Genomic DNA, 234,623 nt, shown 5'->3' with positions numbered 1-234,623 from the left:
TATCAACAGCATTGTCAGTATCAAGTTCGTCCAACGTTACAACACAGAACGCTACTCTCATCTACTCGCCACTGGCAAGCTCAGCGATTGTCACCTCACCTTCGTCAATTCCGACTTTAGAGTATCCCCCCGCGGTCGTGATAGTCGTCGCCGAAACAGTGTATGCCACAGCACAACCAAATTCAAGTATTGCTTCCAACGCAACCCTTCCAACGCCATCGACTTCGGATTGCTCAACAACTCTTCCAGCTTCCGTAACCCAGAGCTCTCTCAGCGTTGCGCCTTCATCTGCTGTCGTTACCAGCATCCTTCCTGGCATAGCCATGGCTGCTGAAGTTGGCAAAGGTGAGGAACTAGCCAGCTCTAGCATAGATCTTGGGCTTCTGTCGTCTATCCTCCTCCCGGCTAGCTCAACCATAGATCTCGGGTTGTTGTCGTCCATCCTACTATCCGATATCACCCAGCGATCGATTGCGACGACCTATACGACCACTACGACTACCATCATCTTTACCCCCACGCCACAAATTCCTTCTCTATCAAGCGCCAGCCCAACTATATCAAGGACGACAACAACGACCGTGGTTGTACTCCCCACTGCATCCTCGTCTACATCATCAGCTCCGCCGACTTTGACGTCAACAAGCAATGTGGCTGTGTCGTCATCAGCAGTAGATTCGACACCAAGCTCACCATCCACCACGCTCTCAACATCCACAGTCACAACTCCAACACCATCATCTCCATCGAGCACCGAATCCAACGCGGAGTTCTCCACCGCACCACCGTTCTCATACAACCCCTCCGCCTCCCGAGGCTCTGCACCTCCCATCTCACGTCCTACACCCGAACCATCCAGCGCAAACGTCGCTGGCTCGGCGCTCAGCACTGCCGCAACGCCTACCTCGACGACCATCTCACAGTATGGCACCAGTGTACCGCCTGCGCCCAGCGCGGCGGGCGCATCGGGTGTCATGAGTGAGAGGAACAAAGAGAGGGTTTGGTGGGTTGCTTTCTTTGGTGTAGTAAGCGTATTTGTTTATTAGCGATATGGCCTTCTTTGCATGATTTTCCTCGTTATCGTTACGAGCGAGGTGTTTTACGAGAGAGAACGACGATTTTACGGTTCTTATGTTATTATTACGATTATTATTTTAATGTTTTTTTAACTGTAGTTGATCAACTACCAAGGTAAGTAAGAGGAGGATATACCAGGTGCACGATTGAGATGGCGTTTAAGGTAGAGTTGGAGATTTTGGGCATGGTTTCGGTCAAGAAGTAGGATAGATTGAGGTCTTGTTGGCATGGAACTATACGAGCGAGAGACATGGAAATACGAAAGTCAGATCAGTGATAAGATTCTCGACCGCGGTCGTCGAGGTTTAGAATATTAGATAATGTTCAATGAAAGTTGTAACTCGAGGTGGGCTTCCTTCAATTGCCAACACCTGCGACGTCATTGAGCAAGCAGCGAACGCAACAATGCGGCGAAGCTTGCGGATCTGATCCCTAGTTTCCGAAGGAGCACAAACGGTACATGAGACTATTTCAGAAAGGTTCATTGATTGAGATGATCCGGGGTTGAAGTGCGGAGAGCTTTGTTCGCTGAAGATCAGAAGCGGGGGAGAGCCCGCCTTGGCTAGCGCAAGCCACCATTTCTTCCGTCAATCAAACCTCAGACTCCACACACTTTACACGGCCTTCATCACTTCGATTCAACGCGTCAAGTCACAAAATCACGCGTTTTCAAGATGAGTATGAATGCAGCAAGCCTTCCGACATTCGCCGCGGCTGTACTCGAAGATTTAACACGCGCTCACGCAGCCCAACGCCCTCGGCGTCACCTCGCTTATGAGCATTGCATCGATCGTCGCCCATTGAACCGGTACCTCAATATACAGTGAGCGTCTCGGGAGACAATTGTCCGCTGTACATCATGGATTCTGCAAGCGCTTATTCCAACGGTCCGTAGACCCTGAATCGAATCTATAAGACTCAAGATACATTGTCCAGAACCCAGTATCCGGGCGAGACTGCACCTACCACTCACACCAATATGCGGCAGTCCTTCTTCGGTGCAGCCTCCCTGATTGTTGGGTGCGCTCTTTTTCTTCCCACCAGCGCACTCGATTTGGCCCGCAGACAGGCTGCAGCCAATGCGACCTACAAGGATGCATCGGCTCCCATCGAGGACCGAGTGGCAGACCTTCTTTCTCGTATGACAATCGAAGAAAAGACTGCACAGCTCATCCAAGGAGATATCTCGAACTGGATCAACGTCACTACCAATGTCGTCAACGAGACCGGTCTCGAATGGAACTTCCGCGTCCGCGCGGGTCAGTTCTACGTCGGCTATCCAATACCTGCGGAGTGGATCAGCAATGGCATCAAGATTGGCCAGGACTACCTTCTACATAACACGACCTTAGGTATCCCGGCAATGGTTCAGACTGAAGCTATTCACGGCCTACTCGTTGGCAATGCGACCATCTACAACAGTCCAATCGGGCAGGCTTGCTCGTGGGATCCGCAGCTGATACACGACATGGCTGTGGCGATTGCAAAAGAGTCGGTACCTCTTGGTATCAACCAATTGTTTGCGCCACTTGCGGACTTGGCGCGCGAGCTGCGTTTTGGCAGAGTAGAAGAGACGTATGGAGAGGACGGTTACCTGGCCGGCGAGATGGCATACGAGTATGTTAAGGGAGTGCAGAGTTTGAACGTTAGCGCTACAGTCAAGCACTTCGCTGGTTTCAGTGCTCCAGAGCAAGGTCTTAATCTCGGACCAGTCCATGGAGGTGAACGGGAGCTACGAACCACCTGGCTGCCACCTTTTCACCGAGCTATTATCGACGCCGAGGCCTGGAACATCATGGGTGCCTACCACTCTTACGACGGGATACCTTCGATCGCCGATGGCCATATGCAAGAGACGATCCTCCGTGAAGAGTGGGGCTACAAGTACTGGCTGACTTCAGACGCGGGAGCCACGGACAGAATTTGCTGCGCCTTCAAACTGTGCCAGTGCAAGACCGCAGACACGCCGATCGACAGCGAAACAGTGACGCTCATGGCTCTACCGAACGGTAATGATGTGGAGATGGGTGGAGGCTCATACAACTTTGCCAACATCCCTCGTTTGGTCGAAGAAGGCAAGCTTGATATAGCGATCGTCGACAGAGCCGTAAGCCGTCAGCTTCGAGCGAAGTTCACAGTGGGTCTATTCGAGAACCCATACCAAGGTCTGTCTACGAACGACACGGCGTCCATTATCCACCCTGAAGAACATGTCCAGCTTGCAAGGACTCTCGAAGCGGAATCAATCGTGTTGCTTGAGAACAAGAACAACACCCTGCCTCTCTCCAAGTCTGCCAACATCGCTGTCATTGGCCCCATGGCAAACATTACGAATTTGGGCGATTACGTGGTCTACCGCTCCCAGTACAACCCCACGAACGTTACTCCATTGCAGGGTATTCAGAGTGCATCCACCGGTACAGTAACATATGCCCTAGGGTGTGAGCGCTGGTCAAACGATCAATCCGGCTTCCCTGATGCGGTTGCAGCGGCCGAGGCTGCTGATGTCGCAGTAGTTGTCGTTGGCACCTGGTCACGCGATCAACAGGAGCTCTGGCAAGGTCTGAACGCCACAACTGGTGAACACGTAGATGTCGCATCGCTCAACCTCGTCGGTGCCATGGGCGAGCTCGTCCAAACCATCATCGAGACTGGGAAACCAACCATCGTGGTCTACTCCTCTGGAAAGCCCGTCACAGAGCCTTGGATCTCCGACAACGCAGCCGCTCTCCTCCAGCAGTTCTACCCCGGTGAGCAGGGTGGTAATGGGTTGGCTGACGTCCTCTTCGGCGATGTCACGCCCTCTGGCAAGCTTTCTGTCTCCTTCCCTTACGATGTGGGCACCCTCCCAATCTTCTACGACTACTTGAACTCCGGCCGAAACACTGATCCCGGTGCTGTTCTGCCAAACGGTACACTTCAGTTCGGCCACCAATACGTTCTCAATACCCCTCAGCCACTCTACGAGTTCGGCTACGGCCTCTCCTACGCAAATTTCACCTACTCAAACGTCACGCTTTCCAAAACCGAAGTCAGCGCGACCGACAAGATCACCGCGACTGTAAGCGTAACCAACGAATCAGACGTTGACGGCAAGGAGGTAGTCCAGGTCTACGTGCAAGATGTCTTTGCTAGTATTGTGGTGCCGAATAAGGAGCTCAAGGGCTTCAAGAAGGTTATGATCAAGGCTGGTGAGACAGTGGATGTCAGTGTGGAGCTGGATGTGAGCAAGTGGGGACTGTGGGATAAGAAGATGCAGTATGTGGTTGAGAAGGGAGATTTTATTGTGCATGTTGGAGCGAGTTCATTGGATCTGAGGGTAAATGGAACGGTTACTGTGGTTTGAGACTGCGCTTTGTTGTCGTAGTTGGGACCGGGAAACGACAGATCGGATTCATGTAGCGTGCATCTGCATGTAGCGTGCATTTGGTGCGTCTTGGCGCATAGAAATGAATGGGAGACCAATCACGACTTTTAAAGCACTCCACGGGGCGAATACCTGAGGAAAGCTCTCCACTAGGACGTTCTCTTTGTAGTTAGTGTGATCGCATTCGCCCATCCGCCGAGAGTCAGGAAGCGCATTTTACAACATCGTGTGATTACTGTGGTTATCATCAGAAAGTTTTCGTACGAAGACGCCAAGTCGAATAGACCTGTTTTCCGAAGAAAATTTGATCCTAGTGTTGGCTTACATTCATTGTTTACGCGTCCTACTGATAGGTAGTACGCGTGCTGCTGTGTAACATGCAGACACGCTCAAACAGCCGTGCTGCAGATAACGAGCGTCGCTCAAGCAACGCCCTCCTCATATATGTTGGTAATCCCTTACTTATCCACCGTATTTTTCTAACATCTCGCTTTTTTACTTTTGGCCGTCTTGGTCGGATACCAAAGCAACCTGAGCATCCTGCGTCACGCCTTCTCCCCGCGGCACACTATGTCTCTCGGCGGCACACAAGATCTACGGGAAGTGGACGGAGATATCGTCGGCCTCTGTTCCTCCTCTGATAGTGACGATTCCCACGTCGACCTGAATACTGAACTTACTTGCATCGACCGTGTTACTAAGGACCTCAATATTGTGGATGGATATAGACCGACGTGGACTTGCAAGGAAGCCTTCCGCGAGTTGTATCAGAACTGGTGAGTGTATCCATTGGCTGTCTTGACATATCACCCCCTGAGCAACTATAGGAGAGACGGCATTTCGAGATCCTTCAGCCTCGATCAGTCCCAATTTCGTCCCACGTATACCGAAAACCTCAACGGCAAGAAAGGATCCATCATCATTGATGCACGTCATCCAGACACTAGCGAGCTTCTTGGCTTCATCCATTTCAAGTCCGACACGGACGGATACTGCGTAGGAGGTCTCAAGATTGTAAACTTCAAAGCTACTCTCAAGTATCGTGACTTGGGTACTGGATCAACGACCAAGGCCAGCGATAAGGAACAGACCGGACAGCACGGCGATGGTATGAAAATTTCGGCCCTCGTTTACCGACGCAGCAACTATAACGTTTGTTATGAAAGTGGTGGGTTCAAGTGGAGATTTCTGTACCGGAAAGGTAGCTTAGCCTGCTCGCTCAGTCGCATCAACACGAAGAGCTTGGAAACCAAGAAGAGGAAGGCCAAGGATCAGCCGAGGACTCATGTTGCTCATCCCTGGGAGGACGTTTGTCTGGTCATTGCCGCCCCCGGAAAAACTCGCAACATCATGGGATTCAAGGGAAAGACCCAACGTCTCCATATTGACGACTTCAGGAGTTGGATCACCGTCACTATCGACATCAATCCGCCAAAAAACATCGTTCGTACCGTCTATGGCGACCTCATCCGAGATAAACGTTACCGAGCACACATGTACCTACGTGGTCTTCTGCTGCCAGGCGGCGGGACAACCAGAGACAATTACACGTGCGGATATAACTTCGTTCAAGGGAGCACTAACTCCGATCGAGAGGCGCTTTCTTTCGCAGCGGAAGAGAGTGAATCTATCTCCGCCATCTGGTCAGCTGCCATACAAGATGATACGTCAGACGACTCTGAACTCGTGTCGCATTACACCAGTTTGCTTTTGAAATCCATCAACAATAAGGGCGACGTATCGATGCAAAAACACGGAAGAGCAGACGAGCTAATGCCTGGTGATATCGCCAGGAAAGTCTGGGCGAAAATGTTGACGCTCAACAAGGATGCTGAAGGACGGACAGCGTTCTATTACCCCGCCGGCAAAGATAAAGATGTGAGTGCATGAGATTCAATGAAGCATACTTGACTAACTTACGTCCCAGGATGCCCATATCATCAAGCAGAGTCTGCGCAAGAATCCCGTTTCGATCCATCCCGACTTATGGAGAATTTTGAAATCGTACTATCTTTGCAGCACACCTAGAGATGAGCTCTTCCGCCGTTTCAAGTCTGCAACACCTGTGGATATACCCAGTAACAGCTTTGCGAAACACGTGTCCAAGATGCTGGAATGTCTTCTGATGTCGTCTCCGTTAACCAAGGATATGAAACTCAAATTTGTTGACGGCGAGCACTTGGACATCTATGCCTGCTTTACAACAGAATGGAGTATCCACAGCAAGTGGCTATCCTGGGAAGGCGCACATGACCAGACCTTCTGTGAAGAGAACCAGCCAGCAGAATCGGGACCTTTCACTTGCGATCATGCGGTTCTGCAGCTCTGGAACATCATAATCTCCCAGCTCACGGCCACTGGTAACTATCCTCAAGTTTCAACAAAAGAGCACTGGCTCAAGAGTATGGCAATGACTCGCTTGTCGCAGATGCCCAGGTCGGTTGAGTGCAACCCGACACAGAAGAAAGGTGAGCTTCTGATCACCTGAGAGTCTGCAGACTCATACATGCACAAAGACGCCCCAGTCAAGGTCATTTTACATTGTGAGACATGTTCGCAAATGAAGGAACATCAGCTACACCAGCAGGGCAAGTACCTTAATCTTATCGGGTATTGTCGGTAAACTAACAGCGAACAGGAGTGCATTGCTCCTGCCCATATCAGAGATCGCAAGCTTTCAGCGATGGCGTCACTTTCTCAGATCTTGAAGCCAACACCGCCTATTGTCCTGCAATTTTCAGGGACGTTGATGGGGCTTTCGTTGCTGTATACCCGGAAAACGCGAAGCCTCTTGGCGAAGATGCCGTTGATCTACGAACCCCTGAAGCAGGTGTTGGGCCTATATCGCGTGAGTCTTTTCGTTCCGCTGCCATAGTATCTAAACAATGTCTTACTGACATGGCCGCTCTTATAGAGACCACTTTAGGTATAAGCGCACGGTGTGTCGGTGATGCGAGCTTCGGACCTCTCAATATCAGTAACAGTGACGATGAGACGGAAGATAACAACTCCCTCTATAGGAAACCAAGTAGCAGTCCTCCGCCAGCGCCGCGGAGCTCGAACCTTCAACAGATATGCAGCAAGTCGACACAGGCGGACTTGACAACATGGCCTAAGAAAGAAACTTATGGTAAGCAGATCCTGAAGTGGAATAAAATCTCTCGAAGCTGACTTTCTGCAAGTTATCGGCACTGAGGTCGAGCACAAATCGCTCGACTGGGGTGGTAGCTTCCCTGGAAGCCATGACTTCTACCGCGCTCGCGACCAACCAGATCAGAAGGTATTCGTTTTGAAGCCAAAAGTCATCGTGGGGAAATCAGGTCATAAGAGGATGCATTCTGGAGCCGACGACCGTGTTGATGCGAAGAAGTCACGATCCAGTGCGACAGTCATCCCGCGGAGAACTGTCGGATGCGGCATGTCTGACTCAGGACTGGAAAGCGAGGAAGATGTTTCTTCGGAGATAGCATTTGGACCACCGTCCTGCTGAGGCTGGTTAGGTTCAGGTGACGTGCTTACGCGATTGGAACCTGAGGCGTCTTGCTGCAGGGCCCTTGGTCTACGCGATCAGCTCTAGTCTGCTGGCACTACATCGATTCTGCTCTGGCGTATGCATCTAGTGCGTCAAAAAGCTTCTTTTCAATGCTCTAGCGGATGTACCGGAGGCCCTGTCCTCGCTGTGGGTGGCTCACATGTCTCCGATACGCTGAGGCCCCTCGTTACTTGCATGATTATCCACAGCTCCTGGGTCTCTAAGATCAGTTCATGTATATCACTGGTTATGTACATAGCGGCTGGGAGTGTACCTTGCATGTAGGCTTGAGTCTCCCGCAGTTCATGCAGAAATGATAGTATCAAGGGTACCGCTTAGATCGCAAAACCACATACCGCCTGCATCACCTTTCTTATAGTTTTGAACTTCCAAGTAATTTAAATGCCTCCCAATAACGTTATGAACAGTATCACCGTGACCATGGGGCTTTAAGAGTTGGCACTGGCTCGTGGTGCGTCTTTTACGCTTGATGTAGCGTCGCAAAACTGCTACATTTGCACTTCGAGTTCATCTATGCAAGCTACGAAATTGACACCTCGATATCTATGTCCGCAACTATTGCATATTGTTGCACAACTCGACGTGATATCCATCCACTCTCAAGTTCACACATCGCGCTGCATGGCCAAATCCGGTTAGCGGGCTACCGCCCGTAGCTCGCTTAGAAGCGGCGACAGTTGAAGCGGTCACGATAGTCGGAACCGTCGGTGACGGGTGCGCGACGCTTCAGACGTCGATATCAGCAGATAGGCGGTCGATAAATCACTTGTCATGTCCAATTGGAGCCATGGCAGCCGGCGGAGAGGGTATCGGAAAGGCGAGCGAGCTTGCCCGTCGCAAAGTCTTGCTCGATGAGGAAACAACCTCCACGAATGCCCCGCGCCTAGTCTACAACGACCATAACGATGTGGCCGAGAACGGCCCACTATTTCCCTTAGCCGTATGGCAATGCAAGTGATAGATGCAGCCAACATGATGATATAAATACGCAGTGCGATGGTCATGGCCATTTATCGCTGCATCAAAACTCTCTCAACTTCATGCTCTGCGACGACAAACCCGTTATCCTGAACAACATGGCAGCGAGCAAACCCTCATACCTCGTCGTTGGCGCCGGCGTCTTCGGAATTTCAACTGCGTATCACCTTATCAAGAAGTACCCGGACCGACAGGTCACAGTCGTTGATCAAGATGCTTGGGACGCCGATAACCGCGTAGCAGCGTCATGGGACTGGAATAAGGTTGTGCGCGCCGACTATGACGATGTCATCTACTGCAGACTCGCTCTTGAGGCTCAAGATGTTTTCAAGGAGGACCCATTGTGGCAACCATACTTTCACGAGACTGGTATCTTCTGGGTTTGCCGTTCGGATTACGCACAAGAAGTCATCGACAACTACAAGAAGCTTGGACGCCAGGCAGACCTGCAATCTGTCACCATTGAGGAGGCTAAGAAGTTGTTCGGTGGACTTTTCGAGGATGCGAACTACGATGGAGCCAAGAGTGTTCTAGTCAACAAGACAAGCGGTTGGGCACAGGCTGGCGATGCGCTAAGAGCAGTTACCAAGTGGTCGATTGCAAAGGGCGTCAAGTACATCACCGAGAAGGTCGAAAGCCTGGACTTTGACAGCACCGGCCGCTGCACAGGTGTCAACACCGAGCAAGGCAACACCATCAAAGCTTCGCACACCATCCTGTCAACCGGTGCCTACACCGCCAAGCTTCTCGAGCAGGCTGCTAAGAAAAGCGGGAATTCAGACCTCCGTGCTGGATCAAGAATTGTTGCTGGTGGTATCACGACGGGTATGACGACTCTTGACGAGAAGTCGTATGAGAAGTTCAAGGACATGCCCGTTGGTGTCCAGGGCTACACTGCTGCATACGGACCTTTCATTGGCAGCTTACCGCCAACCAAGGACCGCGAGCTCAAGTGGTGGGGAGAGAAGATCTTCAAGAACACACATGAAGTACTTCCTGGTCGCTTCGTCTCTGCGCCACCATCTGGAAAGGACTACAACCAGTGGGATGTCCCTGGTCCATTGAAGTTGGACATTTCCCACGCCAACGATGTGTTCTACGGCAAGAAGGGCGCAAACTGGAAGATGGAAAAGCACCGTATCTGCTGGTAAGTTTTCATATTCACGCACCACTACCTCATCAGTACTAACAAAATTCAGGGATGCATTCACAACTTCATCCGATTTCATCATTTCGCCTCACGCCGCCGCCAAGGGTCTCTTTGTCGCAACATGCGGCTCCTTCCATGGCTACAAGTTCTTCCCCGTTCTTGGCAAGTACGTCATACAGATGCTGGAAGACGAGCTAGAACCAGAGCTCAAGGAGAAGTGGGCGTGGGATCGCGAGAGGCCGGCGCCTAGCCTCAACCCTGACTGGCCGCGCTTCGAGATGGTGGATTTGTTGGACCAGTGGCCAAAGGCCAAGTTGTAAGATGTGTTATGAAGATATATGACGAGACTAATGAGCTGTTGTTGCATATTTGCAAGGCGTCTGGGTGGGTGTTTCTTATCTTTTACATAGTGGATACTATGAACGATGATTGCTCCCTGTTAAGCTGCTTCCCCTTCCATTATTCGAAGAATTCGACACTGAATTCTTTTCAACGTATTCCGCAAACTCTTGCGAGAAACAGAACTTGACGTCGACCGGTGCATGCTAGATACCACATGGGTACCCAAAGAGTGAGGCGAAGCAAGTGGTTCAGAACTTTAGGGCATATACATGTTCATTTGATTCATATTTACATCGAAGTTTGGCATCTGCGACAGATGCTCGCCAGCTTTTGTTTCCCCCCTCCGTGCCAAAGATGCGTTTAAGCAGTGAGCTTGCTCTTGATAAAGGTGAGAGCCTGATTGCCATAGATGTTGACGTACTGCTGGTGGTGATTGGCGTCATTTCCGTTGCAGCAGTATGGGTCCTGAGAATCGCAGTAGCTCTGGATGATGCTGGTGCTGGCAGGCGCGCAAGTAAATCCAGCAGGGCGGGCGGCGAACTGAAGCGTTGATCAGTAAGAGTACCAAGAGTTGAGTATCTAGTGGACTTACGCCTTGGGCCTTGCAGGTACCAACGTTGTACGGAAGACCGTTGCGGTTGTGTGGGTCGCCCATGAAGATTGCCGCCTTAACGGCCGCGAGAGCGTTGCCGGTCAAAGTGGCACCGGCACCGCCGCAGAGAGCGTTGTCCATGATTTGACCTCCCTACGAACCGTCAGTATTCGGCATTCTTAGAGTTCGTGCTATCATTCGTACCTGAGAGTATCCGATAAGGACGATCTGGGTGCTAGGGCACTTCTGGTTGTAGGCAGTAACGGCCTTGACAACAGCTGCGGTTCCTTGTGAGGCGGAGTTGTCGTAGGACACGCCTCCGCAGGACGAGCCTCCACCGCAAGCTGGGTACACGATGGCTTCTGAGCCCGCGCCAGGGAATGCGGACTTGACCGAGTTTACAAGCCCAGAAGCAGTGCCGTAGCCATTGCTTTGGGGTACAGTGGTCTCGCGAGCTCCGAAGATGTAGACCTTGGGGCAGCTCTGGCGCTCAGCGAGCTCAACAGGGCCGGCGGCGGCGAGACCAACAAAGAGAGCTGCTGCTGCGGAGAACTTCATGTTGTCGTTGGAGAAAGTGGATACTGTGCTTCGGATTGAGTTGGGATGTCAAGGAAGTGTGGTGATCAAGCCTGGGCAGCGGGCAATGTGTTTATAAAGAGAGTTTCATATCTCCACTGTAGTTGTCCTTTAGGCAGAATCAATCGCTTCGTCTATACATCATGCTCTATCGGTGGGGTACGAAATAGTGCTTTGCTTTGTCCTGGTGCACAGATGGTCCTTTCATCCGTCGTCGCAATTTATCTGAGCAGTCCTGTGATGAAGATCGGACAGGGATTTTTGCCGTAGCCCACGTCTGTTTCATGCAGGACCAAGCCTCGGCCGTCTGGGGAACATATGGATACTAGTGTCTTCGGGAAGAAAGCGACCAGTCGAGCAAATAGAGGGCTACGACGTATAGGACCTTCGGCACATCGCGCGACGGATAGAGGGGTGGCGTAGCGGCTGCATGGTCAGATGATGTACCGGTGTGGAGCCGAGCCGTCCTGGCTAAATGGGAGTTGTCGAAAAAGCTTGGGTTTGATGGTTAACAATCCGGGGTAAAATGCTTGTTTTTGTGAGCCTCAGCGTCAAAATACTGTACTTGATGATGGACCAAGCATAGCTTCCGGATGTGCGTGAAAAATGCGTAGGTCAAGTATAGAGTCAAGAGAATCGATAGCGCCGGGAGGTTACGTAGCTCTCACCGCCCCTCCGGAGCCCTCTCAATGCTCATACATTGACTCGACGGTGTCGGAAGCAGACAATGTCGCTCTAGTGCGACTCGAAGGCGGACTGGTCGAACGAAGCGATAGAGAGCTCTCCTAATAATGAAACAATTATATGGCGGGTCTGTCCAACCGCCATGTTTCAAACACCGGCCGGACCACCACCAATTAATGCAAGAGCAGCTCGAAGGGAAGCAGACGCGTCCAGTAGATGCATGAGAGAATCTTTAGCATCGAGAACTTGTGATGTGACTAGATATGAGCTCCCTAGAGCGGAAAGCTAGTGTTAGAAGGTGACGTCATCGCTGTTTGTCGCGATTAGCTCCGGTATCGCGCCATCCTCCGACCTGCACTCGACTCCTACCAAAACCTCAACCAAGATCACCCAAGCATGGCCACCTTAAGGGGAGAGCTAGTAATAAGATCAGCATCTCGTCGTTACGAAGAACGTCACTAACAAAGCAAGTGCAGGTAGAGTTCGTTATATAAGACAATAATGTAGAACCGCTTGAGAACGCGAAAGCGTCAATTGCTCTAGGCATACAGGCAGTCTTGTGAAGGCAGTAGGCTGAGCGCGGGGTACGCGAGGTGGTGGCGCAGCCAAGTGAGCAAAGCTCAGCCTTCTTGCTCATAAGATGCGATTACTTCGCTCACATCGTCCTCTTCCAGCTTGCAACACGGTACACCAGACTCTGTAGTATGTCTCTAGGAGATACTATAAGCGCAGATAACTTGGATCGGACTGCCGACGAACATGGCATATTGGATGACGAAAGCGACGGACACGCGGCTTGATATGATGAAGAGGTGGATTAAGGCATGCGACAAGCACCACGGTTCTCAATGTTATATACCAAAAGCCGACACAGGTATATGGCCTATGTGGGTCATCGACGTTGTGAACGAATGCATCGTCAAAGGCGATATGGCCGCTCGTTATCTCACACTGAGCTACGTGTGGGGTGGGGTGCAAACAATCCAGGCAACCACGGCAAACATCGAGCGACTCAGGCAGCCTGGAAGTCTTACCAGAGACAAGGTGGTCTTGCCCAAGACGATACGACAAGCGATAGACGTCACGCGGTCGCTTGGAGAGCGATACATCTGGATAGATCAGCTATCGATTCTACAAGACGACTACGAACACAAGCATTCTCAAATCAAGCACATGGCCGAAATGTATGCGAATTCGTACATAACACTTGTTGCTGCCACAGGTGATGCAGCGGACTTTGGTCTAGTTGACGATGTCGATCAAATGTTAAACGAAATTCCCCTGAATGAAGAAGAAGCTGAGGATAACTCAATGCTCTTCATGGACGTTTACAGCCCGTGGAATCGTCGAGCGTGGTAAGTGGCATATATTATAAGCCAGAATTGGAAATTTATAAACTAATGGTTCACGTGCTGTGTCTTAGGACTTTCCAAGAGAGAGTATTTGCGCAGCGTATGTTAACTTTCTTCGAAGAGCGGAGTGAATACGGTGACAGATGCCCTAAATCCTTATTTTGGGTGTGCCAACAAACATGGTGGTATGATTGGCACCCTGCTGTAACAACACGATCTCACAGATCGCTTTACAAAGTCATGGACAACCGATCGTTTAGCAGAAGCTACCAGGAAATTTGCCCAGACTTCCGCCGTTACCGAAAACTCTGCGAGTTATATTCATCGAGAGATTTCACTTACGATTCCGATGTCGTTATAGCATTTGCAGGTGCTGCCACCCTACTTGAAAAGTCGTTCCTTGGTGGCATACTATACGGAATCTCTGTACTGTTCTTCGACATCGCGCTTTTGTGGAATCACTTTGGAGTTGCGTCAAAAAGAACGTGGCACGCGACCCACGGGGAGGGTAATCGACCGCCGAGCTGGTCCTGGATGAGCTGGCACGGAGAACTGTTTGCTCTGCACTGGAAATCTGCTTTTGAGGGAATATTGCACAACACGAAACTCTCAACGCTTGTCATTTCTCCACTCGTCCAATGGTATTTCACCGGCGTGGGAGGCGCACAGATTGCGATCGCGAACGAATATCACAAGTACAAGCATTTCGCACAAGATGGCCAAAGCACCCCACTTTCCGGATGGAGCCGAGTTAAATCTTATACTGGCCGCTCTGATATGCAGGCGAAGAATGTTTACATTACAGCAGATAACCCTAGGCTGGAATTTCTGTTCCCAATTCCACTCGTGGATTCGTCGTGCTCAGAGAAAACGTTATTGATGCCTATTTCGAATCGAATCACATGCAGCACTGAGCACGCTTACTTCTACTTAGCTAGTTCAAAGTCTGGATACGAGATCGGCGTATCACGTACACTTATCATTGACGCAAGGGGGACTTACTCGGGTGTCACAGTCTTGCCCGAAGATTTGAATAAGTCATGTTTCGAAACGGACATGAAAATTGAACTGATTGCGATTTCGACCGGCAACGTAGCGGTGGATGACATCTGGTATACCTTGAAAGTTCCAGCGGAGCATCGTAGGTTTGGCGGTACATGGGAATTTTACAACGTCTTGTGGATTGAATGGACAAACGGTGTCGCCTACAGAAGATCTCTTGGTCATGTCACCAAAGCGGCATGGGAGGCAGCCGATCGAGAGCTCATCGATGTTGTACTTGGATGAGAAGGGGCAGTTTCGATATTACGGTGACGTTTGCTGCATTCTTAATTCAGCTCACACCAGAGCATACCCTCGCTTTCAACAATATATTGCTCATTTCAGGATGCTCTCCCCATTCATCGCCGTACTTGATCAGACCTGGAAAGGCACAGAACAGAAACCTACGGTCGACGTCCATGTCCGTATCATCTTCCATGTAGAGACCAACGTCATTCACAGCTTCCATTGTTCGTTCGTCAAATTGCATGCTGCCATCCTGGCAGCGAAAGAAAAGCAGGTGATAGTGTGCCTTTTGCAGAGCGAGTGTTCGTTGCAGACTCACAGCGTCCTTCAATATCCCAGCCAGTGTTGACTGTGCACTTGGCGCAAGGCTCGTAGACGTCAATGTGAAAAGCGTGTGGCTGATATCTCCAGTGAGTCGATGTAACGAGGCCTCATTCTCCCTTTCCATCTCTCCATTGGCTTCGCTGCGGTCCAGCACTTGTACCGTAGCGCGCACCCACTCTCGATATACAGTACCAAGATGTTGAATGCGCTCGGCGAACGGCCGTAGCGCAGCAGACGGACCTGTGCGAGGCATCCCAAACACGATGGGACTTTCGAAGATTTGCATAAGCGATGTTGAGACGACGGCTTGATACAATGCAAGCTTATCGGTACTCTGTATACTAACCTTGTACTGTGGATTCAATACGCGAAGTACATCTTCAGTCTCTTTCGGAAGGTTGTCGAGATGTAGTCTTGACCGCCTAAAATTCGAGACAGTCCATTCTCGCACGCGGTTTGCAAGTTGCGAAAATGACTCTGCGAGCTCGCTGTCCGTGATTTGCGAATCCATACGCGTGATCGAAGATATGCTCGACTTCAGCGCCAGAAGCTGTTGAGCCCTGTCTTGTGATTCTTTCTCGGCGGCATGGAGGCGCAGTCGCAGGTCGTCTGCTTCCCCATTTGACTGCGGTTGCTTGAGGCTTTGTGGATAAGATCCGTCGTTCGATGCGAGTTGTTCGTCCAGTTGCGCAATTCGGTAGCGTAATTCCGAGTTCTGACGCCAAATGTCGTCCCCGTTCTGTGAGTCTCTCGGTACCGCAGTATCTATTTGGTGGTCACTTGACCTGCCAAACGGAGTCCCACCCGCATTCGAGCCCTTCTCAGCAAGTTGCTGTCTGAGTTCCTCGATTGTGTCCTGATCCGCTTGTCTAGAATGTCTCAGTCTCGACAATTCTTCCCTGACTAACTCCTGTTCCTCTTTCGCGATGGCCAGAGCTCTTTCGAGGTCCGCAGCCCTGTGTGCCATTCGTGGGTCTGGAGAATCGTCGCCTGATGGCGGCATCTCTGGCCTATCGACAAAGTCATTGCTGGATCCTGAAGGTGCAGTATCCCTCAAGAGATCTACCACACCTCCACTCTTGCGCTTCAGCATATCATTGAAGGGGTATCTTCGTCGGTGTACTTCGTCTTTCTTCGCATTTGGAGCAGCGACGGCGGCTTTCGGTGGAGTGACCACGGTATTCGCGGAGGTCTTGGTCGATTTCGATATCAATCGCGTGCCGCGCTTCAAGCGATGGGCAGATTCTAAAGATGTTAGCACATGCTAAAGCCGTTGGCTTGGAGTGCTGAAACTGACCAGAACTCTTTCGTTCGGTCATAGTTGAGCCCGGAGCGCGTTCCGATTTAGGGGCACATCGGAACGAACTTCAAAGACCAGCACAAACCTTCAACACCCCGTTCGAGGAATATCACCGTCGCATGGCTCCATGTGGGACGACGAGATCATGCCTGGCAGGCCAGAATCCTGCAGCCTTGCGCGAGCTGATGATCATCAACCAGGGCCCGCAGCTGGGCGTCTTCTCCGGCAATGAGTAGCGCGTTATTCCAGGCTTCGACATGACACTGCGCATTTCGCCGCTGCCTGAATCATTCAATGTTTTCCAGGCAAACACATTCATGACCTCGACGTCTTTCCCGCGCCAACGTACATGTCCATGATACCCCCGTTCATTTTGGTAGGATTCAGCCCCGCGGTCTGACCCACGCGACAACTACGCGATTACCAGAGCCATCAACAAAAGCACCGCGTTTAACGCCAAGAAGAACGACAATGAGCCATACATTTCCGGACCGAGGGAGCAGCATCCCGTACACGTTCAACCCTGGAAGCAATGCGACTGTCGACATAAACAGCGTACCCGAAATTGGTGGCCCTACGAAGGACAAATTGGTCGTCGGCGTCGATTTTGGAACCACCTACAGCGGTTGGTAGCAACTATTGCACAATATGCGACCGACACGATTGGACGCTGAAGCTCAATAGGTGTGGCTGCTGTATATAGTGCAACCCCTGATGACATCGACATCATCAAGACATGGCCTGGAGGGAACGGTACGTTCTGCTTGAGATGCACCGGTACCATGCCTCTCCAAACTAACATACACGCGCAGGTATCACTTCAGACAAAGTACCCACTGAAATTGGTTACAGCGAAACACCCTCCTCACTCGATCCGCCCGCGAAACCTGCGCAGAACATAAAATGGGGCTTCCAATTCAAGCCAGAGGAGACGCGTCTCCGGTGTATAAAGCTATTCCTCGACAGAAACCAGAAGCTACCACATTTCGTATCGCCGCTCGAAACCGCCGCGCAACTACGCAAGTTTGAGAAGACGGTCATGGAGGCAGTTTCCGACTATCTCTCGCAAATATACAAGCACACAATGGAGACGTTGACACGGAGATACGGAGAGACGTTTATCAGCTTGACCAAGGTTGAATTTGTCTTGACAGTGCCTGCTGTCTGGTCAGACTCAGCCAAGGACGCGACGCTCAAGGCTGCGGAGAAAGCTGGCATGGGCAAGAGACATGAGCTAAAGCTTATATCAGAGCCTGAGGCAGCAGCAGTATATACCCTCAAGGCGATACAACCAAACCACTTGAAGGTCGGAGACAACTTCATCGTCTGCGATGCTGGTGGCGGCACTGTCGATTTGATAGCGTACAAGATTACCCAACTCCATCCTCTCCGTGTCGAAGAATCTGCAGTCGGGACAGGCGGTCTCTGCGGCTCGACGTTTATCAACTACCGATTCGAAGACCATGTCAAGCAGCGCATTGGCACCGAACGTTACAATTGGATGCGCGAGAAGAAGGTGAAGACGTGGAATATGGGCTTAAAGTACTTTGAGGAATTTGTGAAGCGCAACTTCAACGAGGAGGAACAAAATGAGGTCAACATACCTTTTCCGGGGTTGCCGGACGACGAGGAAGCAGGATTGGACTCTGGGTTCCTTGTCATGAGCGCGGAGCAAGTCAAAGAATTATTCGATCCAGTAGTCCAAGAGGTTATCGATCTGGTAGAGGGTCAGGTGCACAGCATAAGAGCGAAAGGAGGCTTGGTGTGTGGCATTGTCTTGGTTGGAGGCTTTGGGCAGAGCAATTACCTCTACGGTCGAATGAAGTCGCACTTCAACAGCGCACCCCCGCCACCGTATACCGAAAGACCCACGCACGCTGTCGCATTGAACGCCTCGCAGGCAGTCGAGATATACCACCCCATACATGCATGGACAGCGGTAGTACGGGGCGCCGTACTGCGCGGACTGGAAGGCAACATGGTCATTAGCAGAAGAAGTCGATGGCACTATGGAACCAGCTACGCGACAGTATTCGACGAAGCAAAACATCCCATCTCCGATCGATACTGGAGTCCGCTCTGGGAGAGATGGATGGTGTCGGATCGCATGCAATGGCATATCGCAAAGGTACGTAAAACTGCTTCTTACCATGACCACGGCTGGTCACACGACGTACTAACATTCCGGTCAGGGCGCACAAGTCTCGGAAAACAGACCCATATCCTTTCACTACACGCGCAACTTTCGGCCGGGCCAATCGCTCATCGTAGAAGACGACCTTATAGCCTGCGACGCTGACACGGCTCCTGACTCGTTCAAAAAGGGGCTTATTAATGTTTGCACACTTACTACCGACTTGAATACGGTGCCGAAGAGCTTGTTTACGCGGCTGACGACGACGAAGGGGGTAGAGTTTGATAATCTGGATTTCACGCTGGATATGCGGTGTGAGAGTGCGGGATTGGTGTTTGAGTTGAAGGTTGATGGAGTAAGATATGGAGGGGTTAGTGCAAAGTTCCATTGAGTAGGGGGATGAGAGACGAGGAAAAGACAGGACGAGGGTATATACGTAGGATAGACGTCAATAGCAATGAAAAAGAACATGGGATATTCGATTGTGCAAGATACTTAGTGGTTCTGGGTCAGGATTGCGAAGAGCATCGCTCGTTTGGCAGATTGCTGGTATCTCTGAATAGGTAATGCAAGCACATGTGGTTAGCTCAACAGTCGTCTTGGTTCGTTGCTCGAAGACAGTGAGAAGGACACGAAGGTGCGCTATTCGGAAGGAAGGTCGGGGAGCTGGTATAGTTTCGTACAACGCCTGTTTGGTAACGAAAAAGAGTCGTGGTGGGTTGCCTTCGTCAGCTATACGAATTCCCCTGACGTGGCGCCAGCCACAGAAGAGCTGGTAAATCTACAAGATCAGATCGGCGATCATTGCATTGTCGGCACCAACGGCGTTGTCGGCATACTTGCTGTCGCTGTCGCAATTGAGGCAGCGCTTTGAGTGGCGAGTGCCTGAAAACTCAAGATGTGCAGAGGTCATGTTTAGGTTTGAGTTAGGGTTGCGTGCCGTACTCTATCTGAAGACAGTGTTGGGGTTGGGCAATGCATGGTAGTGTACGATCCATCCTAGGTTCCCTTGTATGGGTTGCAACGGATGTAAGACCCTTTACGGATACAACACCGATGCTATTCTCTGATAATAAATTCAATGCACAAACATGGTATGAACCTTAGCCCAACATGCTTCGGATGATGAGATAGGTACCCATGTGGTGCTCGTGGGGCAAGCGTGATATACGTCCAGGGGGTGGGGAGGCCCATAAACCTAGTTCTGTACTGCCAGATTGTGGTCGTGAGACTGTTTAGTCACAGCTTTAGACAATGTGCAAGTCAGTCAGCATACCAAGATAGTCATGTACCCTGGTTAGATGCACATTTACACTCCGAGCCCAAAGACGCGTAGACGATGTTAGTCTGATGCACCTCCATGTCGACCATCTTGACTGCACCCTGATGCTTTTTTGGTCATCTCAATACGCCGGATAAACAGCCTTCCGGGAACGTGTACAGCTGCAAACTTGGCAGCCATCGGAGATTGTAGTGCGGAACCAAAGACCCGACGATGTGTGATTGTGGCGATCTGTCTAGCTTTCAAGGGGCGCGCCTACTAGTAGAACCCCGCATTCGGGTTCCATGTGTGAAGATCGTTGGTAGCGATTCTGTATCATAGATCGCTCGGGAAATATCCTCCCGCCTGTAAGATCTCGAGTGTCCAGGGTGGAGATTGCTGTGAGGATTGGGTAAGATTGGTGGCGTGATAAACTCGTGAGTGATCCAAGGATGCCAGGTTTACATGGCAGTTGTAAACGAGACAAAGGCTTACCCACGCGAAAGTCTCTAGTGGGGCTGTTCAGGCGCACTCACATCGAAGGGGTTTCGCTACTAGATCTGTCCTTACGCAGTGGAGCCATCCAATACTGGATGCGGTAATATGTGCGAATCATAGCTCCCGGAAACGCGCCCGCCCAGAATTGCCGCACATCGGATCGAACGCTCTACCGGTGGCTCAGGCAAATCTCCCGGACGAAGCCGATGGGAAAATGGTTCTTTCGATTCCCTCGAATCATTTTGTACAGGCATAGCAATGCTGAAACTGTAGTTCCCTCTCCCATGACGTCGCCAGACGATACAAGGAAGCAATGAATCAATCCCTCGATCAATGATTCAGGATCTGTAAAGATCCTGCCGAGTCAAGTGTAGTGCATGTTTAGTCGATGGGACTTGCCTAACTCGCATATCCACTGCCACTATCCGCTAGAGATGTAGAATTGTGAAACCAACGTGTCATGACGACGGCCCGATACTGAGATCGGCTCTTCGATTCGAGGAGCGCCAGTTCTGCGTAGAGTACCGTACCGCGTATAACCTAGAGAGACTAGTGTCATTGTTGGCAACCGAGTAGAACTATAGTTGTTCTAATTTATTATTCGGATCTCTCCGTTTCAGCTAGAACCGGGGATATATGACGTATTGGTAAATGGACTAGTTGGCAAGAATGACAAAATGACTAGTAGAACAAAGAGCCGTACATTGTACAAGACTTGTCAGCAAGTGAGGCTGGTTGCCCGCTGGAGCAACAGCTTTAGTATACCGGCTTTTTATCTAGATGAAGAAAGGCGTCCTCGATGGGGTCGAAGTCTAATCATAAGGCGACTTGATGGGGATCTCGCCAAGACAGGATCGTCGATGACAGCTGAACGGAGCTGCCTCCGCAGCTTTCTGGTTGATCATCGCAACGAGTTTTAATGGTTCGGCTGTTGATAGCGGACGCTGGAGGCTTTCGCCAACGTCGAACCGCGTCTAGAAAGGTGCGATCGGCGTTATGCTCGCGAATTTCAGGCGAGCAATTGCGCGGCTGTCAACGTGTCGCGCCGACTCTCCTGAAGATCTTCGACTGAGTTTACCAAAGCGGAAACTAGTCAATATGACGGTGATCTCCAGCGCTCTGGTATAGGGATCCGCCATGTCGGACAGGTAGCGTGGCAACAAGAATGGAGGTACTCCGATGCGCTAGAGGACTTCGTGATTGCCAAGCTCAGAGAGACTTGGTGTTGAGTGTGGTGTGAGGGCCTCAGCAGCACCAGAACAGCGAACAACGTCCACGCGCTGGTTTGGTCCAAAGAGACGTACTTTGAAAGCAACGGTCTCCGGCGGAACCACACTTGATGCTCCTCGAATAGCTGCGCACAATGTTATGAAGGCCATAAGCTTCCGTGACCTACCCAAGGTTTGATCAAAACGCCTTTGCTCTAGGCGACGCTGCTGTTCTCAACGCTCAGGACTCGTAGGTGTGGTTGTATGACTAGCGTATCCCCGAGTATCTGCCCGTGACTAACTCTTGAGGGTGGGCATGCGAGAACCATATAACCGGAAATGATTGATAATTGCTTTCAAAGCATCTTGCCAACGTGTGATGTGGTGGCATAAGAAGAGTAATATTGGAGGTATGCAAGGGTGCATGACTCTAACATGCAGTTGAATTGCCGTGGTATTGAAAGTCTCTTGATGGACAGTCGCTAGCGTCGAATCGATTGTATCACCGTGTTCCAGTAGCACGGAAATGCAGAGAGTGCTGCGGGGGTCGTGATGCAGATACAGTCATACACGTTTCTGGTCGAGTCCCAAGGATGGCGTAGTACAGCTGTAGTCGATGTTTCTGAGGTGCGTGGGGGTAACTGCGTACTCATGCGATGTGGGGAGGTATCATCAACGCTGCCTAACGATAGCTTGGTGGTGTTGGTGGCCCTCGCAGATAGCGAGCTTGATAGTGTCGCTCACGTGTGCTGGCCACCTACTCTGAGAGGTTAGCAGTCGTCGTGTAGGTGAAGACGGTGTATCGCAGGTTGGCATCAAGGCGGAGATGGATGTATCTTGGTCGTGCGCCGGCGGCGGATTGCGTCGTGGCCAATCAGCGCACGTGCAGCGGGCGACGAGGGTCGAGGTGAAGGTTGGGATGTTAGGCGGGATCCTTTGCGCTTGCTATCTTTACACGCTTGCTACGCTACAACTGGCAGGCACGAGCTGCCATGTCCCAGGGTAGAAGCTGCGTCTAAGCGAGCCAAGAGTGACGAGGGGTGTGGTACGGAGGCACAATGTAAGCCTCGCATGAGCGTTCGTGAACGGATGAAGCGCCGTTCGCCTGTGCTGCGGCGGCGCGCAAACACCAGGTACTGATCACCATGTCATCCTGGACTCCAGACGTCCAGGACAGCCGGTGCTCCGCAGCATCGATCGGTTCATGTCCGGTACGTTTCAGATACACGACGGTGAACAATTTAGCCAGAAGACATGATTGAGCCCAATGCACAGCCATTGCAGCTACGCGCACTCGAGCCCAGGGACTGGAAATCGGACTGCGTGATTACCGAAGACCTGGTCAAAAGGCGTCAAGTCGACATTACGCTCCAATGACATGCCGAGCTGACACAGGCTGTCGGCATCGGCAGGACGCGGTGCTGACCATGAACACGATGAGCATGCGGACACATGGAAGAAACAAAAATGGGCAAGCTGGGATGCCTTTCCCTGCTTCTAGAACAACGGAGACTGACTGGGAGGAAAAAGAAAATACTCGCAACGCCTCACCATCCATGCGCCACGGCGGACCGGTGGGGGTAGACGCTGCGCAGGTGCCGTCGGGAAATAGTAAGCTTGGTGGAAGCCGTCTGACTACAGAAAATTCAAGCTGAGTGAATAGGCCCGATGTACTTTTGTATCAGATCGGTCTTCCACGTGCATTTGCTCGTCTTGGACCGCGCCCGCACTATTGGAGTGCAAGTCATGCAACGACCATAGCCAGACGGCTGGGTCAGGCCTCATGCGCATTAACCGACCACCGGCGGCCATCACGTACTGCAATCCATCTTGGCCAGTGACATGCTCGCTTCAACGACGCTTGTGCAACGCAACTGTGGAATCGCCCATTGTCCCTCAATCACGATGACGCCAGTGGAGATTAGTCGAGCGTCTTGCCAGGGCCCTGCTAGCGAAATGAACTGTGTGGAGAAGGACGCGCCTTCACAGCCAATTTGTCGCAGGATAGCATACCATGACAGCGCCAGCAGTTCACGTCGGCGTTATCCCTGCACCACACTTCGAGACCTCTCCAACGACCGTGAGCAATCGAGGGATCATCGCAGCGGGCATTCGCTACCGCGCATGGCACGTCACGACCTTTGCGTATTGGGCCCTCATCTGCGCAAACCAAACCCTACCAGTCTCCAGTCTGCGTCAGCTCTCCTACTCAGGCAGTTCGGCCCTGTCTCCATCGAGGCCTTTATCGCCGTCTCCGTCATCTTAGATCCGGACACTGTTGAATCCCACCCTGGCCCAACCACGCTTCCCCGGCCACGTTTGTACGCACAGAGCCATGCTAGATTAACCTCACAGCTTGCATGGTCCTGCAGTATTGTACATGCTGCCTTGGTAGAGGCCCCTTACATACGCGTCGAGGAAATCGGGATAACCAGGGCATATACATTACAACCGTCTTGACCAATCGCCGGCTATCAATACAGTGGCTTGACTAGACACTTTTGCGCACGCAAGAGCGACACAAAGTGGATCGCGCCGCCGCTGACGCTAGGCGGCTACCGCTGGCTGTCATCGCATCACACCGTCGAGACGTGACAGGCAGAGGATCCCAAACAGCGACTGTGCGAAGGGTCTGAGCCATCGAGTCATGACGCTCGGACGTGCTGGCCTGCACACCCATCCATCCCGCACATCACTTGGTCCAAGCGGGCCCACCAACAGCAACCTGGTCGCTTGGCCTCTAGAAGTTGATCTTGTGCTTGTGAGGAAGGAGCATTGATGAACCCTGTGAAATCCTTAGGTGCAAGAGGCGCTCCAACGCAGCAATCCGGTTGCAGAGTAGCGCGGATATACTTCGCCACTTTTAATCATCCACCCAGTCAACCAAACAGCGTCGTCGAAATTTCTATATCCAGTCCCTACTTCTTTTCGTAGGTATGCAGGCTTTTGCTTTTGGCGCCTGTTCGTTCTCAAGATTGCAATGCGCCCCCGCTAACCAACAGCCGTGGTAACGACTAGCTGACATTGGCTGTCACTGTCGGTGCGCAACTGCTTCACCATCGCTTCTGCTACTTGGTTATTTACCTGGGTTGACTTTCATTACCTCTTGACCCCTGCTGGCCTGTCAGTGCGCCTCTGGAAGCATTGATTAGATCGAGAATCCCATGGTACGGTAGATCAGCCATTGTCCCGTCGTCTGCTCCCGCGGCCAACATCTCGGTAGTGCCGGCTCCAGCGTTTGAAAACTCGCCCTGTTTGACCTCCCAGGTACGTCCTCTTGTTTAGCTTCCTGTCCATCATGGATCTTTGTGGGGCCTTGTCGAACTCTAAACATTAAATGCTCATACCCTCAGGTCCTTCAATGCGCTGCCGCATTACCGTGTAATTGATATTCGGATCTTGCGACAACAGTGCGCCTCACATGGCTGTGGGAACTGAACGCCGCGCGAAGAAGACGGCATCTAGATTAGAGCAGTCATTGCTTTTACAGCCCGTTCAAGACACCATGTCCTTCAACCCCCCGAACCATAGCTCTGGGTTTGCTCGTTCCTATGCCGCCGACACAGCTTCCACACCAAGCCCCACGGACCAACTCGACTCTGTTCCCGATTCTTCCACTGGTCAAGAACCCGCTGCTCAACCTCATCATTCGAGTAAGAAAAGACGCTCCTCAAAGAGTAGCAAAGCGGGTGAACTCCGCAAGTCCTCATCGACTCCACACATGCGCCACTTAGCACTTGGGAACCCAGGTGACCTGTCGCCAACAAGTAACAAGCCGCGGAACAAGTTGGGATATCATAGAACATCGGTGGCATGTGGTAAGTCAAGAAACGGAACCCCATGGTAGTTTCCTATTTGATTACTAACTGGTGAGGGTAGGTCATTGCAGACGCAGAAAGATACGGTGTCTCTTAGCTCCCGATGACCCTGCAGGCCGTTGCTCCAACTGCATCCGGCTGAAAAAAGAATGCAACTTCTACCCAGTTGAGCATAACCCCGATCTGCCGCATGTCCCAACTATCTCGTCGAAATCGGGTAGTGCAGTACAGCCAGCTACGCCAGTAGCTACTTCACCTCGGCACAGCGATGCTATGGGCGAGTTCCGCACACCATTCTCCGCATCTACATCAAACGGACAGCCTCCAAGCTTTGGGTACCACGGCGAACACGAAAGCGACCCTCACCATGTGCCTGTCTCCAGTGGCCGTATGTATCCTGTCGTCTCAGGCTTGCAAACGCTGACGAACAAAGTCCCAGTACAACACCCTTCTTATCCATACCCTCCTCCTATAGAAACCCAGTGGCCACCAGCAAACGGTTTCCTACCATCATCTACCGTAGCCGAGAGCCCTTCATGGCGTAACTCACCTTCGACAGCAAATTCGGCATACGGCAGTGAGTCAAACGTTTCAGGTGGTCATACACCAGCCGCAATGAGTACGAGCTCGACCATGTCCTACGGCCACCAAGACTCTCACTGGGGCCAACAACCACCATTCCAACCGCCAACGCGCTCCATGTCATACGGCAACATAGAAGGGCTTCCCCAACAATATTCCGGTCAAGGCCTTGGCATTCAGCAAGAAAACTACCGAAGAACTTCTCCATACCCCTATCCGACTACCATAGACACAAACCCTTCTACCCTACACACAACCACGGTAGGCGGATCTACATCGGCGCCTCTGTCCGCACCCGTCGTTCCCAATCACTCCTATTATCCAGCTCCCTGGACTTCGTACGACGCAATGCCGAACCACGGCCCGCCACTGCCTTCATCCGGACGGTCTATGAGTGCGCAGTGGTACGCAGAGCCAGGACACCTAGACCGGGTACAAGAGGAGGTTACTCCAGCAATGGCATACCATCATCAGGGCTTACCACAGTTCTACACTGGAGCATAGGCGGGTTAAATACGCAGATATGTCGCGAGTCACGGCACTGCCTTTTACGATAATACAACCACGGCGGCGGCGGCAGAAGCCACACGTTCAGGTTCACACTTTCACCATGGCGGCACATGGAATGAATTCTTGACTGTTTCGACAACCTTGGGGTGTGACCGCTGATCATCGAAAAACATCATTCCTGGAGTTATTCGGCGCAACACGACTGGAACTACGATACAGGGTTTGAGGATTATGCTTTTTACATGGACCAATACGCGATCTTGGGCGCTATTGGTATTGCGATTCTTTCTATTTCTACAAACGCTCCGTAAGAGGTGGCCTTCTTCATGTCATTCCAGTTTCGCTTTGGAAGCCTTGATCTTCCATGTTTCGGCGGTTTCGTTTTGCACTCTCCGTCGGCATTTCACACCGGCTATCACATGTATAAACAGCACCGATCGGATCGCATCTAGAGGAACGCGACATGTAGCTTCTGATTACGCCTCAAGCACACGTGCTAAATTCGATACCCAAATTTCCAACCTACTGCTACTTGACCACATGAACACCTCGGTACGTTTGCGATATCGGTTTCCTGTCATTCACGTGTGGCGTCCTCGCGAGGATGCGTTACCCGTAAGGTTTCACGGAGAACGCGGAGTGACTAATGCGAAACCTTGTCGAAATTTACACTGGGCACTCCGCCAGGTACAATTGGTGGCCGGACAAGGTACTTCCTTACCATGGTGGCGTTCCTGCTTCAGACGCTTTACATCATCTTTCTGGCCTTGAATTTCAGGCATTCGCCCAACGCTGAGCATACGTACTCACGCTTGGATCACGTCATGGTTGGGACACTGGCATACGCTCTACAGATCTAATCTCATACAGGCATCACGGAATCCTATTGCTCCGTAATTTCCGGGACGGTGTATCTCATTAACACTCTTCACGCGAATACCAGCAATGCAAACATGAAGTTTTTTGTGTCCATTGTATCATGCATAGATATTACGGGCCAGCTGTTAGCGAATGACAGTGCACTGGAGCCGTATGGTACCGGCGATCGTTAAGCAATGTAATTGGGGGTTTCCACGCATCCCCGTACCTGCGTCAAAAAAAAATCTATAAAACAGGATATTATTACCTCGGCCCTCTATGCTGGCCATTTCAGGTAGAATGTCAGATATGACCAGGTGCCAACAGAGTTTCTCATGACGTTTGAGCTACTGTGCAAGCGACGCTGGCATCCCAGAACTCGGAATGACATTCTATTCCCAGCCTGAACCTGCGGACATTGCGCAAGCGCCCAGGCCTCCTGTCTAGACTTCTTGAGATTGTCGTATGCGACTCCAATATCGTATCCGAGCCTCGGTCATTCGAGGTTGCTGGCGATCCACTTTTTTCTAGTCGCTTCTCCAAGACACGAGGGGGAGCTCGGGCTACTACCTAGTAATCCTCCTTCAATTCCGGCCCTTGAGACATGGCAGCGGAACCAAACGGAAATTGCTTTTGCTCACTCTCCCAGTCTTTCCTATACGACTTGTTCCCCGCTACCACACAGCCGGGAAGGAGGCCCGTCGACGTTTGCTCCGGAATGGCACTTGATCCTTTCTGACCCATTTTTTTTGCTGATCCGTTCCGCCTGACTCGTGGGCCTCGGTTGCGAGTCCTCTCGGCGTTCTTACCACAAAGGTGGAGGTGTGCCTATACGAACTAAATCGGATCAGAGAGCATGAAGGTGGGCACTGGTCTCATGGCATGGATGCGAAAAGGTGCATTCACTGCTGCTTATTCCCAGCAGCGGCTACTGCAGCCGTCGTCCAGGGTGTCTGTGGAGAAACGTGCGCAAAAATTGCTAGTTCGCAGCGACCACGTTAGTCGTATCAGGCGTGGTTACGTACACGAGGTGGTGCTCAACATGTTCGCAAGTTTCAGTGAGACTGACGAACCACTCAGCACATGCAAACCTCGTGCGCCCAGACTTCCAACGCTACGCAAATGTACACGCACTCCACTGCAGCCCTATGCGCGGCCGACTCACTCGCCGCACAATGTTACATCATCTCCTGGTGATACAAGTTCAGGATTTCTAGTAGGATTCGGGGGCGAGTCTAGGCATCCAATCGCACATTTCTCCCATACAGAAGACTGGAGCACGATTGGGTTGTCCTGTCATGGTTTGGCGTGCTGGCGGGTTGTCTTCCGTCGCTAGTACTGTATCCACCCTGATCCTCACCATCCTCGGTCTGTCCGCACACACACCCACCACTATGCTGTCATCACATTCCACCACGAATACTACCACCTTCTTAGCGTCGTAAAAACCGGCCGTTGCCGCGTGACAGTTACCGGCATCTGACCCCTGCACCGGAAGGTCACCACAGGTGTTGCAATCGCAGTCGCATTCGCTTCTGCAGGGCAAAGAACGTCCATGGATGCGTGCCGAGTTGGGAACACTATCCTCTACTTCGCCGAACCTACGCACGCTCAACAGTTCCAGTCTCTGCACTGTTACTCATGGAAAATTCACGCGTCTAAAGCCGCGGAAACTGACCCTTGTCAGATCCGCCTATCCGTGCTTCCTGTCAGTCATTGAATGCGCACCGTACCTCCCGTTCCGCCTGATCTTGACGCCGTTTCTATGATCCAGGCTTAATTTGCGAGTATCAAGCGTCGGCGCATGCAGCCAGCCTCTCGATGTATGCTAAGAGGCTGCAGAGACATATACAACGAGTCGGAGAGCATGCAGCCACTACATGTCCCGTCTCCAACCAATAGCCTCTCTCTTGCATCGCTGACCCAACCTTTACGACTATCAAACAATCTAAACTGCATACCAACAAGGCGGCGTGACTTGTATGCAATGCGCCTATCCTGCACTGCGCCGCAAGACCACCATTTGCAGCATTAGCCGTCCATCTTCCATGTCGACTGCTACATCCTTCCATCCGATCCTGGCAGGATTCCCGAGCTACGCCCCAATCCCACATCAAGTACAGCAACAGCACATACGGCATGCATTAGATACAGGCACTGGACGCTGCTGCTTTGGATCCGCTACAGACGCATCATGCGCGTTCGGACCTTTTCGTCGTGCTTTTCGTGCCATCTCGTACAGGTGCGTGGCATGCACTCCACACTCTTGGCTTCACGCATGGCGTATTGCGCAAACTTACTTCCGCGCGCCATGGGACCCAGGCGTTGGGCTGTTGGAGAGCTAGACGCCTTGCGGTTGCTATCGTACTTGCACGCGGCAGTGATGTGCATGTGCCGTTTATCGTAACGACACGGCTGAACCAGAGGGTAGGGAAGATGGAGGGTCCAGGTCGTTTTCAAGGGTGCTTACCATTTTGATATCGGTGAATCCTGTGGATGTGGAAATTCATATGCGAAGATGGTCTTTTGTGCATAGTACTGCGTCGTTGCAGCAGAAGCGAAAGACTGTGAAGATCTTCAGGTCTCCACTAATGTAAAATGTCGCACGACTCTTTTCCCATTCTCTCCTCAGACCCCTTGCATCTCAAACATCGGTAACAAATCATCCTAGCGCATATGATTCCAAAGACTCGACGTCGAAAAGAAGGCCCGAATAGCACAAGACACTAGCAGATGTCTGCCAGCGCTTGATGTGGGTTGTAGGCTGCATGTTCTTCCACCGGCTGCAGACGTCGCCGGTGCCTACTTGACTTGACAGTCCACGCTTGCTGATCTCTACAGCTTCGTGAAAGGCTTGTTTGGGTGTTGAAGTGGAGCTACAGAAAGAGATGGCACCGTATTCGTGTATGACCAATAAGTCTTCGTGACTAGGACCGTTCAAGCGCTTGGTGATGCATAGTATCGAGATGACTTGAACTTTCTCGTGAATGAGGCTAGAGATCACGCGCATGTTATCTCATGTAACCAAGCAGTGGTCTTACAGAACCAACCATACTAAAGTGAGGTGGTAGAATCCTTAAATTTGTGCGATAGCAGAACGTACCTATAGTCACGATTCTGCCGCACACTATATTGCATGAAGAACGAAATCTATCATACTTCACATAATCTTCTATGATATCGTCTAAGTTTTACGATAGTATTACATGCAAGCTGGAGATTGGTTCCGAATCTGTACTCTCGTCAGCACACTGCCTTTGTAAATCGGTGGTAGCTCGTCTCGAAGCGGAAATCAAGATAGTAGTGGTTAAAAGGGACATCATGACGAAAGCGATCCATTCACTCAGTAGAAATCTCGTTCACGCTCGACTTTAGGTATCTGCCAGTGTGAAGAAAGGTCTTCCTCATCTAGGCCTACAGCAGGTTGGACGTTACACTCTCCTACTAAGTAGCGTATATTGTTGCTCTGCATACATTCGACTTTGTTGCAAAAGGTTCACAAGGTATATTTGGGACGTTTTCTACTAAATTATCGCGCCGCACCAGCTATTTAGCTTTTTTTACGCGAAAGAGGTAGTACTACGGAATTAGGTCAAACACCTGGAAACATCAAGTAGAAGTCTAACAACATCGAACACAGACGACTAAGTACTCTGGAGCTCTTCTAACCATTAGATGGGAGTACAAAAAAAAGTGAAGCATATACCCAAGGCGCAACTCTACAGATAAGGCGTGGGCATCGTTATCGTAGTCATTATGGGTGGTCTGGCGGGAAGTGTAAAAAAAGCAAGCAAGTCTATCTATCCTTCACCACCACCACCCCTATCCGGACAGCAGCATACAAAAACAAAAACAGAGATACTCAAGCCCGACGTGGGGGTCGAACCCACAACCTTGAGATAACCAATCGAGTCTTCAGGACGTGAAAGCTAAGAGTCTCACGCTCTACCGATTGAGCTAGCCGGGCGATTTGAAGTAATCTGATGATTGATGGAACTCTAGCAAATCTCAACAATTATATTCGTATTTTCAATTTTCAACAATGACGACCCGAGTGATCGTCTTCTTTGTCGGAACGTCTGGGTGGTACAGTCTCGTAGCGAAGTGGGGTGAAAGAAGAAAAACTCTGCAATGAGCCCGAACTGGGAAAACCCCGCGTTAGACCCCAACCAAAGTTTGGAAGCATTGCTACACCTCACCAACAATAACTTTTGCAAATAAACTCTCTACAGAGCCTGAGTGCGAACACTAGTATTTTATGTTGATCGCTAGTATAGGTATGCCTGCTACATCATCCGTGACGGTTGGACCGCTGCATTACTCGGGACCCTAACGGTCTTTTTCACGCTACCTAATTATGAGTCTACCTGCTATTGCGCACTATATTTACTGAACCTGCGTTAAACAATCATAGCACCCTGACCGCGTCCGTTTCTCGTGAGAAAGCTTCAAGGTTTCCTGCGAAATCTCCAAGTATACGCTGAACTCAACCATCTTCACAAGGACGCTAGACTTGACTGCATATATGACTCGAGCTAACAGTACATTGTCGTTGAGCTATCTAAGATTACATTATTCGCACTGATATATATTTGATCATTAAGCTGTCTCTAGCTAGCATAACGCCGTCATCTCCAGAGGGGTTGGTCGTATCGTAATGTACAGTCTATGCATACGATCGTACTCAAGGGTATACAATCTCGATGCTCAACCAAAGACGCAAACACCTTCTATAATACCCGACTCTTGCGCTGCGACCCAGCAACATGATGATAACGTTTCCAGAAACCGTCAAAAAACATGCCTCAGAAGTTCATTCCATCCCAGTTGTTTTGCGCCGGCGCTTCATATCTCTCCCGCCGTAACCTATCGTTCTCCTCAATCAGTGCATCCCTCTCTTTCTCAATACTCTGGATATACTCAATCGCTGATGCCAAAATCATGGCTTTACTCGGTTTCGGCTGCCCTATAGCACCAGCCTCGTCGCTCTGTCTGAGAATCGGCACAGACTGTCTCAGCCTCTCCAGCTCCGAGTTGAGCCCTTCTCGATACTTGCGCTCAACCTGGTTGTGCGGTAGACGTTTCGCGCGCTGATACTTTGTAGTGGTTGGAGAGGTCATGATTTCGTTGTCGGTGTTACTACGGTCCATCTTCGGTCGACCCCGCTTCCTCGTGGGGCGTTTGGGGGTAGACGATTCAGACGCAGAGGTTGGCGATGATGGAGATTCGCGCTTCAACATGTGGGGTGAAAGGGACGGCGATATGAGCGGTTGCGGCGCGTCCCCACCGAGCGACGAGGGTTGCGAGATCGTACTTGTAGGGGAGAAGCTGTCTGGTTCGTTCGGCTCGACTTGCCTTTTATCTATCGCGAAGCCGAATGGATATTGTCCGGATTGACTGGGGTGTGTATTGAATGTTTGCGTCATAGGTTGTTCGTTGCTTCTCGACGGAATGTTTGTCGCGGAATAAGTCGAGGTGAATATTGCTTGTGCTTTTGACGTATCGGTTACACCCTCTACTGATGTTAAGGCTTGATCAAAGAATGAGTCGGAGTCGAAAAAGGTGTTGAGCGAGTAGTCCGGAACTGGCTCGCTGAGGTAGGGGTTGTCGAAATAGTTTGTGTACGGCATGGTGTTTTGTGGTGGAGAATTGTCGGTACGTTCGGTATTGGTTCCCTGCGCATTGCTCGGGGCGTTCATCAAGACTTTGTCGATTCGTGTATTGGGGAAGGTACTTGTTGGTGTATGGTGGTTGGTGTATCGGTGTCGCTCGGAAAGACCAAGGCATTAATATTGCAAAGATACGAGGACGTAATTGTATCGACGATTCGAGAACTGCACAGCCAACAGAGTAGGTAATAGGTCCTTGTGACTTGCTGAGAATCCACCACTAGGATGTGCCAGGTTCCGGTGTAGTGGCTCGTCAAGTCAAGATGCTTCCAGTAGCTGTACGGTAAACCCAAAATCGAAAGTGACATGTGGATCCATGTACTCCCCAACCATAATTGGCACGGCTAGCTGAGCCTGCCGCATCCGCGAGCTTCACTGAAACATCTGACGCTCAGTCATAGAATTGAAATTTTAACAAAACTGCGAACGTCGAACGATAAGCACCTCATCGGCGCAGTCCGGTAGGAGCAGCATGTCGTGTAGTCTCGGGACAGGCTCCACTGCGCCGAACACCGCATTCCGCGTATGCTCCGAGCCCGAGATTCCGGTGTGACTCTGAAATCGCATCGCAAGGACAGCAATCTTCCTTTACGTGCGTTGCCCTAGTGGTACTGTGCTGATCCTAGTTCAAGGCCCAGTTTGCGTATAAGAGCGTACCGTAGTCGGTAGGGTAATATGCAGGATCTTGCTTACCGCGCTTTTACGCGGCAAGCTCGGGAAGGGTCGCATAAGCCACCTTTGATTTCGGATGGTATCTCGGTATACGATCACTGTATTGCGTGGTTAGCAGGTAGCGTTGCAGTATTAGCATCTATGGGTATTCTTCAGCGAGGGATCTCCGGACGACGCCCTCTTTGTTACTAATGTACACGGGATGTGTTCTGACGTAAGACCTTGCTTTTTGAAGAGCATGAGCCGGTTTTTTTAGGAACTGCATCTGCATTACATCGCTGTGCGTCAATCAAGAACGGTTGAGTTCTGTCCTAACGCCTGTTGTAGCAGTCACAGTACCACGTCCAGATGCTAGGGTATGCCAACGGGCGTTCCCGCTATTCATGGATGCCCAGGGAATAATCCGGGCTTAACGAGAGGAGTCGAGAAGTTCTTTTGCTGCACATGTGGCTGGGTTAAAATTGGCGTAGGGCGCCTCGCAAGAATGGCGTGACACTGGTCCGACACAATCCAATGGGGTAAGTTTAGGAGAGTGAGGCAAGGATACCCACAACTCGTGTCCGTCGCGTTTCTCTGTAATCAACCTCGGTGCGCACAACAAGAGCAATCGTGTTTCTGCACGCGACTTCTCCATCGGCGCCGCAAATGGTGAGCACATCGGAAGAGAGCGATAGCGTGACTGCGCAGTCGAACGCGTACGTAGGATGATGTGTTCGCCTCAAACGGAATGTCGCGATCTTACCCAGGGACAAGACAATGGCGGACTCGCTTTCAACAGCGAAGGTAGTGTTCTCGTTGGTGTATACATGGTGAAGTGGCTGGTCGCAGCACGCAGTCGCGATTTGTTAGGGTTACCACTTGCCAACCCCGCTACCCCTCATGGAGCTCCAGGACCCCATCATGTCAACCACAACCACACCGACAAAGCCAGGCCACGTCAGGACTCGGTTCCTCGTCATCTCAGACACGCACTCCGTTGCCCCCACTGATAACATTGGAGACAATGGGGCCCCCTTCCGTCCACCGCTGCCCAAGGCAGATGTGCTCCTACATTGCGGCGATCTGACCATGATCGGCCATTTGGAAGAGTATGAAAAGACTCTTGGTATGCTGGAGAGTATCGATGCGCATCTGAAACTCGTGATAGCTGGTAACCATGACATCACTCTGGATGAAGAATACTATGCCAGAAAAGGCGAACACATGCACAGAGGCAGACACGACAAAGACCTACCCGCGAAGGCGAGAGACATGTGGAAGGGCGAGCGAGCTAAGAAGGCTGGTGTGACTTATCTGGAAGAAGGAACGCATACTTTCCAGCTGCGGAACGGGGCGAAGCTCAGGGTAGGCGTATTGGAATAGTTCAACTATCTTCGAGACTAACAACTTTCAGGTCTACGCATCCCCCTACCAACCAGAGTTCTGCGACTTTGCCTTTCCGTACTTTCGCAATGAAGACCGCTTCAACCCTTCCCACCAGTGCACACCAAACGCCAGACCCATCGCCGAGAACCCTGTCCCAGACTTCCCCAACATCGATGTCATGATGACCCACGGGCCGCCAATGGGTGTCCTGGACGCGACAACAACAGGACAGCACGTCGGTTGCGAGCATCTCCTACGAGCAGCTCGACGCTGCAAACCCAGACTCTATTGCTTTGGCCATATACATGAGGGCTGGGGTGCGCAGAAAGTACGGTGGAACAACAGCGCTCAGCTGGATGTCAAGATTGAAGAGCATATCGAAGCCGCCGATGCTGTACCTCTTGACTGGGAAGCAATCATGGACCAAAGAGCAGCGAGTGTTGACATTGGTCAGGGTAGTGATGACGTGGTCGAGTTTGGACGGGAGACATTGATGGTCAACGCCAGTATCATGAGCGTAACGTATAAGCCATGGAACGCGCCGTGGCTTGTGGATCTGGATCTCGAGCAGGCGTAACCAGCTTCTTGTAAGAAATTTGGTGTATGGATCTAGGATCTGTTACCCATCAGAGACAACAGTAGGTATTGGTGAGATGATTTTATTGGCAGACTTGTGGTACAGTCATCACAGTCACCAGAGAACAACTAATGCATAGCAACCAATTCATATCCCTACAGGCACCATACTACAACGAACTTTCCCGTTTTATCTGTCCGCTATTGCGCTGTTTTTGCTTTTTGCATGTCTAGCATCAACCGTCCTTGGCGATAGCTTTCAATATCTCAACCTCAATCCTCTAGTCTCTGCCGTCTATCACGGTGCGCAATCTCAAAGACGAGCTTTCTCACACTGGTAACGCACTAGATAATAGACTCATACCAAGTGGACGCGATGATCAAAACGTGACAGCGCGTGCGGGTCGATCTCCCGTAGCAGTGATGCAATCATGACCACCAGCGTTCGAGGCCCTCATCAACGCGTCGAAAACGGCGTTCTGTGTGCCATTCCCGTCAATCCAGAGATTGTTCCTATTAGATTCGATCCGCCAGATTTCCATTGTTTTGAAAATTGGACACAGACTTTTCGCCATGTCGCTGAGCACCCCACACGTCACATTGACGCGCTTTGCATCGCGGTGCTCATACCGTGACGTCAGACCGTGTGCCCGCTATATCACGACGTGTGCACCACAACCTTTCCCCTCTTTACTCTCTACACTCCCAAAGCGTATGCGATCAATTGAACGCACGAAACAATTTATCAATCAACTTCAGTCACCTAGTCAACAACGCAACTACGCAAACAACATGGCTCCTACCAACAACCCAGAGCTCACGATGGACAAGGTCTTTCCTGTCAAGGACAAGGTCGCCCTGGTCACCGGTGGTGGCTCAGGAATTGGTCTCATGATTACCCAGACTCTTGCTGTCAACGGAGCCAAGGTATACATTGTTGGACGAACAGAGGAGAAGCTCGAGAAAGTCGTTGAGGCACACGGTCAGAACATTGCAGGTCAGGTAAGTTCTCGACACACGCTATACATATCGGATACGTACTAACGGGCTACCAATAGATCATTCCTATTGTAGGAGACGTCAGCACAAAGGAGGGCGTATCAAAGATCAAGAAAGAGATCGAGTCAAAGGAGAAGTGCCTATGCATCCTCGTCAACAACGCCGGTATCGCACCGGGCAAGACCGAGGTAAAAGGAAGCGCTGAAGAGCTAGTCGACAAGCTGTTCGACGGCACAACCGAGCAAGAGTGGCTGGACGTGTACCAAACCAACGTTGTCGGCCCCTTCCTCATGTCCACTGCCTTCCTCCCTCTCCTCCAAAAGTCCACAGAATCACACCCCGGCTACTCAGGCACCATCATCAACATCTCATCCATCTCAGGCCACATCCGCATCTCACAAGGCCACTTTGCGTATAACTCCAGCAAGGGCGCCGCGATACATTTGAACAAGATGCTCGCGTCGGAGATTGCCAAGAACGGCATCAAGGTGCGAGTGAACTCTATTGCACCTGGTGTCTTCCCGTCAGAGATGACGACCCAGGAGAGCAGAGATGATAACCAGAAGAGCGAGATGCCAAAGGACCACAAGGAGGGTCTGCCGGCCCAACGTCCTGGAAAGGATCAGGATATGGCTGCGGCGATCCTGTTCGCGGTTGGCTGCCAGTACCTTAATGGTCAGACGGTTACGGTTGATGGTGGCTACGCGATTCAGGTTGGCAACTAGGTGTATTTGTAATATTCTGCGGTTTCTTTTACCTCGCTCGGATATGGGCTTTTTCAATGTATGATAGATGGTATGCCGATGCTTTGTAAGGCAGGCATAGGCTTGCGCAGCCATGACTCGGACACTGTTATAACTGTCTGAAAACGAAAGGATAAATACAGCGTCTTGATGATCCAAGAATAGTCCACTAGCAGCTGTGCTTGATGATTGCTAGTTACTATCGTTTTGTTCTACCCGGCCTTGTTGTATTCATTTACCTCGTTTGATCACTAGCGAATATGAAAATGGTGTAGGAATGTAATGTGTCTTGCTAGATTCGAAGAATATATATGAGAAATAGTGTACATGTAAAGAAATTCCTTGTTTACCACGCTGAGTCCCGCCGTACTATATCCGAAATGCCATACGCCAACAAAACCGAAAAGTACATGTCTCCTTCACTCAGACGCCGATTCTTCCTCATCCGTCACCTCCACCTCGGCATCACTCACAACATCACTCAACACCTCGCTCTCCGCATCGCTCAACCCACTACTCACCGCGTCACTCTCAACATACTCGACCACCTTCCTCCTACCCTTACCCTTCTTCGCGCTCCCGCCTTTAACAGGACTCTCTCCAGCCCCCTTCCTCACCCCAGTCCTCTGAACCAAATGGTCAATCGGACACCCTTCATCCCACCCTTCGCTGCTTTCACCCGTTATAGCACGACACCTGGGACAACTCTTTCCGTGCTTGATAAGCAGTTGGTGGAGCGGGTACTTGAGGTGGTCTGGGACTCTGACTTCGCAGTGCGCGTATGTCGAGTTACGTGTTGGGCCGGCAAAAGTTCCCTTTTTGCCGGGCGGAAGGCCTCTGTCGTCGCCTGGGGGCGGTACCCAGCCTAGCCATGAACACAGGCGGAAGACGTGGGTGTCGACTGCGAAGGAGGGCCGTTGGAGGCAGAAGAGGAGCACGCAGGACGCGGTTTTTGGACCAATGCCGGGGTATTTGGTTAGCGCGTTGAAAGCGTCGTCGTTGGAGAGTAGGTGGAGATGGTCTAGCGAGACGATGTTCTGGTCCGCTTTTTCAATCTCGTCATGTTTTTCTCCTTCGGCTTCGTTTGTTTCACCCGGTACCTTGTTTGAAGAAGACAGGAGCTCGTCGCGTCGTGCTTGGTTCTCTTCCCAGACCATCTGGAGGATCTTCTTAATGTCCTTGCTCTTTACATCTGCGAGGCCGCCGCTCTTGATTGCTTCGAAGATTTCCTTTTGGTCTGCTTGCCGCACCTTATTCCAGTCTACGCTTCCTTTACCAATGCCTTCTTTCAGAATACCGAACTTGGCGACGAGGCCGGCGAATGCACGGGAAGAGTTGGTGCCGGATGTTGCGGCCGAAAGCCGTGTTCGGATGAGGGCATCGAGGACGGACGGTACTTCTCCACAACCCGAAACGTCGAGAGATGGCGCGGGGATGGTCTTGGGTGCTTCGATCTTGCCGTGGACTTTGGAGAGTAGACGGGTCACCTCTTCGCACTCTTCGGCTGTGGGATGGGGGTAGTTTGGGTATGGTGTCTGGCCGGGAGTAAGGCCATAACCACCTGTCTTTGCTTTAGTCTTCTTCTTGGGTGACGCGTCGGTGGTGGTAGTCGCTTTGGCAACGAGGTCGTCGACTTCCTCCTTCTTTGGCTTTGCGGCTTTGGCAGGCTTCTTGGGCGTTGCAGACTTCCTAGGCTTCTTTGCTGGAGTCTCACTCTCGTCTTGCTCATTCTTGACGGGAACATCTGGAATAGCACCGAGGTTGTGTGGGAGCTGGTTGATGTCTTCTTGTTTTACTGCCGACTTCTTGGCACGTTTTGTCCTCTTGGGTGTAATGGGAGCTTTCTTGGTCGTTGCGTCTGGCGACTCTTCGACCTTGACTGCTTTCCTCTTTCGCGTGTTGGTCGCTTCGGGGGTAGTTGGTGGACTGGACAATTGTACTTGCTCAGGCACGACACGGGCCCTGGCAGAGCTCCTCGTTGCTCGTGCCATGCTTGATACAGTGGATACGCCGAGTTGATTGAGTTCGATCGTCAAGAGGCTTGGGCGCAATGCCAGCAGTCGCTTATGAGCAAGCCTGAATGCAATGGTGGGAGAATGACGCCAAACAGAGGGATGAAAGACGGGTGATGGAAGGGGTTATTCTGAGGTGTCTTGCGAGCTGCAAACCTCAAGCAAGTGAAAGGCAATGGAAAGGGGGAGGCTGATGCTGAAGGGTGAAGGCGAGTATCATGACGTCGATGACGATGATTGGAGCTTTGACCCTTGACCCTGCCTTAGCGCGTGTCCAGAGCGCGCACCGAGGTCCACTCTGGCGCGAGTCCGTCACCTCTGACCAGAGCTACCCCACGCACCGCTATCGATACCACCCATTATCAACCCACGACTCCAGACGACTTCATCATGTCCCACAAGGCGCCTTTGGTTGTTCCCGCGCTCAAGCGACACACGGCCACGGTCATCGTCGCGCACGGGCTGGGCGACAGCGGGGCTGGCTGGTAGGGAGCCCTTAACACCATCTGAGGCCTAGACACTGAACGACATAGGATATTCCTCGCCGAGAACTGGCGCAGGCGCAGCAAGTTCGAGGAGGTCTCCTTCATCTTCCCCAATGCTCCGAGCATCCCAATCACGCTGGTTCGTCCACCACCCACCGACGCCAACACACAGCACGGGCGCTGATATGCGACTCTACAGAACATGGGCATGCGCATGCCAGGCTGGTACGATATCAAGTCACTCAGCACCCTCGACGACCGCGAAGAAGACGAAAAGGGCATCCTCGAGTCCCAGAAGTATTTCCACTCCCTCATCGACCAAGAGGTCGCAAAGGGCATACCCGCAAACCGCATCGTCGTTGGCGGCTTCTCCCAAGGCGGCGCCATGTCACTGCTGTCGGGTGTGACATACAAGGAACAGCTTGGAGGCATCTTCGGCCTGAGCTGCTACCTCCTGCTGCAGAAGAAGATCAAAGACATGATTCCCACCGAGAACCCCAACCAGAAGACACCTATCTTCATGGGCCACGGCGACGCTGACCAAGTTGTTGCGCACAAGTGGGGAAAGCTGAGCGCTGAAGAACTGGAGAAGCACGGCTTCAAGGTCGACTTCAGGACTTACAAGTACGTCGTGTGTGTAGAGAGAGGGACACACCACTGACAAAGTATAGAAACCTCGTGCATTCCGCTGATCCTGACGAGATCGATCACCTCGAGTCCTACCTCAATCAACAAATCCCTCCCCTCAGCGACAAGTCGGAACTCTGACTGTCGAGCGCCTCCCCGATCATGTCGACCGAAGCGACGACGGCCCTGGTGCTGATCATCACAGTGGTCATTGCTTGGTTTGCATGGTACAAGCGTGATGCCGTACTCAAACCGCACGACGACACAGAATGGCGCAACTTTGAATAGCAACGGAAGGCGCATACTAGAATGAGTTGGGCAACATGCATGCTTCACTTGGGATATGGTCGTACTAGCCTTGCCTAGCAGACGCTTCTTTCAAGTTCTCAGTGAGCCAAGTTCCAGTCGTATGCCTGTAGCTCTCAGCCCGTTGTTCCCACCCAATTAGAGTTTGTATTGTCTAAATACGACAAGGGATTGTTGCCCAGCACCCATTGCTCAAGTTCAGTCGCATCTTGTTTCCGCTAGCCTAATGTTCATTGGTGAGTTTTGCAAAATTCTTCCACTGCCCGCCCCACTCACCACCACATCAATTATCGCCACACCCATCATCATATCATCACCATTTTCCCAGACCTCCATCAAAGTCCGATATGGTCTAGTGGCTAGGATTTGCCGCTCTCATCTTGCAGAGTCAGTTCACTGTACAGTGCCGGCAAGGCCCGGGTTCGGTAAGTTCATCCAACTCAATAGAGTTCGACTCATCATTCTAACAATCAATCAGATTCCCGGTGTCGGAAACAACCATCTTTTTTTGCTGTTTGTGCGGCGTGGGAGGTGGTTGAGGCATGGCATTGGAGAGCCAAGAGGGTCATTCTTGGTAGGTTTTTGGTTGGGCCTCGGTGACAGCAGTACCCGAGAACTTCAAAAGCAGAAAGGCCGCATACGCTCGCAGCGACATCTTTTTGGTATGCAGTGCGCGTTACCGCCGGCCTTGATATCTTTTGCATGCTGTGCATCGTAGGCGTTGCTGCTACAGAAACTCTCAGCCTTCAGCGCGTACACGTGCGCCACATGGTGCTTACTGTCATCGTGCATGAAACGCAGTCCTGAAGGTTCAGCTACATGGACCACGCCCTCTGTTTTCACTACTTTGACTTCACTGCGTGTATCTTCCTTGGCCTGGCAGTGCGTATGGTGGTGCTCCTGCCGCGGATATTGCACATCCGATGCACCTGCCTTGAACTCCATCATCGGGAAGGGACCAAGCATTGCATGACCTGACTAGCTGCTTTTTCTCTACGCCGAGTTCTCCATTACAGTACCGCCCACGTGCCTCCTCCATGCGGCGCATCTTCTATCAATGTCTATATTTGGTGCTCGCTACACTCGGCCAGCGTCAATCAGGCCTCCAACAACGTCACACGCTGCCAGCGCCGTTGCACGGGCAGCGAGCTTGCCAACAAGCATACAGACCATCAGGGCTCGCCTGTCTGCTAAGCTCACGCCTCAAAGCTTTGTACCCCAGTAAAAGAGAAGGTTCAGGGGGCGGCATCGTGTCCGTCCAGCTAGTCAGCTTTTAGCGAGTGCTTAATTTCTTAAGGCTGACCCCCCTTCCTCGGTTTCCAACCCTCTCGTACCCACCCGCATCCTGGCTCCTTTCAAAGGTAATTATCGAGCGCTCAACGGTTCTGCAATGTCGTTTCCTATGACGCTGTCGTCGCCGACGATCTAGTAGATCACAGCATATGCGATCAACAAGCACGGCAGCGGAACCTCCACAATCACGACGCAAGGCCAGCCCTCGACCTCGTGAGATCATGCCGGCCTTCCGGATCAGTCTGGCCGAAATATGCCATTGGTAAATTTCCGAGCGCTCATCCTTTGGGAAAACATCTCATCCCTGCGTTCAGGCACGAGCGCCGTATCTGACATGCGCACCAGCGCTGGCGCTCATGTAGCGCCAACCTAACGCTGGCGGCCAGCGTCAGTCCATGTGGAGTATGTACGAGCGCCGTGAGGCGACGAACTTTATTGGATGCGTGGGCCATGGGTTAATACGAGAGGGGGTTATTATTAAAGAGCTGAGCTGCCACCCGTTGAACTACTCTCCATCGCAAACTCTTGTTTCTTAACTTGCATCACTTTCGTCGTCGTCTCTCGTTTCGACAGTCACTCGCTTCAGGCCAATTACCCGAATAGCTTAATCATAGTCATAATGCGCTTCTCCGCTTTCGCCCTCTTGTCCCTTGTGTCGGTTGCCTTTGCTGGTAACTGCGGACCTCAGAATGGAAACGCCAAGTGCGCTGCCAACGAATGCTGTATGTTCTATCCAGACGCCATGTTCTCGAATCCCTACTAACATACATGACAGGCTCCCAGTATGGCTGGTGCGGAACCACCGTCGACCACTGCGACGCAAAGACCTGCCTCCACCCCTTCTCCGGCGCTTCTTCATCATGCAAGCCCACCCCGACAACCATGAAGACCAGCGCAACCAGGCAACCCACCTCCCCTGCCACCACCTTCCCTGCCGTCGTCCCTGAGATCGACGTCTGTGGACACGCCCAAGGCGGTGTAACCTGCCCTGGTGCCGGTGCCAACGGCTACTTCTACCGCTGCTGCTCCTCGGCCGGCCACTGCGGCCCCAAGAACGACATCCAGGACCAGGCTCTCTACTGCGGCACCGGCTGCCAGGCTGGCTTCGGAAAGTGTGACAGCCAGAAGGCGCCTGCTGAGCCTACCGCCCCCAAGGGTACCGCCGGTGCTGGAGATACCTGTGGTCCTATTGTGAACAAGAAGTGTGGTGCTGGTCTTTGCTGCTCTGGATCCAACTTCTGTGGTACCGGTGAGGATTTCTGTGGAAAGGCAAACTGGTGCCAGAGCAAGTGGGGAACGTGCAACTAAGACGTTGGTGTGGAAGAAGATTTCAAGACGGAGGGGGTGTTTAGACTAGAGTACGAAGAACACTGATCTTGTGGGGGGAATGTAAAGACGTGAGAATTATAGACCATTCTCACCCACGTCACTTGACATCTTTTACCTTTAGCAACCCCGTGTTCACTGCTATTCAATTGGTAAAACCCGATTGTCTAAACATTCACAGGACAAACATAAGCATGTACAACAACACCCATCCTCACATACCCGCCCCGCCCAAACCACAATCTCCCCTCCAAGAAAGAACCCCCCTCCACCCATGGCAAAAGCAGTCCACAAGAATCCCCACGCCCCATCCTCAGACCCCGAATACCTCTTCCACGGCAACGGCACCGTCCTAAAACCCTGCCACATAACCCGCTACATCTACCCCTCGCTGTGCAACCTACCCCCAGGCTGTCTGCGCCTCCAACCCCCGTCTAATCCATCTTCACGCTCGCGGCCCCAAGGTTCCGGGTCCTGGGGTACAGATGGACATACATTTCTTAGCATCACGAATACGCGGCAGCAACAGCAGCAGCGGCCGACTCGCGATGCGGTTTCGTTTGCGGCGTGGTCGGCGCGAGAGGTGCAAAGGGATAGGGAGAGTAAGAATGCGTTGGCGAGGGCGATGGCGAGGGTGAGTTTGTATGTGGGGAATACGGTGTTGGACGCGGGTAAGTTTCAACTGAGGAAGGGAGAGGGTATGTGTTTTGTGGTTGTGAGGAGGAGTGTTGTTGTGCTTGGGGGAGGGGCAGGAAGAGATGGGGATGGGGATAAAAAGGGGCTAGGGAAGGAAGAAGAGAGGTATGTTATTCCGTGTGGGGAGTGGAGGGGGATGATGCCGCCGATGGTTCGGGGGAAGGAGTATGATTGTTGGTGGATGCGCTTACACGTAAGTCTCATGGTCTTGTGCGTGTCGACAGGGGAGAGAAACAGAGATGGGGGACAGAGGCTATGGACATGACTACCCACGCACAAAACTAACAACAGAGCCTCGCAGAACCTCTTCCAAGCAAGCTACGACCGGGCCTTCTTCCACGCTCGCGACCAAATCGACAACGTCCTGCAAATCGCACCGCCCCTCATCACCTGGCGCCCGCGCCCGGACATCGAAGCCCTCGCCACCATATACCGTGACACGCCACCCCCACCCGCACAAGCAAAGTATCTCGCCGACGTATGTCCAGCATGTAGCCGCACCTGGTTCACCGAGAGCGAATACGCGTGTCGCCTCCCGTGCGGCCACTTTCTCTGTCTCGAGTGCCTAACGCAGCACGTCGACTCGAGCGCGGGTCGCGGCAAACTGCTTCCGGGCGAGAAAGACCCTTTAACGAAATTTTTTCGCTGCATGGAATGCAAACACATCACTGCTCTGCGCGTAGATCGAACGGCCGTGATGCGGCCTGATGAATTACCCTGGTGGCGCTGGAAAATCAGCATGCACCGGCTGGAAAAAGAAGCAACTGTGTTCTGGCTCGTGAGGCTGCAGACGCTGCCGCATAGTGGATGGTTCCGTGATATACCACAGGACTGGGATACGGATCGGCAGGTCAAGGAGATCAGAGTGCGAGTTCGGTATGACGATGCAGTCGCGTTTATGCAAGTGCCCAAGAGGATCTGGGCCATGCTGCCGTATGGGTTTAGTTTGGATAATCCTGTGGAGAGCTGTGAGGCGCGGGTGTTGGAGAAGTGTTTGAGGAGCGAGTTGAAGAGGCTTTCGCTTGAGCGAAAGGTGTTCAATACAAAGGAGATTTTGGAGCATATGGCCGAGGTGGGGAGGAATGCGTTGAGGCTGGTTGTTGTCGAGGATGTGGGTGCGCGATTGGGGAATCCGGTTACGCCGCCGGGGTACGAGGCGTATCGGGATTTTTTGTGTGAGTGGACGGCGAGAGGGGTGTTCATGTGTCCGATGGGGCGGATGCCGATTATGGAGTTCTTGAAGACCATGGAAAGGAACAAGGAAAAGGCTTGGTGGAAGGATGAGCGGGATGTCTTTTTTGATCCGTAGGAAAAGAACTAGATCCCACCGTAACGATATATGTAGATGTCTCTAATCTGAAATGGACAGAGACAACGCTATACATCTTTACGCTAGGTATTAGCACATGAGTATGACTTGGTAAACAAGCTCCTTTGTAAAAACAACAACATATTGCTGGATAAATCTATACATGCAAACATACTCGCTAGACCCATGCATCAAACAACATCCGACACCCCATCACCTCCCAACCCCCCAGTCAAACTCTTCATCCTCCTGCCCAACAAATCATCCTCGCTCGCCAGACTAACCAAGCTCTTCCGTCTCCCTCTATCATTCCTTGTCCTCCCCCTCATACTCCCCCGCACACCAGACCCATTCTGCTGTACCGGACTCCTCTTCCCCTTGTTCAGCACCGTCATCTCCAACGGCCTATCTTCCTCTGCCGAAGACGCCGTGTTCGTACGCCGATGGTGTCTCTTACGCTGAGACTGCGGAGACGTCAAGCCATCAATCGCATCCTGCAAGCCCACTGTGCCAAAATAATCACCCCCTTTTTCGCGTGGTCGCCGCGGCGTCGCAGTCACGGTAGCAGGCGTGTACATGGGCGTCTCATCATCCCCCCTCCGCCCATCTGTCGCATCTTCAAACGCTTCAGCGATCCACTTGCCACACCGGAAAATGTACTTCCAGCCTTCTGGGAAAACGCCAACAAACTGCAAAAACCCATGACTGATGCCCGGCACCAGATCGACATTTACCCACTCCCCTTCTCTGAACTCACCCCGCGCCCAGTCTAATCCCAAATCCTTCGCCGCAACCCACTCCGCACGCTTCGCTTGGCGTAGCCTTCCTGCAAAGATGACCGTGTCGTCTACGAGCGGATCGCGCTCACCCGTCAGCATCCACGTGCGCGGGAACTTTGCGAGGAGCGACTCTGGTGCGAGTAACGGAGAGAGGAGGTAGTCGGTTGTGAAGTCTGGGCGGTGGTGCGGACCAATGTAGAGGATGATCATCGCACGCATCATTTCGGGGGTGAGGATGCGGTCACTGAAGTAGGATATCTTGGAGGACATTGCGAGGCGGGTTTTTATGGCTGTGGCGGGGGGTGCTCGGACGGTTGGGCCAGGCGTGGAGGGCTGTGTGGCGACCGGTGTGGGTGGTAGACTTGCATTCGCGGGAGTTGTTTGGCCGGGCGTCTGGTGGAGGGTACTGTCTTGGTTGGCGTGTGCGGCAGAGAGGTTGATCATGGTTTGCGGCGACGTCCTGAGCCCATTCGTCTTCGGCATAGATCCATTAGCCATGCTGACTTTGTTGCGCTCATCTTCGTCGTCGCCATCCGAATCATCAGAACCATACGGCGTGTTCGGCGCAAGGTGTCTGTAATCATCGCTCTTGTGGCGCAAAATGGGTCGATTCGTCTTCCTCACTCGCCGGTCACGGATGAGTGCCATTTGCTCGTCCGTCATCCAATTGCCGATATTCATGTCCAGCGCAGGGTAAATCAGCACCACGCCGATAGGAGGCGGAATCGCATATTCGCCCTGCCACCTTCGCGTCTCGGTCGAGCCACTTTGCAGTATCATGAGCACCATGGCCGTGACCAGATTCCCACCCGCCGAATCACCCGAGACAACGACCTTGGGCTCTACTTCTCCCGACAGACCCATGCACGTTCCCCTCGATGCGATGATCATGTGATAGACGTCGTAGCATTCGTTGAGCGCATACGGATACGGGTGCTCAGGAGCCTTTTTGTAATCCAGACTCAGGACAGGCAGCCCCGTCTTGCCCGCCCAGCCCATGAGCTTGTCGTCATGATTCCTCGGGTTCATGGCTATGAAACCACCTCCAGGAATGTCCAAGACGACCTTGTCCTGCTTCTTCAGTGCGCTCCGCGGCCCATTAAAGTACAGCCACCCCGTCACGGGCTCCGTGTACGCACTGGCCCTGGGTCGTGGTATGCGAATCTGGCGCGGCGGATACACCATCAGCCTCGGGCGCATCATGCTCGTCAGCGCACCCAGATACGGCGTCGTGCCTTTGTTCCAGGCAACGCGCAGATGATCGACGGTAAGCGTCGCTCTGATCTTGCGGACCTTCTCGTCGGCTTGCTCGGCACAGATCATGTAGTATATGCTGAAGACGATGGACAGCAGATCCCGGACGCCCTTGCGCTTGATGCGCATGGCTGACCAGAAGCCTGCGTCCAGCGCAGTCGTGACCCATGTGGCGCGGAAGTAGGAGCGCGAGTAGAGGCTCGCGAGGGGCTCGGGACACTCGAGGCCCACGAGCTTGCCGAAATTGCGGGCGACGTAGAGATAGAGGAGGGTGATGAGGACGGATTGCCAGACGGTGAGTTTCTTGGAGAGGAGGGCGGATATGCGGCGGAGGACTGGTGGGCCATGGCGGTCGCCTCTATGGGGTTGTTAGTATGTGTTGTGGTGGTAAGCATGTGTGTGTATGTGTAGAGCTTGCCTGTAGAGGTAAAAGGACCAAAAGGATACCACGGCCAAGACCTGTATCTTCCTAAACTGCACCGATGGCCGTCCCAGTACATGGTCTATCATGGCCGTATCTCTTTCCTAGCATAAAGCGCTGTCTTGGACCGAGAAGATGCAGTCGCAGGCCTATTGTGCGTCATGGGAGGCGTCGAGTCGGGGTCTTCACGTATGTTGCAAGGCTGTCGGCATAAGCATGTGAATGCCTGCTGGGGTCAGGTCGTGACAGCGCAAACCCGGGGTTATGGGGGAAGGACATGGAACAGCGGCGCAATGGGCGTTACCGTCATCAAGCCGCAGTGTGTCCATGACTACTACAGCAATAGCCGTTCACGCCGTCGACAAGCGCGGCGGATAAGCTGTATTGAGGCTCTGTGGTTGGGTGAGGGTCCGGCATGTGACAGGTTGCGGAGGATGCGTGCGTGCCATGTGAAAGCCGCGCTATGACATCTTCTCGGCTTTGTTGCGTTCTCTCCGACGAGCTAACCACGCCAACGTCAGCCGCCCTCGCCGCAGCCAGGTCACGTCTTCTTTGTTCAGCACCACTCGGAGCACATGTTTACGTGACGCAGCGTTCTGACTCGTACCATTGAGCTGCAGAGGCACCACATCATTCACATGATATCCATCACGACGTCTTCCAATTCCAATTCATCTCTCAATGACCTTGTAAACCCTATCACGTTATGTTAACCCATCGACAAGCCATGACCTCGACAGTCAAGGCCCTGTACAAAGACCGTAATAGCATCATGCCAAGCCCAACAGTCCCCCGCCAAAACGCATCACACCCCAAAGAAGAGAATAGAAGAAAAAAAGACTTCCACCGCATGAGCCACATCAACCCTTAACCCACTCTCCAACCTCAAACCCCACCCTCCTCAAATCCGCCTCCGCAAACCTCGCCCCAGCCTCCCGACTCTTCCACACAGTCAAACACCTAACCCCATCATCCATCTCAGGCTTAGCCCCCACCTGCCCCTCCTTCGCATCATATCCTTTGACATACAGCGTCAGATCCGGTCCTACCGTTCCCCGCCAGAGCGTCGCCATCCACTGCCAGTGGTCTGTCGGGCTGTACGCGTCTTGAATCGGGATGCGGGATGCGTATGCGACCGAGGCTTGGAGTTGAAAGGTCGGGAGGATGATGACGGGTTTTATGCCTGGTGATGTGGAGGGGGAGTCGGGCGGTGTGGCAGAGTCTTTGCGGGAGGCAGTGGATGTTGTGACAGGAGTGGTGGACGAGTTTGAAGACACAGTGGTGTCTTTTGGGGATGGGGGTGTCGAGGAAATGGGCGTGGTGATGTACTTGATCATTTCCTTGCTCTTGCCATGCCACTGGTTGATCAGGTCGAGATAGTTCTCAAAGGTGACGTCTTTGTCATTCTCATTGGGAATTTTTGGGGGCTCGGCGACCTGCGGTTTGTACTCCTTCTGCTTAATGAGGTACTCATTCAGCCACTCCGACAGTTCCTTGACAGCGGCTATGTCGTCACCTTCGATGGCGATGATGGCGCCGCGATTACTTCGGCACGACGGACTTGCGGAGCCAGGTTCTCTGTACGGAGGCGTTATGCGTCCAAGCAGCTTAATCTTATTGAGATATGGCAACGCACTGAGCACTTCTTCCACGCTTCTTGGGCTACCTTCGTGTTGCAAAGGACCCAACTCAACCATTGAATTCCGTTGCAGCTCACGAGGAGTACGTGGAGGAGGCATGGTCGCACTATGAGGTGGCACATGGATAGGCAGTAAAGACTCGCGTCGGTGGGCATACTGAGTCGGGGCATAGTACGGCCCTTCCGGTCTGCGACCGGCACTCGTTGGCGGAGGCGGCCCGTAGTCGAAACGACGCTTCTTATTCGGTGTCAGAGGGCTATACATAATCGAGTCCGCGTGCATCGCTGAAGTGACTTGGATGTTGCTGGGGCGGCGCATGACAGGCGACTGCAGACTGAGGTTACCAATCACAGGCAGGTAGCGGGTTGTTGGCGTAAGACCTTCCGATATATTGGGAGGCGGCAGAGTTGGTGTACCAGAGGCGTCAAGAAAAGGACTGGTAGGCGTTCTGAGACTACGACCACCGCACTTGTGGCAGCGATACTTGTCGACGGTAGTATGCTGACCAGTAGGGTTCAACAGAGATGACCCCGGCTTGCCAACACGACGCGGTTGGTAGCGGTAGTCGGGGTACTGCTCCTGATGCCTAGCTTTCTCTTCCTTCACCTTCTGTTAGTAAAAGAAAGACAAAGACGAGTACAATTCACCACTAACCTGCGCAAGATCTTGCCAAACCTTCTTCTGCTCTTCACCTTCAGCCTTCCACTGTTCTCCGATAATCTTGGAAATGTCGGGGTTGTTGAGATCAGGATTGCGAGCGGTAATAGCCTGCTGGTGATGCTGCCGATAAAGGATGAACGCTATCAAAACAGTTAGCGGGCTGAGAAACAAAGATCACAGACAAAGACTTGTGTCTTAGATTCGGTCCACACTCCAAGTCATATACCCCGAATAGGAAAAAGATGTATCCGGAAGACAAAGGAAAGCCATCAACTTACCATTTCGTGGCCGTGGTATTTTCGGCTCCGGCTGGCAAAGACAGACATGACCCGAGAAGTCTGGAGATCCCATTGCAGTTGCAGACGTAGCACTTGGAGGAGGCTTATCGTCGACTGGACTATCGCAATCTTCTTTCTCATGAACCGCAACAAGCGAAGCAGGTCTCTTTCTCGTAGCTTTCGGCGAAGATGAAGCAGGAGATACCGGCTGCTCCTCCTTCTTGCTGCGCTCAGCAGTAGCAGGATTAAAAGTAGGAGCAGACCGCGTCTCATGAATCCGACTGCTCTTACGCAGACTCCTCGAAGGCTTCGCACTATCCACTGGAGACACTGGAGAATCGTCGCCGACCTGCATGTTTGTCTTGACGTACCGCCGAGGTACGTGGAAGAAGATGGCAACAGGAGGCTGGGAAGAGAGTGGTGAAGTCCGAACAACCGGTGGCAACACTCGACTCGCTAGCATTTTTCGAGCTTCAGCGACGGAGCACTTTATCTAATGAGGTTCGCTGGAAGAAGGCGCGGTTCATTGTCCCCCGTCGGACAGAAAGGGAGGAGACGCGTTGGTGACGAGCCATACAACATGCTGTGCTTTCTCTTTGAATGCGTTATCCGGTGCGTGGAGTTGGGAAGCCATGGCGCTTTGACGAATCAGCCGTTGCGATCCAGTAAAATGATTGTTCCAGTCAGACGCAACGGAGCTTCGTAGGGACTTTCTTTGTTCTCGTCTCGCCAAGATACGCTCTGCCAGCCCGCGAGACATGACAGCATTCCTGTGCCCGTTACGCAAGGGGGCTCCAACAATGCAACGCGTCTTTCACAAGAGCAGGAGTGACTCAGTCTCGGGATCTACGCAGCCATGCTGCGCATTGCATTCATATGCCGTCCTTCGAAGCGAGACGCAATCTATGCCACGTTGCTGAGAACCAGAAAGCCTAACGAAGCCTTGGCCAAGTTCTAGACAGTGTCTTTACCCTGGCGTACTAGAAGCCTGGAGGAAATTTCAGTTTGAAATTCAGTCCCTCTTGTTGCTTTGGTTGCTCGTTGTTGTCGGAGCCCTGCATTTCGCGTTCATTGACAGATTCGTTTCGCCGCACAAGGCTGGCGGCTTGCTTTCCGATTAGCTCGTGGGCAGGGCCGCTGAGTTGCACGTTATCCCTATTACCTAGTCAGGTTGAAACAATGCATTTGTGTGGCCGTTGGCTTACCAGAATAAGTGGGCGGCTGGAACGGAGCATTTCTGCACGGCGGATGTTTGCAGATCCGTTGCACTACCTCGCTGCGGCACCAGACATGGCTGTCCAATCTGTTCAAAAAGAGGGGCTTGTTTGCCTGCACCAGCTGCATCCGAGATCTGTCTCGAATACAGCTGTTTGGCGCGAACTTCCTCCATGATCAAGTCATTCGGGCTAGGCATGTAGACAGTGCCTTTGTTCCACTGTGCAGCAGTCCGAACCAAAACAGTATTCCAATACGTCCACAGAAACACCATTCGGTGCTGGGTCACCGCAAAGTCGGCTGCCCGCATCGCTTTCTTCTGCAGCTGGAACTGGGGTAGGAAGCTCGCATCAATCATCTTCGGTATGACGACTTTTGGCGGATTCGCAGTATGTTCGGCGAGTACATCAAGGTTCAGAAAGAGCGATGCGATGCTCTTGTCCACCGCAGACATGGCGGCAGCCTTTTCCAATATTGAGTACTCCAAAAGATCCCATAGGCCGAAGAACACGGTGAAGAAAGTCCACTCTTCCCCTTTCCGCAGACTCTGCGGGATAACTCGTCGCCCTTTGTCGTAGGTGATGTACTGTTGCACCTGTGTCTTGAAGTCGAGCGGAGCTACGGTGGTCTCGTTGTTGTTGGCGCCTTTCGCTTCCTTGTGAACGTCTGCGTCAACCAACGATCCGACATCTGCAGCGGCAGCCGGCTTGGAGTGCGCGAAGTTGTCAATGGTATCACATGCGAGCTGAAGTGTGTCAGGTCCTGTCTTCACACTGTTCTTGACTCTCACTAACCTCTTTGCATAGTGTCTCTACCCACAAATCGCCTCGGTCAGCGTCGCGGGCAACGACTGCAGACAGTACAGGCGACGAGACGCGGTAACTTCCAGTGTCGGACCAGTCATTACCAAATACTACAATGCGATGCGCGCTACCGCGCCAGACGGTGTGGACGGTGTCTTCGAAGTCGGCGGAGTGAACCCAGGTGAAGTACAAGATCATAAGAATAGCCAGAGCCGCACATACGTGCAGCCTTGAGAAGAACCTCATCGCGCCACGACACTAGCTAGCTGACGGTTCAAAGAGCGCGTGAGAATGAAGTGTTAGCAACGCGATCCGCTCAAGCAAATGAACGCAAATGGCGGGCAGCCTCTGTGCAAGTATAGGCCCATAACTGTGGGAACTCCCAGCGTCAACATGGCTGGGCATGAAGGAACATGACGACGCCTGTGCAGTGTGAGCCTTGCTGTGGGTGTCATCCCCGGGGTGGCATGGATCAGAAACGTCTGCCACGCCCGAAAGCGGATACATGTCGCATGCGCGTTGCAGACTGCAGTGTCAACCTATGATTTTCTGCCAGTGGAAGAACATTCAACCTACGTATCGTATGGTGGCGTTTCCTAGCGATGCTGTCCCCTCTTCTACCGCTGTCAGGCCGCCGAATCTGCACTGCGCCGCGTACATAAGTGCGTGGGCGTGAGGTTTGGCCGCGCGGAAGGTACGGCCGCGTCGGCATCGTGCGCCCCACACCAGTGGCGTAATCTGTGGAGCAGATTTCAAGGCCTTACGCGTATAATTTTAGACGATAGGTGTCAGTGGAAGACAAGCGATGCCCAGGTGTGAAGCCACAAATGCAACAATGCGCTATGCCTATAGCGTGCGAAATGGTTATCTTGCCCGTTGGATACGATCTGGGTTGGGGCGCCTCAAGCCGCTTGCCGTGCCGGTTACTCTCCAAAGTTCAGCTTCGCGAACCGACTCATCAAATTATCCCTCGTCGCATTGCCATCATCAATACACCCTGCTACGGAGAACGCATGATCTGCCCATTTTCGTGCCGCATCGTCGTTCTCTTGCAGATAGTAGTCCACGGCACGGTTGAACAGGGTGCATGCAAGCCATTCGAGCTCTGTCTTGGGGTAGCGCTCGAGTTCCTTGATGCAATCGTCAGCCGGGTCTGCAGCATACGCGTTCTTCGCAGGATCAGATGATGGCGGTGGTGTGTGCATTCCAGCCTTCGCAGTGACAGGATGGAAGGCCTGAATGAATTAAAATAGAACAGGGGGAAGAGGAACTGGACTTACGCCTTGCTGTCTCGCTGCCATGTGCTCTACTTGCTCGATGCATCTAAGACTGACTTGCTCGTCATGCTCAAGTGAAATGTTGAACAGGCACCGGAGCCAACGAGCCAACTTCGTTACGTCCCGATTCGGTTGTCGGCATGTCAGATTGATGATCTTCTCAAGAACAGACAGTACCTCTGCGAATCTTGTCAGTTCAGCTCCCTTGCCATAGCTTCCAGTCTTACTCGTCCGGTACTTCTTGTCTACCCCCGCTTTCACGATGCACGCATGTATAACCAGGACGAGATCTGCCAACGTTTCGTAGTGGTCTGGACTCTTGTATTTCCAGCATTGGTCGAACAGCTTGTCAAGTTCATCCCATCTTTGAAGTTTGAGTGCAGCTTCGAGCTCCAGCTTGACGACTTGAAAGTGTTTGGAAATGATGTCGGCCTGAGAAGGTCCAGTTAGTTTGTCTATACCTTCCGCTGCAACTCGTCGGAATTCTTGGCTGTGTTTGCAGGTTTCAAGGTAGTAATGAATCTAGAATAGTTAGCTATTGATCACTGCGACACCATACGCAACTCACGCTTTGCTCAATGTTGTCCTCTGCACGCGCTAGAGTGGTGTAGGTACATGCAGCGAGGAACTCGCAGAAGACTAGTCGGAGGCCGAGATCACCGTCTGCATCTGGTTGGGTCTTCTCCTTGAGGAGTTTGATGAGCTCGGTACAGCAGCCGAGCAACCTGACCAGAAACACTGATGGCATCTCCGCACAGTACTTGAGCGATATGTTATAGGCATTCTTGGAGAACCACTCGAATTCCACGGCTGTGAACAGTTCTTTAGCCGGCGTGCTCGGCCTGGTACGAGAGGCTTTGGCTCGAAGGCATGCTAGCGAATGTTATTAAAGAATTCCCAACATTGAGACCGTACTGCCGCTTACCTCCCTCGAAGATGTTGCAAAGTTGTCCCAAGACGCCGGTGTCAATCTTGCCATCCTTGATAAGTTCAGACTCCAGCATACGGGCAGTGGACCTGGCCATCTGTCAGCAATATAAAATAACTTCAGCAAACGACTTACCGCAACAGCGCAGGCAGGTTGACCTCTGCTGGCGCACTATGCTCGTACTTCTCAAGTACCTTCTCCAGAGCACGAATGGCCTGTCTCTTGTTCCCCGCACTTTGAGCCTCCATAACACAAGCGTAAAGCAGAGTAGCATCTTTGACGGAACTCCGACAAACGTGATCGAGACATTCAGCCGCAAAGTCTTCATCACCGCCTCGTAGACCAGCCTTGTACATCAAATACCTCGTCATCGGTTCATCCTTCCCAGTCTCGGGCATTTTACGGTGTACCTCCCTCGCTGCCTCATAGTTATGTGTCGCCAAGGCACACTGTATAATCTTCCTTGCAACTTTGGCTTTGTTCTGAGCCCCAGCTTTCTCGAAGATAGCATGAAGGCACATCCGACACCATGCCTCAGCCACATGATATTGCTCCTGATTAATTGCGGCCCCTACTTTCTTCCACAATAGAGTCTGCGCAGCATGTGTGGCAGGAGCAGAAAGCCGAATTTTCAAGTTCTGGTTGACGGTGTCAAAGAGCTCTTGTAGCTGCTCGAGCGTATTGTCGGCGAAGTTGTTGTTTACACCAATCCAGATACGCGTGATGACAGCCTTTTCGATCCAAGCCTGGTTTTCTTCTCGGAAGAGTCGAATATCCATTAGATCGTCGAGTGCTTTACAGGCGGTAGCGTTGCTGTGGTCTTTCAGCTTGTGTATGTGGTGCATGATGGTCTTGAAGTTTGCATCATTCAGCACAACGGTGCGTATCATGCGCAAAAGGACATTGTAGAACTCGTTCGTGTCCAGGGTTTGGGCTTCGGATAAGAGTTCGATCTTCAACAGAGAGACGATCATTTTGTCTCCAAAGTCGGTTTCCATTAACTTCATCGTTTGCCACGCCTTCTCTTGTGTTTCCGCGGTCTTGGTCTTCATGTATGTCTTGACTGATGGTATCATCAGTCGCGTCTCCAGTTGTATATGATGAGTTTTTCTCACCAAGACTGTGCATAATGCTAAGTCTCAGCTCGCCAATCTCGGGGCTGAGCATGTCCAGATCCTGCTCTTCAAGGACATCATATGCACGCTCCAACCACCTCGCAGCAACCTCGTAAGTGCGCTTCGCCAGGGAGGCCTTTCCGATCTCGTACAATAGATCAGCAAGCTGCTCAGTCGTGGTAGCGTTGAAGCTTGTTCCAAGCTCTTTACACTTCTTAAACATGTACTCTGCCGTGTCCATACGATCATTACGCCATGCCTATACGAGCGTCAGTTCAATGGCGCATCTCAGGAGCGTCGCACCTAATAGTTCACTTACCAGAGTTGTACGCACAGCAAAATACTGCGCCCTGAGTCCGTCTACAAGCTCCCTGTCTTTCCCATCTCCAGCTTCGTCCCGCTTCCTCAGAATTTCTTCATAATCAGCGGCGCGTCCAAGAACAGTCGTCGCAACACCCAGTTCATTCCCCTCGATGCATACTCTAGCCGCCTTCAACGCAACCTTTATCAGCCGAACACAGCTCTTCCGTTGCCGCCCTTCGGAGCTTTGGCTGCCAGCTGAGTCGAGCAGCATGAACGCGTAAGCACGCAGAAAAGGCAGAATGCGGAATTTGTGCGCTGTCGCATCTTTCGAATGTGCATGGATACCGGAGTCGTCGTTGCGGCGTAAGCGTGTGGCTTGGTTCCATAGCTCAGTTCCTAGTTTATCGAGCTCTTCTTGCTTTGCATTGAGGGCGGATGATGCCTGGAGAGGGAGGCTGCGCAACTGTGTTTGGAGTTCACTGATGAGAGTCGCGTCGTTGTCACTGGTTTCGATTCGTTTGCTGAGATTCGAAGCGAATGCTAGAAAAGGTGAGTGTCATGCGTAGGGTAGATGCGAAGTATAGCACTCACTTAGAACCGCTCTCAACTTCTTCTCGCGTTCCAGCTTTGCTGTCGACTGCGCATGAGACATTTTGCATGTAAGAAGTGGTTGAGAGAGATGTGGAGAGTTGACGTCTGGAAAGTGAAGTCGCGACTGAGATTCTGGGAGGTGACTTCACACGCACGCGGAAGGACAGGGAAGGAGCAACACGTGAGCGCATCTGAACCGGACATAGAAAAACAAGTAAAATCAGATAAAAATGCAAGCAATAGGATATACATGTTGAAGTAAAGCCTGTGGATATCGCCGCGGTCCTGATTACCTTCACAGTGTATGTGTACGCACTTTTTCTGGCAGGTGCATCGAGACACCCAAGCCCAGTGTTGCTACACCCTCAACTCATTACAAACTACAGTCTTACGTTGCCTGTGAGAAGTGAACCCACCGTGAAGGTTTACGAAGCCGGTAGCGACCCCGATGTAGCTTCAGTGATGGGAAGGAAGTTGCCCACAATCAACGCCGGTCTAGTCACAGTCAGTCTAAGCTCCCATCCACACCCCGACCATTACTTACATATTCCAAGCATCTCGCTTAACCGTAAATGAAAAGCAGCACCGTATCTCTGGATCCTTGGAATGTGGATCTGGATTCTTGAGGGAACAACTCGTCAGGATAGCTTTCTGTGTATGATCGAATGCGATGGCGCCAAACTTCTCCCAGTACGATACCAGCGATGGCTCGGCGATGATCTCGTGCAGAGCGATATTACCCTTTGTTCTTGTTAGCTTGCTCTATATTCAAGCGATAGTGATTCTAGCTTACGTCTCGTAACTTCGACATCGGTACGTGGATAAGCCGCGCCATTTCCTTGTTGCCGCGATAGATCTCGCCTGTTCGTCTCCAGCAGCACGCAGGTATCGCCATACTGGCAAAGACGCGGTCGTACTCCATCAAGCTCTTGTCGAACCACATCTCGATGCGTACTAGGTCGACGTCCGTCAGGCTCTGCATTCGCTCACGGAACTTGGGTCGGAAGCGATCTAGCTGGCGGAGTACTCGAATGCGAGAGGCCTGCTGTAGATTCTGCTCCATGTACTGGTTTAGTCTGGCATAACCCTTGACGTAGTTGAAGGGTTTCAGGAGCCCTGCGTCGACTTTGGCTTTGAGCAATTTGTTCATGCGCTCTTCAGGGCTGTCGTTTCCAGCAGGGTCGGCGGCTGTGACGAGGTATCTCTCTCTGGCCTTGTCGATGGGGACCCCAGCTGCTTGTCGTGATGCAGCATGACCAGCGGCATTCTGCGCAGGAGGCGGAAGCAATTGGGGCGGTCTTGATGTGTTCGCGCTATAGGCAGAATTGCTGTTCAGGGAATCCATCTGGTTCATGAGTGAGGCATCAGTGAAGAGACTGTGGAAGTCATTGCCTCCGTAGAAGGCACCGTCATCCATGAGACTGTTGTTGAGGAAGTCGTTGAGCAGGTTATACTCATTGCTAACTTCCGAGGTATTGAACATATATGAAGGATGGAACTGCATGTCCTGAAGGTTGTTTTGGGAGGAGAGCAAACCATCGTAACCCAAAACTCCAGGAGTGTCAGTGACGACCACGACGAGGAGCTGAGGAGAGTGTAACTTACAAGGCTGACTACCAGCCGTCAAGGCCGGCAATTGTGGCGCGGATACGGGGTCATTTCGGGTACCTGACGTTGTGCTGGCCTCCCTATTAGGAGGCACTGGGTGCGCCGCCAGGTTAAGCCCTGCATCCGGAACTGGTGCAGCGGCCGTCGATGCGGCATCGGAGGGGGTTGACTCGACCTGAGTGGGCTGGCTTTGTCCATCGCCGTTCTCTGGCTCAGACTTGGACTTTTTAACACCCTCACGCGGCTCGTCGTGACATAGGTGTCCAATATTTCGTTTTACACAGCGCGTGCATGGTCGCTCCTGCATTGGGCGAAGGCACAATCAGCTTGCGAATAAATGATGCCTTGTTCGGTGCACTTACGAGGTCACAGGTCATGTGCTGATTGGTGTCGGTCAGCAAGCAGGAAAGGTTGTCTCACATGCTAGTACATGGCATGTATCGAATATTGGGGATGTGGGTGGAGCTCACCGAACGTCTGCAGTAGATGCATGCTACATGGAAGCATAGAGGTCAGCAAGGTTTGCGAACGCCGTCGCGGCTACACAGCGTCGATGGCTTACCATGGTTTACTTTTCTACGCTTTTTTGGCGGCTTTGCAGACGCCTCAGAATTGGTCGCATTGGGTTTGGTCTTTGCAGGAGAATGGGCTTTGGACACGTCATGGTCTGGAGTGACTTTGTCCTTGTCTGCTTCTTTGGGTTCGGCCATGTTGACTGGCGAAGCTCCATTTGATCGTCGTGCAGCTTCCGTCATCAAGTGCGGATAGTGGGTCGGTGGCAGAGCCGGGTGCTTTTCTTGGAGGCGCGCAGGCTCATGTGTGTTACGACAGGGGTCTCGTCAGGCACTGGAGCATCGGAAAGAGCAAAGAAGGTCGAGATGCGCCAGGAACACGTTCTTTGGTGGCACAGCAGGGCCTGCAGTCGCGGTTGACGAGTGGCGGAGAGGAATGGTTTAAGAGGCCACAAGGGACAGGTGAATGTCTGCAGTCGCGTGCTTTGCCGAACCGAACCTTGGAAGGAAGATGCCGGCGGATGTCAGAACATCCAATAGCGGAGAAGTGCACCGCGACAATTTCTGGGCGGAGATTTTGACAGCGCTCCGCTGCGGAAGGCTGGCAATCTCGGATGATTTCCAGGTTATTCGAATCGCAATGTGCTTGACAGGTGGTAGTTCGCACCAGTGTCGCATGGGATGGCTGTAGCTGCAGTGGCTCCGCTCTGCCGAGAGGCCATGCCAAGGTGGTGGAGCCAATCACTTCCTAGTGGTGCTACACTACATCAATGGACTCGGTCGCAAATGCATGTTTTCCGATGACCGTACTGTCGGAATTGCTGTTCTAAAACTGGGAGTAGATTGATAGAGCTGGATGGTCTCGCTGCCAACTTCAGGCAGCCGCCACGCTCGAAACAGCCTCGTACAGCCTTGTCCAGAAGACTAATGCCTCGCACACAGCTTTCTCTAGAGTATTGGAAATACGCCGATATCCTCCAACGCCATACACCTGCCCCTGGTATCCATCCCTGCCCTTGGTATCCATCCCTGCCAGAAGCCAACCCATACGCCGTGTCATGCATGACTATAGAAAGAACAAAAGTCGCCGCGGGACCTGCACACGGCTGCTTCAGAGAGCAGCATACTGCACTGCACTGGCGTGCTTGAACAGGACATGGTCTAGTGCAGCCTGCGCGTCCCTCGTGGCCGTATCCAGACCTTCTACTTGTGTATGGTTGCCCTGCATGCTCTCCAGGCTGCGTCGCAGTTGGGCGAGCACCGGCGCAAGGTCGTTATCGGGCGTATCGAGCAGAGAGAAGTCTACTGGTTCTGGTCGCTTCAACTGTATATCGTCTGGGCCGTCTCTGTCCGTCGTCGCATCGCCTTGGTCTTGAAGCAAGGGGTGAAGCTATAGCAGGGAGGTCAGCAACGCATTCAGCTCGACTAGAATAGACCGACACGCACCCGTCCATGCTTCTTCTGGTGTTTCCACTCAGACTTCCAGCTCTTGACGTTCCTCTTCAGAGCGTCGAGACTGTCTTGGTCCTTTTTCAGCAGGTGCTGAGCAATCTTGGCCTGTTCGCTGAGCAGCTGCTTCGCATGCCGGGCTGTCGTGACCTCTCGTGATACTTGAGCATTGCGCTCTGTGAGTTTATCGATGTTGAAGTGCATGTCTTTGGCCTTGGGAGGTATCCGCGACTCGGCTAGTTGGCGCGCCAGCTTCCGCACGAGGGGATTGAGTGTGTTGTGTGCGGTCATGATCCTGCGCTCGTCTCGCTGTGTCTCGGCGATGTCCTTCTTCGCATTGCGGACCACCGTGGTGATCTGCTCCAAGACCTGGGGCGGCAGTTGCGGCCATGTGTCCATCAGCTCCTGCGGTATCTTCTTTGTCTTGGTTTCCAACTGCGTGTACTGTTTGTGCGGCTCGTCTTCGGGCTCAGCGATTTGATCCGACTTGCGCTTGCGGGGTTTCGACGGTTGTATTGGCGTGGGATCAACTGTTGAGAGCTCATCCTCGACTTCTTCTGGCGCCTGCTTCTTCTTGGGTCTGCCTTTCTTCGCCGCAGCCGCCCTTGGTGCAGGCTTCGGCTTCGGCTTCGACTTGACAACAGCGCCAGAGTTGCGGCTGCCTGGGGGCCGGCCTCGCCTCTTCTTCCCATTTGCATCGCTGAGACGCGCCTAACATAGTCAGTATGCGCATAGAACAGCGACATATTGATGCTTACCATGACGTTGGGGCAGAGTTGGGACGCGTCTGGTTGGTGTTGACACTCGCGTCTGGTGGGGAAGGAGCCGAGTAGCGCAGGCGCCTCTTCACGTGCGGGCAGCCCTCACCCTTCACTCCCACATCCATCGATGACCGGGCCATCGACTACATCCTCACAGGTACAATGTGGCTCGCGCCCTATAACCACGCATTCGAAAACGTGTCACACATTCAATCTGACTCCTCATCATACTGATAACTGACATGTATACCTCTGGCTATACTGATCTGTCCCTATCTTCTCCCAAGGTCATGGCGACTACCATTTTCCCGTAACTTCAACAAGTCACCTACCATCAACTCACCAACCAAGAGTTTCGCGTCTCAAAACTGAGAGAAGAACTTCCAAACCTCACCAGGTGTAAAACTCTGCGGTCCAACGTCGTTACCCGCGTCTCCAGGCAGCGCAACATGATCTCCGTCAAATGCAGTCCACTGCGTCGGGTACTTGCACCCATCGTACACCGTCGTAATCCGCTGCCTACTGTTTCTCGCAGGCTCTGGTGCATTCTTAGGCTGACACCCATTCAGCCTCACGAAGCGATCTCTAATCTCCCTTCCTGAAGCGATGGGGAGCACGCTGTCCTTCACTCCATGCTGTTGGTATAAAGCAATTGGATCGCTTCCGCCGGCGCAGCCTGAAAGGGTGGCACCCGAGAGCACGGCGATGGCACGGTACTCCTTCGCGCGGCTGCAGGCCAGACTGAAACTCATGGCACCGCCGTACGAGAACCCGAGGGAGAAACGTTGCGTCTCGTCTACACAGAGATCATCCTCGACTTGCTTACGAATAGTATCGAGGAAGGTGATGTCTTCGCCGTTCTGGTTTCCCCAGCCCTTGTTGATACCGTCGGGAGCGATAAAGATGGCAGTCTCGTTTGCGAGAGCCGCAAGGCCATAGTATGGTGCGCTACCGCCGGAAACAGATGTCATGTCGCCATTCAGCCAGTGGAGACCGAAAACGAACTTGTAGGGATGGGCATTGTCATAGTTGTTTGGGATCCGGAGGGTCCACTGGCGTTGCTTGCCGTTCACCGTCGTCCTCTGGACACCGTTGGTCAACCTTGGCGCCTTGCCGCAGCCCGCTGTGACAGCGGAGGCGTGATCAAGTATTGTGAGGAACAGAATTGCGCCTAGTGCGAAGAAAGAGGCTGGGCGAAACATGGTCGCTGATCGCTGGACTTGAATGTTGCGTTGGCAGCCAGTTGGCTCCGCAGCCGACACTTAAGTACTTTTCCATCTACTGCGTTCGACTTCATGGTAATTTCCATACTGGCAACCCCATCAGTCGATCTCTTTGGTATACTAGGGGTTGACCGTTGTGAGTTCTGCTTTAGGCATCAACTCCAGTCCTTCATCTCGAACACAAGGGGTTGTCTGCCGTTATTGTCTGCCGTACGAGAACACCAAGACCTCGATACAAACCAGACAAGGTCATTCTTCGTAACTTTACCTTTATACCCAATGGACACTGTACAAGTCGCATTTTCGCCAGTCCACAGGTATTTCAGGTAAACGATGCCAAGAGACGAAACTCGCGGCACTTCGTCCAGGACGAGACAGGTGATACACTTATGGGCCAACGTTGCATCATGCATGTTGATTTGCTCTCCCCATGGGGTAGTACGCCTAGTATCCTGCAATCCGCCGAGTTACGCCATCCTTTCGCTCGGATGCTGACCGACTGTTCGACTACTGCAACTAACACAAGAAAACCGTTGCCGGACGGTGGCTTGTACACATGCTATTCTCCATATGGAATCTCTCTCCACTTTCCGACTTAACCCCTGGTTCAGGGTAGGAGGGCATAAAGACCCGCGGCTGTTTACATATGCAGCATCCGTCACCACGAATTTACACTTTAGCCCCCGAACCCAACACAATGTTTCGTCCGGTACAGTATGCCATGTCGGCCAATTTCGTTGAGGCCAACGCATGTTCAAATCTTCTTGGCTTGTCGATATCAACTCCAAATAAGAGCCATCAGTTCAATTAATGGCACTTCACAGAAACACAAATGCAGTCATGGTCACCGAGAACCCCAAGACTCTCAACCAAGTCCTTGGAGACTACCCGTATGGTTTTACTGAGTTCGCTTCGCGACGTTGAAGACGTTGATTTACCGCTATACACACCCAACGCATAAACAAGATCTCAACACCCGGCTCACCCGACAGGATCCAGCCAACCCCGGAAGAAGACTGTTTCTTCCCCTCACCAATATCTTGGGATACAGCAAAACTCGGCGCATGTTAGCGATTTGCGCGAGAACATACGAGCTACATCCACCGGTAAAAATGCCCCATGGGGTACTGGCACCACATTGTACGACCCACCGGGTATATCGTCAATACTAGCGATGAACTACACATTGCTTCTTAAAGCTAAGCTTTAGAGATGATCCGACCCACTGGGTACCAATGATCTTGTGGCGTTCAAGACGAAATGTAGATACTTAAGCTGAGGTTACGATCGATCTATATAATCCCAGCTCACTCAACCACCCCTTCCAATACTAGAAGAAGGTTGAGCGATGTTGTTCAAGCTCCTAGTAGTGACAGCTGCATTGGCAAGCAAAGCCATCGCTCACCCTCTATCCTGCAACAGCTCTGCCCCCAAGCCATGGGGTTTCTTTACTAACAACACCATCTACCAAACCTCGGGCAACGAGGGCATAACCTATCCACGTTACACGGAGCTTCAAGACGGAACCATCATCGCTACAGCGTCCCTCTCCGGCCACAACCCAAACTACTTCCCCATATTTGAGTCCAAAGATGGCGGCGCATCCTGGGAGCACGTTTCCGATCTCCACGACACAGTCAACGGCTGGGGATTCAGTGCGCAGCCCGCGCTGACAGAATTGACAGAACCAATGGCCGGATACGAAGCTGGTACTGTTCTAGGGAGCGGAAACAGCTGGAGCAACAACGGGACAAGGATCGATCTCTATGCTAGCAGAGACGGTGCGCGGACGTGGGAGTTTGTAAGCCATATTGCTGAAGGCGGGAGGCCGAATACTACAAACGGCGCGACACCAATCTGGGAGCCTTATCTCCTGTGAGTACCACAATCCATATCTACTTACCTAGGCCGACTGTTGCTGATACGGAACCCAGACAGTACCAAGGCCAACTAGTAGCCTACTACTCCGACCAACGCGACCCCCTACACGGCCAAAAACTCGCCCACCAAACCTCCACCGACCTCAAAACCTGGGGCCCAGTCGTAAACGACGTCGCCTACGAAGACTACCTCGCCCGCCCAGGCATGACAGTCGTAGCCTTTATCCCCCCTCTCAACCAATGGATCCTCGTCCACGAACTGCCCATCGGAAACTCATCTTCCTACGGCTCCAACTACCCCGTCTACTACGTCATGGCCGACAGTCCACTAAACTTCCGCAATAGCATCGGCAGACCCATCGTCATCAACAACAGCACAGTGCCGAATGCGAGTCCGTATGTAGTCTGGAGCCCGCTCGGTGGGCCCAACGGTACGATTATAGTTAGTGATGCGGATCGACGGCAGGTGTATACTAATTCTGCGGGTGGTGCGGTGGATAAGTGGGAGGAACATGGTACGCCGGCTGGTGCGGTGTATAGTCGGGCTATTCAGGTGTTTAAGGAGAGGCCGAATCATTTGATGATTTATGGGGGGGAGACGTATGATGATAGGGGGAAGGGGGTGTATACGCCGTTTTCAGCGACGGTGGTGAGGCTGGATGAGGTGCTCAAGGCGTCGGCGGTGGAGTGAGAGGTGGCATTTGGTTGGTTGGTGGGTGGTCTTGTGCGGAATAATATACTCGACCCACTGCTGGAACTATGTATCCAGTATCATGTCGACGTATAGTCTCGACAGCTAGGACGTTTGGAATCTCCTTGAGTACATGGACCAGTGGCATGTCGGAATAGCTTCCACCATACTATGGATGGAACTGAAATATTCAAGAAGAAAGACATTGTATGAAAGTGACAGAATGAGATTGAGCATTGTGATCTTCTTCTGTCCATGTATCAACTTGTAGTGTTCCCAGGGGTCTGGAACCGTGGGTCTTGTGGAGCAAGATGCTGTCGGTGGCGACCGCGTGCTGTGACCCAGGTGACTTTGCCTGAATTATGCAATAACGAACGAATTGAAGAATTCAAGACTGATCTGGAGGTCGGGCTGCATGATACTGTAGAACGGTACTACGCAAAACTTAGGTATGTTGTTCCGGGTGGGACATTGTCCGATTCCGATGATAATAGTGACAGTGAGTACTCGGAGTTGACAGCCACGAAGCATACGATGCAAGAGAGGAATGCGAATACATCATGCTGAAAAGAACCAGAGAAGTGTAGCAGGTTTTGTGCTATGCGAATCAAGCCACAACATGGGATTCTTCTTGCTCGAGTCAGGATATGATCCACCGCAGCTACTCGACCAGTCACACCGCTTTCGCACATACACGATGTAGTTCGTGAGGCTCCGTGTGGAGTTGTGATATGAACATATTCAGCTAATGGCTTGGCTGGAGTCTTATAGTAGCGTATTGGATCGGAGCTCTAGAATATCGGAGGCAGTCGCGTGGTCCGATGTGGGCGCTATGATGTTGTAGGATTTAGCGACGTGGTCCACCTCCGACCTCACGATCGGTCTGCGCTGATATGATGTTTGCCCAGGTAATCACAAGCCCCAATTGCAATTCGCAATGGAAACGAGGGGTAATAGTGTTACTCGGGAGTAAACACCAACATAAAGCCGCTCGGCACAACAAGACCTGCTAAGCATACTCTCCCGCAAGTGCTTGATGGTGTTAGAAGTCGCCGCCGGTTCTGCCCGAGGCGGCCCCCAACCCGCGTGTGAGCACCCCGGGTCTCCTCCAAGATCCACCCAACAGTAAGATCTAGAGAGCCTGGAGAATGGGGGAGCACGAGGCTGGAGCGGAACATGTCGGACGGCGTACTTTAGTAAGGTATGCTCCCTCTGCACTACCTCACCGGGTCGTCCGAATACAGTATGAGCGCCGAATGAACCAGTTGCCCGATGGCGATGGGGATTGGCTTTTCACATCATGCCAACCCATGCCTCCGGTTCCGATGGGACGCATGGACTTTCTCGTCTTGGAATTTTGCAACTTGCGCCGTTTCTTGACACATCACGAGGCCTCTCGACGTCATGGCGCGCAGAGTTTGGTATTGGTTGGGCGTTCGAGGAGCTGGTAGCCGGGCACACCAGAACTGGTCGCGAACGTTGAGCCATGCGCCTCTTCCGCACCTTCCGCAATGCTTGTCTTCATGTCGAACTTGGCGTTCTTAAGATCAGCATCTGCGATGTCTTGTTGGGGTATTGAAAGACTTTCTCGATACGAATACACGCGCAACCTTCCACACTTGACCGGAGAGTATCTCGGGGAGAATATTGGATCCAACCGCAGAGCCGCATGTGGGCCACTAGAAGCTTCTTTGCAGCCAAGCTCCACCAAGACGGTCGGTCCTTTGCTTGTTTTTCTCCACCCGCCTTGACTCTTCCTGGGCGGCCCATGATAAGTCTGCAACAACCGGTTATGCACTGGTGCGTACTACCCCGGCATTGCGATCCGCGAAAGACAAAAATTTTGCCGCGTTCGTGCCATGGAGACTCCACGCGTACGTCACGTCACATAATGGCGGGATGAGGAGCGCCATGGGGAGGCTCTCCATGGGCATGGGTCGTCTCCACTGGGGTTTATAAAGAGCGGAGATTCATCCCCTGGTGAGGGGTTGTGAGATACCAGCCTTTTGCTGCAGACCTTCTCCCTCTACCTTTCTCTATCCTTTCTGCTGGTCTCTTGCTGATCACTGCCCACCATGGACGAGAAAGACACCAAGGTCGTTGAGATGCACGACACGTCGTCGCCGCAACAGCCAATGCAAAACGAAAAGTTTGATAACATCGCGGTCGCCCCTACACCAGACTACTCCGCACCCAAGGCCAAGACCGAACAACTCGAAGACGCAAGGGGATGGGAATCCGAGAATCTGATTCAGGATCTCGAGAAGGAATTGGAGCAAGCCAACTACAAGAAGGGCTTCTTGGATATCGAGTTCAAGAACCCCAAGCATTTCACATGGATGATTGTCGCGTTCGCATCTATGGGAGGCCTGCTTTCTGGCTTGGACCAGTCGCTCATCTCTGGTGCTAACCTCACACTTCCCGACGACCTCAACCTTACTGCTCAACAAAACTCACTCGTCAACTCTGGTATGCCGCTAGGAGCTGTTGCCGGTGCCTTCCTCATTTCACCATGCAACGAATACTTCGGTCGCCGCTGGGCCATCCTCATCTCTTGTATCCTCTACACTATCGGTGGTGCGCTCGAAGCTGGAGCCATGAACTACGGCATGATCGTTGCTGCTCGTGTCATCCTCGGTGCTGGTGTTGGTCTTGAAGGCGGTACTGTCCCCGTCTACGTCGCCGAAACTGTCGAGAGCAGACTCCGTGGTAACCTTGTCTCACTCTACCAATTCAACATTGCCCTCGGAGAAGTTCTTGGCTACGCCGTTGCAGCCATGTTCATCACTGTACCGGGTAACTGGCGCTACATTCTTGGTTCCTCGCTCGTCTTCTCCACCATCATGGGTATCGGTATCCTCTTCATGCCTGAGTCTCCTAGGTACCTTATGCACAAGGGCAAGCCTCTGGAGGCGTTCAAGGTCTGGAAACGCATTCGAGGCACTGCTACACATGAGGCCCGCGAGGAGTTCTTCGTCATGAAGGTCAGCACTGAGATGGAGGAAGCCGAAGTGGCTGCTGGGCGCACAAACCGCTTCCCATGGATGGACTTCTTCACCAAACCGCGTGCTCGCCGTGCCATCATTTACGCCAACATCATGATCTTCTTGGGACAGTTCACGGGTATCAACGCCATCATGTACTACATGTCGGTGTTGATGAACCAAATCGGTTTCGACAAGATTACCGCCAACTACATGGCGCTTGTAGGAGGTGGTTCTCTTCTCCTCGGTACAATTCCTGCCATATTCCTCATGGAAACCTGTGGCCGTCGTTTCTGGGCCATTGCCATGTTGCCGGGTTTCCTCGTCGGCCTCGTCCTTGTTGGTGTGTCATACCAGATCGAATCTCTGCAAGGCACCCTCGGTACCTACTTTACCGGTCTCATCCTTTACGAACTGTTCTTTGGTTCCTATGCCGCACTAACCTGGGTCATTCCCTCTGAGGTTTACCCAACCTACCTCCGTTCCTACGGAATGACTACCTCCACCGGATGGCTCTTCCTGTCTTCTTTCATCGTCACCTACAACTTTACCGAGATGCAAAACACCTTCACCAAGACCGGTCTTTCGCTCGGTTTCTATGGTGGTATCGCTGTACTGGGCTGGTTCTACCAGATCTTCTTCATGCCTGAAACCAAGGATTTGACACTCGAGGAAATTGACCAGTTGTTCCAGCAGCCTACCCGACAGCTCGTTGCACAGAACGCGAAGAGCTCGTGGCAGGTTACTAAGGACTTGTGCCACTTCAGGTTCAAGAAGGTGTTCATTGATAACAACAGGAGGGGTAGACGCGAGGAGTAGGGAAGACGGAGAGTCAGTACGAATTTTTTTGAGTTGCTGTCTGCATTCTGTACTGCAGGCAGATCTCCACTATGATGAATGCTCGACTTATGAGCCCATGATGCATGGCGAAACATGGACGGAGGATATGATAATTACTATATACCCACAATGCACGTTTTGAGTTTGAGATTATTCTTACTATTTGGCATATCTATTCGCGACATGATCATGTGAACTGACTACATGCACACATTTAATACTTTCGTCGAATCTGTGTACGTCTACTCATTCTAAATAATCGTGTATTATGTAGCTATGTTGGATGTCGAGGTTGGCTACATAAACAGGACTTTCTTTTGTCTTGTCTAGACACATTTGATGTTAGTATTTATATTAGCAATCAACGAGCGTACCGATCAAACCCATTGTAAGTGAGAGAAACTACAACCAAACCTAGCATTCTCTGAAAAAGATTCCTCGCACTTGTTTCATTCATGTAATATTTCAAGTGTCAAGTTCTAACGATCGAGCAATCGACATGTCCGTTCGCCCAACCCATGCGCATGCCGTCACTGACAACAAACAACCCACCAGAACCCCATCTAGAAAATTTACAGATGACCGACTCAAGTTGCAAGAGGGGTCTCGATCATCTCCTGAAGCCTGTGAGTAACGTTGAAATTCCTGTCTCAGTCAGACATTCCTAAGACAGTCACAGCGTCTTCACCAGAGCTTAAGACGAGACACAACTCCACACACAATCATCGCATTTTTCTCACCGATGACCAAGGAACAATATCTGCGCAGTCTCATGCCGTGTCTCTACTTTCGTGTACAAAGAGCCGGGATCCGTCATCGTTTCTTGGTATTCATCATCGCGGTCCGCTTCGGTGACCGAAATCCAGTCGCTACAGAATCAGCCCCAGAATTTTATTTCATCACCTTAACGCTCGTTTCTGTCATACGCTCGTTCAGTTCTCTTTGTTGCTCAGACCTACCTAAGTACAATCAGACAAATACATTTTACCGCCCACCCGACCTGTCCAAACATGGACCACTTCATCTCCAATACCACAAGCATGGTACCAGGAACCTTGGTTCCCATTGACGGGCCCTTGGTGACCAACGGTAGCACCTCTTCTACCAACAAAATCCCAGGCTGCGCCATGCTCCTCGGCGTGATGCTTGTGGTGAGTAGCGTATGGCTTTTCGCGGAAGCGGTTATGATCACGGGCTGCGGCAATGGAGATAGAAGTGATGCTAGTCCCAGTGCGTTTTCATACCTCTTTCCAAGGAATCCTGTTATTTTTCATAGTTTTAGACTAAAGAGAAGAAGCTAACATCGCTTTGTTTTGTATCAGGCAAAGTTCCCCAGAAATATCCAGCTACAAGCAAAAACAAAACCAGCGCTACGACTGCTTCCGCAGAGGGAAAGAACACTTTCGATATGTGCGACGTTGCTGACGTGGTCGAAGTTGATGGTTATTAAGTCAATGATATCGCGTAGCTAGACGGTTAGGCTGTAGCACGAATGAGGGTGCCCGAGAATGAAGTGTATTTGATGTGGTGACCACACTTACAAGAAGTTTACAAGAACAGAGATGTTTGGATGGATGTATGGAAAGAGAGCTATACAGACCGAGAGAGGTTCATGATGGGTGGACCAATATAGCAGGCTTCTGCAAGATACTTGGTTAATCTAGGGGCGTTTACAATGAGGGTATGGGATGACAGCATTGAGTATAGGTGCTTAGACGGGAACATCTGCTAGATTGTACCGCGGAGCATCTATTGTATCATGTTGAGCACCAAAGTTGTGTCGAATACCCTAATGTGAAATTCAGTCACAGCGCATTAGGTATAAATTTCTCTAATCATTCATCTAGTCACCCGCTATGAATGGCACAACCTCACGTTGCGTGGAAAAACCTAAATCTGCACCTTCTTGAACGTCAACGTCTTCCCTGGATGCGGTATGCTCTGCCTTCCAATCTCAATATTGGGATGCCTCTCTGTGTCACCATTCGGCATTCCAATATCGTACTCCAGAATCAACCTCGCCAGGATCATCTTGATCTCGTTGGCGGCAAAAAAGCGGCCAGGGCACGCATGACGTCCGTAGCCGAAAGCTAGGTTAGTCTCGTTGGTGGTGACGAATTGGTTACGCGCGATGTCCACTGCCTTGCCGCTGGAACGTAGCTTGTAAGAGCGGAAGCCATCGAATTCGGAGGATGAGGGGTAGAATTCGCTGTCGAGGTAGATGGCTGCGGCGGGGACTTCAATGAGGACACCTGCAGGGATGTGTTGGCCGTTACTGAGAGTTATGCCTTTGAGGGCGCGGCGGCCGAAGGATGCTAGATGGCGGGTTAGTTGCCGTGTTTTCTATCAGGATAATGCGTCCGGAGGAGAGCTGGTAGGGCTTGACTTACTGACGCCAGGAGGGTAAAAGCGTGTAACCTCCTTCATGTAGCTATCGAGCTTCTCCATCTGTTGCAGAGCGCGGGAAGTGATGACTCCACCGTTCTCAGCCATGGCATTGCGGATCTCTTCACGGATAGGCTCGATGTACTCTGGTGTGACGGCAAGTTGGTACAGGATATTCGTGGCGGTCATAGTCGTGGTGTGGATGGCAGCAAAGATGAGCCCGAGTTGGAAATGAGCGATTTGGTCGACTGAGTCTTTACCGTCAGAACGTGTTATCATCCACTGCAGCATATCGTCTGGTGCCTCCCAGTTGGGGTCTTTTGACTTGGCGGTCATCCTCTCCTCTACAATCGGATGCAGGAAGTCGGACAGTTGCTTCTCACGTTTGCGGAGCTGTTGAACTTCTGGGAGACGAGGGGCCATGAAAGGCTTCAGGAATGGACGGAGTTTCTTGCAGGCGGTGACTGCACCCATAAGATCGAGGGTATAGTTGATCGCAAGGTCGAGGTACTCTGGATTCTGGCATAGTTCTGGTCCAACAAAAACACGACCGGAGACCTTTGCGACGACTTCGACGAGTTTCTGGTTGATGTAGACTTCAGTGTAGTCGTCACAAGGAGGCATACAATCTCGAATTGCGGCGTCAACCTCCGCGCAGATGACTGGGTTCAACCGAGCTGACATCATGTTAACTTCACTAACTCGTAGGTATCGTACCTGTCAGAACTTACGTAGCGCAGGGGTGAGGTCAGACTTGATCGAATGAACAGCTGTAGATCCCTCAACCGCTAGTCTAGTGTATTTGACTTCCATGCTCTGTAAGCAATTAGCGTTCTTGTATGGATCATCAACGGCTAACATCTACTTACATTCCTGACAGCTTCAGGAAAGCTGAGGACATCATCAGGGAGTTTTCGTAGTTCTGGAAGTAGGCTCAAAGGTACGACAACGTTGTCTTCGCCTATGGGGATGTGAGTGATGGTTGGTAGCTGCACTCAGGAAAGGTTGACATACCACCCTCTCCATTGATTCTGTATATCGAGTCTTTGAACTAATAGTATTGTAAGCAGAGGTATTCACATATAGCTGGAGTGACTTACCTTGGTGTATCCATCTTGATACATCTTCCTCGCGGACGCAAGGAATGCTTGTCGCTGCTTCTCCCCATCCTGGAGGCCGCTGAGAGTCGGGATACTTCCCAACTGGGCCTTACGTTTAAGCTTCGGAACATATGCGCATATTGCGAAGATGAGTGCAGCTATCGCGACAGTCTGCAGCGTGTGCGTCAACTGTGAGAGATTCAGGAGGTCCATGGCCGTAGGCTCGGGTGTGAAAGGCACAGAAGTATTGACGTTTTCAAGCTTGCTGGCCATCTTTGCGATGAGCGGTCAAGCAGACACTAAATCCGATTTCGACTGCCAACCTTGCTGGTGCTTGGTGTCTGGGACGGGACGGGACGGTGGATGAAATGTGGCCCGCAGAAAGGCGCACCGTGATTGTCCTCCTTTATAACTAACAGTCCCCAATCTACCAGCATCAAGGCCCGTGGCGCGATCTGCATCATACGGCTCATACGGTTCATACGTTAGACACGGTTACTGTCTAGGCCGACTATTTGGCGGTGCTGGCGACGGGGCTGTTAGCCAAAGAGCCGTCACTCTACTGCTAGTGTGTCTCAGGCAAGGGCCTTGCCGATCGCTAGGCCAAGTCCTACCGTTGCGTTTCGGAGTGGTCTCTTGAGTGCAGCACTTGAGATAAACTCGTCGCGTGCCATCCAATTACCGTTCTTGCAATTCGACCGAAGTGCATATAAGGCAGCCTCTAGTGACGCGTGTGTGGTCGCCTCGGAGGAAGCTTTTCCTTGTGGAGAGTCTGTTAGAAAGCTCTGGCGGAAGCATGTCGGCAGTCCTCAAGCGACATGTCATCACGCGTCGTGCGTCCGTGCCGGCGGCAAGAGTATGCAACGCTGCGATGTGTCGTCGCAGTGCACGCCTGAAAATGTTTTTGTGCAATACATCGCGTCGTCGTGAGGTTAAACAGAAGGAGCTGAGACCCTGATGCGGATGGCGCCTCTTCCGCTCCTCGTCCATCTCGGTTAGGCAGATTCCTTTGCGGGGTTTGCTGTACGATCTCACATGGGAAAACCTCCGAACGCACGACTTATCATGTACTCCACAGGCAATTTTCCTTTTTTGCGATCCACCTTCCAGGCGGTTGGCGGTTGTGGCCTGACTTCCTGAGTCGTTAGTTATTGTCCCAGCCAAAGGTTGCAGTATTGAATCCACAGACACAACACCATGCTTGTGGAGCTGGTGTTGCGATGTTCGGTGAGCGAGATCGCGATGCACGACGTCTTCCTCCAATGGCCAATGAAAGCAAACAGTATACGAGCTGTCAGTTGTAGAGCATCCGTGCATACAATAACATTCGACGCGAAACGTCCATCCCCGTTATCTATCGCTCGCTCAACAAGGGCACAGGCCGTTTGAGGGATATCTCCACGCGTCGAGCCAGACGCATGTTCACTCATCACGTAGTTACAAGCGATATGCGCACCGCCATGGTGATGACGAAGTCGCACCACGCAACGACTCCTGATCAATGCAACCCTGTACGATCTTCGCTTCACCGTATTCCGCGTATTCAGTAACGAACTCGATCGATGGATTATCATCACCCATGCCAGCATTAATACAACATTTAGACTATGCGATGCAACAACCATCACGCTGGATCAGCATCCTCCAACCAATGTACTTTGTGCGATGTGTTATTTTCTCAACGTCTCACCACTCATGTGGTGAGATTTCAGCACGGCCTGTACATCCCCCGCAAACTCCAAGCTCTTTTATTACTCCTGATTCCCCCGCTTCGCCAATCGTCCCAGATGTCGTCGTCGGTCCGAAACCCATATTGCGGGTTACTCATTTGAGGCAAGCGGTGTCAATCTGCCGTTAATACAATGCCGAGTGACAGCATCATTGCATGTATTGTATGCTGTGGAACTGTGCAAGCATACGTACCTTTGAGCACTTGAAGTAAAGTGCGCAATACGAGCATAGGCTGACCCTGTTTCGGTGAGATCAGAGTAACTGACAGCCTCTCGAAGCAGCACGACAGGACAGAGCTGTACCTTGATACAATGGCCCCTCTCCCTTTATTGCAAACAATGAATATATGACTGCTTCTAACGCATAAATATGGATCTCATGCTTGCTGTCTGGGAAAGAACGAACGTTTTGTTATATGCTCTGCCCAAGTTGCACTGGGGTTTTCTACCTCATAGTAAGACCGGGTTAGCTATAGCACAAGTCTCTGCCCTTTAAGTGACTTCAGCGCACCTACATAATCAACCAGCACAATCTCCATCAAACAGCACTTCCCCCCTCACAGCGTCTCAGCCAAAACCATCGGCCCCGCAACCTCATCCCTCTTCTCCCTCCCACACAGCATCTCCACAATCGTAAGCGCAAAAAGCAACGCAGTCCCCGGCCCCCGACTCGTAACAACATCCCCATCAACCACGACTCTATCCTCCACATACTCCCAACCCGCCCGCACCACCTCGTCCTTCACACTCGGATGACTAGTAACCTTCGTCTTGCCTCTCCCTGTCCCATCATCTGCCTTGTGCGCAGCCACAAGCGCCGTCGTTGCGGCACAAATAGCTGCAACAGGTTTTTTTTCTTTGCGGAAGTTGTTGATGAGGGTCAGGACTGTGCTGGTTTCGCAAAAGGTTTTTGCACCTGGTGCGCCGCCGGGGAGGATCAGGATGTCGAAGTGCTCGTGTGCTGCAGGGGGCACGGATGAGAGGTCTTGGTAGTCGGATACGATGCGGATGTTGCGTGATAGACTGGTGCGTGATGTTAGTTGCTTGCAGTTACTTCTCGGAGAAGACAGGGGGGAGTGGTAGAAAAGGTTGTGTCGAAGGAAAAGACTATTTGTTACTAAACATAAGATAACGTTCCACGCCATCATTCTCGTGCCCGAATACAGGAGGACAAATTGAGAACGGATGAGAGCAAGGAGAGTGTAGAAACTTACTGTGCATAACTCTCATTCTTAAGGGACACACCAGCAGATTTAACTTCGAAGCCAGCGCGGGTCAGGACTGCAATGCGCGTCAGTACTAATCACCCACATATTCGCTTCTTTTTCCCATCTTTGGAGAACATTTTGATATGAATCTACCCAAGCTCGTGCATGACTGCTGTGAGAGGTGCCAGAGACAGTGTAACAGTCAGGCAGTAGCGCAGTTTCGTTCATGCGAGACCTTGCAACTCAAAGTCTTCGGAAAAAACCCTATTGAACAATGCTCTCGCCCATTTGAGAGGAAATACAGTTTCATGCTATTACAGGGCAGCTGACAACGTACCGTCGTAAGGAGTGACGAATTCAATCTCCTCGGATCCATCTGCAACCAGTATCAGAGCTCTCGGCATATTGTTTGTAATTCGTAAACACTAGAAGATTTTACACACTCTTCAAAGTGCAATGGTTGCAATCAGGTATGCGAAAGTACGTTGATGGTTAAAGAGACAACGTCGAACGCGTTCTCCGCATTTTAGCCAAGTGTGACGTAACTAATGCTGAGGGGCTCGGGAACAGCATTTCGGGACATACTTTTCATAAAACATTTCTAGCACATGCCACTTTACAAAATGTTGGAAAACGACACGTATCAGCTCTCAATGTCCAAATCACTTATGTTTATGCATCACAAACATCAAAAGGCACAACATATACGCAAAAAAAGAGTCATAAAAGATGGCATTCGCTCATCCCCATCCTGGTCCCTCCGAAAATTACGCCAGAACAGTTCAGTCATCAAGGATATCATTGGAAAAAGCACACCCATAGTCTCCGTATATACACGCCTCTTGCCTATGTGCTTTCCTTTGATATATAATCAAAAACGTTTACGAGCGCCCCACCTAGATTCGTCCCAGTGCAGAAGAACTCGGGCGCCAAAAAGCAGAGTCGAACTCGGCATCATGAAAGATGCGTAACCTTCTATGCTTCCTCGCGAGTGTAAAGGATAGACCAAGGAACCCCAGGATTTCTTCTTCTCTTCTCTCGTATCCCTTCTCATAAGCTCATGCAGTCGAAAAAGCAGGGGACCACTCCGAAGAGCGCAGCTGGTACGAGTACCAAAGCATCGCCATTGTCCGGATATTAGAGAGCGGGTTGATGATGCTGAGCGGCTTTCGTCGATGGAGCGCCTGCCTCCTCCATCTCCATTTGCTGGCCGATATCGATTGGAAAAGAAAGCAAATAGGGTATGTCACAAAACAAAAAATCAGAACAGAGGGAAGCCGGACCGCGTCTATCGTTGCAAAGGTAAATCTCGCATCGCGGAAAGGGTTTGAGGTATCAAGGCGGTGAGTACAAAAAGGACAGCAGATAGGTCTAGCATGAACCATGCCCGAGACAGAGGAAACTCCAGACACCAGTTACATCGTGAAAGCAAAACAGACGTAGTGGTCGTTAATAAGCCCGAAAGGGCCCCAAATCAGTTGTTTGGAGTTGGTAGTAGTGGTGGTGGTGAGCAATGTGTGCAGGTGTGCCGAGATCACAAGCTCATGGTTAACCATTCCTGTACAATACTTGTTAGCATGTGACCACTTTTCTTCGGCGCGGAATTACTTACCCATTCAGCAGGACCAGATGACTGTAGGCCTTGGCCCATAGCACCCATCGGAAGGGCACCGAGATTCTGACCTGGGAAAGGGCTGGGACTCGCAATCGCAGTATCCTTCCGGCGCAACGTAGGCGCTCTTCCGTTCGTGTCGTCCGCGTCCGCCATCTCGAGCTCCTGTGACTCGGTTTTACTTGAACCGCGGACACGTCTCGGCGCTACAGGGACACCGCGAGTCTGGGCCAAGTTCACAGAGCTGTTGGACTTGGGTGGACCGGGCGCGATTGGAACTACACCGCTCGGTTTCGAAGATGTCGGTGTGGTGGCATTGGACATGGTCCCAGAAGCTCCACCAGAGCCGGTGGATTTTGGAGACTCGGACTCCGCCGCTTTGTGGGACGTGGGTGTCGTCACTGGAGTATGCGCGATAGAGTTCTTTCGGGACGATTTCTTGGAAGATCGCGTCGATGTCGTGCCTACAGGTGCGTTGCCACTACCCCGATTGCGCTTCTTGATGACATCGGTTTTGAGCGACAAGGGCCGAACAACGCCGTGCAGTTTCAAGAATAGGCCACATGCGTTGCAGAGTGGGTGTCCCTCAGGGTTGCGGCGCCACAAAGGCGTCGTCTGGGTAAAGCAATTGGTGCAGGTTGTGGGGGCACCACCATCGCCTTGCTTTGAGCCACCCGGACTTTGAGGTCGCGATGGGGCTGCCGAATTAAAGCCCGACTCTGGCGGTGAATTGGGCGAGGAAACTAGGCCGTGCATGCCCTGGTGCAGCATTCCAGCAGCATTAGGAGTAGAGCTAGTGCGGGGTATTTTCTGGCGTCGTGGATCGCTCCCTCGATTGCGGATGTCGCTTACAGAGGCAGCGGAGCCATGCGTCCGCCCAAGGCTGCCGCCAGGGCTCCAGTGATCTTGCGGTGAGTGCACCATCTCGGTGCCGCCAATCGTGACCGTCTTGCGTGGGGGCCCGGCCGGGTACCGCGCCTGCATGGGGTTGAACTGATTGGAAAGGTTCGTCTCCCATTGGTAGCCGTTGTTGAAGTCAAGTGACCCGTCCTCCATATGCGAGTAATCTTGGGATGGCATGGTGCGGTCTGCAAACGCGCTGCCTTCGTCATCTTCGGCGTCTGAGTCTGCGCCAAAGGTGAACATGTTCTCCTGACGTCCCATCTGCATCTCGTGCTGCTGGCGCAAGGGCAGATGGTTGTGGAGCACTTGAGACGGATCTACGTGACTCGACTGGCCAAACGACGAGGCTGAGAACGGCAGTGAGGAGCTCGCGCTCGTCACGGGGCTGAAGACGGAGTCGTTGCCGCTAGGGTTGAAGATGAACTGGGGTCGCATGGAAGTCGACAGGTTGGAGGGTCTGTGAGGGCCATATGAGGCGCTGCTGTGCGTGTTGCGGATGTCCATGCCGCTCCTGTCAAAGTACATCTGGTTGTCCTCGGGTATAGGCTGGGGAGTGGAGACGGTGGAGGGAAAAGCGGAGCTGGGTGGAGAGTAGTAGTCGGTGGAGTTGAGCGAGGAGGCCATGGACTGCTGGTTGAACATGTTTGAGCTGAAGGCGTTGTGGCTCATGAGGGGCGAGCCGACGGGCGAGAAGCCCGAGAAGCTCTGCTGGAAGGGCGCTGCCGAGTGTATGACGGGGTCCTGGTCGTGCATGGCGAAGGTGTCTATGGAGAAGGGGACCTGTGCCTGCGAGGCTGGAAAGGTGGGGGGCTGCATGGAGTGGTTGTCGAGCGAGTAGTGGTGCAAGTCTTGCTCGGCCTGGGCGTCGGTGGGTATCATGATACTGTTGACGGGAGGGACCAGAGGAGAGGCTTCAGCACGCCGCTTGGGAGGCTGATAAGAGGTTAGTGAGGGCTCTGTTGGGAATGTGATAGGCGGCGGGAGATAAGGAAACTCACTCGTCGCTCGTCGATGCTGGTCTTGCGGACGTGTCGGGGCACGTAGCCAAATTCATCCTCCTTGTGGACAGCAGGAGGCACTGAAGGGGCGGAAGCGCGGGCGAGGGAGAGATTATGGTCGTTGGCTAGATGCGGCTTTCTTATCGGTATCGCTGGGCCAGATGAATTAAATGGAGCCGCATCCTCATTCGACAATTCGGGCGACAGGCCTGCAGGACTGCCGACCGACGAGGGAAATATAAAATCGTCCAGGTTCATGGCGTCCTGGGGTGAGTTGCTCTGTACCTGTGCCTGTGCCTGTACCTGCGCCTGCTGGTCCTGCGACTTCCTCAACTGCTGGGCAATGCCGCTGGGGGCGGATCTTGGCGGCGGTCTTGCGCTCGAACTGGATGCTGCTGGCGGCGGCGGCGGCATCATTTCGCTGTGTTGCGCATCCGGCGCGGGCCTGTTCAGCAACAGAGGGCAGTTAGCTGGGCTGGTCGTTGAGACGGGCAGCGGTAGCGACGCAAAAGCAAATGGCGAAATGCGTACCCTTTATTGCGATCCATCTCGGCGCGCCGCATGTTCATGGCCATCATTCGCCATGTCAAGTTCTCCATGCGCTCTGCATTGGGCAGCTGCGTCTTTGCTCGCGAATACAGTTTCCAGATTTGCGTGCCTAGCGGGTCGTTCTTCTGCAGCTCCTCTGGCGATTCAACGCTGGGCGTGCCCGCATCGTTGCCAAATGCTGGGAATATAGCGTCCTGGAGCACGCCCCTCTTGCATGTCTCGTCGGCGGCCGACTGTACCTCCATGGCGCCCGCTGCTGTTGCAAAATCCATGGGTTTTTGCAGTCGGGGGTGGTGCCCTCTTTGGTGGGCGGCAGTAATTGTGAGTGTGCCTCTCTCCGTCTCTCAAGGGAAAGGCGATGATGTAGCTGGGTCGGCGCGTGCTCTGAATCGGATGGGCGCACCCCACGTTAGCTGCGGACCTCACTGCAACCACAGCCGAAGTAGGCCCTGAGCGCTGAATACGCAAGAGTACGTAGCCGACGGGTGCGTGCTAGTAATAGTAGTGATAGTAGTAGTAGTAGTAGTAGTAGTAGTCGCTCTGTAAGCTTCCAGAAGCCCGAGTGTGTGTGAGTGAGTGCGTGTGTAGTGTTGGCTCTCTCGCACAGCGACAACGGCCTGGTCACACTGAATAGATATTCAAGTGCCTCTGATGTCGCCCACGGGGAACAAGCCTCGAATTGTCACGCTCCCGGGACCAGTGAGCGGCGCAATAATTGAATTGCAGCGATGCGGGCTCCAGCATGCGACGGGCAGCCGGTGGCACTGGGTGGGTCGTGAGTCGTGACGCTGGGCCTTGGTGAGCAGAATGAGATGCAGTATGTGGAGTGTTCGGCACCCACGCTGCCCCCACCATTCACTCTCGGACACCAATCACACGTGCAGCCAGAGGCCCATCCCTGGGCTATGCCTGGACGTGCAGCCTAGGGTCCGGTTTGGGGCGTTCCCTACCCTCCCAGTGCTCTCGCCCCCTCTCCACAACTGTCGTCAAGTGCGCGATTCAGAAAAGCAATCCTCGCAAGCACACGACACGTCTACCTGACGCGTTTGCCATGCTGGGCCCGCTTGCAATACCACCTCAGATGCGATTGACGGACGGCCGTTTGCCATGCTGGGCCGCACGGGAGAATGCTTGCCTTGCCGCTTAGCATGCACGCCCTTGTTCCTATCGAGACCGCCTGAACCGTGCTGCCAGAGTACTTGGGAACCCCGGACAGAGTCTCGGAGGCCAGAGTATGGGCGGGAAATTTGTCGGACTGCACTCCTCCGGATGGGCACACGAGTACACCACTCACAAGACACATGTCTGAGCTTGGAACACCACATTTCCCTAGGTCCTCGGTGTGTCGATTCGAGAAGGACTAGAAGAACTCCCGTACCAGCTGCACAGCGCTGATCCTGGGACGTCACCGTCTTCAAGACTCGCCAATGTTCCCTCTTGACATGTTCTGCTACTGCACGACTACGACCCACCAACACCAGCCGGCAAAAGCTTACGCGAGACGACCGCCCGCCTCCATTGGCTCCTGTGCATTGCCTACCCGCTCCTTCTGACCGTCTACAGCGTCTAACAACAAGCCGATTTTGTACGCCTACGCTACCTAACGCCAAAGGGGGCGCGCTACCTCGAGTGTCTGATCCGCGCTACTTGTTGTCGATGGACGCAGTGGCTGCCGCTGCAATTTACACCACAAGGAAAGTGTGCCTCGCCGCCCGCCAAACAGAAGCTTGTCACGCGACTGCATATAGCTTATACAGGACGAGTGCTCCCGTGTCTTGTGATTAGCGCCAGAAAGAGAAAAAAAAGGGCTTTCACCGCGTCTACACTTCCTACAACTTCTCCATCGTTTACCCGACTGTGGAGTATGTCATCCGAATGGTGCCGAGAGCAAATAGATTTCGGCACTTCCTTTCCTAGATTTCCCGATAGCCTCACAATTTCAGGGTCTCTGTAACCAGGTCCACAGCTATCGACGGGCTTGTGCGACAACGGATCCACCGCCCATGGCGCCAAAGCACGTGGTGGACAGCGAACTGCGCTCCTAGTGGCATCCGACAACACCTGCCGGTACCAACAGATACATCCAAAGTTATGGCGCCCTCAACAACAGCGACAATGCGGCTGACGCCATTGGTAGCGGGCGCTCCTTCCGACAGCGAATCCTTTAATGCTACCACAGTCCACTTTGTTCACAATTTCATCCAACTTAATGCCTGGGCGCCTGAGCAAGTAGTATCGTTCTGCGGTTCCGCAGTTGTATCCGAACAGCTGGTAGATACAAGGACACTGCGAGATCCAACGGTGACGCGGACGGTGGAGACTACCAAACTGTAAAGTCGAGAACAACATTTGCAGCCTGTGGGCGCTGTCTTCGGCCGTACCTCTTCTAGAACACATGCACATTGTGCTACTCAAGATCTCGAACATCTCTAGGGCCGCATCGAGAGCAGGGAAGACTCGACGGTTACATCTCCTAGACGCAGTCTTGAACACACCATCTGACTGACAACTGACTACGTTGTGTGCTTCACTAGCAACGACAGTCCCATCGATCTCGACCCAACTTTCCCGGTACTTGTGGATCGGAGAGGCTCTCTCTGGCGCCCTCGGTCCCTTCAATTTCCCAAACGAACGTCAGGTTTAGCCGCGAACTGTCGTCCCTAAAATTACCTTGCACGGTACTGGCAATTGGTGGACTCTCTCGATGCAGCATATTGCTTTTCAGGTTGAACTGCTCGTACCCACCGGGTTACCCACCAAAGAAAAGGGTCCAGGGAGATGTTGATCTACCCACTTTCGACCGTGGCAGTATGGCATTACTTCGGGCTGACAATCATCTAGTACCAGCCGCGAACACCAATGTTTGGTGTTGCGCGTCCGCTAACTTGGAAACAATCGGCTAGATCCCTGTTGACCAAATCGGTGGACTTTCACATGCCAAAAACCGATAAAACAAGAAACTATAAACATACATTTTACATTTCATCCTGCAAGTCTGCAAGTCTGCATCTGCTGCAAAGCAACAACATCGCCCCGAGAATTTACTCATCAATCGTCGATGACCGAACCACCATGCACAGACAAGGTTTACCAGATATTGAGCAGCAGCACAACCCCACGCTCGTTGCCCCAGAGAGTTAGCCGGCCTGAGCTGTGATTCCCTGTCTCATGCAAGCCTCAAAAGCCACTTGCATCTGACTTGCATGCAGCGCGATACAGCAAGGATGCTGAGCCCAGACGCTCTGCTAGACCCGACTCAATGCGCTCTAACCTCGCTTGTCGCCGCATTGCCGACTTGGGCCACGCTACAGACGCAGATGTTGTTCAACACAAGCTGCAATTTTACCATGCTATTCTGCTTTCTGCGGTCCTATGGCTTTTATCCTGATTTTTCTTGCATGCGACGAAGCGACGATGGTCCGATGTCGCCATTCCGCTCCGTCTCCATCTCCGTCTCCAGTGTTTTTTGTGTGCGGCGTCTCCATGGAACTGCGGAAATGTCCGTTTGCCAAAGCACGCAATATCCGATTTGCATGCAAGGTCTCCTCCAAAACACCCAAAAATCCACAACAAAAAATGGCGGAACTACCCAACCGCCCGACCCGCTAGCAATGCATCGACACAGCCCCCCTTCGCCTTCTCTCCCTCCCTCCCACCCCCCAGTCGTCAAAAGGGACCTAGGACGGATGCACATCTTCTTCTGTCGAGTTGAAACATTGGCTGCTGGTGGGGCCAGGTTGTTGTGGTCGCATGTCCCTCTTTTCTCTGATACGAACAAAACGCGGGATGCCCGTGGGGGTCTTCCCGTGTACATAATTCATTTAGACGTGCTTTATTCGATAAACAGAAGCAAAGGATTTCGGGGTGAATTGCCTGCCTCTTCTCGACCACACACTACTCTTGAAGGAAAAAGAGCGACGGTGACGGCCCACAGTTGGGCACGCACACACACACAACGGTTGGCCCATCGCGGAAAACGGGACGATCTGGGTAAAACGTGTGGGAGAGATAACGGGGAAAGGGTCCCCCCTCGTGCTCGTGTGCTTGGTGCCGTGATTTTCTTGTCGCTGACGCAGAGGCTCGCGTGCACACGTTCCGTTTCTGTATATGGTCCCCGGGTTTGCGTCAGCACAGCACAACGCCTGGATGTCACTCCGACGACGTTATAGCGATCAGAGGCCCTTTTCGGGGCCGATGTCGAGTGGATGGAATGACGTCTGGCGGCAGTACTCGCCGGTGTTGGGCCGTTGTAAAGTGCTCGGCGCACATGGATGGCGGAGCATTGCGCCGCTCGGCGTGAATATGTGAATAGCCTCATGCTTGAGGTTGGACCGCAACGAGGTCGAATGGGACGAGCAAACAAAAAGTAATCCCGGGCTTTCCGTTAATCCCTCATCGGTCTTGCATCGCCGTCATCACAGCCATCGATCATCTCTCCATCATCTATCCATCCCAGGTAGGTAAGGTCTTGTTCGAGGTCATATTCGAGGCATCCAGTCTTGGCGTTCCGAGTGGGAGAGAGCGAGTTGAGCGAAGCGCAATCGAAGATCCAGGCACAGAAGAAACCAACATCAACAGTTTCCAACAAACACCACAACAAAGGAGGACAACGACCCCTACTTAAGCACACGCTCAGACAAAAACGCATAGATAGGAGCAGCGGTACGCCGCGGTGAGACCATCCCTCGTTATCATTGCGCGATTGATAACGCCACTCTTAGTGGTCATCACGCACACACCCCCCCTCCTTTTGAGCCTCACAAACTTTCCATATGTCGAAACACACCGAGCAAGCCAATCAAGCCAATGGCATACGAGGAAGCCGTACCAACGTGATCCCTTTGGGTAGGCCAGTGTATGGCTGGCCTTCCTATCGCGGACACCAGGAGAGATAGTACTATCTCTCGGTAAAACGAAGGCTTATCTGATGCAAGGCACCACCGCGCGCAGGAGCAAGCATATACCCTTTTTTTTTCCTCTTTGCGGAGGAGAGGGCAGATCATTCGCTCAGGGCTGCGGATAACGGAGATGGACAGGGAGGCGTGGCGAATGGGAGCGCTTTCTGCGACGTCGCTTCGATTCGTGTGGTCCGCTTGTCTGGGGATGTTGGGGTTCGTGTTGGGGACGCCGGAGATATCTGTGCGTTTTGCTTTGATATGAGATGAGATGGCCCTCGCCGTCGGCCAACTGGGTCGTCTGAGTGATTAGAGTGGTTGCTTTGAATGATTGTCAGGGCACGTTTGATCCGCAAGCGTCCCTCGCCGCATTGTGATGGGGATGTGATGGGGGACTGGCGAGACTTTGTATCGAATTGCGGCATCTGAGTACATTGCTGGATATCTACACCGGCGCATAGCCGTGCACCACGACGCGTCGCGTGCTTATGGCCTACGTACGTGTTGCGTAGCGAGGCCTATCTCTGAGCACTGTGGATGCATCAGACGTGAGGTTTGTTCCCATTGTCCGTCCCGGTCCATCACTTGCTGACAAGGATACCGTATCTGCGTCGCGGACATGTTCCCTTTCCATCTCCTCCGCCGCGACTGTCTGGTATAGATACTCTCTCCGCATCTCCGCGGCGCATTGTTCGCAGGGTTGTATCGTGATATCGGTCGAGGTATTGGTGGGATATACTGCATAATCTCTCTGCAGCCTCACTTATCTCCCTCTCTCCCTTCCTTATCACTGCCTCCACCCTTGACCGTCTCTTCGCCCAGAACTTTGCTCGACGCCATGAACCTGCCGAATCGTATCAGTACTGAGGTTCATATCTGCCCATTTGATTTCCGTCGCCCGTGGATAGACGTCGTGTCGCAAACTCACATGGCACCAACATAGCCACCCAGCCCACGCATATCTTGTGCCTGACCAGCCGTCATTCGCATCAGGCTCTCCAGGTCCGACATATTCGCCGTCAACTGCGCGAGTTGCGCTTGCAGGTGTGAGAGCTGGCGTGGTTTCTGCGAGGGAACAGTGCTGAGGCGCGAACCGCCGGCCGGAGTGTGGGAGCGCGGTACACCCGACATAGTAGCAATCTGAGACGTTGCTTTGACGAAGACAGTGGTTCGAGTCTAGAAGAGGTTCGCTCGATTCAGAGACGGTTATTTGTTTGTGTCGTGTTGTTGTTGTGCTGGAGTTGCGTGTGGGGGGAAGCGCGTTGCACTGGCTTTCTTTGGTGGGACTCCCGCGGCGAAACGGCCTTGGCGGGTTGCGCTCGGAATCTCTGCCAAAACTCGTCGACTTTTCCTGGGCCAATATCACCGTTCATCGCAACATGACTATACCCCGCCATTGACACCTTGCCATACCGAAAACGTCTTCTTCTGGACTCCTGTGAGATATGGCGACCCCTCAGACGGTTCGTCGATGGATCATGACGGGTGCCGTCGCCGCGATTACAATCACTGGATCCATCTACGGTGCGGGACTGAAAGGACGGCAAGAGATCAAGCAGGTACGCTGGCAGTCACTCATGTTCTGCATGTTTATTTTTATTTTGCTATCGTCCTTTCTTTCTTCATATACTGACATGGATCTCCGTAGCAAAAACGCCAAATCCTCGAAGCCACACCGGAAGAGCGAATTGCGCAGCTCGAAGTCGCGCGCGCCGAACTAGTGCTCAAGAAGAATGAGATGGAAAGGAAGATGGGCCAGATTGCTGCGCGGAGGAGGGAGAAAGAGGAGGTGCTGAAGAATGAGAAATGAGATGTGGGATGAGATAGGATCAGACAATCGTCGTGGTTGGCCGGACAGTGTGGGCGCTAGAGAAGAAGGTCTGAGACTGGTAGACAAGAACGGAGAGATGAGAAGAGACGGGGATAGGAGGGTATGCCAACAAGAGCGTTGATCTCTCGACCACACCAGAACAATGACCGGAGAATGAGGAGGTACCGCGAGGAGGATCACACCACCGATACCGGCATACTATGCAGTACATCGCTCGGTAAAGCATGTCACCACGCCCTCTACCACATGACTCGAGATGAACCTAAAATCCTCCGCGCAACTCGAAACGAAGAGTGCGTATCCTCAACATCTATCTTGATCACCCGCAAAACTCCGCACAAGAACGCCCACATCCTCTCAGACCCGCCATACCCGCTGCACATAGCCCCCAGTCTCTCTGTGTTCCGAGAAAGGCATATTAAATAATCGCTATGTCATCTCCTCCGCGGAAGCTATCGTTCAATGCCGGTTTCCGTGGAACGACTCCACTTTCCTCCACAACACTTCCGCGCCCCGGTTTCGCCCCGTCTACCGTTTCTTAATTCGAACGACTCTGCAGCTGTAGAGGCATTTGCCTTGTTCCGCTGTACGCGCCCGGTTAGGGTTCAGTGTAGGGTCGTGTGTGGCGATCGTGATCGTGGGACTTGTCATTGAGATGATGGGCAACATGACTAAGACAATGTCGATCTGGAGAGAGTTGTACGCGGCTTCTGAACTAATCTGTATTAAGACAATGGATCTTTTGAGTACACGGGAATAGTCGATATTGTGGGGATATGGATGTCGCTTCTGCCCGTTACCGGTGCAGGAACGTTTTTCCGCGACACGAGCACCAGCATCACTCGACTCTTATGGTGCATTGATGACCTCGGTTTTCCCATGAGAAATCATACTTGGCCTTGTTCCTCGAATGAAAATACGTCTTTCTCAGGTTACACATCTTGCAAGCCCCTTTGTCATAACACTTAAGTACCAGCCGTATCCCGCGACGTGTAATACCGAACAACGGAAATCGTTTATAGGATCTGGAACATGATACAAAGAGCATGCTGAATTTAGGTGATGACTAGCAGAAAAAACCATGGTTTTGTTCAATTATTGTTGTGTCCATCGCGGATGATGGATGAAAGTGCTGGGCTGTAACGCAACGCAACGCGCCTATCACACGCAGTCCTGACAACTTGTATTCACAAACCACGCGTCCTCTTACGAATAGGGATCGTTCATCTTGAAGAAGAATGTGCGGTACACAGTCCTTTCTGCTTCTTCCAGATTACCAAATGTTCCTTAGCCATTCTACGCACTGTACTGCACAAACTCGACTTCCCCTCTCCCTCAACCTCCATATACAACCCTTCCGCAATTATCGCAAGTCACCGTGATTTCCGTCCGAGATGTATCAATCGAGCACATGACCTGCACACATTTCATGATTACAGAGCCACGCCTCCTCTTTGACCGCACGCCAAACCACATATCATCATTGATCTCTGCCTTTGTAAACCCAGAACGCTAAAGTAGTGGCCCAGGATCCCTAGAGATTCTTCCTACCAAACTTCTTCTCATAGTCATCGGAGAGTTTAGTGCTACAGATACAACACCGTTTCGGATTGTTGCTGCCGCATTGGCATACATCTCCTTTGTTGATTTGGCAGGAACTTTGGGCCTAAATGAGGGATGAATTCGTGTTTTTCCAGCATGAGGCAACTATGAACTTCCGAAGCTAGGTGTTTCAGAGAATCGGATAGGGGTTTCGTGGAAGCCGGGAAAGAAGACACTTTCCATGTCCTTCTCAGATGGATGTGTAGGACGGTGGGTAGGAAGTGGAGTGGAGGTGGAAATCTCCCCCGCTGAACGATCTAATAACATCATATGTGACTACAACCACAAAAGACCAACTAGCAATACATCACTTACTGCCAGCTTTGTTTCACACACATATACACGCAAGGACACTAGCTTGTTGAATCTGCTTAAATTGCAACTCCTTACATCCCACAACACCAGGACAGAATGTTTTCATCTCCTCCCCTCTCACACTCTCGTCTTCCTTTCCTCGACTCCAACCTCGCACCACCATCTTCTTCCATCTACCACCACACTGCTATACATTAAAAATCGCCCATATATATCTTCAACCAATAGCAGAAAAAGAAAAACAGGTATCCTCATTCATCACATATCATCCCCAAATATCCTCATGTTGCTCCCAAAAGTTATCCAACAGTATACAAAAAACAAAGATTGAAAAGCCGCCCAGCAACTCCAATCTAGAAAGCCCCCCAAAAATAAATAAAGAATAGGCCACGGTCTTGATGACTTGAACATATCTTGTCAAAGAATGCTTTCTTCTTTTGTACAGGGCGATGCATAAAACGGGGTAAACAGGTTGCCGTTGATATACAAAAAGACACGCGCCGTTGTATATGTGTGCGAGAAGGCTGAAACACATTCTCTTTGCCGACGACGATGACGATGCCGCTATCACCACCACCGAAAGGTGGAGGTATCGATCGGGTATTTGCGTAACGTCGAGGAACTGTGCGTCGAAGCGAGCGACAAAGCGGGTCATGTGTCTCGTTGTTGTCCTTGTAGGCGAAGGCGAAAGAAGACGTAAGATCCGAAATATAGAAAAACGCCACCAGGCTCCATGCAAATGCCTCGCGAGGAAAGAAAAAAAAAAGGTGTCGAAAACGAGATGCGAACATTCTATAATTAACGTGCTTTTCTTGCGATCGATCAGAGAATCCAGTCTTGAGGGTCAGGTGCGGGGGGTATTTGTCGTCTGCCATGTGCCACATTAGAGGTCTCTCGATAAGAGAGAGTATAACAGAGAACTGAAAGCCAGCAGTTTCTGTGCAGAAATCTGTACGTTCACTCCTTGCAGTCGTCCATGAAGGAGTTCTTTGGCCAGTCGTACTTTGTAGATTTCCTGGTTGGTGTTAGCATGTGTTGTTATAGTGGATTCAATGTAATGACAACTTACCAGTCAGTGAGGTTGGGGTTCGCATAAGGCTCAGGGTGGGTCCTGATGTACTCAGTGGTAGGGTAACCCTCTGGGTCGCAAGTCATGATCTGGGCATCCTCTGGCTGGTAGATGCGGATGTAGTCAATCCGCATGGTAGCGGGAAGGTCGTTTGCCTCGATATCCTCAATGTTGATGGCGGCGAAACTGTTCGACATTCCAAAATTGGCAATGACGGACATGGGCTCTTCGGGGATGATTCGGGTGCCGATGTTGCCGTTGGCACGTGTCGCTCTTGCGTCCATGGTCCAGGTCTTGTCCTCTCCAACATACCAGGTAATGAAACCCTCGTCGCCAGTCTTGTATTCGAACGAATAAGTCTGGTATTGCTTGCCGTCGTACCAGTCGTTGTTCAGATTCGTCAAGCCAGAAATAGCCTGCTGGAAAGGTCCACCCTTGTAAGCGTTCATTGTGGTGATCGAGGTATCGTAGAGCTCCATGTATTCTGGCTGATGTTAGCTTGACCAAGAAAGATGGGAGACTGAGAGCTTACCATAGTCAGGCATGTACCAGGTGTCGAACGGCGCGGCTTGGAAGGACTGAGATACGACACCGATAGCGTTGGTCTCTCCGGGACCAAGGAAATGGACTGAACCTTCCAGAGCATCGATTTCGGGAGCACTTCGCGACTTGCCGGGACTGGGATGGTCCTCGTTCTTGCATGTGCAAGCGGGCAACTTCATACCGGGCAAGTAGCTGAGACCGTCGTAAGAACTTTGGTTGGGTGTAATGCCAATATCGCACTCATCATGGTAACTGTACGGCCAGAGACCTTCGGTGGAGGCCAAGTAACCGGGACGAGCCAGGTTGCCCATGGTCCAGAAACCAGGCCAGAAACCAGAGACATTACCACGACCGGGTAGTGAGATGGAAGCCTCCAAATGTCCACCCTTGTAGCAGAGCTTGTTCCATGACTGGATCATACCGGAACGGTAATCGAGGCCGTGGCTGGGCTCCTTGGTGAATCTCAAGTTGAGAACGCCATCTTTGGTGAACGCTTGGTCGGGATCGTACCACTGCGAAATGTCAGCTCTGACCACTCCAAGACGGGCACATCAAAACTTACCTCCAAATCCATGGTAGCACCGTACCAGATATCAACAGCCTGGAAAAATGGGTCGTCACCATCGTAGAAGGTGCGACCGTCGGTGTTGAATTCGTCCGAAAAGACAAGGACTTGCTTCTCGCCGTTGTACGATGTTCGCGTCATGACGTCCTGGGGGGTATCCGGGTCGATAAGACCTCTCCGTATGTTGTTCAGTAGCGGCTCATTTTGCTTGCCTTCTATACACAGAGGGTTATCTGTGCAAGGGCCTTTTTCGGTCTTTGTAATGTCCTCGACGAAGGTGCTGAAATTTGTTAGTGCGATAGTAAACAACGGTGGACATCAAAACCTACAGAATGGGGTAGCCGATGAAAAGCATGAGCAGACCCAGCGCGAGAAGGCCCAAGCCACCAAGATTGACCATTCCTCTCCTTGTAAAGATATCGCAGTCTCTCTTGTCCTTCTCGTTGGGATCGGGATTGTGCAGATAGTCGTCCTTTTCTACATCTTCCGGGAACAGCAACAGGCCGGCTGACGGGTGGATGTTGAACTTCTCAGACACGGTCTGGGTGTTCAAGTCGTCTTCGCTGCCAGCTCGCGACGGCGCTCTCGAGTCGTCAAACGGCGAACCAAATGGTCCGCCCGTCATGTCTGAACTCCAACTTGTCCGCCGCGACGAGAAGCCAGAGGGCGACTGCATGGGTGACTCGTCGCGGTAGGAGCGCGTGCGCATCTTCTTGGGCGGCAGCAGCATCTCGGCCGACTCTGCAACGGCGGCATCGCTGTAGATGTAGGGTGCTCCTGGCGATGGGATGGCAGGACTTTGGTTTGGGGCGGTACCGGGGCGGGTTGGCTGGGTCAGAGAGCGCGCCGAATTGGTTCGTGCCGTGCTCGGTCGCACAGCAGGCGGCGGGTTGTCGTCGGTGGTGGGCTCGTAGGAGCCAGAGTTGAGGCGCAGATGGGGAGGCCCGTTTCCCCTGGGCGATTGCGGCATCATGGTGTGAGGGAGCGTATGCGGTGAGTGCTAGAAGAGTGTGTGGCGACTTGAGCGGGCAGAGCGAAAGAAAGGCCGTTTGTCGTAGTCGTTATGCCGGCGGAAACGAGTGTTGTGGTAACCTCTATGCAGGCAAATTCCGAAGACGGGATAGTGCAGTTAGTAGGTGTAAAGGAAAACCACGGATTGCGTCGACGCGAGATGCGATAGGATTCGTTATCGCTAATCGCTAATCGCAATCACTGCTGGTGTCGGGAGCAGGAAGGAGGGCGGCGTGAAAGAACGTGAGGAAAGTCGGGGAGGTCGAGGTTCAAGGGGATGTGAATCGATGGCTCCTGGCCCAAACGGGGGCGCCCAGGATAAGAGACTTGGCAGGGCAGGCGCTGTTGAACGGCAGGCAGGAGCGAATGAGCGATGACGCACGACTCGACTCGATTCGACTCTACGGGCAAGGGCAGACGCAGATGGGAGAATGCGATGGGCAGCGTGGGTGGGACAGTAATAATGCAACAGAGAGCGAAGCCGCGTGGTAAATGTGGATAGCGACAGCAACAACAAGCGGTGCGCGACGGGTTTGAGCAGGAATGGCGCAGTGCTCGTCAAGTGGCAAGCTGTGTGTGGATGGTGGGCGAGCTTGGGGCTTTGTTCCTGGCCGAGTCGGGCCCACACGGTTCAGGGAGGGCGAAGATCTCGAAGCACTACTAAGGAGCGGGCCAATCGTCTCTGGCACGGCGCTTGCATGCGGCGACGAGAGAGAGGCCCGCTTACGCACACCAGCGGGAGAGCCTTGCTAAATTTACCACGACGTTTCAACACTTTTGCTGTCGAGCTCTCTCCTATGGTGGAGCCTGTCAAAAAGTACTCAAATTAACCCGTCATGCGACCTTGAACTGTCCATCATCTCGTGCCTGTTGTCTGTCTGTCTGTCTGTAAGTCACTCTGTTTGCTGTCACCGCTCCCTATCGACACCTTCACCCAACACATCCAGCCCCGCTGCCTTGCAAACCCCGCTCCGGGACTTGCGATTGTTTCTATAGAAACCTCCTGCACGCTGCATCTAGCTCTGCATAATGCTCTCCTCAACACGGTGCATTCCAAGAAACCCATACCGCTCCTGCACGCGCAATCGATAGCCCAAGATCATCGCACCTACCATTACGCGTCGGACCACATATAATAACCCGCAATCCCCAACCTCGCAAGCGCCTCGCAGTACCGCTCTTGCACCATAGTACGTGCGCGCGTGTGCTCAACGGCCGTTGAGAAGTACAAAGATACCTCTACCATGATATTTCGTGTAGACCGTCTCGCCCATCGTATCGCTGCCGAACATAGCGTGGCGATCTAACCCCATCCTTTTTGATCCTTCCCACATCCTTCTTCTCGGATCCCCGACACGTGAAGTGCCCTATGCTCTGCTTGCCCCCATCGCGCTCGTCGCTACCATCGTCTTGTTCGTCGGGTCTGCATGCTTAGCCGCGCCGCATCGCAGGCCGACCTTGCGCTGCTGCCGATGCCGGCTTTCCTGCTATATGCCAGCCGTTCAATATGGCTGAGACTGATGCATCTCTTTGTCCGGCGCCAAGCCCTACCTAGGGTACACCCGAAATGAAGCTCGGAGGCGCAGCAATACCGCGCTGTTCTGGAACCTCGCATCGTGCGGCCGAGGCATAGCCGCATTGGGCGGACTAGTGAGCGCACGCAGCCAATCAACGTGTCTGTTGAACACAGTATCGCAAGGCTGGCGCATCCATGGACACGAGGCTGCAGCTGAATTGAATACACCCAAAGTCTACCATCCTGCTGCTGCTGAATGTCCCTTTGCTAGCGACGGCCGGAATCAAGCTGCGCGGGTCTTGCCTGTTGCGTGAATCCACCATGGCCGCGTGCTTCGAGCACAGGCGTTATGCGGTCATGCATGTTTTCTTATCCAAACATGTCCACTCATTCAAGCAGGAGGTTTGGGGGAGAAAACAAGTCGCGTCGGACTGAAGCCCAAAGCTCAGACCATTGTACATTGTAGAGATGCAGCTACACAGATCGGCAGTGTTGTCGCATACACATGACCCAAAGCCGTGGTTGTTGTTGTTCAAGCGTCCGCAGAATATTGTACGGTACCGAGAGGGACATAGAGAGACAGAGCGGATCGCGGAATCAAAACTCGGGAACGTTGAATACACAGATCTACGATGACGAAAACAAAAAACGCTTTGTAACCAGCAACTGAATTTCTTCACGTCGCATCATAACATGCACGCTCCACCATCTGTCAGCAGTGCCTTGTCACCTACCCACCCATATCCCAGCACCACTCATGTTTCAAACGGCGTTATTTGCGCCATGGTCACCCAGGCCCATCGCCTCAACTCGTTCAATGTAGATCGGCATGTATACAATCCGCATTGCGCATCATCGTTCATTTCAAATTCCCCTTTGTATGTACAATGCAAGCTCACGACTCCACAGCAAGAGCTTTGAGGCCAACAATCCTGCCTTGCTTGTCATCCACCGCAACAACGTAATATTCTGCCCTTGTGCCCTCGAGCTCCACCCGAAAGACCTTTACGGTGCCGTTCCCAGCTGCCTTCACCGCGTCCACGACCTTTTTGTACTGGCTCTCGAAGCCTGTGCCCTGGACCTCTTCTACACTCGAGTTTCCGATGAGGGACTTGAGGTCGTCTGTGTGGTTGTTAGCGTTGTCTTTTGCTGCTGTCCCAAGGCCGTGTGCAGGTAGTGAAGAAAGGGGATTCCTTACCAGCTGATATGCTGTCGCCCTTGAATTCTAGCGCAACGGGCTCAAACGGTTCATCTGAGTCGCTGACGTAGTATTCTTCTATCTGTTCTAGTGTCTTGGGTACGGCAGTGTTTACGCTCTTGGTGCCATAGCTCTTCTTCTGTGAGACGTCCTTGGTCTCTGCGGAGCCAGTGTCTTGATTTGCTTTGTCGAGAAAAGCGGCATAGTCTGCGTCGGAAGACATGTTGCAGGAGTTGGATCGCGGATCAAGCGAGTTGGGACCAGCGCGTGTGGAGGGGAGGGGACGTGAGACAAAGGCGATGGAGCGGAGGGTGCGACGCGTGGGTTGGACACAGGCGCACAACGCTGAGAAGGTTTTGCGATGGGTGAGCCGCTGGACCGTGTGTGTTACTGTACAAGTCTTTGTCCTGTTCGCGTAGATTATCGTGTGGACTGGATATCGAGGGAGACGTCCAAGCAGCCTGTCCATGGTTTCGCGATTCTACGCGGTGCGATGACGCAACGGCTAACTGCGGGCGTCTCCAGCAGGTGCGCGACCCCACCATATGCGCACGAGGGCTCAACTCTCCGCGAGTAACGGCATCACATGCTTGTAACGAATCACATCGCGTTCATGCACAGCAAGTACAACTCAATCCAAGTAACAAAGGCATATTCATTCTCGTGGTTGATTAGGAAATACACACAACAACCCGCAAAATGCGAAACCAATGTGAGGTGCGCAGGGTATCATCGCCATGCGGAAAGACGTTACCACGTCCCTCCGATATTTTGCCCTCCAACTAGACATCCCCCAACTCCCCAAATCTCACGTAACAGATATTTTTTAAAAAAAAAAACAAGAAAGAAAGTCCTGTCAGAATGATAGCCCAAAATGGCCTCGCATACGACGCCTCAAGTCGCGTTCTCTGGTTTCCTAAGCAGACTTTTGCTCAGCTGGGGCGGGTGCGTGAGCAGGAACACCGTTGGTGGGCGCATTGCGAGGGCTGCTGCGCTCAGACTTGGGCGCGTTGGGCTTCACGTCATCACCCTCGTCGTCGTAGTTCTCATCCACGTCCATGTGTCGAGCAGCCGGCTCGTGATGTTCCGGTCGCTCCTGCTTTGATGTTTCCGACATGCGAGACAACGGGCGCGCAGTTGCCATGGGTGGAAGCGAAGGCGGGTGGTGAGCAGCCTCAGATGGATGGTACCCGTCGTTGAAGCCACGAGGATCGGGCCCCTCCCGAGGGCTCTGGCGAGGCACCTGAGGAGATGACATGCGGTGCGGGGGAGTGGGACGACGGCTGTGAGGCTCTTCCATCTTCTGACGCTTTTCTTCGTTCGAAGGAGGCTTTGCGCTCGTGTGATCAGATTCCGTCTCCCACTCGCGGTGGCGTTTGACTGGTGGAGCGGTTGGCGGCCTCTCTTCGCGTTCACGCGCTGCTTGCTCAGCGGCAGTCTGGGCAGAAGCTGGCGGAGGAGCACCGCTAGCAATGCCACCAGTAGCTGAAGGATCAGCATGGTGCTGATACGGTCCTTGGTAGCCATTCCTTGGGGATCCCGCTCGGTTCTCGACGATAGGACGCACTTCCGGCGGTGGGCTGGTAGGGCGAACACCATAAGGAGGTAGGGCACTCTGGCTCGGGGCTTGAGTTGGCGGGCCACCGAGACCGGTAGGTGGAGGCGGCGGTGGGGGAGGAACACTACCCGCGTGGGGGCCGTAGTTGGGGTTGGAAATACGGTTAGGCTGGGGTGGTTGCTGCTGGTGTAGCGGTGGCTGCGGTTGTGCATGAACAGCTTGAGGCGTGAGTTGCGGTGGCTGAGGATGGTAAGGGCTAGGAGCAGCATGGTGTGTCTTGGGCGATGGAGACATGCCGCGACGCATTGGCGCTGGTGGGCCTGGTGGTGGGGGGCCCGCTGGGCCTTGGGGACCAGGGCCGTTTGTCGGAGGGCGAGGAGGCTCTGCGTATGACCTGGGTGCTTCCTGTCTTGGGCTTGCAGGCCTTTGAGGAGCATGTTGAGTAGGCGGCCGGATGCCCTCGCGCTGCTCGTAGGGGTTCAACTGCTGCGGCGGAAGGCCGGGATCGCGAATCTGGGCGAGGGGACGATCCCATCCAGGCGCCAGAGCTGGGGGAGCAGGACCTTGCGGAGGTTGCTGAGGCTGAGGAGCGCCCCATTGAGGAGCAGTAGGGCCATGGACAGAAGCAGGCTGGTAGGCTTGAGGGTGCACGTCTTGTGGAATAGGCGCGTTGCCCTGGTTCGGGGCGCCCGCAGACGTCTGTCCATTCTGCAAGAGCTGTAGGCGCGCCTTGATGTGTACGTTGGACGGGTCGAGGTCGGCCGCACGCTGGTAAGCGTCAAGCGCATCCGCGGTCTGGTTGTTGCAGGACTCGTACTGCGCCATTGTTAGTGAAAAGCTTCAACTCTAGGGACGAGAAGCTACTTACCAGTGTGCCGAGATCGTACCAAACTTCGGAAATGTTGGGGTTGAGACGGATGGCACGGGAGTATGCGTCGAGCGCGTCGCGGTACTGGTTGATCTGGTAGTACAGCACACCAATGCTGCACCAGAAGGTTGGGTTCCTGCCATCGCGATACACAGCCTGCTGATAAGCCTCGTATGCCTTGGGATACTTCTGCTGTGACATGTAACAGCGTCCAAGCAGGTACCAACTCTGCGCATCCGTTTGGTCTAGAGCAATGGTTAGATACACGCGCATAATCACATGGGGTTACAGGTACTTACCGGAAGCAACGGACTTCTCCAGGTACTCGATGGCCTGCTCCTGGCTGGCGTAGTTTGTGCTCTGCTGGTGGTGTAGCCATCCCAGCTGCTGTAGAACCTTGGCGTGGTTGGCATCACGCTCGAGGACCCGGCGATAGGCGCCCTTGGCCGCTTCGAACTAGAAATCATGTCAGCGGTGGAAGCTTGGAAGAGCGGGTGGGACAAACCTCTTTCTGCTGTTCGTACACATGTCCGATCTGGAACCAGATGTCCTCCTCGGTCAGTGGGCGAGGAGGGTTGGTGACGATGTACTTGAAGCAGTCCAGACTTTGGTTGAACTTCTGCTGCTGCTTGTAGATTATGCCAAGGCGGAAGTAGATCTCGTTTGCCTTTTCAAATGTCGGCTCCATGCGCATCACCTGTGAGAAGGCCTCTTCGGCGTGCTCGAGGGAGCCGTAGCGATCATACAGGATTCCAATGCCATACCAAAGCTTGGGCTCCTTTGGATCAGACAGATGGTATAGAGCTTGCTGGTAGGCAGAGTATGCTTGCTGCAAATCGTCCATCATCAGATAGCAGTGTCCTAGTCTTGTTAGCGACATGGTGCGAATAGGATGCGCGCAGAGTGCTTACCGAGGCTGCCCCAGACGTCGCCATTGGCTTGGTCGACCTTGAGGATAGTGCGCAAGTATTCGACGGCTGCTGGGAAGGCATCTTTGGTGCGCAGAATGCATGCGATACCTTGCATAGCCGGCACAGACCACTGGTTGAACTTCAAGGCCTGCTCATAGCACTGCATGGCGCCGTCGTAGTCTTGCATCTGCTCAGAGAGAGATCCTGTTGGGTGTTAGTGCAAGCCCACGCTGTGTACAACGGATACCAGCTTACCCATCTGCGTCCAGACAGCCTCGGTCAATTGACCCAGGTACTGCGATGATGTCTTGGGCTGGTTCGCGTGCGGCGGGTGGCCATTGACCTGCGCGTGCGCGGGATGCTGCCCCAGATGATGTGGGGGCATGCCCGTGGTGGGCGAAGGTTGCTGGTGTTGTGCCATGAAGGCTGCTTGCGACTGACCAGGCTACAATGCGACGGGTGCGCTACTGAAGCCGCGACAATGATGCAATGGTTTGTTGGAGGGGGGACAACAAGACGAGAGCAACTTGATGGGCCGCCGGGTTGTCAATCTAGAGGGGTCAGGAGATGGAGGGTGATGGTGGTGGTGGAGGATGGATACGTACAGGCGGGCGTGGGAGCGCGTCTCGCAAGCGTACTGACGGGTGCGAGTCGAGGCGTGGAGAGGTTGGCGCGGAGATGGGCAGCAGCGCGCAGAGGAACACGGATGGTGTGGACCCCGACTTGGTTCTACAGAGTCGTGTGAGAGCAGCAGTGGTGCGGTCTTTGCCACGGGGTGTGTTGAGAAGGAAAGACTGATGTGAGATGCAGCCTCGTGGAAGAGAAAACAGATGAGGAAGCCGCAGACCAACAGATGGAAGGGGCGCTCCAACGTCCCTTCCATCAGACGTGGGTTAGGGGACGAGATGTTGCAGGGATGCACATGTTAGCGTGCACGCTAAGTGCGACCCACTTTTGTGGGCATCTTGCCGTAAATTACGTGCCTAGCATCGCAAAGCGCTGGCTATCCGCCGCGACCCATGCTCCTACCGGCCCTGCACCGTGCCACCACAGCGACTTGGTACCAGGTCACCGACGAGCCATCTTTATTGATCGCTCTGCAACATTTGACAGCACTCACGCTCACCCAGAGTCTGCACAATGGCATGTTTCACATGGCTCCGTGCGCATCTGGTACCGTTCGTTCCAGGTTCGCCCAACAGCGGAGCCGACGGACAGACACGCTACCGCTATTACGCTATGTGCGCCGCATCTGGAGGACAGATCCATCTCGTTTCGCCGATGTTCCAACAACCAGAGTTGCACTGCCAGCGCAGAACGCCACAGCTTCTGCCTCAAGAAACTAATGGGGCTGTCGCCGTTGAGCTATCCATGGATGGATGGTTCGAGCATCAACTAGCCTCAAGTGCCATGATGCACCAGAGCCCACACAAACCTTGCTCCAGTGTCGCTGCACGCAAGGCGCCCATCACGTCGCGACACCCAAAAGTTGATCGTAGATATTTTCTTTTCCCGAGACTGGGTCCACGCACAGCGGGGCTTTATGGGGGGCGTCGTCAGATTGCCGTGCCAGCCACCCAGACAGACAGACAGACAGACGACAGACAGACGACAGCCGTCGCCCTACAAGGCTTCAGCTTGCGCCGCCCACTAGGCACAAGGGCATGGTGGTGTTCATTTCGGAAGTCGCAGGAATGGGCTGATTGTAGGGCCTGCAAAAGGGGGCACGAGCGACGGCGACGACGACGATGGTGCTGACACAGCTGGTGCGCACACCCACCCAGACAGAGCCGTCCAAAGGCTGGGGGCGGGCGATCAGCCAGCCCTCCACATGAGAAGAGAGAAGCCTCCGTCGTCTGCTTAGCGGCTCTCGGCATGCATCGCAATGTGACGCAGTTGTCCTCCGCTCCCGCGTCCTCGGCAAAAAGGCTCGTGTCACCCAATCCACCCCCTGCCGCAGCCTGAATCTGACAAGAGTCGATCATTAGTTGGCGCATGAGCATGCAACCGGGATTGCGTCGCCTCGGTGCAGGACCAAGCCGCTGGCATCTGCCGCCTTCCAGTCGAGCCATGATTGCGTCCACAGGCCTTGGCGGGCTGCAGCCCACGGCACCCGTAGCACATCTGTCGATGCCGTTTCCGTCGCTGGTGTCGACGGAGCAGCGTGACCGAGAAAAGGACATCGGGCCGCCGCTAGCCAAAGCCCCTCTCTTAGCATCTGGGCTCAAGAACCGCACCCACGTGAAACTCCAAGCTGGTGGATCCAGGGCTGGCCTGCGCGCGTCATCACAGCCGTGCCGGTAAGCGAGGCGGTTTTTAAAAGGGACTGCTCTCGTACCAATCCGGAAGGTCCATTCACGCTGCTTCACCAAACCCATTCTCCCCTATCTCCAATCCTGTCTAGCCATGCCAGGCTTGCCCGCGTTGCCCGCGGCACATCTGTGCGGCAACGGCGAAGCGCACGCGAAACGCACCAGCACTCATTGTTTCGTCGCGGTGCCCTCTGTCAGGTCGAGGCCCAGATCCGTCTCGTGCCCGTCCGCCCGCGTTTGTGACCCGGGAACCCGAGTGCGGTTGGTTGTGGATATATAGACTTTTTCACCTCCGCCATCAGCGACATAACTTTCCCTAACACACTGCTCCTGCTATCGTCTGTCCGAAACGTGTCATGTGGGACGATGGAGGATGAGCCTCGTCTTGGCACCTCAGCTGGCGGCTGCAGCCCGGGGATTTTGCTGAGTCCATCATCTAGTTGCCTGACGAGCGGCGCCCAGGTATTGCTTCTGGTTTCTCTACATCGCTAGCCCTGGGCGAACCGCTTCGCAAGCAAACATGTCCACCAACACAGGGGAGCATCTATCAATAAACCACCTCCCCGCAATATCGAGCAGAGCTACGGATTTAGCCACCACCCCTACCTACTGTCGCCCCTCACATAATGTGAGATACGTCCGTACGTCGCACTACGCTTTATGCTTTCTCTCACCTGCATGCTGCGCGTTGCCGCGTACTATTGCACGACGGGCGAGCTGTCGGTCCCCAGAGTGTACAACGCCTGGAACATGGCTCTATCCGCGAATTGCTACGATCTTCCCCTCTGCGATGCTTTCCGGGTGACTCTGCATATGGCTAATGCAGCCGATCGACGGACTCCGGGCAACATAGACGAGTGGTTGGTGACCGCCGTTGGCTGACAGATTGTGCACGCTCGCTGTTCTGTCGACGTATCCCGACTCGCTGCTGGTGGAGGAAGATCAAGCATTTTCCGATACCCACTTATCACCCCACTTGATCCCTCAATTGTCAAAGCAACAGAGCTGCATGCCCACAGGCAGGCTCAAAGAAAAGGGACGGCGCATGATGCATTGTGCCGCCTCTGCATCATTGCCAGGCCTCCAAATTCCGCCGCTCGCTTCGTAGGAGCCTCCAACGGTCGAGATTCATCACGCCTTCAGCATCTCAGCAATGCGTTTGGCTGGGGAGCCTTGGTTCGTGTGCGCCACGAGCTTGTCCTGAAGATGTTCGCCTCAGGGTTGTGTGGGACCAAGCGGCCTCTCGGTGCAACCCTGGGAGAGGTGGGACCACGTCCATCCTCCTTCCGGGATGACAATCCCGAGGTCGAAACGGGCTGCATAAGCAATGATGCGGGCTGCAGGCCGTCTTTATCAAGAAAAGCAATAATGTCAGCAAGGACGCCGTGGCTGATGCGGCGTTTTTCGCTACGGCTATCGTTACTCTGCTACCGAACCGGTGCCGTAGGTAGGGGTAAGAGTGGTTGACATGCAAAGCTGCACGCTGCGAGTTCGTTTGACTCAAGGTTATATGTTCGTGTCACGCGGGTACCTCGCACGTTTTATTAGATCACCATGCGAAATTCTGATGGTGCATCGGCGTCACTGTCGCAGTTCGACGAGTCAAGCGCCATTTGCCAGGGTCCATTATCCATTATCCATTTGAAAGGGAATTCCTTTTCTATCTCAGTACAATATGGTGACGCTCAACAACCATGGTTCAGGCACACGTCATTCACCGCATCGGAGCGCATCGCAACCCCGGAATGTAGCAAGGACGCCTTCAAGTCGTGTCTGTTTTGAGTTGCGCTATCCAGAAACTGACAACGGGGAACGCACAGTCTCGATGGATCAACACGAATATGTCTGCGTTCATACGCGATGACTAGTAATATCCAAATCACGCATGATCTTCAGTAATCAGACATATGAGGAAGTGGACGCCTACCAACCTTGAACATGGGCAGGTAACTGCATTGCGTCTTCATTACCTTGCCTTATCACTACGTGCAACACTTGAACGCGCCTCTCGCGACCCCATCGAGCACGCTTCTCTTCCTCTGGAATACATCATATGTGCTCTTTCGTTCTCTCACTTGCATTTTCTGAGTACTTCCCTATTACATCGCCGCAACACGAGATGGCGCGTCATTGGTCGCGATTATGCCTTCCGTCTCTGTACCTGACACCACCGTGCGCCCTCTGATCTCACCAAACGCCAACGCGGTAGACTCCACTATCAACGACGAGAATTTCGAATGGCGTAACGAACACTCGTCTCTCTCCCGCCTCTTATCTCCCTTTGCAGCTCTCGGCGGCTACTCATCCATGAAGGGACTTATTGCCAACCCCTACTGGGTTCCGATCACAATCCGGGAGAAGCTCCATGCAGACCAATTCGAAGAGTCAAGAGCCTACGAAACAACTAAAGCGACAAGAACCGCTAGAACCGCATATACAGCCTGGACATCGATAGGCGGAAATAGCAGGGACATGGGCTGCAGCATAGGCAGTATTGGCATCGACAAAGTATATTTCCGTAACAGGTGTATGTACACCAAGCACCAACAATGCTCCCCAGTTTAGCTCCACTAATTTGGAAGCCGCTACGCGTGCTCAAACGGAAACAATGTAGCCTTATAAGCTAGATAACATCTGTTGCCTTTTGCTATCTGCGCGTTTCCACGTTTGCGTGGGAACTGATTATATTCGCAACAGCAAACCAAGACAACTCTGTAACCACAATGAGCACTGATCAAACGGAAGCTATTACTGTTGATCCGATGAGTATCTCCTCGAGCTATCCATGGAAGTGCTACAAGTAAGCAACAACCATGGTGCAATATCATCACACACTAGCACTCTCACACTAGGCCTCTTATATCTGTTCTAGTGCCATGGCGAAGCTGGAGGTAGATATCGCACATCACAAGTCATGTATAAGAAAATGACTAACCAATGTATGTAGTAGGCAAGATTATATGTGATCTTGGAGATCTACGTAAGATGGGTATGTGTACTACATTTAGCTTTCTCCCACAGCACTCGAGGGCTGTCCCAGGAATCGGGATGAGAGCTGCAGCAACAAAGGATCGACGACAAGACTGGAAGCGATGATCTAAACAGGACATGATATACAGGGCAGGGCGTATGATCACAATCATCGACTTCCCAGTACATCGACATGCAACCCTATCCCATCTCCCATCTTCCAACCACCTCGCCGTACAAACACCAAGATACCTAGTGCTGACTGTACCGAACCGCAAATACAATAATCACATCTCCACATCCCGAGGTTAACATTGGGGAGATGGTACCGAGCCCAACAGGCTGCCGGTTACTTCCGCATGCCGCCCGTTTCATGACACGCGTAAGCCCGAACACGCGGCGTTCGTTACCAAGAGGTACAGTAATCGTCTGGATTCTGGTTCCGAGATTTGTAACGAATTGTTAGTGCTTAAAAGGCTTTGCTTGTCTTGGCTTCCCTTGGAAAAGGCACATCACGTCGGCGGATGATATTGACCCGCACCCAAGACTCGCCCAAGACCCATCCAAGCCCCATACTTACGTAGAAACTTCAAGCCTCAATTTGCTCACAAGGCAGATTTGGAGACGGGCGACACTAAAGCCAATAATGAAGTTGTAATAAAATGAGAGAGGAATACCTTTATATTGACATTATTACATACTGCACCCCATCCCACCACCCCCTTAAAGAATCCAACGCAGAACAACGCAAAATAGCCAGGGTATATAAGATTTCCGAAACTCCCCATACGCCACGGAGACGGTGATAGCTCCACAGAGAAACGACAGTTCTGACATGATCGGACCGAGTCCCGGGCCGTATCGTGCATGCGTCGAGGGGGGCTTAGTGCATGTGTATTTTGCTTCTCACCCTCTTTCTCCGTCTCTCTCGCAGCCTCACAAACTCGCCAGTTCCTGTTGGGAAGGTGGGCGTTCCCACCGGCCTTGTTTTCGGCGATAGTCTTGTCCCACAACGGCGCACAAAGTCAAGAATGAAGCGTCATTGCCGTCGTGGTCTCTCGCCCTCAGCCCTGTTGCTCACTCCCTCCCTCCCTCCTCTCAGACGTTTGAACCCAGCCAAGAAAAGTGGGATGAGTCGGCCCTTCTCCACCCATCAATCCTGTTCTTTTCCCATTAATCCCATCCCCACATCCTTTTCCGCTGACCCTGCCCGTTATCTTTCAACCGCGGCTCTTTTTGTCTTTGTCTCTGCTAGCCTCCCACAAAAAAAGACCCCACTTTTATTCGTCGTCCAACATTTATCGATTCATGGTGTGCGGTTGACTTGCTGAGTACTTGTGTTCGCGTTCATTTCGTTATGAGCCGATTGCAATGGCACTGAGTAGCTTCTACTTGCTGACTTTCTTCCACATGCAGCCTGTACACATGCCTTGACTCCGATTCATGACTTTGTGCTCGCGTTGTGTTTCTGGGCAGGGGTGACCGAGTCGTAGCTTTTCTGCTTCGTCGCATATGCGCAGTATTGGGCCGTTGTTGGGTTGTGGTTGCGGAATCCAATGGTTGCACACGTGTATGGTGTAGACGATGTAGCACATGTTCAGGACAAGGAGGATGCGGTTGTATCGAGCGTGAAAGAGTCGTTGAGTGAGCGGTGCGAAGAGCGGGACGAGGCGAGTCTCAGCAATATGCTTTTTTCCTCAAGCTGATTGCGCTAGATCTCTCGGCTCGGTCGATGTGAAGTCTTGGGTTGTATTGTGATGGTCTTTGGATCAGCGATGAGCTCTTCTCTTGTATAGCCTTCTACTCCAATCGTAAATAGTCTCAACACCACCCCTTAACAATCTTGCGGCAACATCCCAGCGAGCGAGATTCTGTCGGATCCGGGTTTGAAGTTGCTTATTGCGTCCTTCCACAGCGTGACCAGAGACCAGCCTCAAGTCTGGAAATTGCTACCGATATCGACGATGCAACCCTCAGGGCTGAGCTAGCGCAACGACTTCGAACGACGAAGGTACTTGGCGAAGAAGAAGAAAGTGCGCCGATGATACGAGAGATGTACTTGGAGAGAAGGGCGCCCGCAAGAGGAAGGGGGAGGAGAGAAGAAAAAGAAGAGGAGGAACAAGTGGCCAACGTACCCCTTGACATTGAAATCCAACGTGGACACCATCATTTTGAAATATCGTTTGGTTCGAGACGAGGGAAAAAAGCAAAGACGTTAGAGCGCAGCTTCACGTTGCACAGGCCGCTCCCTAACCCCCATCCTACATCTCCCACCCTTACCGCGTGGCGTTACATATCCCTTCTTTTACACAGCGGTTTACGAGAAAGGCTTTGCTTCTATGACGGCATAGGTCGAAGAAGGGAGGGCTGCGGTGCGTGTCCGTGCGGCTGAGGACGCGGGCGTGACCTACGTCCCGGAGTATTGGTTCGTGCCAGTGTATGTGGGCTCACTTGCTACCCAACACGTCGGTTCATTGTCGTCTTCTTATGCTTGTTGATACCGAAACACTGTTACATTCGATGCTTTGTTTTTTGCTGACACGTTTTGCGGTGATTGCGAGTGGGATAATGACCTGAGGCGTGCGTGGGAGATAAGGGGACGAGCTGTCAACCAGTGGTTCGCGCTTAGCCGCAACAGGAAGCGAAGACGGCAAATCATACTTGTTGTATACGTACGACTCCTTCCTCTCTTTTGCCGTCCCCACGTTCGATACTGCCACACCGCTGGATTGCGGGCCGTCACGCACTACAATTCGGCGCATGTCGTGGTATTCTAATACCCAAACCGCGTACCGAGATCAAGGAGCGCCCCATCTCACGGCTGAACCTTGATGGTGGGTCGTAAATGCGCCTTCAGGACGGTGCGGCACGGAGAAGGATGGTCTGATACCTGATTGAACAGATAGTATTATTCTACCTGGATGCCGTGAACTGTACACGTTTGTCGCTTACAGAACTATACTAATGTTGCGTTGTAGCCACAGCCGACCAGGTGGCTTGGTGCGAGGTGTTGAACCAACGACGCTCACATCCCTGGACAGTGCGAATCCCTGCCAACACTCATACCTGCTTGGCGACGTACCCCCGCGACTACCGCGATGAAATTGTTGCATAATTAAGCTCAGTTCGGCCAGGTGTGAAGAAGACTTATCCATGGCAACGCACACAAGACTGGCTCGCATACGAATGCCGATCTTTGAAACTGCTCCTATCGACCGACCCTAATCAAGAACGAGCCAGCAGATCTACCGACATTGGACCAGGGTTCCGGGCATGAAAGACGACGGTACAGCCTCACCAGCAAATATACGCCTTCCTCTTTGGTCCTCCCAACATCCACTACACTTGGATCTCCGTCAGAGACATTAGCTCGTTCTTGAGCCTCAGCCAAACACTTCCAGCATCGAGATCCCTGCTGTATACCCAGAACAGGGCGTTTCCATCATACCGACAGCACGCGATTGGCTGGCTCACAAGCCGAATGTTAGTGTATGACACGTCTACATGCAACACTGCACGTTGCTCATCGGTAAGGGAGGACAACGGGTCGCCTATCGAACCGAAATCCCCGATACTATGCGCATGATCGTGCATACGAGGGTGACCCTTATTGACGGCGAACCTGACAGTTTAGATACCTCTACAGCAAGAGAGGGTTGAAACAGCAAATGCATGCTTTGAGGAAGATTTAGCTTCGGCCATCGTTATGATGATTTTGCTGTACGTCTACATGTAAGAGCCTGCTGAACGTGTTATTGTTCATTAGCTGCATGTATGCTAACATTTCTTATCTTGCAGTACCTACATCGATTTGTAAGAGGGATCAACCATAATAACTTCACACAAAGTGAAGTCAGCTAGTTCGAGAGATATTATGCATTAGAAAGGCAGATGTGAGCGCTAACATATACTAACATGCACGACGCTTGTCCGCTCTCTACAGTATCATAGCCCGAAATCTATACAGATCATTGCGGGACCTACTCTAACACCAACCAACCTTAGTGCAAGGGCTGTTCAATAACTAGTTTACCGAAGCCTCTTCCAAATCCGCCAATCTTGACAATTTCCTGTATTGCCTCTTCGGTCGTGCCTCGAAAAACTTCCACACTTGGAAGCTCGAAGCGACTACCATAATTCTCCACCGCCCATTGCAACGCTTTCCAAGCATGCCAATGATTGTCCGGCCTGGCAGGCAGATCAATGGCATGGGGAACACCAGGTGGTTGGATGCTCCAGCTATCTTTCGTGTATGCCACCGGCATCCGGAACCCATCATCGAACTTGGTCACAGAGGCCAGTACTGCTGCTGGGTTGCTCACGCTGTGTACGACCAAGTGCGCTGTAGACGGAGTGCCGACAGAATCGAGAGCATGAGAGATCAGTCCCTGACCAAGAGCCTCCACCGCGGCGGCGATTTCGGATACAACTGTCGATGAGGCGTAATCGAAACACTGTGTTGCACCAATACTCTTCAGCAGCTCATGACGGGCTGGCGATGCAGTCACTATGATGTTCTGACAGCCACTGGCACGCAGGAACTGAACAGTGGTGAAGCCGACACTAGACGAGGCGCCCCAAACCAGGATAGGGCGGGTGTAGGCGGCGGGTGTGGTAGGCAGTGGGAGTTTAAACAGATTGAAGACTGCGTCTGCAGCTGTCATTGTCACTACTGTTAGGACTGCTGCGTGCGTCTCCGGAACATTGGGAGGTACTTCGAAGACCATGTCGTCGGGACACGCGAGGCGGCTTTGATGCGCGCCATACTTCAAAGGTCTTCCGATACCCGAGGGAGTGTATCCTGCTACGATACTTCCCTTTTTGAAACGCGATCCAGTAGGTGCGGATAAGACGGTCCCAGAGAAATCGTACCCGATGACTGTCGAACGGATGCCAAGCTGTGCATGTTTGGTATCTGCTGGATTGACACCAGAGTATCGCACCTCGACAACCAACTCGTCGGCAGCAGTTTCTTCATGCTTGATGTCGTTTCGAACCTGGATCTCTCCGTTCTCGTCGACGTACAGGGCTTTGTTGGCTGTCAAGGTCATGGTATAAGGTAATATTGTTTGTTCTGCGGACGCGAGGAACGTGGGTAGGAGTATAGTACAGAAATATCGATGAGCTGTTGCAGTGATATGTCTGGAAGAGCATTCTCGTGTGGCTGCTCTTTGGAATATATGAACTTGAGATGGGTTACCAATATGTCAGCCTGCACTCCCCGCAGCACGTGTTCCAACGACGTATGCACACCATAAGAGCACCCTTGCCCTTGAGCTGTCGGGCCGAACCGTTCCAACCATTCAACCACTAAACATGAAGGCTGGTAAATGGTGAGCGATGATGTTCGAATTCCTCGGCCGAATATGGTTGTACGAAAATTCGAACAACGGGTTCGGACGAACAACCGTGCCGGAAGACCTACACTCTGTTCTAAGTGCTTCTCGACCCGACGCGGAGTCTTGTTCTTCCTTTCCCCCTCACTTCGGGTGTTCGAAACGGTATCTACAACGAAGGAACTTGGGACTGGGCAGTTGACGGCACTCTCACGATGGCCCGCACAAATACCGGTGGCGCGGTCGCGCTGAACGTCGAACTCGGCAGTATACCATCGAACCAAGCTCGACACGAAAAGTCACTACCACGCCTTCACCACTTGCTATCGTTGCTCCGCTACTATGACTCTATCCAAGACCAACCCAGTCGATATCAAATTCCGTGATGCCTTTAGCCACAACATCCCTCCACTGGATCCAAAGACGACCGAACTTCCAGACGGCCACAGGAAACAACCTACCTACCGCCCACTGACAACAGCGACTATCTTCGATCAAGACCAAGCCCTCACTCTCAGAGATGGAACCAAAATATATGCCGATATCTTTCGTCCCAAAACCGATCAAAAGGTTCCTGCGATTGTCATGTGGGGACCCTATGGCAAGACTGGAACGGGTGTGCTCAACATTCACTCCATGCCATTGCGAGCTGGTATCCCAGAGACTCAACTCTCTGGCTACGAGGACTTTGAAGGGTGAGTGGTGAACCGAAGACAGTTAAGAGCGCACACGTAGTACTCACGGATGGCTATCACAGACTCGACCCCGCAGAATGGGTCCCCCGTGGCTATGCAATCGTCAACATCGATCCGCGAGGCGTGAACAACTCTGAAGGCAACATCTACTTCTGGGGTACACAGGAAGGCCGAGACGGCCACGACGCAATCGAAGAGCTGGCCAAGTTACCCTGGTGCTCTGGCAAAATTGCAATGGCAGGAAACTCGTGGCTCGCGATCTCTCAGTACTTCATTGCTGCTGAGCAACCACTGCATTTGACGTGTATTGCGCCGCTCGAGGGCTTGTCAGATCCCGTCCGCGAGGAGACGGTACGTGGAGGGATTCCTAATACGGGCTTCTCCGAATCCATCGCTGCTATCCTTCCAGGAAGGAATAAAGTGGAAGACTATGTTGCGATGTTGAATACGGAGGCTGGGCTGAAGTACTACCTCAGCGATAAGCGTGTGGACATGGCGAAGATCAAGATACCGGCCTACATCGGAGCCAGCTATTCCTCACCCATCCATGGCATCGGCTCTCTGCGAGCATTCGAGGAGATTCCACACAAGAACAAATGGTGCGTTACTCCCTTTTCCTTCTCGTCTACATGCGTGTGTAAAGACTCATGTGTTTCCAACCGCTAGGCTCGTTCTCCACGCCTCACAGGAATGGTACGATCTATACAGCCAACCCCGTACCAACGATCTAGCCCGATTCTTCGACTTCCACCTCAAAGGCCTCGACAACGAATGGCCCCAAACACCACCTGTACGAATGGCACTCCTAAACTTCACCAAACCAGCACTACTCGATCAAGAATTCCCAGACCTCCCCTGGCACCTCCCCTCCACCACAAAACAGAAATTACATCTTACTCCCACCCACACCCTCACCCCCAGCAAGCCCCTCGCAGAAACAACCCTAGAATACCAGCAAACCGACCACTCAACCAAGCTATCCTTCACCCACACCTTCCCTCACAAAACCATACTGACGGGACCTTCCACCCTCGTCGTCGACATCGCGTCACCAGCCCACGATGATCTAGACATCCACACCCACATCTCCAAAGCAGACCCCTCCTCGGGCACCATCCTCTCCCACCTCAACATCCCCATCCCACCCGACACACCCCCCTCCGCCATCGAACCAAGCACACAAAACAGAATATGGCGGTACCTCGGTCCGTCCGGCATGCTCCGCGCGTCCAAACGACATGTCGACGACGCGCTTGGTGGAAAGACATGGGAAACGCTATCGCATGCGCGCGAGGAGAAAGTAGAGAAGGGTGAGGTAGTCAGATTGCGCGTCCAGTTGTGGCCGGCGGGAATGGTGTTTGAGGCTGGGGAGCGGATTGTGTTGGAGGTGAGTGGGCAGGAATTGGGATTACCGGCGTTGCCTGGGGCGAAAGGGGCGGAGAATGAGAATAGAGGGAAGCATGTTTTGTATATTGGGGGAGAGCATGAGGGGTATCTTGAGTTTTTTACGCTGTAGGTGGGTAGGTAGAAGCTTGGATGTTCGTTTCGTTGTTGTAGCGGACATACTCTTTTTTGTTGCACTATTACCCACATGTACATGTACAAATATATAGTGAACAGACCCAGTTTTGAACATTTGCAATTGGATATATCTACAAGTTCAACGACAAGTAAGAAGCCTGTCTAATACAATGAACTAGTTGCGCCCAATAGCCCCCTTCTTAATTTTTTGCCTCTTTGAAAAGAAACTATGATGCTTCAACCCCATTCCGCTTCCCTTTCATCCCTCTCACACTCTCCTCGCAGAAACACATACTCCTAATACGGAATACCCTCATATTCACCGTAACCCAGCGCCAAGTTCATATTCTGCAGACACTGCGTCGCAGCGCCCTTGAGCAGGTTATCAATCGTAGCATTAACAACGACACGCTTGCCCGAGCTGTGGACCGCAAAGCCACCAATCTCCACGCCGTGCTTGCCAGAAATGTTCTTGACGAGCGGCGACTCGCCGACAATCTTGACCAGCTTCTCGCCGGCGTAGCGGTCTTGGTAGAGGTTGCGGATGTCGCGGGATGTCATTGTGCGGTTAAGAGGGATGGAGATGGTGTGCTGGTGTCGGATGTTAGTAACGTAGTCATACTTCAACAGAATCACCCTGGATGGTGTATGCGGTTAGACTTACGTGGATACCCTGGAACCAAACAGCAACATGAGGAATAAATGCAACTTCAGTACCCAGCTGCTTCGAAATCTCCTTCTCGTGGATGTGGTCCGTCAAACTGTACGGAATAAGGTTGTTCTCAAGGTTCTTCACATCGTTCTTTGGGCTCGGCTTCGTGCCCGCGCCAGAATAACCCGAGACACCAAAGACAGTGGGCTGACCGCCAATGAAATCAAGCAGAGGCGCAATGCCAAGCTGGGCAGCAGTAGCATAGCAACCCGGGTTCGCGATGCGCGTAGCGTCAGAAATCTTGGAGCGCTCAATCAGCTCCGGTAGACCGTACGTCCAAGTCTCGTCGAAACGGTAGTCGGCGCTCAGATCTACAATGACAGTGTCCTTGCCGCTCTCGTTGATGGCATCAACAAAAGGCTTGCACACGCCGTTGGGAAGGGCCATGACCCAGCAGTCGACCTCGCTGTTCTCGGCCATCTTCTTGACATCCTCGGCGGACAGGTTCTCGTAGGTGATTTGGCGCTTGGTGTAGCCTTCGAGCTTCTTGCCGGCGAGTTCACGTGACGATACATGGCGCAGGTCCATGTTGGGGTGCTTGTTGAGCAGCTCAATGAGAGCTTGTCCTGTGTAGCCTCGCGCACCAATCAATGCAACCTTGGCGGGGTAGTCCCTGTGCTTGTGCTTGATGCCGTATGGCGGGTTGGGGTTAGTCGTGTCGATTGAGCGTGATGCCGTGGTAGCGAAGCCTCGTGTCGACGCAGGGATAGTCCTGTTCTGTCCCAGTTGAGGCCTAGCAGATTGACGGGCCATGGTCGCGTAGCCACGTGTTTGCTGGCCCTGCTTCAAGCTGGCAACAAAGTCGGCCGCCCGCCTGAACTGAGCATCCAGGCTGTCCTTTAGCATGCTGCGGCCCTGCTTCTGGTAGTTCTCGAGCAGCCCAAAGATCTCCGAAGACTCGGCCGCGCCCCACCAGCAGAAGACTTCCTTGTCGCGGCGGAGGAAACCATCCGTCTTCTCGAGGTGCCACTTGACGTAGTTTTGTGATTGGTCGTCTACGATCCAGTACATCTTGGGGTACTTTTGCTTCATGCGCTGGAAGACGAGGTCGTTGAGGTTGTTCAGGAAAGCATCCTTGGTCATGCTGAAATGCGAGAGCTGTGCAAACTCGCCCTCGGCAGTCGGTGGGTATACGACGGCGACGACGCCCATGGAATCGTCGTGGAACACCTCGAATGGCCGGTTCTTGAGGTTTTGGATGTACTTGTTGACGGCGTCGCTGGCCTCGACTGCGCGGCTCTTCATAATGGCCTGCGACAAAGCAGACACGTCGAGATCCTCAAACTTGCTGGTCTCCTTGACGCTGCCGCCGTTGCGGATAAGGGTACCGCTTCCGGTGTGGGTGAAGAGTTCCTTTCCAAGATTCGAGGGATGCGTGATGGCCACACTCGAAGTGCGTGGGAGGCCGTCCAAGAGCTTCTTGGCCTCTACAATCTTGAGCTTCGTGCCGTACCTAACCCACGACTGCTTCATGTAGGTGTCGTACTCGCCCTCGAGGTTGATGTGGGGGATGAGCTTAGACTCGGCATTGAACAGGCCTCCCTTTTCGGAGAGGTAGATGACCTTGAGGGGCTGGAACTCGCGGGCCAGAGCAGCGGCGGCTACATCGGCGTTGATGTTGAGAATCTGGCCGTCGAGCGTCTCGCCCATGGAGCACAGGATGGGCAGCTCCTTGTTCTCGAGGGCATCCATAATCTGCCTCTTGTTGACGTTTGTGATGTTGCCAACGTACTTCCACTTGTCCTTGTCCAGGTAGTCGGCCTGCAGAGCGCCAGCAGTGATGGGCCGCGCAGGCACGCCCCAGTCCCTCTTGAGTGTCATGACCAGATCCATGTTTGCCTCGAGGAACAGCTTGCGTGCAATGCCCAGCGTCTTCTTGTCCGTGACGCGGATGCCGTCAATGAAGTCGGGCTCGACGCCCGAATCCAAGAGCAGCTGGTTCATCTGCGGGCCCGCGCCGTGGACAATGATGGGGTACAGGCCAATGGCGTGCAGCTGCTGGAGGGCAAAGCATAGCTCCTCGAGGTGGTCGGTCAGAATGGCGCCTCCGACCTTGACGACGGCGAACTGGTGCGGCGAGACGGAGCGGAACTGGCCCAGGTACTGGTCGACTTCACGGCGGGAGCTGGAGCTGGCCAGCAGGTTGAGGAAGGCGGCGTAGATGGACGAGTTCCTGCCATCCTTGGACGCGGTCGTGTACAGGCGACTGGGCGTCGTGGTAGCAACAGCGGCGCGGGCGAGGGCTCGCCGAGTCTGCGAGGATGCGAGGGCGCGGTGCGAGGAGCGCGCAGCCACACGGCCGGCGCGTACAATGCTCTGCATGCTGAGTGTCGCTCCCCAGAAGCAGTGTGCTACTCGGGCCCTGGGCGACTGTGATCCAAAGCGAAATCAACGGTGACTAAACTGTGCAGCCGAGGGGGGGGAGACCTGAGAGCGTCGTCTTAAGCTGCTTTGATGCGATGACGCCGAAGCAACAAAATTCGCTGCGCCGTTATCGCAGCTTCCCCAGACGCACAAGGTATACCACCCATCCTAGCGCCACCGGCCATGGCCACGGCTGCATGGAGAATAGCAGGCTGCAGATCAGACTTTTCAGTTTGCACTCATGCATGCCATGCCTCGTAGACTGCGCGCATTCGGGTCGCCGTTGAGTCAAATTTTCAGTCATCCATCGCAAACGGGCCTTTCCGAGGTTAATCGTACCACTCCACCGCGCACCGCCAGCACGGTCGACACTAGGCCCATGACCGCTGCAGTAGTTACTCCACCCGAGAAAGGATCTGATAAGACGAGTCAAAGAGAACTAATGCATTCACGTCAGGGCTTCCCAGGGCAAGGCGCAAGTGCAATTGCATTCAACTATAGACAGACAGAACAGCAACCCTCCGTGTATAACTCCGTTTGCTCGTCTGACGACCATGCTTGGAACTGGGCTCTCGTCATATATCGTAACAGGCGCGCGGCGTTCCGTGCAAAAGGGCTTTCCGTGGTTGCAGCACGACCGTCGGAGTGCAAAGAAAGACAGGAACGCTCAAGACACATCCTACAGTGACCCATGTCGTTGATCGTGGTGCAGCTCGTAGCCATTCGTCCCCTTCCCCAATGGCTTGACAACCTCCCCCATCCGCGCGATTATTAATGTGTATGGTTCGTGGTATCTCGTGTGCGTCGTTTACTTCTTTCCCCCGACAACAACTGCCCTATGTTAGCAACACGAAGAACAGCACAAGCTCCTCGACAAACTCACCAGAAGGGACAATAATGACGATGAGCAGGATGATGATGCCCACAATGAGGCACATGCGCATCTTCATATCCTTCCACCACATCTGCTTGCGCACGCGGTTGGCGCCCCTTCGGAAGCCCTGGGCCGATACGGCAAGGTTGTCCGTCTTGTCTTGCAGTGAGTCGAGGCGGGCTCCGCGCTCAGACACCTTGTTGATGTTGTCCCGCATGATGCCAACGGTGCTGTCGATTTCCTAGTGCGAGTCAGTATATTCGGTCACACATGTCGTCTGCTTTTCGAAAAAAGCTGCGACTCTGCGCATGCAAGCCCTTTCGCATGTGCGCGCAAAGCTATTGATGAGGCAGAGAGAGGTTGAGAAGCGCTCTCGTCGCCTTTGCATCATCGACGCAAGCTCTCCGCCAGCCACCGCAGCTCTAGCGCAGCTGCCGGATGAAGATGCGGATGCGACAGACGACGTAGCGCACAACCTTGACGTGAATAAAATTAACAACATACCGCTTGGAGCGCAGCTGTGCGGTGGTTGCCATTCTGGCCCTGGCCGCCCTGCTGTCCGCCGGCGCCGCCGCTGGGGATGTAGGGGTCATATGGGCGCTCGTCGTGGCTTGCCATAGCTGGAGATGAAATGTGCTGGATGGTGCTCGTAGCGCGTGACTTGGGTAGGCGTCAGAGGGTGGTGGTGATGTGTAGGTGTGGGTGGTGAGGGTGGTGTGTGGAGGATGGAGATGATGGTGTGGTTGCCCAGAGCCAGACCAAGAGTCCGCTCAGCCCGGATGGCGAACGAGCGCGCAATGTGTCAGCTCCGTTTGAGCAATGAGACTGCTGTTTGCGTGAAACCTGGCGCAACAACGCGGAATTTTAATCTGTCATGGCCTTCAAGTCGCAGTGATTATTTGTTGATCGAGCTCAGTAGCAACGGTTGTCTATTGACGGCTGTGACGGCATTCTATTCACCTTGATGCGGCCTGCCATGGCTGCTTCTGGCCCCATCTAGCAGGCCCCTGCGCCACACAGCACGTGACCAACACCAGCCTCACGATTACGAATGTCTTTCCAGGACGCTGCAGGCACCGCACCATCCGTCATCGGTCCGTCTGCACAGCGCCTCGAGCAGATAATAACAACACGCCCTCTGCCAGTTTCCGTGCCGTTGTCTTTCAAAATGAACATGGGACGCCTTTCTGCCTCAGCCTCGCTATTACGAGGCCAATCTTATTGTCTACCACTCCGCAGCGGGCGCGGCAACACGGCAATACGCCTGTTACGACGTTACGACACGAAGAGAGACGGTCCGGCTTTAAACAAAGATGTCCATGGCACTAGAGGTAGATTGCGCGCCTTCAGCAGAGATTCGTCATCACCGTCGTTGCCCGGCCGGGTCGTCCGCAGGCCTTCTTCTCCCTCGCGCAACGAGCAAAGGTGACGGGCGTCTGCGTGGTCGAGACGCCTTATGCAACAGAAGAATGGTGCATTGCCGTCGATTAATTGTACCTGTCTCGCTAGCCTATCAACGACAGCCCCCAGGCGTCAGGTAGGCCAGGCGACGTTTGCAGCTGGCAAGTGGGTCCGATCGCCGCCAAGACGCGTGTCCAATGTCTTGAACCTCGGGGTCTGCTACCCATTCGCCGCTCAGGAGTTCGCGGAACGCTTGCTCCACTGCCAGTTTCCTGTGTCGCTTTCCCGTTTTCCTTCTCTTCAAACACACTCGCTGAACTGCCTCTTAATCGCCATTCACCTGTCGTTTGCCGCCGACTGTTGTGCCCTGCGCCTGCCCCTGAAACCCGTCACTCGTTCCATACTACGCCAACTAGACCGACGCTCTCTACGATACCCCCGCGTTCGAGCCAAGACAATTCTCTTGCCTCAAAGCTTGGTCGCTCCAAGACTACTCCCTTTCGCGACGCGCGCAGAGTGTCTCCAAGCCTGGCGCTGGACCTTGGCTGCGACCGCCTAGAGCCGAGCCAACCTTCTCTATATACAACATGAAGCTTACCTCCTTTATCGGTGCTCTTGGCGCCTCAAATCTACTATTCACAAGCGTAGGCGCCATTGAACTGGACATCACCTCGCCAGGTGAGACTCTCTAGTGCCAGACGCAGGCGAATACATGTATTAACCTCTACAGACTCCATCAAACAGGCCGCCAAGTCGATTTCTGAAAACCTGCGGTCGTACTACACCGGCGACAATGTAGGCGACACACCAGGCAATCTGCCAGACCCATACTACTGGTGGGAATGTGGTGCCATGTTCAACGCCCTCATTGATTATTGGTACTACACTGGAGATGATCAGTTCAACAAAATCACTACACAAGCCCTAGAGGCCCAGATGGGAGACAATAGTGCTTTTATGCCTGCCAACCAAAGCAAGACACTCGGAAACGATGACCAAGCTTTTTGGGGAATGGCCGCCATGGCCGCTGCAGAGAACAAGTTTCCTGATCTTCCCGACGGCAAGCCTTCTTGGCTTTCTCTGGCACAGGCCGTCTTCAACACGCAATACAAACGCTGGGACACGAGCACCTGCGGTGGAGGATTGAGATGGCAGATTTACACCTTCAACAACGGATACGACTACAAAAACACCATTTCCAACGGCTGCTTCTTCAACATTGCCTCGCGACTCTACAAATACCTTGGCAACGACACATACGCTGAATGGGCCGAGAAGGCTTGGGACTGGGAGCTCTCTATTGGACTCATGAGCCAGGACTACCATTACTACGACGGAACCGATGACACACAGAATTGCTCCACCATCAACCACATCCAGTGGACATACAATGCTGGTATCCACATGGCCGGTGCTGCTGCCATGTGGAACGTGACACAAAACGACAAGTGGAAGACCAGGCTCCAGGGTGTCGTCGACGGCGTGGGCGTTTTCTTCGTGAACAATATCATGTCCGAAGTCGCGTGTGAGAATAACGGCAAGTGCGATGTGGACCAGCGCTCGTTCAAGGCCTACCTTGCACGTTCCATGGCATACACAGCCAGCGTTGCACCTTGGACCAGCGAGCAGATTGACCCTTATATCAAGGCATCGGCTCAGGCAGCTGCTAAGCAGTGCACCGGAGGTGCCAACCAGACTTCGTGTGGGCTCAAATGGACCACCAACGGCGTCAACGACGGCAGCTTTGGAGTGGGCGAGCAGATGGCGGCTCTGGAAGTTGTGCAAGCACTGCTGTACCCGACAGTCAGCGGTCCTGCGACTGCGGAAAAGGGTGGCATCTCCAAGAGCAACCCTGACGCCGGTGACACGTCGACCGACACGCCTGTCAAGTTCGACACCGTTACCACTGGCGACAAGGCTGGTGCTAGTATCCTGACCATCTTTGTCCTTGTGTCTATTCTTGTTGGCGCTTGGTGGATGGTTTCATAAACTTTATACCCGTCTTCATTCTGCATATTCTGCATTTCAGGGAGTCGACATGGTGCTCTGTCGATTCTTTGACCGTTCTTGGTCATGTTTCTTGAAGGCGTTGTCAGGTCTGCGGGTGTGTGTGTGTGTGTGCATTAGATTACATAGCCAATCCGAATAATTTACATTCACGCCGACATGTGATTCCAAGCAGTGTTGTGTAGGAGCCTTGGAAGGTGTGGAAAGCAAGCCCGAACCAGCCACGGCTCGGTTAACAGCACGCTAGGGGCCCGTGCGTACGAAAGCTGCGCCCGACTCCTCTTCTTTCTTCGCCGCGCCAGAGATCTCTCACCACACGACACGCAACAACCGCGCACTCACCCCAACCGCGGCTTACTTCCCTTGTTGTCGCCCATCGAAACTCTTGTTCCAATTCATACCTGACACTAATTACCTGGTCCTGCGCACTCGCCATGGCCGCCCCTCCTGATCTCAACGCCATTCTGGCGGCGCTTGGTATGTTGTGCAGACTTTTACCAACACCACAACTATTGTACTGACTTATCTCCCAGCTGCCGGACGCCCATCGACTACGCCCTCTCAGACGCCCCAGCAGCCTGCCCAAGCGCAACATCCCCCTCCCCAAGGACTCCCTGCAGGCTTTCCTGGCGCAATGCCTACTGCCACTCCGCCAGCCATACCCGGATACAACTTCCCCCCACCCACACACACTGGCAGCCTTGATCTTAGCGCTATCAAGCCCGTAAGCTCTGGCTCAGTCAGCATCCAGGATGCGCTGGCAAAGGCACGCGGCTTTGCGGCCCAAAAGGGCCTCGCACACGAACAAGCGCGTCCAGGTATTGCTGAGCCTTGGTCTGGTTATGGCGTCCCAGCGCAAACTTACACAGCTCCAGCTTATCAAGAAGACCCGCGACTCAGCGGACGCCAGCCCTACCGACGCTCGCGGTCGCGGTCGCGATCTCCCGCGCGTCGGGAACCCGTGCGTGAAAGCTACAATCCATACCGCGATGAGCGCCGTGATGAACGTCGGGGTGCCTATGGACGTGAACGTGATCGCTCTCCTCCTAGGCGTGACACCTTCTCTCCTGCGCAGCAGTACGGGCAAGCGCGTTCGCCCCCTGCTAATGACAACTCTGAGGTGATTCTCATTGACTCTTCATTGGTTGGCCTCGTCATAGGGCGTCAAGGTGAGAGTCTCCGCCGCATTGAACAAGAATCACAGACGCGCATTCAATTCATCAACGGCCCCGAGTCTGGACCTCAGCGCGAATGTCGTATCACCGGTAACCCAGGTGCTCGTATCAGTGCTAAACGCGAGATCAACCGTATTATCGAAGAGAATGGCGGCAATCCCGCTCGTGAGACTGGTCGCAATGCACGAGCTGCGGCTACCAAGTCGGTTGGTCAGCAACAGCCCGCCCTCAGAGAGGGTGAACAATCTTCGCAAATCATGGTGCCTGATCGTACTGTTGGTCTCATCATCGGTCGTGGCGGTGAGACTATCCGTGATCTGCAAGAGCGCAGTGGCTGCCACGTCAATATTGTGGGTGAAAACAAGAGCGTGAATGGTCTGCGACCTGTGAACCTCATCGGAAGTCCTACTGCTGCTGCCCATGCCAAGGAGCTCATCATGGAGATTGTCGACAGTGACACTAAGCAAATGGAAGGCGGCGGCGCCGCGCAATCAGCGCCACAGCAATTCAACAATAGGCGTGACAACTTCGATCCGTACGGTGGAGGTGCTGCCGGAGGCGCGGGAGCCGGCAAAATCAACGACAGTATCCAAGTTCCTTCTGATGCTGTTGGCATGATCATTGGCAAAGGTAACACTATCTCGGCATGTTGAGATTGACATATTAACGATTCACAGGCGGTGAAACCATCAAATCAATGCAATCTGACACTGGTTGTAAGATAAACGTGTCTCAAGCTTCTGGCGCCGACATTGAGCGCGAGATTGGCCTTGTCGGAACCCGTCAAGCTATCGAGGATGCCAAGCGAGCCATCTGGGAGAAGGTGGAACAAGTGGTGAGTTTGTTTGTTACAATAGATGGTTGCAGGTTGCTAACACGAAATAGCGAGAGAAAAACAATTCACGACGACGTGACAATGGAAACAACGACAACGGATACTCACATCAGCAGACACCTTCATACGGACAGACGGCCGCGCCCGCACAGCAGCCTCAGGCGGCTGCACCCGCAGCTGCCGGTGCTGCCGGCGGTGCTGACCCATATGCTGTCTATGGCGGCTACCAGAACTACCTTGCAATGTGGTATGCGTCCATCGCTCAGCAACAGCAGGGTGGTCAAGGAGCTCAAGGACCTCCGGGCGCATAAGCGCCACATAGTTGCCGTGACCGATGCACATGTTGCTGAACCTCGCCGAATGTTGCCTATTTGCATGACCGATGCTTGGAATTTTGCTGCGCCTGGCATGATGCTCCGATGACCTGGACTCTTTTCGATCTCTTCTTGACTTGCGCGTAGCCGGACTCGCCTTGTTGCATGATATCTATGCACTGAGTGCTCATCCGTTGAGCTTCTTCTTCCGCCAGGGCCTACTGCGGCATAGCCTTTGGCCTTTTTCACGGTCCGATATCGTCGTCGCTGCCACTGCGTTTGTGAGGTGATTGTTACTTCATCTATGCTCTTCCATGGATAACATCTGCAAGCCCTCAGGTCTGCGCACAAGTCGACGGCTGTGCTTACTTTACGCCTGCTGCATCTTGATCGACGGTACATCATCTTCTCTCTTTGAGCGACCAGGCAGAGCTCACCGTCTATGTCTGCATGTCTGTCATGATCCTGCAATTGGTACAGCCTTCGTTGTGGACAGTACGCAGACTTCCATCACCAAAAGCATTCATTGTCTTCATGCACATATATTCGCGTACGCGAGCCTGGGCTCGATTTCCACCTACAGATTGTGGACGAGGGCTTGCGTCTGCTTTCGTTTGGGCATTGACGTTGGCCTCGAACAGTCACGTTTATCAACGTTTGGACTTGTTCAATCATCGTTTGTATAGTAGTCTTCAAAAATCCAGTTCTTGTACGCAATGGCTCTCAAGAAAACCAATCCCATCACTTTTATTCTCCCACTGTGACGCTTCGGACGGCATGCACAGCAGTAACCGCAATTGACACAGCCCAGCCAAGCAAATTGTTCGGCACACTCCTTCTTTTTCAGAGCAGCGGACCTCGCCATGCCCAGACGGAGCAAACTGGCGGCTCACGTGCCTATCGCGTCGCCGCGGGGTGGGGCTTTTGGAGGGGCAGCAACGCGAACTACGGCCATCGGCGAGCTCCTGCAAGCAAAGCGTCTGCACCTAGACCGTGTGCGAAGATAAGACACAAACACGTCGACGCTGATTCGTCCAGGTCCTCTGACGATCAACTAATTCTCAAGTAATACATGCTGCTTCCATGCCGCGGTGCACGACGCTTGTTCATATCTAGCTTGCTTATTCCCCACAAGCAAGCACGTCGGACGGATAGGACCCTGAAGAGCTAGAACAGGCGGGCGGGCAGGCTTGTGATACTAAGGAACCTTTGTGACATTTGGTCTCTTTCTCTCCCTCTCCCTCTCTCTTCTCTTACTCTGCTCTCCATCTCTTCTGGTGTGTCGATACGTCTGGGTCCTTTTTCTCTTTTTCTTTTTTTTTCTACGTCCCCCAAAGAGACAGACAACAGCACGGAGTGGCAAAAGACATGGCGCCTGGTCTTATTTCTCCACAACCGGCCGTGTCGAGCGATGCGACAAGGTCGCTGAACCAGGTCACGGCGGATTACGATGATACCCTCAGATTCTATTTAAATGGCACCAAGGTGGTGTTGGATAGCGCGGACCCTGAAGTTACGTTGCTGGAATACCTGAGGGGGATTGGGTTGACGGGAACGAAGTTGGGATGTGCGGAAGGAGGGTGTGGTGCTTGTACTGTGGTATGTTTGGCACAGAATTCCGGAGCCGCAAGAGAATGAAGTTTGGGGATATTGCGGACAGTTCTAGAGGTTGAGTGTGGGTACTGACATACTTGCTAGGTTGTGTCGCAGCTGAATCCTACCACGAACAAGATATACCACGCCTCCGTAAATGCATGTCTCGCACCGCTCGTCAGCGTAGATGGTAAGCACGTCATAACTGTCGAAGGAATCGGAAACGTAAAGCGACCACATCCAGCACAAGAGAGGATAGCAAAGGGCAATGGCAGTCAGTGCGGGTTCTGCACACCAGGCATCGTCATGTCTCTGTACGCTCTCCTCCGCAACAACACTGGGCCGAGCGAACTCGAGGTTGAAGAGGCATTCGACGGCAATCTCTGCCGGTGTACTGGATACAGGCCGATACTGGACGCGGCACAGAGCTTCAGTGTGAAGTCTGGCTGCGCAAAATCAAAGGCCAACGGTGGAGGAGGATGCTGTATGGACAAGGACGGTGCGAACGGCGGAGGCTGTGGCGGCGGCAAGAGCCTTGACGAGGACCAGCCCATCAAGCGTTTCACACCACCGGGGTTCATCGAGTACAAGCCAGACACAGAGTTGATATTCCCGCCTCAACTACGGAAACACGAGTTCAAGCCGCTCGCATTCGGTAACAAGAAGAAGAGGTGGTACAGGCCCACGACATTGCAGCAATTACTAGAGATCAAGGATGCGTATCCGTCAGCGAAGCTCATTGGTGGCTCGACCGAGACACAGATTGAGATCAAGTTCAAGGGCATGAACTACAATGCCTCGGTGTTTGTTGGCGACATTGCGGAGCTACGGCAATTCAAGCTTCATGATGATCATCTAGAGATTGGCGGAAACGTGGTTCTCACGGATCTGGAGGAGATATGCAAAGAAGCCCTTGAGCACTACGGACCGGTACGAGGCCAGCCGTTTGCAACGATCCTCAAGCAGATACGATATTTCGCGGGGCGCCAGATTAGGAATGTGGGCACGCCAGCTGGTAACCTCGCGACTGCAAGCCCCATCTCCGATCTGAATCCTGTGTTTGTTGCTACCAATGCGACGCTCGTAGCGAAGAGCCTCAAGGAGACGACCGAGATCCCCATGTCGACTTTCTTCAAGGGATACAGGCAGACTGCTCTGCCTCCAGATGCCATCATTGCTGGTTTGAAGATTCCCGTTGCGAAAGAGAAGGGCGAGTACATTCGTGCGTACAAGCAGGCGAAGAGGAAGGACGACGACATTGCAATCGTGAACGCGGCTTTGAGGATATCACTCGGCGATGAGCACGTAGTCGAGAGTGTGGATCTCGTGTACGGTGGTATGGCACCTACTACGATCCATGCGAAGAAGGCAGGGGAATTCCTCCAAGGCAAGAAGTTCACCGAGCTTTCGACGCTCGAGGGCGTCATGGACAAGCTCGAAGAAGACTTTGATCTGCGCTTTGGTGTCCCAGGTGGTATGGCGACATACAGAAAGTCGCTCGCGCTCGGCTTCTTTTACAAGTTCTACCATGAGATCCTGGCTGAGCTGCACGCTGAGGAAGTCGAGGTCGACGCCCAGGCCATTGGCGAGATTGAAAGAGATATCAGCAAGGGCAAGAAGGACGACAAGGCTGCGGAGGCTTATATCCAGAATGAGGTCGGACAGTCGAAGAACCATGTCGCGGCTATGAAGCAGTGTACGGGAGAAGCGCAGTACACGGACGATATACCGTTGCAGCGTAATGAACTGTATGGCTGCTTGGTGCTTTCGACAAAGGCGCATGCCAAGTTGCTCTCGGTCGATGCCGAGCCAGCACTGGACCTACCCGGCGTTGTTGCGTACGTCGATCATAACGACCTGGCGTCTCCGGAAGCCAACTGGTGGGGCGCGCCGTCGTGCGATGAGACATTCTTCGCTCTCGATGAAGTCTTTACTGCTGGTCAGCCAATCGGTATGATCCTGGCTGATACAGCGAAACATGCAGAGCAAGCTGCGCGAGCTGTCAAGATCGAGTACGAAGACCTTCCGGCCATATTCACGATTGAAGAGGCCATTGAGAAGGAGAGCTACTTCAACCACTTCCGCTATATCAAGAAAGGAGACACGGACAAGGCGTTCGCCGAGGCTGATCACGTCTTCACTGGTGTTGCGCGCATGGGTGGTCAAGAGCATTTCTACTTGGAGACTCAGGCATGTCTAGCAGTGCCAAAGCCTGAGGATGGCGAGATGGAAATCTTTAGCAGTACGCAGAACCCAGCCGAGACGCAGGCCTATGTGTCCAAGGTTGTTGGTGTCGCTGCCAACAAGATTGTCACCCGTGTCAAGCGCATGGGCGGTGGTTTTGGTGGTAAGGAAACTCGTTCGGTCCAGCTTGCTGGTATTGTTGCGTGTGCAGCGAACAAGGTTCGCCGACCTGTGCGCTGCATGTTGAATCGAGACGAAGACATTATGACGTCTGGACAACGACATCCTTTCCTCGCCCGCTGGAAGGTTGCTGTCAACAAAGATGGTAAGCTGCAAGCGCTTGATGCAGATGTCTTTTGCAACGGCGGTTGGAGCCAGGATCTTTCTGGTGCAGTCGTCGAGCGGTCTCTGTCCCACATTGACAACTGCTACTCGATACCCAACATCCACGTCCGCGGACGTGTTGCGAAGACGAATACAGTCTCCAATACCGCATTCCGAGGCTTCGGTGGACCACAGGGTATGTTCATTGCCGAGACGTACATGGAAGAGATTGCAGACCATCTCAACATACCCGTGGAGAAGCTACGAGAGATCAACATGTACTCTCCCGAAACCAACATGACAACGCATTTCAACCAGGAGATCAAGGACTGGTACGTGCCCCTCATGTACAAACAGGTCCAAGAAGAATCAGCATATGTCCAGCGCCGCAAGGACATCGAGGAATGGAACAAGACGCACAAGTGGAACAAGCGCGGTCTCGCCATCATCCCCACGAAATTCGGCATCTCCTTTACCGCGCTCTTCCTGAACCAGGCCGGCGCGCTGGTCCACATCTACCACGACGGAAGTATCCTCGTTGCCCACGGCGGAACTGAAATGGGCCAAGGTCTGCACACAAAGATGACGCAGATCGCTGCTGAAACGCTCGGCGTCCCGCTCTCGGATGTGTTTATCAGCGAAACAGCGACGAATACTGTAGCGAATAGTTCCTCGACCGCGGCGTCCGCGTCCTCTGATCTCAACGGCTACGCTATTCACAACGCGTGTCTGGAACTGAACGAGCGCCTTGCGCCCTTTAAAGAGAAGCTAGGCAAAGACGCCACGATGAAGGATCTCGCTCACGCAGCGTACTTTGCTCGCGTCAATCTGTCCGCGCAAGGCTTCTACAAGACACCGGATATCGGCTATGTGTGGGGCGAAAACACGGGCCAGATGTTCTTTTACTTTACGCAGGGTGTTGCGGCCGCCGAGGTCGAGATTGATACGTTGACGGGCGACTGGACGACGCGGCGTGCGGATATCAAGATGGATGTCGGGCGGAGTATTAACCCCGCGATTGATTATGGACAGATTGAGGGTGCGTTTGTCCAGGGTCAGGGATTGTTTACGACGGAGGAGTCGTTGTGGTTGAGGGGGACTGGTGGCGTTGCGACGAAGGGGCCGGGGAATTATAAGATTCCTGGTTTCAGGGATATTCCGCAAGAGTTTAATGTGAGTTTGTTGAAGGATGTGAATTGGGAGAATTTGAGGACTATTCAGAGGAGTAGGGGTGTTGGTAAGTCTTCTTCTTGTGTTTCCTTTTTGCGAACTTTGGAAAGGGAATGTCATGCTAACTCAACTGATCATAGGCGAACCACCACTCTTCATGGGCAGCGCCGTCTTCTTTGCTATCCGCGATGCGTTGAAAGCTGCGCGCGCGCAATTTGGCGAAACGTCGGTTTTGCATCTTACGAGTCCGGCGACGGTGGAGCGGATTAGGGTTAGCTGTGCGGATCCGATTCTCAAGAGGGCGTGGGTGGAGCCCAAGGAAGGGGAGAAGAGTTTCTTTATTAGTATATAGAGAGAGGGCGTTTGGTGGACTACTACTATATGATTTGAATGTTAACGGATTGATATGGATTGTGTTCGGAGCTGAAGGCAACTGCATATGGTAATCGGTGTACTTGTCGTCTGCACAGATGGGCACATGGAACTTTGCGTATAGGGACGTTGTATGTTATGCACACCCGCCTCATGCCGTGCTGTGCCGCATATCTAAGGGGTCAAAGAGGGTATATCGTAGCGCAGCACGACACTGTAATGTGTTTGCGCCACGAAACAACTATATCACATCTACAACAACGGTCGAAGTGGAGCATCCCGCCTCACACTTGCCATCATTGCCAGGCAGTCACTATCCATTCTTCCTGAAATCCTCAATCCCCGAGGCTCTACGGAACAGTATGTGTTCAATCTCGGGCTTGCTGTTGCACAGGCTAGAAGTACTAGGTGTGAGCTAAAGGATTCGCAGAGCAAGAAATAACCATCGTGTAGATCGTGGACGTATGATGCATATAGTACTAGCTCCCTTGTAACTGCGACTGTTTCTTTATATGTGAGTGGACTAAACAGCTTCTCGTTCTTCTGACTGTTGCTCAATCTAGGCCAGACCGTGAAGGCAATGCGACAGGTAGATTTGAGAATGCTAAAGTTTGTGACGAATGGCCACACAACTTACATTCTCTCCAATCCAAAAGAACTTTTTGGTAGGATCGTTGAGGAGTGTGGAAGTTGTGGTTAGCGCAGGCTCGATGACGATGTAACGGCACACGATGCGAGAGTCGAGTGTCGTCATTCGAGATTTACATGACTCTTCTCAAATACGTTACCACTAGGAACATGACCGAGGGTTGACACGTTGTCCCGATTAAGTTTTCCGGGAGTAGCAATTGCCGAACGCAGTCAATACTAAATTGAAAATCTGGAAGCACGCTACACCAGATAGACAAGATGTTCGTTTCATGATGGTTGAATACACGGAAGGAAGGTGTGGCTGCAAAATGACCTCCAGGAAACAGGTCGCTTACATCTGGATCAGAAAATGAGTGTGAGATCATATAAGCTGCTTGATGACAATAACCATAGTCTTCGAGCAACGCCCACTCAAAGTAGGATGATCTGTTCCCCATTGCACAACATGAATCCAACGTCATCCAGGCAACATGTCAATAGTTCACAAGCTTCTTGGAAGTCAGCCCTATGCAACCCTCACACATTGCCGCCTCTCAAATTGAACGCAATCCCACTCCCACACGTCATCATTTACGTACCCCAAGTCAACAAATTCTGACGACACCCTCTCCCGGGTAAACTCATCTAACAAGACAATCCAACAATCGTGCCAGACGAAAGCAACCGCTCAAATGTCCCGATAATCGAGTTCCTCACTTGCCACTGAAACCGAACCGAACTAAACGCTCGAGGCGATCAGCGACCAACAAAGAGTTTTTAATCCTGCGTTCATGAAATGCGAAATTCCGGCTGCAAAGTACAGGCTACGGTAGATCAAGGCTACTGATTACTGAAACCAAGGCGCTAGAAGGGGCGTCCGATCATCTACCTACCCAAGGGTCTGCCGTGGCGGTTTGCGGGATTCGCGTCATCATCCTCCCGTCCGGGTGGCATGGTGGCATGGTGGAAGGTATTGAAGTGGGGTTGGGCTTCACTGGTACACTATGCTGTATGCGGCAAAGGATAGTATTTGGAACAGGAGGATGGCGATTGGGTAGTTGGGACAGTATATTCTTTGTGGATCAGCACTTGGATATGGAGATTGTAGTACCATCTAGGTACGTTCTTGTGGCCGTGGTAGTTGTCAATCGCTTGTGCTTGTAGACGCGGCTCAACGACAAGGTCAAGTTCTACAAGATCGTTTTGTCACGGTTGGTAAGATTTATTCAAGACTGCAACGACGGAAAGCGCACTCTGGGGAGACGAAGATCACGCTCGGTGATCTCACCAAGCTTATTCGCAGAGTGATGACGCCCACTGTCGTGAGATGGTGCAGGAAGCCTCCCAATCATTGGCCCGATAACCACAATCCTGAGATAGAGGGGAGAGAACCTTTACAAGCAGCAGTGCAATACTCGAAGAGAACTAAATTGCACTGAATGACGCGAGGCTGCAAAGCAAGAGCGCACGCGAGCTATTATATACCATGGGGGAAATCGACCTATGACGCCGTGGTCCGCTCACTACTCACAATGGTAGGTCCATTTGCTTCTCTGGGCCACGCTTTATCGCCCTTGGGCGGAGAGGTGCGATCAGACCCACGATCCGATCCCTGACCGCGACCCCCTCTCCCCCGCCATGGCGTGCCTCCACGCCCTCCACCACCACCACCACCACCACCACCACCTCGTTTTGATCTTCCATCTTGACCCCCACCACGTCCCCGGCCAACTTGGAACTGTATCCTAGTCAGCGGCTGCTCGACCCAGTCTACACCCTTTAGACCCAGACTTTGCTTCTCCCAATCACTAAGCTTCCAAGCTTGGTAAAGGCCCATCAATCGCTGCTGATCCAGTTCTTCCTTTCCAGGACCAACAGACCGTGTCAACTTGATACCTCGCAGCTCTGGTACCCAGGCCTTGATGTATTCGCCATGCTTGTCGTAATCGAGTGCTTGTTTGACAGGATTGAAGACGCGGCCCTGCCGCGGATCGTTACCGACGCCAGCGACGTATTGCCAGTTGCCCCAGTTGCTAGCTGGATCGTAGTCCACAAGGAAGCATTCGTACCACTCTGCGCCGATTCTCCAGTCGATGTTGAGATGCGACGAGAGGAAAGACGCAACGTTCTGCCTCGCGCGGTTCGATGTGTAGCCTGTAACGAAGAGTTCGCGGTTCGACGCGTCGATGAGACCGACTCCGGTGCGCCCTGAGCGGAACCGCTGGAACGCTTCCAGGGTCTTTACCGGATCGTCGCCTGGGCCACTGGACTTGTCTAGTCGTTTCCACTTGTTTGTTTGCGGCTCTCCGTTCTGGCCTTTGGTAACACGATCTTGAATGCCGTAGAGACTGAACATCTTATGTCCAAACTTCCTCATGCAGAGTCGCATGTAGTCTCTCCACAACAACTCGAACCGAACGGCTGCTGTTCCTTCATTCTCGCCCTTTCCGTAGCCTTCTCTCTTTTCACCGGGGCCCCGCCCTTCCTCAAAATCCACCATCGCCCAATGGACCTGCCTGGCGGTGATGTGACCTTGAGCAAGGTAGGCTGAAAGCTTGGTGCTGAAATCAAGACCAAGCATGCCATTTCTGGTTTGCTTGTATAAACTCATGGCCCCAGAGCTGATGAGATGGTTTATGCGATCTAAACCAGCGGTTTCGCCGCCAGAGAAGGGATGCGCTGATTGCGCGTCTGTCGGCCATTGCGGCGGCCATGTGAGGGTATATGTTTTGTCTTTTTCGAGTGGCGATAGCAGAGCTCGTTTCAGCTTTTCTAGAGATGTAGGTATGGTAAAAGGTTGTTTTTGAGGCGGTATGCTCGAAGGTAGCGGTGGGAGTTGGGTTGGTGTGGGGAGGGTAGTGTGAGGGCGATCGCGTAGCGGTTCGAGTCCTTTTCTGAATGACGTGTACACATTTGGCAGGTCAGATATGTTGTCGTAAGGTAGGTCGCGACTGGGTCGAGTTAGTAATCTCCCCCAACAACCCGGACGCCAATCTGACTTACTCGTCTATGTAGTACTTCTCGTCGTTCCACGCCTTGAAGTCTACTCCGTGCTGTTCTACGAGCTTCCTCACACTGGCCACCTCTCTCTTCTCCTCTGTGTTGTCGTCTTCGGTCATCCAAACCCCGCTGATCTTGCCCTCGTGCTCGTTTTGAGCGTACCAGTCGATTATGTCAGAGACGACCTCGGTGGTCCTGCCCACGCGCATCTCCAATCCAGAGTTGCAGTTCAACCCCGCGAGCTTCTCCTTGAGATCCCATACTCCGTCCGCTATGAATTGCACGCGATGGGGCCCTGTCCGCCATACTCGCGCAACTTCACTGCGCGCCTCCGGATGTGGGCTCTTATCGGACGGGGACGAGAGGAAGCCGGACACCTCGATTTGATTGGCAGGGAAAACGTATACGGGTAAGAGATGCGTAAAGCTTGCGCCGCCGTGTTCCGAGGTCAGCGAATCATCGCGGTGCCGTCTGGTGCCATTTGACGAGGGTCTCGGAGAGTTTGGGCGCGCGGCGTGTAGGGAGGCGGCGTGGAAAACGGGGTTGTCTGAAAGGCGAACATCGCGACTCAGAACGTACAGCAGAATGCGCGGGATCCGGCTTGACATAATCGGAGATTTCGGCGATGGCGGAGACTCGTCGCCAGCAGCACTAAAGGCGCGTGTACAACAATGGGAGCAAACGAATAAGTCGCAGGTGTTGCACGGCGGCCAGGAGCAACTACGTCGTAACATCAAGGTTACGATTCATAGGAGACCTAGTAGGAGAGAGTCGGGAGCATTACGGTGCCGCAGGCGATATAGAACTTCAGGGCCAGTGGGACGTCATGATCCGACGAAGGCGACAATGGGGCTCTCACCGAAATTTCTAGGGCACGAGGCCGTTGGACACTAAAAGGTGCCCTAAATGTCATCTGTCAGTCATATCAGGTATTCTCCACCCGAAGGGATGCAGATGGTCGAAACTGAGGAGATCCGGTTCGAGATTGGTGATGCTTGCTGCAGCATCGCCAACCAGGATTATGACGTTGGGACGATTTAGTGCCGCGCCACAATTCGCTATGGCCGCTGCAGGGACCCAAAACGAGCGACTTGGGGACGGGCCGAGCGTTCATCCAAAGCATATGGCTGGCGATTGTCGTGCTGTCATGGAAGCACCGAGAGATCGTGAGACATGCGTACATGCGCCATGCCGTGCCTGGTTAGAGATGAACAGAGTTCTAGGCGGTTCGGTGCCCAAAAGAGCCGTGCAGGGGCCGCGGATCGTTCATCTTAGTCGTATGGATCGTGCAGCTTGATCTCGATATTCGTCGATTCGGAGCGGAAATCGTGTGCCAGGTACCGCAAGGGGCACGTGGCTGTTAGCCGACTGCGGACATGACATATGACACTTGGGCTGCTCGCTCCTGTCCGATGTCTTGCTGCCACGTACAACTTTGACAAAAGACTCCTTAATGCAGTGCCATCTCGCCTGCCATTTACATACTAATACGCTGCAGAACGCCCACCGGTACAGCGTGTTGTAGTGATGAGTATGCAGCATGTACATGCCATCCCGAAATCGTGGTCCAATGGGTAGAGGCCTCCGAAACATTACCGAGTGAGCAAGGCCTCACGGACATGTCCGTCGATGGAAGAGATTAGTCTTGCCGATGGTCGTGGTTGACGAATGCGTTGGCTGCGCACCGGGGTGGACTTGTAGGAACTTGTAGCAGAGCCGAAGATCGCTGCCCAGGCCAGCCTGCAGGAAGGCAATAAGCGTGCCAAGGTCCATAACCGATACATGTTTGCTTTTCGTCGTATAATTCAAGGCACAGGTACTTATCCTCGTGCTGGGATTAGGTGTCAAGACTGTTCTACAGAAATGTGTGATTTAGACATGTCCTTTCTCTCCTACACTCATCGTATCCAAAGAGGCATAGCGCATGTTCGGCCCACTCTTTCATGGCGGCATCTCTGGATTTACACTTCGCACTGTGAATACATTCTACGACACCTACCTACTTCCATGCAATATCGATAAACCTACAAGTAACACGTCGTGGATGCGATTCAAGCTGCTACCCCCAACAAGTCCATTCTATCCAGATGGCTCCATTCGAAATGATCAGCCATAGCTTGACAAGATGCTTATGTGCTATAGTAGGGCTCGGAGATTGCTGCTGAAACTAACACAAGGTTCTCTGGAGGACATTGGAGGATGCGTGATTGAAGTGAAACAGCGTCTAAAAACGTGCCTCTTCCGGGTGTGAAAGAGAACATGTCACATCTTGCACTTTCTTTGCTCGCAAAATGCAATCACGGTATACTTTCAACCTAGTCTAGGCAGAAGCGAAATGAACCTTATCCTACTACATCAGCTGCTTTAGCATGTAGCCGTCGAGTTTGGCACCTGATGGGTAGAAAGAGCTAGTAGCATGGCATCTCAAGGCTAAGACTGTGTAATCTTGGGGAACTATCCCATCGATTAGTTCGTTAGGGTTTGCGGCATATTTGTACGAAGCCTAACGAAAGAGAGATGGAGCAGCAACAAGTTACCAGAGAAAGGAAAGAAGGAAAACATCTGTACGACAAGGACTACTAAACTATTGCTTCATGTACCATCAATATTGCTCATTTCCATCATTAACGTATATTCGTTCCCCTGACGAGATTGCTCAACATCTAATTCCGACTAACGTAAACCGCCTCAACGCCGCATGGCCTGATCATCACGCCACACCGACCACCGCGCCACCCACAAACCATTCTCCTCCGCCGCCAAGACCAGCAAACCTCTCTAGCAAACAGTGCGATAGACGCCATCCGACGACGGTCTCTGCGCCTTGTGCTTGTGTTCTTTCCGCAGTCCCTTATTGGCATGCTGCTTCTCGATGCTCGGGCTCGCACCGGGCTGGAACGCTGCAAGATCGACTGCATCCGTCTTCATCAGCATCTCGGTGACGCCACATATGTCAGTGACGAGCCTGTCGATCATGTCGAGCGACAGGCTCTCTCTGACGACTACTCTGAGGATCTCGGTCTTCTCCTCGCCTGGGGGTAGCGGGTAGTCTGCGTGCCAAGTTAGTTATGGCAAGCCTGATGATGGGTTGGGTGTGGTCTTTCTTACTGGGGATGATGTATTGCTTGGCTCGAAGCAGGTTGCTGACCGCTTCTTGTTTGACGTGGGGGAACTTTTTGTGGAAGTCGTCGGTAAGAGTGAATGCAACGACTGGGAGACCGGCATTGTAGTCTGCGCTTGTTTCGCCTTCGTCGTACTGCTTCTTGCCCTGCTCGAATTTGAAATCGCCCTTCTTGCGGTGGATGTCACTGACGCAACGGTACCAGCCCTAGAATGTCATGTCAGTAGGCCTACTTGTGCTACCTAGCGATTTGATGTCGTACCGTATGCTCGAGCGCCCTGCTGAGTAGACGTGCATTGGCCAACATGTTTTCCATAATGGCACGGTATCCCGAGAACCCTAGATGGATCAGGTTGTAGTATTGTGCGATGATTTGAGCTCCAGGACGCGAAAAGTTCAAAGTGTACGACTCCTCTGTTCCACCCAAGTAGTGAAGCTCGAAGATGAGGTGCTTGGGCAGGTAGCTTTCGTCTCGCCAGATGATCCATCCGACACCAGCATACACGAGACCAAACTTGTGACCGCTGGTGTTGATAGATTTGACTCGCGGCAGCTCAAAGTTCCACTTCTTGCCAGCTTTCGCATGGGTAAAGGGAGCGATGAAGCCGCCAGATGCAGCATCTACGTGGATAGGAATATCGTTACCAGTCTCCTTCTCAAAAGCGTCGAGGATATCGGAGATCTCTTCCACAGGTTCGTAGTGTCCAGTGTATGTGGAACCAAGGATGACAAACACACCAATTGTGTTCTCGTCAATGTTCTCCTTGACCAGCTTTGGGTCCAGACGGTAGGACGAGTCTTCGCTGACGGGAAGGATGCGAGCCTCGACCTCGAAGTACCTGGCAAACTTCTCCAGAGCGACTTGTGCGTTTGCGCCCATGATGATGTTTGGGTTCGAAGTGTCCTTGCCCTCAGCCTTTCTCTTCTCTTGCCAGCGACGCTTCATGGCGAGGCCACCAAGATGGATAGCCTCGCTAGAACCAGTAGTCGCCGATCCGATGGCCTTCTCGCCCTTCTGTGCGCCCCACATGTTGGCAATGATGGATACACATCGCGCGTGCATGTCCATCATGGCCGGGTACTCGTCAGCATCCGACATGTTCTTTGACAAGTTCTCAATCATGAGCTGCTCGGCTTCCTTCTCCATGTAGGTTCCAACGAACGAAGCCAAGTTCAAGCTGGGCCGTCCGTCAAGATCGAGCTCGTCCTTGAGCAGCTGGTGGACGACATCAGCAGGAGCACCATCGTGCGGGATTTTGAACTTTGATAATTCGGTGCCAGCAGCATAGCGACTCGAGTAAGGTGTGATGTGTGAGGTCGCTCGATTCGCCGACTGGTGGCCTCCAGCCTTGTGAACCGGATGGTCCTTGAGTGTCTCAAGGAGCTCATCCGTGTCTACGTGTCTTGCGAGTCCGGCCATTGTGATGTATATTTGGAGGTGGTTGTGTTAGTAGAGACTGAGATCGATGCACTGTTTGCGTATATCAAGCAGGAAATTTCAGTTTTATACGAGTGTTTGCTGGTAGACGTTGACAACGTACATATGCATGACGAAGCATTACGTCCGTTGTCGCTCACAGCCACGTCGGCCATGCAGCCAAAATGGGATGTGCAGTCTAAGCAGAATCCGCGTTGAAAAGCTTGACAATTGCTTGGTAAAAAGCTTGATTCTGGCAGAGAACGGATCTCGTGGGACGTATCATAACCAATGGAGGGCTGTTCTCAAGCTCCGCAACGCAAGTCAGCGACAGACTTCAACCGCGGGTCCGGCAAACAAAGGAACCAAACACGTTCCTCTTTGCAGGATTGGCCAATCTAGCCTCGTACCTTGCAGCAGGAAAATAACGCATAGTGACGAATCTTTTACTGACCGAAATCCGGAAGTAAGTAGCCTTGATGCACATGGATGGGTCAATGACGGAATTCTGGCCATTGCCCGGTGCGTCGTTTCGCCGACAGCGCGCCGTCACGTGATGCAGCGCCCACCCAGACAACGCCAAATCTTCCATACCTGATGTTGCCCCAACAAACCTCTTGGAGATCGCAGCGGCATCGGGAGTAACTCCGTCAAACTCTTCCAAAGAGCCGATGCAGGCTTACCCGGTTGATGGCTACGAGACGCGCAGAGTTTCGGGTGGTGAGATCTGAGATGGAGTTGGTGATCATGACGTAGTCTCGTCGTTTCCATCGCATCCGTGGAACGCGGGGAAGATCGACTGACGCGTCCTTGACAGCCTGCATTCCACGGTACGCGGCCTCGGTGCCTTGACGGTGTGTAGAGAGTATACCTTCAGACTAGGTTTCGGTATTTGCAAAGCAGCAGAACTCGAGCATTTGTTGCCATTTTCAACCACTTCATCAAGCACATCTGTCGTTGTTTGGAGTTGGTCCGCGTTGTAGTCCGAGACCCAACAAGCGGGTCACTTACCGAGAGCTCCGCCCCAATAACGTCGCCACGCAGTGGTGTTGTAATCGACTCGTCTTACTCTTAGCTTGGTTGCCTAGATACTTGTCACAGTACTTGTGCTCTGCTACCACTCTTGCTCGTTCACCCACTCATCAATTATCAGGTCAACATGCGATTCTCACGCGTTGTACCAGTCTTGCCTCTGGCGACTGCATTCGTCATTACCGAGCCAGAAGTCTTCTCAAACATCAACATTGAGAAGTCTAGCAAGTCGCTCGTCGACAACGCTCACACTGTTCTTGACAACGCCCAAAACGTCCTTGACGATGCATTCAGCAAGGTCAAGAACGGCGCCAAGGACGTCTACAGCAAGATCCACCATGCTGGTGCCGACGTCGAGTCGTGGCTAGAGGGCTCTCAATTCGACGACAGCGTCATTGACTTTGAGAATCCCGAGCACCCTCCTCACCATGGGCCGCCACACCGTGGCGGGCCTCACCACCCTCCGCACGACCAGAAGCCGAACCGCACAGTCTACGAGCTCATCAACGAGAGCAAATACACTACAAAGCTTGCAAAGTGGATCAACGAGTTTGACGACATTGTGGAGGCGCTCAACAGCACAAAGGCCAACTTCACCGTCTTTGCCCCCACAGACGAGGCTTTTGAGAAGATTCCCGAGCACCACCACAAGCCTTCCAAGGAGGTCTTGAAGGACATCCTGCTCTACCATGTCACCGACGACTTGTACCCTGCTGGTCGCGTACTCCACACATACACCATCCCAACTCTGTACACTCCAAGCAAGAACCTAGGCCACCCACAGCGCCTTACTGTTCGCGTCACACTCAAGGGTCCCGCAATCAACTTCTACAGCCGCCTCGTCGCCGTCAACATCTTCGGCACCAACGGCGTCGTCCACGGCGTCGACTCTATTCTCGTGCCGCACCCCAATGTCGCCACCATCATCGGCCTGCTGCCGGGCGAGTTCAGCACTCTGGAACTCGCGCTCACAAAGACTGGCATCTTCGAGAAAATGAACAGCACCGAGTACGAGCACAACGGCGGCACCCTCTTCGCCCCGTCAAACTTTGCGTTCCAGAAGCTCGGCCCGCGCGCGAATGCGTTCTTGTTCTCAAAGTACGGTGAGAAGTATCTGAAAGCTCTGCTCGAGTACCACATTGTCGTTGATCAGACACTGTACACCGACGCCTTTTACGATGGGCGCAAGGACGATAAGGAGACGGTTGAGGAGCGCCCGGGTGGCTACCATTACGATCTGGCTACTGCGCTGTGCCACAAGAACCTTGCTGTTGATGTGGGTCGCTATGGACCTTTTGTCGAGATTAGGATCAATGGCTTCTCGCGTGTCACTGTTCATGATGGCGTTGCTAGCGACGGTGTTATCCAGGTCGTTTCTGATGTCTTGATTCCGCCCAAGACTTCTGGTGGCGAGCAGAGTTTCTGGAAGGGTGAGGAGATTGATGTTGAGGATCTCAAGGAGCGTCTTCAGCCTCTTGTTGAGAATATGGAGTTGTAGGTGAAGACAGGTTTGTTTCGAGCCCCGAAATTTGGTCATGGTTTTGCAGCGAGACGATCTTTACGACTTTTCCTTGTATATTAGGTTTCCCTCTAAGTGGGGTGGTTATCTCACACTACTGTGGGTTTGATTTAGATAGAAAACCTACGATGAATACAAACATGAGACGATATATGGTGCTTGCAATTGTGACAATATTATTACTGCTGCATTTAATCTAGCCCAAGCCAACTCTGAATCTGATCGAGGATTTTGTTCACTTCATCATAGCCTAGTTGTAAGTATCGTTACTATGCATTCATGTAGGCAACAGCAACCACAGAATGAATGGTCAGCCCAAAGACGATGTTGTTGATCTCATTGTTCGCAAGACTTAAACGCGAAATGTGTCTATACCGTACACAAAAGCAAACCAGCCACAAGCAACAAACACCTCCACGCTGACCAATATCTACGAAAAGTCCTCGCCACCCTCTTCAATCGTGTTCTTGACCCGCAACAAAAGCGTCGTCTTCCACTTATCCAGCTTGGTAAGCTGGTCAAAATTGAACAACTGTGACAAGTCAGTACGATGCGCATTTGCAAATGTGTGTCAGAAGAACATGCCTTCTCAGAAAACGCCTCTTGATCACCATCTTGCACTGCAGCCGCCAAGTCAACAAGCAGCGCGTGCTCCCTCTGCTGCTGGAAGCTTGGATCCAGCTCTCTATACCTGTCAAGCGCAGTGTTGACACCGACCTGGTCGCCTGTGCACAGCTGACAGATACCAGCCTTGAGTAGGTACTCCTTGACAGACCAGCGCATCAGGTTGTTAGAGATTGAAGTTCTGGCCACCTTTTCGTAAAGCTCAATGGCCTTGTAGTAGTCCTTGCCTTCTAGAGCAACGAGGTCGGCTGTCTTGAGCCAGAGCTTGTTGGCAAGTGCTTCAGCATTGTCGCTCTCGTACCAGCCGGCTGCTTCCTCGTATGCGGCTGCAGCTCGCGTGTTGTCGCCGAGCTCGACTTCGTAGAGCTCGGCGAGGTTCTGCTTGTGGGTGGCTGCGCGCCGGAAGTTGCCCTTGCTGCAGTAATGCGCAATGGCTTTGTCTAGACACCGCGCAGCTGCTTCTGGGTCATCTTTGCGGTAGGCCTCTGATGGTGAATCAGTCACAGTTCATTCCAAGACAGGAAGATGTTTGAACAGAGAAACTTACTAAAGGCGTCTGTAAGCGTGTTTGCTTCGTCGTCAGGCTCGTTTAGATTCTGACGTTGTACCGATGCTGCCTTTTCGAAAGCCTCGCCTGCCTCCTTGCCTGGTCCATGTTAGTTCTCAAGACGGGATCGTTTCTCAGCACGCATCTGACCATACCCATCTTTTGCATCCGGAACGCATTTGCTGCGGCGATGAACTGATCTGCGGCCGCCTCATCTGTCACGTGCGTCAGTCGAAAGGCGCAGATGTGCTCCTTTTCAGATCATACACTTGTCTTGCTTGTTGCCGAAGAAGCTGAAGCCACCAGATGCCTTTTGCAATGATGCTTCTGCCTGTTGTGTCACGTCAATATCAGTTATCTGCTTTGTGGCTGAGTCTTGGAAGGCCCCACCTGTCGCAGCAGCGCTCGTGGGTCGCCGGCCATGGTTGCTGAGTTCTTGGGGGTTGAGGTTCTTTGCGGGAGAGAGGGAAGGATTATGAGATGTGACTGTATAGGCAGAGGTTGTGTTGAAACTTTGGTCGAGACAGGTGGCTGCGCTGGCCGTCTCAATGAGCGATGACGACCCACGTTGGCCCATGCGAGAGGGCTGTGATGTGACCTCGGCGGCGGCTTTACCGTTTCTGCGCTAGTGTTTGCAGCCCGCCTCAAGCTTCACGACGTTGCATTCACAGCAGCGTCGCTCACGTCTTGCGATGCCACTGGAGACTGTGTTGGTTTTGCCGCGCTGAAGGTTATACACCATACAGCAGACATTCCAGCCCGCCTGGACGATTACATTGCCCCGCCTTACGCACCTACAAGAACCATGGCTACACGTCGCGCATTTGCGTCCTTGAGGTTTTACAAACCTTCGCAATGCCCGCAAACACGCTCATACACGCCTTCGCCTCTACGCCCATATAAAAACCCCAAGGAGGACCAGTTTTCGTGGGCAGCCCGAGGTGTTCATCCCGACGAGCTGGAACAGCTGCTAGCAGAGCCCACATGGTCCGTCGAGTCTCTCCTACCACCAACGAAACGCGCTCCCGACGCTCCCCAGATCACCTCTCAGCAGCTGCACCATCTCCTACGACTATCCGCTCTCCCGCCGCCGGAAACGCCCGAACAAGAGCAGAAGATGCTGGACACACTCGCAGCACAGCTACACTTTGTGGGCAAGATACAAGAGGTGGATACAACGGGCGTAAAGCCTCTTAGGGCGATACGCGATGAGTCAAAGGCCGCGGAAGAAGAACAGACAATCACGCTTGAGACACTAAAGGACGCCCTGGGCAAAGAGAAGGTCGTAGGACAGCATCACAAGCGGTTACAACGAGACGCTACGCCTGTCGATGCTCGAGACGTTGAGGACTGGGATGTGCTGGGCTCGGCTGAGCGCAAGTCTGGCAAATACTTTGTTGTCGAGAGCGAGAGGCCACAGGAATAAGTCTTTGTGCGACGTTGCACTTTTTGGAACCAGAACCATCGACGCACGGCAAGGCTGGCATGGCTACGAATGGTATACAGCTACGAGGCCCATACTTATCCGCAGCCTTCGTATCTTCATTGGTAAACATGTCAACTCCAAAGACCAGGGACAAAGTCAATCCAGAGAAACAAAACACCAGCCCACATATAACGACCGTCATAATCAAAGACACCAAGAACCACAAACAACCCAGAGATCCAATCACCAGACATTGACATCCCTGCTGCACTCTGTGCAACGCTTACCGGCATTTGCTTCCACATCACAGCCACAAAAGGGCGCCTCGTCCAGGTTGTCGAATTCTGGTGTCGACAGCCGACTCAGCCTAGGTGTCGGAGGTGTGGAGTAAGTGGACGCTTTCACAGATGCTTTCGTCTTCGAAGACAGTCTTTGGCTTGACTTTGCTTCGACGTGAAGGATCACCGACCCTGGTCTAGCCTTGGACGAACGCTTGGCGAAAGTCACGTGTGACTCTGAGCTGGGCTCTGCGACTCTCCTTCGAGGTGCGGGGTGAGCTTGTGAGGAGACTTGTTCAAAGCCGCTTTGTGGATATGAGCCTTCGTTTCCTATGGGATAGAGGACGAAGTCGACGTATGGCTGGACTGATGGCTCGGCTTTCCAACCTGCCCAGCGGTGACGACGAGATTCTTCGATTTGAACATTGCTGCCGTTGCAGTACGTCGTCTGACGATAATCATGCGTATCATGCTTCTTTGTTAGGAAGGCTGATGGCTGGGGGGCCGACTGCATGGATGGCGACGACGGCATGGTGACAGGACGGTCCAACCTGTACCAAGAAATATCAGGAAAGAGTTGGAAGTGGTCTCCAATGACTCTTCAGCACCTTCGAGTTGGTTCTGAGATGAAGAAGAGATGTGGTGGGTTGGTGGAATGGAGGGGGGAAAGAACGGGGAAGGGTTGGGGAGGGGGGGATGCGAGTATATACAGTGCGAAATCGACTCGCCAAGCCCCATCTCGCCTGACACCCTAGGCCTCCGGCACTACCACCACACCCCTCTTACGCTCTGTTTCTTCATACCAATCGAATGCGAAGCTCTCGCTCGGTATGGAAAGACTGGATTCGTGCGAAAAGACAGGGATTTGCACAACTTGTATGGGTATAGTGCATTTTTGCATAGTTCCGCATTGGGATACGGCCATGTCTGCTCGTCGAGGTCATCATGAGCATCCAACGCAGCATGACAGGGGCTTTCGAGTCTTCGAAGCCAATAGGGAGACTGTGTTTGTTCGATGCATCGTGTCTTTGAGATGCTCGGGTGTTGACCTTGTCGTCGGTGGCTGTTGCCTTTGACTCTGAGCCTATGTGGTTGGTATAAGCCTTTTACTGTCACATGTAGTATTGTTTACATTCCCTCAGTACTATATCACGCCAATTCCAACTTTTTCATCTCGTTTTCAGCATCTCCAGTAGACGTTGTGGTGTACTTGGTCGTTCGGGGCATGCCAAGGCTCTGCCAGAATGTCAACCCTGAAAATCACCGAAAGATCATGTGGCTTTATCACTCTCCAGATCAACATCATGTAGATAACCGTTCAACAACGGAAGATCTTTAGCCAATACCTGCTGGCTAGTACTCGAGAGTATCAGCGTCACTAACACTACGCAATACCTGGGCGAGGAGGTCTAGTCATGTGACTTGTCATCAGAGCAGGTTTACAAGTGCTTGTTTCTTGTATGTGGTAGCTGCCCTTCCTGGTACGATAATGAGTAGAGAACATGCTGCCTGGATTTCAACATTGTACTCTACAGACTTTGGGTTGGTAGGAAGTGGAAGTTGGACACATACTCGCTCTACCCACCACATGACGTTTAACAGTTACTTACGGTGTCTCAGACATACTACCGTGACTATAACTATAACTATGAGAATCGGATCGCATTCTGTGTAAGAAAAGCTGTTCCTCAAGTTGTTGACGCGAAATCAAGACGAACCAGCAATGTTGGACACTACGATGTAGACACCTTGCTCTTTCCACTTGGCCGTTACCCATCCAATGCAATTATATAAATCTTTGGTTTCCAATGTCACAGAGGCAGAAAGAAGACACTCGACTCTCTAGACAGACGACAATCATGCCGTTCATGCATGCAATCTATGCTCTCTCTCTCTCTCTCTCTCTTTCTCTCCTCTCAGATACTAAAAATACAAAGTCGATCCGTCCTTCCCGACCCATCTCCCACCCGAATACGCCAACCAAAGCAAGAAAACAATCTGTGTAAACAAAAAAAAAGGACAAAGATAATAACGCCACCGGGGTTTGAAGGAACAACATTCCCCCCCTCATCCCCCCCAATTCCCATGCCATGGTATATTATCCCCCCACTTCCCTCCCCCAAGTTTCCCAAAATGAACGCCGTTTTCCAATGCATGTTTTGTACACACCACACTCTACACTCTCAAAAAACCCCGCCTCTTCTTACTCCGGACTCGCCACACCCACCGAAGGCTCCACACTCGCACTCGCCCTCGCCCTATCCTTCGCGCCAGCACCACCACCCAAACTAATCTTAATCTTCTTCTTCTTGGGCGAATCCCCACCCACATCATCCGCATCGCGTTCGCGCTTGCCCTCCCCCCGCTCACTACTCTCACTATATTTCCTATCACCCAGATCCGGTCTGTTACTCGCACTCGCCCCACTCGCCGTTTTCAATTTAACTTTGAGCGTCCCGTTACCATTCCCAATGGAAATCGGGGCCGAAATGGGTCTATCGCGATCCGCCTTTTTGATATACGACGACTTCTTCTTCATCAGCTTGCGGCGCTCCGGCGTCTCGTTGTCCACGTCATCCGCGTCCGCGTCGTCATTCTCGCCTTTGAGCCGCTTAACAGGCGAGATGCCCTTTGTTTTGCTGCTCGTCTTGTGGTTCGCGGTGGTGGTGGTGGCCGATGCCGTCGACTCGCCGGGCGCAGGCGTGCCCATACGGCTTCCGAGTGGCGTGTTGCCGAGCCCTGAACCCGTACCGCCACCATTCTGTCCCGACAATTTCGCCATAGCATTACGACTACTCTGTCTTCCACTGATACCCAGACACTTCTCCAAATGCTGCGCGAAGCGCGTAATAAGCAAACTCCGCTTACAATTCGGACACGTATGCCAGGGGATATACGACGCCGGCTTGCCACCCGTATTAAGTTTAATCTCCTTTGCATCACCCGCGCCCGCCATATCCGTGTCCTGCGAGCCTGGTGTGCCCACGCTCTCCTTCTCCGCGTTCTTCTGCTGCTGCTTGATGAGCTCGCGCTCCTTCTTGCTCTTGGCCATGTCGGTCGGAAACGGGTTGCCGTAGACGTCGTGGCCCGCGCGCTGCACAAACGGATACAGCATGCAGTACTCCTTTGTCAGATCCGGGTTCTGCATCCCCTTGCCCATGATGGGATGCATCAGCCGTGGCAACTTGCAGTGCGGACATATAATCTCGGGCGTCGTTTTCAGCGGGTTGCCCTTGAGGAACACGCGGCCGTTCTCGTACTTTGCGGCGGGCGTCTCGGCGACGGGAATCGTTGGCGCGCTGCCACCCGTCGTGTTGGTGTTGTTGTTTTGTTTCTGGGACTGTGGCTCGAGGTTCGCCAGCGCGATGGTTTCGGCCTGTGTGGCGGCGGACTGCATGCGCAGCAGTTTCTCGGAGCGGTGGCACGATAGCGCCGTAGTGAAGACAATGTTGCTCAGCAGGTCGTCGAGGATATTGGTAGTCTGCGACACGCATCTTGGTCAGCAAAGGGCGCGCATCATGGCGAAGTGGCCTATGTAATCGAGAGGACAGGGTTCCTTACCAGTTCTTGCAGCACGTCCGAGGGCAGTCCCACGGCAGCGTCGACGCCCTCGCCCTGGCCGTCGGCCGGCCGGTCCTCAGACATTGTCGTTGAACCGTGGGAGCGGGAGGCGGAGGTGGTTTACAGGGCGTGCAACAAAGTGCTGCTGAGACGTTAGCGTCAGTTACGGCCAGACTTTGGTCGTCTATCCCTGCTCCGGGGACACATTTAGCGCCATGCAGCCAGCACTACCTTACCCCACACAACGAGAACAGCGTGTTCGCAAAGAAAAAAGACTCCACAGCTGCTGCGTCTCCACGTAATCGGGCATCATGTTCATTCCAGCTATCAATGTCTAGACTACCTCCCATTTCGCCAGTCGGCCCATGGTGCTCCCCGCCTGTCTCACAATGCACACGCGTTCGCTGCCGACTCTGTGCACCGCCAGATTCGCAATAGCTGTCGGCATGCCCTCTGCGAGGTTGTAGTTGCCTGTTGTAACCAAGCCGATGAGGTCCGCCTCGTCGGGCACAAGAGGGTAGTCCTCGTCGCCTGCTTTCTGCGGCCCGCTGTCCAGGAGACTCGTTGCAAGATCCCTGCGCTGGACGTGGTCTGCTTTGCCGCCAGAACCTCGATGTGTTTGCTTCGTCGATGCACGCTTGGTGCCGGGCTGTGGCATTAGGGCCAGCCATTCGCTTCGGAGCAGTGCGTCTGTAGGCAGGCGGTAAATGCGAGCGCAGTCTGTAGGCGTTCCTCGCTGCACCATTGTGATCTTGGCAGTGAATACATCTGGTGACGCCGGAGAGCCGCCCAACGTAGCGTTGTCCTTGCCAACCAAGTCAACTGCATCTCTGTGAGAGAGCTGTCTGACAGGAGTCCGAGACTCCTCTGGCTCCTTTCGAGGAGTGGCAGTCTCTCCTTCTGGTCTTGGAACCAACCGCTCCCAGTCGCAGGACCAAGGATCTCCAATCTCGCCCTTCCTGCCATTACCGAGATCAATCGTCGACCACTCAATCCTCTTTCCCTTTGGACGCTTAGTCCATTCGTGCTTCCTCTTCTGCCGCTCGCGTAGTTCCCAACTCCATCCCGCCTCCGTCCCAGGATGGTCGTACGGGAAGTGCGGCCTCGAGCGCTCAAAGTCAACCTGCCGTCTTTCTTTCAAGCCACCAAAAATTGGATTCCCGCCTGTTGACACCGGGTAGCGCATGATCTGCCGCCACACTGGCATGACGCACTTCCAGGGAAGAAGAACGGTCCAAGACTTGCTTTCTCGCGACGCGAGTACGAGCGTCGGGATACGCGGATCGGTTGAGCGTGGCTCTGGGTCTTCGCCCAATGTGCATGCGCTCTTCCGACGGTTTATAGACTTCTGCGACGGCATGCTTCGTTGTGCGGCTAGGCGGCTGTTGGTATCGAAGATGGAGGCTGGGACTGGGGCGTTGTCGAGTGGCCAGGAGGCAAGGGTTTCCGTCAAGGCAGCCAGCGACTGTTGGTCGTATGCCACGGGCGACGTGCGAGGAGGATCGCGAAGTCGGGGATCTGAAATGTCAAAAGACAAGAGCGCACCGTTGGGTAGTGACGCAGCGTCTGTCACAGAGGCCAGGGCGGGCCAAAGAGACGCGGGAGTATTAGGCCCTGCATCCGGCGAGGACATGGGCGCGAGAATCGAGCAAAGAGCTTCTGCAGCGGCAGGACCTATAATCTCGATAGAACCAATATCGAAGCGGACATCGCGAACGGTGACAGCTGGCTTCTGCACTTTCGCCGTCCTAACCACTTGGTTCCAGAGCTGCAAGAAAGCGCTCGGATGCACGCGAACAAAGGCTTTCGTCTTGTTGCTGCCTGCATGCGGGGCACACCAGATGACAGTCGCTTGGGCGATTTTCTCCAACGGCTTTGCTTCTCTCTCGTACATCCAGCCTTCCCAGGCTCTGGTACCATTTCTCCACTTCTGAGCCCTCCCTCTGTTCTGCCACGGGTCTTCTGCGCCGTCTACAGCAAAGTGCAGACCCTTCAGTAGCGAGGTTATACTAGCCTCCGGGCCCTCGAGACTGAGCGTTGACATGTAGCTCATATCCCATGCAACGGCTCCGCGTTGGGTCGCGGCTCTGTGTGTCAGACGGTATGCTTTGACTGCTGGCTGCAGCGGAACTGCGAAGCGCCAGAGCGGCTCCTTTGGCTCCGTCATCTTTGCGCGCTTGGTATGCCATAGATGCGTGGGCAGCCATGTCTTGTCTCGCTGTCGTCTGCGGAATCGGGATGGAGGGGTAGCGGGCGTGGCCAGGGCAGGAAATCTGCGCTTCGGCTTCGGTGGTAGGGGCGTCGCGACTTGCGTGGGCGCATCCTCCATTGCTGCGTCCCCGTCGTCGTCTGTCCCAGCTGCAGTGGTGTTGGCGTTCCTCCTCTTCTTCGCGACCTGCCTGCTGTTCTCCCTCCCCGCCTTCCTCAGATGCTTCTTCTTCCCTTTCCCAACACCGCTCCCGCCGGTACCTCTTGAAATTGGAGTGTTGTCCTCTTTCGCCTCCTGCCGCGCCCGGATGCGCAATCTCTTTGGCACGCGATGCGGATTGTGGCTCGCCGTCCTCCTCCTCAACCCCCGCGGCACATCTTGAAAGGCCCGTCGCGATTGCCCCTTCTTGGCCGCCTTCATGGCGCCCTCGAGCGACTTGATTTCATTCTCGTGCGACTTGAGAAAGTTCTTGACGTTGATCTCGCCATTGGGATACGCGTTGCTGGTCGCTATGGCGGGAATGACGTGCTGCGGTCTCTGCTGGAATCGGGTGCGCTTGACTGAATTACCAGGCCCCGTGTTGCCTGGGACTTGCTTCCTCTTTTTCGAGCCATCGGCCATGGTGGATCGGGGCCAGGCGTCGCTATAGCTTCAAAGGCTATTCACAGCTCACTGGGCCTACGCTCGCTGCAGCTGAATCTTTTAGCGAGACGGTCCCCACGCCGACGGGCTTAGCGCGGAGTCATTCGTCACGTCAGCACGTGTCTGGCCGAGACTTGGACCCTTTGGCATTGGCCCAAACGCTTCTGCATTCTGTTTCATCCGCCAGGCCCCTAGCTCGAGGTTTGATTAATTACTCCATTCACAACATCTTCATTTCGCCCTTTCGGCCCAGGTGCTCCACCTTTCTGACTCCCCTGTGATTGCATCGTCCCCCCTGCAGGAGTGCGCAGCCACCATGCTGCCCTGTCCTTGTGGTCCTGGACTGGTCCTGATCATTCAATGTTTTCCCACACCTTGTTATCACACAACAACACGCCTTTTCTTTGAACACACACACTCACACAACGCATAACCAGTCTGACATCAACACCCATCTGTACTATTACTGCACCACACACACACATCTATTGCTAGTACATAATGAGCCACACATTCACAACCATGTCTCCCCCCTCTTATTCTTCCGATCAAATGTGCAAGATCAACTTCAGTCCGCTGCGATCGCCTTCGCCAAGAAAACGCTTCGCCGGCCACGAGCGAAACCAGTCCGAAGCCATCCAGCGCCCCCGCCGCATCAGCGTAGCCAGCAACTCGGTCATGGTCCAGCACGCAAAAAGAGCTTCAATATACGTCTCAGACGCCTCCATCCTGCTGCAACAACGCAACCCCATTGCCTCGCCCGTCTCACCCACAGACTCGAGCATGGCCTCGCCGACCAGCGAGTCAGCAGAAGTCACCGACCACTACGCCATCCTCGAACTCACGCCCATGGCCACCACGGACGAAATTAGAGCTGCGTACCGCCGTCTGCGCTCCGTCTACTTTGCCAATGACGCAAAGAAGTATCGCGCGCTGCAGGCCGGCTTTGATTGTTTGATGGACCCAGAGGCCCGCCAAGCCTACGACGCAACCTACCAGCCAGCAGCAGCTCCCACTTCGCTCTCGAGCATTGACGAGATGCTGGACCAGGGAAAGCACTGGCGCAAGGATAGCGCGCATGGCGACGATCCGGCAGTCATCCCTGAGGAAGAAGAAGTAGAGGAGGAGGAAGAGCAAGAGGTACGGACTGACGACCCGAATTGGGGTCTGAAACGCTTCCAGCCCGTCTTTGAATCGGTGCTGGGCTCCGAGCCGTATTTCTCATATGTGCCGCTGCCTACGTATTCGCTGCCGGCGTGTAGGGCGCCAAAGTACGTGGGACAGTTTGCGGTGAATGCGTGGCCGAACTAAAGACGGGTCTCTCGTTCACTTCGATATCTTCACTTCAGTATCCGGATCCAACACACACACACACACACACTCGACATGGCTCGAGTTTCTTACGATGTTCATATTCACTAGCAGAGCAGGTCTTGTATTTGGGCGGGTTTGCTTTGTGGCGTCTTGGGTGGTCTTTTGTTCCTTTGTCCACTTTAGCGTTGTTACTCAAGCGGCGATTCCAACCACCCTCTGCGATATTGCCCTCATCTGTTGTATACCTAGAAAGTCACCAGCTTTACTACAAATTGGCCACACTCACTATAGCTACTCGCACATCGAGCAGCACTGAATGATAATGTATGACACACACACATGACACTTGTCCAATCACGAGACGTGGCATGGAGTGGCAGCTAGATGAACCAGAGTCGCATTGCTGATATCGATCGCTATGATACAGGGCTCCAAGTTGCAAAGGCCACTCTGATCCCATCGTCTCCAGCTCTAAGAAATTGTCGCATGCTAATTGTCGCCATGGCGAGATGTCTACTGGTCGAGCTTCACAGGGAAGTTGCCAGCCTCTATCCACATGTCAGCAACGGCATTCGTCTCGCACGCCTTGCCTGCATGCGCAATGGGCGGCGGAAAAAAAAAGAAGATACTCACCACGCTGGTCGTCCCATCGCGATGTCCAGCCGCTGGGGCACAGGGACTTGTAGGCCAACATGAACTACATCCATCAGTACACACACGCACGTCTCACTCGGCTTCAGCAGGGTCGCGCACCTGGCGGCAGGGAGCAAAGTCCTCGCCCTTGGCGATGATGCACTTGTGGTAGTCGACGTAGTTTTGCCAGCAGTGCTTGGTCTGGTTCTGGTTGGGGAAGCGGGCGTCGAAGCCTATGTGCGCCGAAGCTTGTTAGCACGCCCATGTCGCATATCGCATATCTAGAGCTCTGGAAAGTCCCGTTCTTGTAGGCCGGTGTGTGCGAGTCCGGGGGTGTGGCGTACCAGCTGTGCGGTGGCAGATTAGCTATCAATTGCCGCGACTGCGGAGTAGCGGGAAAAGCTCACCAGTGACAAACTTGAAGGGCTTGGTTACGAGCTCGTCGCCGTTCTCGTTGTCAGACATGATTGCGGGTGGGGAATTGGGTTCGAGGGGCGTCGATGGGTGAGGGTGGCGGGCAATGGCTTGGGGCGGTGGTGGTCGTCAAAGTGGTGACGGAAGTCAAGTTGTGAGGTTGCGCCATGGTTCGACCCGAAACGCATTGTCCACACACAATTCGCTCGGCGTTTTCCGGGCGAACCAGGGCCGCCCGCGAGCTCTCTCTCTCTCTGCGTGCCTGTGACGAAACAGCGATTCTCAATCCTCCAACGCCGACGACGACGACGCCAACTCTCCACTCTCCACTCCAATTGCACACACGCAAACACCGCCAACATGTTCAAAGCTACCAGGGCCCTGTCGATGCAGCCCACTCGCATGATGGCCATGCAGCCCACGCGCATGGCTGCCATGCGCCCGAGCCCCCAGCTCTTCATGAGGCAGACGATGCGCATGCGCAATCCTGTGCCTGTATGAAATACTGCATCTCACTATGACACCGGAATTGATGCTGACAAGAACTGCAGAAGGAGGAGCACGGCGGTAAGCCAATCACAGCCGCCAGATATCACCACCGAAGCATGCATTGACGACGTACAGCCCACACCGTCTCCCAGCGCCTCCGCCAGCTCAAGAACATCCCCACTGAGATCTGGCCTCTGAGTACGTTCTGCCCCCTTTGTACCCATTCTCTAGAGCCTCGTGCTAACCCAGCATCTAGTCGTCGTTCTCGGGTAAGCCCCTCCATTCCCCCTCCGGATACTCTAACGCAGCTTGGGTCTGATACACTTCGCAGCATCGCCGTCGGCATGGCCTTCTTCTCCATTACCCGGAAACTCTGGGTCGACAAGACGCTCCGCCTCAAGCGACAGGGCAAGCCGGAGTAAGCGACAGGGCTTGCAAGGAAACCGGATACAGTAAAGATGGAATCGGCGGGCTTGGAAGGGCTCCAGCAGCCATGTGTATAGGTACAGCATACGGGACAGAGTCCTCGTCAAGTTCGAAATCAAGCAGAAGATTCATTGCGCCAGTGTACGTGAGGAGCAGAGTGTGGTATGCCTTTTTGAAAGTGTGGCTGTGATGTCGCGACTCTTGATATTTGAATGCTGTATTCGCTCATACACTCTCCTTGAGAGAAAACTTTGTATATCAGAACATGGTATCAAATACGTTTTCCCAAACGCCTGCAAACGCCGTGCTGAGACCCAACGAATAACTGGGATTAGACTGGCTTCGGTCCTGCCTCGTCAAGGCCTTCCAAGCCCTGCATAGGATCCATGGGCCCATTGGCCTCCTCTTGAATCTGTTCACTAGCTTTGCGATCCTCTTCACCCACAGCATGCTTGGCCAGCCAGCCCTCCTACATTTCTGTTAGCATAAAACACCACACATTCCCAGCAACAAAACGACATACCTGCTCCCAGATGGCTGTTTTGCTGCCTAGCCCTTCGTTGGCGTCTTTCTGTGGTTTGGCGGCTGCTACTTTGATAACGGAGCCGTACAGCTCGCTCCGGTCCATGTTATCAATCGCGTCGGCCGCGTCGGCCGCCGTCTCAAACTCGACATAGCCAAATCCCCGGTGCTGGTCGCCCTGGCTCTGGTTTTCCGGCTTGGGCAAGTTGACTTCAACAATGTCGCCAAAGGGCAGGAAGGCGTGGAACAGCGTCTGCTGCGTGACTGCTTGGTCGAGGCCGCCGACGAAGACGGTGGCCTTTAGTCGAGACGTGTCGGACAGATTCGACATGGTGGCCAGCGGATGCGATTCGGGAACAAAGGTTGAGATGGTTCGTCGCGTTGGGGGAGGGTCGCGCGCTGAAATTCGATATCACGTGGCTAGCGGGGACCCACAGTTGGCGGCGCCCGCCATGGACCAGGGAAGGACAGGTGGATGCTCCGTTGATGAGTGTGAAGCAGCGTCGTTGCCTCGACTTGCATTTCCGCGCTTTCAAGACACATTGCGGACACTCCTTTTACAACCACATAACACCTTTCTTTCCCGCTCTGCAGGATCCCCTCACTTGTGCATTATTTTGTTCGTGCCGTATTCCCCAATTCGCTAATCTGAACACACCTCCGAGGCGCCATCACATCACCGCCCAACACCGTCATGGTCCGCCTACGAGAAATCCCCAGGACGGCGTGCTTTGCCTGGTCGCCGGGCCCCACGCAGCCGCTCGTTGCTACTGGAACAAAGGCCGGCGCTGTAGATGCCGACTTTTCAAACGAAACACAATTGGAGCTCTGGGCGCTCAAGTTGGACGACGCCGACCAGGGCGTGGAGCTCAAGCCAGTCGCTACCGTGAGCGTAGAGTCGAGGTACGCCCCGAGCAATGGTGTAGGCTTATGCAATTCATGTGACTAAACACAATGCCAGGTTCAACGACATTGCGTGGAGTCAGCCCAGTGAACAGTACCCGCGGGGCATAATAGCGGGTGCGCTCGACAGCGGGGCACTGGTGCTGTGGGATGCAGAGAAGCTCGAGGCAGGCGAAGGGTCAGAATGCGTGTCCGGCTGCACACGGCCTCAGAGTGCTAACTCGCTGCAGGGACGATGCGGAGATTGACCAGATCGACAAGCACACGGGTCCCATCCAGGCGATACAGTTCAACCCCTTCCGATCCAACATCCTCGCCTCGGCCGGTGCCAAGGGCGAGCTCTTCGTCCACGACCTCGCCGACGACTCAAAGTCCTTCCGCCTGGGCAAGGCTGGAGCGAACCCCGACGAGTACACGACATTGGACTGGAACAAGAAGGTGGCGCACATTCTGGCAACCGGCAGCAGCGGCGGCTTCGTCACCGTCTGGGACGTCAAGCTGAAGAAGGAGAACCTCACACTGAACCACTATGGCCGGAAAACAGTCAGCGCCGTGTCGTGGGACCCCAATGTGCCCACGCGCCTCGTCACGGCCATCCCGACGGACCAGAACCCGCTCGTGCTGGTATGGGACCTCCGCAATACCAATGCGCCAGAGAAGACGCTGCAGGCACACGACCAGGGTGTGCTGTCGCTTTCGTGGTGTGTGCAGGACAGCGACCTCTTGCTGTCTTGCGGCAAGGACAACCGGACAATTGCCTGGAACCCGCACACTGGAGAGCAGCTGGGCGAATTCCCAGTCGTCACAAACTGGACCTTCCAGACTAGATTCAACCCATCGAACCCGAACCTCCTCGCTACTGCGTCCTTTGACGGCAAGATTGCGGTCCAGACGCTGCAGAACACGGGCGCTGCAGCGGACCAGAGCAAGGCGGCGGCTGAAGCCCCTGCAGGCGAGGACTTCTTCGCCCAGACACACGCAGAGCCCCAGGGCGCATCCTTTTCTCTCAAGACACCCCCAAAATGGCTCAAGAGGAGGGCGGGTGTGGCCTTTGGCTTTGGCGGAAAGCTGGTGCGATTCGGCATCGTTGACAACAAGTCCAAGATCTCGATTGAGACATTCGCCGTGGATTCGGATGTCAGCGCGGCAAGCGAGGAGTTTGACAAGGCGCTGGACAAGGGCGATCTCACAGCAATCTGCGAGTCGAAGATTGCAAAGGCCGCCACGGATGAAGAGAAGGCGGACTGGACCGTCATCGAGACGCTCACATCGGAGAACCCACGGAGCAAGCTTGTTGAGTACCTAGGCTTTTCTGACAAGAAAGAGGAGCCAGAGGAAGAGGAAAAGAAGGAGGAGAAGACAAACGGCGATGCCGACGAAGGTTCCTCGTTCTTTGACAATGCGACGGACGAGGGCAACTTCCTCTCGGATCTCGCAGCTTCCAAGGGCGCAAAGACGAACAATCCCTTCCAGATCTACACCGGCTCCGAGTCTGAAGCTGACACCAAGATCACTCGCAACCTCATGCTCGGTGACTTCAACGCGGCGTTGGATGTATGTCTAAAGGAAAACCGATTGTCAGATGCGTTCATGATTGCTATCTGCGGAGGAGAGAAGTGCATCACCAAGGCACAGGCTGCATACTTCAAGCGACAATCCGACGCACCAAACTACCTCCGCCTCCTTGCGTCGGTCGTCGGAAAGAACCTGTGGGACTTTGTGTACAATGCTGATTTGAAAGACTGGAAGGAAGTCATGGCGACAATCTGCACGTTTGCCGATCAAGCCGATTTCCCCGACCTTTGCGAGGCTCTTGGAGACCGTCTTGAGGAAGCCATCTCTGGAGACTCAGGATCGTACCGAAAGGATGCGTCTTTCTGCTACTTGGCTGGTTCCAAGCTTGAGAAGGTTGTCGTCAACTGGGCTCAGGAGCTTCAAGAGAGCGAGAAGGCGGGCATTGAGCAGACTGATGGTGACAACAGCTTCTCAATCCACGCACGATCACTCCAGGAGTTTATCGAGAAGGTCACGGTATTCCGAAAGGTCACCGACTTCAAGGACACCGAGCAGCAAAAGGAGGACGACTGGAAGCTCGAGCCTTTGTACGCAAAGTATGTCGAGTATGCCGACATTGCTTCTGCCCACGGCCAGCTTGCTATTGCAGAGAAGTATCTAGATCTTCTGCCTCAAAAGTACCCAGCAGCAGATGTAGCGAGGAACAGGGTCAAGCAAGCCACCAGGAAGGTCGCAGCCCAGCCAGCGGCAACCCACAAGCCGGCCCAGTCAACTAGCTCTGGCCGTCGTCAAGTTGTAGTCCCTTCGTATGGTCAACCTGCACAAGCAACGCCAGCACCACCCCAGCAGACCCCCTACGCTCCAGTCAACCCTATGCAAACGCAGCCGAGAGCGTCGCCTTATGCTCCAGTCAACCCTCTCTCATCACAAGCCCAGGCCGCTGCACCATCAACATTCACGCCAGCAGCAGCGTCCGGCAATGCGTACACGCCAGCTGGTTACCAGCCATCTCAGCCTCAGGGCTACGGTGGTTACGGTCAGGCTGCTCAACAACCAATTGCACCTCCGCCACGCAACTTTTCAAACTCTCCATCCATCGTGCCAGCGGCCAACAGGGGTAGCATTCCTGCGTGGAACGACACACCAGACTTTGGCCCCCCTAAGCCAGCTTCGCGTCGTGGTACTCCCATGAACACTGTTGCGTCTCCGTTCCCGAACCAGCAGCAGCCCCTCGCCGGTCCGCCCCAAGGCCCATTTTCGCCAGGAGCACGATCAACACCTCCGCCGCCTCCAAAGGGCCCTCCCCGGATGACTTCTCCTCCGGCTGGACCTCCGACTGGCGCCCCGAACCCATACGCACCATCTCCGGCAACAAACAGCTACGCTGCACCACCCGCCGGCTTTGCGCCCCCACAGCAGGCGCCACTCCAACGTGGAGCGTCGCCATACCAACCCCCGACTGCTGCCGCTCCGCCGTCGAACCGCTATGCTCCTGCTCCGGGTCAACAACCGTCAGCCCCATCTGGACCTATGGGTGCAATGCCACCACCGCGTAACATTGCGCCTCCTCCAGGCCAATTTACACCCGCTGGCTCGCCCTACGCACCGTCGCCGGTGCAACAGATGCCACCGGCTGCTGCTGCACCACCACCAAGGGGGCCACCGCAGGGACCTCCTCGGGCAGGCCCTCCCCCTGGGGGTCCTCAAGGCGGACCGCCCAGGCCGGATTCTCGACCTGGTACTGGTCAGTCGCAAGCAGCACCGCCGGCAGCAGCAGCCAAGTATCGTAAGTAATCCGTCATGCATTGTATAGACTGTTCGGTATCTAACCTTGTACATTGCAGCCCCTGGTGACCGCTCGCACATCCCCGACGCATCTCGTCCCATTTACGAGATCCTCGACGCGGACCTGCAACGCGTGAAAGCGAAAGCACCAGCACAGTACAAGCAGCACGTTGCGGATACAGAGAAGCGTCTGAACATTTTGTTTGACCATTTGAATAATGAGGATCTGCTTAAGCCGGATACGATTCAGAGCATGAATGAACTTGCGGCGAATATTCAGGCCAGGCAGTATGATGCGGCGGCGGCGATATTTGCGGATCTGATGACGAATAAGACGGATGAGGGGAGTAACTGGATGGTAAGTCTTGAAATGTGTGTGAGATGAATGTATGGGCTAATGATTTGGTTGTAGGTTGGTGTGAAGCGGTTGATTCAGTTTAGCAAGTCGACTGCTTAGGAGGAGGAGGGTGGTGGTGCTGCGAGTGTGCCGGAAGATAGTGTTGTGGTGTACAAGTAGAGTTTGGAGGTGGGGGTAACAAAAGGTCGTGGTAAAGGAAGGATTCTTGCCCGTATTTAGCGCTTTGTATGGGATCAGAGAGGTGGAGAGGTGTGGTGAATGAATGATGAGTACTTTCTTGTTGGGTGGTGCACGTGGGTTCTTTCTGTGTGGTAAGGTGCATTGCGTAGCTTGACGTGACGTACATTTTCTCACTTGATGTCGTACGTGGATGTCTCGGATGAGTGGTGTATCTTCTGTACCTATCTAGTCTTCGCTCTGATCTAGGTCGCCTTGTTCGTATCTTGTGCAAAGGCAAAGACTTGCAGCAGTTAACTTGTATTCTTCCTCTTTGACTCGCGATGCTGGACTATGGTTGCTATCCACTTCACCCGCTTCATCCCATGGTACGGCAATACCCCTGATCAGCTTGAGCCAATAACGACTTACTGAATACTCAACGATCTGAACGAACAGGTTGTCTTGAAATTAGAGGGTTTGCAATGTACAAGAATGCTTATACCTACCTGTGTTGTCTACGCATATAATCGCAAACACGCCTACCCACTTCCAGCAATCAATACTATCCAGAAAACACCTCAGCGATACCTCTTGCTACACCCAACAATCACACACATACACACTGAGAATGAGGAAGGTCGTCAAAATCATGGCCGGAGTAGACGATCAGCGAACCGAAGCGATGAGTAAGTACACACAGCCATTACACAAACTCCCTATCCCACTCTACAAAAACGTCGACCTCTAAAATAAACGGGTGAGGAGCTAACATGCTTACTTGGGAAAAAGAAAAGGCCATCCGCGAAGCATCAGAGCACGAAGCGCTTGACGAGGAGACAGTGGCGCGCCGAATAAAGGAACTTGAACTTTTCAGAGCGAGGAAGAGGGCGAGGGAAATGGCAGGTTCGCGGTTCCACGACGACGACAACAACAAAGGGTCCGCTCGTTTCGAAAACGTATACGAGTACTTTGACGGTGCGTCTTCTTACTTTGGCAACGCATCGGCTCACTCGGGGGACGTATACAATCACTTTGGCAACGTGTACAATCACTTCGAGTACACGAGTACACCGAGCAACATGAGTGCTACTCCTCTATCGCCACGTTTCTCGTCCCCGTTCGGCACTGTATCGATGTCAAATAATACGACTACACCGCCTCCACCGCCTTCTTCCTCCTCCTTCTCCACGTTCTCCTCCCCCTTCGACACCGTATCCAACACAAACACCACAACCACACCTCCCCCTCCCCCTCCACCATATCCTTCCTTCCCCCTCTCCTCCCCCTTCTCCACCATACCCCCCTTGACCCACCCCACCACAACCACACCACCTCCTCCCCCCCCTCTTTCCTCTTCATCCCGCTCCGCCTCCGCCTCCTCCTCTTCTTCCTCCTCCCCCTTCTCCGCAGCCATAAAAGCTCCACCCCGCCAAGCAGAAGCCACCACAGCAACGAGTCTAGACGCAAAAACGTTATCGCCCATGCAAGCCGCTGCGATTGAGAAGCTGAGGCATAATTTAAGGGTGAAGATGGAGGAGAGGGCTGAGAGAGCGGAGAGGGGGTGGAAGGGGAGGGGGAGAGGGGGGAGGAAATGGGGTGGTGGTGGGGGAGGAGGAGGAGGAGGAGGGGATAAGGGGCAGTATGGGGGGAGGGGGAAGGGGAAGGAGACGGTGGAGGGTGGTAGGGGGTGAGGGTGGGGAGTGGAGGTGTGCGGTTGAGGGGTTGTGTTGGGGGTACGCGTGAGGAATATACATGGCATGTCTTTTTCTGTGGAATGTTACTTGGGCTTTCAGGTATGTGCTGTGCGAAGAACGTCAGTGGGTCGGAGAGTTCTTTGCAGATTGATGGCGTCTTGTAAGGAGATACGATACAGGCAGACTTGGATATAGTTTCCTGAACGTATCTGGAGTGTGCTGGATTCAAGGATTGCTGAATACCGTGAACTTGGCATTTTGACAAGTCTCTCGTTTGTGTTTTAGAACCAGCTTGAGAGACGGCGCGTGGATCGCCAGGCATCACAGTGAAAAATGAAAGTGGATGCTTTGATGACGTCGCCACCTAGATTGTAATATTTGTGCTCCAGGAGATCCTCGCAAGACAGCATTGTACGTATGCGCGCCCTGTCGTGCTATCCTGGCTATGGCACGACTAACTAATGTTGTCAAGATAAGGCACTCACAAGCTCATGCACAAATGCGATGTGTTCGTGATGGAATTGTACATGCGGAAGACGGATCATGGTTTGAGATCGGGCGGGTTCGCTAATCGCCGCCGATCGGGTCAAAGCCGATCTCAAACAACACCAGGCGTCATAACCTCAAACTTCAATGTAATGACGTAGGCGCAAGCTCGACGCGTTAGCCACCCAACATGGCCTTGGAGGCACGGATCGCGAGTTTCAGCCTCCTCCTTTCAATGATCCTGCTGTTCTTTTACGGCGCTATTACCTGAGTCTTGGACGCATGTTACGTTCCCTCCATTGCATCCGCTCTCGTGTCGCGTTCCAAGCACCACTCCGAGCGACGGCGACTGCACAGAGATCGCGTATAATCTCTCTTCTTCCCATCATGCCCCCTAAGCGAAAGCGGTCTGCTGCCGCAGCAGTTGCTACAACAGAAGAGGCGCCTCCTGTGGACCGATCACAGATGCGCCGGACAGACGTGCCTTTGCCTACCAACCTCGCGAAACCACCACGTCGCCAAACGACGCGTGGGGGCAAGGCTGAAAAGACGGATCCTAATCTCAACCCTGACATCGTCGATGGTGTCAGCGCATTGCGAGCATCGCCGGACGCAGAAGAAGGCGCGGATGCTGCTCTGGCATCTGCCGTTAGCAACGGTATTGCGAGTGAGGCCGACAGTGCACCAGTTGCCACCACAGAGGACAAAGCGCCTTCACCACCTGCCACAAACGGGGATGCGCCCGTAGCAGATGGCGCCCCTGCAGTGAAGACTACAAAGAACAAGCGAAAGAAGGCCGGCGCGAAGCAAATCAAAGTGGAAGAGGATGACACCAACACAAGCGCCGTAAATGGCGTCGCCGCAAAGGCCGCGGCACCTGCAGCCAGTGCCGGGACATCTGGCGATCCCGACGACGTTGAAAACCTAGAGGCCGAAGACGAGGACGAGGCAGAGGTCAAGGAAGCCCTGTCGAGACCCCCACCGGTCAATTCTGAATACCTTCCTCTTCCATGGAAAGGACGGCTTGGCTACGTATGCGACCTACAGGGACTTTTGAATCTAAACTAACCAACGTGCATCCAGGCCTGTCTGAACACCTATCTCCGCAGTGCTACCCCTCCCGTCTTCAGCTCGAGAACCTGTCGTATCGCGAGCATCATCGACCATCGCCATCCCCTGAAGGACCCCTCACAGCCCGAACATGCCACTAAAAATCGCCCCGATAAGGATCAACCAGCGGATGTCGCGCGGGGAATGAAATATGTCGAGGAGATCGGCCTTGCCAATGCGCGGGATATCATCAAGATGGTGCGCTGGAACGACCGGTACGGCATCAAATTCATGCGCCTGAGTAGCGAGATGTTTCCATTTGCAAGCCACGACGAGTACGGTTACAAGCTCGAGCCTTTCGCCGGCGAGACATTGCGTGAAGCAGGCAAAGTGATCGGCGAGTTGGGTCATCGAGTGACTACCCACCCAGGACAGTTCACCCAGCTGGGCTCGCCGCGAAAGCAGGTCATCGACAACGCAATGCGTGATCTCGAGTACCATGATGAGATGCTTTCTCTGTTGAAACTTCCCGAGCAGCAGAACCGCGATGCGGTCATGATTCTACACCTCGGCGGTGCATATGGCGACAAGCCGGCGGCCATTGAGAGGTTCAAGGAGAATTATGCAAAGCTTCCTCAGAGCGTCAAGAACCGTCTGGTGCTCGAGAACGACGATGTTGTGTGGTCGGTACACGAGCTGTTGCCTCTATGTGAGGAGCTCAACATTCCGTTCGTGCTCGACTACCACCATCACAACATCATCTTCGATGCAGATCAGATTCGTGAAGGCACAAAAGACATCATGGAGCTCTACCCACGGATTCTGGCGACTTGGGAAAGAAAGCGGATCACACCTAAAATGCATTACTCTGAGCCGACGCCTGCTGCAATCACAAAGACAACGCGGAGAAAGCATTCACCTCGCGTCATGACATTCCCCCCCTGCCCTGATACCATGGATTTGATGATCGAGGCAAAGGACAAGGAGCAGGCTGTGTTCGAGCTTATGCGGACTTTCAAGCTTCCTGGCTTCGATACTTTCAACGACATCCTGCCACATACACGACAAGATGAGAACAAGCCGTGGAAGCCCAAACCCAAGAAAGCTGTGAAGAAGGGTAAGAAGAAGAAGACTGACGAACTCGACGAACTGGATGCGAAGCTGGAGGAGGACGAGGCAGAGGACTTGCCCCCGCCCATTGTGCCCGACGAGGAAGTGGGCATGGGAGGGCCAGAGGGAAGAGTGTACTGGCCCCCGGGCATGGAGGACTGGCTCAGACCCCCAAAACGCATCATCAACAAGAAAGAAGGCGGCTCCGCTGCGCCAGCGACGAAGAAGCGCAAGACCGCCGCTGACGCGGCTTCAGCAGCAAGTGAAGTTGCTCCACTTGAGGATGTCAAGACGCCCATCACGACACCAGCCAAGAAGGCCGCACCGACTAAGCGCGTAGCAGCAGGCTCGACTAAGAAGAAGGCAGCAGTTAAGTCCGTGCCAACACCTTCGGCTTCTGATGAGGACGAAGATCAGCTTAGCTCGCCCCCGCTTAGCGACGTAGGGAGCGAGGACGAGGCTCCTGTTGTGCAGAAGCGAAATGCACGGCCTGCTGCGACACGGAAGAAGTCTGGCAGGGCGACGGCCCAGGTTAGCTACAAGGAGGAAGCGGACGAGATGAGCATGTAGACAAGTGTGGCTCCGCAGTCATCGGTAGCCATGGTGCAGCTAGTTTGTAATATCAGAGTCAATGCAGGCGAGTACGTAAATTCGATGCTTTCGACATTGAAGGATGATTGACATCATCTTCGGTTGTAGCAAAGAAGTCGAGTAAAAAGAGGTGATGAGAACAGTGCTCCGAGCCTGCTAGATCCTTCCCTTCCCGCTTCAGGCCGCTATCCCGTCCCATTCCTTCCCGGCCTTGGTCGTCCCTCCTTGCCGTGCTTACCTGAATCTCGTACCCAACGTCTTTTTCTCTTCCCAAGAGAGTTCAGTGCGCTTCGCTCTCTCTCCACAGTGGCCGTGGCTCTCAATTTGCTGTTTCGCGCTTACCTATCTATTCACCTTCCCAGTCCAGCCGTGGGGCCCGAAACGCTGTAATGAACATGCGTTCGTTGGGGTAAAGGACGCATAAACATGCACCATGTGGACCTTTGGATTCGCTAGGCCCAGGCAGGGAGAAGGGAAGAGGGAAAAAGAAAGGCAAAGTGTAAACAATTGGCCAGCTAGGCCAGCCAGCCAGCCACATACATGGTTGTGTTGACCAACCAACCCCCCATTCACTATAACGTCTCTTGAATACATGGCGTTAGGTCGGATAGCGAAGATAGATGCGTTGTAGCACCGGGCGGCATGAGACTTCGAGAACTCTATCGAAGCACGGCCCGTTGCTGTGCCGCACTAACCGACGGATGCCGAGGCATTCCGCACATCTTCTTAGCACCTTCCATTGCATATCCCACGGCCAGAAGGGGGATAAAGCGCGAACCTGTGTAAGCGTGCAAGCGTGTGGAATGTGATTACTTTGCGTTGTCAAGAGTCGTGGAAGTGCGGGAGGGCGTTTGGTGGTGAGGGTGTGGTAGGGAAAGCAGGCACAATCACATTGCATGTATGCATCAATAGCTTAATCGATAGCTTTCACATGCAGCTCGTGTCATGCAGGTCAGCATTGCTGTGAGAGAAAGCGTCGACTGGTTCGTTCTAGCTGGCTTCGCTGGCTGTGGGGAGATGCAGATGCAGGACCACGTCGGAGGACATGGGCTGGAAGAGGGTAGGAGGGGCGTCAGTTAGTGCGAACATCACAGGATAGCCTGGAAAGTTACTTTGAGGGGTATGGCGGTGGTGGGGGGGAGGATCTGGTGTCTTCAGTTTCAGGTACGGTTCGCGGATTGGAGAGTGTGGGTTGTGTATTCCTGCGCTGTAGAGAAGAGGCATGATTTACCAAGCCCGTTATCTGTGCATATTTTGTAGGAGTCGACAGGTGCGTATTCTCGATTGCATATGTGTCCATCTCCTCTTTGCTCCACTGTGATAAAGTATGTTGTACGATGTTTCGCAGGCAAGTGATCCCACCAATCGCTGCCCGTACGTCCATGTTGTCGATGGCCCGATTGTTCCCTTGAACGCCCCTCTGGTTTCTCAACACCAAGAACTGCGATCTAGAATACTCTCTCCAGTGTCTGTCGATCAGAATCGTTAAACATGACTCGCTTCTGGGCCGTGTCTATCGCTTGCCTTCCTCTCTTGCCTGCTGCCAATCAACCCCAGTCACTTGTAGCTATCTGCAATCGGTTAACTTCCCGCGGCTACATATCTGCAGGTCTACCTGCACAGCCTTGCACGGATTGAGGCCTATGCCCGCACCATGTCCATGGACTCTTGAATCGAACATTCGGTGCACTAGTGCATGTATTTTTGCCTTGACGATGTGCGTTGTGGTAACGAGGGGTTGGTAGCCTATCCTGAGTCGTGGCTGAGTACAGAGCAGGGAAGCTGGTTATACTGTTCGGCTGCTATGCGGAATAGCATAGCACCGATGGTCCGTCTTGAGACCGTACCGCCGTGGCTGGAATCGAGGACCAGGTGGAGACTCTTCTCTGTGCCTTTGGCCGGCGGCAGGCGGTATGGCATGCTTGTGTGTTGAAGTGCGGGTGGGCGAATGAGGTTTTTGGCGGTTAAGGCGCTGTAGGAAGATTGTTTCCCAAACGAAGAATCTATGAACAGTTCATGTCAGTAGATCATTGCTGGTGTTGAATAACCGAGCCGTCTCGCGTCGAGCTCTGATCTTCGGCACTACACAATGCGTGTTGCGCAACCCGCCAAAACTCCATTTCCAACCTTCAACTTGTAGCCTTATCGACCACGAACCTGAAATAACATCAGACGTCATACGACGCATTGTTCACACGCTCAGACCTCCAGGGCCCACATGCGATAAGAACACGAAGACTGTGCTTGACATGGAATGGAGACATGGAGAGCGGGATAGAGGCCGAGCTTGTGAATATCTACGCGAGAGGCCTGAGCTCAGAGAGAAAAAAATCGTCAAGCGCCCGTCATCTGTCCGTGCAAGCATGCAAGACACGCAGAAAGAATTGGAAGGATCCCTCGGCATCTTGCTGCATGTGCGTAGTTGAGAGCGCACAGGCTATGCGGTCCGGGGTGTTGAATCTCGATGACAGACAGGTGCTGTGATGTAGGAGGCTGCAGGATTGTAGTTGTGCGGAACGATGGAGACCGATAGCAAGACGACCATGTCAAGAAGAAGATTGCAAGGCCAGTTGAGGAGACTCTTTGAAGCTGTAATCACTGCGACGTACCAACGATCGTGGGGTTCTGTCTTCTGAGAGAGAAGTGCTACACCTGGAAGAAGCTCGAGGTCTGTGCTCGATTGCTTACTTACTATGACGTTATGGCTGTTGAATGATGTTCAAGTACTACGACAGTCATTGTGCGTAGGAGCCATGCGCAAGGAGTACCACAATCATTGTTACAAATTCGTTTTCACTTTGATGGTTGTCTCGAGAGGGTAAGAGAGGGCCCAGATGGCTCCGCGGACGCGACAGATGAGATACCGAGAGCTCCGGCATCCACGGCACCACCACATATAGTTGCTGTTCAAGTTTCTTTACAACTCTTCTTTACTGGTGTACCACAGACATCAAGACCAAGAACCTACTGCACCACCGATGTAACTAGAGAGCAAGCGCATCAGTCTGTCTGAAGCCAGCAGACATCGGAAGTGCCGGCTACGGGAACGCGTCAACCACAACTGCCTTCACGGTATCTGCTTTTTCCCTACACAGCCACAACGTCACCATTCCAAACCATCTTCTCTGGACGTTTTTTCTCCGGCTTCCCATGGCTCGACACGGCACACACTGGCACACCCACAGGGACTTCTTTCGGCCCTATAGTGATCGATTGTAATGGCCCGCTCCGCGATCCTCCTGCGCCTCACGCGAGCTACACACAGCGTACATCTAGCATGACACCATCACGCTCTATGCTCAGATGCAGCGTCGACGCCTCGAGCGGCATGACGAAACAAACAAGAACGCCTCCGCCACAAGTGCCGGACGTCCTACTCCGCAAAAGTTACGTACAAAGATTATTTCCCCAGATTGTCACATGCAAGACATAGCTCCGTCAAACTATACATGCGAGAGGTCACGGCGTCCGTTAGACAGCGAAATGTCCAAGCCGCCAGCTTGTAGCCGGCTCTCTTGTGAGGAAAATAGGCGATGGCCCAATTAGGCATTAAGCCCGGCTCCAGTTGGAGCTCGGGTGCTTCACCCGAATGGCGCAGAAGTGTGACGAGATGAGCGGTTCCTGCGTATCCTAGTAGTCGCACGCCAAACGAACGAAAACGCATTGGCATGGCGTTTGTCAGTCTTGGTATCCTATGGGGGGGCCTTTGGTTGTTACAAGTTTCAATACTAACAATAAGGGGGCAATGCGATACCACAGGCTCTCGGTGAACCCGAAATGATTGCACAGTACCCCTCTACACCGGGTGCTACATACCGCAGTATTCCCGAATGCGACGTTGGAAAGGGACGCCGAGTCACGTTGTCATGTGCAATTGGATATCCATACCACTGGGAATATTGTTACTTTTCTAATCGCAGCTATTCCCAGCGCTAAAAACACTTCGGCTTCACTGCGTTATCTTCTTGGCTTGGCCTGCTTCGCTGACTTGCTGCCTTGTTGCCTCCAATACAAGCTATAGTAGTCGAGTTGTGCGGTTCCGACGAGTGAAGGGGACATGCACGCACGGAGATTTGAAGGGTTAGCGCCAGTACACAGGCAACGCGATACAAAGAACACCTAGGCAGAAGCGTGGGGTAGATGGAAGACGGAGCAAGTCGTATTGCAAAACCCCTCCGTTCCGCTCTGCGCATGAATCAAGAGTCCTAAAGTAGCTTGAATGTTTGACTGGTAAGGCGCCCAACAGGCTGCTCTCCGCTTTTCTCGTATAGTGAACGTTCCCCACCAGCCCCTACTACTGTTCATGTCTCTCCAAGTATTCCCCAGCAAAGCCGGCGAGGAAAGCAATGCACCTCCGACGTTGCCGTGTTGCGACGCACGAGCAGTGACGTGTGACATGAATACGTAGGCCAGACTTGCTTTACATGAAGGAAAAGAACAAAAGCCTGAGGTATACACGAGCTGAGCTGTCAGCACGAGTACACCTTGTACCTGGCAGATGATCACCGCAGATCCCCGTTCGGACAAGTAGTCGCAGGGCAAGCTGGGCCGGAATGAGCGAGCGAGACGAGCGAGACCCCTCTCCACCCAACCAACCAACCACTCAACTATGCGGCAGCGGCGGACCAACCAACACACTCACCTGTATGCATGGCACGAGCGCATCGGCGCCGCCATGATCGTGATCTCAACTATCTCGCCTCCAAAAAAGCATTCTATCGTGTTCAAAGAAGGCACATCATCAGCTTCTGTTGTCAGATACACACGATTGCGACATCCGGCATCAGCATCAGCGGCGGCATCTCCGAACCCTTCCTTTTGCCCCGCGCGCAGCCGTCAAACCGTCAAACCGTCAGCACCTTAACGCCGCCATAACCGCTTCATGCGCGCCATACAGGCCGGCCGGTCGTTCCATTTCGCCATTTCACTACTAACTGGACAACAAACCAGAGAACAACGACCCCTGACCTAGACGAAGACAAGCTTGCGAGCCCTGGTAGGAGATCGTAGTCAGCTTATCACCTTAATCGAACGTTTGTTTGCTTGTCGCTGCTGGCGTCTGACTGGACGGCGTATGTGTGTCTGTGTGGCTGCGGCTGCGGACTCTGTACCAAAGTTTAATGCAGGCTGTGACGATCTTTTCCAGAAATCGGGACATGTGGTGAGGTCAGCGAGTTTGCCTAATATCAAATGAGAGGAGGCTGCCAGCCTCGCCTTTTGCGCGCCTTTGTTCGTGTTGGTGTGCGATTTGCTGACGGGGGCGCTGAACCGGTGAGCTTGCCGACCGTGTCTGGATGGATGATGACCTCAGCGCATGTTTTGTTTCTCTTCGTTCTTTGTGTGACGACGCTTGTTAGCCTATGGCGCTGGCTGAGAGACGCTCGTGCAGCCTTGCATAGGATAAGCATTGGGATGCATGCGCGATGCTTGTGCAGAACAGCCGATTTGGACAACCTTGAGCCGCCTTGCGCAATCTCGTAAAGATAGCTAGACAAGTCGTTGTAAGCGAAAGGAGCAGGCGTGGGGTGTTATGTGTGTGTGTGTGTGGGAGAGAGAGTAGGGTACGCATTTAATTTCATAGACTGCGTAATTGTATTTCACAAAACTTCATATCGTTGCAGGGTATGCCGCACAAACGTCGCTACAAAAATACATCAAATGAAGCCGAAGAAACCCTGTTTGCGCGAGATTCGCTTTTCCCAGCCAGCCCAGCCAATCCCGAGACCCATGTCGTAAAACCTGTTCATGCACGTTTTTCTTCGTCGGTGAGCTTCGTATCTGTGAGAGTGTATGTGCTCAAGCTCGTGTGTGTAGCTTGTGTCCAGCAAGCGTCGTCATCAAATCACAATGTACTCCCCGTCCACGCGATCCATTGCTCTCCTCCATCGGAAAGGATGCTGCACGGTACTGAAAGGCCCATTCTGCCTCGGTACCTGCACATCGCCTTCTGACCATTCGTCGTCTTCGCGCCAGACTCGTTCGAGCACTTCCAGGCCGCTGAGATTGTTAAAGAATCCGCTCTCGCGTTGAATCTCCACACATCGCTGTCGCACCACTGCGCGGTGCTCAGGGTCAACACACTCTGTGCCGATGATAAATAGTGGCCATAGTAGGAACTTGTTGACGCAGCTCGTCATACCAATCTGAGAAATGTGGTAGAGTCCCTGTGATACCAGATTTTGGAAGTTCAGGGCTGATGCGGGGAGAGTCGGCTGCGCTAGGCGCTCAGTGTACAGAAGCGCCGCGTAGCGGAAGCTCTCGCTAATGTGGAACAGCGCAGCCTGCTCTGGCGACATGGCGAGCATGGACGACGTCGCCTCGCAAGATGTGGAATGCATGTCACCAGGTGACGGAAACTCCCACTCTTGCAGCCGAATACGAAGATCGTTCCACTCGCTCCAGAACTCAGAGCGAGGATCATCGCGCGCTGAGGTAAACGGATCAGTGTGCTCGTTGATGGGCGTTCCCCAGCCGTTGCCGTCCATGTTATCGAAGCTGAACGAGTAAAAGTCTTTGGCTTTCTTGGGTCGTGGTGACGATGTAGGCGTGTCGTCGTTGTCGCGTACAGGCCGGTTCTGACTAAGCAGATTTAGTCGTCCGAGCCGTGCAATGAGTTTGAATAGCCGGCCCTCGCAGCCAGAGTGGTGTTCCAATGCGCCCAAGTTCGCACTGAGGTTCATCATGTCGAGCGAGTCGCCGCGTACTTCAATCTCTCGGTCGTTGACTGCAGCAGTCATGACATCAAACCAAGTGAAGAAAGTTTCGATCCACCCAACAAACTCTGACCGGACTCTCCTGTCGCGCAGGCTCAGCAGCTTCTGGACGCCGGCGAGCTGAGTCTTGAATTTGGTAAAGCCGGAATCGCAGACATGGAAAAGACAAAGGATAAGAAGCGTAGCGAGTACGGAGTCGTCCTGCGAGCCATCGTAGTCGACGAGCTTCTTGTTGAGGAGGGCAATGGAGTTGGCCTTGTAATGCTTCTCTTCGTCGGTTGCTTCGCCATGCATCTCGCGCAGCTCTTGTGTCGTCATCTGGGAGAAGGCATGGTCCGGTATCAGGCGCGTGTCATGCAGCACGCTAAGCCGTCGACCTTCAATACCTCCACGCATGCGCATATTGTTGGTAGCCAGAGCACCAATGGCGTTCTGGAGCTCCTCGTTGCGCATGGCCAGATGTATAATGTGCATGCGGTAAGGGTTGGTAGGGCTGTCAAAAGCCACCAGCACCGGGCATATAAATTTGTCGTAGTAGTCCAGAAGGGATAGCATCCGCGGGGAAAGGGGCGAAGCGATGGTAAGACTCTGAGGAATCGAAGTGGTGAGCGACAGTACATCTTGAGACAGGGGGCCAGAGCCATAGGAAGACATACCCTCCGACGGGAGAAAGGAGAAGCCGGGCTGGAATCCATTGAAACTCGAGCTCATCTCCCCCTCAACAAAAACATCCTGAAATACGACAGGACCCATACTTTGCGACGCTGCGCTGACCTCGGGATAGTCGTGTATGCTCTGATCTGAGCTTACGCTGGAGCTCATGTCGTCTCCTGCTGGCAATGAGCGAGGAGCCTCGTGAATGAAGTAGTGGTCCAGAGAGCCCATGGGCGCCTGATCGAACGACTGATAGCGTGGTATCGAAGGGTCTGCAAAGGGAAACTCGTCAACGGGTGTGTTTGGGAACTCGCTCGGTGAGGGGAAGTCGCTATCGCTGTAGGTACCAAGAGAAGCGGAAGAAGCCGACATGCCGTTGTCCTCGAAAGGTACATGTAGAGTGGTCTGTAGTCTTTGGAGGGGACCCCTATGTGGCTGGTGGTGCCTGAACTTGGAGGCCTGAGGATGCACGAATTCGAATTGCTCTCCATGATGCTGCATGGCATATCCCATTGGAGTGGATGAAGTGGGGATGGGTATTGGACTTGTTGGGCTGAAGTACTGGTATTCTTGCGGTGCAGAGAACATGGGGCTTGTAGGACTCCTTGGGGAATGAGCACCAAAGTCGATGCTCGCCCGGCTGTTGAAGTTGTGCTGGTAGTCTTGGTGGGCACTGGTGCTTGACGTGGTGCTCGTGGAAGCTATGGAGTTCATCCGTTGGGATTTTGGCTCCTGTGTTGCAGTTGCTGGAGGCGACTTTGCAATAGGCAAAGACATGCCGCGGAGCTTTCCACGGCTAGCTACTCCAACGCCCCATGTTAGAGTAGTACGGTATCCCGAGCATTCTTTGCCAATGTCAACGCACGGCCCACAGTATGGACGGCGTCGATCACACTTGACTTGACGTTTCTTGCAAGCAAAGCAGTCGTCGGTAGCTCCAGTGGCGGGTGCTCTTCTTCTCCGTTTCCTGGGAGCAGCGGCGGCAGCAGCAGCGTTGGTGGCAGTGGTGTTGGTGGCGGTAGTGGTGTCTGCTTTCTGAACGACCTCAGCAGGCTGAGCGGTAGTTGATGAGACGGCCATGGTGGTGGGTGTGTGATAAAAGAGGAAGTGTTATTGCAGTGCTCTACAGTGTTGCATCTGCAGGATGTGGATCGTTGTATAGTAGGTGTAGAAATAGAATAGACAAGAAAGGCGAGGGGTAATACTCAATGGAGCATAGAAGAAGCGCGTCACGGCGGGTAAGTATTATTTTGGCCCTCGATGGGTCTGGGTAAAGGAAGCTTGGTCCCCCCGTCTGATAAGGTCAGGGCCCTAGCGGACAGGGCTCATGGCTGCCAAGGGGCAGGATGCAAAATGCCGCGGCATACTGGACGCTAGGATATTAAGAGAAGAGGTGGTCATCTCGAGAGATGTGCATGAAGGATGTGGCCCGCAGCGAGTAGGCCAGGTGCCCGCATGTTCTCGCAGCGGCTGCAAGGCTCTGGCTGTGGCAACCCCTACCACACCCCACAGCGTGACGGCGAATTGCAGGAGGGCGCGAGGCAAGGTCGGGTTAGGGTCGGGTTACATCGTGGAAAAATGGTAGCACCCCGGGCAGGAGCGTGAAGATGGATGGCGACGGTGGGCTGCTGCAGGACGGAGAGGGCTGGACGCCACGGAAGCTCCACGAATGAGGAGCTGCAGCGCACACGATCTACTACCGGCCGCTAAGGTCGGAGCAGCTAAGAGGCCACAGCCACTGAGAGAGCTTGTGTCGAGGGCTCCGGGGTGCTGCTGCTTGCTGCTGATAGCGTCAGGGCCGCCATGGGCAACGTGAGCCCCTCGGGCGAATGACCGGGCGCAAATGGCCACGGAGCCGGCCGAGGCGATCAATGTGCCGCCGCGAAGACGCATCGAAGCTGTGTAGAAACATGTCGCTGCCATGGCCGCGCTGGTAGTCTGCCAGAGCTTGCCAGTGGGAGAGGACAGCGAAAAGCCGCCCGTTGGTGAAGCCTTCCGCCAAGCCAAGCCCTGGACGAGTACGTAAGGTTAAAGAAACGGCTTCCCATTGCACACACATACGCCGCCAACCCCGCAACGGGAGTCTCTGATCTGCCGCAAGGCGTGAACGAGGAAAAGGGCAGGGCCAGGCAAGGGAAGGATGCGTGGGTGATGCAATTTGCGCACCTCTGCACGCGACCGGGCAGCGGACACGACGAGCGCACGTCTGACGGCGGGCGCGGATATTGCGATGACATCGAGGATGGAGGACACGGCGGACCCAGGCGCGAATGATGCAAAGCTGCACGCAATGGCCGGGGTGCCTGGGGAATACCTGGATGACTGCTGCCAGCACCTGTCCGTCGCCCTGCTGTCGCCTGCTCCGCATGCCTCTTGGCAGAACCGTTCTTGTGGGACCCGCTGTGATAACAAGCCATGCGGGCCTGATGAGAGGGCGATATGACCATTGCCATCTCAGCCTGCACCCCCACGGTTCGTCACAACACCGACCGTGGCAGTGCCCCCGAGCACTTGATGAGGCCGTCTCCTCTCGTCTTTCCCATCGTCGTCCTCAGGCTCGTCCGCTCCAGCAGCCCCGAAGCCGCGAAAAAAAAAGCTTCTGTCGTGCATGATGCCGTGGCTTCGGCCGCCGCAAGAGTGCCGAGCTCGTCCAGCTAACGGCGCCTAGGTCACCCAGAGCCCAATCCATTCCCCATCCCATCCACATGCCATCTCCATTCCTCTCCACCACCTTATTCGTGTAGATACAAGCCACTGTCAACTTGCACTTTCACCGATTCCCGTGTGCTAGCCTGATTGTGGAATTGGGCACGTGAGTGCCAAGTCAGACATGCATCGGAGACGTGCGCTACTTTGGTATGCTGGCTGTGCTCCACCACTCAACGATTTGTCTCAGGTAACAAGCAGCTTCAACCTCCCGTCAGCAGATGGCTTCTGTGTTGCTAGACAAGGTTTCATTCTCCAAGACGTGCTCACTAGCCATCCGTACCTGGGGGAGAGCAGTTCGCCGTACATGCGCCCGCGCAAATGTGCACACGCGGGGTAGTACGGGGATACGAAAGCCACAGGTTTCGTTCGCCCACTCGTCACAAGCGAGTTCTTCACAAGCTTTGGACGGCTGGCAGCATGTATGTCTTGCCTTCGCTCCGCAGAAGACCCGCTGGCAGCGGCTCTCTCGATTCCAGACCTAGCTATCACGCCGAAGAGATTACAAAGAGAGCCTCACGGATGCCGGCTGAATGCCCAGCGCCTGCGAGGCTAGACGGGACGATAGGAGCACTGCGGCTCCTCAGATTTCATTGTCAATCCCCGGGCAATATCCGACAATCCTACCATTATGATGCATCACTGAGGGTCGGAGTCTGTCCGATAGCGACGAGTAGATCAAACACGCCATTCAGTGGGACATGTCTTGTAGCGAGCGGGCTCTACCAGAATCCTAATCTCCGCCCTGGCAATTCTTCCGGCGCCAGGTAAAGTATAAGATCTCGCTTGCCGGACCCTCAATTCTACGATGTCCGGCCCGACAGCAGACGTTTCAAGAGGCAGAGCGGCAGGCCGAGGCATACTGAATGGAGACATGCTTCCGTGTTTTGCTCTTGAAGATCGTCATTTCGCCGGCACTTGGGTAGGGAACGACAAGGCGAAGGCGTCGGCAAGCGCTGCACTGGATCTCTTTGAACAACCGGCGGGCTGCGGTTAGAACAGCGAACAGGGCTCCTCGGAGGCTCTCTATTTATGGTCTCCACAAGAACCCTGCGCTAGCGAACGGCGCCGTCGATGGAGCCCGCTGGGTCATTTGGCTCTAGCGTCGATATCGCCTCCATGATGCGTGTTTCCCGCTCTTGCCCACGCGGACAAGTTTGCGAGCGCTTCGAGGCGACGCAGAAGAGCGGTCTGATGGACGCGGTTTGATAGCTTTGCGCGTGCCGATCGGCTAGATACAAAGCCTAGCACGTGAACTAGCAACTGGTGACGCCCAGCAGCGCCTGACAGAGTTTCGGCGGCTAGCTGCAAGCACTCTAGCTTGCACAGGTAATTTCAACTTCCCACGATGAACGGAGCTCTCCCGTGGAGACGAACATCTGACGTTGAATCGCGCAATTCGTATGAGTAAATACAAGTGGAGTGGAGAGGCGGCGGAAAACCCAGATAGTATTCCGCCATGCTGACTGTCACTGTTGCCAGGAGATGCTGGCAACGCGATGGTTCGCAGAGCATGTGAGAAAGTTCGAGTGCGCCAAGATTTCAGAACAGGTACCTACCTAGGTAGGTAGACGTTTGGCACGTGTGCAGGAACTTCACTGCTACCACATGGCTATATTCCGAGATGCCAAGTGCTGCAACTCGCCCCGCGGACCATGCGATGCAATGTTTCCACGTTTTCGACAGCCTGTGCACTGTATCCGAGGTCATGTCGAAGCTTCTTGGGTTTGAGCTCAAAGCTCGGTCGAGTGGTCCATGCATGCCATGATCCCCGCAAACATCAACCCCACAAACCGTCTGACAGCTATGCACGTCATGCCACCGCGCCTGCTCTGACCCTGAGTCGCCTATAGCATACAAGACGATCATCGCCATGACCTCGAAATTCCGCTGTCTTCGTGCGGCGCGTCTCGCAGCGCGTCACCCGTGTCCACGACGAACATTTGCTTCAGCCGCCAATAGCCGCGCAGACCACGTTCGCATCGTCGAAGTAGGGCCACGAGACGGGCTGCAGAATGAGAAGCAGACGGTGCCGCTGGCGACCAAGATCGAGCTGGTCGAGCGCCTGGCACGCACTGGACTGACGACTATTGAGGCCGGCTCCTTCGTCTCGCCCAAATGGGTGCCACAGGTCAGCCATATACGCGTGCGTGCGTGGAAGCTGGCGACACTCGCTGACTGTCAAGGCAGATGGCCAACTCGGCCGACATCCTCGAGCACGTACTCTCCCAAACGCCCCAGTCGCCGCATCCCATCACGTACCAATGGCTGCTACCCAATGTCAAGGGCTTCGACAACTTTCTCTCCATGTGGCAGTCCAGGTCGCCAGCGGGACACGACGCATACCCGACGCCGCCGCCATCGCCTGGCACCGATAATGGCCCAGCCCTCAACACGTCCTCCTCTGACCCCAATGCCATGGGCAAAAGCTGCGATACAACAACACCCACACACGAGCTCTCCATCTTCACAGCCGCGACCGAGTCCTTTACGCAAAAGAACACCAACTGCTCCATCGCCGAGTCGCTCAAGCGTTTCGAGCCCATCATGTCCAAAGCAAAGGAAATGGACCTCAAAGTCCGGGCTTACATCTCCGTCGCCCTCGGCTGCCCCTACGAAGGACCAAACGTCGACCCCCACAAGGTCGCCGAGCTAGCAGTCAGCCTGCTCGAAATGGGCGCCGACGAGATATCCGTTGCCGACACGACTGGCATGGGCACTGCGCCCAAGACGCTGGAGCTGCTCAAGACGCTAAACGCCGCTGGTGTGACCAAGGACGACCTGGCGCTGCACTTCCATGATACATATGGCCAGGCGCTGGTCAACTCGGTTGTTGCGCTCGAACATGGTATTCGCACGTTTGATGCGGCGGTCGGGGGGCTGGGCGGCTGTCCGTTTAGTCCGGGCGCGACGGGGAATGTGGCCACGGAGGATCTGGTGCATTGCTTTCATAGCTTGGGCGCGAAGACGGGCGTGGATATGGAGAGGCTGGCGGAGACGGGCGAGTGGATCTCGCGCGAGCTGGGTAGGGCGAATGATAGTAGAGCGGGGAAGGCGGCATTGGCGCAGTTGAGGAAGGGGGTGTAGGGATGGGAGATGATGAATGATGAATGAAAGTTATGTTTTAGCATGGTTGTTGTGTCTTTTGTATGTGTTTGTGTTGACTTGCGCGGAATTGGGGGTTTGAAGCTGTTGTGTGCGATTACATTCCTCAAACCGTATGTAGTGTTGTACCTTTAACATCTATAGCAGAAAGGGAAGTGTATGCCCTTGAGTATAGTACAGGCAGGTTCTCCTCCGTCGCTCCTTCCTCTTCTGCACCGCGTTACTGATTACGCAACTTCTTCCACTCCAGCTCTCACCTCACCTCACCTCGCCTCGCCTCACCACTCATCGAGCTCATATCCTTCAACACGCATGCGTATTGCGCGTCTGGGGGTTAAGCTGATAACATCGTATTAAGGTTACAGCGCGAACGATGCCATCCACTACTTCATATCTCAGCTAACTGAACCGACCACTCACCATCAACATGTCGCTTTATCCTCTTAGCCGACCAAGTGGACTTGCTCTGAAGACTGTTTGCTGCAAGGGCAGCGGACGAAGCCACTGATACCGTTGCGAAGCGGTCCGTTTCAACTGCAAAAAGCTCAACACCAAAAAGCTCAACACCAAACTTGTGCGATACTCTGGCATCACTCACTACACGCGGGTTGAGGTCTCGTCCAGTCCCATCGGATTGAGGCGGCTGTTGCACATCTCACAGGGACCGCTGGTGCGTCGTGTTGAGTCTGTGACGAGCGGCGGTAGTACTATTATAGAGTAGCATGAGTTTGCTGACTCGTTGTGCCCATCTGACTTCCCAACACGCTCTTGGTGGAAGAGCGACGGGGGTACGAGATGTCATTGGGGGACATATGGGTTTTGTTTGATGAAAGTGGCCGAGACCTGCCAAGGTGCGGAGAATGTGCACAGGTCTTGAAGCCGGCTATGTCGAGGCTACGGAATTTGATCGGATTTCGTATCCAGCGGCCTGGTGCTAGGAAAGTTGTATGGAGATATGATGGAAGTTACTTAAAGTATACTGGACCTTGGCAGTAAAGGTACGATGCAAATTAGCACTTGTTTGGGCTTAGCAGCTTAAAAAGCTATTTGCGCGTGCTTGCTGGACAGGAATTGGTGTTAATCTGTCACTCCAGAGAATTTGGTTGAACCCGGCTGTTACCAACAGTAACGGTACATTTATTGCCTGAAGCCACGAACAGTTTAATACTAATGTTAGTATCAAAGATGGTGCTGAAGGCCTATGTGTTCTTCGTTATTTCTCCTAGATTGTTGTAGCTCTCGAAGGCTTATATTTATGTTTTGGATATACGCTGCACTGCGACAAATTCTTTAAGGATAGTCTGAAGTGTCTGTGTCTTTGTCTGAGATACATCTAGTTGTATCCTTTTGCAGACAGAAGTAGCATCGCAGGACTTTTGTGGAAAGATCAAATCTGGACGGAGTTACGCTGTGGAAACGCACTGGCTGCTTGATGGCTTGTCGTTCGAGTTTGTTCACAAACTTTGTCCTAAGACCAGGCAATGGAAGGAATAAAGTGAAAGGATGCACATATTGCAGGTATATACTGATGCTCGCGTATAGAAGGCGGCACCTAGCAAAGTATGCTCTGGAGGCATATATTGCATTCTGTATATGAAAACACCAAGGTAAAATGCAGTGTCTACGTTCCGGGTAAGCTGCGCTACATATACTATCCAGATTTCAACTCGTTACCAGTCACTTGCTAACCAGTAGTGTCGTTTCAGCCACTGCTTCCCTAAGAGATCCAATGTGCTTCGTTATACTACGATTTCTCACCCTCTAGTTCTCTATAGCTCTCATCTCCTCTTGCCTCCCGAGGTCGCATCTTTTCTTCCAAGCCGGGCCACATCTCTCCAGATTGAATGTCGAGCACTTCAACCATCTTGAACTAATCATTTGCTGATTAGTGACTAGCCTTGGTGTTACGTGAGTCGGGACGTGTTCAAGGTAAAGACTACTGAGGAATTCTGTCTGACAGCTCCTGGATAGAGCAAAACGGTCTTATTCGCCGACACGACGTCAGAAGCCTCCAACTAGTCTGCGGAGAAATCAGAATGGACGCTTGTGAACGATTGAAAATAGTGCGATACCAGAGGAAGTTCATTCCGAATCAAACTCTAGTCTTCGATATTGTCCGCGAGATTGCAAACCATGAAGATACTTCTAATACTGTTAGATGACTGGAGCTGTATTTCCCAACTACACTGCTTAATAGAGATGGCCTTTTGGAACAGCTAATAGGTTACGGCCTCAAAGACTCTCTTGAGTACAGCTTCGTGCGATTCCATGGTGGTCTGCTCTGCCTGCACATACCTGTTCTGACGGGTTCGCGGGTCGCTGCAGCTAGTAGCAATACGTTAAAGAGGATTATTGGACACAGTGGCGGACCATGACTGCTATACTAGAAGCTCTGTCGACACTAGGTTTAGAGTGACTTGATTTAGGATGCAATAAGAATCTTGCACCGTTGATGTTCAACCATTTGTTGACTTCTTTCAGAGAAGTACCTTGCTTCTTCGATATCTTGCAAGTCCTTGGACCGATTGACGTTAGATGTTAAGGTTAGGCAGTGATGGATGCGAACATAATGCCAGTTCCATTACTGAAGCTCATATTGGTCTGTTTTTACGGCAAGAAGCTGGACGTTTCCCCTCATGTGCATGGTTGCCCTGCATTCAATTTCCCTTCCCAGCCGTCACCACCACTGTAAACTCTCAACTGCCGCAGCTTGGGAAAGACGGTTGAAAAGCTCGTCGACATCATCAGAGTACTCGCTGGAACACTGAGACGATTATGCTTGGAGGGCGTTGTGCCAGCACAGGGTACATGGGAAGATGTCTCGACCATATTGTTGCTCTACGCTCCAACACTGGCGTGCGTAGATCTTTCCCGTCTGTTAATACGCAATGGCTTTTACTCACAGTTCGACAGTATAATGAAAAGCCGGCCAGTAATCACTGACAGTAAGAGTTCCAAAGCCAGCTGGAAACTCGGAATCGTGATTATAGGGGAAGACGGAGGAGATGTCGGGTATGTAAGCCTCTCCCTGATATTTCAGCAGATTCCACATGTGAAGAAGTGGGAAACGGGTACGCTTGGGCGACTTGTAGTGTAAAGGGTAAATGTGTTGTCAACTTGGACAAAGAAGAAGATGGCGATATGTGGTGGCTAATGGAGCGAGTGAGCAACGAATATGCAATTTGGGAATGAGAGAAACAACTCTTTCGGAAGAGTGGTCCTTTGTACGCATATTACTAAAGGTGTAATCTTAAGATAAGCGCTATTATTGTCGTCTTGGAGCTGCAATGTGTATATCTTTAGGGCAAATTTGGTGTTTAGCCAGCGAGGCTTTTCTTCCAGTCAATGTGACATTGGTTTGTGGGTTTACTAGCGCGCAGTCAGTATAGCAATTGAGCCTGAAGCAGCAAAATGTTCTGCATTACTCCTGCTTAGGCTCTTGTGAAACGTCAAGTGTACAGCGAACACCATGGACACTGCAGCGAGTCTCCCAGAAGCTGCAGACTCATTGCCTACCACTGCGCATCTAGCAACCCACTGCACCGAATGCAGTTCGTCCCAACAACTTCACCGAGAGCGCTCGATGACCGTCCCATGAAATCACGTCTCCGACGATTGTCGGTAGCATCGACGTCACGCAATGTCACCGATGTATGAGGCCGCCAGGGTAATTTCGTGGAGTAGCGTGTGGGCGGTAGCGGAAGCCCTCCGATCCAAGGCAAGGACCAACCAGCTGGCGTGACGATGACGATCAGGTTTCCTTAGCCTGTATACACAGCATCGCGAGCATTAGACACACAACGGCGCTGCGCTGCGCGCATCAAGACTAGAGCCGTGTTATCCGAGATCAACGAACGGCTGCACATCGAACGATGAAAAAAAGAAAGCAAAGAGGAGCGTTGAGCGTGCGAGCATGTGAAGGACGCGACACTAACGCGCTTTTTTCTTATTGTTCTTGGAGCAATCGAAGCAACGAGACTTGTAACGGGCCTCATGTCGAGGGTCTCGACCGCATGCAAGGAGTACCCGCCCAGCTGCATTGTGCCTGTCAGCCTGTGGCTCGACGCTCGCGTCCACGTCAGGAAACGACCCCAAGAAAACCCTGGAAAGCATCACCAGCTGTCAGGAAAGCAAGATGCATCGATCGCCAGCGCCAACTTGGCAGCATCATTACACCGCCTGGGACCTGTGTTTGATTTGAGTTTTGCTACTGTCGGCGAGACCGTCGGTCGGGGCGCAGGCGTGTGTATGGCTGGGTGGTTTGATGAGATTGGGGAAAGGAAATATGACGTGTGGCAGTAAAAGCAGGGTTCAATCTGTGGGCTAGCGCAGCGTGGCTGACGCACGGGGAGCGGGATCGACAAGGAACTTTGACGGAACAAGGCAGGGACAAGGACGCCAATGATGTGAAGTAGTGCAAGGCTGCGTCATCGCCTGTGGCAGTATCCTAGGAGAGACAAGATAAATCCTTTTCGCTCCCCGACGTCCAGCTCGTATTCCAAGTACAAACATCACATCATACCAAAACATACACGTCGAGCATCGCCTTGTCTCGCCTCTTGAATCTACTCTCCTCCTAGTCCCTAATTCCTATCATCGCGACAATGGGTTTCGGTGGTACTGTGTTGAAGTTTGGCTCTACAGCGCTGTATGCGCTCGAGTTTTGCTGCGCTGCGGTTGTCCTTGGTATCTACAGTTACTTCCTCGCTGTACAGGCGGACCGCAATGTCGACATCCCCGTCTGGCAGCAGGCCGTCACTGGTCTTGCTGGTGCGACTGTTCTATACACCATCTTTGCGGTCTTGTTGACGTGCTGCCTCGGCGGAAAGGTAAGAACACTATTCGATGACATACACACCAATAGTCACTAACGGAATTGACAGAAAATCTTTGCTTTCCTCGGCATACTACTCGACATTCTTTGCTGCGGAGCTATGGTCGCCATCGCTGTCCTGACCCGTGACGGCGCATCCAGCTGCACTGGCAACGTCGAGACACCCCTCGGTGACGGACCTGCAAACTCCAAGGAAGGTTTCGGCTCAAACGGCCAAGGCAACCAAATCACCTACGCAGCCTCTCTCGGCACGACCTGCAAGCTCAACACGGCCTGCTTCGCCGTCGCCATCATCGGCGCTTTCCTCTTCCTGCTCAGCGCCCTCATGCAGGTCTTCCTGATGCGCCACCACAAGAAGGAGAAGGCTTTCGGCCCTGGCCCCAGCAACGGCTACACCAAGGGCTCCGGCATGAAGTTCTGGCAGCGCCGCAAGGCCAACCGCACCACTGGACACCGCGACCCTGAAGTCGGAACTATCCCTGCTACCACTGGCGGTCTTGCTGCCCCTGCTGCGGCCCACGACTACCGTCCCAGCCACGACACTGCATACACCGGCTCCACCGTCGCTGCTCCTCACTCTGGTTTTGCGACTGACAAGCCTGTCACTGGTGGATACCACACTGCTCCTCATGTCGCTCCTTCTGCCAACTACGCTACCACTGGCAACACTGCTGCGTACGGCCAGGCTACCAACTACTAGATCCATTCATCCCGTGTCGCCTAAGAGACTGGCACTGGCGATGCTCTAGATTGTGTCTAGACCTCTCATGCTTTTAGGCATGCGAGTTTTCCTTTATGTACTCTATCACGACGTTACGCATTATACCACGAGAGGAGAGGAGATTGGATATGGGAGAGGGGAGAGATTGTATGATAAAGTCGATACGAACTTAATACCTAATGTCGATATTGAAGTAATATGAATGATTTTAACATTCGCATTCTCCGTGGTTGTGTGTTGTAGTGTTGACCTAAAAAGTTCATGAAGCTTCCTCTTTCGGCTATCACACTGGAGTGACTTCAAGCGGGATATGCAAAACTCGACGTGATTTCGGACTGGTGCAATACCATATTCGCGACTCTTTTTCCAGTCGCAGCATATATCTAAGAATTAAAATCATTGTCGCATTCGACGTATATTATATCGGTTGTGCAAAGTGTAGATGCAAGGGACGAAGGCTGTGGATGATTGTGGATCAGCGGGAGCCAGTGAGCGTGGTGGCTGAATAATGCACCAAACGTCATACTTTGTCTGGCCCGAGTTCCCGAAACTTCATTCACGAACCTATACCCTTCGCCATTGCGACCACACAAGCCATCAACGGCATACACAACCTTGACATATACCAAAGATGGCCTCAAGCACACTTCCACGTTCTGCTATGCGCAGTCTGACCCGAGCGACGCCCTCTCTACGACCAGCACCTCGGCGCATCGCCACGAGATGTCTCCACCAACAATCCTCGCCCATGACCGCCTCAAGATTGCAACACAGACCGACAGCGCAGTCGTGGAGCCAAAGGGTAGCCGCGCCCTCAGCGACCGTAGCGCGACGCACCATGTTCATCCAGACCGAGCCCACCCCCAACGCCGACGTACGCACTCCATCCACCCCAACACCCCACGCACACTAACACCCCCCCAGGCCCTAAAGTTCAATCCCAACCAGCGCGTCCTCCCCGAATCCATCTCCTCGCCCTTCCTCGAATACCTCAACCCGCGCTCCACCCTCGCGCCACCACACCCCTCCCCTCTCGCCGCACAGCTCCTCAACATCGATGGCGTAACCAGCGTCTTCTTCGGCGCCGACTACATCACCGTGACAAAGGACTCATCAACTCCATGGTCGCACGTCAAGCCCGAAGTCTTCGCCCTCATCAACGAATACATGACGTCCGGACAACCCATCGTCAACACCGTCGCCGCCAAAGCCGGCGAACAGGGCCAAGGCGGCCAGGAAGCAGATAGCCTCGCCTACGACGAAAACGACGACGAAGTCATCGGCATGATCAAAGAGTTACTGGATACGCGCGTGCGGCCCGCGATCCAGGAAGACGGGGGCGATATTGAGTTTCGCGGGTTCAACGACGGCCAGGTGCTGCTTAAGTTGAGGGGCGCGTGCAGGACGTGTGATTCGAGTACTGTGACGCTGAAGAATGGGATTGAGAGCATGTTGATGCATTATATTGAGGAGGTCAAGGGTGTGCAGCAGGTCTTGGATCAGGAGGAGGAGATTGCGCTCAAGGAGTTTGAGAAGTTTGAGGAGAAGTTGAGGCAGCAGAAGGGGCCGGGGGCGACGGCGGGGACGGTGGGGAAGGGCAGTTTGGATTATGTGGAGTAGGGGGGGGGGGGGGGTGGTGATTATGTGATACCAATGCATTCATTGTGCAGTTGAAGAAGCTGTGTAGTAAGGAATTGCATCGTATCATGAGTTTCAGCAATGTTGTATAACATGCAGCACGGTCAGGGCCAAGAACAGAATGAGGGTTATCCAGTGATGGTATTCCGTATATGAGAGTAGCGTTGAGCCGTTTGAGCAAAGTTGAATATACTACAAGCAACAAACAATAGGAGAAGATGAATATCATAATAATGCCAATGTTCCAACAAGAGAAACGAGTTAGGGTATCCTGAACGTACCAATGCTGCTTGCTTGCGTGCGTGCGTGCGTGCGTAGAGGGAAAACAATAAAAGTAATGAAAAAGAAAAACACAAACGCCCCCTTAAATGCTTCATATGCACCACCACACATGGCCCCCCGCCAAAAGGGGTGTCTCTCGTTTCACAATCGTCGTTTATCCAAATGCAATTCATGTACCTCCTCTTCGTTTCATCGTATGCCAAAAGTGCCCCTCGGCCGTTGTCATACACAATCGTAATCTTGATGCAAAAAGATTCATCTCTCTCTCTCTCGAAAAACCGTTCGTTATAAATCGTCAAAACACATCTCTCTCCACGGCCCGCCGTCAAACAAAATCGTCATATATCGTGTTTCCAATCCTCGTAGTCAGTTAGTTATGTTAGTTTCGTTTCGTTTGCAAGAAATTATGAGCCGTCTTCTAGAAGCAGATTCGAGACGGCATCCAAAGCCTCGCCCATGGAGGCCCAGAAGCTTCGTCGCGGGGGAGGCGAACGGATGATGTGAATGACCTTTCTCTTCGGCAGTGACGGTGACGACGACGAAGACGGTACATCATCCGCAACGAGGGTATCGACAGTACTGCGCAGCAACTTTGAGTACTCCTTGTGAATCTCGCGGGATAAATCTTGGTCTTCTTCTTGTTCTTCCTCAACCAGCGTCACGCAGCTGTCGAGCATAGATTCTTTCCTCACATTCTGCTCTTTCCGCTCTTCCTTCTTCTCCTCGTCCACATCTCTTAGCCCCTCATGCACAGCTCCAAAATCCGAAAATATCGACTTTCCAAGATCGTCATGGTGGTTGTGATGGAGCTGGAGACTGCCCTCCAACTCGTCGCGCATACTCTGGCGCACAAATTTCATCTGGGCGCGCAAATCGTTGATGACATCGATCTGAATGCGATTGAGCGTCTTGACCTCGTCCATGCGCGTCTTGAGGTCGTAAATGTACTTTTGCACACCGGCGATGTAGTTGCCTACTTGCGAAACATAAGCCTCGTGCTGCAACGAGTGGGCGTCAAGGAGCGTCGCGTTCTCACCCTCTGCTTGTGTGATGCCGAGCCCCTGGCGAACATCTGGGGACGAGGAGGAAGAAGAAGGAGACGATAATCCTCTGTCTTCGTGCTGCGTTCCGTTCGCGTGTGTGCTGGGCGTGGAGAGATGGGCTGTCATGGCTTCGAATTGTCCGACTATGTATTCCAGTTGGTCTTCGTCGGGCTGGTGGGTGTGGATGAGGTTTTCGAAATGCGCGATGCACGACGAGAGCGCGTTCTGCACGGGCGACGGCGTTGCTTCTGGCGAGTCGGCCCAGGGCGTTGGAGAGCCGGGACGCTCGGTGTGGTTGCGTCTCAGGATGCGAGAGCTGTCAGGCGTATAGGGGTAGCGCGGTTCGCCCTGAGGCTGTGGGTGTGATACATCGTCGTAGTGTAGCCGTGTGGGTGTGTATGGCGCTGGTTCTGTGAGTCGCGAGTGGGGTTTCGGTCGTGGTGCTGTCGTGGGCGTCTTCAGTCCGAAGCTATCTGTGACCCAGGACGGCTGGTCAGGTACGCGTTTGGCTTCTTGCAGCCAGCGCTGCTCCGTTGCAACAGGATAGCGTGGGGGAGAGGTGCCGTAGATGTGGAAGTAGTCTGGTCGTGGGCTGGAGTCGTCCTCGATGTCAGGCGGTGTCCATGGCCGTTCTAGGGTCCGGGGCATGTCCCTTGCGCTGTCATAGCCCCGCCGAAACATGCTCCTCTTGTATTCCAAAACGGTGCGCGCGCGCAACCCAGGAGCTCTTGGGCTTTGTTCGCAGCTGGGACAGCGGTGCGCTGGTGTTGAAGAAGCCGGGAAGCTGCGTGGATGCGGGAGACGGGGGAGGCTGGGTTCACCGCTTGTGACGTGCGCGCATGGCCTCGGTCTGCAGCATGGGTAGTGCGCCAAGGACCTGCTATCGATAACATTTTGTGGCCCCTTCCATTGGTTCGTAAATCATTAATTCTGGCTTCAATACATTGCGACGGCTTTATTTCACTCGTTCTGCCTCCCCTCTCTCCGTAAAGTAGTCCTGTAGAGATACTCCCCATATTCCGCAAACATGGCGCCTCAGGTATGTCCAGAATCACACCATCAGCCGACCACGGAACTGAGCGCATGACCATCAGCTGGGCGTTCAGCCATCGCTTGACACCATTCGAGAGGTATTGGCTGCTGTCGTCAAGTCGCCCAACCCACCAAATCTCGTACCTGTATTCTCCTCGATACCCGCCGAGTTCTTGACCGCGTCAAGCATATACTTGAAGATATCCGCAAAGTGAGTGTGACTCATTGCAGCGCAAGTGGCGTGGGAGGGGTTGGGTCGGTCTGTGATGGAAACACCAGTGTCAGAGGATAATTGGTTAGTTGCGCGCATGCTAATCCTGGGCTCAGATCAGAGTCAAAACTCTCGTTCCTCTTCGAGAGCGCTGCAACCACCGAGACCATCGGACGGTACAGCTTCATTGGCGCAGGTCGGTACTTGGAAACAAACGTCCGGCAAGCACAGTTAACAAGCTTTTAGACCCTCGCAAAGTCATCAAGACTGGCCCCGGCCATGGCGAAGAGACCGACCCACTACCCCTCCTCGAAAAGGAGCTTGCGAAGAGCCGCGTCGCGACCGTACCCTCGATACAACTACCGCCCATGACCGGCGGCGCTGTCGGATATGTTGGCTATGATTGCGTCAAGTACTTTGAGCCCAAGACAAGGAGAGATGATATGAAGGACGTGTTGGGCGTACCGGAGAGCTTCTTCATGCTCTACGATACACTGGTGGCTCTGGACCATTTCGCGCAGGTTGTAAAGGTCATAACGTACGTCAAGGTGCCCGACAGCATGGACGACTTGGAGCAAGCGTACGAGGAAGCCAAGAGTACGCTCAAGAAATATGTGACGATACTCAAGGGCAAGGACATTCCGCTGCCCGAACAAGGGCCCATCAAGCTCGGCAATCAGTACACGTCCAACATTGGCCAGGACGGGTACGAGAACCATGTCAAGGAACTGAAAAAGCACATTGGCGTTGGCGACATCATCCAGGCGGTGCCATCTCAACGGTTTGCGCGACCGACGTCGTTGCATCCCTTCAACGTGTACCGGAACCTGCGAAACGTCAACCCCTCACCGTACCTCTTCTACGTCGATTGTGACGATTTCCAAATAGTGGGGGCAAGTCCCGAGCTGCTGGTAAAAGAGGAGCATGGGCGCATCATCACACATCCCATTGCTGGCACCGTCAAGCGGGGTAAGACGCTGCAAGAAGATGCAGCGCTCGCGGAAGAATTGTCCAACTCGCTCAAGGATCGCGCGGAGCATGTAGGTTCCCTGACGACAAGTCGCATGCACCGACGTTGAAAGGCTTACCATGTGTTCACAGGTCATGTTGGTCGACTTGGCTCGCAATGACGTCAATCGCGTGTGCGACCCACTTTCGACACGAGTTGACAAGCTAATGGTAGTGCAGAAGGTGAGCAGACTGCCGTCCGAACCGTGATTACCGTGCATCGTGCGATGAGCTACCGTGCCATGATATCAAATGCTAATTGTTGTCGACGAAACCAGTTTTCCCACGTCCAGCACCTGGTCTCGGAGGTCTCAGGGGTGCTGCGACCTGGCAAGACGCGATTCGACGCGTTCCGCTCCATCTTCCCCGCTGGTAGGCACCGCGCTGGAAAAAGTTGGCAATGGCTAACCGTGAGTAGGAACGGTGAGCGGCGCGCCCAAGGTGCGTGCCATGGAGCTCATTGCCGAGCTTGAGCGGGAAAAACGCGGTGTGTATGCTGGCGCGGTGGGATACTTTGGCTACGGCTCTATTGATGGCGACCAGGAGATTGAGGGCGCCATGGACGTGAGTAGTCTTGTCTTGTTCGAGGTTGACAGGAGGCTGATGCCCAGCAGACATGCATTGCGCTAAGGACGATGCTGGTCAAAGACGGCATCGCCTATCTGCAAGCGGGGGTAAGTTTGACGAATTCCCTGCTTTAGTGTGCGGCGCAGGCGCTAATGATTGGCTGCAGGGCGGCATAGTCTTTGACTCGGACCCTTACGACGAGTGGATGGAGACGATCAATAAGCTGGGTGAGTTTATTTTTTTCTTTTGGTCGTCTGCTCCGAGTCGGCGCACACAACTGACCGCTGTTTGGTAGGCGCGAACACGCACTGCATCACTTCAGCTGAAGAGAAGCATCTGGCCGAGCAGCAGGAAAGTGCCGACGAAGGCGAAAAAGACGCGTCGGTGCTCGAGGGCGATGCAAAGACGCGCATTTCCCTTGCGGCGTAAGTGCTGCACTGCGCCATGCGCCACAATGGACATCTGCCGCAGAAGAGGTTGGTGATTGGCAGGTGTTGACCAGGTGAAGAACGATCTATGGGCCTGGATCTCACAAGCTCCCCTGCCACTCGTGGGGAAGCGAGATTCATGGCTTCACGGTAGAGTTATGAAACGGAAATGAGAGGGCGGGTATGCATACTGGCGGCAGACGCTACCTCGACGTCACGGCGAGTGGTGGTGCTTGAACGCAAACAAGATTTGATTAATTTGGTAGCCCGTCACACCAGCGTGCGAGGACATGTGAAGACACGGCTCTGGCCAGCGCCAGCTCGCGATGTATTCGTGAAAACTGTGCCTGTGGACGCAGAGGGCAACCATGACGAAATTGGTCGAGCAGATGCCACCGTCTGTGCGATTTGCGGCGACGAGCTGGTTCGACATGTGAGTTGTACATGCAGGTTCGGGTATCGGCCGCTTGGGCGTGGTTGGCATGGCTACATCATACGGTAGGAGCGGCCGGGCCATTGGCCAATGGGCGCGCCGGACGCAGGTCGTGCTTTCCGCATTTCCTTGCTCTGGCGTCGATCGTGGAGTCGCTGTGCCTGGGCTTGGCGGCGGGCCCCTGCACTCCGCTAGGCCCGCTACTGACGCTCCAACCCGTCACCAGCCCGTTGCAGCCTCCTGTTTGCGCGCGACTTCACTCTTTACCAGCCACGGACCAGCCCCGAGTGTTTGTGTCGCCTACGATATAAACCACCCCTCTTCCCCTCTCTTTCCCACCCATCACTCAGCATCCTCAACCTCAGCAATCAACTCACTCACCTTGACTCCACTCCCACTTCGATACCTAGTATCTTACTTCAATATCCATCTCTTCCACACACACACACACACACTCTCCCCCACCTCCAGTCAAGATGAAGTCCTTCGCTGTCCTCGCTGCCACCTTTGCTGGTGTTGCTCTGTCCCAGGATGCCCCCATGCCCACCGGTGACTGCTCCGTAAGTATTCCTCCTACCCTGTCCTGCCAATGCTTGTGCTAACAATCGCTTAGATGCTCTGCGTCAACAACATGGCCCGCATTGCCCAGACTGAGTTTTCCTGCGGCGAGAACGACCTGAGCTGCTTCTGCACTCAGTCCAACTGGGCTTTCGGCATCCGCGACTGCTCGCGCCAGGCCTGCGATGCTGACCAGTCCGCCGAGGCCGTCGCGTGGGCCTACGCCCGCTGCGCTGGTGTCGCTGCCACTGCATCCGGCACCCCTGCTGCTCTTCCCATCTTGACCTCAGCAGTTGCTAGTGCCTCTGCTGCCCTCTCCAGCGATGGATCCATTGTCACCTCGGTCATCACCTCGGTCGTCTCCAGCGCCGCCTCTGGCGTCGAGAGCGTTACCTCTTCGCTCGCATCTGATGCTTCCTCCGCTCTTGCGTCTGGCGAGTCCGCCATCAGCTCTGCTCTTGCGTCCGCCAGCTCTGCTCTCGCCTCTGCCAGCGCCAGCATCTCCTCTGAGCTTGCCTCTGCCACCGAGTCTGCTGGCTCCGCTCTCTCTTCCGCTACCGAGTCTGCTGGCTCTGCCATCTCCTCTGCTACCGAGTCCGCTGGTAGCGCTGCTTCCTCTGTCGCTCAGGGTGCCGCTCCCATGGTCACTGGCATTCCCTTCGCTGCTGGCGCTGGTATTGCCGCTTGGCTCCTGCTCTAAGCGTCTTGCCCCGATCCAAGTCAAGATCCTAAGCCTGATGGAGTAATGTGTATAATGGTGGACGGTAATGCAAGGAAGGCTTTGGATAACATGATGGATGGGCAGCGCTTTCTCTTTCTCCTCTTTAACGAACACTGACGCGAAGGCATGATGATGACGACGGATTTCATGATGCCTGGGACTGTTTTTCTTCTTCACGACTGCGACTTGATACCCCGAACATGGGAACTGGGACGGGCCCCTTAGCATTGGCCTCTGTATATAGTAAATGGAATGATAATACTTATGATATCTTCTCGTTTTGTCGGTGATTAAACATGTCTTCTTGTCTGCTCCTGCTTTGGTGCTTCAATGGGCTTTGCGCAGCCGGGCATGTTCGAGCAGGAGTTACAACCATGTTATCCTGAACCTGCCTCGTGCGACGCTACAGTGCGCCACAACGTGAGTGGTCATGCACGTTACGCAATGAAGAAAGGTAGCGAATGATGGATCACAATAGCAAGTAACCAAGTAGTCCAGTGTAAAGTAGAGGAAAGACATGAAGTTAACTTAACGTTGAACCCCCTCCTCCACTTTTATTATAATTTTTTTTTTGTTCCCATCGGTAAGCTTCGGTCAGCCTCAGCCCCCCAGATCTTGGTTTCAGCCTCGTTCAGGGTCCAATGTATGTGGGGAAAGAAAGGGACTTGGACCATGGGTTCGCGCAGGGGTGATTACGATGTGCTTATGCGGATGTTAGTGGAGGCTGATGGGTGGGTGGATAGTGGTAAGGATCATGGGGGAGTGGCTGGGATGGAAGGGGGGTTCCGGTGAGATCCGGGGAACGAATGAACGGGGATGTTGTGAGTATTTATACAACGACATGTTTTCTTTGGTTGATTTAGCTAGCTTGTGTACAGCGTAGAGCAATGCTATAGAATATCTTGGCCTAGCATTTATCCATCCCCTGTGTTGACAGCATACGGCCTGCGGAGTTGCCTCTTCGCTTCCAGTCTTGTCCAGCCAGATACTACGCGTAAGGTAAGTAATTTATAATAACTAGTTGGGGCATCCAAACATACCACTCATTCTTTCTTTGTTCCTCCCGCTACCTTGGAGTGCCAGCTTATGGGACAACTACACGAATGACACGTCCCGTTGAGACCGCCTTGCACAAACTTGGTGCAATCGCAACTCGACGCGTCGGCACCGCTGGTACACCCCATTTCTGATAAAGCGCGGTGCGAGGCTGAAGGCGAGAAGGAAGACTTTGTGGAAGAGTGTAAATAGTTTGGGGTATGGAAAGGTGAGTGAATGATGGGTTAGAAGATGGATAGTAGGTAGACTGCTACAAACCGCGTTTCTTTTATGTTGGCATAGCGAGTGTGAGGCTCTGCGTTTCCAACTCACTCTTTCACCAATGAAGGCTTGTGTAAAGAATGAGTTGTAGCATGGCATACTTGGCGTGTGGTGGTCTGTACGAATTATAGCTTATACTTTCCATGTATCCAAGCCAGAGTAGTCGCGTGCTCACCGCAAACGGCGATTTGTAAGCTCTGGCATCAGACAGGGTAGACGAATAAGCCCCAAAAGGAAGCTGGTGCATAATTTCATATGCAAGGCTGAAGAGAAGGAGGCGAGGCTATGATCGTATACGCAGGTAAGCTTACAGTAGACCCGCGCACGCATAAAGCCTCGAGGGAGTTTCTCGCATCTCTTGATCCTACGCCACGGCTACGTTTCGTTGGCGGTTCATGTGCATATGAGTATCCGAGTGCGAGCGCGTAGTTGGATCGCGGGAATCAGGGTCTTGTAGATCTTCATGGGGTCAGGGAGTGGAGTGGGGACGGACGGGAGCGCGAGTTAGGCGTGCAGTTGTGCGTTAATTATACGATGCGGATACGGGTGAGGCGTGTCAGTGCGGCTGTGGAGATGGTCAGTCCGGTGAGTGTTGCAGGACGGGGTAGGCTGGTGGGTAGTGGTTGGGATGTTTGGAGGTGCGGTGGCAGGACGTGACTGGGGCGGAGTGATGTTCCGGTGGCTTCCGGTCAACAGCGACGACTTTGTCCACGGCTGCATATTTCTTTTTGCTGCGTACGACAAGCGAGAGGGAAGACATGACAAGGCTGTGGACGCGCAAGTATTACGGCTGCTGCGAAATCTTACCTCCTCCCTCCCTTCAATGCTGAATACCGGCTTAGATCTTCGCTGCTAGAGCCGAGCAATCGAATGCGCAGTCGCCCGCTCTTCGTACAGTCGTCGCATGTAGTTCTTCCATTTTACTGGCTTGTTCTAGGCCTCGTCGCTGCTTGTTGAAGCCCGGCGACTGCCCGGTCATATCTTGGTACCTATTGGCTGGTTTCAAAGTATCGTTACAACACTGATGGCGATACACCCGACATTTTCTATTCTATTCAACAATTACCCTCACTCCAATCAACATTACTACCTACGCAGCCACTGCCTTGACCATTGAGGTCTGTAGGATCTCGTCCACTACCACAAATCAGTAAAATGTTATGGAAACGTTTGAAGGATAAGAGCCAAGCTCTCGAGATGCATTCGAATCGATGCGTCCACGGCTTAAGGATGGGTCAAGCAGGACTAAAGGGCAACTTAAAAGAGAAAAATACTTACTGTCTACATCTTTCAAACTTATCATAACATCAAAACGATCCATGTGCTCAGGGCCGCAGCTGGCATCTCGATGTCTGGGAAGAATGAACGCGAGCCCATCTACTCTTGCCGGCATAAGACGAACGTAAGGACGACCTCCCATAACGGGACCGAAGTTGGGAAGCAGGTTAAGTGCACTCCAATTTGCCACATCAAAGTTGGTTCCCGTGAAAAGAAACTTCAAGTCGCGGAGCTGGCGATAGTCGAAGCCAGATTTTGGGTAGCGTTTGGCCCAGCGAGCGATTGCGGCATCTGCGTTCATGTTTGAAAGGGCGCGGGTGATGTTGTCGATGACACTGGGTACTATAGCGGAACACTCAACCGTCTTTCCTGATACTTTGAAGCTAATTTTCTCTGTAGATGTGATAGAATCGTAAGCAATTCTTGGGTATGGCTCCAGAAATGAGATCAGGTTACGTATCTGATTCGTCTTGTCCAGATAACCAGCCTGCTTGAGGAAACCACGCATGTTACAGGCCATGTACAGGTCAGAATGCTCGCCTTCCAGACGACGCGTCGATGAGCCGCCAGCTTGGGTAGTACGCAGACGCGCACTGAGCGTCAATGTCCATAGCAAGGCCGTCACCATTGTACTCAGCGTAAACGGGAGATCTGTATGTTGGCGCAGCTCGCTGCATAGTTCTTCCAGCTTCCGGACGGACCATCTCAAGAGCACGCTCTTGATAGTTGCGCTTAACCCATGTACGCTGTCGTTGACTTCGACACGAGCTGCATCTGCTGCTGGCAAATCGGAGCCTTTCTCTTCTGTTTCTGGCAATGCCTTTGCCCTAATCGCATCGAGCAACGATTCACCATCAAGAGGCTCGGTAGGGTTGATGCGACATTCAGTTGTGGAGAGACCCTGGACGTTGAGTGCGAGCACTTTGAGGATATTTTCTCGCCCGACGCCATCTACAAGGCCATGATGGGCTGCGAACATGACAATCAGACCGTCCTTGATCTCGGTGTACGACACATACACGGCCGGCTTTTTAGATGCTCTCATAATAGACATGAGCTGGGGTCCGTAAAAGTCGTGCTGCGTGAACTCGTGGAGCGGCATTCCCATTGCATCGGGCTCGTCGTAGCTAGGTAGATCGTCGCCTTGGGGCTTGTCACAAGGAATGGTTGGATTGTCGTCGGACCAGTGGATTTTAGTCTTGTAACCGTCATCGGCATCCTCCCACAAGACACCAGACAGGAAAGGCATCTGAGCAGCAGTCTTGGCTATTCCTGTTTTGGAAGCACTGGCAGCCGCTTCTGGATCCTCGGTCTTGAAGACCAACCACATGGTGGTTAATGCCAGTGGCATTTCCTGATCGGGAATCGGCAATGTTGTAGTGTGTTCGGGCATGGTGTCTTCAAAGCCGCGATTGTAGGCGAAATATGGCGGATGTCTCGAATGAGGGACAGACAGTATTCAGATGTATTGATGGAAGCCAGGACCAAATTTGAATAGAATCGAGTGAGAATGAGGTGTTGCTTCCTCTTCGTATAGAATAGAGACCTTGACTCAGCATTCATATATACCGATTGCTTACGACTCCATCTAACAGGAGCTCACCTTTATCGGGATTTTGCCGCTAACCGATACTGGAAACTCAATATCCACGATGTTCGGCCTTGTACCGTCCGCATATATGAAATTCGGCGAATATCAAAGTTGAACGGCCCGTTTGTATCGGGTAGTTTCTCTTGTCCCGATGGTGCTGCAAAATACCCAAAGAACGTCTCAAGAAGCTAGTAGGAGCCGCTTGCATCGTGTACAGGGTTAAATAGTGGCAAAATGGATGACAACTAGTAGAAAAAGTGAAGGATGACATTGACGATAGCTTTTTATTTGCTGTAGTTGACAACTTTATCAAACCACCTAATATGACACAGTGATCTCGAATATACATATCTGGAACTAGAAGAAATACCACCGCAAAGAACACATAGTAACCTCTGGAGCGGAAACAAATTTCCTTGTAACTGCAACGTGCTATATCAGACCAGACTAGGCAATACCGATAGATCAATAAATTGGTTCCGATTACCTCCTTTGCCTGTTACTCACACCTTCGCGCTCGAGAGGTCACGAACCATATACAGCTGATCGTAAAATCCAGCAACATTACAAAAGAACTTGAGAATATCCACCTTGCGCTGGTCAAACGCTCTGGGGAGATTGTCGGGTTCGTTCCAGCCTACCTCGAGCTCTAATTCGCTGAGGGCCTCTTTCAGGCCTTTGGACTCGAGCTCAGCCAGCGCGACCAGGGCCTGCTTCTTGGCTGCTTCCCCCTTGCAGCTAGTGAATTCCGGGAAATGCATTGAGTTAACATTCCGCTCGGATGTATCACGCCCCAAGGAGCCGTAGTCGTTGTACAGCCGGTTCAAGACCGATGTATGGCGAGATACAACAGCAGCCAAGTGCTTCTGCATCACTGTGCCAAAAACCTCGTCGCTCTTGCCTAGTGACGCTGAAACTAGGCAAGTTGAAAATGCGAGAGAGTATGCGCAGGCAACGTGGTCAGCCGCGGTAGAGTGTAGCCACTGGAAGAAGGACCGGCCTGGCGAATTGTACGTGACATCCTCGTCCGTATTGCCTGAAACCTGGGCTGCGAACCGCCTGTTATCGTCCACCTGGGTGGTGTGCGCGTGGAGAAAGGACTTCAACTCGCTGCGTAAGTTCTCACGGTCCCAGCAGCTCGCTTCTAGCACAGAAGGGTGGTGAAGAACATGTTCCACGAAGCGAGACAGCAAAGAGACGACGTCTCCCTTCTCTACTGTCAAACCATTGGGTACATTAGTTCCATTCTCACCACTATGGCCATTTGTCTTCGTGACGCCGTTCTCCTGCTGGGTGGTCTCCGCGATATCATCAATGACCCGATCGATAAGGTTGTGCAAGCCGGCTATGTCGTCCCCAAATGCTGGAGCAAGAACAGCTTCAATAAACTCATCGGTTTGGAAACCCAACAGGGAGATATGCATCATTTCGTACAAGTAAGCGGCCGATGCGAATGTGCGCGAACTGTTGTTGCAGCCGACCCAAGTGAAAGGGATAATGGTGAAATACGTGTCCTTTGTCATCGGTAGCTTGTCTCTTGGAAACACGTCCAGCCGACGTGCTTTCAGCAAAGGTATGAAGAGAGCTGACTCAATGAGCGAAGCGCGGACCTCCCAGTCTGGAAGCGCAGCAAAGAGCGGTGTTTTGGAAACCAGTTTATGGTATGCCTCCAGTTCGCCAGTAGACATCCCAAGCCCCAGGCTAGTACCAATGGACGCAACTTCTCCGACCTTCAGAGATGCTTTTGTAGCTGCGAGTATATACGCCTCTGCTACAAAAGTGACATTGTAGGCTGTCTTGGACGTCCAGTTGTGGTCCACCTCCCAGCGGTCGGTTGAGTTCGTCAAGAAAGTAATCGCACGGTCGATGGAAGCTTGCAACGTGGGTAGAAGGCTTGAGAAGAAGCAAACGCGGCGTGCTTCAGTCAATGTCAGGACCGCATATGCCGTTTGCTCCGGCATGTTGCTCCAAGATCCGTCCTGGCGTTGCTCTAGTAAGGTTCTCTGGCAGGCCTGGAATAGAGAGATGGATATCTGCCATCTCAGGTCCTCGGACAGGAATAATAGCTCCCCTCGGTCTAATAGAGCAAGTAGGTCTGTAAAGGCCTCAACTAACAGCATTGTTGGGTACAAATGGCTTAAATGCTGGCGGATTGTTAGCACCGATTTAGCGAGAGGTGCTAAGAGACCTACCCATTTGTCCTTGATTCTATAATCGCTTTGCCACCATGCCTTGCACATAAACCTTATTGCCTTCTCAATCTGAGGTGCGTACTCCGCGACATTCTTCTGGGCAAGAAGAGCAAGCAGCACGTGGCAATGAGATGTGAGGCTAGGGTCTCTCTCAGAGCCAAAAGTTGTGAAATGGTCGGCTCTTTCAAATACTTCGATCATCGCTTTGGGACTCACCCCTTCAGCTTGTCCCAGTAGTCTTAGCGCAAGAAGCCCCTTTGCCGTATCGTCTACATCCACAGCGCGCGGTGCTGCACTGGTTAGCTATGGCTAGAAGAATATGGATAAAGAAAATATATTGGGACAAGAAACATCCCGAACCCGATGATCCCTCTATCCTCCTTGAGCCCATTGAGAAGCACTTGTGCCATGCCATTTAACGCTGGGCATTCCAAGTCGGAAACTGTGAAGCCGCTTCTCAATAACGTGGAAATAGTCTAGTTCATCTCAAACGTCAGCTACACCGAAACTCAGACTTGTTAAAGAGAACAAACCCAACTATACTCAAAGTACGTGATAGGATAGGTTCCAGCAACACTGCCATCACCATGTCCTATGCCCTCCTTAATAATGTGCCGAAGGTATGCCTCTGCTCTTTCGTCCCAGGATGACGCATGCGCCAGATATGCAGCAGTTGAAGACGGAGAAGCAAGCATAGAACCCCGGAAGATGTGATGAGTAACCTTGTCAAAATCGATCTTCCCGATGAAGGCTTCTAGAGAATGCAACGCTGTAGAAGGTGTAGGTCCGTAGATAGATTCGAGTTTGAACCGGGCCAACTTTGTTGCATGCATTTGTAGAAGCATTTCCTTGCTCTGGAACTCAAAGAAGAGGCCTTCCGCTTCGAGGTACTCCAGGATTGCCGGCATAATCAGTTCACCGCCGATGTGATTTGTATCAAATACGTCGTTCCATTGCTCCAGCTGAGAGCGCAAAGACTTGATTGCGTTATCTGCTCGTCTTCGGACTTCTCCCGAAGAAACATCGTTGATCTGTAGTGGATCTGCAAAATGGCGGAGAAGAGCCAACAGTGCAGCTGATGTATCTAAGATCCCGACAGTCTGAGACGTTGGATGAGAGGACCAGCTCCCATCTGGTAATTGGGCTCTCAGGAGGTAGTGAAATGACTCGGGGAACGTCCACTCCTTCTTCCCGTCTACCGTCCTTGTCACCATGGCTACCCAGGCAGTATCATAAACTTGAATACTGGCTGAGCTTTGTCCATATTGAGCATTATAGCTCTTGAAGATGCGTTGGATCAAGGATCGACCTTCAGCCGCTTGGTCACCGTGTAGATGTGAGGAGCTAGTTATTCTACCCATAATCTGAATGTAAAGGATATGGCAAAGATGAGGTTTAGGACTAAGCAATATTGACAACTGGTTATGCCGCACGACTGCCGTAGCTAAGGGTTTTAATGTCTAGCCTTGTCGTTGAATGAACTCGGTCGGAATCTCGCATGCCACGTAATAGGGGGGATTTCATTGTCATTCACTACCCAAACTTATGCAAGAAACGTCTGAGAATACCCGTTAGTGGGTTCAACGATTCAGACCTAGACTGAATTCAAAACTGGAACTTCCGAACATGAAATTAAATGTATGCTACATTCCGAAAAATGAACACGTACGTGCTTGATGCTATTGCCGATTCCTGGGAGTAGTGAAGGCATCTCGTGTCATGCGATGTAATGGTCCCTATAGGCAACTTGCATTATACTTGCATTCATGGCCCAAACCAAACCATCATAAGTTTAGACTCAAGGACGGTGTTTGGGGGGCGGAATTTCGACCAGGAAAGACTTGTTCAGCTGCTGGGACTTGAACCAAAATGGCCGAACCATATTGGCTTTGGTCTATTTACCGATTGATCGAAACTCGGCCCGAAGCGTTGTGAACTTGCGTCGGTGTCTGTCCCCAAAAGCTCCGACTTGACCCGTCGCGCGTCAAACGGGATGGCTGCGTAATTTGCCGAAACCGGCTGGTTCGTCGGAATATTTCCACATTCCTAGCAGTCTAATATTAACTCATACTCTTCTCTTCGTCGGAGTTCAGATTTCCCTTCTAACTATGATATCTGGATGTCGAAGGCCAAACGCTGCCGGGAACCTTGCCAATATCCCTCCGGTGGGCCGAAACAGCCAATAGAAAGGCAGGGATGACCGAAATCCCGAATCAACACAGTGTCTGCTAATTCTAGCCCACAACATTTTCCGCTGTGCGGAAAGGGAAGGTACTGATAACGCCGTGCGATGACCTTTGTAAGCGCTTAGCTGGGATACTGCCATGAACACAACATACGCGCTCAACCGTGCGACCCGTCTCTACCTAGGTAGGCTAGCCCTCTGCGCCAATCACATCTCTATTCTCCAACCAACCTCGGGAGGGCACCACCTCGCCTGCCTTTATGCTGAGACATAAGTCCAAGGAGAACAAGCAACTTCGAAGTGCCTGTGGCTTGCGCAATCAGGCCAAGAGTCCAAGACTAGACCTCGGGATGCACTAGATACAGGCCATCATGTCACCGTTACGTCAGAAGGGGCCTGCCATGTGTTTACGGCGCCGTTCGACGCGCAGGTTGACTAAGGAAAAGTTCTTAGGCAACCAATAGAACCTTAGGAGTAAATAATTAACCTAGGAAACTTGAGCAGCAGGACCCTCTAGATTAGATAATGTTAACGCTAGTCTGTCTATGTTAGCAACACCCTAGCAATTTCTTAGGGTTAGACGAGGACGGCACTAACGTCGTCCTCGTAGATACGGCAATCCTAGCCCGGAATTAACATATCATAGCTTCGGCCAGACTAGGCTTTGGTCTTCATGTAGGGAGCGACTTGGAACCGGTGTTTGTTGCGCAACGACACTATTAGTTCAATTAACAGTAGGTAGCTCTAACAGTGTTTTTGATGTGTTTCAAGAAGAAACAGAATTCATAGCTGGTCACTACGATTCCACATCGGATGGTAGAACTAGGCAGGGTTCTCTGAAATCGTCGGTTGCAACTCCAATCGATAGGCTGCCGTTGCATACAACTGCTGCGTCCCTAAGACCTACTATGAAGCAGAGGTGTAATGCACAGGACCCAACCGAAAGATCAAACGGAACCATTTTGTACTTGTTACAGGCTCCTGATTCTCGTATCTCACCTAGCGTTACATCCACGAAGCAGTCGTCTCATATTGGACATCGCGTTTTTCTTTAAGTCCTTCCTCTACGAAATCCACTAAAGTAACAAAATTATAAGCCTGTTCGCAGTCCCAAGAATACCGAGAGACATCGTTTTGTTCGACAAGGCTCGCTCACGCACTTCGTGCTTGCACAGGGCACTAATCATACCCAAGGGACATCGCGGTACTCGTGTGAGAGCGAACAAACCTAGTATAGGAATCCTAGTAGTTCTCCCTAGGGCCTAGCTTCAGCATTATCTATTATCACAGGCAGAGGAAAATTGACCGCTAAGTTCATATTTTTAAGATTCTTTAGTCTTAATGCTAGCATTTAGCTAGAAAGATTCTATTATAACGAGTCGATTAAGTTGTCTGCTCTGGTTGTTTTGTTAACTAAATCCCTAAAAGTAGTTTGTCGCCAACTACAAGGTTAATATTAATAGTAGCTCTAGTAACAAAGGGAAGGAAAAAGTACTAATAGCATAGAGTAAGATACACAGAGCTACATATTGCAATCATACCTTGTTGAGCTGTCGGAGCTCATATCCGAGAAGGTCCTATCTGTCTTATCTTGCCATGTAGGGATATGTGCTAGCAGCATACATAGTATATCTGATGCTGCAGCGAGACGATCTTCTGTACCTAGGTATTACCTAGGTATATATGTTCGTGGTTCGGCACTACTACGATTCTACTTTAGTCCGCTCCGATCCTTCTTCCGTCTAGAGCTTGACATGCGGTGTAGTAGAAGAATAACGTTAGGCTGCAGATGTTCTAGACATCGAATTACAGCTTTCTACCTCGACAGCTAAGCCTTGGTCCCCCTGGCCACAATGAGCGGCCACCGAGCCGTTGACAATGTGCTTTGCACGAGAGTAATTACACGATTACTCAACATGCACAATGACTTGCCCGAAGTCTCACTAGAACACCGTAATACACGCTAAACATTGCGTCGTCAACTCTCGGAGGAGTAGCGTACCGGATCCGGGCGTTATGTGCGCGGGAAAGCTGATTATCAGTGCCAACCCGATGATCACTACTCTCCAAGACTTCTACCAGGAGACCCAAAGACCGGTCTACAAACTCCGAGATGATTAGTTTGGAGGTCTTGCCCAACCGGAGAATACTGTGCAAGACAAGCAGTCACAGCTCTGTGCTGTATGTGCTAACAGTATCCGCCTGAGCAAGACCGCTCTTTATAGAGAAAATGAGTCTGCCAACTATCTACTAGATGTAAATCTTACAGGCGTTCTAGCGTCGATTTGAGAGAATTATACAGTTCAGTTGTTGTATCGCCAAGCCCGCTATGTCCTTTGTCATGCTGACCAAGTCTGGGACGAGACGTGGTTTCGTCCGAGAACCTCGGGTTAGCCAACCGAGACTCCGCACCGTCGTATTCCTAGTAATACAAGGTAGAGTGGGACAGCTAGACTGCGGGAGCTAACATAGGAACGGGCTGCAATCGCGCTAGCTTACAAGGGAGCTCGGCTCGTGTCTCTAAGCCAGCAACATCGATAGGGTGTTAGATAGCAAAGTATGTATAATAAAATCTAATACAATTTGTCTTTTCACGATGGTTATGCGCAACTTGAAAGTGCATAACAAGGTAGTAACCGAAATCTGTGTGTTATCGTACCTACTACAGTACCAGGCGAATACCTAGGTATATTGTGAATAGAAGCGTGGAATAATTCCGTCTGCAGGTGCCTCTCCCCTAACGAGCAATGCTTAGTTACTTGGAATTGCATTTTCTTACGTGATACATAACCTAAATAATAAGATTCTGGCTAGCAGCCTAGTTACTAAACTTACGTTTTTACTACAGTAGGTATGCCGGAGTACCTGATCTGCGGGGAGTCTCCGAGAAGGCAAGGACTCTCCTGTTTCCGACGCAGGTCATGAGAGCTGCAACTGAGGGGAATAGCTCGTCCAAGATGTTGTGGGCTTGAGCCGATCAAGTTGACAAGGTAAAAGGGCCGACGGAGTGCTCCCGGTAGTACTGACTGGACCCTGAGTCCCTGACCCTATCAAACTCATATATTTATTTGTACTATGAACGTCTGCGACGCACCTAAACCATTTGTCCGTTGAAATTCTAGAAGATATTTGATCTCAGCCACTTCGAAGAAAACTTAGTTGAGGCGCTTCTAGGCTTCTAGCCATCTTTGACTCCCCACCTAAGCTTTCCAATTATCAGCATGAGCACATCGTCATCAGAATTGGAGAAGCGCTTGAGGTCTGCGTGTGATCGCTGCCGCTCTCAAAAGCTGAGATGCCCACATTCGGGCAGTTTTGATGACGACGATGGGTTGTTTAGCAGACCGTGTGCTCGGTGCGCTAGAGCTGGTGCTCCGTGCACATTTAGCGAACGATGTAAGAGCGGTCGCCCAACGAAAGCATCCGTCAATGCGGCAAGACAACGAGCATCCCAGGCAGTCGATAGACCGCTTCTTGGCGATAGTCAACCTACGGAACACCTCGAGCCACAATTCACCGAGGAAGATCTCGCACAGTTTGAGATCGACATTACGATGCTGGATAATGTGTCACAGACCAACACAGATGGCCATGCCTCGTCCACTAATACAGACTACTCATCACTTGTCGACGCTACCAGGACGACCCCTCTGGAATACAACACCATGCATACAGAGCCTTTGTTGTTTCATCACGACCAAGGGAATGATATGGAAATGGCTATGTGGCCACCGCTTTCAGAAATAAGTAGACTGTTCCGCCTGACGTGCAAATCGGCAGGAGAAACGTTATGGCAAATGGGTATTACTTAAGGTTGATCCTAGCTAGAAGCTGACGCAAATCGCGCGCCTTAGCTCGAAGAAAGAAGAAACTAAAGTTTTGTTTTCAGTTCTTATTGCCAGCCACATGGCAGATCACAACAAGGCTAACCCGATTCTAGGCATCCAAGTCTGGAATGGTTCCACCGCAATTGGAGAACCACAATATCTTTTCGCTAGGTTTATCAAGAGGGCTAGCAGACGGTATTGGCCACGCTGACGAAAATCACGCTGCGTCATGTCAATCCTTTCACTCCAGCTACTTCCCAAAATTCTCGGAATTTGGACTGAAGATATTCCTCTCCTCGAAGAGATACCAGTCGACTGTTGCCGCCAATCAAGACCAGACTGCATACATAAGTCAGGTCGTCGAGGATATGGTCAATCTTTCAGGAGAGTTGATAAATCTGCTGCGTCAGTGTCTGCCTTCTCTGGCACTTGTCACCGGGGTTCCAGCCGAGACCTCGGCCATACATTCCGGTAAAGATTCGCATCCGCGGGGAAAGGAAAAAGGTAACTTTGCAGCGTCTTATAAAGAAGAACTATACATGGACTGACCTGCTTTACAGAAACTCAGTCCAGCCCAAGCATCCAAATCTCCGGAGTTTTATTCCTCTTACTCGGATGCTACACACAAATACTTGACTTTTTCGATGCAGTCTTGGGGGATTTGGCCCGTAAGCCGCCTGCTGATCAGAAAGAGACCTTGGCACGAACCAAACAGTCGTTCAACGCCTCCGTGATCAAGCACACCATCGAATATTTCTTTTCTCAAGTTTGTCAAGATCTCGCTGCTTTCGACCAGACTCAGCCTGACGCAATTCAACCTGAGGTTGTGCAAGACAAGAGTGGACGTACACGGCCCTTCGGGTTGGGCAGTTGGAGGAACATCTTCCTCTCTGAAAGGCCAGTCGACAAAAGCCTGTTGGGCCATGCATTCGATGAGATTCGACAGCGGGAAAGGATCCTATTAGAAACGATCTGAACGAACAGATTCTCTCAGAATGAGAGATTTCGTAAATAAAACTATGCTAGAAATAACAAGAAGACTTCTATATTATAAAGATTATCATTAGTAGACCTGGGAGCTGACTGAGATATCAAGACTTTCGGAATATTAGAAAACTCTATCCTCGGAGCTTTAACATAGTTGGGCCTAGAGGTAACAACTTCACGAGGATTCCTCATCCGCCCTAACCTTGCTTCGTCACAATCTCCTTACTGACTGTCATCATCTGTTATGTTGGTATCTTTCAGCAAATCCAGTTTCGCTAATAAAGGATAGCTGTCATGATCCTTTTTAAACCATTATGTCTGTTGGAGGCAATGCAAGCCGTGAAAGTATCTTTACTTCAGATAAAGACAACCATATCGTCTGGTGGTTCAGGAGCCTACTCGTGCTTACATATACGAGGGTATGGCACGTGTCACGATTAACTTCTGATTACAATCCAATTTTAGCAGCCGAACAGATGATTAAGGAGAGCATTGCGTATATTGCCGTTCATGGACTCTGTGAGCCCAAATCCCTAGGCCTAAGCACAGACCAGAGCGAAACTGCCCGAATGCTCCGACAGCACCTCATGTCATTGATATTTTGAACCGAAAGAGTAAAACGAGGAAAATTTCCACAGTGGATATTCGGAGGATTAAAGAGATCTATGCGTTGGTGAAGAGTGTCCACTTCTTTAGTTCAATGGGTCCAAAACAAGCACAAGGGGAATCAAATCCAGATGATACAGATAAGTGACCGAATCTAATGCCAGAAATAATGAGCGAATATCAACTTATATACCAGCTGAGTCCTAGCACAGTTGTCGACAAAGACATATATTTCTACAGTACATGACATGGTCTCGCGAGCCTTTTGATTACCCACCTCAGCCATCTTCCAGCATCTAAAAATCATGGATAACATATCTGTGGCTGTTCCTAACTGGATATCAATTGAACAACAATCTATTGACTTGGACAAGCGGTCGATAATAGCCGCTATCTTTGCTGGATTCTTGAGCTTTGTGTACTTAGTAAGCTTCTTGAACGAGGTACTCTTCGGAGTCAAGGCTCCTGTTGCTGGAAAAAGAAGCAAGTTGGAGCCAGCATGGCTATTGCGGATGAGGTTTATCCGAGGAAGCCGGACAATTCTTAGCGACGGATACAACAGGGTAAGCTACGACTCTTCAGTTGCTTGGGCATTCAAGACTTACGCAAGGTATAGTTCAGAAATACTATATTCAAGATTCGCCGCATTGGCGCCGATGTGGTTATCGTCCCCAGCAAGTATGTTGATGAGATTCGGACTTTGACTGGAGACAAGACAAGAGGGGTTGAGCCATTCATTAAGGACTTTTGCGGTGAAATCACCAAAGGAATGTGCTTTCTCGACAGCGACTTACAGAATCGCGTCGTCCAGCAAAGGCTTACCCCTATTCTGGGTACATTGGCCCCAGTCATGAAGAACGAACTAGACTATGCTTTGCTCAAAGAGATGCCAGGCTGCAGAGGTGAGATCTACCCCACATTCGCATTCGATCTTATAATGAATCCATTCTCTAACAAGATATCACTCGAACAGAGGCATGGACTGAAGTCAACATAAATGCAATCTTAGCTGCGATCCTCTCTCGCATTTCGGCCCGCGTATTCCTAGGACCCGAAGAATGCAGAAATGAGGAGTGGCTCACAACTACTGCTGAGTAAACAGATCGGGTTTTCAAGACAGGAATGATTTTACGGATATTCCCAAAGCGAATCCGACCTATCATTGCGCTCTTTATTCCAATGTACTGGGGCTTGCTCAAGAATGTCGCTACCGCTCGCCGCGTTATAACTAGAATCGTGGAGTCCAGACAGTCTGCTGAGAAAGAGAGTAACGGAGACTATGAGCAGCCCGCAGATATCTTGCAGGGCATGCTTGACGGGGCTAAGGGAGAAGAATTATCGTTGGCCAATCTTTCCCAACGAATGCTTATCCTGAGCCTGGCATCAATTCACACAACCGCGTTGACCATGACTCAAACACTTTATGATCTCTGTGAGCATCCGGAATATTTTGAGCCTATCAGAGAGGAACTAGTGAGGGTTCTCCGTGAAGATGGTGGATGGGGAAAGACAACTTTGAACAAGCTCTGGAAACTGGACAGTCTGATCAAGGAGTCACAGCGTTTCAGCCCCGTTTTTACGCGTAAGTATTACACCGCTCTCCTTACCCGCTATAGTGATATTCTTGCTAACTCTGACATTTTACTAGTGACATTTCAACGCATCTTTCATCAATCCATCACCCTCTCTAACGGAACTCACTTCCCATCTGGAACACGCATTGCCGTCCCAACTCACTGGATGCTGAATGACTCTACCTATGTGCCTGGAGCCGCCGATCCTTCAACCTTTGACCCTTTTCGCTACTCACGAATCCGCGAAGATCCAGCGCATCCAGAGAACGCCCAGCGCCATATGCTTGCCATGACGGAGCCCAGTAACATGGCCTTTGGTTATGGTCGGTATGCCTGCCCTGGTCGATTCTATGCCGTCAACGAGATGAAAATGATCATGGGCCATCTCCTTTTGCGCTACGACTTTAAGTTTATAGAAGGATGCAGCAGACCTAAGAACTTCACATTTGGCAGTGATATGTATCCGGACCGATCTGCTCGGCTTTTGATCCGAGAGCGAACCAATATTGAAGATGGGGTAGAAGAGTTGTTGGGAAGAACCATGGTCAAGGACTGAGGCCGTATTCATATCAAATTCTCCCAAATGACAATGTTGTACTTTGTATATCGTCATCGCGTAGTTCTTTCTATGTCGATAGAGCTTTCCGTAAGCCCCGTTCTAGTGTAGTGTTGAATGGAATTACGGTACTTCTTTATCACCTAATTGCGTTCCAAATAGCATATCATAAGGACATATGGCTTGCGTAGAAGCGAGTACACTGCAGATTAAAGTCGGCAAGATTATATGCTGCGGAACATTAGCTGCGTTCTGTTACTTCACCGTTTTTATCGACTTTTGCGACTGTTAAGCAGGGGGCAGCTCCTTTTCACTTTTCAGCATTCTTTTACATGCGAATTCTCTCATTTGGGAGAAGCTGTTCGTTCAGATCGTTGAGGATTTTTTACTTTTCAGAAGTTCTATTTTGATGATTACCCCCCCGCCCCCCTAACTTACAAAAATCATGCAATCGTAGAAGACTAACCCATTCACATAGGTGCCTAAGATCTAAACAAAAGAAAGACAAAATAGTAAGAATCCTACATACTGGCTTATTTACAGTCGACTACAAGTAGAAGGTAGGGTAACGAAGGAATTGGATCTGAAAATTTCCTACACAAAAGCTTACTTTCCTGTTGGCGACTCTACACAATTCCGCTTCTCAGGGCAAGTCGAGAAAATGGAGTATCCTCTAAATAACTTGGGGACACTCCGGAGGCATGAGCTTTGTCACCAGTTGCTAGTCCAGTGATCATCTGAGGCGGATACTTATGCCAATTCTCTGCAAGCTGGCATTTGATAACAAACTCAATGATGAGTTGTAGTTTCTCTTCCATAATCCCATATACATCCATCCAGGCGCGGACAGGCTTCGGCACAGGGTTTTCCGCAAGGATCCCGATATCTGCAATCATTCCCAGATCCAGACTGATGGCCTTTCGGCCTGCTTTGTGCCGGGCCCAAGCGATTGCATCCTGATAAGCGCAAGTTGATGCGTAGTTTGACTGCCCTCGGACGCCAATCATCCCAGAAAAGGAGCTGAGGATAATGAAGAAGTCCAGGTTTTTTGGTAGTAGTTCATCCAGGTTTCTCGTACCCTGAACCCCAAGGTTCAGGGAGTCGCTCCATTGTTGGAATGTCATTTTCTTCCAGAGTACAGCTATGAGGACCATCCCAGCATGTACCACTCCTCCCAATGGTGGCATCGTATCACGACACAAATCCAACGCACTCTTGCAGGATTTCTGGTCTCCAACATCTGCAGGGATGACTTGAACTGTGACGCCTTGACTCTCCAAATCAGTGACAAGAGATGTGGCATCTGGAGAGCAGACGCCCGACCGGGACAAGAAGCAAAGATTTCGAGCGCCACGAGCCACCAAAAACCTAGACAGACTTCGTCCAACGCCTCCGAGTCCACCGAATAGAAGGTATGTTCGATTATGTCTAAGCTCGACATGTCGACTCGTGTCTACCATGGCCTTGTCAAGGGACGTATCCTCGTAAAAGCGTGGGATTTTGATAGCACCATCTTGAATAGTAAACTCGGCATCGCTGGTTTTCGAATCTACCAGGCTAGCTATGATCCGCGCTGTCTTGCTGTCGCGACAGTCACGAATCGTAGCCCAGGAACTTCGTTACGGATCACGCGCGAGAATCCTCGAACAAGACCAGTCTCTGCAGAACTCAAGGGACAGGCCCAAAAAATCTCGGATGCTGTTAGGACCACCTGCTTCAAGAGGTAGAATCCGTGCTCGTCGAGGTCTGCCAGCAAGGGCGCTGAATAATCAAGCAGGAATACGCATTTCTTGCCCTTGGCATCCAGCACATCCAAGTCTGAGTCCCACTGAATCTTGCTTATTGTAAAGAATCGATCTTGAAGCCGACTGGCCAATGCATCCGCGAAATGGCCCAACTCCGCTGTCTTTCTTGGACTCTCGAAAATGACCACCTCCGAACTATGCTCTTCCTGGTTTATCGGACCAGCACCAGACACAGCCTTTGATGGTATGTGATCGGAAAAGCCTTGACAGTCAATGCAAATTCGATTGTCTTCGCTGCTCGTAAAAGATAGGTATGGTTCCCATATGATTTTAAAGAAAACCTTTTCCGACTGTTCATCGATAAGTGGTTTGCTCCCTTCCATTGTAATTGATATTAAGGCCTTTAGGATCGGTTCAGTCGTAATTGTCTTGTGCAAGTCTTATCAAACTCACGATTGAATTTGGCTCGTAAATCTTATTGTGTTTCTGTTGTACTGACAGAAAACCGCCGAAAGAACCCGAGGTAAAATGACGCGAGGGTCCACACATTCGAACTTGACCATAGGTTAATGAACCGAACTCAAAACGACTCAAGGCGATAACAATAAAGCAAATGATCCGCACCTATGAATGTTGTGCCTCCTGAGCACATTGAACGTCACGCATCAAGTCGCATCGCTGTTCACCATGGAGCGCCTCCTCAGTCATCCGACCCCTATGCAAGCCGATGGCTACTTTGCCGCCGAGCAAGTTCTCAGCACGGCCACCTTGGGCTTCACAAGAGCTGATTCTGTTCAATTACGAATATTCTCCTCCGTTATCATTCTTTTACTGACTCTCCTGGGAGACAGAACCATTCAGGTCGCCTCTGATGATCTTTCCACGAGGTTATTCTTTTCGGCCAGTTGCTGGATACATGCACTTCACATCACATCTTTACTGGTTCAGTCAAGACTGGAGTACACAATAGACGGTGGGAAAGTGATTAAGAACAAATCTGGGACACCAGAATTAATTTTCGCCTCTCGAGGATCCTCTGGCAACGGTACATTCTTGAGTCGCCTGGGATGGTCTCTTGCTATGCAATGGAACTTTCGGCGCATCAAAACCTCCAAGCCCAGCCGAAATATTCCAGCATTCTCCTATACGAATTCGGAATATGTGCCATCAAGAACGAGATTTTGTATATCTCGGATGTTTTCCATCATGCTATCGATGGGCTACTTGGCGTTCGTTGATCCATACCTACAACCAAAGTCCGAAGACCTGGCTCCGAGCAGGGACAGGTTTTTGTCTCGCCTCCAAGAAATAACATTTCTTGAGTTTATCAGGCGGATGATGGCAACGATTTCATGGCTTGGCTGTGTCTTTGCCTCCAACGAAATACCGTATGGCGCCCTAGCTATAATATTTAATGTCGTGGCCCTGAGCGAGCCAGTCATGTGGCCATCCTCGTTTGGTCCTTTGAAGCAGTCCTATAGTCTCCGAAACTGGTGAGGGTAAGTGAGCTGCTTAAATCAAGCTGAAGGGAATTGAGGTTAACTTTGATGTAGGATTACGTGGCATCAATCATGGCGTTCCTTCCTATCTGATTATGCCGACTTGGTTCTTTTTCGAATCGTGAGTTTCCGCCCGTCCACTTTCACGCGTTATGCGAAGCTTTTTCTTGTATTTTTCATCTGGGGTCTTCTTCACTTGCCTCCGGATATGGCCGCTGGAGTACCTTTACACGAGACCGGCGCGATACGATTTTTTCTCGTTCAGGTCGCTGGTTTAATATTTGAAGAAGCTGTGCAGAAATTGAACAAGAAGATGGGCTTGGTTACGAACTCACTCATGGCAAAGACGATTGGATATACCTGGGTGGCTTTCTGGCTCACATGGACGTTACCATGGCTTGCTTTTCCTCGTACGAGGTATAGGCCACTTAATTTCATGCTTGAGCCTTCCGGCGTTTATTTGTAATACTCCTATAGGAAAGATCGTAACAGAAGTTAGTTATTGTTGGAACAAAGTGAGGAATATTGCAATTGGAAGCGAGCGCATCGTTATCTACATAAGATAGCTAATCTTGTTTTGGTATTATCTATCGCGAGGCATAGGCATTCCAATTCCTACTTGTGACCTATGTAGGATATAGAGAAGGGAGAGTACAGAACAAACGTCGAGGTAACGATCAAAGCATCATCATGAATAGCTCAACTCTTATAGGCTTCGAACTTTCCTTCCAAGTTGACAAATAGACTCAATCACATTTGAGATTTGCTAAATGGCATGTTCATTCCCGACAGCGCTGCGAGACAATACCCGAAGTAGTATTAAATTAACTGAGTCTTACCACACGTAGAACTCAGATGTACAGTAGCGCGATTGCACGGTGTTGTGTGCCTAGCACCTACTGTAAGAGATATCGCACCGCTCAGATACATGGGGAAGCCTTCTTGCTACACCACCGAGGGAGCTAGCATTTAGACTTGTACTTTCATCCCGTCCGTGGTGCGGCAATGACCCATAGACGCAAGTGAGCCACTAACCACTCCCACAATATGATCGCCACTATAGCCAGTGACCACACATGTATTCATATATGTGTCCTCAATCCTCATCCTCCAGTGTTAGACCTGTACTATTCTCTCCACAGTCTCTTCCTTATTGTGTTGACCTCTGGTCTGTGATGACATTCCTGATTCATCTGTAAGGCCAGATTCATATGATATAAGAGCGGGAGCCTTCCAATCTATTGGGACAAACATCAGCAATGCCATTAATAAGTAACCAGCCCAGGATAACAAACACAATGGATCGTTCTGACTTGCTGAGTCGTCAACTTACCTTTCATCTTTCGCGCCGGTACGCGGGCAGCCTACATTACTTCTGTTTCCTCAAGAGACCTTTGATGCAGCTCTGGCATGAAGAAATAAGCCCAGCCCACGGCGATCGCTGCTGTGGAGCCAAAGATCAGACCGACTTTTGATTGTAGATTTGCATATGGAGCATTCATAAGATACGGCAAGTTGAAGGCGACGACAAAGTCAAAGATAATACGGGTCGTACTTGACAATGTGTTGCTTTTGTCGCGCAGCCTTAGGTGTGGCACTTCGGCAGCTATCACCGCACCCCTTGCATAGTTAGTCTTTGGGGCTTTGAAGTAAATCCCGTGATGTTGGGCTGGGCTAAGGTGAGAAAGAGAATAATGGATGACTTACAATGCCCCAAAGGCACCACAATAACATGGCCCCCAGAGAATAGTCGCTGCAATGATGCCCTTTTTTTCCGACGTCGTTACGTGGCCAATTCCTAAGCCACCAATGGCAAACATCAAGGCAGATGCAATCGAGGAACCGGCAAGATACACTGGCCTGCGACCGAATGTGTCAATTGTAGCAAAAGCCACCATTGGACCAATCATCATGGCAACTCTGAGGAGAACCGTCCAGGAGAACGGATCGAATGCCCCCAAGCTCCTGACGAATATTGTCCCATATTGTGTAACAAAGGCGCCACCCGTGAATTGACTAAACACAGACACGGCAAGGGCAATGTGAATTTGTCGCTAATGATTATATACTGTCAGCATCCGGACAGATCGCAAAGCTGCAGCGACATTTTCTTACCAGGTTGGTTCCCTTGAGTAGGTCAGACCATGATCCAGTGGTGAAACTATCGGCCTCAATTGAAGCTGATAATCGTGCAGTTTCACCATCGGCATCGAATCCTTTTTCTGAGCCGTGGATAAGTAGGAGGCTTTTGGTCGCTTCGCTATTGCGATTTTGCCGGACCAGCCAGCGAGGGCTCTCTGGGATGAAGAAGGACAATATTAAGCACAGGCCAGGAAAGAGCCACATGACCTCAACCGGTATCTGCCATGAGCGATTATCGTGAAGTTTGGATGTACCCAGGGTTATGAAGGAGCAGATCAGTGACCCGAGCGTGTGGCTGAGGACGTAGAGAATGACCGAGGCACCGCGGATAGGCGCTGGAGACAGCTCAGCCAAGAGCATAGGGATCAACCAGTTCTCTACGCCCGAGTACAACTGCACAATGATGCGGCCAGCGAGGGCCTGGCCATAGGTAGTGGCAGAGTATGTCACGGCAACGCCTATTATGACAATGAATTGCATACCGATGAAGCATGATTTGCGGCCGAAGTTCTCGCCAACAACGTAGCCCAGAAGAGTACCGACAACCTTTGCCGGATGCCCAAGCGAGTTGAGGAATGACAAATGTCTGGCGCTGAAGCCCCATTGTTGGGTTTCCTCGTTATATGTTCCAAACATCTTTGCGTACGCTATCAAATTGAGGGGGTACAGTCAGTTCAACGAACTACGTAAAATTGTACGCTTGTTTGAATGATATTGGGGACATACAAGGCATAGCTTGAATAGTTGAATACACGGTGTCGTCGAAACCGAAGCTAAACACGGAAAGATTCAGGACGAGGTAAATTAGAAGCAGTTTCGGTGTGAAATTTCCCCTCAGGGCCCCGAGGTCCTTGAGGCTTGGCATGGTGACACAGATCTGGCTTGGTGAATAGTTTGCTGCTTTGCATAGAATAACGAGGATCGATCTGGAGGAAGCTTTGTTATCAGAAAAGAAAACCGCCCCAATGAACACTTTTAGGGAGGCTGCAGTGGGTATACTGCCGTTTCTCCACCGCTGTCTTGGTGTTGTGACTGAGCGGGTCCTCGGAGATATTGTCCGAGCGATCCAGCCTTTCGCACCGAATCGGTTTGCTTTAATCCGATAGCTGAGCCAAAACTCTGCGATAGCGGTAAGAGATAGGACCAATGAGAAATTGTAGACAGGATCGAACAGCTGCTGTACTTGTGATTCTTTTTTTGTTTTCGAAGTCAGTTAATCCTGAGCAAGTTGATGCTTCAAGCCATGGTTATAAAAATACTCTAATGGTTGAATTATTGCAGAGTTATTCAAGTGCTTAAAGTTACCGCTTGTGTACCGAGAAACCCTGTCCCGGAAACGGACAATAAGATACAAATGGGGCGTAAAGCCACAACCAATCAGCCAATAACATGCAGCACTGCGTCATGAAAGGTATTATCCTCACCCTCCTGTTGGTTGTTTCCGGACTTTGAATGGCTAATTCACATCGCTTCTCATGCTTTCTATCCGGGGATAGATAGGCCTGATTTGTATCATTAACGGGACTTTTTTTCCACGCCAGCATCGCCTGTTGACAATGCATCCACTCGCGGCTCTCGGGCATCAACTCCAGATCGAACTCATATATCAGCCGTGTAAGAATCGTTCTAATCTCCATATTGGCAAGACTTCAGAGGCAGTCAATAATTGTCCCTCGAAGTGTAGAAGCAAAAGCTTTTGGGTGACGGTTACTTACTTTTGTCCAATGCAATCCCGAGGGCCGTAATTGAAGGGTTTGAAACATCCAAGGTTGTCATCCTCGCTAGCAGTCTCTTTCAACCATCTCTCTGGTCTGAAGTCGTCGGGATCACTGAAATTATCCCGTGATCGGTACGTTGCATAGTGATGAATCCCAACGGCGGACTAGGTACATATTTATTAGTCGCGTTGCATCAGTTGATGAGTGTTGAAAGTACTTACCCGCTGAGGTACAAAGTGTCCAGCAATCGTACAGCCTCCATCGGGAACTTCTCTAGGTAGACCGAGGGAAACAGCCGGGTACATCCGCATCGCCTCACTAATGACTGCAATCATGTACTCAAGGCGATGTACTGAGGAGAATTTGATATCCTCTGCCTTCTTGAACGTCGATCTGATTTCCTCTTTCAATCGCTTATATACTTGAGGATGCGTGAGAACGAGGAATACTGTTCCGGAGAGTGTTGTTGATGTCGTCTCCGTACCGGCTGTAAGCAGGCCCCTCGTCATGCTCATCAATCTATCCATATCTCCCCCCTAATTTTGCAGGCTCAGTTAGTTCTGTCGAATAATTGCAAGTATTAGGGTAGATATATCTAAGATATCGAAAAACTCACCCATTCGTCCATTCTCTTTCCTAATCTCTCCACGAAGTCAAGTCTTTCACTGCCCGTCGCCAATCGTCTCTCCAGCTTTTCTCTTGTTCTCTGCATATGAATCTCCCTTGCTCTCAACAACTTCTTCCGAAACAATGGAATGATGAAACCAAACCCTAGATACTTTATTGCCAGAAAGTACATGACATTAAAGATTCTTTGGACGTTGAGTGCAACCCATGAGTCGTATTTTCCTCTTTCGAGACAGCCGAAAGGCTCACCAAAGGCTAGGTCGCCGATTACATCGAAGAATAGAAAGTTGAGCCACTGGTTGAGCTCTATACGTTGAGGCGTACCCGCCGAATCTGCGCTGACTTCCTTGAGGCGATGTATGAACTTGTCGAAGTACGGGAGAATTATCGACTCCTGGGCACTCAGCGCGGCGTCCGAGAAACCATATGACAACTGTTTCCTGAGCGGACCATGCTCTTGATGACTTGCATTTATGAGGGTAGTGACGTCAGTCACGCCCCTGTAGAAAAGTCAGTATTTGTCCATGTCTGACTTGATCCCCGAAGCCCTCTTGCGAGAGCCCATGATATCTTTCCAGGCTTGAGGGTCAGTGAAGGAGAGCTCATCTAGCCTCACACGGACTACTTTTCCATATTTCTCATGCAGTTCGCGGATGGTGTAGGTCGTGATGCCTCTGATCAGGTCCAAAATAAACGGGACATTGCTTGCCCTATAAAGGAAAGGTCCAGGGAATTTGCGGAGTGGGTGAAAGTACAGGTTATATATCAACAGCATTACCCGGTTTCCTATGATCTAGCAGCGCATTAGTCAGTTTGAATCCGTCATTAACATCAGAACTTTCGCTTCTTACCATAGTGGTTCCTCCGACAACGAGCCTTTCTAAACTCATGGATCCTGCTACAGCACCCCGCAATGATTGCCGCTCAATATAGGCTGCAGCGATTCTGGCGGGCTATGCCATTGCACCAACAGTGGCGGGGTATATTTTGCAGAGGCGAAATAGAAAGATTGTGATGTCTTTGGACGATGTCAAGGAACCAAAAGGAAAAATACCAAAGGGTGAACAGGTTGCATGTAGAGAATTCCGATCAGATAAGTGAAAGCCGATCGCATCTAAAGACTATGACAAAACACTCAGAAAGTTATTAGTAATTAGCATCTGAATTCTCAATCCTCCGCGCGGTGTCATCAAGATTCCTTCCTACAGTCTATTTACAGCAAAGCTCCAGTATTCCTACAAGATATTTTCCACTAAAAATACTAGTGCATCTGCCGGAGCTGAAAAACTGCCTAGGTGCAGTAAACAGTTCAAAACTTTTTCAAATACTGCTTAGGAGATTGCTACCTCATGCTTTCTCTCATGTTCCTTTTTCGTATTTGTTTTCGATATACGATGTGCTTGGGTTTCCGGCAACAAAGTCTCCGAATGTGCCGTAGACTAGCCGAAGATATCACGTGAATGAGTTTTGCAAGCTCACGGATAACGAAGCTGTGCGACTAAGAGATGATAGCGCTGGTGAGTAATACCAAGAAGAGGCATCGATCGATTCGGGGGTTTGAGGAGTGCAACGTGGCGAGATTTGACTTAAAATGTTGCTGAGACATCTACAATGCGCTAAATTGGGTGGGAAATGATGTAACTTTTATCCTTGCATTTTGACATGGCTTATTTTCATGGAATGACCTGGCGGAAGCCTTTCAATAATTGAGGGGAGAGTTAATCATACGGCCAATTGGTTGATCAGCGGGCTGTCGAGGATCACATCCACTGTAAAGTCCAGGTTAGCTACGAAATACCAGTAGGAACACTACAATGTAGCAAGAGTTGAGGGTAAAATCAGGTCAGAATGATCAATCTCTCCAGCATTGACGGGGTGACGATGGAAACCAAGACTTACTATGGGCAGATTTCAAATTCAGCATGAACTCAAATCGATCTGGCTGTTCCGGACTGCATTCTTTATGCCTGTATCTAGGCAGGAAAATGGCAATTCCATCAAGAGTAACTGGCATGACACGAACATGACTGGGATAATGCCCGAGGTTAGGTCCAAAGTCAATCTGTGTGTTGTACGAGCTCCAATTAGCCACGCAGAAGTTTGTGCCTTTGAAATGAAAGCTCAAGTCGCGCATCTGAGAATAGTCAAACTCAGAAGGAACTGGCTGCTTCGAAGCCCAACGATACAAGGGATAGTCTGCGTTCCTCTGATTCAAGCTCTCGGTTAAATCATCGAGGATGCTGGGTAGGATCGCTGGGCATTCAGCACTCTTGCCTTCCAACTTCATGGCAATAATCCTTTTCTCCATTGCTCTAATAGAGTCAAAACTCAGGCTAGGCCGAGGCTTTAAGAACGAGTTGAAGTTCCTAACCCGCGAGTTCTTTTCCATGAATCCTGCTTTTTCGAGAAACTGTCGGAGATCGTAGGCCATATATAGGTTGGAGTATTGGCCTTGTAGAGAACCCTCCGATGTGTGAGCCCATGCTGTCAGAATCAGACTCCATAGCAGCGCAATAACCATGGTGCTAAGAGTAAATGGCTGACTTGTTTGCTTAAGCAGCTCACCTCGCATAGCTGAGAGCTTCCGAACAGACCAGCGAAACAGTACACCCTTGACTGCTGAATTGGATCCATGGATATCATCACTAAGCAACGAGGGGCTGTGAGATATAGTGGTCAAACTCGGAGCTTTCAGCATGTTGTTGGTAGCTGCAAGGGTCTTTCTCGTTATGTCGCGAAGTTTTGTCTCCCAGTTGATCGGTTCCATAGGGTCGACAGGATAATCCTCCATAGAGATACCGTTAATGTGGCGAGCGATGAAATTGATGATGACATCACGCCCGGCCCCATCTGCGTAACCGTGATGTACTGCAGTAAGGAATATAAGGCCGCCTCGAATCTTTGTGTAGGCTGTGTATAACGCGGGCTTCCTCTTCTTTTGCATGAGCGATGTCAAGTGAGGACCGTAGAAATCATGACCCTTGATCTCATGAAGTAACATCCCACCTGCGTCGAGCTCATCATGACTTGGCAAGTCATGGCCAGGGATCTCATCGAATGGGACAGTCAATGGTCCCTCGTCGGACCAAGAGGTCTTGGTTTTGTTGCCGTCGAATGCATCCTCCCATACATCGCCAGAAAGAAATGGTAATTGGGTGGCCGTTTTATTGAGACCATCACGCATAGCTTTGACGGCAGCGTCTGGGTCGTTAACCTTGAAGGTCAACCACATAAGAGTGTACGCCAAGGGCTGTTCCTGGTCGGAAAGGGATAAAGTTGCGATATGATCGGGCATGCTGTAAGTTGGCGTCTGCGGCTATCTGTAAAAGATACCCCTAGACCGTAGAAAGAGTGGTATATGGTGAAAGGACGCGCTACAGAGGTAGTTGAATGTTGACCTCGCGCCTATCAAGAGTACCGACTGAGCTATCGCCCACAAAAGATGGCTTCCCGTTCATAATATTACTCTAAGGTCCGATCGATACCAAGCTAACATCTACCAGCTGGCCTTCGCGGAATTCGGAGAGAACAGGAAATGGTATCTAGGTTATCTATGTCGGGGAATTTCGGGCCCAGTCTATCTTCGGAATATTATCGTTAGGTGTAGTTCCGGAATTACCCACTAACTATACGGAATGCTTTTCGTAGGTAGCGTTTATAAGAGTATGAAATTGTCTGAATAGAGCTTGACTATTCCAATGTTTCCATCTTTAAATACTTTAAGCTGAACTATTCATTCATCTCTTAGTAAAAAACGACATGGAGGGTGTTGGCAATCTTTCTCTGGAGTCTTCCACCTGCTCAGGTGAATCCCCAGAGTACTCGATCTTCTCAGGCTCGACACTGGAAACGCTGACATCTGATTCATCTCCATCGAATGGATCGCAAATTGTAGAGATGTATAAGGATCCGACATACAACTTACTGGCAAACCAGATTGTTCAGGCACCATACGACTATGTCTGTTCGTTACCATCCAAGGGCGTGCGGGATCGGCTGATCGATTCTTTGAATAATTGGCTGCTGGTGCCAGACGAATCTGTTAGCTCGATCAAACAGGTTATTAGCCTACTGCATAATTCTTCATTAATGTAATTCGCCTCCCTATTCCTGATCTGACTACATTTTGAAAATATACGTTTAGATTGGATGACTTTCAAGACCGTTCTCCCTTGCGGCTTGGTAGACCATCCACCCACACAATGTTTGGACCTGCTCAAGCCATAAACTCGTCAAGCTACGCCATTGTGGAAGCCATTTCCAGGATCCAAAACATGTCAGGCATGGATTGCGCAAAGTCGGCGACCGAGAAGATTGTAACAATCTTCAAGGGTCAAGCGATGGACTTGCACTGGACCTACAACGCTGAGTGCCCCTCAGTGGAGTAGTATATGCCGATGACTGGTGACAGTAAGGGGCGAATCGACTTATCCCTGTGCTCCTGAACACGCAAGCTGACGCGAGTCAACGAATAGAAACTGGTGCACTGTTTGAGTTGGCTTTTCAGCTCCTGGTCGCACAAGCCCCATTCCATATTAGCCAGCATGTGATTGTCTGGGTCGACCGACTCATGAATCTCCTGAGCCGCTACTTTCAAATACGTGACGACTACCAGAATCTCATGTCAGCTGATGTGAGTCACACCATGACACTTCGCATACAATGGCGCTTTGCTGACGATGACCAAACACTCAGTATGCCAACGAAAAAGGCTTTTGTGAGGATCTAGACGAGGGCAAATATTCGCTCCCGCTGCTCCATTGTTTGCATTCCGATCGGGACAACCTGTTGATGCAATATATCCTTTCTACCCGAAGAGAGCGTGGGGAGTTGACGAGAGCTCACAAGATCCTGGTGCTTGAGCAATTAAAGAATTGCGGTAGCTTGGAATGGACACGTTCCACACTGAACGATCTCTATTGTCAGCTGATTGGGGCTTTCGAAACCCTAGAGGCAGAATTCGGTAAGGCCAATCCCGAATTGAGGGGCCTTATTGAGTTACTACGAGTTTGATGGCAGGTGTTTGGAATTTACATAAAACACAATCTTGTATGCGAGTTAGTCGAATGTATGATACCCCGCGTGAAGGTTGAAATGATAGGCAGTAGGACGAGTATATCATCTACCGGCGCTAGTCAAGTGCACCATGGTTCCAGGGAGTGACAAATGTTGTTAGGCATCTTTGGATCTGACGTATACCGGTGAAGTTCTCTGAGGGGAAAGGGGGCAACTGAGTCATCATGTAGGTTCTTAACATCTATATACCGGGGTTACCAAGATACCTATCACACGATCATACTGGGATTGTAATCTAAATATTTTATTTACAGCCCACATACTGTTGTCGAAAGCCTACATGTACTCATGGCAACATGGGAAACTCAAAGCTTGGCTTTATTGCTCATATCACGGTCTGAGGGGGGGCAGGAAGGAACCGCCACGATTTCCCCAGCCCCAAGTGAACAAAAAAAAAGAAAAGAGAACAGCCAGGGTAGAGTCACCAGTGACTGCGGCTTCACTCCGACATGCAGCTGTGCCACGGTTTTGAGCAGTCTCTCCTGCTGCACATGGCGTAATGCTTCATGACAGTCGATAGCATTGGTCAATCTTTGATCTGATAGTGACTGGCTTTTTGAAATGCTGCACGCACAATTGAAGCCGCAGTAGCTACTGACTGTATTAGAAAATCGCCGTAATGAAGTGAATGGAAGGGAAGGAGTTGGTCGGTTTCGGAACAATAAAGCTCGGCGATCTTTTCCCGATGCGGTTTTAGATTCGGCTCAATGAGGATGCACGCCCATCCATGAACCAAGTTTCACGTCGATAGAAACAACACAACATTTGCGAATCCCGCAAGGCGGTACATTTCGCACAATTTCTATATTGTTCTTACCGTGCTCGGGCCGCAGAAACAAGTGGCTTGTTGGACATCATTTCCATTTCGCCAAGTTCCTCTAACGCAATAAATTGAATGTGTTGATCGCTTTCGATATTGGTGCTCCATCTAGTTCCTGCATAAAGAATCTGTATCCGGGAGTCTTTATTTTGTTTCTTTGTTGGCTTTAGATGCTGCCATCAAGGTCCTTGTGAGGATTTACACCACGATGGCGCTTACCAACATGATCGAGTTTATCACGTTTATCACGTTTAAACACGTGCTCTTGGCCCTAATTGCCGCGATTCGTCGCTCCTACTCCTGCATCTGTTCTTGCTGTTCGTTCAAGCTAACTGAATACAGGGTCTATTGCAGCTGGTGACAAAATGTGTATATCGTTTGTACTTTCACCCACTTGCCAAGTACCCGGGGCCGAAAATGGCTGCTCTTACCGACGTATGTATATGCATTCATCGCTAACAATACGCCATTTCTTACTGCTCTTCCAAGTTATACTTTTACTGGTCTCTATCTACTGGCAATCATGTCTTCACCATGCAGGCCAATCACCGCAAGTATGGTAAGAAACCACTGCAAACATGCATTGCATTTCTGTCTGCCTTGTTCGGCTGGCTCACGTCTTGACTAGGCGATGTCTTCCGCTTAAAGCCCAACGCACTCTCCTTCAACTCGGTGCAAGCACACATCGACGTGCACAACCACCCTAAAGCGGGATCAAACAAGTTCCTGAAGACTGAGTTCTATGAGAATGGCGATGTTCCGCGCCTAAGTAGTGAGAGAGATCCTGTCAAGCATTGAGAAATGCGGAGAAGCAGGGCGCATGGCTTTAGCATGGAGGCCCTTCGTGGCCAGGAAGACGTCGTCCACCATTTTCTCGATATGTTGGTCAAGCAGATTGCCAAACTTGGTGAGGATGGGAAGAAAGCGCTTGATGCTTCCATGTTGCACAATTGGGTTACTTTTGACATTCTGGGTAAACTTGGTGGCCAACTACCTTATGGATTCGTTTCTGATATATTCTGCAGGGGACTTGGCATTCGGGGAGACGTTTGGTTCCGTAGAAAGCGGCAAGACGAATTGGTGGGTGTCGTTGCTTCTTGATTCGGTCTATCTCGGGTTCCTCACAAGTCTGTGAAGAGACCAGCCGTGGGTGAACATCTTGCTCCCATTTTTCCTACCCAAAGCTATCGCCGAGAACAAGAAGAAGCACTTCGCCATGACTCGCGCCAAGGCCCGCAGACGTATGGAGCTGGGAGACATGGGTCGAGATGACTTCTCACACATCATACGCAGAGGCACCATGTCGGAGGCAACGATACTGGCCAATTCCCATTCTTTGATTGTCGCCGGTTTCGAGACTACAGCCACCGGTCTGACAGCCACGACCTATTTCCTGCTCTCGAAGCCTGAAACTTACAAGCGTCTTGAAGCTGAGATTCTTGGCGCATTTAAATCGGCCAAGGACATCAATTCGACGGCGACAGCGCAACTGCCCTACCTCAACGCAGTGTTGAACGAGGGATTGCGCGTTTTTCCACCCACAGCACCGGGTCTCGCTCGGTACTCTCCCGGGGCCTATGTCAATGGAAAGTACATACCGGAAGGCGTCGAGGTGCAGGTCGACGCCTACGCGCTTCAACACGATCCCCGTTACTGGAAGGACCCAGAGTCTTTCATCCCCGAGCGCTTTGTTGGTGAGGGCCTTGGCGATAACATGAGAGCTTTTGTGCCCTTCTCTGTCGGCCCGAGGGCTTGCATTGGTAGTAATCTGACATTGATTGAGTTGAGGGTGGTGCTGGCAAAGCTCATGTGGCACTTTGACTGGGAGCTGATCTCCAAAGATCTTGGAGATTGGAATCACAAATGCAAGAACTACATGTTGTGGACGAAACCGCCTCTCATGGTTAAGTTCCACCCTCGCCAGACTGTGGAAGTCTGAACCCAATGAATCCGTTAGTTGGGAGTCGCGGAGTTGTTGTGGCAAGATTATGTGTTTGGTGAAGCATCAGGGCTATTGAATGGAAAGACGAGGAGAGGGGTCTATAATCCAGCAACCTAGCATTATTGTAGATGTTGTAACGTAGGAACAGAATACCGAATATCGGATTGATCCTATGTGAAGCCCTTGTGTCTATCGATGTTTTCATCCCGCTCGTCACTGTCCGAGCCTTTGGTATTTCTGAAGATTATGATAGTTTCGAAGGTTACGAGGCTAGGTGTGCGGTTTGCAGCAGCTCATAAGCAAGATCAACTCTCGATAACACTTCTCAGAACAGGTGAAGGTACAAGAGGTGAAACGAAAAAGAATCCGAAGGACTCTAGAACCAGATTACGAGGCGGAACGGAGACAATATGAATCGACATGAAAACTCTCCGAAAGAAGCAATATAGTACAAGTCGCACTTGGTAAGCATCTTCATTCTGAATATAGACGAAAACTCCCTAGCCAAACAATCCTATCATATCGAATCCAGATCAATCTCAACCCGCTCCGCACTCCTCACCACCAAGCTCGTCATCGGATTAACAAAACAGCTAAACCCACTCAACATCGTCTTCTTCTGCTCCTCTGGCGCTAATCTCCAATCATACTTCATCACCAAATGGCACACGGCAACCTTGAGTTCATGCGCCGCAAAGAAACGCCCAGGACACGCATGTTCACCATGGCCAAAGGCTAAGTAATCAGGTCCCGTAGCGACCAGCTGTGCATATTCGCCTCTTGCTGGATCGGAGCGCAAGTTAAAGAAGCGGTATGGGTCCCATTTGTCTGGGTCGGGATAGATGGCGGGATCGCGCATGCGTGAGGTTTCGACGACGGTGCGCATACCTGGTTTTAGCGCGAGGCTGGTAGAAAGAAGGATGTTTCCTTCGACGCGGCGACGCATCGTAGCTATCGTTGTTTCTTAGCATCAACCCCAGGGCCTCATAATGGCTTTTTTCTAGTATGTTTTTGACGTACCAAGAAGTAGCGGCGTAACTCTTTGCGTCTCCTTGATAACGCTATCCAGCAACCTCATATTATACAACGACCCCTTCTTCCACCCCTGCCCCCTCAACGCCTCCGCAATCTCGCGCCGCAGCGGCTCCACAATCTCCAGCATAACCTTGGCCAGCAAATCCGACGTGCTATGAATCGCCGCAAACGACAATGTGAGTTGGTAAACCGCTGGATCGTACTTGGTGCCTCGGACCGCAGCTTCCTGCTCTGCCCAATTAATCGCGTCGTCCCACTCTGGCACAGGGCGTCCTGCTTCGCGTGCAGCGTTTTTTTCTGCTTCCCGTGCGTTGATGACGGCCATGACGACGCGGCGACATTCGTCGACGAGGCTGCGGGCTCTGTTGCATTCGGGTACGAAGCGGTAGATAAATTTCCTCAAGAACTTGGGGTACATGCGCAGCTTGGTTGCGGCGATGACGACCGTCATGGCGTAGTCTTGGGTGACTTTGAGCCAGTGCTTGTTGCGACATAGTTCTTCGCCGACAAACACGCGCGAAGTGACTCGTGTGACGACATCGAATGCCATGGGCCGAAGCTTGATTTCTTTCCATTCTAGACAGTATGAGCAATGCCGAAATTCATTTAGGAGGTTCCTGAGACGTACCAGGACAGTATCCCAAATTTGCTGCTATGGCTCTTGCGGCTTCTTCCGACATGGGCTCAGAAGTCTTCACTAGATAGTGAATTCATCTCTCAGCTTCACCCTTTGACATCAGCAACGAAAGGATAATCTCACCCAACGACTTGGTCAACTGCTTCTTGATCACCGCCTGAAGAATCGCATCGCCATGGCTCCCAATCTTTGCGATATCGAATCCAGGCAAGTCTCCATTCAAGTCATTGTATGTTGCCGTAGCCAGACTCAATTTCGGATTATTGCGAATCTCATCGGCGAGCTCAGGCGGCAAGACGACGACTTCGCCCAGATCGCTAATGACGCGGTAAGGCTGTGCAGGGTACAGCGACCGGGCCTTGTCCAAGATCTCTTTGCTAGATGCAAGAAAAGCTTTCTTTGGTAAACGTTGTGAGTAGGACTTCATCTTATGCAGTTGGGGCAATCGATAAGAACTAACCTTGGTTTTACCAAGCGAGAAATAGGAACTGGCTGGATTAACAAGTGGTGGCTGCTTCAGGGGCGAGTCTGAGAAAAGGATGTATGTAAAGAGGGCCACGAGCAAGGCTGTTAGGGTATAGCCCAAGGACCGAGTGTTGAAGTCGGTTACCAAGTGCTCCAAGCTTGGCAGAGGGAGTGCTGATGTAGAGGACATGACAGCTTCGTGCGTCAACCCAGCCTCATTGATAAGTTCCGATGTCGATTAATATAGCAAAACAGCCAGCTTCCAACAAAAGTTCTGTGAGCTATTACGAAGACAGTTTGTTTACAGGTTTTTGATGGTTAGCGATAAATTCCGATCATCTACGATGATTCGGGCAATTAACGTGTTCTTTCGGCAATCAGTCGCTGCCTATGCTACACTTTCAGCGTATTCTAGCTTAGCCACAGAGGTTAGGGTTTCACTTACCGGCGAAAGAAGCTCGGCCCGACCAAGGAGGAGCACACACACGCACATTGCAACATGCATGATTGATTGCTTCTCTTCATTATTTCTAAATACGTATGCTTTCTCCAAGTCAACTACCAGATGACTTGAGACGCGACACTGTCATCCAGAAGCGCGTGTTCATACACTACTTCCAAACTATCCCAGTCTCCTAGCCTTGTGACCTCCTGTCGCCTTGATCCAGTGTGGCATGCAGTGTAGCCGCGATGATCGAAACAGCGGCACGGCCTGATGATGACCCAAATGATGTTTGCTGAATGATCCTAGTCCTCGAATCGCCAGGTGGGCGATCGCGTGATCAGCGCCGTCGTGCTAGCAGGACAGTAATTTGTGCGCTAAATAGTCCAAATGAATACTGCCTGCGTCTTACATACGCCACGGCCGAGTGCACCCTCCTCTTCAGTAGCCAAGCCCTGTGGCGCAACGGCTGTAGGCCGTTAATCGTATCTCTCTGTGGCTGAACATCAATTAGTTCGTCGAAGCTCCAGAACTCGGACCAGCCTCGCACCCCTCATCCAAACGGCAACAACGCCAAGCTCGCACCAATCCCCACCACGGCAACAACCACACCCGGCACCGCTCCAAACATTCTGCCCGACCCCCCGGACGGCAACGGCGCGCCCTTCAACTCCATGCCCGTCGGCCTGGCCACCACATCCGGCGCATCAAAATACGCATACTTGACGCGCTCGCCATCCTGCAAGTTCTCATTCGTAAGCACACTCGCCTCGTTTGGGAAATCCATAATCGGCACACTCGGATAGAACCCCTTGTCCTTGATAATGTACTGCGCCAACGCATACAGCGCATAGTTCTCCGCGTTATTCGCCGCATCGTAGCTCATCTGCGTGGACAGGACGGCCAGGAGCTTGGCGCGGGTGGCGCCGTACGCATATTTGAGCGTTTGGAAGCCCGTCGGGATTTCTGGTTGTTCGTTGAGGACGCCGGCGAGGACGGACGTGTTGATTGGGCCCTGGGTGGTGACGAGGAGCCACTCGGTGGTTGAGTTGGGCGGCGCGAGCGTGGGGCGCTCGACGACGGCGGTGCCGACGGAGGAAAAGTGCATGACCATGCGTGCCCACAGCGAGGCGCGGTTGTAGTATTCCATCAGCCGGTCCTTTTCCATCTGGTTGTCGGCTTTCTTGTTGATGCGGCCCGTGAGCGAGTCCATGCGGAAGTAGTCGCGGCAGAAGACGATGTGCGGCTCGTTGCCGATGTTGTAGGCGGCGTGGTCGCCTTCGCGCTTGTTGCCTTTGTCGCACAGCTCCATGGGGTCGTCGCAGCGGATGTGGATGTCGGCGTTGACGGCGCCGGTGCCCCCTTCTAGGACGCCGTAGTTTGCTGCTCGTTGGAGGTTCGTGGCGATCATGTCCGTGTAGTTTGCCGTTATCGAGGGGCTGAAGAACTCGCGTGCGGGCTGCGATGTGGGATCAAAGGGTGTTGCGGCGGCGAATAGACTCGTCATCTCTGAGAAGCCGTCGCGGATGTCTTCAATGTCTGAGAAGTCGCAGCCCTCGCCGCCGGTGAGGGCTGTCGCGTATGTAGGCCTGCCGGCGCCTTTGTCGTCGCCAATAACGCCATCTGGGCGTGCGTATGCGCGTGTCACGAGGGCGGCGACGAGGATAGGAGGGAGACGGAGGAGCGTGTGGAGCGAGAGCATGGCGACGAAGCCGCCGGGGACAGTTCGGTCGATCGAAATGTTAAGGCGAGAATGTTGGAAATGACACGCATCGAGGCCGTGCCGATCTTGCGCGAAGCTGGTGGGAGACGGTCTTCTGCTGCAGTGGACCGGCGTTCGTCACACGCGGAATGGGCGAAACGGGGTGTTGGAGCTCCAAGGATAGCCGCACAAGGAGCTGTGACGCTGCATGGGAAAAGCAAAGCGCATCCAAGAGCGCCGGGCGCCGACAAGCATTGCAAGGCCGACCCCTAGTTTTCCGGCCGTGCTAAGACGCGCCGTGACGGTTAGAGGATCCGACACGAGATACTGAGACGGTAGCGTTGATATGCGACCAAGGCTGAATCATGGTGTTGAGCATTGGCCTCTTGGTTGATAACGACGGCACTTCCAGTCGTTGCCACGAAGGCGTCTGGCTTGAACGACATGCTCATAAGTCTGGTATCGTACAAAGCGGCTTTGATTGAGGTGTTCCTTCGCTGAGGTCGTGTCGCAGGTCACTGCATGGGGCACGTCGGATCGCATGTGAAACACTGAGCATAATGCCAAGACTGTGTCCCACCACCAAGTGGACCCTTCCGCCAACGCCGACGGTACGCGCGCTCTTCAACCTTCCAACGCCACATCTCAACAAGCCAGAGTACCACAGTATGCCATATCGAATTCACGCGACGCAGACGAACAGCCGTCCTTCAGTTGACCGTAACCAATAACTTAGCCTTGCCTTTATTGTCTGCCACCGCAGTCTGACCTCAGCCTGTACCTACCTTCTACCGGTCTTCATATACCTGGAACCCAGAGTAAACTCCCCTGCCTCTCTCCCATTGTAAAGTACCAATTCGGCCGTCTTCCCGTCCTCCCTCAATCCAGTTCGGCTTGCATGGATAGAGATTGTACAGGTTTTGGTGCGTGTTGCGGAAGACGGCATCGGCCATTGAGCCTAGATCGTATTTGTACCGGGCGCTATCTGTGAGAACAAACCCCAACGAGTTCTCCTTGGCATACCGGTCACCACGGATCATAATCTAGAGAAATTGAATCGCAGTTGTTCTCGCGGATTCTGATGGCCCATCTGCCCAAACTCTCTTTCGCGGTGTAGTGGTCACATGCGTCCAAGACACCATCAATCCCGTGTCTACAGGTATGATGGCAATGTCAAGTGCTGTCTTGCCTTCTATGGCAAACAACATGTAGAAGGCCCTTGTATTTCGTCGTCTGGTCAAGGTTGACGAGGTACAGCCGCTCGCAGCGATTCGGGTGAAGCGTGCATCCAATCACGTGCGGATGCGGTGTGGCGTCATGACACGCGCTCGATGGCCAAACACGACTGTGTAGATTAACATGCAGTCGCTTGCATGTACGGAAACACTGCAGCGGTTATCTGTCCATGACTTTGGACAAGCACACCGACAGTTTACTATGATGAAGGGATGGTTGCAGTACTGAAGAAGCGGTCGGTGAGGTGTGGAGAAGGTGTTCGTTCGGGCCGCACCACCCCGCTTCTGTAGCAAGCGGCATCGAATGCAACTTGGCGCCCCAATCATCGACCGCTTGGACGGCGACTGAGTGGTAGAGTATCGTGGTGACGCGACGGAGGTGGTTTGGCGAGTAGGTGTATCTGTGGTAGATGGATTGTTGCGTAAGGTAGTCGGGTCGAAGAGGGTAACTCCGCAGAGCCGCAACTGAGCAAGTATTCCCACTACATCTGGCTTCCAGTACCGTGCCGTACACGCACATGGCCTGGAGTATAAGTTGCCATACCTATCTCCGTGACTCAGTAGTAGACGGACAAACCCTACAGAGACGGTACGCTAAGCCCTACCCTTCTTGTTAGCATCGTCATTACCGACACCATGCCGGGCGAAGACAGGCCCTCTCAAACGCCCTGTGAGTCGCGATTTGCCTGTCCGGCCTTGCATCGACATTGTCTGCAAGGCTGAACTGCTCATCTCCAATGACTACCATTGCCATCAGGCCGAGGCTGACAAGGCATGCGCCACAGCAGCCCACCCCGCCAGTCGCACAGGCATATCGCTGGCCGCCCTCGGCCTCGACAATCGTCGCGCCCGCGTCCACCACACGCTCGACGACTGGGTACGCCAACCCGATCTCTCCGCCCGCCTCGTCCGCTTCGACGACTCGTACCTCCAGGGCCTTGCGCCCGCCGACATCGCCCCCGACATCGAGAGCCTGCTGGACGCGACCAGCACCATCAAGAGCGACCCGCAGTCCATGGCTCCCACCCTCCTCCACCAGTCGCTCCCAGAAACACACAACCCGCCATCTCTACGCTCCTGCATCACAGACGCCACGCCCACCGAAAGCAGCATCAGCACCACGCTCGCGAGCCGCTTCTCCGGCGTCCCACTCCTCGAAGACAACAACGGGGTCCTAGAAGTACCCCGCGCGCACTACACCACGCCGCTGTACGAATGCGCCTTCTGGTTCCTCAACTGCAGCTACGTCTCTCCGCACAGCGAGGAATGGGAAACACATTGCTCGTCGCATTTCCGCGGCGAGGAACCGCCCACGACGGTGCAGTGCCCGCTGTGCGAATGGGGAGCCACGTGCGATGTGGGGAGAGAGGCGTGGGGAATGCGTATGCACCATTTGGCAAATGAGCATACGATGCGGGGCCAGACGCTGAGGACGTCGAGACCGGATTTTGGCCTGTTTCAGTACTTGTGGCAGCGGAGGTTGATTGATGATGCGGATCTGAAGGAGCTTAAGGGTGGGAATCATAATTTGATGAGGCGGCCGGGGAATTTTGTCGAGACGAATGGGAGGGAGGGGAGGAGACAGAGGGCTGGGGCGCAGCATGCGAGGGTGCCGAGACGGATGGAAGCTCGTGGGTATTGAAGTTGTGGAGACAGGTCCTGGTATACCTCATGCCACTTTCTTGCCATGTGTCTTTGCCCCCTCTGGACATGGCTCTTTTTTACGCATCTTCCTCTTTCGGTTATTCTTTCTTTCGGCGTTTCCCTTGGTTGGTATTGGTGTTTGTCCACAGATTGGTATACCCTGGACATAAAAGCATAGCTCAGGCGTTCTGGATCAAGACGGCGCCCTTCTCAGCTCCTTTGCTCAAAACGCGCCAGCATTCGCAGGACAGGATAAACAGTGCAGGTGGTCGTGTAGTCAGTCGTAATCGAAATGGAGAGAGATTCGATAGCTAAATACTATCCATACGACCCAGCCCTTCACTTTCTCACTACCCAAATGCAATCCCCAGTGCAGTAGTTCCCGCTTCATGTACCCAACAAATGGAGCTGATTCGTTGCAATCAAAGGATATTTGCCTCATCGTCACTTCAGCCGCAAGCACACAGCTCACGTCCCGTGGCCGAAACGCGTCTGCCTGATTCTCGTGTTACCGATGCGGACTAGCGAGGTCTCTAAGAGGAAGGCCCACCCTGGACTGAGAACGTGTGCAAAAGGTGTTGGAACGACAGGGTGAGATGTGTATCAGGGTGGAAAGACCATGCGTATGGTCTTGTATGAAAGCATGGTTGATGGGGCGGGTTGATAAGGACTGCGACAGCCCAAGCGCATTAGCAACGGTAAACAAAAGCATGACGTGGTACGGTTGAGTCTTGCATCTGCTCTGATATTCGTAATAACTAATGTGTTCATAATTCATAACTAGATATATATCGTCCAATAGTACAGCTCAAAAGCCTATTTCCCCTGCCATCTAATCTGCGCCAGCGCGTTGCCAGCCGATTCGTATTCTTTGACATCATGGTTACAACCAAACGCATTTCCCGCGCATCTAGTAGACGTAGAAGGTCATGTTCTCGCTGTCTTGCTCCTTGAGCTGCTTGTTCCTGCGCACAAAGAGAATCTTGGCAAGCCACGCCAACAGCGCAGTGGCGACAGAGAATGCAGCCGACGAGCTGAGTGCGATGACGTACTTGGGACCGTCAGACTTGGGCCAGAGGTATGGAGTCCTACAATTCGCTGTTAGCCCTTGCTTTCTCCGGAATCATATTAAAAGGCGGGGTTTGGAGGTGCTTACCAGATGAACGAGGCGTTCATGACAGTCGTCACGATACCAATAGCGACAGCCTTCTTTTCGGGTGTCTGACCACACGTCGATCCGCACCAACCCAGAATCAGCGAGTTGACACCATAAGTACCGATTGTGAAGATGATCATGGCGACGTAGCGACCCGCGGTGCCAATGTCAGCGCACGCCAGTCCGAAACCGAATGTCGCCACAGCCTTGGAAATAGTAATATGCCACGTGCGCTCGTTGAACTTGCCAGAAGACCAGGACACGGCAATAGTAATCGCGCCAGCAATCAGGTAGGGCGGGCACGTGAGGACCAGCGTAATCGTCCGACCGAAACCCAGCGTCTCCACAACGGTCGGGAAAAAGTTCTTGAAGCCGTTGGCCGCAAGGTGCATATGGGCCATGAAAGCGAAGATCCAGACCATGGGGTCCTTGGCAGCCTGACGGAAACCAGCCCAGACCGACGTCTCGCCCTTGTTGCCGACGGTGTCGAGCGCCATGCGGTTGGTGGCGAGATCGCGCTCTGCCTGCGTCAACCACCACGTGTTGTGTGTAAAGTCTGGCAGAAGAAAGAAGCCGACGATAGCAATGACAAACGTAACAGCGCCCTGCAGGATAAACAGCCACCTCCAGCCCGTGATGCCACCCACGTCGCCGAGACCGTGGAAGATGCCTGCGGCGATGAGGCCAGCGAAAGCAGTCGCGAGGATGTTTCCAGTGTAGAGGATGGCGATGCGGGTTGCGACCTCCTTGCGGGTGTAGAAGGTGGAGAGAAGGTAGACGGCACCGGGGTAGTATGGCGCTTCCGTAACGCCGAGGAAGAAGCGGGTGAGAAGGAGGCCGGTAAAGTCTTTGGAGAGGGCTGTGAGGGCGGACACGACGGCCCAGAGCATCATGCAGATACCCATGTACCGCGAGGGACGCGTGCGGTTGAGAAACATGTTACTGGGGATCTGGCCGAGCAGGTACCCAACGAACAGGATGCTCACGCAGGTCTGGTACTGGGAGCTGGTGAGGTTCAGATCTTCTTCGAGATCATCGAGACGAGCGAGTGCGATGGCATTGCGGTCTAGATGGAGGTTTTTGGTTAGTTGTGATTCGTCGAGTGCGAGACGGGTGGCTTACCAAGGTAGTTGAGCCAGTACATGCTCCACAACATGGGCATGATCCATCGGTCGAGCTTCTTGACAAGGGCGATTTCTCGGGGATCAGTCTTCTCGTAGGCACCAGAGTAATCCACCTTGCCAACAATAGGCACAGGCTTCAGGAGCTCCTCGTCCCGGGTCTGCGCCTGCTCGAGCATGACAATCTCGTTCTTCTTGGTGTCGACCATGATGTACAGTGTTCAAAAGGGGTGATGTGGCAATATCAAGTTGCGATGTGAAGAGTGTGGGGGAAGAAGCCCTTTGGATCACTGAAGCAGGCGAGCTGGTTGATCTGGGGAAGCCAAAATCCAGGGGACGTGGAGTACGACTCTTATACACCCAGGGCTCCCTCTCCAACATGTAAGGTGTTGTGGATCATCGCCGCCCCCAGATCATGTCTAGTCTGCATGTTCCGAAATCACACGACAATTGTCTAGGTACCTCCGCGCATGCATAACGTCCAAGACACCCAAGCGCGCTTCTTCCGGCCGCCTTGGAACAGTGGTGAGGCTTGATAGCGCTTGTAGTGCGAGGTTGAAGGGTCTCCGGTGGCAAGTGTACCCGCTTGCCTGGTCTTGGAAACGGACGGGTAATGTGCGTTCTGTCGAATCGCGAATATGCAAACATGCGGCACATAAGCTTGGAAATTCGACCCTAGGAGCTGGGCACACCTAGTGTCCAGGTGGCCTGTTGCCTCTGCTGGGGTCTGCCATGGACTGATGCATCGGAGCTGGTTCTCGGTGGTCTCGTGTCGGTCTAGTCGTGTCCGGATCGTGTACCCTCTAGTCGAGCTGGGTGTAGTCGCTTACTCTCTCACTGCGTCGCACAGATATCCGCAACTCTAACGAAAAGCACAAACTATCACAAAAGCAATCCAAGGTTTCTGCCATGCGCCCACCTCTTCCCTCCTCTTCACGCAACCCCTCCTCTCTGACGTCGCAATGAACCCATGACAAACGACACTTCATCCAAGGAAGGTAACGCGCTGATCACAAATTCGCTTGCCCGTCGCCAACGCCGTATTGATGTTCCGACAGCATTACTCATGACTGGATCCGGTGAAAAGCCCAGCCCCGACCCTGGAGTGTCTGTGGTCTTATCGCAGAAAAAAGGCGTATTGGCGTATTGGCAAAGCCGCCAAAATCTTGGTGTTGCGCCATGTCAAGAGCTTCCGTAGCTTATTAGTGTTGCACTTGGGGCCTAGGCCAAGTAGGCCGAGACAGGTTCCAAGCTCTTGACCTGGGCCGCATTGCGGGGAAACGACGAGATGGTGCGCACGCTTGTGGCACGGATGGGGTGTCGGGCGTGCTTTTGTTGCAGTGCGTGGTTTATGGGTCGCGCTTAGTAGCTTCGTGCAGATGGATGACAGGTCGTCTCCGTTGAGAAGCTTGTCAATGCGGCTTAGCGCGAAGTTTCGTCTCGAGGCCGTTGCTACCTTGTGTGCGCTAAAGTCGTTTCCGCTGTGGATGGAACCAATCACGACGGCGCCTAGGCAGTCCGCCGGGCCTATGTCGTTCTTGGCTCTTTATCAGTCGTGCGACTATCCGAAACTTTTCTTGGGTTTCTCCACGGGGCAGACCGGGTTCGTGTGTCGGGAAGTATTGTCGCAGCTGAAGAGGTATGTGACGTGCTGATGATTCTTGGTAATAGCTGCCGCTTGAGCGGCGCCTCAGGCATAGCATCGGTGCCTCTTCCGCGCCAATGCTGTAAGGTGGAACTGCCGTGGTATCGTATCCGACCACGTGCGCAAGAGAAAAAATCGGGTCGTCCTCGTGTTCTTCGCGGCCGTGTCGACCTGGTGGGCGGGTGGAAACGTGAAGGTAGGTTGACCGTCAACGGACTGTGCAACGCCCACTACCCCATGGGGGTGGAGCGAATCCGTCTCCCAGCGCATTGGAAAATTTGCGTCCTGTGTCGATCGCTACTGTGGGCACGTTCTTCCATCGACAGATGACCGTATGAGCCAAAATGTCGACGTCAAGTCGCCTCCTGCGCAAACAGCTGCGCAACGGCAGATGCATGACTACTTATATCGAAAACGTTGCGATACCACGGACGGAAAAATTTCCGGATCCGTCTCCAAATCAAGAGCCGACGCAGTACGCGTGCAACAAAAGAGTGGGGATATCTCAACTTCGAAGCTATCTACTCCGCTCATTTCGCGCTCACACGGCATGACCAGTCGGGTCTGAAGGTAACAAAGGCTAGGTGGCGTGGAATTAGTGTTGAAATAACAACGAACGAAAAAGCGCAATGACAACAAAGAACGCCCGCTTCTTGCCAAAACAAAGGTCGCTAATCCAATTTCTCAGGCATCAAACATTAAACCCAGGCCTCCAACTCCTTCTCAGTCCACTCCCACAGCTCCTTCCCGAGCGCCGCATCCCGCCCTCGCTTCGTACTCGGCGTCGTCTTTATACCCACAGGCTCGTAATAAGCACCATTGACCAAGTTGTCCTTCCTGGTCGTGGCCGCCCATGTCTGGTTATACGCACCTTGCTCCGTATCCAGCCAATTCCCACTCGAAACGAGATTCACAATCTGGCGATCGATGAAATTTGTGGTCGCAAAGATGTCCGTCTTGATGAAGCCCGGATGAACCGCCACAGACGTGATGCTCGGATGATGAGCAGCCAGCTCCGGTGCGTACAGCAGATTCGCTAGTTTGGACTGCGAATAGCAGACCCATTTGTTCATCTGAAAAAAGGATCCGTAGTTCGCGCCCTTGGTCTTCAGTTTGTCGAACTCGATGCCGCTGGCGGGTATGTTGTTCTTGTACGCGACTGATGTGAGGTTGACGATGCGCACATCGGCGTCGGGCAGCGCGGCGGTCTCAAGCATGAGGGGCAAGAGCAGCTTGATGAGCAGCGCGTGGCCGAGGTGGTTTGTCGCGAACTGGATCTCGTAGCCGTCCTTGCTCACATCGTTTGGCAGGGCCATGACACCCGCGTTGCACATGAGAACGTCGAGACGATTGGTCGACGATAGGATCTGCTTGGCGGCAGCCTGGACAGACGCGAGGCTGGCAAGGTCGCACTCGATGAATGTGAGTTTGGTAGAGGGCGACGCTTGCGCAACCTTGGTGATGAGATCATTTGCGCGAGCCTGGTTTCGACCACTGAAGAGGATGTGCGCTGGGTTGTGAGATGCTATGAAGGATATCGATGATGCTCCAAGGCCGTTGGTGCCTGTGGAGGTTAGTGGGCGACGGTCGGAGTTCAAGAACGCCACATACCACCAGTGATCAGGAACACTTGGCCAGACAAACTTGGAATATCGGATGTAGGATTGTACTTGATGCTCGCGGCGGCCATTATGACAAGAAGAAGTCTTTTGGAGGTAATGTATACTGGTAAGTCGGTGTTTTGTGACAAAGTTGTAGAGTTGTTGGCAAGTCTGAGATGCTGAGTGATGAATATCGCAGCATGCCATTCATATACTGCTTCTCCAACGCCTCCATGTCTTTGATGGATGGCCTAACGTGGGATATCCAAATGGTCACCGGTAAAACCCTAACAGCGCTCCGGATGACTATGCGTCTGTCTTCTACGCCCTACTGTAGGGCTACGGCCGTTGCTGCTAGCGAACCGCCACCATACGCAATCACCGTCGCAACATTGCGCCGACTCACATTCATATCGAACGCCATCGCTGTGTAGTAAATACGTTAAACTCCGTGTTTGTCTGCGATTAGAATTGCTCATCCCTAGGGAATTCTCACCATCGTCGTCCTCCGTTTGTTGTTCGTCGCAGGCAAGGCTGACCAACACTGCAAGCCACGAGCGTGTAAAATCGCTTTCAAACTCCTGGTGGAGGCCTACTGTATCGCGATAATCATTGGGTTGTGCTTTTGGGGAACGATTGAAACACTGCAAGCCACTCAGGCGGCAGTGACGAATCATAGCAATGCGTTTGTTCACGATCGTGTAGAGTTGCCTTTGCCTCTCAAGGAGGCCTGGTTTGGCAATGATTATTGGCTTGCGCCTCAACGTTCACACAAAACCCGACCAATGCCTACAATCTACGAAATACCGCTTCTGCGGCTACGACTGATCTTTCCAGGAGCACATTGGTGAGTTGGCATGGCGCCCAAGAACATACCGACCATTGCCATGGCTTCTATTTGCGTATGATTTACGCCCCGATCCTCACCGGGAAACTCGCCAAAGGTCGCGAAGTAATTGCAGGGATATAGCATTGTTGAAAGCAGCTAGTTGCATGTCCGCTACGACCTGATGCAAGCCACAGGATGCAACCCATCTGACCAAGGTCGCGCCCAGACATAGCATAGTCTAACCTAAATAGGTAATTTCTCTTACATAGTATACTAAGACTATACTATATTATCTTAGTAGCGTACTTAGTAGGTATAAACACTTTAAAAGCTATTATAAATTAATTCTAAAAGTATTCTTATAAGGACTAAGTACTACTTTTAAAAATAGAGCCTGAATTCTTAATCTTTAATACTAAAACCCTATTTATAAATATAGATAAGTTTAATATAGATATTATTTAGGAGGAGTCTAAAGAGGAATCTAAGCTAGGGAGTAGTATTAACCCTAATATTATTAAAGTAACGTATTTCCTAAGTAAGTTAGTAACCTAAGTAAGTTAGTAACACTAAACTAGTATACTACCTATACGTAATAATTATATAGTGCGTAATATATTTACTAAAGATTATAGTAAACTAATTTATTCTTTAGACTTATTACTATCCTTAGTATTATCTATTATAGTAAAGAAACTAGGGGAAGTACGAGTAGTTAAAGAACTATTAGGCTTAGGGATAGTATAGGAAAAAGAGGCCCTATAGAAACTAGCTAAATAGTGTTTAGCTATAAAATAATAACTATAATATATACTCCTTTTAATATTTCTATATCTACCTACTATATTAAGTACCTATTCCTAATAGAGAATTAGTAATAAAATACTCTACTATATATAGTAACTAATTAAAACTTAAACCTTATAGCCTTCTAACCTTAGGAAAGCTATAAGTATTTACTAAGTATAAAATTAATCTAAAGACTTTATAAGACGCTCTATCTTATAGTCTTAGATAGTAAGAGAAATTAGAATAGATATAGTATAGAATAAGTAAGAAATAATAAATAAATAGTAATAGTATATAGTAACCTAAAGAATATTTAGTAATAAAAAAGTATAGAGACTAGAGAATATAAATAAGTAGGGATATAGAAAGACCCCTAAGAAGTAAGAAAGATATAATAGAGGTACTAAGTTACTAATAATACTAGGATTATAACTAGAGTATAGCTACGCTATATAAGGTAGTATATTATATAAAGAGTATAGGCTAAGAAAATAATCCTTTAGATAGCTATATAGATAAAGAATATAATAGAGTATATATAGATAGGCTAAATAATATATAAGGCTAAGAATAATAGTAATAACCCTTATAAAGTACTACTAATAAGGAAAAAACTAATAATAAATAATTAGATTAATAGACTAAAGATAGCTAACTAAGATAGTATCTTAAGATATATAAAGAATAAGGTAATTACTCTCTTACTAAAAGATACTTAGATATATAAGTAACTAACTAGTTAAACCTAAATACTACTTTATATAGTACTTACGCTCTTTATTATAGCCTTTACTATACTTATTATATATATAATATAGATAAGTAAGAACTAATAAATAAGGAATAAGATAAGTAAAAGAACTTAATCTATTACTAAGTTACTAGCTAAAAGCTAGAATATAAATTAGTTTACTTCTACTACTAAAATAAAGAAACTAGAAGCCTTAGCTAATAGTATAATAATACTAATAGATTTACTAAGTATATTAGTAATAATACTAAGAAGCTATATTTCCTTAGATATTCTACTAGTATAGCCCCCTAATAATAAAAAAATAAAAGTCCTTTAGATAATAGTAGCCTTACTCTAATAACTAGAAAGTTAAGACCTAATAGTAGCTATATAACTCTTACTGTTACACGGGGTTAGGCTATACTTCTCTAAGCTCGGTCCGTACTAAGGCGAGATAGATATTGGCGATAGTCCGTGAGGTAGGATATGGAATGATCAGGTGGAAAAGAGTTATCGTTGTAACCAAAGAATAAACGATACCAATTCTATAACAATAGAATAACTAGTTGACAATCTGTGTAAGAGATGAACTATTTGAGTTGACCACAACGAGTGTAATAATGAGATCCAACACATTCTTATACCCCTTGCCTTAGGTCCTGTCCTCCTTGCCCTCCCTTCCAAGAGGGAGGCCTGGGAGGGCCGTGGCCTCCCGATCCTCACTGGCCTCCCGGAGGCCAGGTCTTGGCGGGATGCCATTCCTTTCACGTGATCTGGGCCCCGCCCTAGATCCACTTTCGTCCATCGTGTCCGCCCGATGGTCTTCCTTCATGCGACCTGCATGAAAGGGAAGCAATTCCTTGTTACCTTGTAACATTACCCCCCCTCTTAGGCGTATCGTCTCGATACCCTGGATTATCGTTTTCCCGCGCCTAGTCCGGCGGCGGTGGTGGAGGTATAGCTACTCTGGTGGTGTCGTATCCTCTCTTTCCTCCTTTCCTCACTTTCCCTGACCATGCCCAAGGTTCAGACTTCTCGACGCGTCCGTACCCAGAACTCGACTCAACAGCGCCAGGCTCGTGCTGACCGTATCCGCCAACAAGGGAACGAGATGACCTTTCGTTGCAAGCGGTGTGAGGAGAAGAATCTTCGTTGTTTCGTGGACACTGCCTCTGGGCAGTGTGCGGGCTGTATTTCGGTGAAAGCTGAGTGTAGCTTATTTGTGACTGAGGAAGAGTGGGAGAAGGTTGAGGCTGAAAAGCGCGAGAAGCGCTTGGCGCTTCTTCGAGCTGAGGCCGAGGTCGCTCGACTTCGGCTGGAAGTGGCAGAGACTGAGGCGCGAGAGCGAGCATTCGCTGATCGAGATCACGCCATTTTGAGTCTTCAGGATCGCGCGAAAGAGCAAGCCGAGGGGAACTCTGCCCCTGGTACGGACTTTCAACCAACTGAACCATCGCTACCCGGACTGTCGACTGACTTGGGCTGGTTGCAGGATGACGCTTCTTTCGATCCTTTTTCTGAATTCTTTTCTTCCCTGGAGGATCCGCTCCTCCCTTCTCTGGGTGTCTCCGATGGTACTCACGTACCTGTGACTTGCAGTTCGTCAAATTTTCTTTTGGTTCCCAAGTGTTCTGGCTCTCTGGCCATCCTAGCCACTTGACCAAGTATTTCCACTGACGACCGATTTTCCGCAGGTCCCTGATTTCTTCGACCTCGTATTCATCGTCCTCGAGCTCTATGTCGGTAGCTAGCTCGGCATCTGGAGGTGCTCTTTCCAGGAGTTTCTTGTGAAAGACAGGGTGGATGCGCATGCCTAGTGGGAGTTGGAGTTTGTAATTTACGTTGCCCATTTCTTCTAGAACTTCGAATGGTCCTACTCGGAGGTTGTCCAGTTTCTTGCTTGGTCGCTTAGTTTTCAAGTTCTGTCGTGACAGGAAAACTTTGTCCCCCTTCTTAAAGGTTGGTCCCTCAATCCTTTGCTTATTAGCCGCTTTGGCTGTTGTGAGGTTCCTGTGAGCGATGTTCTTGCTCAATTCGTCGTGCAGTTCTCGCATCAAGCGGGCTTTGTCGTCTGCACCTACTGCGATACTCTCTATATCTTTCGGATCTCGATGAGCAATCGGCTCATATCCGTAGTTCGCATAGTGTGGCGAGTACTTAGTCGTCGCAGACCTAGTACTATTGTAGGCCAATTGTGCTGTCGGCAAGAGTTCAACCCAGTTGTCTTGCAGCTTGTTGGCGTACATCCTCAGATACTGTTCCAGTGTCTGGTTCGTTCGTTCCGTCTGGCCATCTGTTTCGGGGTGGAAGCTAGTCGATAGCTTCTTCTTCACACCCAACTTTGCCAGGAATGTGTTCCAATACTTGGAAGTGAACAGTTTATCACGATCGGTGATGAATTCTTCAGGTATCCCATGTTCTGACATAAGTGCCTTGCTGACCTCATACGCGCATTCTTCTGCCGTAATGGTTTCTTCCGTGGGCACAAATTTTGCTCCTTTCGTGTGACGACACACGATGACTAGGACTGT

General features: G+C 52.3%; 67 protein-coding genes across 67 annotated transcripts; 30 read left to right on the top strand and 37 right to left on the bottom strand.

Annotated features, from left to right (window-relative positions):
• The first annotated feature begins 1,671 nt into the window (after positions 1-1,671).
• Positions 1,672-4,730, top strand: ACET3X_008889 (uncharacterized protein). The gene has a single exon (XM_069455023.1). The coding sequence runs from the start codon at positions 2,057-2,059 to the stop codon at positions 4,421-4,423; it is 2,367 nt and encodes a 788-aa protein (XP_069302966.1). The 5' UTR covers positions 1,672-2,056; the 3' UTR covers positions 4,424-4,730.
• A 284-nt stretch (positions 4,731-5,014) lies between these two features.
• ACET3X_008888 (uncharacterized protein) lies at positions 5,015-7,934 on the top strand (the record flags this gene model as incomplete). The annotated part of the gene is made up of 5 exons (XM_069455022.1): positions 5,015-5,220; positions 5,272-6,322; positions 6,372-6,912; positions 7,371-7,574; positions 7,627-7,934. 5 exons carry the CDS (start codon positions 5,015-5,017, stop codon positions 7,932-7,934), a joined length of 2,310 nt encoding a protein of 769 aa, XP_069302965.1.
• A 1,066-nt stretch (positions 7,935-9,000) lies between these two features.
• ACET3X_008887 (uncharacterized protein) lies at positions 9,001-10,558 on the top strand. The gene is made up of 2 exons (XM_069455021.1): positions 9,001-10,122; positions 10,175-10,558. The coding sequence occupies exons 1-2, from the start codon at positions 9,038-9,040 to the stop codon at positions 10,443-10,445; spliced, it is 1,356 nt and encodes a 451-aa protein (XP_069302964.1). The 5' UTR covers positions 9,001-9,037; the 3' UTR covers positions 10,446-10,558.
• A 269-nt stretch (positions 10,559-10,827) lies between these two features.
• Positions 10,828-11,617, bottom strand: ACET3X_008886 (uncharacterized protein; the record flags this gene model as incomplete). The annotated part of the gene is made up of 3 exons (XM_069455020.1): positions 10,828-11,007; positions 11,060-11,212; positions 11,264-11,617. The coding sequence occupies 3 exons, from the start codon at positions 11,615-11,617 to the stop codon at positions 10,828-10,830; spliced, it is 687 nt and encodes a 228-aa protein (XP_069302963.1).
• Positions 11,618-15,004: 3,387 nt separating this feature from the next.
• Positions 15,005-16,601, bottom strand: ACET3X_008885 (uncharacterized protein; the record flags this gene model as incomplete). The annotated part of the gene is made up of 2 exons (XM_069455019.1): positions 15,005-16,527; positions 16,580-16,601. 2 exons carry the CDS (start codon positions 16,599-16,601, stop codon positions 15,005-15,007), a joined length of 1,545 nt encoding a protein of 514 aa, XP_069302962.1.
• Positions 16,602-17,053: 452 nt separating this feature from the next.
• On the top strand, positions 17,054-19,107 carry ACET3X_008884 (uncharacterized protein; the record flags this gene model as incomplete). Its single annotated transcript, XM_069455018.1, has 4 exons — positions 17,054-17,207; positions 17,267-17,335; positions 17,395-18,710; positions 18,775-19,107. The coding sequence occupies 4 exons, from the start codon at positions 17,054-17,056 to the stop codon at positions 19,105-19,107; spliced, it is 1,872 nt and encodes a 623-aa protein (XP_069302961.1).
• Positions 19,108-24,619: 5,512 nt separating this feature from the next.
• Positions 24,620-25,608, top strand: ACET3X_008883 (uncharacterized protein; the record flags this gene model as incomplete). The annotated part of the gene is made up of 7 exons (XM_069455017.1): positions 24,620-24,644; positions 24,836-24,850; positions 24,907-24,950; positions 25,037-25,064; positions 25,215-25,336; positions 25,485-25,501; positions 25,563-25,608. The coding sequence occupies 7 exons, from the start codon at positions 24,620-24,622 to the stop codon at positions 25,606-25,608; spliced, it is 297 nt and encodes a 98-aa protein (XP_069302960.1).
• Positions 25,609-32,256: 6,648 nt separating this feature from the next.
• ACET3X_008882 (uncharacterized protein) lies at positions 32,257-33,081 on the bottom strand (the record flags this gene model as incomplete). The annotated part of the gene is made up of 1 exon (XM_069455016.1): positions 32,257-33,081. One exon carries the CDS (start codon positions 33,079-33,081, stop codon positions 32,257-32,259), a length of 825 nt encoding a protein of 274 aa, XP_069302959.1.
• Positions 33,082-34,671: 1,590 nt separating this feature from the next.
• Positions 34,672-35,734, top strand: ACET3X_008881 (uncharacterized protein; the record flags this gene model as incomplete). The annotated part of the gene is made up of 2 exons (XM_069455730.1): positions 34,672-35,136; positions 35,186-35,734. 2 exons carry the CDS (start codon positions 34,672-34,674, stop codon positions 35,732-35,734), a joined length of 1,014 nt encoding a protein of 337 aa, XP_069302958.1.
• Positions 35,735-36,525: 791 nt separating this feature from the next.
• ACET3X_008880 (uncharacterized protein) lies at positions 36,526-37,457 on the top strand (the record flags this gene model as incomplete). The annotated part of the gene is made up of 2 exons (XM_069455729.1): positions 36,526-36,735; positions 36,792-37,457. 2 exons carry the CDS (start codon positions 36,526-36,528, stop codon positions 37,455-37,457), a joined length of 876 nt encoding a protein of 291 aa, XP_069302957.1.
• Positions 37,458-37,894: 437 nt separating this feature from the next.
• Positions 37,895-39,466, bottom strand: ACET3X_008879 (uncharacterized protein; the record flags this gene model as incomplete). Its single annotated transcript, XM_069455728.1, has 1 exon — positions 37,895-39,466. One exon carries the CDS (start codon positions 39,464-39,466, stop codon positions 37,895-37,897), a length of 1,572 nt encoding a protein of 523 aa, XP_069302956.1.
• Positions 39,467-39,820: 354 nt separating this feature from the next.
• Positions 39,821-41,097, top strand: ACET3X_008878 (uncharacterized protein). Its single transcript, XM_069455727.1, has 4 exons — positions 39,821-39,972; positions 40,021-40,111; positions 40,172-40,596; positions 40,644-41,097. The coding sequence occupies exons 1-4, from the start codon at positions 39,878-39,880 to the stop codon at positions 40,738-40,740; spliced, it is 708 nt and encodes a 235-aa protein (XP_069302955.1). The 5' UTR covers positions 39,821-39,877; the 3' UTR covers positions 40,741-41,097.
• A 1,720-nt stretch (positions 41,098-42,817) lies between these two features.
• ACET3X_008877 (uncharacterized protein) lies at positions 42,818-43,506 on the top strand (the record flags this gene model as incomplete). Its single annotated transcript, XM_069455726.1, has 2 exons — positions 42,818-42,920; positions 42,974-43,506. The coding sequence occupies 2 exons, from the start codon at positions 42,818-42,820 to the stop codon at positions 43,504-43,506; spliced, it is 636 nt and encodes a 211-aa protein (XP_069302954.1).
• Positions 43,507-45,982: 2,476 nt separating this feature from the next.
• Positions 45,983-50,916, bottom strand: ACET3X_008876 (uncharacterized protein; the record flags this gene model as incomplete). The annotated part of the gene is made up of 6 exons (XM_069455725.1): positions 45,983-45,993; positions 46,053-47,920; positions 47,981-48,031; positions 49,013-50,223; positions 50,278-50,423; positions 50,562-50,916. 6 exons carry the CDS (start codon positions 50,914-50,916, stop codon positions 45,983-45,985), a joined length of 3,642 nt encoding a protein of 1,213 aa, XP_069302953.1.
• A 625-nt stretch (positions 50,917-51,541) lies between these two features.
• Positions 51,542-52,777, bottom strand: ACET3X_008875 (uncharacterized protein; the record flags this gene model as incomplete). The annotated part of the gene is made up of 3 exons (XM_069455724.1): positions 51,542-51,716; positions 51,767-52,521; positions 52,571-52,777. The coding sequence occupies 3 exons, from the start codon at positions 52,775-52,777 to the stop codon at positions 51,542-51,544; spliced, it is 1,137 nt and encodes a 378-aa protein (XP_069302952.1).
• Positions 52,778-53,502: 725 nt separating this feature from the next.
• Positions 53,503-56,854, bottom strand: ACET3X_008874 (uncharacterized protein; the record flags this gene model as incomplete). The annotated part of the gene is made up of 10 exons (XM_069455723.1): positions 53,503-53,814; positions 53,860-54,035; positions 54,084-54,378; positions 54,425-54,559; positions 54,596-54,729; positions 54,782-54,873; positions 54,920-55,847; positions 55,900-56,158; positions 56,219-56,742; positions 56,794-56,854. 10 exons carry the CDS (start codon positions 56,852-56,854, stop codon positions 53,503-53,505), a joined length of 2,916 nt encoding a protein of 971 aa, XP_069302951.1.
• A 364-nt stretch (positions 56,855-57,218) lies between these two features.
• On the bottom strand, positions 57,219-59,111 carry ACET3X_008873 (uncharacterized protein; the record flags this gene model as incomplete). Its single annotated transcript, XM_069455722.1, has 7 exons — positions 57,219-57,288; positions 57,338-57,534; positions 57,587-58,344; positions 58,399-58,702; positions 58,764-58,781; positions 58,872-58,894; positions 58,964-59,111. 7 exons carry the CDS (start codon positions 59,109-59,111, stop codon positions 57,219-57,221), a joined length of 1,518 nt encoding a protein of 505 aa, XP_069302950.1.
• Positions 59,112-60,024: 913 nt separating this feature from the next.
• Positions 60,025-61,123, bottom strand: ACET3X_008872 (uncharacterized protein; the record flags this gene model as incomplete). Its single annotated transcript, XM_069455721.1, has 3 exons — positions 60,025-60,303; positions 60,360-61,073; positions 61,121-61,123. 3 exons carry the CDS (start codon positions 61,121-61,123, stop codon positions 60,025-60,027), a joined length of 996 nt encoding a protein of 331 aa, XP_069302949.1.
• A 362-nt stretch (positions 61,124-61,485) lies between these two features.
• Positions 61,486-62,325, bottom strand: ACET3X_008871 (uncharacterized protein; the record flags this gene model as incomplete). The annotated part of the gene is made up of 1 exon (XM_069455719.1): positions 61,486-62,325. One exon carries the CDS (start codon positions 62,323-62,325, stop codon positions 61,486-61,488), a length of 840 nt encoding a protein of 279 aa, XP_069302948.1.
• Positions 62,326-63,694: 1,369 nt separating this feature from the next.
• On the top strand, positions 63,695-64,889 carry ACET3X_008870 (uncharacterized protein; the record flags this gene model as incomplete). The annotated part of the gene is made up of 3 exons (XM_069455718.1): positions 63,695-64,221; positions 64,281-64,668; positions 64,839-64,889. 3 exons carry the CDS (start codon positions 63,695-63,697, stop codon positions 64,887-64,889), a joined length of 966 nt encoding a protein of 321 aa, XP_069302947.1.
• A 1,557-nt stretch (positions 64,890-66,446) lies between these two features.
• On the top strand, positions 66,447-68,891 carry ACET3X_008869 (uncharacterized protein). The gene has a single exon (XM_069455717.1). It carries the CDS (start codon positions 66,993-66,995, stop codon positions 68,718-68,720), a length of 1,728 nt encoding a protein of 575 aa, XP_069302946.1. The 5' UTR covers positions 66,447-66,992; the 3' UTR covers positions 68,721-68,891.
• A 1,653-nt stretch (positions 68,892-70,544) lies between these two features.
• Positions 70,545-72,596, bottom strand: ACET3X_008868 (uncharacterized protein). Its single transcript, XM_069455716.1, has 6 exons — positions 72,227-72,596; positions 72,141-72,177; positions 71,996-72,087; positions 71,858-71,942; positions 71,132-71,803; positions 70,545-71,056 (listed from the first exon to the last, which is right to left on the bottom strand). The coding sequence occupies exons 1-6, from the start codon at positions 72,497-72,499 to the stop codon at positions 70,632-70,634; spliced, it is 1,584 nt and encodes a 527-aa protein (XP_069302945.1). The 5' UTR covers positions 72,500-72,596; the 3' UTR covers positions 70,545-70,631.
• Positions 72,597-74,382: 1,786 nt separating this feature from the next.
• Positions 74,383-75,686, bottom strand: ACET3X_008867 (uncharacterized protein). Its single transcript, XM_069455715.1, has 3 exons — positions 75,502-75,686; positions 75,171-75,237; positions 74,383-74,979 (listed from the first exon to the last, which is right to left on the bottom strand). Exons 1-3 carry the CDS (start codon positions 75,566-75,568, stop codon positions 74,514-74,516), a joined length of 600 nt encoding a protein of 199 aa, XP_069302944.1. The 5' UTR covers positions 75,569-75,686; the 3' UTR covers positions 74,383-74,513.
• Positions 75,687-76,698: 1,012 nt separating this feature from the next.
• Positions 76,699-79,498, bottom strand: ACET3X_008866 (uncharacterized protein; the record flags this gene model as incomplete). Its single annotated transcript, XM_069455714.1, has 4 exons — positions 76,699-76,722; positions 76,777-78,612; positions 78,678-79,122; positions 79,209-79,498. 4 exons carry the CDS (start codon positions 79,496-79,498, stop codon positions 76,699-76,701), a joined length of 2,595 nt encoding a protein of 864 aa, XP_069302943.1.
• A 5,050-nt stretch (positions 79,499-84,548) lies between these two features.
• ACET3X_008865 (uncharacterized protein) lies at positions 84,549-85,350 on the bottom strand. The gene is made up of 2 exons (XM_069455713.1): positions 85,050-85,350; positions 84,549-84,965 (listed from the first exon to the last, which is right to left on the bottom strand). The coding sequence occupies exons 1-2, from the start codon at positions 85,250-85,252 to the stop codon at positions 84,881-84,883; spliced, it is 288 nt and encodes a 95-aa protein (XP_069302942.1). The 5' UTR covers positions 85,253-85,350; the 3' UTR covers positions 84,549-84,880.
• A 216-nt stretch (positions 85,351-85,566) lies between these two features.
• Positions 85,567-85,931, top strand: ACET3X_008864 (uncharacterized protein; the record flags this gene model as incomplete). The annotated part of the gene is made up of 2 exons (XM_069455712.1): positions 85,567-85,680; positions 85,770-85,931. The coding sequence occupies 2 exons, from the start codon at positions 85,567-85,569 to the stop codon at positions 85,929-85,931; spliced, it is 276 nt and encodes a 91-aa protein (XP_069302941.1).
• Positions 85,932-87,945: 2,014 nt separating this feature from the next.
• ACET3X_008863 (uncharacterized protein) lies at positions 87,946-91,611 on the bottom strand. Its single transcript, XM_069455711.1, has 5 exons — positions 90,376-91,611; positions 90,044-90,326; positions 89,471-89,993; positions 88,939-89,422; positions 87,946-88,884 (listed from the first exon to the last, which is right to left on the bottom strand). The coding sequence occupies exons 1-5, from the start codon at positions 91,017-91,019 to the stop codon at positions 88,827-88,829; spliced, it is 1,992 nt and encodes a 663-aa protein (XP_069302940.1). The 5' UTR covers positions 91,020-91,611; the 3' UTR covers positions 87,946-88,826.
• A 1,795-nt stretch (positions 91,612-93,406) lies between these two features.
• ACET3X_008862 (uncharacterized protein) lies at positions 93,407-94,269 on the bottom strand. The gene is made up of 2 exons (XM_069455710.1): positions 93,772-94,269; positions 93,407-93,695 (listed from the first exon to the last, which is right to left on the bottom strand). Exons 1-2 carry the CDS (start codon positions 94,238-94,240, stop codon positions 93,469-93,471), a joined length of 696 nt encoding a protein of 231 aa, XP_069302939.1. The 5' UTR covers positions 94,241-94,269; the 3' UTR covers positions 93,407-93,468.
• Positions 94,270-94,431: 162 nt separating this feature from the next.
• ACET3X_008861 (uncharacterized protein) lies at positions 94,432-97,921 on the bottom strand. The gene is made up of 7 exons (XM_069455708.1): positions 97,714-97,921; positions 97,364-97,659; positions 97,109-97,312; positions 96,703-97,058; positions 96,497-96,653; positions 96,198-96,442; positions 94,432-96,145 (listed from the first exon to the last, which is right to left on the bottom strand). Exons 2-7 carry the CDS (start codon positions 97,527-97,529, stop codon positions 94,688-94,690), a joined length of 2,586 nt encoding a protein of 861 aa, XP_069302938.1. The 5' UTR covers positions 97,530-97,659; positions 97,714-97,921; the 3' UTR covers positions 94,432-94,687.
• An 8,347-nt stretch (positions 97,922-106,268) lies between these two features.
• Positions 106,269-107,551, bottom strand: ACET3X_008860 (uncharacterized protein). The gene has a single exon (XM_069455707.1). The coding sequence runs from the start codon at positions 107,439-107,441 to the stop codon at positions 106,392-106,394; it is 1,050 nt and encodes a 349-aa protein (XP_069302937.1). The 5' UTR covers positions 107,442-107,551; the 3' UTR covers positions 106,269-106,391.
• A 517-nt stretch (positions 107,552-108,068) lies between these two features.
• ACET3X_008859 (uncharacterized protein) lies at positions 108,069-110,053 on the top strand (the record flags this gene model as incomplete). Its single annotated transcript, XM_069455706.1, has 4 exons — positions 108,069-108,421; positions 108,484-109,020; positions 109,088-109,808; positions 110,042-110,053. The coding sequence occupies 4 exons, from the start codon at positions 108,069-108,071 to the stop codon at positions 110,051-110,053; spliced, it is 1,623 nt and encodes a 540-aa protein (XP_069302936.1).
• Positions 110,054-110,239: 186 nt separating this feature from the next.
• On the bottom strand, positions 110,240-112,976 carry ACET3X_008858 (uncharacterized protein; the record flags this gene model as incomplete). Its single annotated transcript, XM_069455705.1, has 2 exons — positions 110,240-110,533; positions 110,607-112,976. The coding sequence occupies 2 exons, from the start codon at positions 112,974-112,976 to the stop codon at positions 110,240-110,242; spliced, it is 2,664 nt and encodes an 887-aa protein (XP_069302935.1).
• A 500-nt stretch (positions 112,977-113,476) lies between these two features.
• ACET3X_008857 (uncharacterized protein) lies at positions 113,477-114,798 on the bottom strand. Its single transcript, XM_069455704.1, has 3 exons — positions 114,397-114,798; positions 113,902-114,133; positions 113,477-113,849 (listed from the first exon to the last, which is right to left on the bottom strand). Exons 1-3 carry the CDS (start codon positions 114,508-114,510, stop codon positions 113,827-113,829), a joined length of 369 nt encoding a protein of 122 aa, XP_069302934.1. The 5' UTR covers positions 114,511-114,798; the 3' UTR covers positions 113,477-113,826.
• Positions 114,799-115,538: 740 nt separating this feature from the next.
• On the top strand, positions 115,539-117,454 carry ACET3X_008856 (uncharacterized protein). Its single transcript, XM_069455703.1, has 2 exons — positions 115,539-115,971; positions 116,024-117,454. Exons 1-2 carry the CDS (start codon positions 115,881-115,883, stop codon positions 117,280-117,282), a joined length of 1,350 nt encoding a protein of 449 aa, XP_069302933.1. The 5' UTR covers positions 115,539-115,880; the 3' UTR covers positions 117,283-117,454.
• A 151-nt stretch (positions 117,455-117,605) lies between these two features.
• On the top strand, positions 117,606-120,361 carry ACET3X_008855 (uncharacterized protein). The gene is made up of 4 exons (XM_069455702.1): positions 117,606-117,777; positions 117,834-119,105; positions 119,153-119,310; positions 119,361-120,361. Exons 1-4 carry the CDS (start codon positions 117,735-117,737, stop codon positions 119,619-119,621), a joined length of 1,734 nt encoding a protein of 577 aa, XP_069302932.1. The 5' UTR covers positions 117,606-117,734; the 3' UTR covers positions 119,622-120,361.
• A 321-nt stretch (positions 120,362-120,682) lies between these two features.
• ACET3X_008854 (uncharacterized protein) lies at positions 120,683-125,316 on the top strand. The gene is made up of 3 exons (XM_069455700.1): positions 120,683-121,223; positions 121,323-124,962; positions 125,036-125,316. The coding sequence occupies exons 1-3, from the start codon at positions 120,993-120,995 to the stop codon at positions 125,245-125,247; spliced, it is 4,083 nt and encodes a 1,360-aa protein (XP_069302931.1). The 5' UTR covers positions 120,683-120,992; the 3' UTR covers positions 125,248-125,316.
• A 2,082-nt stretch (positions 125,317-127,398) lies between these two features.
• Positions 127,399-129,505, bottom strand: ACET3X_008853 (uncharacterized protein; the record flags this gene model as incomplete). The annotated part of the gene is made up of 2 exons (XM_069455689.1): positions 127,399-128,848; positions 128,901-129,505. The coding sequence occupies 2 exons, from the start codon at positions 129,503-129,505 to the stop codon at positions 127,399-127,401; spliced, it is 2,055 nt and encodes a 684-aa protein (XP_069302930.1).
• Positions 129,506-131,675: 2,170 nt separating this feature from the next.
• On the bottom strand, positions 131,676-133,438 carry ACET3X_008852 (uncharacterized protein; the record flags this gene model as incomplete). The annotated part of the gene is made up of 3 exons (XM_069455678.1): positions 131,676-131,947; positions 132,006-132,225; positions 132,281-133,438. 3 exons carry the CDS (start codon positions 133,436-133,438, stop codon positions 131,676-131,678), a joined length of 1,650 nt encoding a protein of 549 aa, XP_069302929.1.
• Positions 133,439-134,594: 1,156 nt separating this feature from the next.
• ACET3X_008851 (uncharacterized protein) lies at positions 134,595-135,965 on the top strand (the record flags this gene model as incomplete). Its single annotated transcript, XM_069455666.1, has 1 exon — positions 134,595-135,965. The coding sequence occupies one exon, from the start codon at positions 134,595-134,597 to the stop codon at positions 135,963-135,965; it is 1,371 nt and encodes a 456-aa protein (XP_069302928.1).
• Positions 135,966-136,299: 334 nt separating this feature from the next.
• On the bottom strand, positions 136,300-137,698 carry ACET3X_008850 (uncharacterized protein). The gene is made up of 6 exons (XM_069455655.1): positions 137,548-137,698; positions 137,425-137,488; positions 137,313-137,372; positions 137,158-137,256; positions 136,572-137,095; positions 136,300-136,518 (listed from the first exon to the last, which is right to left on the bottom strand). The coding sequence occupies exons 1-6, from the start codon at positions 137,578-137,580 to the stop codon at positions 136,417-136,419; spliced, it is 882 nt and encodes a 293-aa protein (XP_069302927.1). The 5' UTR covers positions 137,581-137,698; the 3' UTR covers positions 136,300-136,416.
• Positions 137,699-137,962: 264 nt separating this feature from the next.
• Positions 137,963-138,583, top strand: ACET3X_008849 (uncharacterized protein; the record flags this gene model as incomplete). The annotated part of the gene is made up of 1 exon (XM_069455644.1): positions 137,963-138,583. The coding sequence occupies one exon, from the start codon at positions 137,963-137,965 to the stop codon at positions 138,581-138,583; it is 621 nt and encodes a 206-aa protein (XP_069302926.1).
• Positions 138,584-141,064: 2,481 nt separating this feature from the next.
• On the bottom strand, positions 141,065-142,506 carry ACET3X_008848 (uncharacterized protein; the record flags this gene model as incomplete). The annotated part of the gene is made up of 2 exons (XM_069455633.1): positions 141,065-142,342; positions 142,423-142,506. 2 exons carry the CDS (start codon positions 142,504-142,506, stop codon positions 141,065-141,067), a joined length of 1,362 nt encoding a protein of 453 aa, XP_069302925.1.
• Positions 142,507-142,756: 250 nt separating this feature from the next.
• Positions 142,757-145,252, bottom strand: ACET3X_008847 (uncharacterized protein; the record flags this gene model as incomplete). The annotated part of the gene is made up of 1 exon (XM_069455622.1): positions 142,757-145,252. The coding sequence occupies one exon, from the start codon at positions 145,250-145,252 to the stop codon at positions 142,757-142,759; it is 2,496 nt and encodes an 831-aa protein (XP_069302924.1).
• Positions 145,253-145,795: 543 nt separating this feature from the next.
• On the top strand, positions 145,796-146,584 carry ACET3X_008846 (uncharacterized protein; the record flags this gene model as incomplete). Its single annotated transcript, XM_069455611.1, has 1 exon — positions 145,796-146,584. One exon carries the CDS (start codon positions 145,796-145,798, stop codon positions 146,582-146,584), a length of 789 nt encoding a protein of 262 aa, XP_069302923.1.
• Positions 146,585-147,100: 516 nt separating this feature from the next.
• Positions 147,101-147,685, bottom strand: ACET3X_008845 (uncharacterized protein; the record flags this gene model as incomplete). Its single annotated transcript, XM_069455600.1, has 4 exons — positions 147,101-147,135; positions 147,221-147,284; positions 147,341-147,453; positions 147,628-147,685. 4 exons carry the CDS (start codon positions 147,683-147,685, stop codon positions 147,101-147,103), a joined length of 270 nt encoding a protein of 89 aa, XP_069302922.1.
• A 224-nt stretch (positions 147,686-147,909) lies between these two features.
• ACET3X_008844 (uncharacterized protein) lies at positions 147,910-148,682 on the top strand. The gene is made up of 5 exons (XM_069455590.1): positions 147,910-148,129; positions 148,186-148,201; positions 148,259-148,321; positions 148,380-148,392; positions 148,455-148,682. Exons 1-5 carry the CDS (start codon positions 147,995-147,997, stop codon positions 148,543-148,545), a joined length of 318 nt encoding a protein of 105 aa, XP_069302921.1. The 5' UTR covers positions 147,910-147,994; the 3' UTR covers positions 148,546-148,682.
• A 198-nt stretch (positions 148,683-148,880) lies between these two features.
• Positions 148,881-149,402, bottom strand: ACET3X_008843 (uncharacterized protein; the record flags this gene model as incomplete). The annotated part of the gene is made up of 2 exons (XM_069455579.1): positions 148,881-149,018; positions 149,073-149,402. 2 exons carry the CDS (start codon positions 149,400-149,402, stop codon positions 148,881-148,883), a joined length of 468 nt encoding a protein of 155 aa, XP_069302920.1.
• Positions 149,403-149,765: 363 nt separating this feature from the next.
• Positions 149,766-153,911, top strand: ACET3X_008842 (uncharacterized protein; the record flags this gene model as incomplete). The annotated part of the gene is made up of 5 exons (XM_069455568.1): positions 149,766-149,974; positions 150,033-150,152; positions 150,205-153,275; positions 153,334-153,632; positions 153,687-153,911. The coding sequence occupies 5 exons, from the start codon at positions 149,766-149,768 to the stop codon at positions 153,729-153,731; spliced, it is 3,744 nt and encodes a 1,247-aa protein (XP_069302919.1). The 3' UTR covers positions 153,732-153,911.
• A 2,447-nt stretch (positions 153,912-156,358) lies between these two features.
• Positions 156,359-158,701, top strand: ACET3X_008841 (uncharacterized protein; the record flags this gene model as incomplete). The annotated part of the gene is made up of 2 exons (XM_069455556.1): positions 156,359-157,003; positions 157,055-158,701. The coding sequence occupies 2 exons, from the start codon at positions 156,359-156,361 to the stop codon at positions 158,699-158,701; spliced, it is 2,292 nt and encodes a 763-aa protein (XP_069302918.1).
• A 5,858-nt stretch (positions 158,702-164,559) lies between these two features.
• ACET3X_008840 (uncharacterized protein) lies at positions 164,560-165,888 on the bottom strand (the record flags this gene model as incomplete). Its single annotated transcript, XM_069455545.1, has 1 exon — positions 164,560-165,888. The coding sequence occupies one exon, from the start codon at positions 165,886-165,888 to the stop codon at positions 164,560-164,562; it is 1,329 nt and encodes a 442-aa protein (XP_069302917.1).
• A 43-nt stretch (positions 165,889-165,931) lies between these two features.
• ACET3X_008839 (uncharacterized protein) lies at positions 165,932-167,169 on the bottom strand (the record flags this gene model as incomplete). The annotated part of the gene is made up of 2 exons (XM_069455534.1): positions 165,932-166,023; positions 166,092-167,169. 2 exons carry the CDS (start codon positions 167,167-167,169, stop codon positions 165,932-165,934), a joined length of 1,170 nt encoding a protein of 389 aa, XP_069302916.1.
• A 1,264-nt stretch (positions 167,170-168,433) lies between these two features.
• On the top strand, positions 168,434-172,522 carry ACET3X_008838 (uncharacterized protein). Its single transcript, XM_069455523.1, has 3 exons — positions 168,434-168,945; positions 168,997-170,926; positions 170,986-172,522. Exons 2-3 carry the CDS (start codon positions 170,669-170,671, stop codon positions 171,880-171,882), a joined length of 1,155 nt encoding a protein of 384 aa, XP_069302915.1. The 5' UTR covers positions 168,434-168,945; positions 168,997-170,668; the 3' UTR covers positions 171,883-172,522.
• A 3,846-nt stretch (positions 172,523-176,368) lies between these two features.
• Positions 176,369-177,653, top strand: ACET3X_008837 (uncharacterized protein). The gene is made up of 2 exons (XM_069455512.1): positions 176,369-176,729; positions 176,784-177,653. The coding sequence occupies exons 1-2, from the start codon at positions 176,505-176,507 to the stop codon at positions 177,432-177,434; spliced, it is 876 nt and encodes a 291-aa protein (XP_069302914.1). The 5' UTR covers positions 176,369-176,504; the 3' UTR covers positions 177,435-177,653.
• Positions 177,654-178,293: 640 nt separating this feature from the next.
• ACET3X_008836 (uncharacterized protein) lies at positions 178,294-179,075 on the top strand (the record flags this gene model as incomplete). The annotated part of the gene is made up of 2 exons (XM_069455501.1): positions 178,294-178,329; positions 178,380-179,075. The coding sequence occupies 2 exons, from the start codon at positions 178,294-178,296 to the stop codon at positions 179,073-179,075; spliced, it is 732 nt and encodes a 243-aa protein (XP_069302913.1).
• A 704-nt stretch (positions 179,076-179,779) lies between these two features.
• On the bottom strand, positions 179,780-181,099 carry ACET3X_008835 (uncharacterized protein; the record flags this gene model as incomplete). The annotated part of the gene is made up of 2 exons (XM_069455490.1): positions 179,780-180,348; positions 180,412-181,099. 2 exons carry the CDS (start codon positions 181,097-181,099, stop codon positions 179,780-179,782), a joined length of 1,257 nt encoding a protein of 418 aa, XP_069302912.1.
• A 346-nt stretch (positions 181,100-181,445) lies between these two features.
• ACET3X_008834 (uncharacterized protein) lies at positions 181,446-183,665 on the top strand (the record flags this gene model as incomplete). The annotated part of the gene is made up of 10 exons (XM_069455479.1): positions 181,446-181,457; positions 181,513-181,661; positions 181,778-181,857; positions 181,908-182,701; positions 182,763-182,852; positions 182,948-183,041; positions 183,088-183,233; positions 183,284-183,343; positions 183,403-183,463; positions 183,532-183,665. 10 exons carry the CDS (start codon positions 181,446-181,448, stop codon positions 183,663-183,665), a joined length of 1,620 nt encoding a protein of 539 aa, XP_069302911.1.
• Positions 183,666-184,573: 908 nt separating this feature from the next.
• On the top strand, positions 184,574-185,355 carry ACET3X_008833 (uncharacterized protein; the record flags this gene model as incomplete). The annotated part of the gene is made up of 2 exons (XM_069455468.1): positions 184,574-184,657; positions 184,711-185,355. 2 exons carry the CDS (start codon positions 184,574-184,576, stop codon positions 185,353-185,355), a joined length of 729 nt encoding a protein of 242 aa, XP_069302910.1.
• Positions 185,356-187,783: 2,428 nt separating this feature from the next.
• Positions 187,784-189,364, bottom strand: ACET3X_008832 (uncharacterized protein; the record flags this gene model as incomplete). The annotated part of the gene is made up of 2 exons (XM_069455457.1): positions 187,784-187,830; positions 187,972-189,364. 2 exons carry the CDS (start codon positions 189,362-189,364, stop codon positions 187,784-187,786), a joined length of 1,440 nt encoding a protein of 479 aa, XP_069302909.1.
• Positions 189,365-190,065: 701 nt separating this feature from the next.
• ACET3X_008831 (uncharacterized protein) lies at positions 190,066-191,523 on the bottom strand (the record flags this gene model as incomplete). The annotated part of the gene is made up of 1 exon (XM_069455445.1): positions 190,066-191,523. One exon carries the CDS (start codon positions 191,521-191,523, stop codon positions 190,066-190,068), a length of 1,458 nt encoding a protein of 485 aa, XP_069302908.1.
• Positions 191,524-200,766: 9,243 nt separating this feature from the next.
• On the top strand, positions 200,767-201,489 carry ACET3X_008830 (uncharacterized protein; the record flags this gene model as incomplete). The annotated part of the gene is made up of 2 exons (XM_069455434.1): positions 200,767-200,941; positions 201,008-201,489. The coding sequence occupies 2 exons, from the start codon at positions 200,767-200,769 to the stop codon at positions 201,487-201,489; spliced, it is 657 nt and encodes a 218-aa protein (XP_069302907.1).
• A 4,947-nt stretch (positions 201,490-206,436) lies between these two features.
• Positions 206,437-207,511, bottom strand: ACET3X_008829 (uncharacterized protein; the record flags this gene model as incomplete). Its single annotated transcript, XM_069455423.1, has 2 exons — positions 206,437-206,787; positions 206,849-207,511. The coding sequence occupies 2 exons, from the start codon at positions 207,509-207,511 to the stop codon at positions 206,437-206,439; spliced, it is 1,014 nt and encodes a 337-aa protein (XP_069302906.1).
• Positions 207,512-216,416: 8,905 nt separating this feature from the next.
• On the top strand, positions 216,417-217,055 carry ACET3X_008828 (uncharacterized protein; the record flags this gene model as incomplete). The annotated part of the gene is made up of 1 exon (XM_069455412.1): positions 216,417-217,055. The coding sequence occupies one exon, from the start codon at positions 216,417-216,419 to the stop codon at positions 217,053-217,055; it is 639 nt and encodes a 212-aa protein (XP_069302905.1).
• A 520-nt stretch (positions 217,056-217,575) lies between these two features.
• Positions 217,576-219,157, bottom strand: ACET3X_008827 (uncharacterized protein; the record flags this gene model as incomplete). Its single annotated transcript, XM_069455401.1, has 4 exons — positions 217,576-218,009; positions 218,079-218,669; positions 218,722-218,790; positions 218,854-219,157. 4 exons carry the CDS (start codon positions 219,155-219,157, stop codon positions 217,576-217,578), a joined length of 1,398 nt encoding a protein of 465 aa, XP_069302904.1.
• Positions 219,158-220,190: 1,033 nt separating this feature from the next.
• Positions 220,191-221,339, bottom strand: ACET3X_008826 (uncharacterized protein; the record flags this gene model as incomplete). Its single annotated transcript, XM_069455390.1, has 1 exon — positions 220,191-221,339. The coding sequence occupies one exon, from the start codon at positions 221,337-221,339 to the stop codon at positions 220,191-220,193; it is 1,149 nt and encodes a 382-aa protein (XP_069302903.1).
• Positions 221,340-223,210: 1,871 nt separating this feature from the next.
• On the top strand, positions 223,211-224,216 carry ACET3X_008825 (uncharacterized protein; the record flags this gene model as incomplete). Its single annotated transcript, XM_069455379.1, has 2 exons — positions 223,211-223,244; positions 223,360-224,216. 2 exons carry the CDS (start codon positions 223,211-223,213, stop codon positions 224,214-224,216), a joined length of 891 nt encoding a protein of 296 aa, XP_069302902.1.
• Positions 224,217-225,128: 912 nt separating this feature from the next.
• ACET3X_008824 (uncharacterized protein) lies at positions 225,129-226,704 on the bottom strand (the record flags this gene model as incomplete). The annotated part of the gene is made up of 3 exons (XM_069455368.1): positions 225,129-225,306; positions 225,375-226,440; positions 226,497-226,704. 3 exons carry the CDS (start codon positions 226,702-226,704, stop codon positions 225,129-225,131), a joined length of 1,452 nt encoding a protein of 483 aa, XP_069302901.1.
• Positions 226,705-228,838: 2,134 nt separating this feature from the next.
• On the bottom strand, positions 228,839-229,830 carry ACET3X_008823 (uncharacterized protein; the record flags this gene model as incomplete). Its single annotated transcript, XM_069455357.1, has 2 exons — positions 228,839-229,704; positions 229,752-229,830. The coding sequence occupies 2 exons, from the start codon at positions 229,828-229,830 to the stop codon at positions 228,839-228,841; spliced, it is 945 nt and encodes a 314-aa protein (XP_069302900.1).
• Between the last annotated feature and the right edge of the window lie 4,793 nt (positions 229,831-234,623).

Source organism: Alternaria dauci, chromosome 9 (assembly GCF_042100115.1).
Source record: "Alternaria dauci strain A2016 chromosome 9, whole genome shotgun sequence".
NCBI classification, from domain to species: domain Eukaryota; kingdom Fungi; phylum Ascomycota; class Dothideomycetes; order Pleosporales; family Pleosporaceae; genus Alternaria; species Alternaria dauci.
This window is presented reverse-complemented; position numbering and strand designations above follow the sequence as displayed.

Coding starts and splice junctions, on each gene's coding strand:
- ACET3X_008862 (XM_069455710.1), bottom strand. CDS start 94,240: ATGGACAGGCTGCTTGGACGTCTCCCTCGATATCCAGTCCACACGATA. Junction 93,696..93,771: donor GGGCGACAGCATATCAGCTG/GTAAGGAATCCC, acceptor ACAACCACACAG/ACGACCTCAAGTCCCTCATC.
- ACET3X_008856 (XM_069455703.1), top strand. CDS start 115,881: ATGAAGCTTACCTCCTTTATCGGTGCTCTTGGCGCCTCAAATCTACTA. Junction 115,972..116,023: donor ACTGGACATCACCTCGCCAG/GTGAGACTCTCT, acceptor TAACCTCTACAG/ACTCCATCAAACAGGCCGCC.
- ACET3X_008857 (XM_069455704.1), bottom strand. CDS start 114,510: ATGGCAAGCCACGACGAGCGCCCATATGACCCCTACATCCCCAGCGGC. Junction 114,134..114,396: donor GCACAGCTGCGCTCCAAGCG/GTATGTTGTTAA, acceptor GACTCGCACTAG/GAAATCGACAGCACCGTTGG. Junction 113,850..113,901: donor CGTCATTATTGTCCCTTCTG/GTGAGTTTGTCG, acceptor AACATAGGGCAG/TTGTTGTCGGGGGAAAGAAG.
- ACET3X_008861 (XM_069455708.1), bottom strand. CDS start 97,529: ATGGCACAACACCAGCAACCTTCGCCCACCACGGGCATGCCCCCACAT. Junction 96,654..96,702: donor TGTACGAACAGCAGAAAGAG/GTTTGTCCCACC, acceptor CATGATTTCTAG/TTCGAAGCGGCCAAGGGCGC. Junction 96,146..96,197: donor GGTACGATCTCGGCACACTG/GTAAGTAGCTTC, acceptor ACAATGGCGCAG/TACGAGTCCTGCAACAACCA.
- ACET3X_008867 (XM_069455715.1), bottom strand. CDS start 75,568: ATGCCGAGAGCTCTGATACTGGTTGCAGATGGATCCGAGGAGATTGAA. Junction 75,238..75,501: donor ATTCGTCACTCCTTACGACG/GTACGTTGTCAG, acceptor CGCGCATTGCAG/TCCTGACCCGCGCTGGCTTC. Junction 74,980..75,170: donor AAGAATGAGAGTTATGCACA/GTAAGTTTCTAC, acceptor ATCACGCACCAG/TCTATCACGCAACATCCGCA.
- ACET3X_008869 (XM_069455717.1), top strand. CDS start 66,993: ATGGACGAGAAAGACACCAAGGTCGTTGAGATGCACGACACGTCGTCG.
- ACET3X_008855 (XM_069455702.1), top strand. CDS start 117,735: ATGGCCGCCCCTCCTGATCTCAACGCCATTCTGGCGGCGCTTG. Junction 119,106..119,152: donor TGGCATGATCATTGGCAAAG/GTAACACTATCT, acceptor AACGATTCACAG/GCGGTGAAACCATCAAATCA. Junction 119,311..119,360: donor GGGAGAAGGTGGAACAAGTG/GTGAGTTTGTTT, acceptor AACACGAAATAG/CGAGAGAAAAACAATTCACG.
- ACET3X_008850 (XM_069455655.1), bottom strand. CDS start 137,580: ATGGCCGGCGACCCACGAGCGCTGCTGCGACAG. Junction 137,257..137,312: donor GTTCCGGATGCAAAAGATGG/GTATGGTCAGAT, acceptor AACATGGACCAG/GCAAGGAGGCAGGCGAGGCT. Junction 136,519..136,571: donor AAGAGGCGTTTTCTGAGAAG/GCATGTTCTTCT, acceptor GACTTGTCACAG/TTGTTCAATTTTGACCAGCT.
- ACET3X_008860 (XM_069455707.1), bottom strand. CDS start 107,441: ATGACCTTGACAGCCAACAAAGCCCTGTACGTCGACGAGAACGGAGAG.
- ACET3X_008844 (XM_069455590.1), top strand. CDS start 147,995: ATGTTCAAAGCTACCAGGGCCCTGTCGATGCAGCCCACTCGCATGATG.
- ACET3X_008889 (XM_069455023.1), top strand. CDS start 2,057: ATGCGGCAGTCCTTCTTCGGTGCAGCCTCCCTGATTGTTGGGTGCGCT.
- ACET3X_008868 (XM_069455716.1), bottom strand. CDS start 72,499: ATGGCCAGCAAGCTTGAAAACGTCAATACTTCTGTGCCTTTCACACCC. Junction 72,178..72,226: donor ATCAAGATGGATACACCAAG/GTAAGTCACTCC, acceptor CAATACTATTAG/TTCAAAGACTCGATATACAG. Junction 72,088..72,140: donor CAGAATCAATGGAGAGGGTG/GTATGTCAACCT, acceptor ACATCCCCATAG/GCGAAGACAACGTTGTCGTA.
- ACET3X_008878 (XM_069455727.1), top strand. CDS start 39,878: ATGTCCCACAAGGCGCCTTTGGTTGTTCCCGCGCTCAAGCGACACACG. Junction 39,973..40,020: donor GGCGACAGCGGGGCTGGCTG/GTAGGGAGCCCT, acceptor TGAACGACATAG/GATATTCCTCGCCGAGAACT. Junction 40,597..40,643: donor GTCGACTTCAGGACTTACAA/GTACGTCGTGTG, acceptor GACAAAGTATAG/AAACCTCGTGCATTCCGCTG.
- ACET3X_008887 (XM_069455021.1), top strand. CDS start 9,038: ATGCTCTGCGACGACAAACCCGTTATCCTGAACAACATGGCAGCGAGC. Junction 10,123..10,174: donor GAAAAGCACCGTATCTGCTG/GTAAGTTTTCAT, acceptor AACAAAATTCAG/GGATGCATTCACAACTTCAT.
- ACET3X_008838 (XM_069455523.1), top strand. CDS start 170,669: ATGACCTCGAAATTCCGCTGTCTTCGTGCGGCGCGTCTCGCAGCGCGT. Junction 170,927..170,985: donor CGCCCAAATGGGTGCCACAG/GTCAGCCATATA, acceptor CTGTCAAGGCAG/ATGGCCAACTCGGCCGACAT.
- ACET3X_008863 (XM_069455711.1), bottom strand. CDS start 91,019: ATGATGCCGCAATCGCCCAGGGGAAACGGGCCTCCCCATCTGCGCCTC. Junction 90,327..90,375: donor TTCATCGGCTACCCCATTCT/GTAGGTTTTGAT, acceptor AACAAATTTCAG/CACCTTCGTCGAGGACATTA. Junction 89,994..90,043: donor GTGCTACCATGGATTTGGAG/GTAAGTTTTGAT, acceptor GACATTTCGCAG/TGGTACGATCCCGACCAAGC.
- ACET3X_008854 (XM_069455700.1), top strand. CDS start 120,993: ATGGCGCCTGGTCTTATTTCTCCACAACCGGCCGTGTCGAGCGATGCG. Junction 121,224..121,322: donor GGTGTGGTGCTTGTACTGTG/GTATGTTTGGCA, acceptor CATACTTGCTAG/GTTGTGTCGCAGCTGAATCC. Junction 124,963..125,035: donor TCAGAGGAGTAGGGGTGTTG/GTAAGTCTTCTT, acceptor AACTGATCATAG/GCGAACCACCACTCTTCATG.
- ACET3X_008865 (XM_069455713.1), bottom strand. CDS start 85,252: ATGTCGGGTGTACCGCGCTCCCACACTCCGGCCGGCGGTTCGCGCCTC. Junction 84,966..85,049: donor GGTGGCTATGTTGGTGCCAT/GTGAGTTTGCGA, acceptor ACGATTCGGCAG/GTTCATGGCGTCGAGCAAAG.
- ACET3X_008837 (XM_069455512.1), top strand. CDS start 176,505: ATGGGTTTCGGTGGTACTGTGTTGAAGTTTGGCTCTACAGCGCTGTAT. Junction 176,730..176,783: donor CGTGCTGCCTCGGCGGAAAG/GTAAGAACACTA, acceptor CGGAATTGACAG/AAAATCTTTGCTTTCCTCGG.